Here is a 288,358-nt window from a genome sequence, read left to right as displayed (position 1 = left end):
ACCAGAAAACACATTCAATGGAATATATGCCAAATTTTAACACACTAGAAACCATCAAAATATTAATATATATTCTTATTGATAGACTGTTTAGAAAAGATTATGAATGTCAATGCATAACTTTGTATAGAAAATACTGTTCTACCTATTTTGTGATTCATGATTTCATAATTTGTGATTTCATTTTGAAAAAGGGAATTATGTTAGAATTTTTATAGACCCTTCCCAAAATCACAAGTTAGGGAAAGACGGAAAAGTAAGGGTGAAATGAACAGAGCCTGAGAAATCACTGTTAGAATGATTCATGCATATATTGCCCAAACCTTTAATGGTTTTTATGGCTGTCCTTCCGAACGCTCCACCTTAGAAAAGCTCTTTATTAAATTTACAGCATTTAAGTGTATTTTATTCTTTTTAGAATAGGATAATTTTCTTCTCTCATTCTTATCTTTTTACTGTATTTTTTTGGCTGGGAGGGGGTTGATGTTAGGAGTTGCATTTGAACTGAATTTTTGGTGATACGTTTTAATATAATTACTTGCTTGATAATTTCTGTTCAAAGGAGGGGGCTCTTATCAACACACTCAATTCTTTTTCTATTATAAACATATTTTGAGACATTAAATGAACTAAGAAACTTTCCAGGACAAGGTCTGGAGTTTAAGCACATAGGTTCAAATTCTAGGTCCACTGTCTTTAAAGTAAAGCTTAACATGGGCACAATTTCAAAGTTCTGGCTCAGTTTCCCTTTTTATACGATGGAGATAATAATATTGACACTATCAGGTTCTGGTAAGGACCAATGGACTCAATATATGTAAAATGTTTAGCATGGTGTCTAGCACATAAGCATTGCACAAATGTTAATACCATTATTATTTTTATACAACTTTTTGCCCAAATTTACTATGAGAGCTGTAAGTATCAAACAGAAAAATAAAGAGGGAGACTAAAAGAAAAAGGAGACACGACACCGTGTGCATCCATTTATGTCATATACTCATCAAAAAGACATTTGTATTATTTCTTGATTTTTCAATAAATCCTGTGAGCTATCCAGTAACAAGAACCAAGGTACTGAGAAGTTAAGACACCAAACAGCAAGTGGTAGTAGTAGAGGGGGTAGACAGAAACAAGGGCTTTTGACTCCAAGTCCAGTACCCTTTCTTTCATGGTGTTCCTTCTGTTATAGATGCCAAGATTTATTAATGTTAACCATGGGTGGCCAAATTTTTATTCTCTTCATTATTTTTGATAGGTATGTAATTCCGATGGCCCCTAGGTCAGTAGTCTCCAACCTTTTTGGGATCAGGGACCAGTTTTGTGGAAGACAATTTTTCCACAGACAAGACGTGGGAGGAGATGGTTTGGAGATGAAACTGTTCTGCCTTGGATGATCAGGCATTAGTTAAGTTCTCATAATGAGTCCACAACCTACATCCTTGGCATGCACCATTCCCAATAGGACTGGTGCTCCTATGAGAAGCTAATGCCAATGCTGATCTGACAGGAGACGGAGCTCAGGCAGTAATGCTCCCTCCCCACTCACCTCCTGCTGCAGGGCCCTGGTCCTAACAGGTCAGGGATCAGTATCGGTCCGTGGCCAGGGGGTGGGGACCACCACCCTAGGTGGTAACCACTCATTCATTCACTCCTCTAATATTTGTTTTGTGTAAATACATATGACAATGGGCAACACCTAAACTGGGTGGAATAAAGTAGGAAAGAATTTGGTAAAGATGTTGCATCAGGAAAACGAAACAAAATCACTCCAGTTATTTTAACAGACAAAACGTCATATAGGAAATTGGTGTTAGAGGACTGAAAAGGCAAATAGGAACATGGACATAATATGGAGAAAGTGAGTGCAGGCTTCATCTCTAGGGATGGGAGAAACACAGAGAAGAAACTGGGGTCATTAGCATCCAGAAGTTTAGAGTAGGAGTCTTTTCAAGCTGAACTCAAACTTCCCAGGAGAAGGCGGTTGATTGGCTGGTGCCGGTGTTTTCTGTGAGTGTATGAGGAGGAGGCTTCTGCAGGGAGAAAAACAACTGGAAACTGGAACAACGCAGGCTGCCAGGGCGAAAATGCACCGAGGGTGATGCTGCAGGAACAGGAAGCAAACAGGAAGGACTCGATCACTTCCATTTTCTCGAGTTCCGTGTCTCCCTCTAGCGCCCTTTGGCAGAGTCTAGCATGGCACCGTCAGGCCAAGCTGAAACGTGGTTTGCAGAGAGTCAGCCCCAGCATCACAGGTGAGTTTAGAACTGAGACAATAGATTAACAACCAGCAGATATACGCACACACTGTTGTGGTTAATTTATATTAATATGTAAGTTGTGCTACAGAGGAAGAAACTATTTTTTTTTTTTACCAGGAAACTCCTAGATTCCATTATATCTAATTGGACTTTATGTCCTAATTTACTGTTTATCTTATATATTATCTCAACTTTTTCAGCCCTTCTCCATTCTCACTCACAATGCTCCAGACTAAACCCGTATCATGTCTTTGTGGGCTTATTCCAGTTGATTTCCCCACCTCCAGTTTTACTGCCTCCAGCCCATCCCACCTGCCAACAAAACAATTCCTATTACTCCACTCTTAAGGCCCTTAATTAACCTTCTGTAACCTACAGAATAATATCTAAACTTGTTCATAGAATACAGACTGCCTCTTCTTCCAACCTGCCCACCTTCTACCTCAGATCTCATCTGTACTAAAACTGCTCAAAACCTTTGCTTTAATATTATACCATAGTAAAGTTGAGAGGTAGGCTGAGGAGCGAAGGAAAAGCCATATGTGCTTAGAATGAAAGAATTACCACAATCGAGCACATCTATGATTAACTGCACCCAGCAATTTTTTGCTGGCAAAAGCATTAGAAGCTAACAGAAAGAAGGATGTTGAGAGAGTTGCCCAGTCACCCAACGACTCATAAAAATCCGCCAAGGACTAGAAACCATATAAAAACAAACACACATATTTTAAAACTTTTGGATGTTTAATATTTCAAAAATATAAATAATAGCCAAGCAATGGTTTTTAAAAAAATATAGAGACGTGAAGGACAAATTTTTTCATCTTGTTGTCAGAGGATTGTGTTGTTAACAACTTTCTTAGACATGAGTTGGAGAAACAGGTGGCGTTTCTATTAACAAACCGGTTTTAAAACTATTGTAATATCTTACCAATAATGAAATGTCTTTTCAAAAGTAAAAACTAATAGCTAAGATATACTGAAAATTTATATGTATCAGGCACTATTCTAGGTACTACATATATTGTCTCATTTATTTTTCACCAGCTCCCTATAAAGTAGATACTTTTATTATCCCATTTTACAGATACGGAAGCTGAGGCTCTATGAAGTTAATTATCTTGCCCAAGGTCACACTGCTACTAGGTGGTGGTACCACTAGCTCTTTGAGGGTCAATAAGGTGAAAAGTTAGTAACTACTTGTGAATGGCTTTTTTGCCCCCTGTGGCTAGAAATACATTTTTGTATTTGGTTTAAAACTTCATTTTATTTAAATGGGGTTTTAAAGGTCCAGGGAAATAATTTTTTCAATGGGCTATATCATATCATAATTTAACACTGGCAGATGACTTTTTAATTTAGTGGTTGATAGATACTATTATATAAATGAGCTCAATTGTGCCTTGATTAAAGACTAGTTACAATCTCCAACCCGAACCCCAGAGTCGTAGATCAGAAATTTTGCCTGAGGGAAGAGTCATCTAATAAAACAGATGATTTAAAAAAAAAAAAAAAGATTTTTGACAAAGGTGCCAATAATATACAATGGGAAAAGGACAGTCTTTTTAATAAATGATGTCGGGTAAACTGAATATCCATATGCCGAAGAATGATATTGGATCTTTATCTCACATTGCACACAAAAATCAACTCACCATGGATTAAAAATTTTAAAAAAAGACCTGAAAATGTAAAAATACTAAAAGAAAATATAGTGGAAAAAACTACAGGAAATTGGTCTGCCAATGATTCTTTGGGTTTAACTCCAAAATCTTAGGCAACACAAACAAAAATAGACAAACCTGATTTAACACTTTTACACTGTTGGTGGGATTGTAAACTAGTTCAACCATTATGGAAAACAGTATGGCGATTCCTCAAAGATCTAGAACTAGATGTACCATATGACCCAGCCATCCCATTACTGGGTATATACCCAAAGGATCATAAATCATGCTGCTATAAGGACACATGCACACGTATGTTTATTGCGGCACTATTCACAATAGCAAAGACTGGGAATCAACCCAAATGTCCATCTGTGACAGACTGGATTAAGAAAATGTTGCACATATACACCAGGGAATACTATGCAGCCATTAAAAAGGATGAGTTGTGTCCTTTGTAGGGACATGGATGCAGCTGGAAACCATCATTCTTAGCAAACTATCACAAGAACAGAAAACCAAACACCGCATGTTCTCATTCATAGGTGGGAACTGAACAATGAGATCACTTGGGAACATCACACACCGGGGCCTATCATGGGGAGGGAGGAGGGGGGAGGGATTGCACTGGGAGTTATACCTGATGTAAATGACGAGTTGATGGGTGCTGACGAGTTGATGGGTGCAGCACACCAACATGGCACAAGTATACATATGTAACAAACCTGCACGTTATGCACATGTACCCTAGAACTTAAAGTATAATAATAAAAAAAAGATTTTGTAAAGCCAAGGAAACAATGAATAAATATTTGCAAGCCAAAAAAAAAAAAAAAAAAGACTAGTTACAATCACAAGACAGAAGAGAAGCCACATTTCCTATCCTGGGAGTTCAGTGTAGGTTAGAATCCAGAGGCTTAGCTGAATCAGAGACAGATCTTGCTGAAGCAACAATATGATGAGAAAGTTAGCTCATCAAAATAAGTTGGAAATCTAGTAACTATTTGGCAGAAGACTGCAATTCATAAAAGCAACTATTTCCGAAGGTAGCCACATCAGTGATAGATTTGACCCTATGACCAACACCAAAGTAAAGAACTGCTGATACAAAGTAAAAGTTCTAGTATAAATTACATACCTATCATGAGTTAACCACAGATTAATTCAGAAAGAGTTGAGAAGACAACTCATAATCTTACTGTTTATCAGGCATATACTAGGTGTTAGGCAGTCATTCTGTTAAGCCCTCTATATATGTTATCCCATTTTAACTTCAGATAAACCACATGGAGCATTTTTATCTCCGTATTACAAATGAGGAAATAGAAGTAAATTAGAATAAGTAACATACTCAGGATCATTGAGGTAGGAAAACCACCTTCACATCTAGATTTATTCAAGTTTAAAGCCTCTGCTCTTTCTACTGCCTCACACTGCCTCAGCTATTATTGAACACAGAGTCTTATTTATTTCTGTAATACTCTGATTATTTAAGCAATAGAATTTTGTATTCAGAAAATAGAACCCCTCATTTTCAATTCACTACATCAGCTAGAAAGATTTGTACAGCACTTTTTTTACTATGAAAAGAGCAACCCATTACAGCCGCTCAGGCCATTGTCCTTCTGGCTCAGAAGTTCTATAGCATGTGCCTAGAGTTTGCAAGTCCTACACACCAATAGAATAATGCACTCCATCATTCAAGAGTAACATGCTAGGACTGAAGGTGGTTAGTTGGGGAGAATGGATGATTTCCTGACTAATTCAGGATAGTCATGCTGGTAAATATACAGAGAGGACTGGTATGGTGTTTTGGTTGGTTGCTACTTAAGTAGGCAAATATTTTGAATATCATCTTTGTGATGAGAGGGTTGTTGGGACACAGAAGGTAAATGATTGTTTCTTTAATTTGTAAAAGCTATTTGTTTTCTAAGCAGAAAGACCAGTAGGAAATAGGTAACTAATAAGAATACTGAACATACTTAATCATGAAAAACGGTGAAGCTATTGTCAATTTCAGCTCTGTGGACACATTCTAGGAGGTTTTAACTGCAAGAAATGCTTAGTTATATGCAAATCAGGAGGAAATGCTGATTGAGAAACATTGAAGATCAACAAATTCCTCATACTATTTAGGCAATAGTATTCTTTATTTTTGTTCCAATTATGCATGATATTAAATAAGGAATATTCTGGAAGCTCTGCTTAACTGTTTCAGAGAACTTCTCTTTTTATTAACTGTGGTCCTTCTTAAAAATAATTATCTCTATGAGATCACATGTGCAAAGTGCCTATACTAGTGCCAGCTCGCTGAGGCAGCTCATGTAGCTCAGCTTTCTTTTCCTTACTGGAACTCTAGCTGTACAGAGTTCTGTTCAATGATCCAGTCATCACCTGGATGTAATTAGCTCAACTGTAGTCACTTCAAAAGGAAAAATAGTTTCTAGGGTATTATTTTTTTCATAAACAAACCCTATTCAATTAATGTGGATGTTATAAGCCATGTTAAATTCATATTTTATTTTATTTATTTATTTATTTTATTTTGAGATAGAGTCTCACTCTGTTGCCAGGCTGGAATGCAATGGCGCAATCTCAGCTCACTGCGACCTCCGCCTCCCAGGTTCAAGCAATTCTTCTGCCTCAGCCTCCTGAGTCGCTGGGACTACAGGCACGCGCCACCGTGCCCAGCTAATTTTTGTATTTTTAGTAGAAATGGAGTTTCACCATGTTGGCCAGGATGGCCTTGATCTCTTGACCTCATGATCTGCCTGCTTCCACCTCCCAAAGTGCTGGGATTACAGGTGTGAGCTACCACACCCAGCCTAAATTCATATTTTCTCCATACAAATATAAGTTTACTGGGCTTTTTTTATCTGATAACTATAGTGGTCTAAGTCTAATTCTTCAAATACACTTTTTTTAAAGCTGCTTTTTACCAATTGGATGAAATTACAGTAAGATGGCCAGAAAAACGATTTATGATCAGACCCCAAGAGAGTAATCAATTTACACTTTGAAGCATGAAATCTGACTGCCCTTTTCTCTAACGTAACACACCATGTACTACAATTTATTGACCATAAAACTACTCATTCGTAGTCATTCACTTTGTCCCATGATTTCTCCATGCAATCTTCAAAGAAAGGATTGATGTGAAATTGATTAACTATTTATTTCATATAGAAAAAGCTCCACCTATGTTTTTTAGTTCTGCTTAGGAAGAAGACTGCCATACATTGGTAATGGAATTCTGCAGTTAACGTTCACAATATATTTTATTCAATTGACTATTAATGTTTAGGCCTCAAGAATTTTTATTATTATTATTTATTTTATTTTATTTTATTTTGAGACGGAGTCTCGCTCTGTTGCCCAGGCTGGAGTGCAGTGGCGCAATCTCGGCTCACTGCAAGCTCTACCTCCCAGGTTCAAGCCATTCTCCTGTCTCAGCCTCCTGAGTAGCTGGGACTACAGGTGCCCGCCACCACGCCTGGCTAATTTTTTTTGTATTTTTAGTAGAGATGGGGTTTCACCATGTTAGCCAGGATGCTCTTGATCTCCTGACCTCGTGATCCGCCCACCTCAGCCGCCCAAAGTGCTGGGATTGCAGGTGTGAGCTACCTCGCCCAGCAAGAATTATTCATTTGTCTTCCCACATACTTTTTTTCTTCCCCAGGTTATAAAGTTAGACAACATTTTCTTTTCCAGCTTTTCAAATTTACTATGGCAACTACCCTTCCTTCCCAAAACATTTTCATTCAGAAAATAAGATGATTTAATTTACATTACTTTGAAGATAACAGATTTCTAAGTAATGTCAAACTTATTCCCCACTATTCAATTTATGTTCAAAGGTCCAACTGATGCTCATATTACAAAGATTGATAGAGTAAATTGTCAAATGTTCAGTAAACTTTTCAAGGACATTCAAGAAAGACGCTTGGATCTTTTGTAAACATGTATTTTGGCAAAAATTCCCAAAATTTCTAAAATTTGAATATGAATAGAGGTATATTTCATTTTCAATATCATAGTATGTCAATCCTTTCTCTTCTTTAAAAACTGGTGTGTATTAAAAATGGAAAGTTTATATTTTTATTTTCAAAATGTTTTGAATCTTGGGAACTCTGTCCCTCTTTTAAAGACATTATAATAACACTTTTCACTTATCTTAAAGTCATTTTTACACTTGCTTTTAAATTGATTTCCATTCGGAGATGGAACATATCACCTATCGTCTCTGAATCTGCATTCATTGACAGAGAAACAATAATTCCTAGAGCAAAAAGTTTTGGTTACAATTTGAGGAGAAAGGATATTTTGTTAAAGTTGAGTGATTCCTTTAATAGTATAACTTCTCTATATCAAGGACTAGGAGAATATAATAACTTTTAACATAATTATGCTTTTCTTTCAGTATGTTCAATCTAGCACAAAAGCCTTGCTAAATAATCAACTATCACCTCTCATTCATAAGGGTCTTTCTTTGATTATAAGAAAAACAAATTTAGCAGTCATTCTCTGCTCTCCAGGCAACTGTTCCTTATACAAGGAACTGCCCATTAAAATCACTTTAAAATAGGCATTAGAGGGTAATCAAGAACACTTGTGAAGTTTCTCAGATGTTCGATATATGAAACTGAACCCAAGGCAGATTTAGTTAAATGAGAGTATTAGAGCACTTACAATTTGAAACAGGCCATTTTATACTGTTTCTGATGCTCTGCTAACTAATTTTAAAAGTAAGGAAATTTCCTATGACTTGAATTCTTCTATAATTTTTCCAGAGCAAGTTGTATTAATGAATCATCTAGTTCTTATTACAAAAAGTGCAGTCCGTGAGCCACACTGGCATCATCTGGGAACTTGTTAGAAATGCAGCATCTCAGACCTACTGAATCAGAATATGCATTTTTAGTGAGATACCCAGATGATACATAAGGATATAAAAAATTAAGAAACATTGATCTAGTTAACATTGATACTTGGAAGGGCTAAAGATTCTTTATTACAGAATTTTCCAATCTATGTGCTAGGACAGGCTGTTATGCTGCAAATGGTTTGCAGGTAAAGACGCACCTAAGGACTCCCTCAACCCTTGGAGCAGATGGGTGGAACTGACTCAGCCAGAACCCTCAAGAGCATCTCCTGCCATCTGCAAGTGGCCTTGTCCCTTAACCCCAGTGTGCCATACAGACACCATGTCCTAAATGTGCCACTACATGGAAAAGGTAGCAAAGCACTGCTCTGATAAATTATGTTTAATCAGGGAATAATTTGATGGGACGAACTAGAGGGGAAAAGTAAATAGAAGTGGGAAGTCAAAGTTCTTGGGCACAGACAAATCAACAGTGAGGAAGTCAGGATGAGACTGGAAATTGGTTCCTATTCTCCAACTCCTTGCAAAGTTAAATAAGTAAGATCTGCACAACAACTAAACGATGTTGGAAGAATAGTTCTTGGCTGGCAGAGTTAAGCTCTTGCTTTAAAAATGATTTGTCAATTAAAAATAATATTAATAAATATTAACCAGTTAATTAATTAAAAAGATAAACCAGCATAGCCAGCAACATGCATAGAATTGTTCGACAGTTAAACCTTTAGCAATGGCAACAGAAGGATTGCTTATAGTGTTACATGAATATTGCACAATCCCTGTTCTGCATAGTGAGAAAACTTTCAGTTTTCCCTCAGTATGGGCAGGTCCCTTTCACAGAAAAACAGAAGCATAAAGTGCTCCTCTCGTCCCCTACTAAAAGTACTGGTGCATACATTGACACCAATCCCATAGTTCTCGGAGAACAGGAAAAGAAGAGAAGAGAAGCAGAGCAAGTAGCACTTATGAAACAGATGTCAGCCTAAATAACCAAAAGAGTCAGAATCTAGTTTAAAGAGAGTTTTTTTCCAGCACAAAGTTTGAGGATGGCTGCCTGAAAAATACAGATTCCGATGAAAGGAAATCAGTGCTCTGAAGTGTAGAAGTTTGAGGTTATTTTAGATAAAGCTTAGGGAAGCTGAACAGAATTTCAACATCTTTCTATACAAGACTTAATGTATAGTTACAATGAACTGATTGGTCGAGGTTATCTTTTTCTTTCGAGAAGGCATATTTAACACTCAACATTACAGATGTAACAGTCATGGGGTCTTTTTTGTCATCTGGTCTGAGTTAGGTACAGGGAGGCAATAAATCTATAACAGAGATCAGTGACTGGAAGGCAAATAGGTCTGGCCTCTGGTTGTTTACAAAACAAGAACAGTGAGGAAGAGAGCTAATTTATAATCTAAGAAGCAGAAGGTGCAAATACGCTACGTGACTCAGTCTCCAGGGCTTAAATTCTTCCTTAATATAATAAATTTAGAGGGTCCTGCTATTTTATTTTCTTTTACACAGAAAAGCCTTGAAGTAATAAATAAGTCATTGGTGGAAGACATTTAGCAAAGCACATTGGAGAAAAGCAGTACTGTTTATAAGGATTCTGTGCTTACCAAAGACTGAACTTTGGAAAAATTATCTAACAAGAATGGGTGGTCACTTTAGTTTGTATTGTAGGTCATAATAAAGAAGTCAATAGTTCAGTACAGGTGCGTGTATGAGAAAAACAGTAGAAAATTCAGAAGAGGATCAGCAAGCCCAAATATCAAGAGAATAATAGAATATAGAGCAAATTAAAATAGACATTTCTCTTAGCCATATTTGTCAAAGTGTTTGACCATTGCTTTGAAGGAATGGCTTAGAAGTTGATATAAGAACCCAACTACAGCCGGGTGCAGTGGCTCACGCCTGTGGTCCTGGCACTTTGGGGGACCGAGGGGGATGGATAATTTGGAGTCAGGGGTTCGAGACCAGCCTGATCTCTAGCAGAGTTCACCCTGTCTCTGCTAGAAATACAGAGGGATTGGCCAGGTGTGGTGGTGTGCATCTTTGGTCCTAGCTGCTTGGGAGGCTGAGGCACAACGATTTGAGCCCGGGAGGCAGAGGTTGCTGTGAGCCGAGATCACGCCACTGCACTCCAGCCTAGGTGACAGAGCTACACTTTGTCTCAAAAAAAAAAAAAATGGGGGGGGAGGGAGAACCCAGCTATAGCAATTGTCATTGCTGTATGTGGCATTATGCTTTAGTTAATTTTTCAGCTAAATTTTATTTCATTCAGTAATATGGTTCTTTCTCAATTAACTTTTTTTAAAGAGAAAAAAACTAAAGAATCTCGGTTTTAGCTTCTCTCTTATAGCATAGCAATGACTTTAAGTTGGTTTCTCTTACTATAGTTTTTTTCCAAATCTTTCTTCCGCATAATTATTAAAGAAACTCTTTGAGAACAAATTATTTTATGTCACCTTCCTGCTTCTGTTGTTCCAATGACATTTCAAAGCTTCCTGGATTGTTTAAATTCTTTCATTTGGCACTTACATTTCTTTAGGATTTCTTAAATCTCAACTTCTTTTGCTGCCCCATACCCATCTGTATCCAATTCCATCAAACTGCTGTCATTCCCCAAACACACCATGCTTTAATGTGCTTTGTGCCTTTGCACCTGCTGTCACCCTACGAACATGCTCTTCTCCTTTGTGCACTTGCAAAATCTTTCTCATCCTTGAAGCTTCAGGTCCAGTGTTACCTCCTGTAGAAAGTCCTTCTCTCTTCTCTCCATCTGGTGACGTGTTCTCTAACCCTGAGCATGTCTTGATCATGAAATTTTTTACAGGGTATTGCCATCAGGACCTATTTCATGGCTGTGTGACCTATGCAGTATCATTGAGCCTTGCACTCTGAAGGGCCCCGCACTTTATTTAATGCTCTGTTGTCATCATCTTGAAATTCTTAATAATTTTAGCTTTGATTTGTGTTTTGTAGGTGAAGTCTAATGGGACAATTAAATATGCACATGAAAGAAGAGATATATGCAATATGTGTGCAATGGACTGAATGAGCAGAAGAGATATGTGTGATATGCATGTAAAATGTATATATGAAATCCTCGCCCTCAATGTGATGATATTAGGAGATGTTAGGAAATTAGTCATGAGAGTGAATGCTTCATGAATAGGATTAGTGCCTTATTAAAGGGACCCCAGAGAGAGCTCTCTTGCCCTCTTTCCGCCATATGGGAATCCAGGAAGATAGCCATTTGCCACCCAGGAGCAGGCCTGCATCAGAACCTGACCACACTGGCACCCTGATCTTGGACTTCCAGCCTCCAGAAGTGTGAGAAATATATTTCTGTTGTTTTTAAGCCACACTGTCTATGGCATTTTATTATAGCAGCTGAACTAAGCCAATGCATGTCAGCCATTCCTTACTGCCCCATTCGCATAAACCATTTGCAATGCCAAAGACCATAGAATTCCAGTGCACCCACAATACATGAGAGAGTTCAGCAAGACTCAAAATTATAGTACAAGATAAGCATGTTACATGTACTACTGAGGAAGCAGTGGCACTTGCAATTCCAAGGGGCCATGCCTTACCTTCCAAATAGAACTTTCTTTGAATGCATTAAAGAAAACAATGATGTTGTAAGAAACGTGAATGAGCAGGGAACTCTATCATTTTTTCCACCTCTTATTACTTCCCTATATTAGCCAACCACTCCTGCAGAAAATAATATAGAAGAAAGGGAAAGATAGGGCAACCCATAGTTCCTTTGCTTGCTGTTCATTACTCATTAGCAAACTAAAAGTAGAGTGTTGGTAGAATGCATGAATGTCAAGATGTAAACAGAAAAAACAGTCGAGTTAGCCTTGTGGAGCATTTCTACTGTTCTGCCAAAAACAAAATGCTACAATTATATAATTTCAATGATTCTGCATGAGTTTAATGTTGTCATATTTGAATTTAAAACCAGCATTGTACAATATAAAGATGAATGACAAAATTCATGCTAATAATTTAAATTTTAATTTTTTCCTTACTTAGAATTATATTAAATATCACATTAAAAAGTACCATGCCAAGTCAAGATAACCTACAGAAAAAAAAGAATTTTCAAATTTTAGTACTGCTTATGTCACCTTTTATCTGCTTTTTCAACAAGAGGTTTCACATTTTTATTTTGCGGTAAATCCTACAAATTTTATCAGTGGCTATGATATGACAGTAAATTCTGTTTTTGTTTTCAATGTACCACAATAACTTAGGAGTTGCATAAAGGTGGGAGGATTGTGGTAAGTTTTTATTTCCTCTTATTATTCCTGGTGTTTACATATAGCAAACTCTCAAAAAATGGATTTCAAATGGAAATTGCAGTTAAGTTTAATGTTTCAAGAAAGGCAAGACCAAGGAAGCAGTTCTTTTTCCAGAGGCATCTCAAGTATATTTTGTCCTGAGTGTGTCAAATATGGAATCTACAGAGTAAAATCAATTCCCTGGTCAATTGGCCCTGGATTTGAACACTGGCTAGGTCTATGTTAGGCACTGTAGGAGATTCACATTGTATCTTGGAATCATTCATGAAGCCTGTCTGCTCACTCACAGAAACACGGGATAACAAGTGCAGAGGATAGGAGCTGGCAATGGACATGCACATGCAGGCGTAAAATGGGCTGGGAAATTTGCCTCAGATACTAAACTGGATGTTTATCTAGGTAGATAGAAGCATGATTCCTCCATTGGCAACTCCAGTGGCTCAAGGTGAGGTAAAAGGGCTCCAACATATGGACAAGGACCAGCCGCAAGTGTGGTCAGTGGCCTGGGTCCCCAGATTGTTATCCAACAGGCATTATGTGGAGAATTTATGTGAAACAACCTGGGAGTTGGTCACTAGGGAAGCTGGGAATCAGCAGCAGAACTCCAGGCCTCAGGGAAGTACAACCGGAGGGGAAGACAGGGCCCCAGTCATGGAGGGCAGTGGAGTCAGGGAAGGTTCCCAGAACAAGATCTTGAAAGGACCAGAGCAGGAGCCTGACCCATAACCAACGCCAAGGGTGGGATAGGGAGCAAAGAAGCAGAGACAGTGATGAGCTAAGGCACTCAGTTGGGTAATGACAAAGAACCTGAAATGGATAGGGAGACTAAAGGAGAAGGCCACCTAGAGGCCAAAGAAAGTATTTCAGGGGAACGAGGAAGAAGAACACAGAGAAAATATGCAGAACTTAGATAAAAAACATATAGCTTGGTTAGAGAAAAAAGACATATATATGTGAAACAAAATAGAGTTGAAATTTAGCATAACATATTAGACCCAAATAATGGAGTTCTTATTTAAGTGCTATGAGAAGTCAAAGTGAGTTGGAGAAGGGAGAGAAGACTTCCTGGAGAAGGTGGCATAAGATATGGTTTAAGGAAAAAATATTCAGTCCACTCAGGAGGGATATTCTGAGCCTGCAGAGAGCTGCATATGGGGGTGGTCTCTATAAGGGGTTTGTGCTTAGGAGTGTGAGGTGTAGGGAAGAATAGTATGGTAGGCTGAATCATGCCTCTTCCAAAGAAATCCACATCCTCATCCCCCAGAGCCTGTGAATATTACCTAATATGGCAAAAGGAACTGTGCAGATGAGATCAAGGGATTGAGATGAGTAGATTGTCCTGGATTAGCCAGGTAGGCCCAACACAATCACAGTGGTCCTTATGAGAGAGACACAAGAGGAGTCAGAGTCAGAGAAGAAGACTGACTCTTGATGATGGAACCAGAGACTGGAGTTACATGCTTTGGAGAAGGAGGAAGTAACTACAAGCCAAATAACAAAGTCAGCCACTAAAAGCTGAAAAAAGCAAGGAGGCAGATTCTCCCCTCAGGACCTCCAGAAAGAACGACCCCACCAACCTCTTGATATTTGCTCAAACTGATTTTTTGCTTTTGCCTCCAAAATGGTAAGAGAATACATTTGTGTCGTTTGAGCCACTAAGTGTGTTGTAATTTGTTTCAGCAGCAATAGGAAACTAAAACGAGCAATAGGAAACATGGACTAAGCTATAGAGCTCTTTGTGGTCACTACAGCCATGCTTATGAAGAACAAACGTAGCCAAGCATATGAGAGAACTTGCGGTGAGATGCTTTCTTCTGTGTTCATGATGGATCACAGCAGCCCACCTTGAGATAAGCCCTGGACAGTGGAGGCTCCAGTGAACTCAACCTACAGCACCATGTTGAGAATCTTCAACTTCCAACAGGTTTTTTTCTCGCAGTCTGGAGGCTGGAAGTCTGAGACGAAGGTGCCAGCAGGTTAGTTTCTAATAAGGGCTCACTTTCCAACTTGTAGATGGCCATTTTCTCACTGTGTCCTCACATGGCCTTTTCCCTGATCATGTGAGGAGAGAGAGATCTCTGTTGTCTCTTCCTCTTTTTATATGGACACTAGGTCTATTGGATTACGGTCCAACCTCTATGACCTCATTTAACCTTATTACCTTGTTAAAGGCTCTAATCCCTAATACAGTCATATTGGTCATTAGGGCTTTAACATGTGAATTTTGTGGGGGAAACAATTTAGTCCATAACAGGTGATAATGATCAAGATGGCATCATCCTGTACTTTTAGGATCCACGACCTCATGTATATCATGGTTGGGAAGACCATATCAGAAAGCAAAATGAAAAATACTTCCAGACCACCTTTTAATTTTCATGCATTCTCAAGCCTTTCCTAATGTCACAGTCTGTCAAGGAACTCATCTATGTGCCCTAAAAAAGAAAAGGATACCAAGTGGGATACTGTGGACTTTTCCCCCACTCACCTATGTGAAATACTAATTATAGAAAGTACAATGGAGAAAATATTTTGTGTAAAACCTTGCAGCTGGGACCCTGCTGTCTGGATGTAATTATACAAACTGGAATCGATTTCAGGCAGGACATGAAGGCTACCATTCCAGCTACATGAAGTGCCTAGGGAGCTCCTCTAATTACCACTAACTAGAGATTTAGTCTTATATCTCTTTCAAATAACGTCAGCAGCAGCAGAGACAGCCTGCACCTTCCAACATCACACTCTTTCATTAGTTTGCTCTGACTCACCCTCCTCTCACCCTACCCGTGATGAACTTTCCATTGAGTGATTTATTTTTCCATATACTGAGCCACTGCCTTCTTTTCACCTTCTTTCTTTCTTAACAAATAATTATTATGTCCCCTCTATGCAAGGACATTCATATATGCTATTTTATTCAGGCCTCATTATAATCCCGTTAAGTAAATATCATCCCTCTAGATGGGCAAAGTGGGGGTCAGGGTGGTTTTGTGGCTTGACAACAGCATTGAGTCACCCCCGTGAGGATCTGGAGGGATGGAAGGAGAAAAGAACGGGGAGAGAAAAATGGAAAAAGAAGGGGAGGGGGGAGAGGCCAACACTACGAGGGGGCTGGCAGTCGTGAAGTCTGCAAGGCTCTATCTCTACCTCCCTACAGGGTCAAGATGACTCTACACACTCCCGAAGGTCCTGTGCTCAGAGACTAATTTCATGAAAATTCATTGTAATCAGAGCTTGTACAACCTGCTTGATGAGAATTCACTGGACTTGCTGCCCATATATAAAAAAAATGGTAGTGCTTCTCTATCAATAAGCTCTGGCTCTTCTGCCTAATGAGAGCTTACACTCAGCCTACAGGAAAACATGCTCTGTCTTTGCCATCAATTTCCTTTCATGCCCAGTGCATGAAAATAACTTTTTTTTTTTTTTTTTTTGCCTTTCTTTCATAGATTTCTCTCCAGCCAAGTTAGAACATGATCCCCAAATCTGCCCAAAGGCCAGCTAGTTCCCTGGGTCGGCCTCAGATATGACCAGAGCCAAGTAGAGCCAGTCCTGACATATCCTATGCATCCAAGCACTAGGGAAAACTGGCTCCCCTCTCAGCTGCGCTGTCTCTAGGGCTACAGCTTTTCTTTCTTTGGGAAGATTTGCAATGGCCTGGTTCTACTTTTCTTCTTTCTCTCTGTGCCCTCTGAGTTGGGTGACATGGGCTGGATCCCACAGGACAAATCAATAAACATTGTCCTACCTCTGTTTTTCTATGAGGAAAATTGAAAATAATCACTGAGGTGGTTAATTTTATATGTCAACTTGACTGGGCCATGGGGTGCCCAGGTATTTGGTCACACATTATTCTGGGTGTGTTTGTGAGGGTGTTTCTGGGTGAGATTAACATTTCAATCAGTAGACTGAGTAAAGCACATTCCCTCCCCAGTGTGGGTGGCCCAATCAGATGTAGGCCTGAATAGAACAAAAACACTGACCCTCCCTCTAGTACAAGAGGACTCCTCCTGTCTGACTGCTTTGGCCTGGGACATTGTTTGTTGTTGTTTTGCCTGCCTTTGGACTCAAACTGAAACATTGGCTCTTCCTGGATCTTGACTCTGCCAGCTTTCAGCCTGACACTACACCATGGGCTCTTCTGGTTCCTACATCTTCAGACCCAGACTGGAGGTCTCCAGCTTCTCACCACGGATCTCTCAGACTCCATAATCACATGAACCAATTCCTTAGCATGGATATGTACTCATTCTGTGTCGCTGAAGAACCCTGACTAATACAATCACTGATAGACAACTTTTGTGAGACTTGTAGAGTGTGGTTATGTTTACAAAAATGCACAATGTCAGACAAATGCACAATGTAAAAACTACAATTTGACCAAGGCCTATCTTAATTTAGGGGGTGAAAGAGAAGGGGAAACTGGTGGTTAGTGTTCCAATCTGTCCTCAGACTGATCTCATTTACTGTTGGTCCCCAGTGCTGAAATCAGTGCAGGTGGTATAATTTCTAGTCTCTAAATTCAGGAATTAGAAAATATCCATTTCTTTATTTTCTCTAAATCAAATGGAATGTAAATTTATCTACCTAAGCAAGCTGTAATGTTAGAAATTCATCTAATGTAATATCGGGCTGACTTCCTATTCAAATCTAATAAGATCCTGGAAGTCTTAATTGTGCTTAGAAAATACCACTATACGTCAATTGCTTTGGGGGGTCTTCATTCTTCAGGCCATCATGAATGCCACTACATCTACATTGCCTAAGTACCAGGTCCCTCACACTCTGGTAACTTTAAGTCAGGTCATCTTATGGCAGATATGAAAATGTTTGCAGAGAATGGAAATCCATCCCCTTCCATAGGCGCCCTACTACCAACTCTGATGTGTCGCCAAACATTTGGGGCACAGAATTAAGCTGCAGCAAAATTGAAGATAAGTTATTTTCTTTCAACTAGTAATTGGGTCTAGGTATACCCACAGCCCATATACTTTTCTCCTCACAAGAGGGAAGTCTTTTTCCCTTCTCTCCTTTTCCTCAAAGAGTTTATTTAATTACCACATTTCCCCTTCTCATTTATCCAAAATGTCCTGTATTATTGCCTCATTAGGCAAAAAATAAATAAATAAATAAAACAAAAAACAGACAAAAAAACTCAAGCTCTGTTGATTTCAGACTGCAAGTTTGAGGTGTTTTATATCATTTCTTCTGAAGGTAGTGGCTAGACAACTTTCAGGAGGGAAGTGTACTGGTAGTGGTTTGATTCGTTTGTATGGGCATTATTAAACCCTTGTGTCTAAGAAGAAAAGGTACAGTTTGCCTTTAATGGGCATGAGGTAGAGTATATTGTTCTTGCCAACCAAGACCAACCAAGATGGCTTTTAGTTTTATTCTCTCCCTTTCTAGATTCCTGGCAAACACACAGTCTAATATAGAAAGGTTTCATATATGCATTGCACCACATGGTCCTCCTTGTTTAATCAGATTTGTTTGAACTATGGTGGGCACCTAACCCAAGAGTAGCCAGTCTCTGACACAGCCTCAAGTAAGCGCTCTGCCCAGTAAGTGCACATTATATGGATGATGATGGACCAAGTATGGACCTTTCATATTAGGAAGTTTGAATTCGGAGACAAAAAATCATTGATAACAGGAGAAGTCACAGACACAGAGAAAGAGAAGTGATGGGAATGAAGAACCAAAGAAAGAAAAACAGTCCCCTGGTGCTAACCTAGTGACAAGACACCTAGTGATTAGAACTATGTTCTCACCTAAGAGGTCCTCCAACTCCTCTTTTTCTGAAAAGCCCAGCTCTATGTGTCCCTGTTGTCCTTCCTTACCTGCATATTCTTTCCGCATATCCTAATCCTCTGCACAAACCTGAGCCTCTCTGTATTTCTTGCAACCTGAAGGAAGCTCACTCACATTTATTTCAAGAAAAGCTTATAAGGCTTAAGTGTTAGAGTAAAGAGCAATAAATAATTTACTGATTATTTAAGATTCAAATTACAGATTATTTTATTCTAAAGTTTGAAGATTAAGAGGTCCTAGAGAAATAGCCACCAATGAAAATGTCTCAAAATGTATTAACCTCTGCCCCTGCTCCTCCTCCTCTGGATTTTGGTTTCCCTCTGTTCTCCTTCTGCTTTTCTTCTGGTTTACGAACCTACCTCCCAACTACCCCTCTATGATCTATCTTTCTCTGATGTGACTCGTTTTGTTTCCCTTTGGTCTCCTTGTTGTGTGACTGTCTCTCTCCCTCTCTCCTTCAACATCTCCTTCCCTTACTCTTCCTTTCACACTCTCTTCCTTTGCTAGATGACTCTACAACAATTTACCTCCTATTACTTTCCTTATTATCACCCTTTAAAGACCACAAAATGGAAAGGAAATCTCTTTATTAGAATTTACTGTGTCTATCACATTTTGTGTCCTATTTTCTTTATTGAATAGCAGGTGACTTGAGCATTTCATTTTTCGCCTAACAGAAGGAAATACCTAAACAATCTGTTTTTGCATGTGCTGCCTGATTGACTATTTCCCCCAGGATCTGTGACCTTGGCAGAAAATAAAGGCTCACCCAGGACTCTACATAGAGGGTTACTAGGGAAACAATGGATTCTTTGATCCATTTATATTTGAAAGGATTTTTAAAATCCTTCTGGAGATTCAAGTTGAAAAGAGAAAGATGCAATAAATTATTTACTAAATTAGATTATTAATCCAAAAGGTACAAAGCTGTTATTGCAGTGAAAGTACCGATTTCAGTTTTATTATATAAAGATATCTCTCCTGGTGATACTCTGGAGCTGACATTAATCTCTCTACTAGATTGGTTTTTTAATGTTCCCACTTTGTACATTTCCTTTATGAATCTGAAAATAAAGTTTCAGAATACATCTTACCCTCCATAGACCAAAACTAAAGCTAACACCTTTATCATAATTCTTTTCATCCTGTCAAATGATTACATTTTTTTGTACATTTAATGTCAGCAGGGAAAGTTATCCGGCATTTGACAAGCACTGTAATGCTAATCACTCCTGGTGTATCCAAGAGCATTGTCACCTGCCACCTAGTGTCTTAACCAAAAACTGCAGCAAAGGATCCACTCAGCTAAGGTCTTCCGGCTCCCTCTGGCCCTCCTCATTGGACTCTTGGGGTTTAGCTTCAGACTCTCTTGAGTGGCAGGCAGCTCTCTCTGTGAGAGGTGACTAGACCTGACTCACCCACTGTGAACAGCAGAATCCTGCCTGTCATAGTAGAGTAGGGTCCCTCTGGTCTATATATGAGAATACTCAAAGGAGTGCTCTGATTCAAGACACCATGGGAGAGCAAAGGATGGTCAAGGATGGCTGAAACAGTAATATGACATGACAAGTGTACATAACTAATGTTATACTGCTATCTCAACAATAATTCCATGCAGTGATTGCAATGACATTTCAATTTAACATTTCACAAACTTTTCTGTTTCTACTATGTGCTGGTCACTGTCCCAGGCCCTGGAATGAAGCAGCGTCAGATAAGAGTCCTGCCCTCATGAAGCTTACATTCTATGGAGGAACACAGCAAATAAACATGATGAATCTGTATTAGGATAAATATTATAAAGGAACTAAACAGGGTCATGAGGCCAGGCACGGTGGCTCACACCTGTAATCCCAGTATTTTGGGATGCTGAGGCAGGCAGATCACCTGAGGTCAGGAGTTTGAGACCAGCCTGGTCACATGGTGAAACCCGATCTCTACTAAAAGTACAAAATTATCTAGGCATGGTGGTGCATGCCTGTAATCCCAGCTACTCTGGAGGCTGAGGCAGGAGAATCGCTTGAACCTGGGAGGCGGAGGTTGTAGTGAGCCAAGATCACGCCATTGCACTCTATCCTGGGCAACAAGAGTGAAACACTGTCTCAAAAATAAATAAATAACAGGGTCATGATAAACTTATGGGAGAAGACCATTTTGTTTAAGGTGGTGAAGGAAAGTCTTTCTGAGAAAGAGGCATTTGGGTGAGACTCAAATACGGAGAATATTCCAAATATAAACATAGCTAGAATAAGTCATTCCAGGAAGAGGGACCAGCAAATGCAAAGGCCTGGAAGGAGAAAGGGGCCTCTGTGTTCAAGGACCAGGAAGAAGGAAAATACAGCTGAAGTGTGATAAGTGGCAGATAGAATGGTATTTGTTTTCTAAGCATTGCTGATATAGGATGTGAAAAAAAGAATTGCCTTCCAAGGTTTAAATTTTGAAATCAATGCATAATGGATTATATATTTATTGAAACGCCTTTTGGTTTGTCAACCTAAATGAGGAACAGAGGATCTCTAAAAGAAAATGATATTTATTTAAGAATAGGGCATTGGAATGGGAATATGGGAATATCCATGCCATAGTAAACTACGTGTATATTCAGGGAGGTAAAAGAGGACTAAGGTTTCTAAAGATTCTTTTGTAATAACACTTAGCTTAAAAAGCAAAAGGATTGTTCAGCTGTACAAAAATGTTTTATTTCTTTATAATAGTATCATAAGATTTTTTTTATTTTTAAATTTTAATTTTTTTTAACCTTTTAAAACCTTTTTGTTAAAAACTAAGACACCAACACACACATTAGCCTAGGCCTACACAGGGCCAGGATCATCAGTATCACTGTCTTCTACCTCCACATCTTGTCCCACTGCTCTTCAGGGGCAATAACACCCATGGAGTTGTCATCTCCTCTGATAGCAATGCCTTCTTCAGGAATATATCTTGAAGGACCTGACTAGGGCTGTTTTACAGTTAACATTTTTTTAATAACTAGAAAGGGTACACTCTAAAATAACAATTAAAACTATAATATAGCAAATACATAAACCTGTTACACAGTTCATTATCAAGTATTATGTACTGTACATCATTGTATGTGCTGTACTTTTTTTTTTTTTTTTTTGAGATGGGAGATTGCTCTGTCACCCAGACTGGAGTACAGTGGCATGATCATGGCTCACTGCAGCTCAACTTCCAGAGCTCAAACAATCCTTCTGCCTTGGCATCCAGAGTAGCCAGGACTACAGGTGTGTGCCACCATGCCAGGCTAATTTTATTTAGTTTTTGTAGAAATGTGTTCTTCCTACATTACCCAGGCTGGACTCGAACTCCTGTGCTCAAGCAGTCTTCCCTGCTCAGCTTCCCAAAGTGCTGGGATTACAGGTGTGAGCCCCACCCAGCCCCTTGTACTATACATTTATACTACTACTGGTAAGGCAGCTTGTACAGTAGCATCACCACGTGAGTAATGCACTGTGCTACAATGTTATCATGACTACAATATGGCTAAGCATTAGGAATTTTTCAGCTCCATTATAATCTTATGAGCCCACCTTCCTATATGCAGTCCTTGGTTGACCAAAACATCGTTATGTAACACATGAACATACTCAGGATGGTCACTATCTACCATAATCACTTGATTCTCAATAATATCTGGGTTCCATCATGTCTGGAATAAGGGTGATGAATAAATTGGTTCCTATATTCAAGACCTTAGAAATTTGAGATTAGAGTAGATAATAAACATGCGAACACATAATCATGTCCAGCACTATATGGCAATTTTTAAACAATATGGCAGAGGTATGTCAGGAGAAAGTAATTCATTCTTACTAGAAATATGTAGGAAGAGGTCAGCGAGAACATCATAATGGAACTGACTTTTGCAGGACTTGAGTAAGTGAAAGAGGAAAAGTAATTACAGGTATGGGGATAGGGCACATGAAAGGAGTGAACAAAATGCTAAAGGATTCATTAAAGGAATGTGGAATGATTTTGTAAGACTAAATTCTAGAATCCACTGGGATGGTGGTACAACAGAAATTTGGGGCTGATGCAAAAATTAAGGCAAAAGCCATAGAAGCCAGAATGTAGACTGCTTAATGTCCAGGCATGGGATTTAGGTTTTGCTTTGTAGCAATGGCAGTTCATCAAAGGATGTGTGATGTGTAAAATTCCTGTGTCAGCAGCTCAGAAAAATGGGCTCAGTAGGCAAAAGGCAGAAAAGAATAGAGGTAGGAGTATCCCTTCAGTGCTGCCTTGCCACTTGTCGAGTCAGAAGAAGATGAAAACTTGATTCATGTTGGTCTGTAGAAGCAGAGGAGAAGAGGTGGTTTTAAGAGACCCGGGACATAGAGAACCAACACCACCCTGTGATAGGGAGAGGGAAGGAGATGGGACATTGACGTTGACTCCAAGGTCTCTCACTACCTAGGGGGTCAAATGGTGATGATGCCACATACTGAGATAGAAAACTGAGGCGAAGGACACATTTAGGTTTCCAATACATTGAGTATGAAACTCTAGGGGAACATTCAGGTAGAGCTGTCCCACCTTTAATTGAAAGCCTAAGCCCCTTCCCCAACCCCATCACTTTATTTCATATACTTATAGCTGCTTTTCACAGACTGCATACTGTATACTGCCTGCTAAGCTTCATGACAAGTGATCTAGGCAGATGTCAACAGCTACACATTGCAGAGAAGAAAAATGAGCACTCAGAGATGTTAAATTTGTGCAAGGTCACAGAGCTGATAATGTGCAAAGCCAGATTTGAATCCAGTTTTGCCTAATTCTAAAGCCTTTATGTCTTCCAACATATTTTGCCTTCTCTTGATCTTGTAACATTTTCCCCTTTTACCCTAAGAGACAATTCAGCCTACCTGTTTTAATTAGATGTATAAAATCATTCTTAGCCTGAAAAAAAATGGATTACTCACTTCATTCTTAGCCAGGGTAGAAGAAGAAATAATAAAAATACTTGCTCTGAGGCATATGGCTGAATTCTTCTGGAGTGTGGTAAGTCCAGACAAACAAATGAGAGTTTTGTGAGTTGAGCCCTAGAAACACAACTATCTTATTTCATAAGGTAAAGTGTATATTTCATTAATAAGAAATCATTATTTATAAAACATTAATAAGTTACCACCACCAATTCTTTGTTAAACAGTGGACTATAGAGAGAGAGTTTGGGATCTACTTTTGCTAAAGTAAATCTAGTTACTGTGTTGTGAAAATTCAGTATTTCAAGATTTCCCCACCTGTTAACATAGCTGTGACAACTGTATTTTCAAGAAGCTTTTAGAAGTCTCAGACAAAGCTACTGCTGGTGGTAAGATTTAAACTTTTCCCTCAAATATCAAATATGGAGTTCACTCTCCCATTCCTTTGGGTCAATCTCAGAGAGAAAGGGATAATCCTTCCTCTAGTCTTCTCTGCCTTTTGCCTACTGATCCCATTCTTCTGAGCTGCTGACAAAGGAATTTTACACATCACACATCCTTTGATGGATTGCCATTGCTACAGATTTTCTTAAATCTGTGATGGAGTCACACAGGTTACCCATAAAGTGGTGGCTCTCAACCCTGACAGCACATTTAAATCGCCTGAAGAACAACAACAACAAAAACACTGCCCAAGGCAGGGTGGGGTCCAGGCATCAGCTAATGCCAGGCATCAGGGCAGGGTGGGGCCCAGGCAACAACCACTGCCCCAAGGTGGGCAGAACAGAGAAATGGGAAAGAGGTTTGGATTTCAGAATTACAGCTATGCAGTTAATCCTTAATACATATTAAGCATTAGTACACAAAATAAGAGAAGAGTATGAGGCTGGGCGCGGTGGCTCATGCCTGTAATCCCAGCACTTTGGGAGGCCGAGGCGGGCGGATCACGAGGTCAGGAGACCGAGACCATCCTGGCTAACACGGTGAAATCTCGTCTCTACTAAAAATAATACAAAAAAATTAGCCGGGCGTGGTGACGGGCGCCTGTAGTCCCAGCTACTCCGGAGGCTGAGGCAGGACAATGGCGTGAACCCGGGAGGCGGAGCTTGCAGTGAGCCGAGATCAGGACACTGCACTCCAGCCTGGGCGACAGAGCGAGACTCTGTCTCAAAAAAAAAAAAAAAAAAAAAGAACCACTGTATTAAGGTGTTATAGTAAGTTCTCTCAGCAATAAAAAATGGTTAGCAATAAGTAAAAGCCACAGCACTTTTCACTTCATTCACTGCTGTGTCATGTTAAATTCCTAATTCTTGTATTCTTGCCTCAATATATTTAATAAAGGAGGGAATATCAAAATAATTGAATTATTCTTCAGAAGGAAATCGAATATCATCCCTTAGACTTCACTTGATAAAGCTCCAAGACATTTAAAATTACCTTTTTTATAGATTAATGTATCTACCTGTACATGAATGTATGTTCTTTCATATGTTTAAACATGTGTTTGTGCTTTTCGAGGGTGTCCTTTCTTTTTTTTTTTTTTTTTTTTTTTTTTGAGACGGAGTCTTGCTCTGTCGCCGGGGCTGGAGTGCAGTGGCCGGATCTCAGCTCACTGCAAGCTCCGCCTCCCGGGTTCACGCCATTCTCCTGCCTCAGCCTCCCGAGTAGCTGGGACTACAGACGCCCGCCACCTCGCCCGGCTAGTTTTTTGTATTTTTTAGTAGAGACGGGGTTTCACAGTGTTCGCCAGGATGGTCTCGATCTCCTGACCTCGTGATCCGCCCGTCTCGGCCTCCCAAAGTGCTGGGATTACAGGCTTGAGCCACCGCGCCCGGCCGAGGGTGTCCTTTCATCATCACTTTTCCAGATGTCTCAGTTTACTCAGCTGCTCTTTACAATTAAGTTTGTTCTTTAAGTCAGTTGGTCTGGCCACGATGCTCTTCACAGTGCAAGGAGAGACTGCCAGTACAGAAGGTAAGGGTCTGGTACCAGCCCAGCATAGGTGGGTCTTTTTTTCTTTTTTAATAAGTTTTATTTGTTTGTAATTGACAAATAATGATTGAACATATGGGGTGCAATGTGATGGCTCAGTATACATTCTGTAATGATCAAACCAGAGTAATTATCATATTCATCACCTCAAACATTTATCATTTCTTTGTGGTGAGAACATACAAAATCCTCTCTTCCAGCTATTTTGAAATATATAATACATTGCTATTAACTGTAGTCCCTCTACTGTGTAATAGGACACCAGAACTTATTGCTCCTGTCTGTCTGAAATTGTGCACCCTTCGATCAGCATCTCCCCTTTCCGTGTTCACACCCTTCCCCAGTCTAGTCTAGTTGCTACATCTACAAGTTCAATTTTTTAGATTCCACATATGAGTGAGATCATACAATATTTGTCACTCTGTGCCTGGTTTATTTCACTTCACATAATGTCCTCCAGGTTCATCAATGTTGTTCCAAATGATAGAATGTCCTAGGCTTAATCTCATCCCTGCTACTAACTAGCTGTGTCCTTAGGCAAATGGCAAATGGCTTAATCTCTGAGAGCTTGTTTCCTTATCTATGGAAATGAGGTTAACAGTAGTACCACCCCATGCCTCATAAGGTTTTTGTGGACTATGTTTAGTACTCAGTAAATACTACCTGTTGGTATTATGACTTTGTGAAAGTTGTCAAAATTAAAATTGAATTGCTTACATTAAAAAAAAAAAAAACCTTGACAAATCCAGCCAGGGAAGGCTATGAAGAGAAAGTTCTCATGCATGGATATATGATAACAAAAGCTGTCACAAAAGATTGCAAAAACTGCAATCTCGTATAAAGACCATTAAAGGATATTAGTCCATTCTTGCACTGTTATAAAGAACTACCTGAGACTGGGTAATTAATAAAGAAAAGAGGTTTAATTGGCTCAGGGTTCTGCAGGCTGTACAGGAAGCATGACTGGGGAGGCCTCAGGAAACTTACAATTATGGTGGACTGTGAAGAGGAAGGAGGCATGTCTTCCAAGGCCAGAGCAGGCAGAAGAAAGAGCGGGAGGAGGTGCTACACATTTTAAACAACCAGATCTCATGAGAACTTACTATCATGAGAACAGGAAAGGGAAAATCCACTTCCCATGATCTAATCACCTCCCACCAAGCCTCTCCTCCAACACTGGAGGTTACAATTCAACATGAGATTTGAGCAGGGACACAAATCCAAACTATATTACACATCTTACACAAAAATACTTCTGCAAGGACATCTACCCAGAAACAGCCTGTCCAGCCTCAGAGAGATGTCACCCTTTTTACTGATCCTTGTAAACAAAAATAATTATCTCAAACCAATTATGTAATCTTCATCATTTTTCCTTTAAAAGCCTTTACCTCCTTGAGTAGTCACGTAGTTTCCTATGGTACATGTATTCCCATTGCAATACCCTATTCTGAATAAATATCATTTTCTTTTAGAGATCCTCTCTCTGTTATATAGGTTGACAACTTCCAGAAGCATCTTTGCTTTTAATGAAGATATAAAATACTTGCAAATTTTTGAAGACGATATGAAGTAGAAACATAGGATTTTTGTGGACTTTGAGATAACCCATTTGAAGCAGTGCTTTCCAAACCTTAACATGTACACAAATCACTAACAATCTTGTTAAAATCCAAATATTGATCCAGTATGTCTGAGGTGGGGTCCGAGATTCTGCAGTTCCAACAGGCTCCATCAGTGCCAATGCTGCTTGTCCTGGGTTGAAATCACTGAGCTCATGTCCTGGAATATGTGAATTACCCAGTAAACATTAGCTATTGGTACTGTGACTTCCAGAAACCTCTTTGATTTTAAGTAAAATTTTAAATATTTTTAGCTTTTTCAAGTAGGTGACATTAAGTGGATCTTTCAAAACCAGAGGATGATTATAAGATGTAACTATTCTTAATTACTTTGTTTTGGTATAAAAAGGAGGAAGGAGTGTCTTTTATTTCTATCCTTTTAATAAGCTGCTTTTTCCTGTCTTACTCGGGGGCGGCGGGGGGTGTATTTTTTACATGCCTTAATTCAAAAGTCCAAGTCAATGCTGGAATGAGCTAAGACTTTGGGGGACTGTGGGGAAGGCACGATCAGTTTTGAAATGTGAGGACATGAGATTTGGGAGGGTCCAGAGGTGAAATGATATGGTTTGGCTGTGTCCCCACCCAAATCTCTTCTTGAGTTGTGGCTCCCAAATCCCCACGTGTCCTGGGAGGGACACAGTGGGAGGTAATTTAATCATTGGGGGCAGGTTTTTCCCATGTTGTTATCATGACAGTGAATAAGTCTCACAAGATCTGATGGTTTGAAAAAGGGCCATTCCCATGCACATGCTCTTGCCTGCCACCATGTAAGATGTGCCTTTGCTCTTCCTTTACCTTCTACCATGATTGTGAGTCCTCCACAGACTGCTGAACTGTGAGTCAATTAAACCTCTTTCCTTTATAAATTACCCAGTCTCAGGTATGTCTTTATTAGCAGCATAAGAATGAACTAATACAGTCTAAATCTAAAGTTTATTTTGTTGCACAACTCCTGTTTTTGGAGTTTTACTTGCTTCCAACACAAGGAAGGCAAGTTTTCCTGCTTCCATGATGACAGAAGGCAGGTAACTCCTTTATGGAGTTTCAACTTTCTCCCAACAAAGAAAATGAGTTTGAATTTTTTCCTGCTTCGAAAATAGTAGGGAGCAGTCTTCAGCCTGAGACCTATCCCTAGGTAAGTAACTGAACTGGGGTTTGTATTGGCTAGGTTAAAATTAATAACCAGCTGGTCTTAATTTCTCCTTACCATTAGAGCGCTAAGTAATCATATAAGTTGTTCGATCATTTGTTTGTTTCACTTAATTTTTTTTGTTGTTGTTTGTTTGTGTTTTTGTTATTGTTTCTGTCTTTTTCCCATTGGGTTTGACCAACTCTATCTGACTTGGTCATATCCAAAGGAAAGTTCCAAACTATGGGGAACAACGTCTTTGAAGTAACTAAATTCACACACACATACACACACACACACACACGGTGTGGTAGGGGGAGAAAATTGGCCAGCAAAAGGGAAAAAAAGAAAGTTTTTTTATTTTCACTACTTAAAGGGCTTTATTTACATAGCAATTCCACCTTTTGGCTAACTAGGCCAAACTGAAAGCAATGGCCATTGCTCCACACTGCCATTCCATAGCTAAGGTTGTGCCTTCTTTTTTTCACCATGACAGCCTGCCTGGGTTTGGTTCCTAAATCAAGCCCTTTCTGCTTTGATATGCAGTACTTCTGAAATAGCAGCAATTTTCCCTAGCTGAAATATGATATTGAGATTTAAAAAGATTTTTTAAAGGAGCTCAATAGTTAAAAGTCTTCTTAATTAAAAAGTCAGGAAACAACAGGTGCTGGAGAGGATGTGGAGAAATAGGAACACTTTTACACTGTTGGTGGGATTATAAACTAGTTCAACCATTATGGAAAACAGTATGGCGATTCCTCAAGGATCTAGAACTAGAAGTACCATATGACCCAGCCATTGAACATTTTAATGATAAGGTTTTGTGAACTTTTAAATAAACATAATTTAGAAACTTGGTTATTACATGTAAAGCATGTATTCATTCAAAATCAGAGTATCAGTTGCATATTTTCTAATAAGCAGGAAGATTTGTGAGGTTTAGAGGTGGATTTCTGAAGAGTACCAGGGATTGAGGTCAGACTTTTCTGAGTTCAAATCTTTGGCCCTGCCACTTATTAGCTCTTTGTATATAATTTCCTCACTTGTTAATCCATTTATGGGAATAATAACTACAAGTGGGGATAATAACTACATAATAGGGTTGTTAAGATTAAATGAGGTTATCATGTAAGGTACTTGCACAGTGTAAAGTATTTAATACTTAGCAAATCTACAATAAATATGTTACTATTTAAAGTCCTTTAAAAAAAATCTCACTGATAATTCCTGTGAAGATAGAAACATAGAAAGCAAGGTTGCTGAACTAGAAGTTGATTACCAAAAATATGCAACCTTTTATACATGAGTTATAATTTTTTAAATGGTAAAACTCCATTATAGTGATCTACCTTTAGAAGGAAGTGTTACGTAGAAGCACTTCAGCATCTCAACAGATGGCTCATAGAAACCATGCTTTTACTATTTCCATAGGGAACAGCGGCAGTAATCTCAAATCCAACATTGAGCTCACTGCAGATTTCAAATGAAAACTGATGCTTTCATCTTTTTCTTCTACAAAAATGCTGTTCTTTTTTTTTTATTATTATACTTTAAGTTCTAGGGTACATGTGCATAACGTGCAGGTTTGTTACATATGTATACTTATGCCATGTTGGTGTGCTGCACCCATCAACTCGTCAGCACCCATCAATTCATCATTTATATCATGTATAACTCCCCAATGCAATCCCTCCCTCCTCCCCCCTCCCCATGATAGGCCCCCTTCCCGAGTGTGTGTGTGATGTTCCCCTTCCCGAGTCCAAGTGATCTCATTGTTCAGTTCCCACCTATGAGTGAGAACATGCGGTGTTTGGTTTTCTGTTCTTGTGATAGTTTGCTAAGAATGATGGTTTCCAGCTGCATCCATGTCCCTACAAAGGACGCAAACTCATCCTTTTTGATGGCTGCATAGTATTCCATGGTGTATATATGCCACATTTTCTTAATCCAGTCTGTCACAGATGGACATTTGGGTTGATTCCAAGTCTTTGCTATTGTGAATAGTGCTGCAATAAACATATGTGTGCATGTGTCTTTGTAGTAGAGTAATTTATAATCCTTTGGGTATATACCCAGTAGTGGGATGGCTGGGTCATATGGTACATCTAGTTCTAGATCCTTGAGGAATCGCCATACTGTTTTCCATAATGGTTGAACTAGTTTACAATCCCACCAACAGTGTAAAAGCGTTCCTATTTCTCCACATCCTCTCCAGCACCTGTTGTTTCCTGACTTTTTAATGATGCCATTCTAACTGGTGTGAGATGGTATCTCATTGTGGTTTGGATTTGCATTTCTCTGATGGCCAGTGATGATGAGCATTTTTTCATGTGTCTGTTGGCTGTATGGATGTCTTCTTTTGAGAAATGTCTGTTCATATCCTTTCCCCACTTTTTGATGGGGTTGTTTGTTTTTTTCTTGTATATTTGTTTGAGTTCTTTGTAGATTCTGGATATTAGCCCTTTGTCAGATGAGTAGGTTGCAAAAATTTTCTCCCATTCTGTAGGTTGCCTGTTCACTCTGATGGTAGTTTCTTTTGCTGTGCAAAAACTCTTTAGTTTAATTAGATCCCATTTGTCAATTTTGGCTTTTGCTGCTGTTGCTTTTGGTGTTTTACACATGAAGTCCTTGCCCATGCCTATGTCCTGAATGGTACTACCTAGGTTTTCTTCTAGGGTTTTTATGGTTTTAGGTCTAACATTTAAGTCTCTAATCCATCTTGAATTAATCTTCGTATAAGGGGTAAGGAAAGGATCCAGTTTCAGCTTTCTACTTATGGCTAGCCAATTTTCCCAGCACCATTTATTAAATAGGGAATCCTTTCCCCATTTCTTGTTTCTCTCAGGTTTGTCAAAGATCAGATGGCTGTAGATGTGTGGTATTATTTCTGAGGACTCTCTTCTGTTCCATTGGTCTATATCTCTGTTTTGGTACCAGTACCATGCTGTTTTGGTTACTGTAGCCTTGTAGTATAGTTTGAAGTCAGGTAGCGTGACGCCTCCAGCTTTGTCCTTTTGACTTAGGATTGTCTTGGCAATGCGGGCTCTTTTTTGGTTCCATATGAACTTTAAAGCCGTTTTTTCCAATTCTGTGAAGAAAGTCATTGGTAGCTTGATGGGGATGGCATTGAATCTATAAATAACCTTGGGCAGTATGGCCATTTTCACGATATTGATTCTTCCTATCCATGAGCATGGTATGTTCTTCCATTTGTTTGTGTCCTCTTTGATTTCACTGAGCAGTGGTTTGTAGTTCTCCTTGAAGAGGTCCTTTACATCTCTTGTAAGCTGGATTCCTAGGTATTTTTTTCTCTTTGAAGCAATTGTGAATGGAAGTTCATTCCTGATTGGCTCTCTGCTTGTCTGTTACTGGTGTATAAGAATGCTTGTGATTTTTGCACATTAATTTTGTATCCTGAGACTTTGCTGAAGTTGCTTATCAGCTTAAGGAGATTTTGGGCTGAGACGATGGGGTTTTCTAAATATACAATCATGTCATCTGCAAACAGGGACAATTTGACTCCTTCTTTTCCTAACTGGATACCCTTGATTTCTTTCTCTTGCCTGATTGCCCTAGCCAGAACTTCCAACACTATGTTGAATAGGAGTGGTGAGAGAGGGCATCCCTGTCTTGTGCCAGTTGTAACTACATTTTTTTAACCATTAAGCATACCTACCTTTCCCTCACCTCCATACTACACTTCCCAGCCTTTGGTAACCATCATTCTACTCTCTATCTTCATGACTTCAACTGTTTGAAGCGCCCATAAATGAGTAGGAACATGCAAAGTTCGTCTTTCTGTGCCTGGCTGGCCTATTTCACTTAACATAAAGTCTTCCCGTTCCATATATGTTGTTGCAAATGACAGGATCTCATTCTTTTCCATGGCTGAGCAGTACTCCATTGTATTTATGTACCATATTTTCTTTATCCATTTGTCTGTTGGTGGACACAGAGGTGACTTCCAAATCTTGACTACTGTAAATAGTGCTGCAATAAACATGGATGCAGATATTTCTTTGACACCGATTTTTCTTTTAGGTATACGCCTGGCAATGGGACTGCAGAATCATATGCTAGTTCTATTTTTAGTTTTTTAGAAACCTCCATACTGCTCTCCATAGTAGTTGTACTAATTTACAATCCTACCAACAGTGTGCATAGGTTTCCTTTTCTCCACTTTCTCTCCAGCATTACTATTGCCTGTCTTTGGATAAGAGCTGCATCAACTAATGGGCAAAATAACCAGCTACCATCATAATGATAGAATCAAATTCACACATAACAATATTAACCTTAAATGTAAATGGGCTAAATGCCCCAATTAAAAGACACAGACTGGCAAATTGGATAAAGAGTCAAGACCCATCGGTGTGCTGTATTCAGGAAACCTATCTCATGTGCAAAGACACACATGGGCTTAAAATAAAGGGATGGAGGAACATTTACCAAGCAAATGGAAAGCAACAAAAAAGCAGGGGTTGCAATCCTAGTCTCTGATAAAACATACTTTAAACCAACAAAGATTGAAAAAGACAAAAAAGAATATTACGTAATGGTAAAGGGATCAATGCAACACGAAGAGCTAACTAACCTAAATATATATGCACCTGATACAGGAGCACCCAGATTCATAAAGCAAGTTCTTAGAGACCTAGAAAGAGACTTAGACTCCCATACAATAATAGTGGGAGACTTTAACACCCCACTGTTAATATTAGACAGATCAACAGAAAATGAACAAGGGTATTCAGAACTTGAACTCAGCTCTGGACCAAGTGGACCTAATAGACATCTACAGAACTCTCCACCCTAAATCAACAGAATATACATTATTCTCAGCACCACATCACACTTCTTCTAAAATTGACCACATAATTGGAAGTAAAACACTCCTCAGCAAATGCAAAAGAACTGAAATCATAACAAACAGTCTCTCAGACCACAGTGCAATCAAATTAGAACTCAGGATTAAGAAACTCACTCAAAACCGCACAGCTACATGGAAACTGAACAACCTGCTCCTGAATGACTACTTGGTAAATAACAAAATTAAGGCAGAAATAAATAAGTTATTTGAAACCAATGAGAACAAAGACACAATGTACCAGAATCTCTGGGACACAGCCAAAGCAGTGTTTAGAGGGAAATGTGTAGCACTAAATGCCCACAGGAGAAAGCAGGAAAGATCTCTAAAATTTTTTATAAATTAGCCAGGTGTGGTGGTACACATCTGTAGTCCCAGCTACTTGGGAGGCTGAGGTGAGAGAATTGCTTGGACCAGGAAGTTCAAGGCTACAGTGAGCTGTGATCATACCACTGCACTCCAGCCTGCGTGAGAGAGAAATGATTGCATTCTTTTGAGTATTAGCCTTTTCAAAGGAGAAAATCAGATATGTATTTATCTCAGTGAGCAGAAGGATAACTTTGAATAGAATGGGAGGCAGGCTTGCCCTAAGCAGTTCCTAGCTTATTTTTCTCTTTAGTTTAGTGAGAGTGAGATTCTGTTTTAAAATAAAATAAAAGGAAAGGAAAGGAAAGGAAAGGAAATATTATTGAATCAGTATTTTGAAACTTGCCAACCAAAAATAGCCCTGGATCAGACAATTCACAGCCAAATTCTACCAGACATACAAAGAAGAGCTGGTACCAATCCTACTGAAACTATCCCAAAAATCAAAAAGTCCTAACTCATTCTATGAAACAAGTATCATCCTGACATGAAAATCTGGCAAGGATACACACACACACACACACACACACAGATGCCAGTATCCTTGATGAACATAGATGCAAAAAATCTCAACAAAATACTAGCAAATTAAATACAGCAATACATCAAAAAGATAATTCACCACAATCAATCAAGTGGGCTTGATTCCTGGGATTCAGTGATGGTTCAACATATGTAATATAGCTTGGATCTGTGCCCCCACCCAAATTTCATGTGGAATTGTAATCCCCAGTATTGGAGGTGGGGCCTGGTGGGAGATGATTGGATTATGCGGGCATGTTTCTCATGAACAGTTTAGTACCATCCCTTTGGTGCTGTTCTCATGATAGTGAGTGAGTTCTGACAAGATCTGGTTGTTAAAAAGTGTGTGGCACCTTCTCCTCCCTCTCTTCCTCCTGATCTGGCCATGTAGGATGTGCCTGCTTCTTTTTCACCTTCTGCCATGACTGTAAGTTTCCTGAGGCCTCCCCAGAAGTCATCATGCTTCCTGTACAGCCAGTGGAATCGTAAGCCAATTAAACCTCTTTTCTTTATAAAGTACCCAATATCAGGTATGTCTTCATAGCAGTGCAAGAACAGACTAATACAATATGCAAATCAATAAATGTGGTTCACCACACAAACAGAATTAAAAACAATAACCATATGATTAACTTAATTGATACGAAAAGGCATTCAATAAAATCCAACACCCTTTCATGACAAAAATCCTCAAGAAAGTAGGCATCAAAGGAACATATCTCAAAATAACAACAGTCATCTTCAACAAACCCACAATGAACATCATACTGAATGAACCAAAGTTGAAAACATTTCCCTCAAGAGCTAGAACAAGATAAGGATATCCACTCTTACCACTCCTATTCAACACAGCATTGGAAGTCCTAGCCAGAGCAATCAGGCAAAAGAAAGAAAGAAAAGGCACCCAAACAGTAAAAGAGGAAATCAAATTATTTATGTTAATTGACAATATGATTCTACACCTAGAAAACCCTAAAAATTCCTACAAAAGAATCCTAGACCTGGCAGAAAACTTCAGTAAAGTTTCAGGGAACCAAATCAATGTACAAAAATCAGTAGCATTTATATATTCCAGGATATTCAAGCTGAGAACCAAATTAAGAACATAATCCCATTTACAACAGCCACACACACACACACACACCACACACACACACACAGATGCCAGTATCCTTGATGAACATAGATGCAAAAAATCTCAACAAAATACTAGCAAATTAAATACAGCAATACATCAAAAAGATAATTCACCACAATCAATCAAGTGGGCTTGATTCCTGGATTCAGTGATGGTTCAACATATGTAATATAGCTTGGATCTGTGCCCCCACCCAAATTTCATGTGGAATTGTAATCCCCAGTATTGGAGGTGGGGCCTGGTGGGAGATGATTGGATTATGCGGGCATGTTTCTCATGAACAGTTTAGTACCATCCCTTTGGTGCTGTTCTCATGATAGTGAGTGAGTTCTGACAAGATCTGGTTGTTAAAAAGTGTGTGGCACCTTCTCCCTCCCTCTCTTCCTCCTGATCTGGCCATGTAGGATGTGCCTGCTTCTTTTTCACCTTCTGCCATGACTGTAAGTTTCCTGAGGCCTCCCCAGAAGTCATCATGCTTCCTGTACAGCCAGTGGAATCGTAAGCCAATTAAACCTCTTTTCTTTATAAAGTACCCAATATCAGGTATGTCTTCATAGCAGTGCAAGAACAGACTAATACAATATGCAAATCAATAAATGTGGTTCACCACACAAACAGAATTAAAAACAATAACCATATGATTAACTTAATTGATACGAAAAGGCATTCAATAAAATCCAACACCCTTTCATGACAAAAATCCTCAAGAAAGTAGGCATCAAAGGAACATATCTCAAAATAACAACAGTCATCTTCAACAAACCCACAATGAACATCATACTGAATGAACCAAAGTTGAAAACATTTCCCTCAAGAGCTAGAACAAGATAAGGATATCCACTCTTACCACTCCTATTCAACACAGCATTGGAAGTCCTAGCCAGAGCAATCAGGCAAAAGAAAGAAAGAAAAGGCACCCAAACAGTAAAAGAGGAAATCAAATTATTTATGTTAATTGACAATATGATTCTACACCTAGAAAACCCTAAAAATTCCTACAAAAGAATCCTAGACCTGGCAGAAAACTTCAGTAAAGTTTCAGGGAACCAAATCAATGTACAAAAATCAGTAGCATTTATATATTCCAGGATATTCAAGCTGAGAACCAAATTAAGAACATAATCCCATTTACAACAGCCACACACACACACACACACACACACACACACGGTTAGGAATGCATCTAGGCCGGGCGCGGTGGCTCAAGCCTGTAATCCCAGCACTTTGGGAGGCCGAGACGGGTGGATCACGAGGTCAGGAGATCGAGACCATCCTGGCTAACACCGTGAAACCCCGGCTCTACTAAAAAATACAAAAAACTAGCCGGGCGAGGTGGCGGGCGCCTGTAGTCCCAGCTACTCGGGAGGCTGAGGCAGGAGAATGGCGTAAACCCGGGAGGCGGAGCTTGCAGTGAGCTGAGATCCGGCCACTGCACTCCAGCCTGGGCGATAGAGCGAGACTCCGTCTCAAAAAAAAAAAAAAAAAAAAAAGGAATGCATCTAACCATGGAGGGGAAAGATCTTTACAAAGAGCACTACCAAACAGTGATGAAAGAAATCATAGATGACACAAACATGGGAAAACATTCCATGCTGTAAATGTCCATACTGCCCAAAGCAATTAACAGATTTAACACAATTCCTATCAAATTACCAACATTATTTTTTTACAGAGTTAGAAAAAACAATCTTAAAATTCATATAGAAAGAAAAAAGAGCCATAATAACCAAGGTAATCCTAAACAAAAAGAACAAAGATGGAGCCATCACATTACCCAACTTCAAACAGTACTGCAAGACTATAGTAACCAAAACAGCATGGTACTATTGCAAAACTAGACACATAGACCCACGTAACAGAATGGAGAACCCAGAAACAGAGCCACTCATCTACAAAACCTGATCTTTAACAAAGGTGACAAAAATAAACAATGGAGAAAGGACACCCTGTTCAACAAATGGTGCTGGGAAAAATGGTTAGCCACGTGCAGAAGAATAAAACTGAACCCCTACCTCTCACCATATACAAAAATTAACTCAAGATGGATTAAAGGCTTAAATGTAAGACCTCAAACTGTTAAAATAGTACAAGAAACCCTAGGAAAAAACTCTTCTGGACATTGGCCTAGGGAAAGAATTTATGCTTAAGACCTCAAAAGCAAATGTAATAAAATTAAAAATTGAAACCTAATTAGACCAAATACTCTCTGCACAGCAAAAGAAATTATCAACAGAGTAAGGAGACAGCCTATGAAATGGGAGAAGATATTTACAAACTATACATCTGACAAAGGACTAATATTCAGGATCTATAATTAATCAACAAGAACAAACCCATTAAAAATTGAGTGTGGGATATGAACAGACACTTCTCAAGAAAAGACATGCAAGCAACCAACAAGCATATGGAAAAATGCTTGACAACACTAATAATCAGGGAAATGCAAATCAACACCACGTGAGATACCATCTCACACCAATCACATAGCTATTATTAAAAAGTCAAAAAATAACATGTTGGTGAGGATGTGGAGAAAAGGGAACACTTATACACTGTGGATGGAAATGTAAATTTGTTCAGGCACTGTGAAGAGCAGTTGAGTTTCCTCAAAGAACTAAAAATAGCACTACAGTTTGACCCAGGAATTCCATTGCCATGTATCTATCCAAAGGAAAAGAAATAGTTCTACTAAAACTATACCTGTACTTATATGTTCACGGCAGCAGTATTCACAATAGCAAAGTCATGGTGCCCACTAAAGGTGGCTTAGATAAAGAATATGAGATACTTAGACACCATGGAATACCATTCAGCCTTAAAAAGGAGTGAAATCATGTCATTTGCAGCAACATGGATGCAGCAGGAGGACATTCCCAACTGAATTAACACAGAAACAGAAAGTAAGATACCACATATTCTCAATTATAAGTGACAGCTAAACATTGCACGCATGTGGGCATAAGATGGGAACAATAACACTAGGGACCCCAAAATGGGGAGGGAGGGAAGAGAGCAAGAGTTGAAAAACTACTTACTGGGTACTATGTTCACTATTTGGGTGATGGGTTCAAAGAAGCCCAAACCTCAGCATTTTGCAATATATCCACATAACAAACCTGCACACATACCCCTGAATCTAAAATTTGAAAAAAAAATAAAAAAAAAACAGAGAAATCTGCACTTGTACCCCTCAAGTATTAAAAATACAAGTTTAAAGAAATAAATAAGTTTTAATCTAATCAAATATATCAAAATGTTTTACTTTATAATTTTGGTTTACTGGATTTTGTTAATAAGCTCTTCCTTACTCTGAGATTATGCAAAAATTCTTCTGCATTTTCTTCAAAATCTTTTAGTTTTGCTTTAGACGTTTAGATCTATTATCAACCTGGTAACAATTTATCTTTGTGTATGATATAAATAAGAGGTCTAAATATATATAATGCACATATATACATACATACACACATATATACATATGTAAATACACAGTACATGTAATTTTTCTCTATGGGTAACCAATTAATGCTTATCAGTTAGCCCATGCATTTTTCTATTGATTTGTAATGCCACTGCTTCATGTATCAAATTTCCAGATACATATGGGTCTCTTTCTGAACTCTCCATTCTGTTCCACTGGTAAGTCATCCATCACTGTGCCAATAGCACACTGCCTGAACTACTATAGTTTTATAGTAAGTCTTGATATCTGGTAGAGTGACCCTCCCCATCTTCTTCTCTTTCAGAATTGTCTATTCTTAGCTCTTTTCTTCCATTCAAATTTTGAAACAAGCTTGTTAAGTTCAGCAGTAAAAACCCGGTTGAGGTTATAATTTGAATTGCATTAGAATAGATGGATTTGAAGATGATTGACAGTTTTCTTCCTATCCTTGAACATGGTTTCATCTCTCCTTTCATTTAGGTATTCTCAAATGTCTTTCAATGAAATTTCATACTTTTTTCATATTTGCACATCCTTTGTTAGATTTAATACTAGGTACTTTAGATTTTGTAATACTACTATTTATGCTATCTCTATTTTCTGTTTAAGTCTTCACAACCCTATGAGTTAGATATTTTCGTGTTCATTATCTTTTTTTTTTTTTTTTTTTTTTTTTTTGAGATGGAGTCTTGCTCTGCCACCCAGGCTGGAGTGCAGTGGCCGGATCTCAGCTCACTGCAAGCTCTGCCTCCCGGGTTTACGCCATTCTCCTGCCTCAGCCTCCCGAGTAGCTGGGACTACAGGCGCCCGCCTCGTCTCCCGGCTAGTTTTTTGTATTTTTAAGTAGAGACAGGGTTTCACCGTATTAGCCAGGATGGTCTCGATCTCCTGACCTCGTGATGCGCCCGTCTCGGCCTCCCAAAGTGCTGGGATTACAGGCTTGAGCCACCGCGCCCGGCCCCTCGTGTTCATTTTCTAGCTAAGGAAACTAAGGTCCAGAAAGATGAAGTAACTCACCACATTATCAATAGTAAGTCATGGGGACAGGATGCAAAACAAGTTCTATCTGACCCTAAATTCTGTATTCTTAACCTCCAATCCATACTCTGTCTTGTGATGATTGTCTTTAATAACAGCATTTGTAAATGAAAAAACTTAAGGGTATTCAAAGGCACAAAAAAACAACAACAATAGTAACTACCTGTCTCCCTGGAGAAAATGTTAAGTACCTCAAACTTTATTCTCTATACAAATAACCTGGGACTTCCATTACAATGTATATCTTAATCCTGTAGGTCTGGGGTGGAGCCTGCAAATATTTAGGTATTCCCAAATGTCTTTCAATGAAGTTTTATACTTTTTAAAATAATTGCACGCCTTTTGTTAGATTTAATACTGGATGCCTATAACTGTTTTTTAAATTGTTGTTTATTTATCTACATTGTGAGGTTGGGTATCCTCACAGCTCTATGAGTTAGATATCTTATGTCTATTTTGTAGTGAAGGAATCTAAGGTATAAAGTAACTAACAACATATCATCAGCAGTAAGTGACCAGATAATATCAATTCTGCTGGTCCAAGGACCTCCCGTTCAGAACCACCACTACTCTACAGTATTTCCTGGCGAGCAACCCTTTAATTCACATGATTAGAGGTGAGAACTCCACCAGATGGCAGCAGAAGCTCATCATTTTGTCTCAAATGATTCCGTCTCCCTCTGTAGTATTAGCTGTTGGTAAATGCCTGACTTGTTAGGTTATTGAGGGGAAGTGAATCAGAATCAGGGCCTTATTGAGGGGAAGTGAATCAGAATCAGGGCCTTTCACTCCTACTGCTGTGTGCAATCTTACCTACTACAGCGCCTCAGTGTTGACAAGGGATTTTCAGCAGAAGCGTCCAGCAGAGACATGCCCACGAGCTTCTCCCGAAAACCTTATGGCAGGAGGCTTATAAACGAGAATGAGAACTGTTTTCCACGGGTTGCTTTTTCATCGTAGTGAGTTCAATTTAGGCACTTAACCAAGAAAAGGAGACATGATTTGAAATGTTTGGCAGGGGATTAGAAGAGGAAAGGAATCATTCACTGTGGGGAACGGGAAGCTATTCAGGCAGATAAACCTGAAACAGAGTCCACAGATTCAGGGGAAATCCAAGAATAATGCCAGGGATCCACCTCATCCAAAGCCTAGGCCCACCCTGTCCCCAGGGGTGCCAGATTACCCCTCTTCCTCCGTGCTTTTGCGTTTCTTTTTAAAAACTGAATATATATACATATTTCTTTTTGAATTATGAAAAGGAATCCATCATCTCTTACTGCTCCCACCCTAAGCTTGGTAAAGTGGGGCACCCGTCTCTAAGAAGGCTAATGAGTTCGTTATATTCTCTTGCCTTTTAGTTACTTAAAAGCAATAACTTGGGCATTGGGGAGGCCTTAGCATTGCCTTCAGTGAGCTGTGAGTAGGCTAAAGTATAGGCAGCCCCCAACTGTCAATAGTTTGACTTAAGATTTTTCAACTTTATGGTGGTGCAGAACTGATATGCATTCAGTAGAAGCTGTAGTTGGAGTACCCATACAGCAATTCAATTCTGTTTTTCAATTTCACTACAATATTCAGTAAATTACATGAGATATTCAACACTTTATTATAAAACAGGCTTTGTGTTAGATGATTTGCCCAGCCATAGGTTAATGTAACTGTTTAAGCATATTTAAGGTAGACTAGGCTAAACTATGATGTTCAGCAGCTTTAGTGTATTAAGTGCATTTTTGACTTACAATATTTTCTATATCCAGTAAGTTTATCAGAATATAATCCCATCGTACAGGATGGCATTTGGCAGTCCCTGGACAGGTCTCTCTTCCTCCTCTCTCCTTACTGTGCCATAACCATCTCTCCCATTGACTCAGTCAGCACTGTCTGTGCTGCTGCACAGGGCTGTCTCCCAGAGTATGCTAACATAGTCCAGTCTATCAGATTGCTTTGCTAATGTACCAATGGCAACAGGGAGAATGACACAGACAAGGATCGTGTGGGCTGTCCGTGGCTGAGACTCACATTGATGGAGAATTTAACCTGCTCCACCACTCCAGGTCCCAGGCAAGCAGGCCAAGGAGACTAAGAAGGGTCAGGTGGAGGAGTGTGGTAGTGAGTAGGGAATCAGGAGATTATCAGCAGTTCTATTATTTAATGGCTCTTGCTTCAAGCGTTTGCTGGGAAAGAGGGGGCCTGAGAACAGGTCCACGCCACTGAGACTCAGTGACTCATACTAGGGCAAGTGTAAATGCTCTTGTATTAGGGTTCTCTTGAGAGCCAGAACTAATAGGATAAATATATATTAGAGTTTATTAAGGAGTATTAACTCATATGATCACAAGGTCCTACAATAGGCCATCTACAAGCTGAAGAGTAAGGAAGCCAGTCTGAGTCCCCAAACTGAAGAACTGGGAGTCCAATGTTCGAGGGCAAGAAGCATCCAGCACAGGAGAAAGATGTAGGCTAGGAGGCTAGGCCAGTCTAGTCTTTTAATGTTTTTCTACCTGTTTTATATTCTGGTCTTGCTGGCAGCTGATTAGATGGTGTTCACCCAGATTAAGGGTAGGTCTGTTTTTCCCAGCCCACTGACTCAAATGTTAATCTTCTTTGGCAACACCCTCACAGATACACCCAGGATCAATACTTTGCATCCTTCAATCCAATCAAGTTGACACTCAGTATTAACCATTACAGTTTACATCTCAGGCTCCAAATGTTAAATCTTCAATCACAGCTCTAGAAGATGTTCATCTAAGCATGGAAGTGATGCTCTGTAGGGCAGTGTCCTAAGGGAGCCCCTCCCTTAACCCTTCTCCAGCCTGTGAGGTCCTACTGAAGAGTCAGAGACAGAAAGCAACCAAGTAGATTCCTCCTGACAGGAAGCTTCTAGAAGTCAGGAATTCCAGCCTCATGTATGGCCACCATCCACTTTAGTGCCTGGGACATTGATGCAGCACAGACTGTGTTGCTAATTAACTTGCATGTATCATCACATTCCATCCTGGCCAAGATTCTCTGAGGTAGGCACTGGTACCACCTTCACGTTACAGGGAAGAGAACAGCAGCTTAGCAGATCAGGCTACTTCTCCAAAATCATGTGGCTACAGGATGTGGAGTTGGGGCATGAACTTAAAACTGAGGTCCAGGGTCCAATGTGTGGGCTCTTAGACACCAAGCTATATATATACACACACACACACACACACACACATACATATATATACACACACACACAGATATAGATACACACACACATGCACACACATATACATATACATATACATATACATATACATATACATATACATATACACCAGAAATAAGAAACCAAGCACCTTGGCCACTGGCCAAAATTATCAAAAAAAAAAAATTGGCAGTGAGTTTTGGACCCCAGAACTCTTAGTTCTCTGAGTCTGAAGCCTCTGGTTCTCTCATGGCAGGGCAGGGCATGGTGCCCTGGAGCTTTGAGCTGCACTTCCCTATTGCTGCCTTGACCACACCTTTCTTATGGCTCTGTCTTAATCCGTTGACACATCAAGGCCATGGCTTGAATCACAGGCTAACACACTAGGACAGGTTGCTACTGTGAATCACTTTATAAAACAAAGACACCTTTTATTAAAAAAAAATTCCCAAGTTGATTTTTTGTTAATTCTACATCAGTGATTTTCAAGTATCTGTAAATCACTGACTGCTCTGAGAATGTAGTAAAAGCTACAGACTCTTGCCCTATAAAGAAGCACACACATACACAACAGGGCACACAACTTTAGGGAGGGTTCATTTATCCCCCAGAGTGCTATCTAGAAACCGCAGTCTGGGAACTCCCAACGGAAATGGCGATTATTTGGGTATATTCAAATTGCAAAACACCTACAAAATGCCATTGTCATCATTTACTAAAGGACAAGCTAAAAAAAGAAAGGGACAGAGCTTGGACATTATTCATCTGAAGTTGGTACCTTTTAATCTTTATGCAGGCATCAATAATACTGCTTTTAAAACTCTCAGGAGGCCGAGTGCGATGGCTCACGCCTGTAATCCCAGCACTTTGGGAGGCCGAAGAGGGTGGATCACGAGGTCAGGAGATAGAGACCATCCTGGCTAACACGGTGAAACCCCGTCTCTACTAAAAATACAAAAAAATTAGCCAGGCGTGGTGGCGGGAGCCTGTAGTCCCAGCTACTCGGGAGACTGAGGCAGGAGAATGACCTGAACCTGGGAGGCGGAGCGTGCAGTGAGCAGAGATTGCACCACTGCACTCCAGCCTGGGCTACTGAGCAAGACTCTGTCTCAAAAAAAAAAAAAAAAAAAACACTCTTAGGAAAAAGGATTTTACTAGGAACATGTAGAGGTTATTCTAATAGTTTAAGCAGTTCTATCTGGTGTCTTAAGGAGGGAGGAGGATTTGGAGATCACTTCAGCTGGAAGGAATAGCGTTTGCACAGCTGGACAGGAACCAGAGGTCTGCCCCACATAGGACAAGGCTCTCCTCCCCACACAGGACAAGGCTCTGCTCCCCACCCAGGACAAGGATCTTCTAGGTGTGTTAACTGAGGGGTGCCAGCGGCAGGAGCTTGGCTTAGAATGGGAAGACAGAGCAGAGACTTTAGTTCCATCCACTACAGGGCTAACTCCAGGGCCCACCTGTAGAGAGGAGAACAGATTTTCAGGCAGAAGGTAAATGCTGAGCATCTTAGGATATTCTTAAGAATCCTTTGTCCTCCTGGGAGATCTGAGTTCTGTGCTTCTTGGTTTAAAGATAATGTAACAGAGCATTGCAGTCAGGCTAGGGTGAGTAGTCATCCTGATTTGCCTGGTATTCTCCTGGTCTTAGCACTAGAAGTCCTGCATCTGAAGAAACCCCTCAGTCCTGGGCAAACCAGTACAGCGGGTTACCTGACTTGAACTGGGTTCTGTACCTCAATAACCATGTGACATTAGGCAAGATGTTAAATCTCTCAGAGCTTCGGTTTCCACTTCTGTAAAATAAAGACAATACCCATATGTTTCAGGGCTTTCATGAAGATTACATTAGAGACAATGCATGTTAAATGACAATGCATGTTAATTTGGCAGGCAGGCAGTAAGGAGAATGGCAATCTGTTACTGCTGTTCTTATGACCCGATGGCCAGCTCTGGCAGTTGTTCAGTGCTACTGAAATTCCTGCAATTCTCTCCTCCCTTGTCCTCTAGAGCCTCTAGGGCAACAATCATATGCCCCAAATCCAAAATTAGTCATCAGGAATAGTTTGACAGTCTCGTGGTAAAAAGGTGACGCAGGCAAAGCCGGTTCTTTTGTGTATGTGTGTGTGTGTGTGTGTGAATTGACTTACAATTTATTGGCTTTGTGATGGTATAAAAGTGATACACATTCAGTCAAAACTGTAGTTAAAATTTTGAATTTTGATCTTTTCTGGGGCTAGCAGTACGCTTCAAGATCTTCTTTCTTGTGATGCTGGGCAGCAGCAGTGAGTTGCAGCTCCGAGTCAGCCATGATATCACAAGGGTAAATAACCAGTACTCTACAGTGTACTCTGTGCCAGATGATTTGTCCAGCTGTAGGCTAATGTAAGTTCTGAACACCATTAAGTTATGCTAGGTTAAGCTAGGATGTTCGGTACTTTAGGTATATTAAATACATTTTTGACTTCTGGTATTTATCAAGACATAACCTCATTGTAAGTTGAGCAGCATTAAAAAAAAGAAAAAAAATTCACCATTTTACTATCTTGGGCAGTGAACAAGAGAGCTACTACTTAGGAAAAATTTTAAGCCCAAATGCTTAAAGTATTGGCATAACTTTTGGGGGGATTGCATTGCAATTATTTTAAATGCTCTTCTTTCTTCAAAGAAAAAGAAAAAACTGTGTTTATAAAGCATGTTGGCATTCAGTAAAGCTCCTTCCTCAAAGAAATTAGGTGATTTCAGTTACCATATGTGGTTTGAGTCCATCTAAGTATAAACTTAACATTTCTAGTAAATTAGTACCCTTGTTTTGTAAAAAGTGCAAGGCAAAGCCAGTTCTTGACTCTCCTCTTCTGAATCTTTCTTCTTTCTCCTACCCCTCCTTCAGCCTCCCCACAGATACCTCACCAGTCTTCCACCTCAAAATTTGCCCTGAGGAAAGGGGTTAAGCGTCCTTTGTACCTGAAGTGATTTAAAAGAGACTCCTATAAGTGTCTGCATTTTAAGTCTCTTGTCTTGTAGAAGAAAGGTTTTGTCTTTCATTAAAGGAAATTCACACATCACAGAGGTTGACCCTTTGATGGCTGTTTCACTTCAGCTAGGTTCAGCTGCCCATGTGAGAAAACATAAAATCCTAGCAATTTAATCAAGATAGAGGTTTCTTTCTGTCTCATATAAAGGCAGGTATATTAGTCCATTCTCACGCTGCTATAAAGAAATACTCAAGACTGGGTAATTTATAAAGGAAAGAGGTTTAATTGACTCACAGTTCTGCATGACTGAGGAGGCCTCAGGAAACTTACAATCATGGTGGAAGGGGAAGCAGGCACATCTTATATGGCAGCAGGACAGAGAGTGTGTGTGAAGGAGAAACTGTCAAATACTTACAAAATCATCAGATTTTATGAAAACTCACTCAGTATCATGAGAAGAGTATGAAAGAAACTGCTCCCATGAGCCAACCACCTTCCCCCTGATCTCTCCCTTCACACATGGGGATTATGAGGATTACAATTCAAGATGAGATTTGGGTGGGGACACAGAGCCAAACCATATCAGCAGATGTGACAGTTTCACAGCCATCACCGCTGATATGGACCATTGCATCTTTGGTCTCTCTCTCCTTCTATCTCAATGTTGGCATCCTTCTGGAAGGTCACTTCCTGTTCTGAGAAGACTGCTGAAGCTGCAATCATGATAGGTCATTTAAGACCATAAGAAAGGGAAACTGAAAGGGGGCAGAGGAATACCTGCTGAGTTAGAGTTAGCATTCCTTTTTTTTTTTTTTTGAGACGGAGTCTCACTCTTTTGCCCAGGCTGGAGTGCAGTGGTGCAATCTCAGCTCACTGCAACCACTGCCTCCCGGGTTCTAGCTATTCTTCTGCCTCAGCCTCCTGAGTAGCTGGGATTACAGTTGTCCACCACCACACCTGGCTAATTTTTGTATTTTTAGTAGAGACAAGATTTCACCATGTTGGCCAGGATGGTCTTGAACTCCTGACCTCATGGTCCACCCACCTCGGCCTCCCAAAGTATTGGGATTACAGGTGTGAGCCACTGCGCCTGGCCTGAGTTAGCATTCTTTAAGTAGCCTTTCCCAAAGCCCATGAAACACTTAAGTTTGTGTCTCATTGGCCAGAGCTTATGACATGGTCACCACTAGCTGCCAATGCTTTTGAGAAATATGCTCTTCTCTGGGTGAATTTCAGTCTTACATAAAATCTGGCTCCAGACCCTAAGGAAGAAAGACAGAATGCATATAGAAAATACACCAAATGGTTAGCTGTCACTGGTGAAATCTTCTGTTTCCCTGGATTTTGGTTGATAAGTGACATGAGGCCAGGATCACTATAGTTGAAGATCTTTCTGTCCCTCAATGCTGGTGAGCAGCCCCAAATTGAAGCACTCCTCAAGGACTAATAAAATAGTGAAGAGAGTTATGCTAATATTGGAGAAGTTTGGGTTCAGTTATTAGCCAATGGGTCTGATGTCCAAAGGATGTTTTGTCTCAAGATTTAAAAACTTTATGTAGTCTTTTTACATATCAGAGGGTTTAAGAATTTGTATATTTTCTTAAGATTCCATTTACAGTTTCTTACATGCTATTCGACTACATAATGAAATTAACTTCTTAAGAAGTTAAGGACTTATGGGACTCTTAACAACAGAGGTTATTTCCGTTCCAACATTTATTGATCATGACTCACATGAGAAATATGAAATGACGAATAAACCTTCAGCTCATGATTTAGAATTAGTAATATAGTGGTGGCTGAATGCTGAGTGAAAAATAAACCTTATGGAACCATTTCTAGCATGTCCAACAAAGAGTAAATCATTTCAGCTTAGTTGCGAGTACAAACAGGAGCTAGAATTTCTCAGCTAACTTTGCATGGTGTGGGTACAGTCCATACAGTACTGAATCTGGTCCCAAATATGATCTTCTGATTCTTCTTCCATGGATACATGATTGTCTCTAACATCGAGGTTTCATCTAGAAGTACAGGCAGCAAACTAAAACATCCTTATAGCTAAAAATAGCAATGAGAAGTAAGTGCCAGAGTTGGCTCCACAAGTATAACAGCTCTGACCCATGATTAAAGCACCACTAGATATTTCAGTCTGATTGACCGGAAAGAGAGTAGGAAACCTTAAGTGCCCTCAAAAGCATCTACTTATTAAAGGAAAACATTGAAAACAAAACAAACCATTGGGTACGGTCATTTTAGACTGAAAAACAGGAATGGACAGGCCTTTTTCTCAAGGGAGAATAGAGAATTTTGAAATATACAAGCAGTTGCCATTTCTTGGCCCGTCCTTTGTGAAGTCCTCTAGAAGGAGACAGTACGTGGGCAGCATCAACAATAGTGGTTACAATACATTATGTTGATGGAGAAGGAGTGCTTAGTGCTGGCTGCCTTCTGGCTCAAAGCAGTCATGTCCACTTGTGTCATTTAGCGGAATGCCTCATGATATGAGGAACAGAAACAATTTTCCCTCCACAAATCGATTGTATGTCTTGCATTTCATAAATTGCATTAGATCCAATGTACCTCAATAACTTTTTTTTTTTTTTTTGAGACAGGGTCTTGCTCTGTCACCCAGGCTGGAGTGCAATGGCACGATCTCGGCTCACTACAACCTCCACTTCCCAGGTTCAAGCTATTCTTCTGCCTCAGCCTCCCAAGTAGCTGAGAAGGAATTATAGCAGAATTATAACAATGGTTACCACTGAATGATAGGAATATTTTTCTTTCTCCTATTGGCTTCCTTCTAAATGTGCTAAAATAAATGAGTACTGCTAATATAATGCCCCACAAAAATAATATTTTTAATGGGCATGAAAATTCTCAAAACAAAGAATGGGTGGCTGGAGGCAATGTCATGTGTCATGAGGCTTCTTAGCATTGCATCCATCCCTTGTTTATGAATGTGGTCATCAATAATAAAGAGGTATCTCTTTGCCAATTTTTTTATTAGCTGGAAAGATAAACTGGTCTCAATAAAATAAGAAGGCCAACAGGTTTCCCATAGGGTATTACTATGAACCAGCAAATATTCTCATTCTCTTTGTGTAGCTTTGTGTTTGTGTTTCCTTTGTGCAAGGATTGTTACTAGAGATAAGAAATCATGGCATCATTTTGGTTATCTATTTCCATGGCAACACATGGATTTGAGCAAGTGTCTTTGGCATTGTTGCTATTTGTTGTGTGCAATTTTTACAGGCATATGACTCTTCTAAGTAAGAAAGGTTAATTCCCTGTGATGATGCCCTTTTTTGGTGTAAACATTTGAGGCAGAAGTGAGGTGCACTTTCGGCTCTTTGAACTCACATTAATATCTGTAATTCTGTGGGCAGCAATAAAGAGTGACAGTACACTGCAAGTATCATCTTTCTTCATGACAATTTTCTCTCAAAGGGTCACAAAACAAACATCTTTTTAGGACTACTAGTTAGTATAGAGTGTGACAATAATGATGTTTTTTGTTAAATTTTATTCTCTTTCTCCCTCACTCTGTCTCTCTCTCTCTCTCTCTCTCTCTCTCTCTCTCTCTCTCTCTCTCTCTTTCTCTCTCTCTCTCTCTCTCTCTCTCTCATACACACACTTACAAAGTAGAATATGAATTTCCTCTTTGTCTTTACTGAACTGGGATACACAAAAATTGTGTCCAAAATGTTTTCTTGTAATGTTTTCCAGATAAATACTTGAAACTAGCAGCGAAATTGTATAGAAAGCTAGGAGGCAGAATTCTGTTCCCAATTTTGCCACCGTATCTTGAGTCTTGGGCATTTCCCCTATCCTCTCTGTGCTTCCAATTTCTCATCAGTGAAATGACCTAAGGTAATAAAAGGGAAACCAATTTTAAAGAAGAGTGAAAAACTGTAACATTCCTAAGCAAAGGTCGCTATTGTATGGAAAATGTACTAGAAATAAAAGTGACATAATCCAAAATTGCATTTTGTTTTTATTTCTTTTTAGTCCCTTTTGGGTGCATAATTGAGAATCTGTCGTGGGAAGGGCAGATGGTTGACAGTCTCAGCTGCAGCTTCTTTGGATGCACTGCAGTTTTCATGCTGAGGTCATACTTGTCATACTTTTCCTGTCTGCTGCCTGTCACTGGCTGAGCATGGTGAAGGCAGCAGTGCAGGCCTATTCCTGCCACTTGCAAGACACTTCCAATGGAACTCACTCCTCCTGGACTCCCCATCGACCCAGCTGAGATGTCCAGAACTGCCCGTAGTCTGAGACCCCTGCCCAGTCTTCCTCCCATTCCCCTCAGGAGTCACGCCTGCATTGTAGTCTGAAGACCCTGTCCACCTCCTCCTCCCCCTTCCCCTTTATCCTCCACAGACACTTTCCCCTACTAAATCTCTGGCATATCTAATCCCATCCTGGCATCTGCTTCTCCAATAAGGATTGATGGACTGAGGAAGAGAACCTACATGAGAACCTGAGCTCACACTAGTGCGAGGGGCCTGTAGCCTCTGGAGGCCAGATCAGAGATCAAGCTGTCCTCTTTCCTGTGCTACCACCAATGGCCAAGGCACCATCATTGTCCACCATGATGACCTGATTCCTCTGCTGCCTATCTTACTCCCTAGGGTGATTAAAACAAAGCATTAAATTAGGTAAGGTCCTCTCTCATCTACAGTTTCCCTTTACTCTTGAAACATAATATGAATGCACCATAACTGACACAGGCCTCTTGGTCTGGATGCTGCTCCACCCTCCATCCTCATTTCTCCTGCCCTCCCTCTTCCTCACTTGGGTCTGCTTTGCCTTCAAATGCATGGATGCACTCCCTCCTGGCAGTGTCAGCATCCTGTTTTCTGATTTCTCTGATGAAGCCCCACCTCCTCCCATCTTCTCAGGACTCAGAGCCCAGATCCAACATCCCTGCGAGGGAGGGTCTCCCTAACCATTTTCTACAAAGCCCCTTGCTTCCAGCCACTCTTACCATGTTACCATTTAATTTTCTTCATGACAGTTTTTCTCCAATGCTATCTAGATTGCTGTTCTCCGCTAAAATTAAACAAAACAGAAGCTGTATGTTATCAGGAGTCCTGTCCTTCCATTGCTGAGGCCTGGGACAGTACCCATGCACAATGAGAACTCCATCAACATTTGTTAAATAAATGAGTGTCTGGCAGGGTTTGACAGCAGGTTTATGATATAAGCTCTATCCTTTATCTTTGCTACACAATTTTCAGTAAATTCTACATTGCTTTCTAATATTTTTACCATGAATATTTTGTTTGGGAGAATACAAATAACTATACAGATGTCATTCTAAAGTCAGCTCACAGGGAAATAAAGAATATGTGGGAACAGCTACAAATCAAGGTTAAACATGCATGAGAAATGGGGAAACAATTGAAATAGCATTCCAGGAGGCAGTACTGCAGAATGAGGAAGATAGGAGTCCAATGGCCCCATTCAAATTTGAGGTCCACCACAACATAGTTGTGATTTTAAACTAGTTACTTTGTACTTCTTAGCACACATTTCTTAACAGGTAAGATGAGAACAACACATGCCTTGCCTACTCTAGAGGGTGATTATGAAAGTTTTTGAGGAAGTTTTTACAATTCTGCAGAAGGCCAAAATTTAGGACAGTAGAGTTTTCCGAGTCAATTTTGGGCTATTTAAAAAACCTTTTATATAAAATGACCCCCTTGACCATGATCATGACCTTTTTTTTTTTCGTAAATAATGGTGATGTTACATATAACTTTTTCTCTCTCAAATACCATTATTTGGCAAAATACAAAGTCAGACATTTTTTGATAATTTTACTATTCTGTGAAACCTAAAAATTTGGGATCCACCTTGTGAAAAATCTTAGAAAGCTACAAAAATGTAAAAAAATGTGTTGTTCCAATTTTCTTAAGAGGAGAATACTTCCTTAACAAACTCCTGTTTACGGAAAGAAAGGTTTGCTCAGTGCACAGAAATATAAATGTCTTTACACTCTCCTGGACTTGTGTGATTTATGAGGAGGAAGATGAGAGAAGGAGAGGGATCTAGGTAGGTAATTTATTCTTCACGTCCCTTGGAAACCACTGGAAGGCATTAGAAAATTTTCAAGTCCCATCCCTTAGAAGCCCGGAGTTTCATAGTCACGAAGTAAACCCTCCAGGTGAAACCTGCCTTTATTTGCCATGCTTTCATTTTCATTTCACTAGTCATGTGCCTTACCCTAGAAACTGAAGAGAGAATATTTGTTGCTCCATTGACTGACATTTATGATTCTGTTGTGGAAATAGAATGTTTGTTGAATGTGGAAATAAATGCCACCCTTTCTTATACAAACATTTAGAAAGGAAATACAGTAAATCCTTTTAAATATTGTTTTTTAAGCATCCTTTTAAAGTGCTGTTTCAGTGAAGGAAAACTTTACTTAATCATCTGCTTATCATTCACCACACAAAGGCCTCTTTTGTAGTGGTATGCATGAAAACGTCTGATAACTTATTAAAAATGTCCTATGGAGGAAAAAAGGTTAATAAGTTTATAACTTTAGCAGGTATGACACTGCCCTATGGCTAAAATGTTTGGTATTCAAAAGAAAATGCCAGCATCTTGCTACTCAGACTTCTGAGCAAGAATGGCAATAATGAGTTCAACTCTTCTATAAATACACAGCATTCACATTATGTAGATGAACTGAGCAAAGTTTACTTTTATAATAAATACATGACAATAAACCTAAGGTCCTTGAAACATGCCCTAATAACACACGCAACATTAAAAATCAGAGAAAATGTAAAAAATATCTAACCAACCTCCTTGTTTTAAGAATCTGAGAGACTGAGTGATGTAGTTAAAACATCTGGGCTTAGAGCCAGCCAGCCAGATCTGCCCCAAGCTTGTCTCTGCCATTTGCCAGCTATATAAGGTCCTTAAGTGACATTCATCACTTACCACCACCCACCCCTACCTCCTTATCAGTGAAGCGAGGATAATAATAGTCTGAGGCCATCTAAGTCACAGACATGTGGCTTTTGCAAAGTTACGCAAGTAGTTTAACCTTCAGAGCCCAAATTAGGAAGCAAGTATGGATGTTGTTTCCCTGCACAATTAGCACATAATCAATGAGCAAATATCTTGTGCATATGGCTACTGAACAGAGGGCATGAGGGTTGGGGGGTCTTAAAGGCCCAGCCATTTTGCAGGATGTGTGGCAACTCTGATGCACATACTTGCTATGATTTGAAGGTATCCCCCAAAGGTTCATGTGATGGAAACAGCTCCCCTCTGGGTGGGCCAAGGCTTTGCCAAGCCTCCATTTTGGTTCAGTTTCTCCCACAGCTGAATCCTGCTTCCATTCACAAGAATTAACTCCTTGTAAATGCCTTAAACCCAATACAACAGTGTTTGGAGGTGGAGCCTAATAAAAGATAATCGGGTCACGAGGGCAGAGCTTGCATGAATGGATCCTGGGAGTGGGTTGATATAAAGCAAGTCCAGCCTCTGGTACCTCTCTCTATTGTGAGTGTTCATTTCTAGCTTCCACCTTTTAGCCATGAGATGGCTCACCAGATGCTAGTGCCTTGCTCTTGGGCTTCCTATTCTCCAGAACCATGAGCTGAATAAACTTCTCTTCTATATAAATTCCCCAGCCGGTGTTCTTCTGTTATAGCCACAGAAAATAGCCTAAGACAGTATTCTTTCCAGCGCTCCCCTCTGGGTGGGCCAAGACTTTGCCAAGCCTTCATTTCAGTTCAGTTTCTCCCACAACTGAATCCTGCTTCCATTCACAGGTATTAATTCCTTATAAATATCTTGTACCACAAACTCTGTCTCAGCATCTTCTTGCTAAAAATTGTGGGTTGGCACTTCGCCTCAGTTTCTCTCAGACAGTGAACATAGTGCTAAACAGGAGGGTCTTAGGCCAACCAACCTGAATTCAAACTGTAACTTATATCAGAATCTTTCCTTCCATTCTCATTCTTTAACCCTCCCTATCAGCCTCTGACTCAAGCAATGTGAGTTTGTTCACTTACCACCTTTAAAACCCACTGTTCTGCTGTCTGGGAGAAATGTTCTCTTCATCACTCTCTGCCTAAACTTGATTAATCAGGCTAAGCATCATACCACAGCACTTATTTACTGTTGATTTTAGCAGAGATGAATTTCTTCTTCTATGAAGTACTATGAATTTGCAAACATAGATTTAAACCACAGCCAAGCCCTAAACCAGCTAAGCCTGTGGAGTACTGTGGACTAGACTCAACAGGATTACAGAACAAGGCAATTCCAGGCCACTTCTGAACCTGCCTGTAACCTGAGAAGGCTTGAGATGTCTGTCACAGTTTCCTGCCTTCTCAATTAGTCATTCATTCAAATAATATTTATGGAGCACTGTCCTAAGCACTGGGGATGTATCATTGAACAAAACAATCATGTTCTCTGTCCTCTGAGCTTACAGTCTATGATAAGAGACAAAAATCCAACAAAGAAGCAATTAACCATAATTGCCCCTGCAGGATACTAACACAATGCAGTGACGGAAAAATAAAAGTGATAAGCGGGAATATATTAATACTTAGCTATCAGGGAAGGCTTCTCTAGAAAAAGACTAAGTTAGGCCTGAAAGATAAGAAGACATAAGCCATGGGAGAGTCAGGAAAGAGCATTCAAGGCAGAGAGACTACATAAAATCATCCTTTGTTTATTGAACAAATAAGTTACTTCTGAGCTAAGCATTAAAATACAGGAGGGAAGAAAACTAACTTCTAAACAAGAGAATAAAGTATCATACTCCCTTGAGGCCAGGTGCAGTGGCTCATACCTGTAATCCCAGTCTGAGGCGGGTGGATCTCCTGAGGTCAGGAGTTCGAGACCAGCCAAGCCAATATGGAGAAACTTCGTCTCTAATATTCCCATGCCCTGGCAACCACTAATCTATTTTCTATCTCTATAAATTTGGCTATTTTGAACATTTAGTATAAATGTAATCATAAAATATGTGTCCTTTTTTGTCTGACTTCTTTCATTCAGTGTAATGTTTTCGAGTTTGATTCATGTCCTAGCATGTATCAGTACTTCACTCCTTTTATGATTAAATAACATCCCATTGCATGGATTTCATTAGCTGATGGACATTTAGGTTACTCTCACTTTGGGCTATTGTGAATCATGCTGCTGTGAACGTTTGTGTAAAAGTTTTTCTGTGAATGCTTCTTTTTTTGTTGTTGTTGTTTTGTTGTTGATGCTGTTGTTGTTTTTGACAAGGAGTCTTGCTCTGTCTCCCAGGCTGGAGTGCAGTGGCGTAGGCTGGAGTGCAGTGGCGCGATCTCGACTCCCTGAATAGCTGGACTACAGGTGACCGCCACCACGCCCGGCTAATTTTTTGTATTTTTAGTAGAGATGGGGTTTCACCCTGTTAGCCAGGATGGTCTCGACCACCTGACCTCGTGATCTGCCCACCTCCGCCTCCCAAAGTGCTGGGATTACAGGCGTGAGCCACTGCGTCTGGCCGCTTGTTCTTAATTCTCTGGGGTATATATTTAGGAGTGGAATTGCCAGGTCATATGGTAATTATGTTTAACTTTTTGAGGAACTGCCAAGCTGTTTTTCACACAGGCTGTATCATTTTACGGTCCTACCTGCAATGTATGAATATTCCAATTTGTCCACATCCTCGCCAACACTTGTTATTGTCCTTTTAAAAATTATTATTACTATTATTATTATTATTATTATTATAGCTATCCTAGTGGGTATGAAGTGATGTAGCATCATAATTTTGATTTGCATTTCCCTAATGACTAATTATGTTGATCACCTTTCATGTACTTGTCGGCCATTTGTATAGTATATATTCTTTGGAGAAATGTCCATTTAGGTCCTTTGCTGATTTTAATTGGGTTGTCTTTGTTTTCGAGTTGGAAGAGTTGTTTATGTATTCTGGATACTGTACTCTTATGAGATGTATAATTTGCAAATACTTTTTCCCATTCTATGAGTTGTCTTCTTTCTTGACAGTGTCCTTTGACACACAAAATTTTTAATTTTGATGAAGCCCAATTTTTATACATAAAAATTTATGTATAAAAATTGAGCTTTGTCAATTTTATACACAAATATACTAAAATAAATAAATATAAAGAAATATATTTTATACACACATATTTTTAATTGCTTGTGCATTGGGTGTCTTATCTAAAAAACCATTTGCTAATCCCAGGTCTTAAAGATTTCCATTTATATTTCTTCTAAGAGATTTATAGCTTCTGCTCTTATGAGTCTTTGATCTTTTGAGTTTTATATACAGGGTGAGAAAGAAGTGCTAATTTATTTTTTTGCACGTGAATATTCAGTGGTCTCAGCGCTATTTGTCGAAAAGACTATTTCTTTCCCTTCATTAAATTGTTTCGGCACCCTTGTCAAAATCAATTGACCACAAACATGTGGTTTATGTGTGGACTCTCAATTCTATTCCATTGGTCTATATTTCTATCTGTATGATAGTAGCACACTGTATTGATAGTAAGTTTTAAATTGGAGAGTGTGAGTTCTCCAACTTCACTCTTATTTTCAAAATTGTTTTTGCTATTCTGTGTCCCTTGCCATTGGAAATTTGATAGGGATTGCATTTATTCCATTTTTGTTTATGTTTTTGTTTTGTTTTGTTCTGTTTTTGAGACAAAATTTTGCTCCTGTTGGCTAGGCTGGAGTGCAGTGGCACAATCTCAGCTCACTGAAACCTCCGCCTCCTGGGTTCAAGCTATTCTCCTGCCTCAACCTCCCAAGTAGCTGAGATTACAGGTGCCCACCACCATGCCCAGCTAATTTTTTGTATTTTTAATAGAGATGGGGTTTCATCATGTTGGTCTGGCTGGTCTCGAACTCCTGACTGACCTCAGGTTATCCACCTGCCTCAGCCTCCCAAAGTGCAGGGATTACAGGCATGAGCCACTGCTCCTGGCCATTCTATAGATCAATTTAAATAGTATTGCCATATTAACAATAGCAACTCTTCCAATCCATGAATACAGTATGTTTTTCCGTTCTTTTAGGTCTTCTTTAATTTCTTTCAATAATGTTTTGTAGTTTTCAGTGTATAAGCCTTGCAGTTCTTTGGTTAAATATTTTTTCTAAGGTTATTTTTTAATTCTTTTGATGCCATTTAAGTTGAATGTTTTCTTAATTGGACTTTCAGATTAGTATCTTCTCTCAGGTAAAACTCCCTGACCTTTAGTTCCCCTAAGTGAGAATTGATAACTCCATTCAATGTCATGTTTCTACCTGGCATATACCTGTATTATAACCTATTACAATATTCCAAAGGCCAATTTATTAAGGCCCAATTTATTTATGCCAATTTTCCTTGGTTGTGGGTAAAGACCATCATGTTCTGTTCCCTTTTTTCACCCAGGACAAAGTGTGAACAGAAATAGCAAAGCCTAGGAATGAAGCTTGCTAGAGGGAAAATACGAGTTTGGTGTTTTCTTGATAATTCTAGTGAAAGGCTCAGGTTCACCCAGAAACACACTCTACATCAGTCATTCTGAGAGATGGTGTTTCAGGTCTTCCCCTGTTAAAATCTATCTTCTCCTTTTACTCACAGCCAGTGTATATCTCTTCTCTAATTTTCCAACCAATTAGAACAACTCGTGACTCATCCTGACTCCCCAAAACTGTTTTGCAAATGGAGAGAAATGATTTTTTTATTTCCTCAATATGTTTCTGGGTTCAGTCTAGCTTAGTATAAATTCTTTGAGAAAAACCGAATTTTAAACTGTGTCTATTATGGTTGTGCTGACTAACAACATAACGTATTTACTAATCTTCTGCAAGTATACAAAACAGTGCTTTGATTTCAGAAGAATGTACAGATTTCTTTCACAGAGTGTGTATATTTCATTTTGTTTTCAGTATGTTTATCAGTTGGCTCAACCTTTATCATAGGGATCAACAAGAGTAAAAGGGCTTCAACTCTTTGTTCTACTCATTGATTGTGCACATCATCTAATCTTCATGACATTCAGGGTTCTACAATGCAAGATTGTTGTAAGATTCTATGAAATTATGTATATAAAGCTTCTGGCAAATACATATTCACACATGTTAGTTTTTCTTCTCTTCCTTCTTTTTCAGTGTACAGCATTCTTTCTACACTTAAACTTCAGATAAACTGATTCCAGTGGAATGGACTCTTTTCTTGACATAGGGGACCAGAGAATTGGAGCTTCAGAGGACAGGAGCAGCCTTATTTCCCGAATCTTTCCTGGATGCCTACATGAAAATGTCAAGGGCATCTGCACTCCAAATCCTTTCAGTAAAAATCATGAGATAGTGTTCCCTCTGCAATGAGATAATGTTGTGCCCAATATAGTTTGCAGTTTGACTAATTCCTAATATATTCTACAAGGATATAATAATCCCTACCTAATCCCTGTGCATTTTTAACTTTGTTTTTTATTTTTAAGGTAATGAAAACTCAAGACTGAAAGTAAGTTCTCAAAACTATTTGTGACTGAAAACAACAACCACAAAATCCTTACATTCTGACTGTGCAATTTGGGGGATTCAGAAGAGCATTGGATAAGCTTTCTTAAAGAACTCACAATCTGGTTGGAAAGATGGATATTGTATAATGCCAAAGAATCACAAATAATGTAATTCGGCAATAAACTGTGATATAGACTTACGGTATCAGAGAAATTCTGAGAAGAGTATGACTAAAGGCTCTATGATTAGAGTGAGACCTTGAACACTGAGTAGAACATGACACAGTAGGTGGGTGGATTTCCTAAGAGAAAGAGTATTCCAGGCAAGGGAGAGCAATGTGAGCAGAGACATTGCACCTAGGTAAGGGTTTTGATGTTCTACAGGATGAGGAGATTTGAAACTTCTTTACCTGAGAGAGGCATTTTTGCTGGGGTATTACAAGGAGATAGTAGGAAATGGGACCAAATTACATAGACTTTGCTATTTTCTTTGCTTCTAGATTCAACTTCTCTCTTTTTAAGGGGAGAGGATAAGAAAGCCTACAAAGAACAAGTGTTGTTATGCACACATTGAAGGGAAGTCTAGATACTCCTCTCCTAATTGATTGGGAATTTGGGATGTTTCATATAATCAAGAGGTTGGATGAGATCTTGAATGGCTGGACTCCATCTCTCTGGTTTGAGGCAGGATAAGATGCAAGCCATTCAATACTGGTTTAAAGCTGTATTTTAAAGTTTCCAGATATATAGATGTAATCTCTCTGGTAACTTTTCAATTCCACAGCAACCTTCACATCAGAAAATCTTGCTACTAGTGTACTGAAGTATCTCTCATTGTGACCTACCTAAGCCCTGTGCATTTGTTCTGTCCTAGTGGAAATCAGAAACAGTCAATGTTCATAGTCAATTCCACTAGCTCCTCCAAAACTGAGCTATTGCCATTCAGTTGCCTTTTTGAAATATTAAATGACTCTCATCTATACTTAGTTAGAAAATTGCTTCTGCTTCAGGTTAGAGATTCTTCAATGTGGCTCACAATAGATAAATTTAGAAGGCTTCTTTCTATTTTTCCCTATCATCAATTCTTCTTCCCTACTGCTTCCTAGAACCCCGGCTTCTCTCAATCACTAGTGTTTAATCTTGGAAATGTCAATTTCCTTTTCATCCAGGTATACAGCCATGTGGAAGAAGCAAGAGTTGAGAGCTAAACAAGCTTAGAATTCCAACTTGATCCCTCTATGACTCTACTTCCTTATCTGCAAAAATTAATAATAATAGTACCAACCTCATAAGTTTGCTGTGTGGGAATTATAAAAAGTACTCCCCACTGAGTTTGCTCCATAGTGAGCACTCTATAGAAGTTAGTGTTCACTTTTTAAAGCCTCATGCCATTAAATGCTAGCTGTGGCTTGACCTTTGTGAGCCGGTTTCCTCATCTGATGATGAGTATAATAAGATCTGTCTAATACATTGTTAAGCTCCTGACACATAGCAGCACTCAAGGGATGGACTCATTACTAGTGAGAAAAATTTGGTATTCACAATGGCATGTCCACCCTTACTTTATACTAAAGGAAATGACTCCAATTTTAGGGTAAAACATCTATTTCAATACAGGCATTTCCCATCTATGTCCAGAGCTTTCTCTGATTCCTTAAGATGTCCCATAAATGTTCTGTAGCTGTCGTAGTGGCGCTGATGGCTTAGGATTACGGACTACCATTTTATTTGCAAAAAATAAAAGACAAAATTATTCAGATACCTGAAGATTTGTGCTCCTGATCCCATAATATTAAAATACTTTGTTGTATTTGGGAAAAATAAAAGCAACACAAAAAAGTAAAAAACAAATGTTGAAATGCTAAATGAATGAAAGGTTGAGTAACATTTGGAATCACTTTCAAATGTACATTCAGAAGGAAAAGTGGTCAGTGGTGACTGTGGTTGGTCAGGGAAAGGGCTCAAATATGGCTGCTGGAATTCCCTTAAGACATCTGCACAAGTGTGGGAGGGATGACAAGTTCTTCTGCTCCACTCTGGAGCTGCTGAACCTGAGCAGCCACATCTAACATCCTGTCACTTCTGGGGAGCAGAGGGATAAGGGTTGGGGGTCGAGATGTGGTGTGGGGGGAGGTGGAGGTACAGCTTCAGCAGATCCTGGCAGGCGGTCAGAGCTGAAATAGATCACAGTCCCCCTCTGGGGTTTCCTAACTCTCTGTCTCTCCATGTGTTCAAGACCATTATTGTGACTATGAAAGAGTTGCAGGCTCAGCATTAGGAGCAGCGTCAGGGCAGAATATGGTGCTTTGAGGCTTGGCCAATTACATCTTAGGTCAGCTCAATATTAGTTGTTCTGTTGTTAATGTAATTTTGTTACTATATTTACTATGTGTCAGATACAAGCCTAAACACTTTACATTTATTTTCTCAGCTAATTTTTGTAGCAACCAAATAAGGGGTAGTTCCATTTCACAAATGAGAAACTAAAGCACAGGGAGGCCAGGTAGCTTGCCCAAGTTGACTCAGCTAGTATGTTCACAAGGCAACTCAGAGGTTTAGCCCCAGAGCACCCTATGTAACCACGGATTTATACTACCTTTCTGGAATGTGGCTTTCCAACATTCCAGTGTTCCATTTTCAATAATTCTAGTTTGTGAGTGAATAAATGAATTCAGCTTCTTAGGACACATTTTGCAAATAACTTCCCATGATGAACTGTTGTATGGCCAGTAATCAAGGAAATTCAAGCCCCTAAAAGTGACATTAAACAGATGTCCTTTCCTTTAGAAATTGCATTGCTGTCATGTTACCAACTCTTGAGAGTTAGGGTAAAGATACCTTCCCAGAACAATAACATAAAACTAAAATCCATAAAAGCTAAATAGCTTATTTTTGCTTCTAAATACTGATTTTTCTTTTTTATTAATCACTAGTTGCATTTTTGGACCAAACAATATCTTACCAAATAAGTAAATTTTACTATTTAAGAAAAATACGGTAATGTAAGAAACATACAATATTTTGTCTATCTAAATAAACTCAAAGATTTAAAGGGTGGCCTTAGATACAGTGTTTATAGTGCGAGAAGAAGTGTGACTGGCCTTTGGAAAGAGATGGCTCGATCTCTGGGCTACCATTATCTTTTGGAAAGCCTGAGTGCAAATTTTGAAGAAACTTCTCCCCTGAATAGACTATCTGGGAAAAGTCACTTTCTCTGACTGAGTGAAGTCTCAGGCAGGGCATGCAGCTTGGCAAGTAGGAGGTTGTGCCCTTCATCTGGGTGTTTTTATGCACTAAACAAAATGCTCATTTGGGCCTGGTGTGGTGGCTCATGCCTGTAATCCCAGTACTTTGGGAGGCCAAGGTGGGCAGATCACTTGAGGTCAGGAGTTCAAGGCCAGCCTGGCCAACATGGTGAAACCCCGTCTCTATTTTAAAAAATTAATAATGATACAAAATTTAGCCAGCTGTGGTGGCACATACCTGTAATCCTAGCTACTAGGGAGGCTGAGGCAGGAGAATCTCTTGAACCCGGGAGGTGGAGGTTGCAGTGAGCCGAGATCACACCACTGCACTCCAGCCTGGGCAACAGAGCAAGACTCCATCTCAAAGAAAACAAAACAAAACAAAAAAAACAAAATGCACATCTGTAAGCAATGGCCTTACTGGGCCCTTCATCCAAATTGCTTCTCTTCCATTGGAAAAGCCTTTGACATTCTTCTGAGGATCCTCTATACCTCCCCCAAACACCTTGGTGATTTTTGTGCCAGTGCATGCGAGATTAGGGTTACACAAGGCAGCTGAAGTTTTCTCCTTCCCCTATCTTCTGGTCCATGGGCTTGAACGACTGCGTTCTGATACACCAGTAAGAACACCATGAGCAGTTCAACCCTCAAAGTCCCTCTCAGCGAACATATTCATGCCTGTTGTCAACACTAAGGAAACTTTCTCCTCCCGTGGGCCTCTTAAGTTCATGGGTCTCAATATTTTGTATCAGTTCCATCTAATTCCAAGGATTCCTTTCTAAATCAAGCATAAATAAGTTACTGAACAATCTTTCACCACTGCAGAACTTCCCTATCCCTTCTGAGTGTCATCTCCTTCTCTCTACCACAGCATCTGGGGACATTGTTTTCAAAGAGGGACAGCCTGCCTCAGAGGACTTCATCCCTTCTCTAGACATACGAGTCCTCAGAGGTGGTCTCCTATCTTCTTGGGATCTTTTCCATCTTTTGATATTCAGCCCATGTCTTGGCCTTTGGTCCTGTTTCTTGTTCCTGTTGATCTATTGTATATGTCAATAGATCATATACCAACATTGTATAACTCCTATTTCTAGACTTATTCATCCCGTTCATCCAAAAAAAATGAAAATCACCCTAATCCACTGAGGTCATGCAAACAGAGAAGGATCCACCTTGAAGTCTGAACTACAGGGCCCCCCCATACTGTGACCAATGTACAGTGTATAATCACAGCCACGTGATCCTAGGAAGAGGGCAGAGGCAGGCAGAGGTATTTGGAGAGTGCTGAAGGATTCCAAGACAGGCTTCTCATTGAGCCTGACTGCGGGGTGGGCTGGCTGGAGAGATAGGAGAGCTTAGGGGCTCCTTCCTCCCATGTTTGGCCTGAGTGAGCTGAAACCCCATCCTAAGTAATCTGCACGTTTTCTCTCCTCTTCTTCATCCCCACTGCTCCTGCACTTGTTCAGAAACTCATCACTTCTCCCCAGGAAATGTAGAAACTGAGAAAAAGAAGGGCAGAATGAAGTCCAGAGAGGGAGAAGCCAATGGTGCCTGAGCAGGATCTGCGGAGGCACAAGGGAGATTATAGACAAGTGGCACCGAGCCCCGGGAGGAGGGCGCTCTCAAAGGCAAGCATGGGCCATGCTGGGACCGTATCAACATAAAAAGTCACCCAAAGGTTGTCAGACAATTTGTAATGAGTATCCATTTGATCTGACAGCTGAGTTTTTTGGTAACTCAGTGGGTAAAACTGAGAAGGAGACAGAGTTTTGTTTTGTTTTGTGTGAGGTATGCACAGTTTGGGCAGTTCCCTCCACTTTGAATGGCATTTATTTCTACATCATTGCACACTCCTGGAAGAGAAGCCACTCCAGGAAGCCTGGACCTTCTAATTGACATCCAGTTGTCTACAATGCCACTAAATCTTACCTGTCCTATTTGCTATCTCCTCTCAATCAAGTTCATTCCATAATGATGTTTTCTTGGGTAAACCAGAAAAAAAAAAAGAATCCTTATAAATAGATGAAGATTAATTAGTAAAACAGGCAAAGGCTCTCAGAGCCATTTTTGCCATGTAACGTGCATGGATCTGAATAGGAACTTCTTGCTTCTGGCTGTTGAATTATCCAAAAGGATGGCTTTAGTGGTGAATTTTGTGCATAAAGGAAAAGAAGGACTGTTAGCCAGTGGAGAATACATTTAGGCCACAGGGACTTTATGGTGCTTCTTGGATTACACTGGGATTTATACATGGACAGCAGATGGGGCCAGGGGAGGAAAAACTCCAGAGATGGAAGGATGGATGGACAAAGGAAGAAGCGAAGAAAGAGAGAAAAAATAGCATGTGAAATATGTTGAATTTGCACTGCTAGCAAGCACGAACTTAAGTCACACACATACCCAGAGCTATGCCCTCAGGAAATATTTCTCAATCTTTATGTTTTACTCTCCTCCAGACAGTAAAACACCTACAAAATACCTTCCGGCCTTGTTCTTCAGCATGACAAAATGTCCTGCTTCTTGCCTCTGTGAACAAGAGGGACTGAGATTGTATCTCCTTTCCACAAGAGCCCCTGGGATCAACACCTATGGAAGGGAAGGGAGGAATGGACGAAAGGGGAGCTGAGCTGGGATGCAGATCTGCTAGATGCCTCAGACAACCCTGCAGGGAGTTATGGAGACCAAATGCCCTTTAGAATTGTCCAGGGTTCAGGAGACAGGGGAGGCCTTTTCATGCCTGCATCACCTAGTCACTGGGTATGCTTGACGGGGAAGAATCATGACTTTAGGAGAGGGAGGTGACTCTCTGAAGATGTAGCAATCCTTAAAGAGGGCAGACCTTTGCAGATGAGGGCTTTCTTCTGGCAGCACTCCCAGAAACTAAAGTCTCCGTTATTCCTGAGGGGGACCCGGATGGCTTATCATGTCCATTACACTCCACAATGCTATATAATACTATAAAACTTTGTGAATAGAATGAAGGAGAAAATAAATATTGCAAAAGCATACGGTCAAATTGCTACATAACAGAATATTAGATTTGAAAATATTACCCATTTAATTAAATTTCTCCTCCTTTTACAATGATGTTTGCCTTTAAAGGGGTCACCAAAGAATAATTTGTTTCACAGAGCAGTCATGCGATTAATACTACTGTTCAGAGATATAGAAACAACTTTGCAACTGTGAATTGCTGAGAATTGTAGAAATAAAGGGAAAATAAAATTTTCTTTTATAATTTTGTCTAGTGATAACAATAAAAATTACCTCTCTAGGTCTGGCACTAGGCAAGAAGGTATAAAATACCCCCTGCTTGCTAGAAGGCTATGGAAACTTTCCAGCCATCTTCTGGTTCCTTGTTAATTTTCTTGAAGTTTGCAGCTTTTCATTCTTGAGGGTGGGATGTGGGATCAGTATGGGGTAATGAAAAAAACTCACTCCACTCTCAAGAGTCAGGCTCTTTGCTGGGGCAACAACTAACTAGCACCATGTGAATCATCCCTTTTCGTTGTTTACAGTCCTTGATGATTTCCCAATACCAAGAGGATGGAGTTTAGACCCTTACGACCTCACAGCCTCATCTGCAACCTCATCTACAGCCTTCTGCCTTCTGGCTAATGTGTTCCAGGCATGCCCTCCTACTTTCAGATTCTGGAACACGCCTGGCTCTCCCCAGTTCCTGCCTCTGCTCATTGACCCTCTCCTGGAATACCCTTCCCTATTGCAACCCCTTCATCCTCCAAGTGCCAGTTTAGGTGTCTCTTGCTTCTTTTAGGATCTTCTAAGCTCAAGTTCACTTTTCTGCATGCTCACAAAGCTCCGTTTAACTTTCCCCAGCACTGCATAATACTATAACAGGCTAGAATCTATATAAAGCCCAGGATCCTCACAGCTCCATCCTAAATGAAGTCTACATTTAAAGAAACAGTGGTCAAATGTTCACAAAGTAATTAAGTGTTTTAATATTTACTGAAGTCTCTTTACTGCAATGGAAAATGCCTGAGAGGGTGCACTGTCTAAACTCTCAGCAAAACATCTCAGAAATGCTTCCTCTCTTTATCTTACTTCCATTATCTCTCCATGCACTGAAACTTCTATAAGCTCTCCAAAAACCAACTAGATGTTATCTTGCCTGATTTCTCTTTGTTCCCTTATGCAATGATACAGTTCTTCTCTTTACTACATTCTTTGATCCCTGTCATAACTGTTTACCTGTATCTACCACTAGACTCCATGATGAAAAGGATCATTTCAGTCTTATTCACAGAACTTGAGGTAATGTGTGGTACATAATATGTTCTCAATAAATATTTGTTAAATGGATAAGGACACATTATTGGGTCTTTCCAGGCTAAACTTTCTTCTTCCAAGGATGAGAAGAATAGACTGGGGAATTTAGAAAGGCACTTCTAGTTGAAATGGTTTACTACAGAACAGGACCAGGGGGTCATGAGGAGAACAGTTTAAACACTTTGTGCCACTATTCACATTGAATGGCTCTCATAGTTGATAATGATAGTAAATAAAACACATATAGTTCTTTTTTGTTTTTTTTTTTTGAGACAAGATTTCATTCCTGTTGCCCAGGCTGGAGTGCAGTAGCCTGATCTATGCTCAGTGCAACCTCTGCCTCCTGGGCTCAAGCAATTCTCATGCGTCAGCCTCCCAGGTAGCTGGGATTACAGGCACACGGCACCCACCCGGCTAATTTTTGTATTTGTATTAGAGACAGGAGACAGGGTTTCACCATGTTGGCCAGGCTGATCTCAAACTCCTAACTTCAAGTGATCCACCCAGCTAGGCCTTCCAAAGTGCTGGGATTACAGGTGTGCGCCACCACGCCTAGCCAAGTACATATAGTTCTTAATATGTACTACGGACTGTTTCAAAGGCCTTGCATCTATTTGCTCATTTTATCCTTCTAACACCCTTATGAGGTGGGAACCATTATTTTCCCAATGTTTCAGGTAAGGAAATTAAGGACTGGAGGCCAAAGATGTTGAGTAATTTGCCCCAGGTTACACAGCCGCTAAGGGACAGCATTAGCATTTAAATCAAGTGGTCTGCCTCTCTTGGCTGTGCTCTTAACCACTATTTTATATTTATTCTTTTGCTACATACAAACCAAGGTTTATAATGGAATGTGGAGTGGCATGTTTGCATGCAGATGGGATGCAAGGCACCTTGGGAGTAGGGCATTGAGATTATATTTCAAAATGATATGATATCTGTATCCCTAAAAGTGCATTTTTCTAAGTTACTTTTGCTATCTGTTCTTCAAAGTCTGTCTGGAGAATACAAAATAATATTCAAACAAATCACAAAAGATCACTTATTATACAATTCCATTTATGAGATGCTCAGAATAGTTAAATCTATAGAGGCAGAAAAGTTAGTAGTTTTTTATGACTGGTGGGGGGACAGATGTGAGGATAGGAAGGTGATAGCTAAAGAGTCTGGAGCTTCTGGCCAGGCGCGGTGGCTCACACCTGTAATCCCAACACTTTGGGAGGCCAAAGCGGGTGGATCATGAGGTCAGGAGATGGAGACCACCCTGGCCAACGTGGTGAAGCACCACCTCTACTAAAAATATAAAAATTAGCTGAGTGTGGTGGTGCACACCTGTAATCCCAGCTTCTCAGGAGGCTGAAGCAAGAGAATCGCTTGAACCTGGGAGGCGTAGATTCCAGTGAGCCGAGATCATGCCACTGTACTCCAGCCTGGTGACAGAGCGATACTCCATCTAAAAAAAATAATAATAATAAAAAAATTAGCTGGGTATGGTAGTGTGCACCTGTAATCCCAGCTACTCAGAAGACTGAGGCAGAATTGCTTGAACCCGGGCCACAAAGTTTGCAGTAAGGGAAGATCACGCCACTGCATTCCAGCCTGGGCGACAGAGTGAAGTTTTGTCTCAAAAGAAAAAAAAGTTGGGGGTTTCTTTTTGAGGTGATGAAAATGTTCTAAAATTGATTGATCATTCACATGTCTGTGAATACACTAAAAACCATGGAATTGTATACTTCACATGGGTGAATTGTATGGTATGGTGATTATATTTGAATAAAACCGTTATTTAAAAAGATACTTCACTACAAATTTATCTTTAACTGATGACTATTAATTTCAAGAAAATGCTTTAAGATTCTTGAAGGGGTGGTCTGCCCTTCTGCACCTGTGGGTATATCTCATCGGGTGGGACGAGAGACTGAGAAAAGAAATAAGACACAAAGACAAAGTATAGAGAAATAACAGTGGGCCCAGGAGACCAGCACTCAGCATACCAAGGACCCGCACCCGCACAGGTCTCTGAGTTCCCTCAGTTTTTATTGATTATTATTTTCATTATCTCAGCAAGAGGAATGCGGTAGGAGAGCAGGGTGATAATAGGGAGAAGGTCAGCAAGAAAACATGTGAGCAAAAGAATCTATGTCATAATTAAGTTCAAGGGGAGGTACTATGCCTGGATGTGTACGTAGGCCAGATTTATGTTTCTCTCTGCTCAAACATCTCAGTGGAGTAAAGAATAACAAGGCAGCATTGCTGCCAACATGTCTCGCCTCCCGCCATATGGTGGTTTTTCTCATATCTCAGAATTGAACAAATATACAATCAGCTTTTATACCGAGGCATTCAGTTCCCAGGGGCAGGCAGGAGACAGTGGCCTTCCTCTATCTCAACTGCAAGAGGCTTTCCTCTTTTACTAATCCACCTCAACACGGACCCTTTACGGGTATTGGGCTGGGGGACAGTCAGGTCTTTCTCATCCCACAAGGCCATATTTCAGACTGTCACATGGGGAGAAACCTTGGACAATACCTGGCTTTCCAAGTCAGAGGTCCCTGCGGCTTTTCGCAGTGCATTGTGCCCCCGGCTTATTGAGACTAGAGAATGGCGATGACTTTTACCAAGCATACTGCTTATAAACATTTTGTTAACAAGGCACTTCCTGCACAGCCTTAAATCCCTTCAACCTTAATTCCATACAACACACGTTTGTGTGAGCACAAGGTTGGGGCAAAGTGGCTGGGGCAAAGTCACAAATTAACAGCATCTCAGCAAAGCAATTTTTCAAGGTACAGGTCAAAATGGAATTTCTTATGTCTTCCCTTCTACATAGGCACAGCAACTGTCGGATCTCTCTTTCTTTTCCCCACAATTCTTGTACAGTGAAAGTCTGTCACTTAAATTTCTCTTTACTGATTTTATATTTTCTGCTTCTCCAAGGATAAGGCATTCACAGCAGAAGCAGTTTTGTTACTTGGTGACTTCACATGGTGTGTTGGTCAGCTACAGCCAGCAACTGCTGGAAAATTATCTTTAACCTTTAAAAATTATTATTACAAATAAAAATTTACTACAAACATGTTGGGGGTGTCTATTCCCAGAAAATTCTTGTTAAACATAAAATTGTTTTTCTCATAACATTTTATTTTGGAATAATTTTAGATTGACGTAAAAGTTGTGCAGGTAGTATGGAGAATCCACCTATCCCCCTCACTCAGTTTCAATTTCCCCTGATGTTATTATCTTACATTATGGTGATACATTTGTCAAAATCAGGAAAGCAACATCAGTATTTTACTATTAACAAAACTCCAGGCCAGGCGCGGTGGCTCAGGCCTGTAATCCCAGCACTTTGGGAGGCTGAGGCAGGTGAATCATTTGAGGTCAGGAGTTCGAGACCACCCTGGCCAACATGGTGAAACCCCATCTCTACTAAAACAAAAATTAACAAGGCAGTAGTGGTGCATGCCTGTAATTCCAGCTACTCAGGTGGCTGAGGCAGGAGAATCGCCTGGGCCTGGGAGACGGAGGTTATAGTGAGCCGAGATTGGGCCACTGCACCCTAGCCTAGGCGACAGAGTGAGACCCTGTCTCAAAAACAAAACAAAACAAATAAAAAACAAAATTCCAGACTTCATTTGGATGTATTATTCCACTAATTCCCTTTTATTGTTGGAGGTCCCAATCCAATATTACATACTCACTATATTGAGTCATCATGTCCCCTTCGACTCTGTGTAGTCTGTGACAGTTTTTAAGACTTTCTTGTTTTCCATGTCCTTGACAGTTTGAGTACATCTAGTATTTTGTAGAATATGTCTCCATTTGAGCTTATCTGATGTATTTCTCATGAGTAGGCTGGAGTTATGAGTTTGGGGAAGATTATCATAGTGCTAAAGCGGCCCTCTTGTCACGTTCTACCAGTCTACATGAGATCCACATGACTCACCACTGGTGCCGTCAACATTCATCACTCGGTTAAGGTGGTGTCTTTCAGGTTTCTCCACTTCAATGTTATTATTTCGCCCTTTCTATATTATTTGGAAGCAAGTCACTAAGTCCAGTTCATGCTCAAATAACTTTTAAATGTGAAAATTATTCCTATTTTGTTTCAAACATAATATCCATTTGTAAGATTTTCTAAGATTATTAAAATTAATTAGGATTCTCTTTTCCTTTAGTCTGTAATACTTAAAATGTTTGGATTCTAATGCTTTGGAAAAATATACATTTTAAATTATAAGATAATGTGACTGCTGCTTTTCAAGAGGTAAAATGTAAATTTAAACAATTACCTTTTTTATTTAAAAATATCAATTAGTGGGAAAATGCTGTGAAAGTATATCAAACTTTACTAATACCAAAGGAAAATAAAGGAGAGTATTTCTTATATTCTTGGAGTGGAAAGATCTCCAAAGGTCTAGACACAAAATATAGAAACTTGAAAGGAAAAGATGAATAAATATGACTAAATTAAAATTTTAAAATTCTGCATAATATTTTAAAATAAAAATTTAAAAATCTATAAAGACAAAAAATAACTATAAGCCAATAATACAACCAACCATTCAATAGAAACATGGCAAAGGTCACAAATACAGAATTCACAGAAAAAGAAATATACTTTATGAACATGCGAAAAGATGCTCTAACCTGATTCAAAATAAGACAAATACATATCAAAACCACAAGGAGATAACGTTTTTGTCCTATTACATTACAAAGATTTTTAAAAGTTTGATAAAACACCCCACTGTCAATACTGCAGAGAAGGAGGTACTATCCCACATCGTTGAACTGGTGCAAAAATTTTGGTTGGTAACTTGGCAAATATCTGTCCAAAACATTATAATTATGCATCTTTTGACTAGAGATTCCACTTTTAGAAATTTTTCTAGGCCGGGCGCGGTGGCTCAAGCCTGTAATCCCAGCACTTTGGGAGGCCGAGATGGGCGGATCATGAGGTCAGGAGATCGAGACCATCCTGGCTAACACGGTGAAACCCCGTCTCTACTAAAAAAAAAAAATACAAAAAAACTAGCCGGGCGAGGTGGCGGGCGCCTGTAGTCCCAGCTACTCGGGAGGCTGAGGCAGGAGAATGGCGGGAACCCGGGAGGCGGAGCTTGCAGTGAGCTGAGATCCGGCCACTGCACTCTAGCCCGGGCAACAGAGCAAGACTCCGTCTCAAAAAAAAAAAAAAAAAAAAGAAATTTTTCTAGCAAATATACTTGCGTATGCACAGGCACAAAGATACCTGCAAAACTGTTCATTACAGCATTGTTTATAATAGTGAAAAACTGAAACCAGCTAAGTGACTACCACTAGGAAACAGTTAAATGTAGTATAAAGCAATTACATAAGATGTTATGCAGTCGTTTAAAAGGTAGATTTCTATAAGGGGATGTGGACTGTCTTGCAAGATGTATTGTTAAATGAAAAAGGCAGTGTGAAAAACGGTGTAGATAGTATTCTAGTATGTCTGTAAAAACAGAAACATACTTTATATAAATTTTCTTCATAACTACATATAAATTGCTCTATTGACTGTTTCTGGAATTAAAGTTTTAAAAATTTATAAATAGTGGTTGCCTCTGGGGAGGTGTTATAGGGTTGCACATGTAAACAGGGAATATTTGCCTTTCATCATCCGCTGGTTTTTATTATTCAACTTGTTTGTTTTAAACCACACATAGCATTTCTTTGTCTATCATAAATTTAGATATCCAATAAAAAATAAATATTATAAATCAAATGCATGTATAATGTGTAGGTTAAAGCTTATCAGTTGTAATCTCCAGAATCTCCAACTCTGGTTTGCTGAAGTAACTTGTACTTCTAGAAATCGCTTAGCCAAACGATAGGAGGTGAAGGTGAAACAGCAATGATGCCCAACCTCTCTGTTGCGGACTCCCAAATGAAAAGTTGTAACGGTTATACCACCTCCCATTTCACCATCTTCTTGAATCATTTTGAGACTTGGATTATTTTTGTTTCTGTAAGTGGCTAGACTTTTCCGCTGGGAACCACTGGCATGTTTGTGATGGAGTTGGGGGCACTGGCTTGTTGGGTGGTTTGTTGCTGCTTAGTGCCATACACAGACTGGAGGAAACAAAAACCCCAACTCTCCCACAGCTCCATTTTCCACACCTGCAGTCTCAACAGGAGTCCTTAGGTTTCAGTATATTGTTTTTGTTAATTACATCCCATCCAGGCTCGAAAGGCTTTGGTTGTACAAGATCATACACTGAGGATGACTTGTTATTCAAATTAACACATAGTACAGTTCTGTGGTAAAAATAGCCTTCTTGCAAAGAAGTTTCTTTGCTTTGTAAAACTGTTTTAGATTTAATAGGATTTTTACTTATATGAACTTTGGATTATACCACCTTGTGCTGTTCTAGCCAGTATCACTTTTTGTGATTAGATCATTTTCCTTTTTCTAAGTGTTATGAGTTGAAAAAATGTGTCCCCGCAAAATGAATAAGTTGAAGTCTTAACCCCATATGACCTTATTTGAAGATAGGGTTTTTATAGAGGTAATCAAGTTAAAATGAGGTCATTAAGGTGGTTTGTAATCCAATATGACAGATTTCCTTGTTAAAAATAAATAATAAGTAAATACATAAAATAAACTGGAGCACACACTGGGAGAACACCGTGTGAGAGTGGAATTATGCTGCCACAAGCCTGCAGGAAGCTAGGACAGATCCTTCCCAAGCCCCTTCAGAAAGAGCATGGCCCTGCGTGCACCCTGATTTTGGACTCGTAACCTCCAGAGCTGTGAGATAACATATTCCTGTTGTTCTAAGCCACCTAGTTTGCAGCTCTTTGTTATATCAGCCTAAGGACTCAGGATGGGAAATAACTGGATAAAAGTAAAAAAGACCCCAGTTCAAAATGAGCTGTGACTTTCTCCAATTCTTTACTAGCAAATATCCCTTGTGAATCTGCATTCTGTTTTTGGTAATTTAGTCTGGAAAGAGTAACTGCTTTTTCGACTTAGGTTGTGTTTCCCCAGTATTTCTAGGAAGAAACACTACAACATCACTTCTCTCTTTGTGAACTCATCTACCCTTTAGGTTATATTTTCCACTAGGTTTTGGATGTTTTTACTCAAGCTGTTTCTTCTGCCTAGAATGACTTACCACCCTCTTTTTGTTAAACTGTGTGCCTTCCCCTCTTTCAAAACCCGCTTTCAGAACTTGTCTGCAGATACACTTCCTTATTGGTCTTTCTAGATTAAGTCTTTCAGTATACAGTCACTCAGCAAGACTGTGAATGCTTCATATTGCCAAGTTTACACTCCTCTTCTCATAGACTATTTGTTTCTCTCTGTATATTTCATATTTAAGTTTATATTTAAGATTCAGCACTGGAATTAGTATATCTGTGTATTATTTTTCTTTAAGTGGCAACATCTTTGAAGGAAAAGTTTTTTCAGCCAGCAAGTAATAATAAATGTAATAGTTACAACTGCTGCATTTATGAGTACTTAGTACCTCAGCATTGTGAAACTGGGAGAAGTTTTATATATATATATATATATATATATACGCGTGCAAGCACATGTGCGCGCGTGTGTGTGTGTCTGTGTGTGTGTTGTAGTAAGACGCTTGTTCATAGTCACACAGCTAGGTAGTGGCAGAGCCAGGAATTCATTCCAGGCTGAATTGATTCTGAAGCCCTAGCTCTGAGATGCCTACTCAGTAAAGATGGTCCATTTACCTGACTCCAACTAATAGGTCAAGGACTTCATCTTGCTCACTGACCTACCCCCAGGGCCTGGAATACTGTCTGGCACATGGTGGATACAGGATTCATGTTTCTGTTGCATAACAGTCTGCAGCTCTGTAGACGTATGGCTATTTTAGAGGTACTCATAGGGCAAGACATGTCTTTTTTAAAATGTTAGCTCAAGCCATATAAAATTGCCTATATTCAAAGTGTTTAACCTACAGAGATGGCAGTTTCATGCTGTTCAGTCTTATACAATTGCCAAAAGAATTTAAAATTAATAAAAGGTTCAGTCTTTTGCTATTAGATTGGTTTTAAAAAAACTTTTTTCACGTCAGTGAGCCTCTGACTTCCATTGCAGCCCTTGGTTTCTGACAGGGACAATAAGTTACTGTGTTTCTGTCATTATATAGTCAACACAAACATGTGTTCCTGACCCTGGCATCTGTCTGACATTGCCGATGTTTTCTTTTAATAAGCAGGGTTAAAGTTCTTCTCCCATGAAAGAATTTTGTTATTCACATAAGTCGAATAATGAGAAAGCATTGGGAATGTAACCTCTCCCAGTATCCATTGTTTATCATCTTCTCGTAAATATTTGAAGTCAGCGGGCCTGATTTCTAACTCTCTTTCATTGATCTGCTCTCTGGCCCTCTGCCACCTTGGATCAAGCCACCTTTGCCACCTTGGTTTCCCCATTGATCTGTCATTCTGGGGCTAATGGGTAAGTCTGTTGAAAGAGTCGTAGAACTGGATTCTGGTTTTCCACTAGAACTAGTGATGTAACTTTGACCCAATTGAGCAGTCTCTGAACTGTTTCCTAAATAATAAAATGAAAATTATGTTCATCTTGCATCATCACAGGTTTATTGTTGGCATTCAAACTGTAAAATACCACTTAAATGTAACATGTTCCTCTTAGAACTGCATTTAAATTTCAAGTCACAGAGGCAGTAAAGATTAGTCAATCCTTGGTGCATATAGTGAGTTAGGTAATACTGTAATGATGGTAATACGACAGCTAACAGTCATAAAATTTTCTCTCTGACAGACACTGTTCTAAAAGTTTTACTTGGATATTCTCACATAATCCTTATAGCAACCTTATAAGTTAGATATTATTCTATCTCTATTTTACGCAGTTGAAGAATCTGAGTCAGAGAGATTGAATAAATTACACAGTGAGGAAGTGGCAGAACCAGCCCTTTGTAGCCAAGTTTTCAGCCTGTGGTAGAGATATTTAATGCTCACCAAATACCCATGTGTTCCCTTTAATTTCCTGGACTCCCTTGTAATTAAACTGGGGCCTTGGAACTAGTTCTGACCAATGGACTGGAAGTACTGGGGATGAGGGCCACTTCCAGTTTGAAGCATAGAAGAACAATTAGGATTCTTCACACATTTTCCTTTTCCCTGTTAGAGGCCTCAGGTTGAAATGATGATGTTTAAGATGAAAGCGTGGGTCACTTGGAAGCAAGCTGCTTTGGGGAGCTGCTGGGCCAGCAGCGGACCTTGCATGAAAAAGGAATGTGCTTTCACGTGACCAACCACTTAGGTTTCAGGTTTTTTTGGTTATTGAAGTATAGCCTATTTTATCCTGATGATTATCCTACTTGTTGAAGTAAATATATTCATTTCTGAATCTAGAAATTATACATTGTAATTTGGAATTTGAAATCCAATATTAACAATCAGACAATTGTCCTCTAACATGCTTCCTCCTAAAAATCTTCCTTTCAGAATTATTTTATGTAATTTGCAGCTCTCCCCTTCACTTTCTCTATCCATCAGCCTAAGATGTACTTTCCATATATATAATTTGTCTCCCTACCTCTTACCCACTTAATTGTTTGTGTAGCATGTGTGTGCATCTGTGGGAGGATAGGTGGGAGAAAAGAAGAAAAGATTACTTAAAACAGTCTTTACTGCTTTCCAGATGTATATCATCCTTTTAAAGATGGAGATACGGAAAGTTTAGGAAACATTTTTTTCAACAGACTAGCGCAAATCAGATATTTAGAATTGTGTTTGGAAATTTGTTTTCCAATCTTGACACTGAAGCATTCGTTGGCTGATGTATTGTGATTCGTCTTTCTGCTGTGCTGTCTCACAATTGAACTTGGATAATAGTGTGGGTAGATATTTTCTTTCCAAGGACATTCTGGAGAAAAAATTGAACTAATAAAACAATAGACCCAAGCAGTACTAGAAATGATGCTGCTGATGCCAGCCTCCCCATCTCAATTATCTAAATCAGACAAAAATCTACTGTGTCCTGGGCTCCTCAGCAACAAAGCACTGTCTAGTTAGGAAGCAGAACAGCAACTTGTAGTGGGACAAGAACTTTGGTTTCTCCACAACACTGCAGAGGATGTCCCTTCAGCCTCTGAGACATTCTAAAGTGGGACAGAGCACAAGTGATATGCCTAGGGAAGTGTGTGTGTGTGTGTGTGTGTGTACTAATATCAGTCAATGCTGATTTTTAAAGACATCATTACTTGGTTGTATTTTCTCTGCTTTCTCTGCTGTTCTTTCGGAAATCCTACTGGATAGATGTTGTATGTCTTAAGTTGATGTATAATTTTCTTATCCTGTCTCTACTGTTCTTTTCTTTGTAAGCTTCCCATCTCACCTGAGGTTGGGAAGGGTTAGTTGCCTTGATGTGTGAAATGGGAGAAAGGGACTCAGGTTCTAACTGCAATCTATAAAGATTTTCACCCATCTCTCTCTTTTCAGCCCATGCCCCACCTCCAAACCCCGAGCTTTCAAACTGGCATTAGACCTTGCTCATTTCTGTCCGTATCTCCCCAGCAGACTCTCAGGCTGTAGCTTTCTCCATTCTGTAAAATTTGGTTTCTACTACACATTTTACAAAAATGTGTTGATATATCATGTTTGTAATTGTCTCCTATTCTATGCCCTTTATCCTGTGGGTTTAGAGCTTTCCTATTTGTTTTAATTTCATTTACTCTCTGTGAAGTTTCAAGGGAGAGAAGGAATAAAGACACACATATTTAATCTGTGTATTAAATCAGAATCTCCCTGTGACATGTTTTTAAAAGTAACAGCCCTACAAGATATATATTAGTAGGCTCATCTTACAAAGATACTGAGTCTCAGAGAGCTTCGGTAAACTTCCTAAGAGTTCACTGTTAAGGACCAGAGCTAGGATTCAAATCCACATGCAATTGAATCCAAAACCCCTGCTCTTCACCAGATGCAGTGGCCAGTGGCCACTAGGGCAGCGTCAGAGGACCTCCTGGGGATGATTCTAAGAAGATAGTTCATGGCAAACGAGGTCCAGACCAACCCTTAGGTCTCTTCCAACCCAGGTTGTAATAATTGGCTTTGCTTTGTTTGATAATTACAAATGATTTCCTACTTGGAGTCTATAATTAGAATATCCATGGTGTAAAAATAACACACATTAGGGAAAAATGGAGAATTGATGGGTCACAGGGATTTTTTTAAAACAAAGATAATTGGTGTAATACCATTTTAGCCTAAGTACTAAATAGTGCTCAATTAAAACTCTAGAGGAGGGACATAAACAGAAAAACTAGCTGAGTAACCCACAGTACCTAATTATACATTTAGCCACTCATCCAATCAGCTCACGGCACACCCACAAAGAGGAAACCCTATGTTTAGGTGACTCCTCTGTGAAACCTCCACTGAAATGCTTTGTGTCACAGAGCCTCCTGACACACAGCATTTGGCCTAACCCACTCAGGGAGTAAGGTATGTGCCATTTGTTCATTTTAAGATTTCCCTTGGATGTGTTATTTGCACATGAGATCTTCTTGCCTATGTTAAAATGACACAATGCAAAATATAAGATGTGATATCTGATGTATCCCAGGAAAAACAGAGCTCGTAACAGAAATGGTGGCCACAGGGACTCCAACGGTCAGAGGTTGACTACTGCACATTTCAGAAGGGGCACAGACTGCATGGGAACCATAATCCCTTTCAGCAGGACAACAGGTTTGGGAGAGGTAGCTAGGCACCAGCTGAGACCACACCCTCTTATCCACCTGCTGTGAGGAGCTGGTTTGGTTTGAGCACAGTGCTTGAAGGATGTCTCCTAATCCTTGAGACCCATCAGGGTCCCTGTTGAGCCTGAGTTTCCCACAGCCATTATCTCGCAAATTAATGGCAGTGTTTCCACAGTTTAGTGATTGCCTTGATATAGTCTCACAGGCTCCAGGGACATATCTACTCTGTGCCACAGTTATCCTATATCTCCAGGGTGGGGTCAGACCTCACAGGGAGTCTCTGGGTCTGAGTAGGCAAACCAGTCCAGATTCATTGCTTTGGGGTAGGGCTAGGCCCAACCTGGTATTGAAGTTATGCCAGACAGGTGTTTTTAATCACATTTTTTTCCTCAAAGTCAACCGCATAATAAATTCATAATAAACAAACATTGTCTCATCTAGAGAGTTCTGGGAGACCTAGAAAAACAGATGATTAAAAGAGAACAATTGAGTTGTTGCTCCAGAAAGGGCAACAATTTGGAGAGGAGCTGTAGTTAATAGACCTGGCTTTGGGATCTGGCTCTGCCACCTCCCGGCTGTGGATGAAGTCTTACCTTCTTAAAACACCGATCTCCTTCTCTGTAAAATAAGTGTACAAATAAAACCTCATAACATGGCTGTGAGGTTTTACAAAATGCATACATAGTCCTAGATTAGAGTGAGCAAAAGGTCAATCATAGATGAAATAAAATTTATTTAAAAGCTCTTTTCTTTTTCTTCTTTTCTCTCAGATCTTTATCTTGTATCTTAACCCAGTATTTAGAAAACTAAGGAATATTTCATTTTGACTTCTTTAGGAAGAAAAGAAAAAAGAATTTGGGGGCCAAAATAATTATCTTCAAATATTTGAAAGACTGAAAAGCAATAAACAAATAAATAAACAAGTAAATAACTATGAGTCTTATTTTGTGTTTTTCTAGTGGTAGTTTTAGTCTAAGATTTGTTGTTTCCCCTTCAAAATACTACTTCATATCCCCTTGTTCATTCCTGTTGCTTAATTATCGTTTTTTCCTTTTTCTTCTTCTTCCTCTCTCCCTTTTCTCTTCCCTTGTATCTCTCCTTTCTCTTTGTCTTTTTTTTCTTTTTTTCAAGACAGAGTCTCACTCTCTTGCCCAGCTGGAGTCCAGTGGTGCGATCTCAGCTCACTGCAACCTGTGCCTCCCGGGTTCAAGTAATTCTCCTGCCTCAGCCTCCCCAGTAGCTGGGATTACAGGCATGGGCCACCACGCTCGGCTAATTTTGTTGTACTTTTAGTAGAGACAGGATTTCACCATACTGACCAGGCTGGTCTCGAACTCCTGACTTTTTCATCTGCCTGCCTCGGCCTCCCAAAGTGCTGGGATTACAGATGTGAGCCACCGCACCTGACCCATTTTCTTTTTTCATTCTCTTTCTTATCTTTCTTTCACTTTCACTGCTTTCCTCATTTTCCTTCCTATATCTTTTTCTTAAGAAAACCAAACTGTAGAGTACATAATGTAAGCAAAAAAACCTCACATGTATAGTGTGCATAGCTACTGTATATTACCAGTTTCAAAAATAAGGCACTCTCTTTTTCTCTGATGTTATGTTTTAACCTGAGAAGCAATATTTGCAGAGTTTTCAGTGGTTTGAAGGAAGTAAAATATAACACAAGTATCTTCTAGACATACATAGTATAAGCTTTTACTTGACTACACTCAGATGTTATCAAGAGTAAGTTCATTAATAACTTGCTGTTAATCAAAATTGGAAAATGAAAAGTAAGAAAAACCAAAAAAGGGGCATCTGGATTTTCACGAATATTGCAGTACATTTGGAAGTGGAAGCTGAGCACATGAGAAGAGAACAAATAAAGACCATGTATATTTGTGTTAAATTTGAGGAGGGCTCAAATGATAAAAGACCTTCATAGCTAGCTCGAAAGTTAAGACTTTCCTTTTATTATTTTTATTGTATACTATGTGCTTATTGCAAGAACCATTAAGAAATATAAGAAACATTAAGAAAACATAAACTGGGAAAATAAAACCAAAATAGAATTACCCAAATGCTCACATCTAGTTAATTTCTTGATGTATAGCTCTATCTTTATCTTTAGCTCTATAATGTTCATGCCATTTTATAAATACATTGTTCTTGTAACAGGATAATGAATAGTTTTCTGTATCAATAAATATGGAATAGAAACCTTTCAAGACATATAGGTGATCAGAAAAGGACAAAAAAGAAGTGGAGCAGAGTGAGGAGCAAGACCTGATGGTGGGTCAACACATCCTGCTACTAGAAGAATGTGCAGGATTTAAATAACCAGATAGGAGATGTCTCTCGGAAGAACAGCAACATGGAAAACTGCAGGAAAGGGAAAGTGCATGCATGGATCATGCATAGTCCAGTAGGGAGACCAGTGTGGCTGGGAAGCTGGCTTCCTGTGGATAAGCAGGGGAAGGCAGGGAGAAGGGTAGACCCAAGCAAAGAGAACCTTTAGAGTACCTATTCTTTATCTTCTCTGAAAACTGGACAAGAAGAAATGGATTTGAATGGCAGTCTGTGGTCAAGTACAGGTGACTCTCCACATAAAGAGAACTGTTACAAATAATCTGCAGTAGTGAATGAAAAACTGGGATTCCCCTCTAGAGAGCTTTAAAAAAGACAGCTGTCTGAGCTCAAGTAAGGATCTACGTAGATACTTGCAATGCATTTGTCTTATCTTAGATCATCTTAGTAGCAGGCAATTTAACAATATATTCTGGCTTACTGTTATTCAAACTGTGGGCACAATGGTCGATTATGACATTTAGTGAGTCATCATCAACAGTTTAAAAAATAAATGTGAATAAAGTAGAACAGAAGTTAAACATCAGAATATGCTGCCACTGTTAACATTCTCAAGAGCCTATTTGTGTAAACTGGGATTTTCAATCTTGAGCCAATTAAAACAACAACAACAAAAAAACCTGGCTCAACAGTGCACCAGAAATGCAGGTATCATCTTCATGTGTCCCATACTATAATAAACACGAACAGGCAAACACAGCTGCAGCATTAAATAAAATATTTCCTAATTTTTAATTTTTATTGTTTGTTTTGGATTTGTTTCCACTTGGTGTTTACAGATTAATAAAACATAGTTCACATTATTCATTGTTTTTACCTGATCATAGGTAATAAAGATCAGAATTGTTTCATGAAACTTCATGTTCTAATTATGTGCATTTATATGTACCAGTTTCAACGTAAAATGTATTTCTTACTGAGGACCATGGGGAAAAAAGTTTAGAAAAATCACTGAGAACTTTACTTAAAAACAATTTGTATACTCCATGAATATTCTGCTTATTTTCTGAATTGGTTGACACTCTTTTGGTTAATAAATAATAGAAAAAAGCAACTTGTACTGTTAAAACAAAAATAAGGGGCGATTACTTTGAAGGCTATAGCTTACCTCCCAGAACCAAAGCCTTTTGCATGCAACTGGGCCTCACTAGAGAGTGGAGCTCATAAGTGGAAGGTTGTAAGGAAGCTCAGCCCTTTTCTGTCTCCTCCCATCTCTGCTTCCCTGGCAGGCCTGTTCTTTCTTCCTGTGCAGGCTGGCTTTCTGGGTGCTCAGTTTTCACAGTGAAGCCCAGGTCTACATGCTTCATGTTATGGTTTTTAGCACCCAGAAAGTTTTTTTCCTCTGTCTTCATCTTAATTTCATTACTCAGTCCCCACCTCCCAATGAGGAAAGAAAACCTGCATATTTGGGTCAGTTCAAGTCAGGTCTACTGCTGGTCCAGTCAACTGTGGGCTGTGGAGGACAGGGATAGAGCAATGGGGAACCCTGATGGGATCTGGAATTCTACTCCAAACAAGGAGGAATGGGGGTGAGCTGGGCAGATATTCCAAATGGCCCCTGGTGCATACTCTTAACTCTTCTTTCTAGAAACTAGTGAATTCTTATATATCGAGTCAAACAAATCAAGATTCTGCATGTGTCCCAAATGACTTTGAGTATTAAATCCAGAGACATTTTTTCTCAATTAGGAAAACACTGTGGCTTGCAGGCAATTGAAGAACCTCTTAGAAACGGCACATTTCTTTATACAATAATCTGAACTGGAAACAGAAATGCAGGGAAAGAAACAAAAGTGGAAACAAACCTGACACCAATAAATATGTAATATGAAGTGATCTGCAACAAGAAGGATCAATACTATTTTATAATCAAACACCAGAGGGGTGACCTTAGGCATACCTTGGAACAGAAAAATCTTGCTTTGCAGGATGGCTTTATTTTCTGCATTAAATCTAACCAAAGAGTTTGCAGTATTGTGTGGTTTGGGTGTGGTGGTAGAAGCCCAGGGTGAGTCACCATGATGACCAATTGTGATTTTTTTTTCTCTATAGTAACGAAATGTGGCTTGCTCAGCATATCATCCCAGTCTACATGCCTTCTGGATAGACTACAAGAAATACCTATTAATGGACAAAAGACAGGCTGAGGGAGGAAATGAAGACTAGGCCTGGGAAAATTTAGGTGACAATTTTTTAGGTGGGAGTGAGTAGGTTAGGATATATAGAAAGGATAAGATAATTGATTCAAAATCTTCTCTATGACAGGAATATGAGAATTCTTATAATAAAAATTGATTCCTATGAGTGACTTTGTCTAGATACATTCCAGACAGAAATAGCACATTAAAAAATTAATCTAGCTTTGGTAAGTATTTGAAGCAAGCAGTTGGCTGTAGAGATATTTGGGCTGCTAAAATTTCTATATAGAAAATTAATTCCATAAGATGGTGTTTGTGACTGGGAGGAAAATGAAAGTTAGTGGAAAGTGGCAATATTTCAAAAATATAATTTGATTTCCAGAGAAATACTTGCTAGTCTGAAAATGTAATTTTGTGGGCTTGGTGCGGTGGTTCGCATCTGTAATCCCAGCACTTTGGGAGGCCGAGGCGGGTGGATCACATGAGGTCAGGAGTTCACAATCAGCCTGGACAACATGGCTAAACCTCATCTCTACTAAAAATACAAAAATTAGCCGGGCATGGTGGTGTGTACCTGTAATCCCAGCTACTCAGGAGGCCGAGGCAGGAGAATCACTTGAACCCGGGAGGCGGAGGTTGTGGTGAGCCAAGATTGTACCACTGCACTCCAGCCTGGACAACAGAGCGAGACTCCATCTCAAAAAAAAAAAAAATGTAATTTTGTGACTCTGTTTTCTGTGTTGCCTCCAGGTCTGAGGGGCCATGATGAACTTGCACCTATCCCAGGACAGGAGCACGGCAGTACTTTGGGTTCATTCCCATGCACACATCATCCCAAATTTGGTTTCTTGTGGCCTAACAAATGTTAAAGTTGTTTCAAATAATCAGCCAGTCTATCAGCACATACACAAAAGAAGCAAACCAAAAAGAAAGAAAGAAAAAAAAAAAAGGAAATGGAAAAATGGAAAAATCACCCATTATTGGGAATGAGCCCATCACCGTGAATTCTGGCTGCCAGCTCAGGTATGTGGGCCTGGATTAGAGCTTTCCTAGGGTACTGCTTAGCTATGGCTCATTTTATGGTCTAGAGAATGTCTGGAATGCTGGTTGAATGGAAGCAGATCTATAACATTGATTGATTGGACAGGAGGTTGCTTCTAACTGGGGATCCAACCAAAAATGCTTTGCCCCTGTCCAAAGAACATTCAGGGGTTTTGAAATTTTAACTATTAATAATAAATGCAATTTAATAACTGCAACCAGCATGTATTGCACAATTATCACACATGAGGAGGCACTGTGCCAAGGGCTTCAATACACTGCCTTATTCCGTCATCAGAATAACCCCAGGATGCAGGTGTTCAGCTTTATCATCCACAGGTAACAGGTTAGGGAACTGACATTCAAAGCGATTAAGTAATTTGCTTGAGCTATGCAGTCCATAAGAGGTAGAGCTGGGATTTAAACATAGTTGCGTGGATCTAAAATTCTTACGCTTTACCCACTATGATGTATTGCCAAAATATGGCCGTCTCCAGCAAATGTGATGTGATATCTACCTGGGTGTTTATTTGGCTCTGTTCTTTATTTCTTTATAGGAATACAGTTTCAAGTATATATGTATATGCAAATTGATTCCTAGGTAAAACAGCCAGTTGGTGGAGCAGTCAGAACACACACAACATTTATCGATTAAATTCTCTTCTACCGGTGCAGTATGTGGCACCCCAAAATAATTACAGTAACAACATCAAAGATCTCTGATCACAGATCACATAACAGATGTAATGAAAAAGGTTAAGGTGTTGCAAGAATCACCAAAATGTGGCACAGAGACATGAAGTGAACATATGCTGTTGGAAAAATGGTGCTGATAGACATGCTTGTGGCTCGGTTGCCACAAGCCTTCATTTTGTAAAAAACACAGTATCTGTGAAGTGCAATAAAGCAAAGAGCAATAAAACGAGGTATGCCTGTATTTACTTGTCTGTCTCTTCTAATTGTAAAGTCCTTTAGTGTAAGAGGTCTACAGTACTTCCCCATAGCAGGCATCTGAAACTGAGCAAATAAAGGAATAAATAATTACCTATGTGCAGACAATAATGTAGCAAAAGCCAAGTATTTATTTATATTTAATTTTTTTTTTTTTCTTGAAACAGAGTCTCACTGTCACCCAGGCTGGAGTGCAGTCAGACGATCTTGGCTCACTGCAACCTCCGCCTCCCGGGTTCAAGCGATTCTCGTGCCTCAGCCTCCTGAGTAGCTGGGATTACAGGCGCACACCATCACACCCAACTAAGTTTTTTGTATTTTTAGTAGAGACAGAGTTTCATCATGTTGCCCAGGCTAGTTGCGAACTCCTGAACTCAGGTACTCTGCCCACCTCAGCCTCCCAAAGTGCTAGGATTACAGGCATGAGCCACCGCGCCTGGCCCCAAAGCCATCTATATTTAAAAGGAGCTTCCCCAAATTAGTAAACGCTGGTCCATGATATCAAAGTTCCAATAATTTTTCACTGGCTACAAGGGAAAGTGAAACATCAGGGTCTTCAACTTCTTTGAAATTCTTCTTTACTCATAGTCATGAATGCATTGTTTAGCAATTGTTCTGCTTATGTGAGTTCTGACTTTTAAGCTAAACCTGAAGGTTAAGGTTATTATCTCTTATAGATCTTGATATCTAACATATCATGTATTACAGTGTAGCTACACATAAGCAGAACAATGAGTTGGTGAATAGATCGATTACTTACTCCTGAACATAGACCCTCAGCTCCAGCCAGGAGAGTGGGTTCCTCTTTATCTCCTCAGGTGCCCCCACCCCTTCTCCTTCTGTTCACACCTCACCAGCCAGCAGGCCTGCTCATGCCTCCTTCCTCCTTTCCCTCCTATTGTTGATACAATCCCTGTGGAACCCCAAACTCCCAAAGCACCTTTGTACTTATTCACACACTGCTATGTCTTTCAATATCCCTAAACAATCATGTGTTACAAATGCCATATGACTTCAGCTAACCTGTCAGTCCCTGGAGGGCAGGCAATGTATCTTTTTAATCTCTGTATCTCTCCTTCTACTAGTCCTTTCACAATGCTTTACATAGAATACTCTCAAGAAATATATAACCGGTTTAAACTCAATTTTTAAATACTCTGTTGGAAAATAACCTCAAACTTTAATGCCACCAAGTCAGTGGAAGCCATTCCAGAGTTTGAATAAAGTACTCCAGGGATCTAAAACCTTGAATCTGGGACATGTAGGCTCCCCAGTAAGAAAATCATTCTTGTTCCTGGGGTGGAGGCCAGGAAGAAGGAGCTGCCTGTCACCTCACCCCTACAGCTTTTGTGTGTTTTTAAATTACTGTAGTGGTGTGGTCACAATCATAAGAAGATCTTGTTTTCAGACTTATGGCATACTTTCCCTCCTTTCTGAATGTAACCGATGCCAACAAACATTTGTTTTTCCTGAGTGAACATAGTCCCAATATCTAAGTTGCTTCATTTTTATGTATAAATCCCTGCAGTGCTACCTGTTTGTTGAAATGCTAGATACACAGACAGTAAGTAGAATCCTTTAAGAGGAAATGCATTTAAATCCTCTTCTCCCCCCATCCCCTCCCTCAAAATTAAGAATGCTGCTAGCCTATCCTTTAAGGAAGGAGTCAGAATTCCTAAAATGAGGAGGTAGAAAGGAAACCAGAATTCTGTTCTGCCAGGCTCCATTTAGCATGACAAATCTCTCCTTAAAATTTGCCTTCTGGCCGGATGCAGTGACTCACACCTGTAATCCCAGCACTTTAGGAGGCCGCAGTGGGCGGATAACTTGAGGTCAGGTGTTCCAGACCACTCTGACCAACATGGTGAAACCTCGTCTCTACAAAAAAAAAATAAATGAATAAATAAATAAAAATAAAAAATTAGCTGAGTGTGGCGACGCGCCTGTAGTCCCAACTACTTAGGAGGCTGAGGCAGGAGAATCACTTGAACCCGGGAGGTGGAGATTGCAGTGAGCAGAGATCGCGCCACTGCACTCCAAACTGGGCGACAGAGCCAGACTGGGTCTCAAAAAAAAAAAAAAAAAAAAAAACTGCCTTCTCTCTCTTCAACTGTCTAAACCCCAACACTGCAGACAGCGGTGACCCCAAGTCCCAAAATGACGATGCTATTGCAGGATAACAAACAGGTTTTCTGTCAGGCCTGATGGTGAACCAGCAGCGACTGCAGGCTGACAATCTCTCACATAAGCATGTCCTAGTAGGGCTTGTTAAATTTCACTTCCAGCCCCAAACCAGGAAGTGCTGTTTAAGATGAGCCCAAGACAAAAGCAATCTAGCTTCAGAAACAAAACTCCCCAGACTCTAGAAACAGTATAAGAGTTTAATAAGCGTTTAAATTTGGGACTGTTCTCCGGTTGGCATTGGAACCTATGGTCTCCTCCCCATAAAAGTTTATTTAAATTCGAAACTGCCAAAAAACAAAGTAAAATCATATACGACATATACAGGCTCGTGCACGCACTTACACACACACACACGCACACACACAGACCAATTTGTTTTTATGATCCGCTTCCTTATCTAGACTGTCCAGGCTTGGGCCAGATTTGAGTTGGTAAACTCTCATAGCTAAAGCAGAGAAGAATGTAGAAAGAGTATCTACTTCTCCGGATTATTGGGAGGAGGGTCGAAGCGTAGATTGGCCACGCCCGGGTAACTGCTAGATAGATCTGGGCATCGAAGGAGGAACGATGTAACCTCCAACCCCTTCTTTCTGACCAACCGGAACCCGAGCAGTGCTGGGACCGGGGAGGGTCACCGGGTGAGGACCGGGGCGGTGGGTGTTAAGTTACAGGGCAGGAGCCTGGGTCCCTCCACGGGCAGGAAGGGGAGGGCCCATCGGGGCTGGGGGAACCCCGGCGCAGACCTGGGGTGGGGTCGGAAAAGCTGCCTCACCGCGCGCTCACGGGCCCTCCGCTTCCTCCCTCCCTCCCTCCCTGGCAGGACTCCCCGCCCGGCCTCCCCGCCACTCTCCTCGGCGCATTCCCGGAGGCAGCGCCCGCAACGGCCTCGCCATGTCCCAGCCCGGCCAGAAGCCCGCCGCCTCCCCGCGTCCCCGGCGCACAGCCGCCGCCCGCCGCACCCAGGAGGTGAGTGGCGCTCCTGTCGGCGCCGTGGGGCTGGGCGACGGGGGACCGGGTCCCGGAGCTGTGGCCGCCCTCCCTGGGCGTTGCCAGCCTGGCCAGTCTGCCGCCCCCGGCGCCCCTGCGGGGCAGGGAGAAGGCTCGGGGCTCGGCCGCTGCCCGGCAGGTGGCTGGAGGTGTCTGCGGTTCCCCGGCTGGGTCCAGTGCGCTAGGCATGGCGTTGGCCGGGTAGAGTGGAGTGGGGGCGCGCGGAGAAAAGTTGGCTGGTGAGACGTGGGTGAATGAGGATGAGGGTGAACGGGGAATGGGGTTCACTCAGGACCCCCGAGTGAGTGCAGTGGTTTCACTGGACAGCGGGATCTAGTTTTCCGCGGTAAGGCCGGGCCGCAGGGCGTGGCTGCCTGGAGACGCAGAGCCTCTTCCCTAACCAGCCTGGAGCCAAATCGGGCGGGCGGGGAGGGGCGGGGTCTGCGCCGGGCTCCACCCCCAGGGTTCTGCCCACCTGGCAGCCGCGGGATGTGCCGAGTTCAGTGCCAGCCAGGTCCCGGCCAGGCAGAGTGCGAGTCCGGCACCCCCAACACAGCACCCCGCGCCCTCTCTGGGTCCCCTGCCGTGCGGATCGGAGTTAGCCGGTTGTTGCCATGGCATTCGCCAGCTGGTGGTACAAGACGGTAAATAGGAGCGGTTGTGCCTGGGCAAGACTGGGAAGGGAATGTGTTGGAAAGGAATGTGTTTGCTTTGCCCTTCTGGGCGTGCGAATGAAGCGTTGTCCGGGGTTTGGCGTGGAAGGGGTGCGGCCCGGGTGCGAACCGGGTGCGACCTCCTCGCAGACCTTCAGGTTAGGCTCCGGGAGAGGCTGGGGACTCACCCTCTTGTGGTATGTGTGAGCGCGCTCTAGCGTGAGCAGCGCATGCACCTTTCTCGCCCTGTGTCAAGCACTATGCTCTGCTGGCGCTCACAAGTGGGATGGAACTGGAATTGTTGCTGGAGGAATTCTGTCTAGAAGGTGGATTCCTGAATGAACTCGGACGCAGCCCGCAAGAGCTTAGATCCAGGGTTCGTTTTTAATCCCTAAGCAAAGGACAGGCAGATGCAATGTGAGGCAGGGAGAAAATCCCAAACACCAGGGGTTAGAAGCAACAGAGATCTGAGACCAAGACCCTTGGAGAGGGCGGTGGAGGGGTTGGGGAGAGAAAGCGAGAAAGAGAGAGGGAGGGAGGGAGAGAGCGCGCGCACAAAAGCTAACTGCTCTGCACTGTATTACTTTGGATGAGGGACAAGAATGTTCCATTTGTTTGGTGCATTGAATGTCTGTCTTACCAATTAGGTGTGATATCCAGTCTAGCTGGCACTTCTAGGGTTTTGGAACCAGGAAGCATGATTTAACATTAGACTGCGTTCCAAAAAACACACACACACACAAAGTTTTGTTGACAGTGAGAGCCAAAATGTTTATGTCTCATTGATTTATGGTGAGAATTAAAAAATTAGTTAGGTATGTCTCTTTCTTAGCATGTGATATTGGAAAAAGCAAAGATGTTGGAAACACACTTTAGAGCTAGAAACCCTGTATAAGAATCAAGAAAGAAACTGTTACTTATCAGACAATGGACATTTGTTGATCATCTACTATGTGCCAGGCAGAATTATATTCCACAAGTAGTGGGTTTTTTTAGATTATTTTTTACTCTCCCTTCCTATATATATAGTATGTATGTATAGTGTGTGTATGTGTGTATATTTATAGGATATATATATATATGCACACACACACATATACTGTACAGGGTCTCTCTCACTATGTTGCCCAGGCTGGTCTAAAACTCCTGGTCTCAAGCGATCCTCCCATCTCAGCCTCCCAAAATGTTGGGATTACAGACATGAGCCACTGCACCAGGCCTACAAGTTCTTTTTAAAGCCTCCATGTACACTGTGGAGAACAAAGAGTTTTTCTTAAATGGAAATAAGTCAACCTTTTCCATCTGCTTTCACATCTGTAAAATAGAAATCATATGCACTACATAAGTATTGGTGAGGACTAATTAGATTCAAAAATCAAGATACAATATACATATACTTTTAAGAATTGGGAATTCCAATTTCCCTTGAGATATTTCTTCTTGAGTGTTTTCCAGTACATTTCCTGGACTTGTAGCATTTTATTGATGTGGTAAGAGCAAACGTTTGCTTTGAGTCATTATTGGCCTAAGGTTCTTATCAAAATGCACCATGTACATTATCTGCAAATATGGATAGGGATAGTTCAGAGTTGACATCAGACTTCTCCTTCCAGACTCATGATTCTCTAAAGGAAACTCTGCTGGATTACTTGGATGAAAGTAGTTTAACCCTGTTTTGTTTATGTTTGTCTATGTTTTTAACCCTGTTTTGTTTAGTCATGGTCTGATGTTTCTGCTAAAACTTCTCTTAGAATTCAATTTTGGTACTATCATGAAAACCTTTTGCTGGCCCTTCTAGAACCAGCTACATGCCTGTGATCAAGCTGTAACTTTTCCCAAACCAATGCTATTCAATAGAAATATAATATGAGCCACATCTGCAGTTTTAGATTTCCAAGGAGCCACTTTAACAACAACATCACAACAAAAAGCAGGTGAAATTTGTGCTAATTGATATATTTTACTTAACCTACTATATCTCACATATTATTATTTCATCATGTAATCAGTGTATAAGCCATTGAGATATGTTACATTCTTTTTTATGTTAATTCTTCAAAATCCAGTGTATATTTACACTAATAGCATATCTCAATTCATACTTGCCACATTTCAAGAGTGTTCAGTAGCCACAAGTGGCCAGGGGCTATAGTGATGGACAGTGTAGCGCTAGAACATGGACTCCTAAACTTTCTTTTTTTCCTTTGGTGATAGGTGGGTGGTCACAGACAATTTTGAGAATCAAATGGGATTTATGGACTGCTTTCCCTTGCAACAAAATACATACAAACGTACACAAAATGCAGTTTCCAATATAGCTTCAGGGAGTTCAGAGATTTCCAAAAGACCACCCATAAATCCCCCAACGGTCCATGGAGACAGTTTATAACATATATTTATATATACACACACATATATGCATACACACATACACACAAACATATGCAATCCAATGTACATATATGTGCATATTTATATATAATACACACATGCATGTATAATACATATACAGATAACTAGATTTACGTGTGTATATATCTACAGATATAAATACAGATGTCTGTATATACACATGCATGTATAATACATATATAGACACAGATTTATATGTGTATATATCTACAGATATAAACACAGATGTCTGTATATACACAGACATCTCAGAATACTTCAGATAAATCCCATAATTAAAATATCTTTGTGGAATCCTTAAATACTGAAAAGATTGTAAATGATCTAACTTTCAATATTTTGGCAGAATAAAATGAAATAATTAAAAGAATGTCTAAGATGCATTTGTTTAACAGCATGCCACCTATAAAACTAGTCAGTGAAACATTACAATGTATATTTCCACACTGAATGCCATCAATCCTATTTACTTTATCTTCTGAAGAATTATGTGGTTGTAGTAAACATACACACACACCCACACACACACAACTTTGAAAAGCTAAATTTGAAGAACATCTTATGAGCCATGTAACGATCAAGCATGGACGAAGGTTAATTTGGCCCACACCAGTAATCACATTCCTGAATCATAAGTTGATTCTATTAGGCTGTGTTAATTAAAGGTGTTTCTTAGCCTAATTAGATCCATAGACCTAGTGACAGCATGATCAAGGAGCCCAGTCATTTGGGAGGCCCCGTCATTGCAACCAGCCTGGGAAGAGTGTTGCAAGCCTCCCATGGCAGGACAGATCACTTGCTCACAGTGAATTTTAGAACTAAGGAAGGCAAATAACAGGGCCTGCAAAAAGGGCACAGACTTTAGGGTAATGGAAACACAGAGGTCAAATACAGCCTTTCTCTTTCAGCTGACAGTCTTTGAATTAGTTTGCTCCCCATTTTGTATACGCCTGTAAAACTAAGAGTAGCATCTGATAATATTTTTCTTTAAAATCAGTTTTGGCACTTCCCAGAAAGTTAATTATATTCTACAAGTGCCTTTTAAAGAATGCTATAGCCTTCTGGGGGTGGGAACAGTCGCTGGTTATGTGAGATTCCATGTGGATAGGTGGGTAATTAGTTCTGACCAGATTGTCTCAGCAGATACAAGACTACTCTAAGTAGTCCATCATTTTTCCCCCTTGAGGTATTTTAAAGATGAAAATCATATTAACAGATACTAAAGTTCTGTTCTTTAAGTTGTCTCATTTTCCTTTCGTGAAAACATATCCAGAAAGCTTTACAGCCACCATAAAGGGGGAAAAAGTATATCAGATGTCTTCCAGTTAAGAAAAAGGCAAGAACAGCTCCATCCAATAAACACTGTTTATGTAAGTTATCTCCTCAAATGGACAAGTCAGTTAACTCAAGAAGAAAAAGGTATAAAGTTATAGTTTCCAAAAATGTATGGAATTTGTTTTGATTGTAAAAAACTCATAGAATATAAGAATAAATTTGGTAAAGCTCAAAGATGTTCACAGTTGTTTATTGTCCACCTGCTGTGTGTCAGTTTTGTGCAGAGTGCAGTGGACACAAAAAAAAATCGTGCAGTGGTATGTGCCTGGCCTCCTCTTGCATGTCTCATAGATAAAACTACAAGTTCATTCTCGTGACTGACTGCTGTGGCAACAAAGTAACTATTTAAGTTCTCGTGATACCCCCTTTGACTTAGGGAAAACTCATCAAGCCTTACTTCAGGTGAATCCCAGGAGCTAATTTATGACAGGTAGTAGATGCCACCTCTGAAAACTGGACACATAGGGCCTGTACCTTTACGGTGGCATCTTGTCATGTCCGCTAAAATCTTAAAATGTTAGAAAAAAATGAACACTTGGGGTTCAATGAAACACAGGGATTTCAGAATTATAGCTATGCAGTTAATCCTTGATACATATTAAGCATTAGTACACAAAATAAGAGAAGAGTATAATGAGGCCGGGCGTGGTGGCTCACGCCTGTAATCCCAGCACTTTGGGAGGCTGAGGCGGGTGGATCACAAGGTCAGGAGTTCAAGACTAGCCTGACCAAGATGATGAAACCCCCCCATCTCTACTAAAAATATAAAAAATTAGCCGGGTGTGGTGGCAGGCACCTGTAATCCCAGCAACTCGGGAGGCTGAGGCAGAAGAATGGCGTGAACCTGGGAGGCGGAGTTTTCAGTGAGCCCAGATCGTGCCACTGCACTCCAGCCTGGGTGACAGCAAGACTTCATCTCAAAAAAAAAATAAATAAATAAATACAAGAGTATAATGACCTCTTCGTATACCAATCATTGGTGTCAATAATTGTCAACATTATGCCAATCTTGTTTTATCTGTTAACTATCACAGCTGCCAGCACAAACACACACACACACAGACCCTTTCAACATATTTTAAAGTATGGGAATTGCAAACACAAGTTTCATCCTTGTAACCAAATTGCTGTAGTTTGTTGGGAAAGTGAATTCTTTAACCCCCATGTAGTTTATCTCCTTGAGTGTAATATGGAGATGTGAGAATAATATATAATACACAGTCATGAGATAGACAAAGTACTAAACAAAAGCTTTATCAGATGAACCTGATAAGTTTCCTTTGTACTTTAGGGAAAGTAAAATGCTAAATTCTTCTGTTCTAATGTTTACAGCCTTAGGAAATGAAACCCTCAAACCTTTACTCACTGGCTTCTAATTCACCACAGTCAGATTGCTGCCAGGGAAAAAGAAGGGAATGGAATAATTTTAATTGTATTCTTAAAATTAACAAGGCAATGAGCCAGGCTCCTCACTAATGTCAACTCTTTTCATAAATTTGCCAGCCCCTGGGATAGATACCATTAGCCCTATTTTACAAGAAGAAACTGAAACATTAAATTGTCTGCCCAAGGTCACGGTCACATAGCCTTACAAATCGGTGCTCTTTCTGCCCTATTAGAGTCTATTGCAGTCAACTAACAGAGGGCAATGACTCTGAGTATTTAAAACAAAGGGAATGTAACATAGGGGAATTGCTTATCCAGGCAACAAAAAAGGCTGGGAAGCCATCAAGGGAGGGTGAGGCAATTAGAAATTGCAGGAAGCTGCTACCATCCTTAGTCTAGAGGGACACAGGGAGGACATGGGTCACCTTGTGGAAGCTGGAACCACAGCCCACCCATCCTGCAGGAGGTGCTACTGGAGGAGGGGGTGGAGAAAAGGGAATACCACCCACCCACCACCTCTAGTCTCCTGGCAGTGCCTGCTCTTGGCTAAACCCAACTTGAGGCCATCCATCAGGAGAATTGCAGCCAGCAAAGTTCCACTGCAATTTGAACACAGCAGAAGTAGAAAAAGGAATCCACCTGAAGGGGGACACTCCTAGGATCTGCACACAGGGAGACTGTTCTGAAGCAAAACCAGCTTTAGAGAAGCTTTGGCCCTTCTGCTTGTTTGCTGAATAATTTTGCTTTAGCAAGTAGAGTACATATACAAATATATCGTAAGGTATTTTTGTGGGAAATACCAATTTGCACATTGTCTCTTAATTTTTCAAACTACCTTCTTGGCCTCTTTCTCTTTTGTCTAGTTTACTGATCTGAAAAGAGCAAAAGTACTTCTCAGGGAATGTTTATGGGCTTGTGGAAACATGGTCTTTCAATCAAGAATTATTTGTTATGGTCCTACCACACATCTAGGAACAAAAGGATGTAATTTACCCTGTGATTAGGAAGGCAAGATGTATGGGTTTATAAAGTAATCAGTAAACAATAGAGTGTACATTTGAGTGCTACATTGTTTGCTTTACTGAGAAAAGAGAGATTAATATGCAAATGTGAAAACATGATGCTCCATTAATAGGGCAAAGCTCAGAATTAGACAGGAAATACTGATGTGAACATAGGGCACTGTGTGACTTCACTGAGCAATCCGAGTTTAACCAGAAGGAGCCCAGAGCCGCCCCAGTCTGCCTGACCCTGGGAACCTCCCCATGGGTGCCGACTCAGTGGGATGGTTTGAGGAGCAGAAACTTCCACTTCCTATCATGGTGCCCACAAATCTTCCCCTAAAACCAGTGGTTCTCAATCCTGGTTGTATATTGGAATCAGCTGGGGAACTTTAGAAAAATGTACTCATGGCCAGGCCCCATTCTATTCGAACTAAATCTAAATCCCTATGCCCTGACACAAATGTTTCTAAAAGCTTCCCAGGTGCTTGTGACAGGCACTGAAGGATGGGACCTACTGCGAACCTGAAGGCTTTGTGATCCTGGGGAGCCCCTGGTACAAGCCTTTCTCGGTGTATATGATGGTACACAGCTGAGTTCCATGAGCTTGGAGAGTCCAGAGGCACCAAGATAACCTTTTATTGCTCCATCAGTTTTCCACAGCTGTCCCTGGACATGCAAATACTATCGCAATGAAATTCTCACCAAATTGAAGAAGGAAAAATTTTAAGTCACCCACCAAGGCATATGATACAATATATTTTAGTATATTCACAGGGTGGTCACAACCATCAGCACAATTTTACTTTAGAATGTTTTCCTTTCCTCCTAAAAGAAGCCTCATACTTAAAAAAAAAACTAATAATAAAGCAAAGGCATTTCAGAAGCACACTAGCATTTCATAGTCTTTTCACAGCTGGACTTAACGCTGGCAAGGGCTGCTTTTCTGTCTTCTTGCTTCTTTTATATGTGAAGAAGTTTCTTTGATTTTTTTTTTTTTTTCTTTTTTTGTGATGGAGTTTCGCTCTTGTTACCCAGGCTGGAGCGCAATGGTGCAATCTCAGCTCACTGCAACCTCCACCTCCTGGGTTCAAGTAATTCTCCTGCTTCAGTCTCTTGAGTAGCTGGGACTACAGGTGCGCACCACCATGGCCAGCTAATTTAATTTTTGTATTTTTAGTAGAGATGGGATTTCACCATATTGGCCAGGCTGGTCTTGGACTCCTGATTTCCTGATCTGCCCACCTCGGCCTTCCAAAGCGTTGGGATTACAGGCGTAAGTCACTGTGCCTGGCCTAGTTTCTTTGATTTTTATCTTATTTTGTGTGACATGTTCCCTTGGCTGTCTATGTCTCTGTGTGTATCTGGGTAATAACAGGGCAGGTGCCCAAATGCAGCAGCGTTGAACCTCGCCCTGGCAGAAGCCCTTAGCTGGGTGAGAGCTCAGGCTCTGAGCCTTATTGCAGTTAGCTCTTACTGACTTTTTTCAGATTTATGGGTTTGTTATGGCGGATTTTAAACATACAGAGGCTGTCACCTAGAATGAGGACAAAGGACAGTTGTACTTACCAACTATGTGATAAAAATGGGGATGAAAACAGTTTGGAAAATTATTCCTTCTTGAGTTAAGACAGCAAAGCCCTTGATCTGATTTTTTTCCCTGGCTCTGAGCTTCTGGAGCACATACCCCCTTCATCTTAGCCCCCATCTAGTCTCCTGTCTTCTATAGCCTTGTCCTTCCAATGAAATTCTTTTCTATGGCATCCTGTCCTGCTCTTCCTGTCTTTGGCCTCCTCTCTAGCTGCCAATACAGGACAGAATTCATAAGTATTGTGTGTTCTATTCATTTATAAAACAAATTTTAGAGTAGGAAGGTTTTGTGTTTTGTTATTTTTCGTGCCTTTTGTTTTGTTCTCATTTCAGATCACTGGCATGCTCTAAAGACTTTTTTGATGAAAATCCTAAGATCCCAGTTAGCTTTCAACTAGATCCAAAGTAGCCTAGTCTCTGGCCCACGTAATCCTGAGTGGTATCACCATGGAGGACATTGCTGTTCAGATCTTCAGTTTCTTTATTCATGAACCAAGGCGACAGTGGGTGCTCCCTAGAGCTGCTGTGGGGAGCAAAGAAGACCACATAGGAGATGCCTGGCACTGGGCCTAGCACAGAGTAGATGCTTAGGAGGTGTTAGTTTCTATTCTCTAATTAGTTTTGTGGTTCAGTTCTCTTTCCCTAGCTGTCACTCCTTCCCTGTTCCCTGCTCATCTCACTCTCCTCAACCCAGCAGTTACACGTAGTAGTGGTCAGCAGAGTTTTCTCTCTTCGCTCTTTAGACTCCTGCAGATTCCTGAGCCGGATCAAATTTGACATATGTCATTCCCAAATATTTCATTCCGTCTTCTCAGTTATGTGAAAAGTACTCAATTATTTCATGAATCTCTCTCAGAGAAAAGATACAATTGACTTTACATCATTAACAGACTGCTGAATATTGAATAATATTCAAGAAATGATCAGGGCAATGGTTAATTGATAAACTTGTTATTTACTGGAAATTCTTGTTAATTGTCTTAGGGTGATAATAGTACTGGGTATATACCAATACCATTTGGGAAAATGTTCTCAAATTTAAGGAGATGCATAGTGAAAATTTAGGGTTAAAAGTTCAGGATGTCTGTAATTTACTTTCCAATACAGGTATATAAAGACATGTAGCGCCCTTTTGTTCTCTCTCTCTCTCTCTCTCTCTCTGTGTGTGTGTGTGTGTGTGTGTGTCTCTATGTATGCCTGTGTGTGTATGCAAACGGCAAAATTTGGCAACAATGTTAATCGTTGTTGAAATCTGAGTGGGGGGAATATGTGCATTCATTGTATTATTCTTTCAACTTTTCTGTCTGTTGGAAATTTTTCATGATGAAAAGCTGGGCTTAAAATAGGAACTGGGCCGGGAGCAGTGGCTCACACCTGTAATCCCAACACTACAGGGATTTGGGAGGCCGAGGCAGGTGAATCACCTGACGTCAGGAGTTCAAGACCAGCCTGACCAACAGAGATGGGCAAAACCCTATCTCTACTAAAAATATAAAAATTAGCCGGATATGGTGGTACATGCCTATAATCCCAGCTACTTGGGAGGTTGAGGCACGAGAATAGCTCGAGCTCAGAAGGTGGATGTTGCAGTAAGCTGAGATCGCACCACTGCTCTCCAGCCTGGGTGACAGAGTGAGACTCAGTCTCAAAAAAGAAAAGAGAAAAAAAAAAAGAACTAGAAAAATATAATTCATGAAGTTCTAAAAAAGTTGGCCTTTTATTATAAGTGATTTTTATTTATGTCATTATACTTTTGTGTATTTTAAAATAGCTTTCTATTGTGAGCAACTTTTTCTTTTGAAGTCGGAAAATAACAATGCTTATAGCACATAATTTTAAAGTTGTTACTTTAAGTTGCTATTTTAAGGGAGAAAAGGCTGTACATGCATTTACTGTGGGGTAATAAATTATGATACATATTTGCCACATGAGCAGAAAGCAGAGTGAGAACCTGTGGAGAGCATGGAACCTTGTACCAGACAAGAGCAAGTCACCTTTTAAAGTTTTTTCATTTGTAAAATGGAATAATTGCACCTCTTGACAAGTAAATGAGGCACTCAAAATAGTAAACACCCAATAAAACAGTGGCTATTATTGTTATTACTTATATTATGTAATCTGAAAAAATATGAATTACAGATTATGAATGTGGTATCATGGTTCTAAAATTGCCAGTTCTGGAGGGAGACAGATTTAGTAATCTCTGTCTTTGTAGAACGAATTTTCTAGAGATGTTTAAAGAAAACCTTTAGGCAAATTTAACAGAGCTTATCTGAGCAAAGGATGATTTATGAATTGGGCAGTACTGAAAATGAAAGGTGGTTCAGAGAGCTCAGTACACTCCAGCAGCATGAGCAGCAAGCTTTTATAGCTGCATGTGGAAGCAAAGCGAAGAAATTACTTGATAGGCTACAACTAGGCATTTGTCTTATTTAGGTATGGTCTGATGAGAGGTTTGTAGTTATATAACCAGTCAGCTGGTTGGCTGGTTATGATTGGCTGAGGCTCATTTTTGTTTTGTTTTAAACCATTTACAAGAAATGCCTTCAAGTTAAGTTTCAGTGTCCTTAGTAAGGTATCCGAGGACAGAGACTACCTCAGGCTAATGGCCCCCTTATTTACTTTAACAGAGATAAGTAATATTTCCCCTTCAAGTCTGGCTTTTACAAATTTTTTGCTCACCAATTATTCTAATATTTATCAATTGCCATATAGCCATGATATCTAAGTGGGCTTTAAAATGGTTCATTTTTAAAAGATTCATTTAATTATTCAAGACTGATTGCCCTCAGCTCTGTATAAACAAACCCTTGACTAGGATGTATAGGAAAAAGAAGCCCTGTAGAGGGTTTCACCAAGCTATTGCACCCTGGCTGCTTTTCAGTGGGATTCCAATCACTGATCTATGAGAGTGTTTCTTCTGGGTAAGAATTGTACATTCATGAATGTGCCTTATGGCTAGTTGTTCATACAAAACACTATTAAGAAAGGAGTTCAGCCACAGGTTCTGGTATTCCTTGGCAATTTTTAGTAGCATATCTGTTGATATGATTAAAGAAAACATTATCTAATTCCATTTAGCATGTTCTAATGGCAAACAACAGATTTTAGTCAGAAAGGCTGTTTTGTGACCTTTTCCCACTTACCAGTAATGTTTCCTTGTAAACACCATCAAATCACTATTATTCTTAGTTTTCTCATTTATGAAACAACATGAGCTTCTTTTTTTGTATCAAATAAGACTATATGGAAGTGCCTTGTATATAATAATATAAATTATTATTATTATCATTCTTCTTAATTCAAATAATTTCACTGACGTACATATCCAGGTTATTATTCTGCTTTAGGGAACATAATAGCATTTTATATTTTGATTCAATTGGGGGTGATTAGGATTGAATTCAATGGTAAGCTTTTGTTTTTTCATATTTTGCTCACTTTCTTGAACATCCCACAGTGTGACAGAAATGAAATAATTCTTTGTACCTCCTATTCAGGAACATATAACTATTTTTTCATTTCTCAGATAATTTCAGTGAAGTTTGGCTTATTTTACCTTATTGCCAAAACAAATGAATATGTAAGCTACTTGAAGCTTTTATGCCCCACGTAAAAATATTTGCATTAGGGAGAGTTTGATCAATAGGTATAAAGATAGTTAGTTACGAGGAATAAGATCTGTTGTTCTATTGTACAGTAGGTGACTATAGTTAACAGTAATGTATTATACGCTTCAAAATAACTAGGATTTTGAATGTCCTTACCACAAAGAAATGATGACTGTTTGAGGCGATAGATTTAGTAATTACCCTGATTTGATCATTACCCAATGTACATTCAAAACATCACCTTGTACCCCATAAATATGTACCATTGTTATGTGTTAATTAAAAATAAAATAACACTTTTAAAAATTGCATTTATCCTCAGTGTCCTAGTAAGAAAAATAATTCTGTTTATAGACATAATGAAATCTTAAAGCCATAATACATAGAAGAAGTTGCAGGTATGGTCTTTGTCCTTCAGGTTTTATCTTTCTGCATTGGTGAATATGTGGAAGAACTCTAGGGAATTCCCTTGGAGGACTCTTGAGTCCCTGCTGAACTGAGCCTTAAGTATGGCTTCAGATGAAACATGGTTCTTAGAGATCTCATCTCCTTGATGAATGAGATGTCTACCATGCTGAAAACTTGAGCTTAAAATTCGTGAGGCATTTTTTAGGAGATAAGATGCCGCCTTGGCATCACCATCAGCTCTGCATCTAGTTAATTACAGACTGACCTTCTGGATCCCAATGAATGTCTGTAGCATCCCTTGATTTTTGAAAGCCACCTACATTGGTGTGAATTACCAGCATTCTCAGGAGGAAGATTAAAGTGGTCCTTTTTTTTTTTTTTTTTTTTTTTTTTTTTAAGGGTATGCATTTAGGCTTTGGGGATTAAAGTTACTATCATCTGTGTCATCTTCTTTTATTAAGCATTATTTTTTACTTTTTTATAGCATGTCAGTGAAAAAACCAGGGAATCGCCTTCCAAACCAGGAGAAAAGAAAGGATCAGATGAGGTAATTTCCACAATACTGGGCTTTCATTTTCTCTTGCTTTTAAACTGTGAAATATGCCTTGAAATATTAAATAATGATGTAGCGAAGAGCTTCTACTTTGCTTAATATTGGGAAATTTTGATTTAACCAAGTTTTGATTCAAGAATAGAGAGAGAAATCACTAAAAATCAATTTAAAAAGTTGTTCCTGGAAATAGAGCTTGTATGAATACTTTCCCTTTAGTAATAGAACTATTACTAAAGGTACTATTGCTTAGGGTGTTTTCCCTATAGGAATTGGAGAATCCAAATTGTTTTGTTGGTGAACATGTCAAGTGTAGAAGGGAAAACACATGCTGTAGTAGAAAGAAAAATCTTTTTTTTTATGACATAAGCCATGCAAGGAGGACAGGGAAAACCAGATTAACCAGTCCTTCAGATTCATAAACAAAAGGAAGAGATAACTATTTAATTTGCATAGATTCTATGGAAAACTAGTAAAACCAAATCTCCCCACTTTGAGATGGGTTTTCTTTGAGGCTGTATCTTCTTTCACTGAATGACATACCATTCTTTGCACTGTTAAGAATGACCTGCTTCTCTATGGAAGAGTCATGTGAAATTTCTGCCCTTCCAAAGGGTACAAGATTTGCCTTCCTTTACCTGCTCTTTATGTGTTAAATCTCAATATAACTGGATAATATATTCATCTTTATCCAGTAGAAATTGAGTCGTTTCTAACTTGTAAACGTCATATAGCCAGGTTCTAAAAGATATATGGAAATTTAGAAAACATCAAGTGATCATTTGATTTTTCTCTATATTATCAACATTAATCAGGTATTTTCCTGAAATTTAGTTCTTCTTTCTGCTTATTTTCTGCAGTTTCAAAGTAGTCAATATGTAAGGAGGCTGCTATGGCTAGAACCTGCTATGCATTCTGTACTAAAGTTTATACCTCCATTTTCTATCATTGTTTACCAGTACCCATGAAAATGTAATTTAGATTGTTTCTTACCAAACAAGATTTCAGTGAATTATTTATAGCCATGAAAGGCAAATGATTCTTTAAAAATAGAAAGTAGAAGTAAACATATTAAGATTTCATCCTGTTTCCTGGTTAAATTAATAAAAGATACATTTCCATTTAAAACACACACACACACATACACACACACAATTTTTTCCTTTTCCCAGCATGTAAATCTACCACCTAGTGTCAGCCGGGCGCGGTGGCTCACACCTGTAATCCCAGCACTTTGGGAGGCCGAGGTGGGCGGATCATGAAGTCAGGAGTTCAAGACCAGTCTGGCCAACATAGTGAAACCCCGTCTTTACTAAAAATACAGAAAATTAGCTGGGCGTGGTGGTATGTGCCTGTAATTCCAGCTACTCAGGAGGCTGAGGCAGGAGAATCGCGTGAACCCGGGAGGCAAATGTTGCAGTGAGCCGAGATCGCACCACTGCACTCCAGCTGGGTGATAGAACGAGACTCCATCTAAAAAAAAAAAAAAAAAAGGAAAAGAAAAGAAAAGAAAAGAAAATCTACCTAGTATCATTTAACTCATTTATCAACCCTACCCTTTAAATATATTTCCAGATAGGTTATCTATCAAATTAATATTAAGCAAATATTGAACACTTCCTGATTGAAAACCATAGTGTTCCTTTATTCTCCAGACCAGTAAATAATGTTTTTGGATGTTACTCTCTATTAATGTTAATCAAGGTTATTTGCCTAAAAAGGAAGTTTTCTTTTCCAATATGGTCAAGTGGATACAAAGCCAATACTAATTTGGTCATTCTTGCCAATTATAACTTGGAAACTTAATATTACAGCTTGAATATACAGGATGTACTGGCGTTATTGGTATGTAACAAGTGATGACACATAGTTAACTCTTTAATGTCTGGATTATAATGTCTGTCATCTCCATATTTATAAAAGGTTTAGAAAGGAAAACACTGTTAAGAAGCCCAGTTATAAGAGGTAGACTTTACTTTGATTTAAAACATTGAAAGGCTGAACTTTTACTTTAATGAAGGAACGGGATTTTTCTTCTCCTTATTGGCATAGCAATTCTGACATTGTTTTATTATATTTCTGGTAAATTCACATTCATGACTCCTGCCCTTGTGCCAGAGCCTGGACATAATCAGTGTTTCGACTCTGTCCCAACCAGCAGAAGCAAAAAGGGGATAGAGACTTTGCTCTGTCCCCATAGCTTAAATCATGACTTTAGACAAAATAAATTTAACAGAATTTGTTAGAGCAAAGAATGATTTGTGAATTGGGCAGCGCTCAAAACTAGAAGAGGTTCCTAGAGCTCTTCTCTCTCCTTAAATTCTACCCGTATGTATTTGTTAAGGTGGCCAAGCATGGGGATGGATATACTTGGTAGTCAGGGTATGTTTCCAAAATGGTCTGCCTCAAAGGGCCTCATTCTTTATGTTATGCGCAAATAAGTCATTGATGAGATATTGTGTCCTGGAGACAGTTCGAGGAAACTGTCCCACTTTAGGCATTATGTTAGCCTTGATGTTCACGACTATAAAACCATGAACAATCTGAGTTTGTTATCTGTCCTGCCTACCATCCACAGTTTATTGCCATCCCCTTTTCTTCTCAAAATTACCCGAGAAAGACTTCCTGAAACTGATTATTTCTCCCAAATATTTTCTTACCTACTGCTCTGTTGACCAAAACGTGAGATTAAGAAGCTTAGTTTGGATTTTAGTAATCCATTTTCAAACTGGCATATACCTGACATGTTAAATAACTTACCGTCCCCAAGCATATGCAAATATACTGGTTAGTCCTCTGAGGACAAATCAGGGCCTTTGAAACAAAATCAGTTTGAAAATTTGCTTTCTGCCTGTAGTCCCAGCTACTCAGGAGGCTGAGGCAGGAGAATGGCGTGAACCCGGGAGGCGGAGCTTGCAGTGAGCCGAGATCGGCCACAGCACTCCAGCCTGGGCGGCAGAGCGAGACTCCGCCTCAAAAAAAAAAAAAAAAAAGAAAATTTGCTTTCTATGTTAGGGGTACTTCTTCACAGTTTTTTCTTCTCTTTTTATTATTCTGCTGCATTTCAATTAGAGATGCCAGAAAAGGGCACAGAGGAGGACTTTGGGAGGATATAACCAGAAGAAAAAATTGATGAGGGTTAGGTGAGAACCACCACTATATTGCCATATGTAAAAATACATGGAAGGCCAGATGCGGTGGCTCACGCCTGTAATCCCAGCACTTTGGGATGCTGAGGCGGGCGGATCACAAGGTCAGGGGATCGAGACCATCCTTGCTAACATGATGAAACCTTGTCTCTACTAAAAATACCAAAAAAAAAAAAAATGTGCCAGGCATGGTGGCATGCACCCATAGTCCCAGCTACTCGGGAGGCTGAGGCAGGAGAATCGCCTGAACCCAGGAGGTTGAGGTTACAGTGAGCTGAGATTATGTCACTGCACTCCAGCCTGGGCGACAGAGCAAGACTCTGTCTCAAACAAGCAAACAAAACAGAACAGACATGGAGATGAATGTAGCCATGTGAATTTCAGAGCTCTTTCTCCCTTGCTATTTGTCAATAGTTATTTTTCTTCGGAATATTACCCCGACACAACCTTTAAGTGATCCTAAGATACCTGCAGCAATTTTATTTTTATTTTTATTTTTTTGAGATGGGGTCTTACTCTGTTGCCCATGCTGGAGTGCAGTAGCGTGATCATGGCTCCCTGCAGCTTCGACCTCCCCAGGCTCAAGTAATCTTCCCACCTCCCAAAGTGCTAGGATTACAGGTGTGAGCCACCACGCCCAGCTACCTACAGCAATTTTAATAGAATGTTGAAACTAGTATATCATTTATCATGCTTCATTTGAAGTACAAATACTTGAGGACAGGGTAAGGTAAGTGTCTGTGCGAATTTATTTATGTTTGCTTGTATATACCAATTGTTACGAAGTTTTCAGTTTTTTCTCAGATGGAGATGAATTATAGGGCCAAAAGTTTCATGGACTAACAAACCAAAGATAAAGTAACCAGAGAGGAGGAAAAAGGAAAATGAAAACACTTAACATCAGCAACTTTAAATACAGTAGAACAAATAAGTCTTTCCAAACCTGCAATCAAATCTATTTAAAGGATGTAACTGACACATCTGGCCACACTGGGGGAGTGTGAATCTTTTGGCAACATATTTCAGTAAAGTCCTGGGGAATGGAATTTAAAGTATAAAACGGGCATGATCTCAGAGAGCCAATTTTAAAAGCTTCAAATTTAACAATGGATTTATTTTTATGAGTAAAGGAAAGAAGACACGAAAGAGAATGCAAATTCTGCCTTGAAGGAAAAGATGTTTGTTACATTCTCCTTACTCTAATGGCATTGGTGGCATGCTTTTCCTCAGTATTTACCTTTCTTCCTTCTAAAATGCACGAATTCAATGTTGAATGACTCAAACGTTTTTTAAACTTTTTTCTTTTAATAAAGTTAGACTTTTTTTTATCACAAAAGTAATACATACTTGTGAAAAACAATATTACCCTGAGTCTTACCACTTCACTAACTACTGCTCTAAAATTGTGTGTATATTCTTAAATTATCATGATGTCATGTATTTATAAATATTATATATGCCAATTTTAGTACTTTTTAATTATTGTGCAGCCAAAATATAATTATTGAAAAACATTTAGAAAGTACCAGAGAATTTAAAGAAAATAAACACCCTTGGCCAGGTGTGGTGGCTCACGCCTGTAATCCCAGCACTTTGGGAGGCTGAGGCAGGCAGATCAGCAGGTCAGGAGTTCTAAACCAGCCTGGCCAATATGGTGAAACCCTGACTCTACTAAAAATGCAAAAATTAGCCGGGCATAGTGGTGGGCGCCTGTAGTCCCAGCTATTTGGGAGGCTGAGGCAGGAGAATTGCTTGAACCTGGGAGCAGAGGTTGCAGTGAGCTGAGATTGCACCACTGCACTCCAGCCTGGGCAACAGAGTGAGACTCTGTGTCAAAAAAAAAAGAAAAAAAGAAAAAAAGAAAAAAAGAAAAAAAGAAAATAAACACCCTCATCTAGGATTCCAGCACCTAAAGAGATGGGCATGATATACATCTTGGTGTATTTTCCTGCATCTTTTTTCTGTGTATGCGTATTTTGTTTAGTGAAACGCTGCATATCTTGATTTTTAAGCAGAAATAGCAAAGGAACATCATTATAGTCTGAAAATGATAAATCATGTGCTTTGTGATAGATAAATCTTTTCCAATTAAAAAAGGACCCACCAGTGTGTGTGGCATTTAAGTATGTAGAAAACCGTTATTCAGGTACCTTGGCATTCAATATGGCATTTAATGGTCATTATTTTGTGCTCTTTGAAGGGGAGAGAAATTTACTTCTTATTCAAGAAGTAATTTGTGACAGTGTTTCCACAAGTGATTTAGCTGTCATTAGCAAGTTCTAGAAGAGTACTGCAGCAAACATTATTTTAACATCATTTTATGTGTCATGACAAGAGAGTTCATATTAATTGCGGGGAGTTGATTGTGGCTGCACAAGCTCATGTCTTAGTGCCAAGAAAAGCTAAGCTGAAAAGCTGCACCGAGGCAGTCATGCCTGGCTCACCGGGAGATCCAGCCCCAAGTGGCCACTAGAGGCTCGCACTGGGTGTCTGACTGGGGAGGCTAAACTGACTCTGGGAAGTTACAAGTTTCTTTTCAACTCTGGTTTCCCCATTTTTTCATTTGAAATTTTCATTTATTGTTTCATTGATTATTTTCTAAGATAATTTTTTCAGGGAGGGAGCACAATGATGATTTTCTGAGTGTGTGTGAATGTAAACATGATTTCTCGTTGGCGACACACAAGGAAGTCAATCAATACAAAATTGTACAACATTCTCGGGTCACAGTTTTGTTCCTCAAAATTCTGTATCTATTGCTTCATGGTTTTCTGACTTTTTGTGCTACAGAGATGTCTGAGGCAGCCTACTTTTGACTTACTTTTTAGGAAGCTTATTTTTCTCGCCTTGGTGCAAGATTTTTTTTCTTTTGTTTTTACAATTTAAAAATACTGCCAGGATGTGCCTATATATTAATATGTGTTTTTCTTTATGAATTTGTCTTGGAATGTCTGTTATTTAGTTATTTCTTTAATTGTTGCTCTTATTTCAGTTTCCCTTGTTTCTTCTTAAACATACATATTCAATAGTTCCTCTTTATCAACTGTTTCACTTTTCATGATTTCAGTTATCCACGGTACAATACAATGAGATATTTTGAGAGAGAGAGAGAGAGAGACCCCATCCATGTAACTTTTATTACAGTATATTGCTATAATTGTTGTATTTTAGTGTTAGTTATTGTTATTAATCTCTTACTGTGCCTATTTTAGAAATTAAACTTTATTATAGGTATGTATGTGTAGGAAAAACCATAGTGAGTACAGGGCTCAGCACTATTTGCAGTTTCAGGCATCCACTGGGGAATCTTCGAATATATCCCCTGCAGATAAGAGAGACTGCTGTAATTCTGACATTAGACATTCGCTAATCATCTGCCTCACAATTTTCTTTTGTTGACATTTACCTTTGCACTCTGGAAGAGTTCTGAAGTTTGCCCGCCACATATTTTATTTCTAAATTCTGCTCTTTGGAACTTCTAATACAGGTTTAAATTTTGATTTTGGTTATTGGTTTCTTTGTGCCCCCTTCTTATGCTCTCTTTTCTCTTTGTCTCACTCCATTATCTTTCCATCTCAATCTGTAGCTCTTTACTCCATTTCATGAAGGTAATACCATCTTGTTTCCTGTCAAGGATGCACACTTTTGTCTGAATTTTCTTCTTAATGTGTATCATCTTATGAGATCTGTCTTTTTCAGTCTTCAGGGTAATGGTGCCCTCTGCCTTTCTCTCTGATGATTTTGAGAGGCAAAATTTATTTCTGGTGACTCATTTTTTTTGACTCATTTTTAAGGAGAGCTTGACCTACTCCTAGAGTTTGTCAGGTGTGATGAGCACATCGTTCTTAGCCCTGCTTTCTGTTCATGTCCATGCTAACTAAATCTCCTCAGATCTATAGCTGTTGGGCAGGTGAATATGCACAATGCTGGTAAAATCCCCACTACCTAGTGGACTTTCATTCATTACAGAACATCCACTGTATGAAATGAGATGCAGGGAAGAACTACATTTTTTAGCATGGGCTGCTAATGGGGCTCTTTTTACCTCCATCCCCAAGAAGGCCACTTTGTACTTAGGACAACTACTCCCCCAGGTACAGCATTCCTACTGCCACACCCTGCGCGCAACCCATCCTCCCACGCCCTGCCCACTCTACTGAACCCACCAGATTTCTAGTTAGTTGGTTTCCAGGATTTGGAACCTTTGACTTGGGTTAGAAAGAGAGGCACTAATGGGGAATAAAGATAGGTTGCCTCATGAGGACTCCTACCAAAGAGGTTTGACTGCTAGGTTTTCTAGATGTCTACATATCTGTGTGAAGTCTGAGCATTCAGGAGAGAGGGGGGTCTTTCAGGGATGTAAGCTTGCTTGTTTCAGATGCATGACACAAGTGGTTCACTCATTGTGCTTTTCAATATAGTTCCATTGGCTTCGATTAGGATGGAGATTCTGCCTAGATTTTTGGCATTTGGTGGGCTTCCTTTAGTGTTTAGTTAAGTTCTGCTCTCTTCTATGAGAAAATGAAAAAATAGAAACTTCTAGAGAGAATATTTTATACCAGGAATTCTTGAAATTGGCTCATAATGACAGTGTTCAGCTTTTTGAATCAAGCTCCTCTATTCTAGTTTGCTTTGAGTGCAACCTATGAAATGACTTTTCACTTTAAACTCTGTTCTGTGTATCATTCAGCCCCTCAGGGGTTTTAACAGAGGGGCAGGAAGATTATTAGTAGGAGACGATTAATCATCACAGGGCATTTGCATCACCTCTTTTGTGGGATTTCTCTGTGTGGTCCCGGTACATTTGTCTTTCTCTGTAAGTCATCATGAAATAATGTTTGTCACTGCTTGTTTTTCTATGAGCAAAACTTACTTACATAGATATTAGAATTATTTTCCTATGTGGAATGTGTCAGATAGGTTTTCATGAGCACTGTGTGAATTTAAGTTCAAAGCTACAATTAAAACTCCAGGCATTATATAGACATTAAAGCAATCTGTTCATACTAAGATACAAACTCATTTTGAATTCTGAGAGAAATTTAGAAAATTTACAAAATTCAGGACAAAAACTCTATGCCATTCTGAGACCACAGTGAGAGCATCTTCTTTCTCATCTGCTGTGAAAGCTTTGACGAGCCACACTCACAGCTCAGTTAACCTGCTATTGATCTGTGGTTTCTGTGGAAGCAGCATATGATACTTTCTGAGTGTAGGGTTTAGAGTCCAATGCCTGGATTTAATTCCTAGCTCTGCTAATTCCTAGCCCTGTGTCTTTAGGCAGATTACTTTGCCTCACTAAGGGCACATTCCTTATCTGTAAAATGAGGATAATAATAGTTCTTACATAAGAGTCAATGTGAAGAACAATGAGACCATCCATATGTAGTGTCTAGAACAGTTCCTGGGACATAGGAGGTGCTCTTTAAATCTTAGCTCCTGTTATTGTTATTATTATTATTGGCGTTACTTTATTATTATTATTAGGTCAGTCAAGAGAACTTGTTTGGCAATAAAGGTGAGTCTCATATTGATGTCTACCTAGGGGATGGGGCGGGGCTCAAATTCTTTGGTTGATTATATATCACAGCACCTTCCCATTGAAAAATGAGGGAAGTTTGATAGTTTATTAACTTCAGTAGCACTTTTGTTATAAAACCAACATGCAACAGGCAGAAACATATGCCAATAGCTAGAACTAAAGACCTCTGCATCACTACCTTTTTTTTTTTTCAGATAGAGTCTCACTTTATAGCCCAGGCTGGAGTGCAGTGACGCAATCTTGGCTCACTGCAAACTCTGCCTCCTGGGTTCAAGCAATTTTCCTACCTTACCCTCCCAAGTAGCTGGGACCACAGGTGCATGCCACCATGCCCAGCTAATTTTTTAAAAAATATTTTTAGTAGAGACAGGGTTTCGCCATGTTACCCAGGATAGTCTCGAACTCCTGACCTCAGGTGATCTGTCCGCCTTGGACTCCCAAAGTGCTGGGATTACAGGCGTGAGCCACCATGCCAGACCCTATGCATCACTATTCAATGAGCTGTTTTATCAGAACCTAAGGATGTACTTTTTAAAAAGAATATGAAAATAATATGCCTTTAAATTAAGAATCTGTGATATACAAAATGTATCATTGGATAGTAAATGGTATTAAAAAAACAACTGAGCACTTTGCCTCTATGAGAGAATATATAAATATATCAACATTATAGCACACAACAATAATATACCCTTCATTATCTTATTTTAGATTTATGAGCTGAACCTATCTAAGATCTTAGGTCTCATCAAATTGTCTCTGGAAAGATTATACTTTATTGCATGTGGAATCAGAATAAAATACTAACAAAATATTGACAGAATGGAATGGATATTCAGTTCACTTCAGCACATCATAAGCATTAGAAATCTCATGGACAGATGGATTAAATATTATTCCAGAAATATCATGTTTACAGTTAATTTTTTTATTCTTTACACTTTCTTAGCTTCTCAAAAATATTGGGATGACTGGTTCAAAAGGTACAATAACCTGAAATTATACCTGGCTTATCTAAGGACTGAATATGTATGATTCTTATTGTAATATCAATATTATTTTTCCATGTAACACAATACATAATGGCTTGTACATTATAAAAACAGTTCATTTGTGAAAGCAAAACCTCATGGCAAATTGACCTCACAAAGTCTTTTATTTTCAAGTATCATCATTACAGAATGCTTAGTAAATGTGTAGAACATTGTATTAGTACCAAAACAAATTTAAAATTCTCTGTTTCTCATTTTTCAGGATATGACATGAGATAATGCAGTGATTATAAACTTTTTATGTGCCTAAGAATCACCTGGGGATGGTATGAGAAATTCAGACTCCTAGGCTCCATCTCCAGAGACTGATTTAGATCCAAGATGGGACCAAGGAATCAGTATTTTTGCCAATCACTCCACGTGATTCTTCTCTTATGCCAGTGATGTTTTGAGCACATTTTGAGTAACACTGAAATAATTCTTGTGGAGTGCATAGCATGGTGCCTAGCACACATCAACATTTCTTTCTTTATTTCTTTTTTTCTTTCATTTTTTTTTCTTTTTAAAATGACCCCTCTTTTTCCCCCGACCAACTCACTCAGCCATGTTGTGGGAGTAGAGCACACTAAGAGAGTTGCAGTCTCAGAGTTGGTGGACCGTGTGGGAGGCTTTGGTTGGAGGGACCAGTTATTGATCCTATTTCTTCCCGCTTCTCCCAGGACCTTGTCCTTTAGAGCTATTGATTATTCTTTTTATTTTTTTACTCTTTGTTTCACGGCTCCTCTTTAGACTACATACTAGCTCAATCTTCGTCATAAACTATTTTAAAGCAATTCCTTTGAAATTGCTCAAGCTCCCGTTCCATCTCTGTCTCTGAACCTCACTACCAAAATTCCTGGTTGAAATTATTGAAGAAAAGAGTGTAGAGAGAGAAGAGGGAGAAACTAAAATCAAGTGTTGATAAATGCCTACATGTAGGGAATGGAAAGGATAACTCAAGTTGAAGCAGCAAGCAAAGGGGTAGAGGAAGCTGGGTGCTCCCTGTGTCAGTGTGGGGGGTGCAGGAAGAAGTGGAGGGTCAGCAGGGCTGAAATGCTGATATTTCCAGAGGGATGGGGGCTGAGGCAAGGTCCTGATTGGTGACTGGGATAATATCAGTTCTCTCCCAAGCTGTTTTTAGGGAGTAACAGAAGGTTTCCATTGTACTATGATTATGATGGAGAGGGTGCTGAGTATGTGGAGATTCTGCATAGAAGACTCTTCTTCCAATGTATGTAGATTTATGTAAAGAACAACAGATAAATCAATGAAAAATGAAGTTGAAGTCAGTGTTTACTTACACAAAAAGAAATAAGTTTTGCAATATTCATAATACTTGTTAAACAATAGTAAGGCAGACTTCATTCCAGACCATTGCTATAGGTGTAGGGACCACTGCAAGGGAATTTTGCATTAAGGGAGGAGAGATTATAGGAGTGGCTGGTTTTTCCAAGAGGGTTTTTGTAAAAATTGACTCCGTAGCCACCCTTAATTTTAAAAATCTAATTCTATGCACATCATTCTCAAATAGTGCATTCTATTATAGTTATTCAAAGTTTTGGTCATATTTAACTCCAAATATAATGAAGAAAAGTAGGGATTTATAGCCAGGAGTAGGGTCGGGGATTGGTGGATGGAAAATTAAGAGGAAACATCAGGGATAAGGCGGATTCTGGGAAAAGTGACCTATAGGATTCTTGCTTAAGGCAAGTGGGTGATCAGACCTCACCTGGCAGATGGTGGAGGGTGAGGGGACTTTATTGGATATCAAGAATGGAGGATTCTAACTAAAGTAACATAGCAGTATTCTTGGTAAGAGTGGATAGTGCAGAGATGAACATGGAAGTCCAACAATGAGGCCTAATTGAAAAAAACTCAGAGGCGCATGATTAGAGTTTAGTCAAGGAGAGAATCTTTGTCAGTGTGACTGAGACACTTCACATGCTATAGATGTCTCAGATTGGTACTGTTCTCTGCTAGTTGTTTATTGGTAAATGAATTCATTTATTAATTAAGAAACATCAAATAAGAAAGATGTTGTTTGGAAAGAACTAACAAGTGAATTCTAAAAATGTATTTATCTTAATCATTATGATTCTAGACCTCCTAGTTTGTTATTCACATTAAAGTAGGCATTTCTGGGCTCTCTCTTTTGCACATCAAGCCTCTCATTCCTAAAGGATCTAATTCAAGCTTAAGCACCAGAATTTTTGGACTTTAGTACCATTCTAGAAATACATCACTCTAAAATCTGAAATCTACAATTTTGAAGAAAACTATTTATAGGAAACTGAAAGCTAAGACAATCTTATAATCACATTCCATTTTTGGTTTCACTTAGTACTTGGGATAAAAATTGATTCTCTGAATATAATTTTGTCACTTTTTTTCCTGTTTACTTTCTTACTACAGCAAGTAGACTCAGTAAAGTCTGATACAATATACTTATTTCACTAGTGAAATGGAAAGCTGAATGACTAGTGAATTAAGATAGTGAGGATTCTTACTACCAGCTTCCAGTAAGAAAGTTTAGACATTTGTTAAGATGTGATACGGTGCTATCTGCCTGAGTGTTAACCTTATAGTTCAGGAGACACCCAGTGGTTAAAAGTAGGTAATTCCTTGCTGTGATACAGTGTTAAAAAATTATTGTAAAATATATTTCTTGGCTCAGCAGTGATCACACATTGTTGACGTTTTCTTTCTCAATGAGTATATGTTAAGGTGTTTGTGTGTTTTGATAAAATGTTTGGTCTTGACTTTATATATAAATTTTCTTTGAATAATAAAACACCAATAATTTTGAAAATGTTAGAAATATGATTACACTTTTCCTTTAGTTAAAACAAATTATATTTAGAAATGTGGAACAAGTGACTGCATCATAAATAAAAGCCTTTTTGACCCAGAAATTCCAATTCTAGGAATGTATTCAAAATATATAATCAGAGGTGTACATGATGACTGACTTACTTATATTCACGGATATTTATCATCGCTTTATTTATAATAACAAACTAAGAAGGAAACACCTGTACGGAAGTAAAGTAAAATCATGGCACTGATGTACTAACAACGTCATTTTTAATACTATGTTTTGAAAAACATTTAATGACAGGCGAAATGCTTACGTTAGGTAAAAATCTTTCTAAATGTAAGATTACAATTCCATTCATATACAATATGTTATCTTGTGCATATTTTTGTATTTGTATAAAAATAGGAAAAAGCTGAAGTTAGTTGTCTTGGATGACAGGATTTTAAGTAATTATTATTTCTTCTTACTACTTTTTCTTTATCTTAAATGTATTTTTTAAACCAGAAGAAAAAGAACAATAAACAGCATAGATAATAAAAGAGTAAGATAAGAGTATTTTAGCAATGACCAGAAAAGTACCCATGCATGTGTCTGCTTAGACCTTAAAGACGTCTAGAAGTGTTGTGTATTTGAGTTTTTTTACTTTGGGGCCCCTAAGAGATACTTTCAGAGCAAGGCTGCTGCTGCTATGTGTGTGTGTGTATATGTGTGTATGTTTTGTGTGCTTGTGTGTGAGGGTGGGGGCACACACACATGTGTTTGAGTAGAAAAGCACCTCTTAAATATAGACAGAAAATAAGGGCTTAAGAACAAAGACAACTTGGAGGGCAAGAATACTGAAATATTTTTAGTTCATGTTCTTTTTGGAATCTGATGAAACTGTGATCTTTTCTCTGAAAGCTACACACACGTACGAATACAAAAAATATCCTCCAAAATGTTACATACAATTTAAAGAGGTTTATATGCACACGCCATCCCCACACTTGCAGGGACAATCTTACCAAGTAGGTATATTTTGGAGACACTATGTAATAGTATTTTCCTAGAAGGCTTATTGATGTCTGAAATTCTACCATTAACAATATCCTTAATCTTTCATTGCCTTTTTCTACATCTTGTTTTAAACTGTAGGTATTTCTAGTTAATATATTCATTATTAATGTCCTTGAGAGAACTAGTTTGGCAGGAAAGGAAGAGAATAATGTAAGCATTTTTTTTTGTAGATTTTCTGTAAAGGTAGTAGAGAACTAGAGATCATTTGATGAAAATAGCTAACACTTACATTGGCATTATATACACATGCAAATACCTGTGTGCACACGTGGGCACACACATGCCCCTTATGGCAGCCTCATTCTCCTGATAAGGAAATTGAGGCACAGCTTGATTAAATAACCCATCTAAGGCCACACAGTTTTTTAATAATAGAACTCAGAATTGAAATCACTTTCCAGAGTCTGTGCTTTTAACTAGTATCTGATACTCATAAAATTACCTATATTATGAAGTCTGTCTTATAAGATGGAGGCCAACTCCATAGACTTTCTTACTTCTGTTGTCATTTTTTTGTTGTTGTTATTCCTTTCTCTACTTCTTCATTTCCCTCTTTCTTCCTTGTGTGATGCCCTCTTTTCATTCAGGAAGATTCTATAGCAAGTTCAGTCATTCCAATTCCCATGATGTAGGTATAGCTATTTGCCCTTTGTAGGTAGGAGATGAGGCTCTGAGGGAAGCAGAGCCAAGGCAGAGGCAGAGCCCTAGAAGAGTAATATTTTCCTGACTCCTGGTCAGTGCAGCAACCTCAGGACTAAAAAGACTTGAGCTGGACTACCTTGAGGGGTTCCACTTGAGATGACACACGGAAACTGAGTAATCAGAAAACAACAACAACAACAATGAAAAACTCACTGGAGTGTGCTCACCAAAGTGGGTGTTATTATGGCCCTAGAACATCGGACATTTCATTCAGTATCTGAATTTATTTATTTATTTATTTATTTATTTGTGATGGAGTCTTGCTCTATCACCTGGGCTGGAATACAATGGCGCGATGTTGGCTTACTGCAACCTCCATCTCCCAGGTTCAAGTGATTCTCCTACCTCAGCCTCCCGAATAGCTGGGATTACAGGCACGCACCATGCCCAGCTAATTTTTATTTTTAGTAGAGATGGGGTTTCACCATGTTGGCCAGGCTGGTCTCAAACTCCTGACCTCAGGTGATCCACCTGCCTCGGCCTCCCAAAGTGCTAGAATTACAGGCATAAGCCACTGCACCTGGCCTCAGTATGTGAATTTCTGTGTAATGTTAAGAGTTAATGATAAGGCTTATTCATTATGACTTAGTTAGTATTTTTTTGGAGCCAGCATATCATATTTACTGCTTTGCACTTGCAGTAGCACACCTTTATACTTCTTTTGATAATAAAAGTGATTTGTACTGATTTGGTCGCCACTTAAGCTATGGTATTAAAAGAACATTTGTAAATAAGAGTCACAGTTTTATAGTTGCTAGTGTTGGAGAATCTGCCTACACTTTTGAAAGACAATCTTTTTCTAGACACTATTTTCTTTTTTTTTTTTCTTTTCTTTTTTTTTTTTTTTTTTTTGAGGCGGAGTCTCGCTCTGTGGCCCGGGCTGGAGTACTGTGGCCGGATCTCAGCTCACTGCAAGCTCCGCCTCCCGGGTTCATGCCATTCTCCTGCCTCAGCCTCCCGAGTAGCTGGGAGTATAGGCGCCTGCCACTTAGCCCGGCTAGTTTTTTGTATTTTTTAGTAGAGACGGGGTTTCACCGTGTTAGCCAGGATGGTCTCGATCTCCTGACCTCGTGATCTGCCCGTCTCGGCCTCCCAAAGTGCTGGGATTACAGGCTTGAGCCACCACGCCGGGCCTCTAGACACTATTTTCAAATAAAGCATGTATTTTCATGTAGAAACACAATACTTCTTGCCGTTTTATAGGACAACTACTAAGTTATGGAGTAGATTCTTAACAAATATGTCAAAACTTACATATTTTATGAGAGTTTTTATCCTGAAAAATACATTTCATGAAGTCTAAGAAATGTGTCATTATACAATTTTATCATTGTGGAAATGCCAGAGTGTACTTACAAAAACCTAGATGGTAGATACAGCTTTATTTAGATATAGTTTTTCATATGGAAAACGAAATGTCTCAGCATCATGACCGAATATTAGTCATTTCTCCTACTTGACCTGCAATGCCAACATCATGTGCCATATATCGAGTTTCTGTATATGCTCCATTATAAGCTTATGGGACCACTGTTCCATATACAGAAAATGCAGTCTGTTGTTGAGTGAAATGCCCTTGTTCAGCACATAACTATATATGTTTCTTATTATATCACAATATCGCATACTCTAAAGGCTGATCTGGTCCAAGCTAACAAAGCTTAAAAGCAAATCTCAAAAAAATCAAACTGTTTCCAAGTAATTTAACAGTATCCCATTATTAGAATCATGAACTAGTTCTAAGCAAAAAATTATATTTTTCTATCCCATAAGAAGTTATTATTTTTATAACTGAAAATATAGTAAAACTCATAGAAAATTTTCAGCAGCCACTAAGTCTTCTTATGCGTAAAAATCAGACTCACTGGAGTTGTCCTGCAGAGGTCAGTCTGTTCCATTGCTACCTGGGCCAGGACTTTGGGTCTCTCTCTTTAGAGCCAGGATTTTCAGCCTGTGGGTCACAGACCTCAGGATATGTTGTAACTCATTTAACCCTCAAAATCACCTTCTGTGGTATGAGTAGAGTTATCCACCCTACTCAGAAAACTGGTGTTGAGAAATGTTCAGAAACTTGCCTAAGATCTCATAGCTGGCATTTGGTAGAACAGGACTCTTGCTATATAAATCTTAAGGTAGGACCATTGTCCTAGAGAATGTGATGCCTTTCTTCACAGAGTCATGAAGTCTCAAGGTAAAACATGTGGCTTCCCTCAGGGAGCCCTTTCTGATATTTAAGGTGACAATGACACAGCAACTCTTTGCCTGGCTCTTGGAACTTCATTGTTATTTATAGATTCAATGCCATCCCCATCAAGCTACCAATGACTTTCTTCACAGAATTGGAAAAAACTGCTTTAAAGTTCATATGGAACCAAAAAAGAGCCCGCATTGCCAAGACAATCCTAGGTCAAAAGGACAAAGCTGGAGGCGTCACGCTACCTGACTTCAAACTATACTACAAGGCTACAGTAACCAAAACAGCATGGTACTGGTACCACAACAGAGAAATAGACCAGTGGAACAGAACAGAGTCCTCAGAAATAATACCACACATCTACAGCCATCTGATCTTTGACAAACCTGACAAAAACAAGAAATGGGGAAAGGATTCCCTATTTAATAAATGGTGCTGGGAAAATTGGCTAGCCACAAGTAGAAAGCTGAAACTGGATCCTTTCCTTACCCCTTATACGAAAATTAATTCAAGATGGATTAGAGACTTAAATGTTAGACCTAATACCATAAAAACCCTAGAAGAAAATCTAGGTAGTACCATTCAGGACATAGGCATGGGCAAGGACTTCATGTCTAAAACACCAAAAGCAACGGCAGCAAAAGCCAAAATTGACAAATGGGATCTCATTAAACTAAAGAGCTTTTGCACAGCAAAAGAAACTACCATCAGAGTGAACAGGCAACCTACAGAATGGGAGAAAATTTTTGCAACCTACTCATCTGACAAAGGGCTAATATCCAGAATCTACAAAGAACTCAAACAAATATACAAGAAAAAAACAAACAACCCCATCAAAAAGTGGGGAAAGGATATGAACAGACATTTCTCAAAAGAAGACATCCATACAGCCAACAGACACATGAAAAAATGCTCGTCATCACTCGCCATCAGAGAAATGCAAATCAAAACCACAATGAGATACCATCTCACACCAGTTAGAATGGCAATCATTAAGAAGTCAGGAAACAATAGATGTTGGAGAGGATGTGGAGAAATAGGAACACTTTTACACTGTTGGTGGGATTGTAAACTAGTTCAACCATTATGGAAAACAGTATGGCGATTCCTCAAGGATCTAGAACTAGATGTACCATATGACCCAGCCATCCCACTACTGGGTATATACTCAAAGGATTATAAATTACTCTACTACAAAGACACATGCACACGTATGTTTATTGCGGCACTATTCACAATAGCAAAGACTTGGAATCAACCCAAATGTCCATCTGTGACAGACTGGATTAAGAAAATGTGGCACATATACACCATGGAATACTATGCAGCCATCAAAAAGGATGAGTTTGCGTCCTTTGTAGGGACATGGATGCAGCTGGAAACCATCATTCTTAGCAAACTATCACAAGAAGAGAAAACCAAACACCGCATGTTCTCACTCATAGGTGGGAACTGAACAATGAGATCACTTGGACTCGGGAAGGGGAACATCACACACTGGGGCCTATCATGGGGAGGGGGGAGGAGGGAGGGATTGCATTGGGGAGTTATACATGATATAAACGTTATGCACATGTACCCTAGAACTTAAAGTATAATAAAAAATAAAAAAAATAAAAAATAAAAAAAAAAGTTATTTTGAAAAGTTTAAAGACCCGAGTTCTGATTGATTCAGTAAAAAATTTTTTTCTCTGAACTACAATAGATATACCAAAAAGTAGGCAACTAATTCTTTTCATGCCTTCTTGCAAGAAATGATGCAATATCATATATAAATGAGCTTGTTTTGAGGGTTTCAACTTACTGTGAGTAGATGAATTCTGTCCTGAGGGTGGATCCAGCCCTATCACTAGTTAGTGAATATGCAGATCTAGCAAGCTAAGAGATCTGTCCATGGCAGGGTAGAATTTCTAAGGACTGATGCTAATGTTAAGGAGTATGAGTGTGAGGAAAAACTAAGTACAAGGAAAACTAAACACAAGGTGACATGAAGCCAGAGGACGTGGAGAACCTTGCACCTGGAAGCAAGGGAGGACTCATGGGGGTCAGACAGTAAGCTGAGAAGACCAGGAAACAAACCAGATCCTGGAAGAAACTGATGATCCCAAACTCATGTGACTATAGGGCTATTCTGGATCTGCGTCACTTCAGAATAAATATCCTGATCCTGCATTTTGTTTCATCTCATACCATACATGCCTGTACCCAGCATGCTTTGGCTGCACTGGCTTCTTTCTGCTCCTCCTGCTTACCAAGCCCATTCTTACCTCAGGGCCCTTGCACGTGCTGCCCTGTCTACCTAGAATGCCTCTCTCCCTCATCCCATACTTACATGGTTGGTTTCCACACAGCAGTCAGGTGTTAGTCAAATGTCACTTCTTCATCCATCCTGTCTGAAGCAACCCTGAGCCAATCACTCTCTGTTACCTCATCCTGTTTCACAGTCTGTTCAGGACTCACCACTCTCTGAAGTCATCTTGTTTTTTTGTTGACTTATTTAAAGGCTGAGTCTTTCTACTGGAATGTAAGTGCCATGAGAGCAGGAGCTTTTTCTGTTTAATTGGTCATTATATCCCCATTGCGTAGAATAGGACCAGGCTCACAGTTTTCCCAATGAATAAATGAACAAATGAATATGTGAAGTCAGATGCAAATGAAGAAAGGGGGCCAGGTCTTGTACATCAGCCAAACAACATGTAATTAAACTCTGATTACCAATCTGAACGTAAGGAGTCTGCTCTGTATATGGGTGCATTTCTAGGCTTTTGTGTTGTATTTTCAGTGCCAGATGTCAACAAAGGGCTTAATAAATACTTGTTAGATAAAAATTTAATGAAAGATCATTTTACATATTCCACTCTCACTTCAGCTGAACTACATTGGTCCTTTGTGGACTAAGTAATCCAGGCAGCTCTGAGAGCAAGCCAGTCTTTAGGGGAACAGATCATACCCACAAGAAAGTTGAGGGACCCTCCGTTAAGTTAAAAACCATTTCATTTATTAGTAAGTCATTTTCAGCATGTATATTAAGTTTAAACAGTTATTATTTTTAACTTAATAGTTTCATCACAGCCAAAATATGAGCTTTTAAATTCTCATTGGCAGATCCTAATTGGCATATTGTAACTAGTGGAATCAATTTATAGACTTTACAGGTGAGCTTTACTTTACTGAGGTCCAGTATGTGGGCTTTGATGTAGCGAATGGAATCTGTAATTAGCCCAGGATTGAAACATAGCCTTCCTCAATTGTAGCTAAGATCAAAAGCTAATAGCTGGAGTTTGGGACAGCTATGTCACATTGAAAACTGACCTAGCCTCCTTCAGTTTCCTTGTTGGAAAATGAGAGATTGAGATAGGTAATGAAGTTGAAATGGATAATGCTACTGCTGTATTCTTGTCTTTATTTCTTATGTCCAGTCTTTTATACAGAATCCATTTGTACATTAAGGTTGTCAGAAGCTATTTGTTATTATTTGTGATAATTTTAAAAAGACTTGCAATCTGGATAAAATGTAGGTTATCCCCTCCTTTTACCATCTCACATATCACACCTGCATCACTAGCTTCTTAGTAGCCTCTTGTGTTTTTATCACATGTATCTAGGTTTTTTCTTTCCTTGGTTGATGGCAGTAAGTGTATGCTTGGGAGAGACTATTTATTTATTCTACAGATGATGCCTGGGAGCCTGAACTCCTGCAAATGCCTGTGAGGCCCCTTGAGTGGCTGGTGAGTGGACACATAGAGATGGTGCTTTGAGGACAGCAAGCTAAGTTTTGAGTTTGGGGCATGCTAAGGCAAAATTTACCCAGAAGGGAAAGAAGACTTCAGTTCAAACTTCCATGGCATGCATTTCCAATAAATTAGAAAATATAAATTTGGCTCAATATTTCTTCTAAATATTAAAGAATGAAACCAAATTATTCTCAATTATACATATAAGATATTTATTGCATAGATATAGAACACTTTAACGTGTTATATGCTGGCTAATTTATATATTATCTTACCTTGTGTATTCAATATTTACAGTATGTTATTCATACTTTATAGACCTTGGAGCGTATCCCCATTTTACATTATAAAGCTTTATACTTGGCCGGGCGCAGGGCTCACGCCTGTAATCCCAGCACTTTGGGAGGTTGAGGCAGGCGGATCACAAGATCGGGAGATCGAGACCATTCTGGCTAACACAGTGAAACCCTGTCTGTACTAAATATACAAAAAATTAGGTGGGTGTGGTGGCACGTGCCTGTAATCCCAGCTACTCAGGAGGCTGAGGCAGGAGAATCGCTTGAACCCAGGAGGCGGAGGTTGCAGTGAGCCAAGATCGCACCACTGCACTCTAGCCTGGGCGACAGAGCAAGACTCTGTCTCAAAAAAAAAAAAAAAAAAAAATTATATGCTTGCTTCTTTGGAATATAGATATTCATAAGAAAGAGATTCAGGATATGAAGCTCTTGTTGAGAAAGCAACTGTGTATTTTACTTTTCCTTTTTCCCCCATTTATTTTCTTTTTCTCAATTAAAATAGGTATGTAAGAAAACACAAAAAAGCCCAGGAAGGATTTTTTAAAAATTACTCTTCACACCATCAGAAAATAACCTCATATGACTTTAAAGGATCATACGATACATACTATTTTATAATTTGACTTTTCTTAGTATAAAATATGAATAATTTGTTTTTAATGAAGTGTTCTTCTAAGACATGATTTTTAACAACCAGATGATATTTCATCCTATGGCTGTCCCATAACATAACCCCCTATTATGGGAGGCAGTATAGGTAGGTAAGAGATTAGGGTCTGGAGCAGACACCCTGCCTTTTACTAACTGTGACCATGGCCAAGTAATTTATTCCTTCTATTCCTCAGTCCCCTCACCCATAAAATGGAGATAACAATAGTATTGGGTCTATATTGGTTTATGTTGTTATGCATGGTATTTAAAATACTTAGAGTACTTAGAATAATTTTCTAAGAGGCTTTATTCTTGGAGCATTTTATCCTATTATTATCTATTATTTTATTATTCTAATAGAATAATTACCTGGCAAACCATAGTACTCAATAAACATTATTATATTGTTTTCATCTTTTTTAGGTTATAGTACTGTGATGAATATCTTTGTAGAAAAATACTTTTTCTCTTATTTCCCTAAGACACATTTTTGCAAGTAGAATAGCATCTTTGATACATATTTCTAAATCACCCTGCATAGACATTGTAACCTTGTATACTCTCTATGGCACTGTAAGGGTGAGTGATGTTTTTGGAAGTACATGAGAACTGCCTCAGTGAGTTTTGCAGTTCTCCAAAAAGAATATTGAACAATTGAGACTTATTCAACTTACTCTTCATTTCAATATTTATATCATCTCCAGGCAAAGTTATGAAAAATTCAAAGCATATGTTTATTTTGGGTATGTTTCAAATATTAATCTGATTGTTACTTGAGAAAATATTTGTATTGATGTGTAAGTTTGCATTTGACTATGTTGGTAAGGTGTTTTCCTCCATTGAAACTAACATTTTCTATTTTCAAGAAAAAAGCAGCAAGCCTCGGCAGCAGTCAATCTTCCAGAACCTATGCTGGTGGAACAGCCTCGGCCACCAAGGTCAGTGATTTCCTGAACACGAAAAGTCCCCTACTGTGTTCTACAGGGATATCGTTAGTGGGTGTGGTCTGTAGGAACGGCAAACAGTGTCCAGATCCCACTGAAGGTTTTTGAACAAAGTATCATTTCTGTGCTGGAAGAGAGAATATAATTTCTTAATAATGATGTGAATGATTTAAAACCTAGTAAAAGCATTTATTGTATAAATCTTCTTGGCATATAATAATAAGCATTAAATAAATATTAATTATTATCATGACTATCTGTAGATAATATTAAACTTTTGCGCATACTGTGAGTGAAAACATAGTCCTCCCACTTTAGAAAATAATTCAAATCCTTCTCATGGGCATTAACCACAGCAGGCGCGCTGCTAAGTGCTTTATGTAATTATATCACGTAATCCCCTCACAATCTTCTTCTTATTCCTCTATAACTGAGGAAACCAGAGCTCAACGAGGTTAAATAACCTTGACAAGCTCACAACACCAGTAAGATGGAGATAGGGCTTGAACCCAGGTTTCCTGTCAAGAGGTCTTTGACAGTGCTGGGTCTCATAAGCTCCATCTGAGCAATTTTTGGTAATATAACCTTTCAAAGTTTTGCAACTTATAAAAATCACTGAAACCTCACCTTTCAACACAAGAAAATGGCCAGGCACAGTGGCTCATGCCTGTAATCCCAGCACTTTGGGAGGCTGAGGCAGGAGGATCACCAGGAGGATCACTTGAGCCCAGGAGTTCGTGACCAGCTTGAGCAGCATAGTAAGACCCTGTCTCTATAAAAAAAAATAAAATAATAAAATATTAAAAATTAGCCAGGCTTGGTGGTGCGTGCCTGTAGTCCCAGCTACTCAGATGGCAGAAGTGGGAGGATCACTTGGGTCTAGGAGGTCAAGGCTGCCGTGAACTGTGATAGTGCCACTGCACTCCAGCCTGGGCAACAGAACAAGACTTGGTCTCAAAAATAAAAAGAAAGTATAATTTTATAATATTAGCTAGTAGTTTTTGATAAATAAAATTATTTTGGGAGGCCAAGGAGGGCAGATCACAAGGTCAGAAGTTTAAGACCAGCCTGGCCAAGATGGTGAAACCCCATCTCTACTAAAAATACAAAAGTTAGCTGGGTGTGGTACATGGTGGCACGCACCTTTAGTCCCAGCTACTTGGGAGGCTGAGGCAGGAGAATGGCTTGAACCGGGAGGTGGAGGTTGCAGTGAGCTGAGATCACACCACTGCACTCCAACCTTGTAACAAAGCAAGACTCTGTCTCAAAAAAAAAAAAAAAAGAAAAAAAAAGTTGTTATATTCAGCCCATTTCAACTTTGTGGTCTTTTAGTATGTCCAAGATTATCTAAAACCTCAACCTATGTTTCAGGACTATCTATACAACTATTTAACATAAGGTTTTTTTTTTTTCTTTAAAACTGGTGGCTATCTTAAGAAAGTAAGACTTTCTCATAGATGTCACTTGCTCAATGAAGAGTTAGTATTTTAGTGTCACTCAGAGTTCTGACTGTTCTCCAAGTCCCTGATGGTGCCCAAACCAATAATCAGCTGAGAAGTGAGAAGAGGCCAGTCCCTCTAATGCTAAATACCATGTCACTTTAAGACCCGTGCCTTTTAACGACCTTTTCAAAGCTCTCTTCTACCAGTCAATAAAAATATAAAAATCATTGAAAGACCATGAATTGTAAATACCAGGAGTTAATTAACATTTGGAACCAACATAAATTCAAAACTGAGGTCTGCTCTTTTTTAGCCATTCTTTTTTTTTTAATACTTTAAGTTCTAGGGTACATGTGCACAATGTGCAGGTTTGTTACATATGTATACTTGTGCCATGTTGGTGTGCTGCACCCATCAACTTGTCAGCACCCATCAACTCGTCATTTACATCAGGTATAACTCCCAGTGCCATCCCTCCCCCTCCCCCCTCCCCATAATAGGCCCCAGTGTGTGATGTTCCCCTTCCCCAGTCCAAGTGATCTCATTGTTCAATTCCCACCTATAAGTGAGAACATGCGGTGTTTGGTTTTCTGTTCTTGTGATAGTTTGCTGAGAATGATGGTTTCCAGCTGCATCCACGTCCCTACAAAGGACAGAAACTCATCCTTTTTTATGGCTGCATAGTATTCCATGGTGTATATGTGCCACATTTTCTTAATCCAGTCTGTCACTGATGGACATGTGGGTTGATTCCAAGTCTTTGCTATTGTGAATAGTGCCGCAATAAACATACGTGTGCATGTGTCTTTATAGCAGCATGATTTATAATCCTTTGGGTATATACCCAGTAATGGGATGGCTGGGTCATATGGTATTTCTAGTTCTAGATCCTTGAGGAATCGCCATACTGTTTTCCACAATGGTTGAACCAGTTTACAATCCCACCAACAGTGTAAAAGTGTTCCTATTTCTCCACATCCTCTCCAGCACTTGTTGTTTCCTGACTTTTGAATGATTGCCATTCTAACTGGTGTGAGATGGTATCTCATTGTGGTTTTGATTTGCATTTCTCTGATGGCCAGTGATGACGAGCATTTTTTCATGTGCCTGTTGGCTGTATGCATGTCTTCTTTTGAGAAATGTCTGTTCATATCCTTTGCCCACTTTTTGATGGGGTTGTTTGTTTTTTTCTCGTAAATTTATTTGAGTTCTTTGTAGGTTCTGGATATTAGCCCTTTGTCAGATGAGTAGATTGCAAAAATTTTCTCCCATTCTGTAGGTTGCCTGTTCACTCTGATGGTAGTTTCTTTTGCTGTGCAGAAGCTCTTTAGTTTAATGAGATCCCATTTGTCAATTATGGCTTTTGTTACCATTGCTTTTGGTGTTTTAGACTTGAAGTCCTTGCCCATGCCTATGTCCTGAATGGTACTACCTAGATTTTCTTCTAGGATTTTTATGGTTTTAGGTCTAACATTTAAGTCTCTAATCCAAAATCCTGAGACTTTGCTAATCTAATTCAGCAAAGTCTCAGGATACAAAATTAATGTGCAAAAATCACAAGCATTCTTATACACCAGTAACAGACAAACAGAGAGCCAAATCATGAATGAACTTCCATTCACAATTGCTTCAAAGAGAATAAAATACCTAGGAATCTAACTTACAAGGGATGTAAAGGACCTCTTCAAGGAGAACTACAAACCACTGCTCAGTGAAATAAAAGAGGACACAAACAAATGGAAGAACATTCCATGCTCATGGATAGGAAGAATCAATATCATGAAAATGGCCATAATGCCCAAAGTAATCTATAGATTCAATGCCATCCCCATTAAGCTACCAATGACTTTCTTCACAGAATTGGAAAAAACTGCTTTAAAGTTCATATGGAACCAAAAAAGACCCCGCATTGCCAAGACAGTCCTAAGTCAAAAGAACAAAGCTGGAGGCATCAGGCTACCTGACTTCAAACTGTACTACAAGGCTACAGTAACCAAAACAGCATAGTACTGGTACCAAAGCAGAGATGTAGACTAATGGAACAGAACAGAGCCCTCAGAAATAATACCACACATCTACAGCCATCTGATCTTTGACAAACCTGAGAGAAACAAGAAATGGGGAGAGGATTCCCTATTTAATAAATGGTGCTGGGAAAATTGGCTAGCCATAAGTAGAAAGCTGAAACTGGATCCTTTCCTTACTCCTTATACGAAAATTAATTAGCCATTCTTTACTGCTGCTGGAGACACCACAGCATTCATTGATGGTCACTGGGTGAGAGACAGTTGCTTACACAAACAAATACGAGTTTGGATTTCCTCTTTGCCACTCTTATTTGTCCAGCCCCACTGAGCTTCAGTTTCTTCATCTGTAAAATGAGGGTTGGACTTCTCTTGTCAGAGCTGTTGAGAGGCTTAAATGAAAGAAAATAAATACTAACACTTAGGCCTGGCCCTGGCATTTAGTAGTTGCTGGGGAAATGGACCTCTCCTATGATTGATCTTGTTAGTCTTCATATTCTGTTGTTTCCAGGTCTCCAAATAAGAGATTCTCTAACTAAAAAAGATTAACTTTTATTGTTATTAGGACTTGTATTTAGCGTACACTTAAATTATGCCTCTAAAAATGATACACCTCATTAACAAAACACCCACCCAATGAGATTTAGTGAGTTATTTGTAAATGTTCCCAGACTTGCTGTTATCTAAACTTCTGAAGGTTTAGTACACTGTGGAAAACCACACCCAGTTTTTTCTTGACCATAATCATAAGAATCAAACCCTTTCAATTTTTTTTTTTTTTTTTTAACGTGGAAGTTACCCTATTTTTCTGAGATGGGATAGTTATAAAGAATTTGAACATCTCTCCACAAACCCTGTTCTATCTTAAGAGCTGGGAGGGGCAGAGCATAACTGGAAGTAGAGATAATTTAGCCACATGTTTATTGCTTTAGTATTTAACAGCAAACTTGAAATTCTTTGTTTTGCTTTAAAAACACCATCCTCTCCCATTTCCATTCTTATGTCTCCTGTTTCTCTTTCTCACCATGCTTTTCTGACTCACTTTCCTTTGCCAGTTTCCTGAATGTGAGTTCTCCAGGGTTTGATTCTTCACCCCTTTCATTCTCATATTTTTGACTTTTACAAAGTTTTGAAGAAATGTAATTGCTTATTTCTTCTTTTGATGCCAGATTGGAATGGTTGTAACTCATAGCATTATCCCTTAAGAAATTACATACCCATGGATCATTTAGAAAAGCTGGGGGTAATAGCATAACTTGAAGCCTTTTATTGCACAGTTATCATGTCACACATAAGCAGAATAATATTCTCCCAACATATTCTGTAAAGGCGTGACAGAATAGATAGAATTGGGAGTGAGAACTAGTGCTAGTTTTCTTGATTCTGGAAATAGTTAATTTGAAATTTAAAATAAGTGATAATTTTACAATTATTAATAAAACTTTAAAGTCTTAAAAAGTTAGTGCTTAATTTGAAGCATATGTGTAAGCTATGCATTAGAGAATGGTTTCTATATATTGTAGAACTGTTTTATGAGAATTCTTACAGAATGCGGATTTGTGCCCTCAAATGATATCCCTTGTGCTATGCAGTTTTGGGTTTCAAAGATCTAATGCTCTTAAGTGATGTAAATATTTCTAATTCAAAATAATTATTATAAAATATTTAGTTCATAAAATTTAGTTTTTGGTAAATCAGTAGTGAAGATGAGGCTGCAGAAATTATACAGACCCTTACTAAAGCCTATATGAAAATAGTTGTGATCCATAACCAGTCATGCAATTTTATTTCTGGAAGACTTGTCAGACAACTTCTATTTCACCAACCTGACTGTGCAGGTGAGGAAACCGAGGTTCAAATTGCATTAGGAATGTCTCTGTAGAAGACCATGCTATTAAGCAGATGTACTGGTTAAAGTTGTTAGTTCCAATTAGAACCCACTCTGACTAAGCCAAAAAGGAATTTCTTAAGGAACAGGGCGTAGCTGGTAGAGAAATCCAGGAGAGTACAGCAGAAGAAATCTAAAGCTTTACAGCGGGAACAATGCACAGTAACACTATCAGGCTTTCTCCTGCTACCACCACAGCTCAGCTCCTGTCACATGTAGGACTGGGTGCCAGAACTCTGCCACTAACAATGCAGAAGACTCAAACTCCCTATTATAACGTGGATTTCCTGGTGGGCAACAGCCTGCATACGTTGCTCACCTCCAGGCTCATTCTTGTTTGGCACATCTGATTGGCAAGTGTAAATCACATGCCTTCACCCTGCTCCAAGAGAATCTAGGGGTGTGAGTTTTCTGGATCCTGCTTTGGGAAGGCATGGACTGATGAGGTGGGAAATTATCAATATGTGGTGAGGGTTTTCAAATGTGTGGCCTCCTGCTGAAAGACAGCTATCCATGACAGAAAGGAAAACAAGAGAATTACCTAATAGAATAGGAGGAAAACTATAGATGATAGACTATTCAGCAACATTAGGCCTTTCAAACAGAATAAAGTACAAACAACTTTCCTCCCAGCCTAGACAGGAGGAGATCTATGAAGGAATAAGCACCTATCAGATAAATACTTTTGTGATTTGGGTCCTGGGTCTGCCATACATAGCTGCGCTAACTTTGGCAACACAGCTCTCTTCCCAGGTTCTTACTTTCTCATCCATAATAGGAGTGAGGGTTTGGGTTAACTCTTCAGGTACTGTGGAGGGTATACTGACATTCAGGGCCAGCATCAGCCCACAGTACTCTCCTACTATGTGTCGTTTTTGAGATGACTGTGTATTAGACAAGAAAGCATTTTTATTTTAATAATTATGCTTATATTTTAATGTGCTATAAAAAGTAAACTAGCATATCAATTCCTAATCCCATGGCTATTTTCATTTATGGTGAGGCTGATTTTAAGGTTAAAGTAAATCTATTTCTTTTAAATTAAGTAAACATTATATAGCTATGGCAGGTTAAAAAATATTATGTAAGTAATGTACAAATAATAACCAGGGCTTGAGAAATAAGATCCAGAGCAGTAATTTTCACCTTTTAATGTACATAATGAGTCAGTGTGGGTTTTATTAAAATGAAGATTCTCTGTGGTCCCAGCACTTTGGGAGGCCGGACGGGCAGATCACGAGGTCAGGAGATCGAGACCATCCTGGCTAACATGGTGAAACCCCGTCTCTACTAAAAAAATACAGAAAACTAGCCGGGCGAGGTGGTGGGCACCTGTAGTCCCAGCTACTCGGGAGGCTGAGGCAGGAGAACGGCATGAGCCCGCTAGGCGGAGCTTGCAGTGAGCTGAGATCCGGCCACTGCACTCCAGTCTGGGCGACAGAGCGAGACTCCGTCTCAAAAAAAAAAAAAAAAAAATTGAAGATTCTGATTTAGGAAGTCTGGGATGAGGATGAGATTCTGCTTTTCTAACAAGCTTCCAGTTGATGTGCTGCCACTGCTTTGGCAACCACATTGAGTAGCCAGGAGACTGAATAGTGCTGAATGTGGGTAGTTTAGGTTACCCATAACCTAAACATCAATTGGAGAATCTGGTTAAAATGCAGATTCTCAGGTTCCAAGCCAAGAAATTCTGATTCACCAGGGTGGGGAAGAGCCCAGGATTTCATATATTTAATAGGCATTCCCAGGAGTTTCAGATGCAGATGATTTGAGAACCACACTGGCAGGAAGGACACCCTCAGGGATTGTGATGGCCACAGCACAGCTGTGGAACAACATTGTTTCCCTTCACTCTAAGGAAAGGAGCCCCTTTCCACCTGACTTACAGTGGAAGAATGTTCCGAATTTCTTTTTTCTTTTTTCTTTTCTTTTTTTTTTTTTTTGAGACAGGGTCTCACTGTTGCCCAGGCAGGAGTGCAGTGGTGTGATCTCAGCTCACTGCAGCCTCCACCTTCCGGGTTCAAGTGATAATCCTGCCTGAAGCCACTCGAGTAGCTGGAATTACAGGTGCACACCATCACACACAGCTAATTTTAGTATTTTTAGTAGAGACAGGGTTTCACCATGTTGCCCAGGCGGCTCTCGAACTCCTGAGCTCAAGTGATCTACCCACCTCGACCTTCCAAAGTGCTGGGATTACAGGAGTGAGCTACCATGCCCTGCCAGAAAATTTGTTTTATAACCATGTGATTACTCATCTGTACTCTTCAGGAGCACAGAAATACATTCAGAGATAGGCATCATTAAGCTGCCTAACTCTGGAAGCTGTGGGGCCCAGGGCCCATCCCTATGGGGTGTGGCCCAAATTAGTCACCCTGTGCTGTTTTTGTCACAGGATAAATTAATGTCAATGAAACCTAGATGAGCTGAGTTTTAGTTTATTTTTAAAAAGGAATAACAGTACTAACGATCAACAACAACAACAAAAAGGGATATATAAGCTATACTTCCATTAAGAAGAATTCTAAGTCCGGGCATGGTGGCTCACGCCTGTAATCCCAGCACTTTGGGAGGCTGAGGTGGGCAGATCACTTCAGGTCAGGAGTTCGAGACCAGCCTGGCCAACATGGTGAAACCCTGTCTCTACTAAAAATACAAAAATTAGCCAGGTGTGGTGGTGCGCCTCTGTAATCCCAGCTACTCAGGAGGCTGAGGCAGGAGTATTGCTTGAACCCAGGAGGCGGAGGTTGCAGTGAGCTATCACGTGACTGCACTCCAGTCTGGGCCACAGAGCAAGACTCCCATCTCAAAAAAAAAAAAAAGTTATAAGGATGAGGTGTTCTGCTCTGGAAATGTTAGAATCTTAAAGTTGGAAGGGCTGTTATTTCACTACATTTTTGACAGAAATAAAAGAAAAAAAATAAGGTGCCTGTGAGGAGTACCCTTAAGGGGACATCAGAGGGCCCTACTTGCCTTGGCTGCCTGGTGGGGTAAAAAGTTGTGTGGATGAGTTCACCTTTTTCATGCCACTGGCCATCACTTGTCATGACTCAACACAGCACTGTCCAGCCTGTCCTGAGGTCTCTGTTCCTCAAACAGTGACCATCACCATCTCCTTCATTCACATCCCAAGTTTAGGGTTCAGAACCTATAGTGTGGTTGGTGTACGGCTTTTCATTTATTTTTTAAATTTATATAATTATTTTCTCCGACTCCGTCATTCATTCTTTATTAGTTGACCTTCTTCTATATGAAAGAGTGGCTTAACTCCTCTATTTATTTATTCATTCATTTATTTACATCAGTATAGACTCATGAATTTATATTGTATTCAGTGGCTTCAAATCTATTCTTATTAATTTTGAAGTTTGTAATATAATATAAAGTAATCCGGTAGAATTCTCACTGTTAAACTACTCTTTAAAGAAATCCATTACACAGTTTTAACTGCATTTGCAAATCCCTGGTTGTAGTCATTATTAATCCACTTTATAGTTTCAAAAGAGGTCTTCGGGGGAGCGTATTTGCGAAGAGCACCCACCGTCGTTCCCTTATTCTGGTAGTCACAGGGTGACAGCCGAGGGAGCGGTAACCTGTCATCAGCCGGCGGTGCGCAGCCCACACAGCACGTGGTCCACATCACAGGCTGCGTTATTGAGTGAGCCAGTCTCCAGATGCCAGGCGCATGACGAGTCCACGGAACGGGACCTCCCTCCCCACGCATCCCGGGCTCCTGGGGCGGGGCCGCCGGGCAGGGGGGCGGGGAGCATCCTGGGTCGCATTCCCGGGACCGCCCCGCCCCGCCCCGTCGCACTCAGAGAGCTGGGCTGTGGCTCCAAGCGGAAACCGTGGGAGCCGTGTCCAGCCAGGAATGCAGACCTCCTGAAAACCAAGCCGAGGTTTCCAGGGTCTTGAGTCCACGCAGAGTGAGTACTGTCTTCCGCCGCTTTGCTCCAGGCCGCGCGTGCTCCTGGGTCGAGCGGTTTGTGTCCCCCAGCGTCCGGGCCTGCGTGTCCGGGGCCTGGACCCTGCCGCGGACTCCCCAGGCTCTGGACGTGCGCTCTTCCTACTATCGCGACCCAGGCAATACTGTGCGTTCTGAGTTTAACTGTGTTTCTTGGCGACTCCTCCTCCCTGTCGGTAACACCGTTACTGCCCCTTCCTCCGGGAATGTATCTGGTGACCGGACGCGTAGGGTTACAAAACGGGATTTGTGTGGCCTGGGACAAGTGCCGAAAGAAGGAAAGCAGTAGCTGTGTCAGTTTGGTTTGGCACCTTTATCTGTAGGATTGGAGCTAGCCCTCCTCCTCCCCAACCCTGCCGCCACCCTGTGATGACCTCCGTTTTAGAGCGTGAGCTCACTCTGACCTTTCTGTGTACCTGATATATGCTGGGTGTGGCGTGGCAAGTGTTGTAACCTGTTTCGTTCCATTTCCTTTACACAACCTGAGACTGTTGTAGAATAACATCACTGAGGGTTACTTTGTGTCTATCTTTTAAGAATACGAAGTGTTTTCACAGAGATTTAACTATCTCTTCTGTATGGTTAGGGACCCGGCATTCTCCACTTATACACAGACAGGGGGCAAGTTCTTCATTCCCATTGTACAGCTTCAGAAAATGAGGCAGAGAGATTAGGCAGCTTTCCTAAGGATCGGGACTTTGGGGCCTCTTTAACTGCTTAATCAGCAGCTCTGGAAAGTTCCTGCTGTTTCACATGTTTTTCAGGGGAAAAACCTCTGCATTGCAGGGAAGCTCAACAAGGAGTGGCATCTGCTGTTCAAAAGGGGAAAGTCTATTTCCTAATCAGTAATAGAACTTATATTAATATAGATTGCTTCTTTCTGATGAATGAATTCGACTTTTGCGCACTGGTTTTTCAGTATCTAAAAGGAATATTGAGTTGCTGGGAATATGGTGGGGAGGGTGTGCTGCTTGGGTTCTAGGAGGCAGTATAGGATTAAAATGAAGTAGTGAAATTTAGCAAAATCTTGCTGAACAAGGAAAGGCCACATCTGTAGACTGATGGAGAAGGAATAAGCCACCTATAGCAATGGGGCTGACTAGGGATCCCGTGTGTGTGTAGCAAGGACTCCTGGTGTCTATTACGAATCAGCATGCCTTGTAGACTGTGAAACAGTGTTTATGAAGCAGCACATTCAAGTATACATATTGGCTGTGGTTCAGTTCAGATGCTTTGAAAGAAGAGTCCCAATGCATGAGAATAGTTGATTATATAGAATTAGTGGGGAGTTTTGGTTCCTTGATTATTTTCTGGTAGAATTGACTGAGTATAACATCTCTCCTGCAATGAAAACATAAAAGATAGTACGTAAACTAACAGTTTGAAAGAGTGAAACTAAAAAGAAAAAGAAAACATTTTCTTTTCATTTGAATAACTTCTTAAAATCAGCTGAGTATTTATGTTTCTATTCATTGTTTATAATCACAGTTGACTTTAAGTGATCACTGCCTCTTAGGTGGAAACGTATTACTTTTTCTCAAAATATGAACTATCTTAATCAGTCCTATTCAAATAAAAACTCCATAACCCAACCCATGTTCTCCTGTGTTCATATGTATCTTTGTATCTCCTCTTTCATTATACTTTGTAATTCCCTCAATTTGGAGATCATACGAATCTGAGATATCTGTTTTAGTACAGGTGTGTCTAACCTCATAAGAACATACTGCATAGTGTTTCTGATACATTGAATTAGCAATCTGCATACTAGAAAATTACAAGAGGTTTTCACAAACATTGCATTTTATTTTTTCTCTGTGGACGCTCTTGACTTAAAAATATCATCTTAATGTTTCTCAAAAGGCATACTGTTGGCATTTTGGGTGACAATTCTGAATTAGATAGAGCTTTTTGCTCCCAGTGAATGTCAGAGTGTAACCGAAAGCACTTTCATGCATTTAAATGAACTTTGGTTGGGTACTACCTCTAATTTTTTTTAATTGGATAAAAGATATTAAAAATGGCTAGGCATGGTGGCTAATGCCTGTAATCCCAGCACTTTGGAAGGCTGAGGAGGGAGGATCACTTGAGGCCAGGAGTTTGAGACCAGCCTGAGCAACATAGCAAGACCCTGTCTCTACAAAAAATTTAAAAATTAGACAGGCATGGTGGCATGCACCTATGTGGCCCCAGCTACTTGGAAGGCTAAGGTGGGAGGATCAATTGAGCCTGGGAGGTTGAAATTATAGTGAGCTGTGATTGTGCTGCTGCACTCCAGCCTGAAACAGCGATGAGACCCTGTGTCAAAAAAAAAAGAAAAGAAAGAAAGAAAAGAATTGAGCCATACCATTTTGATGGAAAACCATAAAAATAATTACCCAGCCACATGATTTCCAATTTTTAAGGCCACTTTACATCTCCTAAGACTTGATGGCTTCTGAGTAAATCTGTTTATTTGAACATTGCAATGTGGGCAGAAACTGTGTAATCATACCATTAGCAAGGTGATATTGTTGGACCCATGTGCTATAGTACTCTATTGTCTCCCCTAAGCAATACTAATAGATTATTAAAAGGTGACTGTAATAGGTTCTAGTAAAAGAATAGATTCGTATAATCTGTATTAGAAAAGAGTATTAATAGCTCTATTATTAATATTTGTATTAATAGTTCTAATAATAGTTCTAATGTGGCTATAACACATTAATAGTAACAGCTACGTTTACTGAAAACACTATATTCTAAGCACATATGGAGCCCTTATGTGCTGTGATGATAATGTAACTATGAGGTAGATGCTCCTATTATGCTCATTTTACAGATTAAGAAAATAAGAACTACCACACTATATTGTTTTTCAGGACATATTGAACAGCTTGCCATGTACACTTTTCAAAGAATGAGCTTCAGTGCATGAAAAGTTATCACACTAAATTCTCATTTTGCTACAGTGATTTCATCTCTCAGAATGCAAACTTTTACTATTCCACAAGTCCCTTAAAGACAGACTCCCCATAGCATCTACTTCGTGTCTTCCACGTAGTAATTGCTCAATATTTATTGGATTGAAAAAAAGATTAGTTTTATCTTAATATGAAGAGAGCCCTAAGATGCTGTTATGTTAATATAGATTATTCCTGGTTAGGTAGAAATGATAAAATAATATTCATTTGTATTCTCTAGGATTTACAAGTAGAGTTTTTGAAGCTTAATATCTATTTGTGCTTTGGCTAAAGATTATAGAGTGGATAATCAAAAAAAATATGAGCAAGGAACCCTTTTTTCTTTCTTTCTTTCTTTTTTCTTTTTTCTTTTTTTTTCTGGAGTTTCTGCAATCAGCCGTACGTGATGCTAGGCATACAGAGGTATGGCCCACATAACAAATATAAAGGGCAATGTGAAAAGTGTTAAATGGCACTGCTATCACGATGCTGTAAAAGCGGAGTGAAAGGTTAAAGGAAGAGGGTTGAGGTTAAGCTTGGGAGTCTGTTTTTCTGGGAATATACAGTAGAAATATGATTTCCTTAAAGGAAACCTGCAACCAGGAGGCAAGGCTAAAGCAGAAAATGCCAACAGCTGCAGATCCTAGTGACTGAGATGTTATTCTGGTGGGGCACAGTCAGTTAAGGCAGGACTGCTCATAAATGTGAAATACTTCCAGCTCCCAGTCAGTCTCTTCTTCCCGTGCTTTCCCCTGAGACACTCCCGTTTCTGTTGCACACCTTTGCATGTGCTTTTTTGTGGGATTGAGAGCTCTAGTTAATTCTAGGACATTCTGATGAGATGTTTTTGCTACTCTTCCCTTGTAAACAGACTGGATTTCCATCAGGTGTCAGTAACACCTGCGATTTTCATTTTGTCCTGGGGCTCTACACAGTTTAACTGGAGCTGCCACAACTGATTGGGTGTGCGTTGTCAGTCCTCCAGGCAAGCTCTGAGGGTTATGCGTTTCTGCTGCTCACATTTCTGTTTCTTTCTTCACCACTCACCCCGAGGTGCAAAAGTACAAAGACAGGTTCATCAACAATCAGAATAACCTGCCCCTGAATTCTTTCTAATGACTCATTTTTCTCAATCTAGTTTCTAATTTCCTATTTGGCAGCTGCAGCCTGGTAAATACATCTCCTTAGCTAGAGAAGGAAAACTTCACACACAGTTTACTCACCTTTTGTCATTTTCCCTGGTTCCTCTCACAGGAATGGTTAGCACACCTTGGTTTCAAAGTTGTTATTTGGTCTGTTTTGTTGCCATTCGTTTTCCTACAGATGCTTTTACAACACTCTGTTTTTTTAAAAAAAACTACCATTTAACTTTATTTGGGGAAGATATTTTATATGTTAGAAAAAAGGATTTTGGGTCTGCTTTTATTGAGTGTGTTAACTTTGGTTAACTTTTTTTTTTTTTTTTTTTTTGGAGACAGAGTCTCGCTGTGTCACCTGGGCTGGAGTGCAGTGGCACAATCTCGGCTCACTGCAGCCTCCACCTCCTGAGTTCAAGCAATTCTCCTGCCTGAGCTTCCTGAATAGCCAGGACTACAGGCATGCACCACCACTTCTGGCTAAATTTTGTATTTTTAGTAGAGACGAGGTTTCACCATGTTGGTCAAGATGGTCTCGATCTCTTGACCTCATGATCCCATCAACCTTCACAGGGAAGGTCTTTCATGAACTAAACCAACTGATGTTCATGGTCCACGTTTGGAGCCTGAGCAAGGTCATAGACCACTCACATTTCACTCAAAGTTGCCATAACAGATTAAAGTGCTGAGTATGCAAGCATACTCCCTGAACTCTATAATGGACTGAGGTTCCCCACACAAGTGACTTAAGGGTCAAAGACCTAGGCCACACCTCAGGGCCTCCAGAGTTGCCTAGGATAGAGTTGTTGGGGAAAGTGTGAGCTGTGAGTGCTGTTCCCACGAAGAAATCAGGAGCTCAGCCTCCTGTACATACTGTTTCTTTATTAACTACACTAACAGAGTGGCCAGGGAAGGTAGCAGGGAATAGAATCACTTACACATTTTTCAGTTACGTATACTTTTTCCTTATTGTGAATGTAGGAAATTGTGTTTGTATCCAGTAGGGAAAATGAAACCCTTTTACAGGACTCCATTACTATGGCTAATAATTATCAGAGTCCCTGAATGTGAGTATTCTCATGCTAACAATATGTTTAAAACAGTGCCTCATGCTTGTAGACATGCATCATTTTATAGTATTTTATTCTAAAAGATATGTCAGGTTTAGAGAGCTGAGTCTGCATCAGGGAACTGAAACAGTAACTAGCATTTTTGTTTCTCAGGATTCTTATCTTTCATGTGTCCCATCTCTGTATTTTTCTGTGCTGTATTCTGAGTAAAGGCCTCAGATCTATCTTCTAGTCACTTAAGTCTGTATGCAGTTACGTATAGTTTGTATTTTCGCCTATTTTTGATTTGGGTTTTTTATTTTTTCTTTTGTGTCTTTTATTTTTTAAATTTATTAAAAGTCTCCTTCCCACTTTTCTATTGTTTTAGTTATTTTTTTCTTTGAGACAGGATCTTGGCCTGTCACTCAGGCTGGAGTGCAGTGGCATGATCACAGCTCACTGAAGCCTTGATCTCCTGGGATCAGGTGATCCTCCTACCTCTCAGCCTCCCAAGTAGCTAGGATCACAGGTGAGAGCCACCATGCCTGGCTCATTTTTGTATTTTTGGTGGAGACCGGGTTTCATCATGTTTCCCAGGCTGGTCTTGAATTCCTGGGCTCAACTGATTCACCTGCCTTGGCCTCCTTCTTCACCTCTGTTTCTTTCTTCACTACTCAACCCAAGGTGCAAAAGAGGATAGACAAATTACAGGTGTGAGCCACTGCACCCAGCCTGTCTTTAATTCTTGAAGTAAAATTTCTCCCATATTTGTAACACTGACTCTCCCACATGCTATTTTACTTCCTGATTAGGTTTTAAAAATGTGGCTTGAAATTCATCTTCAATGAAGATTGTTTTCCATGAGGGTCCTTTTCCCCTATGTTGTAGATCTGCCTCTACCAAGTGGTTTTTAGTATGTCGCTGCCTGTGGTCATTCAGATTGCAACGGCATTAATATCGTGGCTTGGTGCTTCCACTCTACAGGAATAAATTTGGTCCTCGAGTGCCCAGTGTCACAAGTTTGGAATTTATTTTTCTCATGCGTTGTGCATTTTTACACTCATGGCTCCAGCCAGAAAGAAAGCTTTCTTGCTATTGTTCTGGACAGGTGGGCAGTTGTCAAGGCTTATGTTTGTGGATGATCAGTTCTGAGTAGCTCCTGGCTTTAAACTAGTAACTCAGCACAGGGCCTGTAGCCAGGATTCCTTTCTCATTTAGAGAATTCAGTTCCTACTTCCCAGCTGTTATATCTGTTTCTGATATCCCCGTGAGTCATTCTCTCTCAGCCTTGCTCACCAGAGGACTTAAGAGTTCACTCCCCTTTAGGTTACTTGGGAATTTCTCTTCTTTAAAGCTTACCTATGTATTGTATTTTTTATGTTAAATTTTATTCAGTATTTTCATGCCTGGAACAAAAGGGGGTTCTTTTATTAGAACACAGACTAATTTTGTTAGACCTGAACTACGTGTTTAAAATGTTTGAAAGCCTTTAAGTTGGGGAATACATGTACTAGCTTGTCACATGCTTATCTTATCGTCATACTGGCCTTATGATATTCATACTGGCCTGATCTTCATAATGGTCTGATGATATTCACATCACCCTATACATGTTTTCATTTGCTTTTTAGACTCCTGATCTACAGAAATAGACATATATTATTTTCTGAAAATTTAATTACTTGACCATTTGAAAATGGCATCCTGTTTTTAAAAATACCCTGACAGCCAAGCTGTATACTGGGTGTATAATGTGTACAACATTAGGGGTTCCCCTAATATTAGTTCCAGAATATCTGCCTATAAAATGATAGCAATATTGGGATTGATAATGTCTACAACATACTACTATTTCCTTGTGGTGCAAGAAAGGACGTGGGCTACAGAGAAACAGAAAGTCACAAGTATCAGTGTTCCTGGGGTTTAGGGACATAAGACTAAAGAGGACAAGTATTCTTGAGGTACTTCAGGACAAGCAGGTATGCCTTTGTCCCAGTCTTTTTAGGGAACATTTAGGTTCTTCAGTAACCTGGGATAGCAATATTAGCATCAAATATCTTATTTTAAGCTGGCTGGAAGGTAATTTTGAAGAGTCATTTTGCAAATTTATCCTAATATCTTATGTGATCCTTTCTTTTAACCAATGTAAGTGTGAAGAGACAGAGATTGTCACCAGGAGTAAAGCACTAATGTACAACAATAGACTGTAGAAAATGGTGGTCCTTTCACAGAGCCACTGCAAAAACTGCTGTCTGTTTGGTTTACACCTAAGGAATGAATGCCCTATGGAAGGAAGTAGAAAGGCTTCTGGGATGATTGTTCAGCAGAGCTCAGAATTTCTCATTTTTTTTTTTGAGAAGGAGTCTCACTCTGTCACCCAGCTGGAGTGCAGTGGTGTGATCTTGGCTCATTGCAACCTCTGCCTCCTGGGTTCAAGTGATTCTCCTGTCTCAGCCTCCCGAGTAACTGGGACTACAGGTGCATTTTGTATTTTTAGTAGAGATGGGGTTTCACTGTGTTAGCCAGGAAGGTCACCATCTCCTGACCTGATGATCCACCCGCCTCGGCCTCCCAGAGTGCTCGGATTACAGGTGTGAGCCACTGTGACTGGCCAGAATTTCTCGTTCTTATACCATAATCATATCATCAATAACCATATATGCTTTAGATAAGCTCTTAATCTGTCAGGGTTGTTACAAGTATGTGCTCTTGCTATTAAGATTCCTCTTTATTTGACTGGAACGTGGACCTAAACCAACCATGCATTTGAGTCCAAAGAAAATGCCACAGTGTAAAATAATATTGCAGGTTCTTTTCTTTGAGGAAGATAAGCAAGATTAATATGATATGTGTAACTTCTCAAACTAGTGCTCAGGCTGGGCATGGTGGCTCACACCTGTAAATCCAAGCACTATGGGAGGCTGAGGCAGGTGGATCACCTGAGGTCAGGAGTTTGAGACCAGCCTGACCAATATGATAAAACCCCATCTCTACTAAAAATATAAAAATTAGCTGGGTGTGGTGGGGTGCACCTGTAGTCCCAGCTACTCGGGAGGCTGAGACAGGAGAATTGTGTGAACCCAGGTGGTGGAGGTTGCAGTGAGCCGAGATCATGCCACTGCACTCCAGCTGGATAACAGAGCAAGATTCTCTGCAAAAAAAAAAAAAACAAAAAACAAACAAACAAACAAAAAACACACACACACAGTGGTCAGCACAGAATTCAGAATTACTCTGTCATTCTGAGTCCAAGCAAAGATTCTTTTGAAGCTGTTGGCATTCATAAAATAATACAAATCACTGCTGCCTGTTGATGTACCATGTGCCAGGCACCAAACCATGCACCTATACACATACCTTCATTTAATCCTCACTGCTATCTTACGAAGTTGGTATCATTTTTTTATGTCCGTTAAATGAATCTAAAAATGTCACATTTGGAAGGATTAAGCAGCCTGCCTGTAGATGTGCAACCAGAATTAGGTCTCAGGTCTGTGGGACTTCAGAGCCTGTGCTCTTAACCCCTGTGTTTCCCAATTGAACATCTGTCCTTAAGCACATTATTTAATACCCTTCACTAAAGAATAGCATATAATATTAGAATTGCAGAACTAAAGGATTCTCAAGGCCAACAGATTTTACAAATAAAGGAGTGCATGAAAGGTTAAGAGCTCCAAGTCACATGGCTAGTCAAGTACAGTCTTCCTCATGGCTCCTATAGTGCCTGTTAACAGAAATTGCTTGATTCACAGGCTTATGTAAATCCTCACCTGTCAAACCTTCTCTAGGGGAGGGACAAGAAGCAGAAAGTAGGCTGCATTTTCTGGACCTGACTCCCCTGTTTTGCTTTATCTTGGGCAGCCGGAGATTAGACATAGATGGAATTATTTCATGCATCAAGAGAAGCAACTGGAATCCCTAGAGACAAGAATACAACTTCAGGAAAAAAAATCTGCTTTTCTATTCTTTGATGACTGACCTAGGCTGTGTGGCTTGCTCTTCTCCTTACTTACAAAATTATTATCCCATAAAAAAGCACTGGAAAACTAGAGTTTAGAAAGCAATGAAAATGAAGCAGTTGCCTTGTAGAACTGGAAGCTCAACTTCATGCCTTATGTGGATTTTTTTCTAAGTTCTTGGGGTGGTCTGGTATCAGAGCTCATAATCAGACACTCAGAGAATATGGCCAGGTGTCCTTTTAGCTTGGATTTAGATCACAGATCAGCTGTGACTATTGTCGCAGTTGCTAGGGAATGTTTGTATGTTTATTTTGAGGTCTGCGCACACGTTGGGTTAGAGTGCTCTCCACTCCCTAGAACAAGTAGAGCTCTTTATTTTTAACTAAACTGTTTCCTTGTAATATGTTTTATGAATGTACAGCCTGCTCTGCCAAGCTATAGTTATCTTCAGTTTCTCCCTAATAGTCCAAATTCTCTAGTTTTTTGCATTCAACTTCATCTAACTGGTTGCATTCTAGACTGAATATCTCTGTTACTTTCCTACCCCTAAATCTTGCGCAAGCTGTTTTGCTCACCTGGAATGCCTGCCTGATCCAGCCTCTATCTACACATTTTGTAAAATCAAAATATTTTGTTTTAATATTTGAAATGAGGGCAGTCAACTTGTTACAGCAAAAAGTTCATAGGCATTGTTGTCATATCTGTGTTCAAATTCAGGCTCTGCCCCTTTTTAACTGTGTAATCTTGGATAAGTTATTTAACTTATCTCATTGATAAAATGCAGATAATGTTTACCTATCAAGATTTTATGAAGATATATTGAAATCAGATACATAAAGCACCTGTCACAGTTCCTGGTATTTGGAAGATTCTATAAGTCGCCACCTCCCTGTAGATGACACTGCAATAAGCATCCAATAAATAGTCCCTGCCTTGTCTATGAAGCCTTTCCTAACCATCTTCCAAACCGGCACCTCAGAAGTAGTCTCCCTCTTCTGACCGCCTGTAGCATTGTATTGTACCTAAGATCTTACCACAATCAAACTTGTCAAATACTATGTTCTGAGATATAAGTTGGCACTGTAACTGGATCTGCTAGCACAATGCCATATTCTCCCCAAAAGAGACAGCTAAACTTCATTCATAGATGATCCATTGTTTATCTCTAATCAGAATCACACTTTCTGTTATCATAAACACTATACCTTGTTAGGTGACTCTATTGCAGGTCTCTTTAAAAGCGCCATTATTATACTTCATAATTAAAGGGATTGTAAGAATGTATGTCATGGTGTGACAGCATGGTAAGCAACAGACATCTGAATATTCATTTCCTGAAGTGAATAATCCATCATTACAGAAAGAAAAATGGGAGCCTGTATTTAATAGACCTATAAAAGGTGTTTAAAGAATGTCCATGTCTTCCTTAGGAAACCTCTCATGAGCAGTCTTGTTTTGTTGCAGGTGTCTTACAGGAAGCAGCTCAGGGTTTTGCGTATATGTGTTTTTTTTTTTTTTTTTTTTTTAACTTGTACAACTCCTGGTTGATGACAATAATAATGTAAATGACCTAAAGTTTAAATTGTGTTATTCTAATCAGTTTTCTGACCTGTGCTGTCAACAGAATTTCTGATGATCAAATAATAAAACTCAGACAATGTTGGTTTTGTGCCATCAAATAATACTTTTGTGTTTATTCATGCACAAATTCATACATTTATCTCAGATACTTGTTAAGCAACTACTATGTTGAGGCTCTGGGGATGGGGATGGGGATGGGTGGTAACTCAAACAGGCCTGGACCCTGCCCTCATGGAATTCACATTTGGCTGTTTTATAAATGTTGTGAGGAAAGGATTTTTTTCATCCATGATTGCCTTTATTTCAATATTTGAGATATATTATTAAATAAGAATCTGATCATGGCTTAGGACAAATTATTTGTTTTTCTCTTGTACATCTAGAAGAGCTATTTGTAAAAGTTAAAAATTAGTTATTGATTTGTCAGATTTTTTAATTTAGAAAATGTTTTGTATTGTTTTGTGGTTTGCCTAAATTGCTCTAACATTTGATATCTAATTTGACTCTCACAATAACCCTGTAGGGTGCATGGTATTCTCATGATAAGAAACTAGATGCTCAGCAGGCCTAATTGACCTCCCATGGAGTCCCGGCCACTTAGCAGCCATCCGGATGGAAACTTAAGTCTCCTGATTTATTAAGTATATTCTTGATTCCAGCTTAAAAAAAAACTTAAAGTATTAAAACTGTATTTTATTCTCGTTTAAATTAGACTTTAATTGACAGCTGGAAAAATGGAAACAAAAATGTGAATCAACGGTGATTTTTGAGCCCCTCTCTGTTACTGTATAGGCACTATGGGGAGTAGAAATGACCTCTGCCTCTTGATAAGTTTATAGCTTCGTTGATAAGACATAATGTACACTTAGAAAAGAACTCAGTAACCCTCCAACTCAGAATACATGGTTCAGTGTTAAAGTGAGAAATACCAACACAAGAGTTGAGAAGATAAGAAGAGCTAAAGCAGATGCAAATAGTGTATCTTGAGCTAAATCTTCAAGGGTAGGGAAGACAGGACTTGGGCAGGGAAGAGGCTTCTAGGCGGGGGAATGGCAAGTTGCAAGGCTCAGAAGTGGAAGGGAATGTGATGGTGATGATGATAACAATAACTGCCATTTGCCCAGCACTTATCACTTGCCAAGCAGTTATTGGTTGACATGCATTAACTTATCCTTAAAACAGTTATCAAAACAATTGAACCAGATAAGAATTGTTACTATTTCAGTTTTACATATGAGGAAACTGAGGCACAGAGAGGTTAAGCAGCTTGCTCAAGGCTGCATGTGCATTAAATATCAGCTGGATTCCACCATGGTCTTGAGACTAGAATACACTCTAACTCTTTTAACCTGTGTGTTATGCTGCCTGATGTGATGCTGGTGAAATGGTAAGGACACCTTCATGGCTAGAGGGGAGACTCGATGTGCGGCCATGATGAGAGAGGTCAAATAATGGAGAATCTAAAAACCAGGCAGAAGGCATTAGACTTTGTCTGGACTTATTGATATTTCATCAGTGTGGAAACATGGTAGACATTTATTTTAGAAAGATTAGTCAGCCATAGACAGAAAGGATTGAGAGACAAATAAGGGTACGAATGGCAACTATTAGATGGAAACTATTAGAAGGGAGTTTCTATCCAGGTATGGGTGATACGTGATTAGACCTGGAGTAGGGTAGCAGTAGAAAGGATGTACTGGTGATAAGGACTGGAACTGCACTGAATTAATGGGTGAGTCAAGGCCAGGCGATTTCCTGAGAGCAGCTTCATGGTTTTTACCCCCATTTTACAGATGAGGAAATACGGAGGCTCCAGCAGGTTAGTTAATTGTGCTAATAAGCATTGGAGCAGGGATTTGAGCCTATATCTGTCTTTCTTGGCTTCCACTCTTTAAGGTAAAATAATGCAATCTGGTTGTAAAGTTGCTGATAAGGTTTGAAGAATTGCTCTCAAAATAAGAGATACTTAAAGTCATGGGGAGAAATCAACATTCAGGGGGAGCAATAACATCAGAGAAAAGGCAGAAACTGAATATTAAAGAACACTAGAGGGAGGGAGGAGGGTAAGGATTGAAAAACTGCCTATCAGGTACTGTGCTTATCTCCTGGGTGATGAAATCATCCGTCCACCGAACCCCCATGACACGCGGTTTACCTGTTTAACAAGCTTACACATACACCCCTGAACCTGAAAGTTAAAAAAAAGAATACAGAGAAGAATGGAGCACGTGGAAGAGGCTTCCAGAAGAAAACAAGTCAGAGGCATAGGGAGGGAACCTAGGGCCCCTGAGGCCACAGCAGCCAACAAGGAGAGAACAGTTAGTGACTCAGAGTGAAACTGCCGATGAATTGTCAAGTGGAGAAGGAGGGAACATGCACGCAGCATGATGTTCTTAGTAACCCTCCACAAACAAAGACAGATTCAGGTGTGAAGGGCAAGTAGTGTTGCAGGTGGGAGGATATGGGAGTGCTGCCAGTGATGGGGTGGAGAAGGGAAGGAAGGTCTGGCATGAGGAGAAAGAATTCTGACACATCCGATGCCCCACTCTGTGCAAGTTCTGAGCCAAGCCAGCTGGGGTCAAGGGGAGAGATCACAGGGAGGCTGAATGGCTGGAGGGGAGGCAGAGAGGATTCCTGTAATCCAGTGGGAGGTGCCTGGCAGGAGGCCAGGAAGACGTGAAGGGACTCTAGTGTGTGGTAGACAAAGAAGTAAGGAGTTGAGGGAATGATTGTTCCATCAGCTACATGTAGTGGCACAATGGACAAGCCCACATTCTAGGAGTCCCCCCTCCTCCAGCTTCTACAGAAGCCCTTACCCTCCATCCTGACTCACTTGCCAGGACCTGCTGGGAAGCTCAAAACCCTCCCTACTCCCATCCAATCTCATAAGACAGTTAAGTGAGCCTCCCACCTCAGCCTCCCAAGTAGCTGGGACTACAGGTGCCTGCCACCACCCTCAGCTAATTTTTAAATATTTTGTAGAGACACAGTCTCACAATATTGCCCAGGCTGGTCTCCAACTTCTGGACTCAAGCAGTCCTCCCATCTCAGCCTCCCAAAGTGCTGGGATTACAGGTGTGAGCGATTGCACCCATCTCTACATTGCTTTTTAAATAACAGTTGTTGAATAGGTGGGTAAGTGGAGAGTGATTTCTATTAAGGAACTTTTCTCTGCTTCTTGTCACTCTGATTTGTGTCTTAATTCAAGTTTATAAATGATTACTCATATTCAGGATATTAAGATAGGTACATGGGTCATTTGGGAGAGGTAGTGTTTTGATAGCAGCACCTTATACTCTGATTTACAGTATTAATTCTTTAGAGGTATTTTGGTGTCTATGAGCACTGATGGTTGTGCTTTAAAATTGGCAGCCCATTGCTATTAGGAGGACCAGCCAAGAGGCAGGCACTGCAGTAGAGGGACCCTGGGTTAGAAGTCAGATGGCCAAGCTCCCAGGCCTGGCGTACACAGTTTGGAGGGTCCTCGTGCAGAGAGTGCTCCTTTCCAGCCTGAGCGATCCCTCCTTATCCTCCTGTCACCGCATAACTGGTCACGTTCTCAGAACTGCCTGTCTCAACTCTCCCCTGAACTAGCTATGGTTCCTTCATCTATATTCTCATGGAACCCTGTGACTTTCCTTTGTAGCAAATAATTATTGCTACAAATAATATGTGATTATTTTACTAATGAGTGATTATTTTACTAATGCCATCTTTGACTAGGCTATAGCTCTCCTAAGGGCAGGGACGTGCCTACTGGTTTTACCTCTGTGTCCCCAGCACCTGACACAGCACCTGGCACAGACTATATTCTGGGTAAACACTTGGGGAGCCAATGAACTCTGGTAAAATCTTGGACATGAGATTCCATTTTTCTCATCTGTTTAAAGCCTGTATATTAAAGCTTGTATTAAGCCTTGTCACTAAGGTGCTTTCTCTTTGAAGAGCTGTGGATTAACTCTTCACAATTTTTATTTTAAACATTATCCACATCAATGATATGAAATTCAAACAATGCAGAAGAATATACAATGAAAGTGTATTCAGTCCTTCACCAGAGATTACAAATATTGAAAGTTGCTTGTCTTTACAGAGAGAATAAAAATTGAACAAGCTGTAGCCAGAATCGAATGGGTTAATAATCGAAAGGGCATATTCCCTACTTCCAGCTCCCATGAAGCAGCTTTCATATTTCAGTTTTAAAATGGTTAGTGCCTTAGTGAGGGAAGAAAACTTTCATGCAGGAATCTGTGCTGCCAACAGGGGCCAAGGCCCTCAGCTGAATTCCCACTATACCCTGTGCCATTGTTGATTTTCAGCTATTCTGTATAGAGATTTTCTGTTCATGGGGGCCCTCTGAAAGTTTTCTCTTTTCTGGAATTTGAGGATCACTTTACCGTTTAATAAAGTAACAAGGCAGGCTGGACAATTCAGGGCAATGTGATTTTAGGAATCATTTAATACATTTGGCTGTGTGGAAAATAAGTTTATGTCTACCTAAAGATTTTCAGCTTCAGAAGCACTTTCACGTAGAGTGTTTGGTTTCTGTGTTGGTGTTGCATGGTTGAGGGGAATCGTTAAAGGAATGGAATGCAGCTAAATGGAATTTCTTGAGTTTGAATAGAAGTTTGTACAACCAAATCCAATTGTGGAAGGATAGAATTATATAAATACAGGGACATTAATCTCCATAACATTTTAAAAATATTTTCAAGGAAAAATACAGATATTCATATATTTATCCATTAATTTGATAGAGGGAAAATCTACCTTGGTACATCTTCCAGTTTTCAATACCAAAAACAATGTGAGAGAGGCCCTTCCATGCCCTGCTACAATGACTGGGGCTTGTTTATGTGTGTGTGTGTGTGTGTGGTGTGTGTGTGTGTATTTTGGTGGAAGGGGGTGTCCAGTTGGTACCTAAGGTTTCTCAGAAATAGTTATGTTTATATGATTTTTTTTTTTTTTTTTTGAGACGGAGTTTCGCTGTGTCGCCCAGGCTGGAGTGCAGTGGCGCTATCTCGGCTCACTTGCAAGCTCCGCCTCCCAGGTTCCCGCCATTCTCCCGCCTCAGCCTCCGAGTAGCTGGGACTACAGGCGCCCGCCACCTCGCCCGGCTAGTTTTTTGTATTTTTAGTAGAGACGGGGTTTCACCGTCTTAGCCAGGAGGGTCTCGATCTCCTGACCTCGTGATCCACCCGCCTCGGCCTCCCAAAGTGCTGGGATTACAGGCTTGAGCCACCGCGCCCGGCTATATGATTATTTTTGAAAAATAAGTACACTAAAGCTTTGTATTTCTATCTGTAAATTATTATAGTTTAACTACAAGCATCAACATGTTCTACATTAACTGAGGTTTGTGGGGAAGGTGATTTTATTAATGGGCCATAGGCTATAGTGGTTTTCATACAATCACCTTCAATGGTAGTGTATTGGGGGTGGAGGAAGGTGAGGGAGAAGCAGGGATGGGGTCATGCTGCCCTGTGACTCAGCCTCTGAAGTGGCTTTGGGCCAGGCATTAGAGACAGAGTAAGGTTCATCTTATAGGCTTCCCTGGGTGTTGTTGGCAGTGTAGCAGCTGTTTACTGACAGTCAGTTACTTAAGAAGGCAGCTCATGCCAGATGGAATCCCTGGGTTCTAAAACCTAACGGACTTAAATGTTAAGGAGGTTTAAATGAGTCTGGGTAGGAGTTTGCAAAGATGATAATGATCTGTTTAATATTAGCCAGTATAATACAAGTTAAGTACTAGAATAGTACTCCAAGCCATACAAGTATCCACACGCACATCCCAGTACTTAGATGACTGGATCACAGAGGCTGATTGCACCACTGTAAGCATCTCCAGGAAGGGTGTTTCTTGAATAGTTACTATTCATCACCTCTTGCCTTCTAAGGAAGAGCCTAGATGAGACAGATAACGTAGCAGAATTCCCCCTGCAACCCTGTCTCCACCTTCTCTTCCTTACGTGACACTGAAAGGACAGTTCGCATCCACCCAAGTCTATTTCCAGGAGTTTTGTCCTTCTATCTTATGTATTAGGAATAACACACTGGCAATTTAATGAGCACCTACAATTTGCCAGACGTTTTGCCACATTATCTCAAATACAACCCTGCAAATAGATGTTATTGGCCTTCATATGTAAATGGACCTGGAAAACTAAAGCTCAAGAGTCACAGAGCTTATAATTGACAGAGCTGGGGCTTGAACAAAATTTTGTTGAGTTGCAAAGTCCATGTTTTTTCTGAAAATAACATAAACAGTTATTATAATAATATTTACTGAGCAGTCATTATGTGCCAGGGAGTCATTCTTATAATAAACTTACAAGGTAGTTGTTAACTACTAAAGAAAAATTGAGGTTGGGAAACTGGAGATTATAAAATTTAAGTATCTTATCCGAGATTGTTTAGTAGATAGCAGATCCAAATTTTGAACCTATTTGATCTGGTTACAAAGGCTTTCACTACTGGACACCACCTCCTACTAGATTTTTGTGCTCTAAACTGGGTAAAACAAAGGTAAAGGGCCAAGGCCGTATGGTTAAGAGGCGCTTGAAGGACCATGTAGATTGTAGGTTAAATAGAATCAAACTTTCTATTTCTTTCTTTCCTTTCTAGGTGTCAGCTTCCTCTGGTGCCACCAGCAAGTCTTCCAGTATGAATCCCACAGAAACCAAGGTATGAAGAATGCTAATTGAGTGAGTGCTAATTTAAGTTGATTGTGCTGCAAAGCAAAACAAATGTAGACTAATTGTTGACGATAAGTTATATATATAACTTATTTTTATATAAGAAGTTTTAATTATGGAAGTAAACATTTTCTTCCTAATTTATGGGGGTCTTTGAACACTCAGCCTTCCTTCCAATATTTACCTTACACATCATCTACATGGTTTTAGATTATCTAGAAAAGTGGAGTCACCTAGAGTTGTTTTGTTTTGTTTTGCTTTGTTTTGAGACAGGATCTTGCTCTGTCACCCAGGCTGGAGTATAGTGATGTGATTACACTCACTGCAGCCTCAACCTCCTGGACTCAAGCGGTGCTCCCATCTCGGCCTCTTGAGTAGCTGGGACTACAGAGGCACACCACCATGCCCAGCTAATTGTTGTTTTGTTTTGATTTTGTAGAGACAGGGTCTCACTGTGTTGCCCAAGCTGGTTTCAAATTCCTGGGCTGAAGCAGTCCTTCCACCTGGGCCTCCCAAAGTGCTGGGATTATAGGAATGTGCCACCATGCCCGTGGCCAGTTTTGTTTTTGTTTTTGATCCTATATTGATTGAGTTTTTTAGTTGAAAATATTTCTCTAAGGACATTTTTCTACATTGAAATGAGAATATAAATTATTAATTTCTTGCTAAAATGGTCTTACTGTTCTGGTCATTTAAAAATAAATATAAAAATGAAAGATTATCATAAATGAACATAAAAACATACTGGTTATTTCAGATGCTTTCTCAAGTTTTGGGTTTTTTTTCCTGAAATTTGAGTCTTGTGGGGTACCATTTTATTGACAAACCTTTCTTGAGCTCTATTTGGGATTTATTCTTAAAATTATTTTTTTGAATTTCAGAATTAAAAATAAAATAATTTCCTCTAGTGGGATTGTCCACTTTGTTCCGAAGAGCTGGCTGCAGCTGCCTTTTAAACCCTCTCCCTAAAGTTACTCTATCTCAAGCTCTGTCTCTTGAGAATATTTCAGGGGAGGGAATTAAAAAGGGAACATTTTCAAAATTCTCGCCACTAATGTTTGTGTGCCAATATTCTTTTTTTTTTTTTCTTGAGACAGAGTCTCACTCTGTCACTGAGGCTGGAGTATAATGGGGCGATCTCGGCTCACTGCAAGCTCCGCCTCCCAGGTTCACGCCATTCTCCTGCCTCAGCCTCCCGATTAGCTGGGACTACAGGTGCCCGCCACCACACTCAGCTAATTTTTTGTATTTTTAGTAGAGACGGGGTTTCACCATGTTAGCCAGGATGGTCTCGATCTCCTGACCTTGTGATCCACCCACCTCGGCCTCCCAAAGTGCTGGGATTACAGGCGTGAGCCACTGCACCCAGCTGCCAGTATTTTTTAATACCTTTAAGAGCTACCCCAACTCCATTATTATTAAATTGCCCTTGTTTAAAATTACCAACCTACTTTTGTTTTCTATCTTTCATATTACTGTGCTATCCCTGTAGTTTCCTATCCCAGGTGATGTGGCACTATAACTTAGTACTATCAAAGGATTATATGACTTCATCTTGAATCATCTTCAGAGAACATTACAAATATCTAGAAATACACTATCCACATCTAAGTTCTTACAAATGTCATTTAGCATTCATTTAAAATTTTAATCTAAAATTATCATTTTTTAAATTTAGTATTTAAATTTATATTGATTTATAAATTGCTTTCAAAATATACATTACATAATCTATAATTAATGTTAGCTGTCTCTATTATGTCAAGCTTAATCTAAAAAAATTAAAAATCTTTTATTTTTTTTTCTCTTGAGGCAGGGTCTCGCTCTGTCTTCCAGGCTGGAGTGTAGTGGCATGACCACAGCTTGCTGCAACCTTAACCTCGTGGGTGCAAGTGATCCTCCCACCTCAGTCTCCTGAGTAGCTGGAACTATAGGGGCACACCACCATGCCTGGTTATTATTTTTGTTTTTCTGTAGAGACATGATCTTGCTATGTTACCCAGGCTGGTCTCAAACTCCTGGGCTCAAGCAGTCCTCCCATCTCAGCCTCCCAAAGTGCTGGTATTACAGGCATGAGCCACTGTATGCAGCCTAAAATTAAAAAGTCCTAATTTTAAAAAATATTCCAGAAGCATCTACAAAATAAAAGTTCTCATTAAGGCCAGGCTCAGTGGCTCACACCTATAATCCCAGCATTTTGAGAGGTCAAGGCAGGAGGATGGCTTGAGCCCAGGAGTTGGGGACCAGCCTGGCCAACATAGCAAGATCCCGTGTCTACAAAAAATTAGCCAGGTGTGGTGGTGTACTCCTGTAGTCTCAGCTACTCAGGAAGCTGAAGCAGGAGGATGGCTTGAGCCCAGGAGATCAAGGCTGCAGCAAGCTGTGATTGCACCACTGCACTCCAGCCCAGATGACAGAGCAAGACCCTGTCTCAAAAATAAATAAATAATCTCATTGAATTTAGAGATCATGAAAACCGTAGAAAAGAGATAGGAAGGAGAGCCAGAAATATAGGATTTCCTTTTTATTCTTTGGATTCTTTTTCATCTTGTTGCCTGATTCTAATCCCCTGTGCCTCAGCTCAAGGACCAATGTTTATTTCAAGCGTGGCCTGTTACCTAGAACAAATGTCAGCAAACTCTTCACCCTTCTCTAAGCACTAATCATGAGGATTCTTGGCAGTCCTGTGAAACTGGAGGAAAGTAGGAGAGAGAAGAGAGGGAGAAACAAAAATAAGATGCACGTGATGAAGTGTCCCCAGTGGCTGAGTAGGGACCATTTTTGGCCTCAAGTGTCTTTCCCTGGAACTTGGTTCCACATCAGCTGTGATACTGGACAATCCCTTTTTGCTTTGGTTTCCTTATCGGTACAGTTTGGAGGAAGGTGATAATAGTAGCTGCCTCACAAGACTGTGTAAGGAAACATAGTGTATATTGGACAACTCCTGTCCTAAGCAAGTGTCCAGATTGGATTGTCTGTTGGCCAATACTGGGGAAAGAGTGCAGTGCAGTAACTAGAACACACACAACCTCAGGTCCACCATGGATGTCTTTAGGGAGTTATTTAACTGCTCTAAACTCAGTTTCTCATCTGTGAAATGGGTATAATAATACTTATCTCATAGGATTATTATGAAGATAAAGTGAGTTGACACATGAGAGGTGATTGATACACATTAGTTATTATGGTCATCATTATTATATTCAGCACAACCACTACAAAAATAAATTTAGCAGTTACTGATTTAAATATACATTGCGTTATAAGCTGCTTGTGTCTGTGAACATACATTCTTAATTGTAGTGTAGAGTTCTCCCATGCAAAATCTTAATTGCCAAATTGCAAGATATTAATGGATTCAAACCACTATACTACCAGCTGGCTTATTTTCTTTGTTGATCATTTAATAAATTATATTTGCATAAACTGAAAGGATAGTACCATAAATAGAAACTCATTAATGAGAATGTAGTGTGAAAGGATCCAAAATTTAAAATTTCTTTAAAAATATTTCAATCATAAGCTTTGTTTCCTTCCCAAAATAGTGTGTTGTCATAGCAAGGGGCCATTATTTGAGGAAAGTGTGTGTCTTCATTACTGAAGTAGAAGACATGATAAATTAAGAGGACATTTGACTTTAGCCTCTTCAAATTAAAAAAAAGTAAATAAAAACCACTAGTTTGTGCTGATACCACCAAGCAGGTAAAAAGGAAAGAAACGGCAGGAAGCATTGGACCCTAGTTTGTAATCTCTGACTGAAAAGTTCATGAAATGTTTAATCAAGTTTTATTCATGATTTTATATCTTGCCTATATTGAGAATGCATGCATGTACTTGTTTTTACACAAGTAATGTTTAGTTGGATAAAACTGTAAAATATCATACCAAAGATGCTAAATTACAACCAGTTATTTAGAAGCATTTTTGAACTTTAAATTAATCCCTACATACCGGACTATGATGATGTGCCCAATAAAAATCCATGCACTAAATATTTACAATTTTGGGGGGATTATGTTGACAGAATTTCATAAAACTTTCAGTAACATGTGACTATTTGATCATAACTAAACATTGGATACATAGGAAAAAATACTATTCATGTAGTCTCTACACAGGGAAAGGAAAGGAATGAGAAATTAATTTTATTAATGGAAACCTTCGCTAAAAAAACCTTCACTGAAAAAATGTAAACACAAACTGAAACATTTGCGTTGGACCTTAGAATGTAAATATGCCTACAACTTCTTGGAGTCATACATATATGCATCGAGTAGATGCAATAGATGAATAGAATGAATCTTGATACAATCATTTTAACCATTTTTGTACATGTTACTTATTTGACTGACAGATAAAATAAAATTATACCTGGGGCTGTGCTCTTATAATTAGGCCATTCCAGTCAGCCAACAGATGGAAGGACCACATCTTCCTAACAAGAAAAAACACAAAAAACAGGTGATGTTGTTCATTGTACTAGGGCATCTCTGTTTACTAATGGTTACATCACCCGCTCAGCATGTGCTAATAGCTGCAATTCACAGTCTTCTGTTAACACTGAGATCCCATCATGGACTTTCTGTAGGCTTAGCTGCCCATCAGCCACATTCTGGCACTAAAAATAATTTTCACTGCTTTCTGTGCCCTCAATTCTGTCACCAACCCATTGTTTTACACTGTCAGCCAAAACCTGTGATAAGTATTTCACTGATAAAAACACCTTGTTAGTGGCATGGAAACACAGTGCCCTTGGCTTTGTGATGAGGGTTTTTATTTTCTGTTCCACGTGTATTTGTTACAGTGTAAATAGTGATAAATCTTTACGTATCTTTGATATTCCTAGCAAGAAGATATAAATTGCTCCCTGAATAGTAAGAGCAGAATATTAACTAGTATACATAATTGTTTATCTAAAGAGTTGCAATTTCAAGCAAAGTGTGACAAACTTAACTGATAATGTTTATAATTACATTAAAAATCATCTCTTTTGAGTTTCCTCAGTTGAAGAAAATCTATGATAATCTTTGTGAACTATGTCCATCTTTCTTTTCTTTCTTCCGTTTTTTTTCTTTTTCTGAATTTAGGCTGTAAAAACAGAACCTGAGAAGAAGTCACAATCAACCAAGGTAAACAGTTTAAGTCTGCTAGTGAGATATTTGGATTCTTTTTAATAATAATGAATAATCAACTTCCTACATTGGCACTGCTGTGAATGGTAAAGGGGGTTGCTGGCTAATTTAATTAATTTTTGGGCTACCCTTTTGAATGACTATGTACATGTAGGATATATAAAATATTCATAACATTAAGTCCATATATTGTTAAAAAGAATATATAATAATTTATAGATGAAAACGCTATTTCAGAAGTATTTTGTTCAAATCTAGTTTTTTGTTATACGTATAGTGATTGTTTTAAAAAAGAAAAAAGCAAGAGGAACAAAGGAAAAAAGGCAAAGAGTAGTGAATATCCAATTCCAATTCCAGTGAGACATCAAGAATAAGGCGTCTGCTGAACTCAGCACCTAGATGCCTTACAGATGAGAATCTTTCCTAGGAGGCTGGCTGGGTTTATCGTGACAATCTTATCTCAGTTGGTGGAACTAGTTAACAGTTACACAGGAGGCTAGCTTCTGTTGCTTTCTTGACCCATGACTGTCCAGAATGAATGCCATTCGGCCTCTGTGTAGAGGTGAACACCAGGGTGTGTACGGCAACACAAATGTTTCTCTTCAATGAGGTGCTGCGTTTTATTTTGTCAAGCACTTAAAGCAAGTACTAAGATAAGACCACAAGATTTCCTGTGGAAAAGCATAGATATTTGAGCCCAGGTACTTCAAGCACAGGTGAGGGTGAAAGGTGAGGCTTGTCTGATTTTGTGGAAGGCCTCCTGGTGGCCCTGGGGATGGTAGAACACAGGGTACTCCAGAGTGAAGAATTTGTAGCTAAGTAGAAGTTGTCTTCTATTCCACTTTAAATACTTTTGATTATCTACTGAATCTCAAGAAAATTGGATTTCTGGTGATAAGATCTTCTCTACTAACAAAGAAAAAAAAAACTCTATAAATCCTATGAAAGGAGATTTAAAAAAATATGTATTTTTTGTTGTTGTTGTTTGGTTTTTTGTTTTGTTTTGGTTTGGTTTTTTCTTTTTTTTTTGAGATGGAGTCTTGCTCTGTTGCCCAGGCTGGAGTGCAGTGGCACAATCTCGGCTCACTGCAAGCTCCACCTCCCGGGTTCACGCCATTCTCCTGCCTCAGCCTCCTGAGTAGCTGGGACTACAGGCACCCGCCACCACACCCGGCTCATTTTTTTTTTGTATTTTTAGTAGAGACGGGGTTTCACCATGTTAGCCAGGATGGTCTCGATCTCCTGACCTCGTGATCCGCCTGCCTCGGCCTCCCAACAGGTGTGAGCCACCATGCCCGGCCTAAAATATATTTTCTAGAGTGGGATCAGCTCTCAACAAACTCAGTAGTCACATGGCTCATGTGTTATCTTTGTATATTTGTGAAAAACAACCAGTAATTTGGAGATATACATGTATTTGAAAATATTATTCAGATGAAATACTAAATTTTTCTTTATTCTGATAATCACCATTCTCAGAGACTGCTGACAGGGTTACTATTAACCTGATAGCACATGTCTACTTCTGTGACCCTAAAGAGTGGGCCTAAGTGTTCTTTTCCTGAAAAAAGGCAGAATGTTTTAGTTGGAATTTTGTTCTTGTTCTTGTCTGAAAGTATTACAAGTTGGATTCCAGTGTAATCAAGTTTAATCTTTTGAAATTGACAGCTGTCTGTGGTTCATGAGAAAAAATCCCAAGAAGGAACGCCAAAAGAACACACAGAGGTAAATGATTATTATCAGGACTTAATTATAAGGCAACATCTTTTGGTGGGATATAATTAAAATCTTTCATCAATTCAAAACTAATCCCTACAATGAATAGTTGGATATTAGTTTCTTCAGCTAAAATGGTGCCATCATGTGGCAATAGCAGTGTTTACAATTTGTGTGATTCTTGCTGAATTTTGGGGGAAGGATTTGCACTATTTCAGATTTTGTACCTAAAGTGAAATTGTCACATGTACATCACACTAATTCAAATTCACGTACTTTAGAACCACAGACGGCACAACTGTTATGAACAATTTTTATTCTATAATGTATCAGTATTATGTTTAAGACTACCATCTTGTTAACGATGTCTTTATATGTGTGTGGGCACCTGTGTATGTACTTTCAGCAAAAAAGCCTACCCAAGCAGGCATCAGATACAGGAAGTAAGGATGCTCACAATAAAAAAGCAGTTTTCAGATCAGCTGAACAGCAGCCATCAGAGAAATCAACAGAACCAAAGGTAAATGAAGCAGATTGATAAGAAAACCTTAACATCAACTGGGAAATAAGATACGGTTCCCCTGTTAACACTGATGTGTGTAGTTAAATCTGTGGGGCTGTGCTGAATATATTTTGTATTGTAGTGATTTGGTATTATTATTTTGTTGGTTTTTCAAATAGACTTATAGAAACTTGGATGTATGGATGGCCTGAGAAGGACATCAGATTGGCCTAGGGGATGCTCTCTCCATCCTTCTCCCACTGCCCAGCAATAGCCAGCTGTGACTGCAGGGCAGCAGGCACTGCTGTCTCCCAGACAAGCAGCTTTGCATTGAGGCTGTCTCCTGGACCCCCCCACACCTGAACTGGGGAACATATGTGCCCTGAATTATCTGGTTCTTTAAATGGAAATCCTAAAGCATTTTTAGGGTCGTGCTGTAGAAGAGTTGAACTTACAGAGCCAAAAATTAGAAATTGCTTCCATAATTATGTGGTTAATAGCAGCCAGCTTTTAGAAGAATTAACATCTACAAGAAATACTTTTTCATGGAGGGCACTTGGAAGATAATAACGGGGCTTGCTTCACAATATGTTTTATATCAGAGATCACAGATTTGTGATCTACCACTTAAAAGGCACATGTGTATTTTGTTTGGCTTACAATGTTGTTAAAAAATTATTTTTAATTAATTGCCAGCAATCAAAGTCAGGGTATTTCACATAACATCACAAATTGTAACTTCTCGTGAAAAATCAGACTGTCTAGCAACAGTGAGCTCACATTGGCAACAATTGACTAGAGCCATTACCCCAGGTATGTGTACTCCAGTTTACCACAGTCACTACCTAGCCTGATTGACCTACTCATGTTACCTGCATGAACGTTTTAGGCTCTTGAGTCCATCTTTACATGGTGCCTAGCACTGCACCATGTACAACAGAAGTGAGTAAACATTTCCTTATCATGGTGTCCATGTGGGTGAACTGGCAGATGTTAGTGACATTTGAAACTCATGATCTTGATAATAGCCATACAGAGATACCTAGCTCTGTCAACCTTTTATCCTCACTGTCTTAGACTAAACCACAAGACACGATTTCTGCTGGTGGAGAGAGTGTTGCTGGTGTCGCTGCAACATCTGGCAAGCCGGGTGACAAGGTGAGCACACACAAGCAGACAGAAACGTGGGCCTCTTTGCTTCTCAAGTTTCTAAGAAACATATGCTCAAATAACCTATCATTTGGCAAAATGAACATTGGTTATATGTAAAATTTTGTGAAGAGCATGCATTTAAGGGATAGAGAGTGAACAAGATACCAAGAATAATTTTTAAATTTATATATTCAATAAATGCTTACTGAGTACATGCCATGTATAAGATACTGATATCAATACCAAGGACATTAAAATGTGAGTTGACTCAGACTCTGCCTTCCAAATTTATAGGTATGAAATAAAGCAAATAAAATTTCCATGAGCATTTGAAGAGACTTTTTCAACTTTCAATGTTGATGCCAGCTGTCTTGATACTAGTGTATCACAACCATGACATCAACATGAGTGGATATGAGAAGTTTCCAAAGGAAATATTTCAAGCCCTCTCAGGATGAAGTAGATGTGTTGAGCTGGGTGATTGTGGGCATACCTTTCTTAGATTTTTTGAAGAGTTGCTTCCGATCCCTGCCCAGGAATATAAGATGAGAAGTTATCTACCTTTTCTACCCATAGCAATATAGAATTAGTAATCAGTTTGGAGAGCATGTAATCAATTTGAAGCCACAAGTAATCAAGTGAAGGAACAATGAGAAGATGGGAATGAAAAATTTAAAACTAATATAGATTTATCTATACTTTTGCTTCTGTAAATGGGACAGATATCCTGCTACAGGTTAAATGGTAAAGAAAGTCATAGGGTAAATGGTTTTTAGGGTAAAAATATGGCACATCTCCCTGAAACATCATTTTTTCCCCTGGGATTTTGGGAGAAAAGGCACATTATTTTATCCAAATTAATACAGGTCTCCTATGGAGCAAAGGCAACATTTACAAAAACTTTTAAATGAAAATATCAAACTTAAAATTGTTTTTTCTTGCAATAGATCACTTGTATACTACCTTGAGACTCATAGCCTCACCCCAGGAAGACACAGCGCTCCCTTTTTTTTTTTTTTTTTTTTTTTTTTTTGAGACGGAGTCTTGCTCTGCCGCCCAGGCTGGAGTGCAGTGGCCGGCTCTCAGCTCACTGCAAGCTCCGCCTCCCGGGTTCACGCCATTCTCCTGTCTCAGCCTCCCGAGTAGCTGGGACTACAGGCGCCCGCCTCGTCGCTTGGCTAGTTTTTTGTATTTTTTAGTAGAGACGGGGTTTCACCATATTAGCCAGGATGGTCTCGATCTCCTGACCTCGTGATCCGCCCGTCTCGGCCTCCCAAAGTGCTGGGATTACAGGCTTGAGCCACCGCGCCCGGCCAGACACAGCGCTCCCTTGTGCCAGTGAGGAATGCTTAGATGAAATCATTTGAAAATGGATACATTTCAGGCAGAAGATTAGATACGTTAAAATAGATTTTTAAATGTTATCAATGTTTTCAGTTTGAAAATGGATAGATTTAAGGCAGAGGGTTAGGCCCGCTAAAATAGATTTTTAAATGTAATCAAAATTTTCAGTTTTGAGCTAGATGTAGATTAACAATCAGTGTTATAAGTGAAAACTAAACAATGAAATTAGGAGAGGCTTATGTGGAATTCTGTGCATTGACTTGTGCTGGAACTTGAGGCAATTCATTTTACTTTACCTTGCCTCTGATTCTTCTCCCATTAAATAGGATTTAATGACTTGCCTTCTTATTTTAGTACATAGCATGTTTAAAGTACCATAAGGCAGGCGGATCACCTGAGGTTGGGAGCTCAAGACCAGCCTGACCCAACATGGAGAAACCCTGTCTCTACTAAAAATACAAAATTAGCCAGGTGTGGTGACACAGGCCTGTAATCCCAGCTACTTGGGAAGCTGAGGCAGGAGAATTGCTTGAACCCGGGAAGCAGAGGTTGTGGTGAGCCAAGATTGCACCATTGCACTCCAGCCTGGCCAACAAGAGCAAAACACTGTCTCAAAAAAATAAAATAAAATAGCTAAATAAAGTATCATGGTTGGTTCTACAGGATGCATTAGCTGCAGGCTGGCCTGTCTAGGGGGTGGGGAAAAGACAATATACCTGGGACTATATTTCAATCAGATTAAGAAAGGCCCCCACAGGGTGTTATTTGGTGGGGAATGAAGGGATTCTATCTAATTCAGGGAATCCACAAGGGCTTTGAGAGAGTAGATCCAAGTTCAGTTAGGCATGGAAGGATAGCTGGGATTGCAGGCTTGCAAATGCATCAAGGTGTTGAAAAGTGTAAGATGTGTTCTGGTCACAGAGTACATTCCAATGTGGGTGAAGCACAGAGGAAGTGAGTGGTGGGGCTGTAAGACTAGAAAGACAGGTTGAGCACTGCAGTGGTGAATGCTAAGGTGAGTTTGTACCTGTAGTGATTCAGCTGACAGCAGGTAGCCATTGAGAACCCAAGAGAACAGATGGGGTGATGCAATTGAATCTGAGCTGCAGAAGGATTAAGGGACTGCAGTAGGTGGATAACATAGAGATAGGAAGATGGAAGGTTGGTCAGGGACTGTTTCAGTAGTCCTGATGAGTCATATTTTAGCCTAAATTACAGCTGTGATAGAATAAGAAAGTGGGGAGTTATCCAAGACGAATTGCAGAGCAAAAGTCTTCAGGTTTTAGGAAATTATTGACTAAAGTGGACAAAGACAAAGTAAAATCTAAGATAACCTGGTGCTTCTGAGTCTGATTGCACTAGGTTGGTAGCCACACGGTAAGGGAAAGGAGGCCCCTAGGAGCTCTTTGTCAGGTTTGTGCAAGTGCAGAGTTGGCACCTGAGAATGAGTGCCTTTTTAAATTGTGAGGTGGGCACCTTGTAGTCCAGTCCCTAAGTTCCCTGGGTACCACCGACAGGAGTACAGATGTCAGAGGAATTGAGGAGGAAAGGGATGTATCTGATTTTGGACAGGCTGAATTTAAGTGTTTGAAATGTCCAAAGAAATATGTGTAGCAAGACAATTAAAATACTGTTTTCTAATAGAAAAGAATGGAATAGGAGGAAAGGGAGAGGATGGAATAGACAGATAGTGGGGAGAGAGGGAGGGGAAGAGAGACATTGAGAAGGAAGAGGAAGGTGCGGGAGAGAACATGAGTGAATATCTGCATGAGGTAGTGGCTGAATCATGGAAGTAGTTTCAATTATCCAGACTCAGGCTCACACCCTAGTGGCCCCCACAGTGTTTCTAGCATTGCAATCATTAACAGTCACTTATTTAGCACTTACAATTACATAGCAAGTACTTACATAGTGGCGAGCATGTGCCAAACAATAGTTTTCATACTTCATATAGATTCACTTATCTAATATCTCCAAGGAGAAGTGACTTGCTAAAGCCTCAGGCAGTCATGTGTGTCTCAACCGTCATGCAAACCTTGGCAGTCAGAGCCTGTGCTCTTCCTGTGCTTTATTGCCTGAATTTGGATACCTTCAAATGGGATATGGTCCCCTTTTATCTTAAACCCAACAACTTCACCCATTTAGTTTCTGCCAGTCTCTGAAAGCATTTGCCCCGGCCATAGAGAATGATTTTGGATAAGACCTCCAGCACAGGGCAGAAATGTGCAGAGTGTATACAGTGGAGACCAAAGTAAAAGAGATGCCAGAGGTAATGGAGAACAAAGGGCATAGATGCCACAATAGGATCAGAATGGTGCTGAAAGGTGGCAGCTGGGAGGGAGAGATGCTCCAAGGGCCACATTTCAGAGATTATATCTGGATAAAAGCATAGAAACTGCAGATGGAAAAGTTATTTGCAATCTTTGATAGAGCATTGGAAGCAACGATGAGCGATCAACTCATTTTAAGGAAAGAGAAGGTAATGAGATGCCAAAGTGAGGAATATGGAGGTCTTGATGTGTAGGGGCAAAGACCCAGAGAGGAAAGCCAGAAGTGGCAGCCTACAGCAAGAATTCATGGATGTTGCAAAGACTGGCTGTGGGTCCTGGAGAAGAACAGCAAAGAAAGAAACAGTCTTGGATTCAAATGTGCATTCTGTCCCTTACTGTGTAACCTGAGGAAAGTGTCCTAATCTGAGCTTTGCTTTGCCCATCACTAAATGAGACTAATATAATTGAAGCCCTTCTGAAAAAGGATATAAAACATATAAGCACAGTGTCTGCTGTAGAGCAGATGTTCGGTGTATGATCAATGCTATTAATATAATGAATTTATTTTAAAATTTGTAATAGTATTGAGTTTTATTAAGGTATGTAAGAAGGAGTTTTTAATTTCTCAATTCTCACCAGAAAAAAGAAAAGAAATCGTTAACCCCAGCTGTGCCAGTTGAATCTAAACCGGATAAACCATCGGGAAAGGTACGAAGACAGCAGTGTCCTTCTACATGAGATAGTTACTCATATGCTCTCTATTTAACAACTATGATTTCTTGTGGGCAAATAATATGAGGGGGTAATTTAAAGGACTGTTTTAATGAATTATTGTTTCATGCTAATATTGAAAGTGTGGGTTGGAAGTACGGTTTTCACACTCATATTTGTAACACTTGATATTATAATCCTTTAAAAAAAAAACAAAAAACTCCAGTTTCATCCCATGCAGTTTACATTCCAGTTTCTCTCCTACAAATACACTTTATTTAACCAGAGATATTATTAAAGAAGTCAGGTACTTCTTTATTCTGAAATTCCTAAAAGAATCAGTCTAAACCTTCAAATTGTATTCCACACATCCATGATCAGGAGGGTCCTAAAATTGTCAGGGGAATAGGGTAGTTGCAAAAAAAAAAAAAGATGATTTAAATAATTATTTTTCATCTAAATCAAATAATACAAAGTCCTTTCCTAGATTGTTGTTTTCTCCTTTCAATGCAGGTTATTGTTCATAACAAATCATCCTTAACATAAAAAATAGAGGCACTCTTATTTATTATTGTATTAGTCCGTTTTGACACTATTATAAAGAACTGGGTAATTATAAAGAAAAGAGGTTTCATTGACTCATAGTTCTGTGTGGCTGCGGAGGTCTCAGGAAACTTACAGTCATGCTGGAAGGGGAAGCAGGCACCTTCTTCACAAGGCAGCAGGAGAGAGAGTGTGTGAAGGAGGAACTGTCAAACACTTATAAAAGCATCAGATCTCATCAGAACTCACTCACTATCATCAGAACAGCATGAAAATCACCCCATGATCCAGTCACCTCCCTTCCTCGACACATGGAGATTATAGGTTCCTCCCTCGACACATGGGGATTACAATTCGAGATGAGACTTGGGTGGAGACATGAGTCAAACCACATCAGTTATACTGATTTAAGCCCATATGGACAGAGTAGACTTGTGAGTTCTTTTAAGTTTAATGTCTCAGGTAATTTCTGTTTTGTAAACCTCTTCAGGTAAGCAAGTGAACAACAACAACAAAAAAAAGGTGAATGAAATAATACAGAGTGATTTCACTCATGAAATAGATTATATTTGGAAGAGGTACCATGTAGAGATTTTTAGGGGTTCTTTCTTTGAAACTCTGGAAAAATACTGATAAGCAATAAATACCAAGTATTTCCCTTATCACTTAGAGCAACATGGTTATAATTCCCTGTATTTTGTTTTGTTTTGTTTTGTTTTGCTTTTCCTTTTTTAACTGTCAGTGCATTGGACTGGCAGCTTTAATGAATTTATATATTTGTTCATGTATGTAATGCATGTGGACTTGTTGAAACTGTGCTTCTTGCCTGAATGTGGCTTTTTATCTTTCCCACCCAGAATTTGTACTTTGAGACTTAAATAGTAAAGTCTGTTAGAGACCAGATTTTAACTATTTTGGGGAACTAGTTGAAGAACTTTTGGTGTTTGGTGGTTTTTCTACACAGAATGGCTTTTTTGTAGTTAAACTAAAAATGAAATATGTGTAACAAATAACATTTAAATATCTGTTCTTCCTTTTCCAGTCAGGCATGGATGCTGCTTTGGATGACTTAATAGATACTTTAGGAGGACCTGAAGAAACTGAAGAAGAAAATACAACGTATACCGGACCAGAAGTTTCAGTATGTGATCTTGATATCTGTAAAAATTCATACTCAGTAGGAGGAGAGCAAAGAAGGCCATGGTCATGAAATACAAAAGAATACCTAGTGAGGCCAGTGCGGTGGCTCACACCTGTAATCCCAGCACTTTGGGAGACTGAGGCAGGTACATTACTTGAGGTCAGGCATTCAAGACCAGCTTGGCCAGCATGGTGAAACCCTGTCCCTACTAAAAATACAAAAATTAGCTGGGCATGGTAGTACACGCCTGTAATCCCAGCTATTTGGGAAGCTGAGGCAGGAGAATCACTTGAACCCAGGAGGCAGAGTTTGCAGCAAGCTGAAATCACACCACTGTACTCCAGTTTGGGTGACAGAGAGAGACTCCATCTCAAAAAAAAAAAAGAATGTCTAGTGTTCTGTCATTTGCATAGAAACAGGTGTCAGTATCCAGACAGCAACTAGAAATCAGTGTTGGGGATGGAAATGGTTTGTCTTTTAGCGGCTGCATTATAACATTGAGTTAGCAAACATTTGTTGTTGTGCTAAGATTGACACTGGGACACGGTCCACTGGGTCACACACTTATTTTCCATCCTCAAGATTTAAGTATAATGGACTAGAACTTGTTTTGATTTCTCAATATTTTCCACCCTCAGTTTATCCCTATTCCTAATTCCTAAAATTGTATTTTCCTTGGTATTATAAGAAAGACATGCTGGCCAGGCATGGTGGCTCACACCTGTAATCCCAGCACTTTGGGAGGCCAAGGCGGGCAGATCATCTGAAGTCAGGAGTTTGAGACCAGCTTGACCAACATGGTGAAACCCCGTCTCTACTAAAAATACAAAAAAAATTAGCCAGGCATGTTGTTGCATGGCTGTAATCCCAGCTACTCAGGAGGCTGAGGCAGGAGAACTGCTTGAACCTGGGAGGTGGGGATTGCAGTGAGCTGGGATCGTGCCATTGCACTCCAGCCTAGGCAACAAGAAGGAGACTCCATTTCAAAAAAAAAAAAAAAAAAAAGCCATAGACTAGACAAAAATATTTGCAACAGACATAACAAAGGATTTGTTTCTAGAATTTATAAAGAGTAAAAAACAGAAAAAGACAACCCAATGGAAAATTGAGAGAAAACTTGACTGACCAATAAGCAAGTAAAATGAAACTCTCCTTAGTAGTTAGGAGAATGATATTAAAACACAGAAGAAACACTGCTTTGCATTTATCTGATTAGCAAAAGCGTGAAAGTCTGACAATTCATATAGTCTTCCTATAGTTGGTGGGTGTTCATGATGAACATTCCCTTCAACCAGGAAGTCCACCTCTAGAGAGATTCCCAGGAGGGAGCCTTGCCCATGTGTGCAAGGAGTTATAAAAACTGGTGAAATGTTTGGAAACAATTTTGTTCAATAGAGGACAGGATAATAAAATTCAGTGCTTTATAGTGGTTAAAATGGATTATTCATGTATCAGCATGGATACATTACAAAAACATAGTTTTGAATAAAAAATGCAGAATGATATGTAGAATATGATACCATTTATGTAACATTGGAAAATAAGCAAAGTAATGCTGGACATTGTTTATGGATACCTACATATGTAAAAAATGTTCTAAAATAACTTTAAATTGATATGCTAAAGTTAGGAATGGTGGCTGTTTCTGATTAACAGGGAAAGGGAATTCGGTTTGAGAATGCTAAATAGGAGACATCCACTCTATGATTTTGTTTTCTTAGAAATGAGAAAGCTAATAGAGTTGGGTATTGGGTTATACAGAAACTCATTATCTTATTAACTGTTCTTTTATATTGGTTAGAAACCTTAGATAATAAAAACATTTGAAAACAAAATGTATTTAGAAGTCAACTTTAGTATTTTGAATATTTTCTAGCATTACATATGAGTTAAGCCAATTAAATATGGATATTTGTGTAAACTTAGAAATGTAGTTGTATAAATTGTTGGCTTCTTAATGATTTATCATTCATCTCAGTACTTCCATAAATTAATAATGGAATCATGCTTTAGTTTCAGAATATGCATATAGCGTTCTCAGCTAATTAATTATATAATATCCCTATGTGTATGATTTTGTTCCAGGATCCAATGAGTTCCACCTACATAGAGGAATTGGGTAAAAGAGAAGTCACAATTCCTCCAAAATATAGGGAACTATTGGCTGTAAGTCAAATAATCATTTACTTTTATTTCACTGTTTCCTCTTTAGAATATAATTTCATGTCATTATTTTTACAATGTTTAAAAGTTAGAAAACATAATGGTGCATGTGAAATTGTCATTACTCTGAAGCTCACTGCATTGGTTAGATGGGGCTGCTGTAAGAAAGTACCACAGATCAGGGGCATAAACAAGAGATTGATTGTCTCACAGTTCTGGAGGCTGGAAGTCTAGAATCAAGGTGTCAGCAGGGCTGCTTCCTGCTGAGGCTGTGAGGGAAAGGTATCTTTGAAGCCTATTCTTGGCTTATAGATGGCCGTCTTCTCCCCACATCTCATGACACCATCTTCCTTCTGTGCTTCTATGCGTATCTCTGGGTCCAAATTTCCCTGTTTTGTAAGGACACGCATCATAATTGGAGTAGGGCCCACCCTAATGACCTCACCTTTACTTGATTACTTCTATAAGGAACCTATCTCAAAATCAGGTCTTGTTTTGAGGTACTGGTGTTAAGACTTCAACATATAGATCTGGGATAGGAGGCACAATTCAACCCACAATGGGCCATACATTTTGCCCATCTTAAGGATTAATTCTACCTTCTCAACATCATCAAATTAATATTTGTTTCAGAAAATGGAAGGGATCACAGGGCCTCCTCCAGACTCTTTGGTGAGTTTACATACATGTCTTCTGATCTAAATTAATATGTTTTATATTTTGGTGGGGGAACAGGGCTATCAATTCTATATTTGAGGATTATGATTTAACTCATCTCCAAATCAAATGGAGTTTCTGTGTGTTCAGAGAAAGGGCTTGGTGTGAGGGTTGTCTCAGTGCTCCTGAGTCCCATAAGTAGGGTTTTTGAGGGGAAGGAGAATGAAGGCAAGAAAGTATTAGGATAGAATTCATGTTCATAATAACAGAATGAGAATATTCTAACATGTAACTCCTTTAGAAAGGGGGAAATGGAAAATAATACTTAGTGAGTATTCACTAAACCTACTTAGTGAGTAGCCATTCGCTTCAAAACATACACTTTGATCTAAGTTGTTTTATTAACACATCTCATTTGGTTGCAAAGAAATTAGAAAAATGCATTCTTCATTTGCTAGGTTTATGATCCATTCTTCCACTTCAGCGGTTCCCATAAGTTACCCATCATTGTGCCTGTTTCTTTAGAAACCCATGGGGCCAGATGATGCTATAGATGCCTTGTCATCTGACTTCACCTGTGGGTCACCTACAGCTGCCGGAAAGAAAACTGAAAAAGAGGTATTGTTTTTAGTGTTGTTAAGGGAAAGTTGTTAGGAACTATTTTGAATTTCAAAAGAATAACTTTTTAGTTCAGGCTATTACAGTTAAAGTTTCCTCATCTGTAAATCTGATCTTTAGTATTTTATTTTCAGGAATCTACAGAAGTTTTAAAAGCTCAGTCAGCAGGGACAGTCAGAAGTGCTGCTCCACCCCAAGAGAAGAAAAGAAAGATGGAGAAGGTATAATCACAGTCTACCTGACAGCAGTTGCTTTCCAGAGCCTGATCTAGCTCATTCAGGAAGCTGCCAGTAGTGCATTACCCATGAGGAGAAGCCATGATTTTTTCCCTGTCAGGTCTATCCGGAATAGGGAAGCCAATGAGGGTTATATTAATCATCTCCAGGCAAGCCTTGTGTGTTTCTGTAACTGCCTGGGAATGGTTTTAGCATGGTTGTCTTGGTTGTCACCTAAGACCATCTCACCATTATGATACACAGAAGGGCAGAAACCAGAGAAATTGCACTCTTGGAACATAAAACCTTCAAGTTTGATTTTCTAAAGGACTTTGAGCACTGAGGATCACTAGAGGGACACCATGTAGCTGGTACTGCCCACCACTCAGCTGTATTTCACTATGATGTAATTCTCACAAATCGCAAAGGCAATCCTGCGGCTCTGTGCTGGAGCCAGGGAACACATTTCTCCTCTACAAACAGTCAAGATAATGCTCAGGAACAGTTTCTATCAGAGCTGCTTGTGCCTCTCCCCTCCTGGAGTGGACAGTTTATTTTTATCTGGCAGGCTGGGGAACAGTGGTGAGCACCACACCCCTGAGAGTGGGAGTTCCTATAACGATCAGCCATTGTGCCTTCAGAGAAGGCGGCAGCGGGGGCCACTTCAAGCTTCCCTGCTTTCAGCTTAGCAGGTTTGCTAAAGGTTGTCAGAAGCCTTTTAGAGACACAGTTTTAGAAAAAGAAAAACAGGGTGGTAACAGTTTACTACTTGCTTCTTTTTTGTTGTTGTTAAGAGTATTTTATAATAATATTACTATAGCTTTATGTCTAGCTTACCAAATAAGGGGTGAAGTGTGCCCCAGAGAACGCTGTTACTCTAGAAACGTGTCTTAGCCCCAATTTCCACTCATTGGTAAGTTCTTTTTCCTTTCTCTCTTTTGCAAGGTTTCAAATAAACTTGCCTTTCTAGAGCACTTCCCCAATCCACATTCAGTTTATAATCTAAAATGTATTTCACAAAGAAGTAAATGGATTGTTCAGGCTCCAGAGATGTCTTTTTTCATGCACAGAATTTTTTTACTTTTAACAGGATACAATGAGCGATCAAGCACTGGAGGCTCTGTCGGCTTCACTGGGCACCCGGCAAGCAGAACCTGAGCTCGACCTTAGCTCAATTAAGGAAGTCGATGAGGTACTGACCTTAGAGTTGATTTACAAAGCGTGTTAGTCTGCACATTACAAAACTGAATACATTCTGCATGTTTAGAATTCTTGCACAACTTTTGCTGGAGAGTAAAAGTGAACATTCTTCATTGTGCCTTATTTATTGCTGAGTCATTAGCAACTAAGACGGATAGTTAAGTGATTGCTTGTGAAACAGCTAGAATTTTAACATTTGAAATGAGCATGAATCTCCCTTGCTAGAGCTTAAGTGACACCTGACTAAACAAGATAACAAGGAGGCAGTGCCTGGCGGGAAATAGTGAAGTTTGGCAATTGGGAATTTGTATTTTCAGAAGGGTTCTGGGTGCTTCTCTTTATAAGAGAGGGAGACGTCTATACAAGGAGTGGGAAGATCCTTCATTTATCACTATGGGGAAAGATGTTGAAAATTTTGTCTCAAATTAAAATCAAGCAACGATTACTCTGTAACTAGAGCTCCTGCATATTTAGAGAATAATGCTGATAAGTGTTCATCCCACCACACTCCAAGATCTTAACAAGCCTCTGAACCAAAACAAGCTTATATCTGGTGTAGGAAAGTTTTAATATTAAATTATAATTTTTGTAGAATTTTTCAACTTGGTCCTTTTGGGGGAAAGAGGAAGGAAAAGAGAGAGTTGCCCATTCCTGACAAGGCAGTGTTGTGGGGAGATGGAAAGGCAGCCTGGGATCCACAGGAGCTCGCCCTGCCTCCATCAGCTCAGGCTGGGGGAGCTGGTAGGCATTGCTGTCACAATGCCCCATCTCTGCTGTCACTTCCTGTTCTGAGTCATCAGGGAAGGGGAGTCTCCCTGACTTCCAGCAACTATCCTTGAGTCTAGGACTACCCTGGCCTAAGATGGGCCAGTTTCTATCTTCGACTTTCTTGGAGGGCTCACCGGTCACAGTGTGGCATGATAAGCTTTGTGATGGTGAACGCAGGGGAGCAAGAGAAGCAGTTCCTATCTTCCAGGACCAAGTAATGTACTGGGAAGAAGGGAAACTTAATTACACCACAATGTGAGATATACATTACTTAGAGTAGCCAATAGAAGCAGTGTCATCTTGAGGAAAGGGTGGTGTTGGCAGAACCCTGGGGGGAGTCAGGAGGCCAAGCTGAGTTGTGGCTTTACCACCTGAGGGCGACAGGGCCACAAGTATATTGCACTTTTGTCTCAGGCTTTTTGCAGACCCTTAAGGAGAGATAATAAATGTGGGAAGGGAGGAGGTAAACATGTTATAAACCCCAGGATCAAAGGAGTCTTAAGAGTGACTAAAAGCAGATAAGCAGATGTTTAAAAAAAAGTGACATAAAATAAGCATGTGGGTAACTAGTTTGGGAATGCTTATGAATGTATTGTTTCCTCTAGAAAACTTCAGAGTAGCAGCAAACTAATATTCCAGCAAAAAGGACTCTTCTTTTCCATTCTTATGACATAATAGTTGTATTATTCTGTTATCATGCTGCTAATAAAGGCATATCGGAGACTGGGTAATGTATAAAGGAAAGAAGTTTAATTGACTCACAGTTCCACATGGCTAGGGAGTCCTCATAATTATGGTGGAAAGTGAATGAGGAGCAAAGTCACGTCTTACATGGTGGAAGGCAAAAGAGCATGTGCAGGGGAACTCCCCTTTATAAAACCGTCAGACCTAGTGAGAATTATTCACTATCATGAGAACAGCACAGGAGAGCTCTGCCCCCATGATTCAATTACCTCCCACCGGGTCCTTCCCACGACACATGGGAATTATGGGAGCTACAATTCAAGATGAGATTTGGGTGGGGACACAGCCAAACCATATCACTAGTTTTCCTTTTTAATCATATACAAAGTATAAATGTTTCTAAAGAGGATCTGTCAGTCCTCCAGATTCTTTTTTTTTTTTTTTTTTTGAGACGGAGTCTCGCTCTGTCACCCAGGCTGGAGTGCAGTGGCCAGATCTCAGCTCACTGCAAGCTCCGCCTCCCGGGTTCACGCCATTCTCCTGCCTCAGCCTCCCGAGTAGCTGGGACTACAGGCACCGCCACCTCGCCCGGCTAGTTTTTTGTATTTTTAGTAGAGACGGGGTTTCACCGTGTTAGCCAGGATGGTCTTGATCTCCTGACCTCGTGATCTGCCCGTCTCGGCCTCCCAAAGTGCTGGGATTACAGACTTGAGCCACCGCGCCCGGCCCAGTCCTCCAGATTCTTAACCTGAATTCTTAGTACCAGACTTAGTGGGTCCTTTACATCCTAGATAGTCTGATGTGATGAGAAGGCTCAGGAATGTCGCTATCAGCCTGTAGGAGTGTCCATTGCCACCCCAGCACACCCCAGAATAGAGAGCTGTCTGTGGAAAACCACATAATACTCCAGAGAGGAAACCCATGCCTACTTAGTATTCCTGTCATCTACCATAACATAAAATAAAAGTTTTTTATTCTATAATGATACCCCATTATAAGTCTCCCACATTTTTAGGTGTGGCTGCCTAGTCTAGTGCCATTTCAATTCAGTAGACTCTTTTTTTTCGTTGCCTGCTGTATGCAAACCACAGAGCAGGCATTTCAAGAATATAAAGATCAAAGAGGAACATAAAAGCTCTGGCTGCATGTGTCATTCTCACCGTCCACAGCCTGAGATTAGACTATTAAGAGGACCGTCTTAATACAGGTGACCCTGAATGTTCCTGAAGGCTGCTGTACCCTGACCTGGGGAGTGCTGCTCCATGATAGGATTTCTCCAGATGCCCAAATAGAGCATGACTGGAAATGTTTAAAAGAAAACCATGACTTCATCCTTTAATGAGAGTTTCTCTAAAACAGTAAAACTAAACGCAAGCATAGCACAGTGCCTGATCCATTAAAAGTGCTCAATAAGTAGTAATTAATCAACTAACCAATCAGTAAAGAACCACACTCTTAGGCTAAGATGCAGATGCCGTGGGTTGGGTTGGAATATGCCAAGTGAACCTCCTACCTTGATTTGTAAATTAAATCCACGCCTTGATATAGGTACTCCTTACGTATTATGGGACTCACACTACCCACCAGCAGGTAAAATTGCAAGTGTTGTATCGTAGCAGTCAGTGATCTACTATAGAACTACACTTTTATTGGTAATGCCGCTAGTTGTTCATGGTTTAGTAAGCTAGAGAAGTCCTGGCATTATTGAAGGGAGCCCTTTTAAAAGAGGTAAAACAAGTTATACATGGATCAGCCAAGATTTGTGATGGGCTGCTTCTGCCATTTCTGAACTGGGTTTAATGTGAAAATTAGTCATATTTCCTCTCCCTTCCTTAGACAGCTGCCTCGTTGAGTAAGACAGATGAAAGCCATTAAAATAATTGCAACTAACTGCTGCACTGTGCTTATTACTTCTTCAAAGAATCTTTTTATTTGCTTTTCTCTGGTGATCTTCACAAGTTAGTGAGCTAGATAAGGGTTATTAGTAGCCACATTTCACAGCTGAAGAGACTGGACCAAAGAAAGGCTAAGTGGCTTCTCAAGGTCACAGCAGCTGGAAGCAGAACAGGGTAGCTCCCTGGGATCCCTGGCTGGGCTGCTTTTGCTCAGTCACCCACTGCTACCTTTCTCACAGCTGCCCACCATGGTCTTGTGCTTTGTAGTTTACAAAGTTCTTCCAGATGCGTTTACCAGATTTGGTCTTCTCTGTAACACTCAGGAAGTACACAGAGGAAGTGATATCATCTCATTATGTGCATTATCCAACTACTTTTTTTCCCCTCCATTTTCATCAGGCAAAAGCTAAAGAAGAAAAACTAGAGAAGTGTGGTGAGGATGATGAAACAATCCCATCTGAGTACAGATTAAAACCAGCCACGGTAAATTTTTAGCCACAGTGCATGACAACAGCATCTTGCCTTTGCATCTTGTTTTATTGCGTCTGTACCCTTGACACTGTCAAAGGACATACCTGTCCCCCATTCAGATATTAACTCTGAAAACCCTGAACCTTTTTTTCTCTGCTCCCTACAGTTAGACCCCTTGAGGGATGGTTTGTCCCTGCCTGGCTTCCTAAGTAGTGACCATGTGGTCATTAAAATTCCCACAAACTTAAATGTTTTATTTATTAACAATTCTTACAAAAGATCCTTAAACTCAGAAGGAACAATTTGGGGATAATTTTTTTTTCTTAATGCTATATGGATAAAAGCACCATAGGTCTTCTGAGGGGTAGATATGAATGTACAAGGCTTTACCAGTATGCTAAGTCAAGGTGGTTTTGTTGCTATTGTTTTTGATTATGGTGAGGATGGTAGACTAACTCCTGTCATTACATTTTTGTCATTTACTTTTGAAATCATACATATAAACACATGTTGGAAAATGGTTACAATTCTAAATTATGAAACCTCGTATCCAAAAAAACTAAACAGTGTTATAGGAATGATATCCACCTCTTCACTCGAGGTTGGAGAACTGGGATTTTTTAAAAGCTTTCATAAACATAGCTACATCTTTATTGCCAAAGAATTTTTTTCCTATTTATCCAACAGATGGAAAACATTTTTTAATAACTTAAAGTAAATGTGCATTCTATTTGGTAACATCTTGATTTTTATAGCTCAGCTGCTATTTTTATACTTTATAAAAAGTAAATTTGAAACACAAACTCATGTAAATCTTCTAAGAAAAAAAATTAGCTGACATCTCATATCCTGGAATTCCCAGAAACAAACTTGATGGGACATGAAAACAAAATTTTCTATTTCATCTCCAATGAGTTTTAATTTTATTTACAGGATAAAGATGGAAAACCACTATTGCCAGAGCCTGAAGAAAAACCCAAGGTTAGGAAATACATTTTTTTCTGATACTTAACAATAGACATGTGTAAAGTATGAATTAAGATAATTTTGACAGTCCCGAGTTCACTGTGCAGACTTGCATGCCCACCTAGTACAGAGGAGATGGTAACACTTGGCTGATAATGTGGCTCCTTTCCTTATATTTTAAAGATGATCTTATTTTATTTTATTTTTTCATTATGTACTTTCTTTTTTTAATAAAATAAAATAAATTCGCTAAAAAAAAGATGATCTTCCTCATAAATCATTACTGGACTATAAATTTCTAGTAAAATTTGTTACACACTAGAAACTGATGTCAAGAGGGCCCTTAAGTCAGATTAAGCTAGCACTTTTTTTTTGATGCCTACTGTATACAAACCACAGTGCAGGCATTTCAAGAATATAAAGATCAAAGAGGAAAAGAAAAGCTCTGGCTGTGTGTGTAACTCTCACTGTCCATCCTGATCAAATTCTCTGATGATTCTGTTTTGCCTTAAGTTGGTAGTAACCTGTCACATATAATCAGCAACATTTATTAATCACTTGCTATGTAACTGGCACTGCACCAAATGCTTTTTGGATATTATCTTTGTGAGTCCTCAGTGAATGAGGATGGTACTGTTATTATTCCCATTTTACAGTGAGGAAATTGAGACACAGAGGGCCTATGTAAATAGCCCAAGGTCAAGGTGCTAGAAAATAGCAAGCCAAGCCCAGGACTCAGAACTCAGGCTGTCCAGTCTGAGTCTCAGCGTCTAAATCACATGCCCTTCTATCATGTTACTGTTGTTAGTGACAGTCTCCACATGCCCTAAACTAATACCACTCTCCTGAAAGAACAAGGGGTAGCAGAACTTTCCTGCCAAAATCCTACATAATCATATGAACAGAGTATATGATCCATGTTTTCACTTATTCAGAAGAGAAGTCATGAGGAAATAGGAAAATAATCACATTTTAAAAAATTATACAGATCTTCATTGTAGAGAACAGGCAATTTTATTCGAACAAAATTCTTCTGAAACTAAACTATCAAGGAAACATTTGACCAAATAAACCATTAATACTTTTGCGGTACTGAGGTGTTTTGTAAGTATTTCTTATTTGTTACATGAAAATTTTATCTTAACGTTGATAAATGAAAAAATACGCCCTTTATAAATTAGCTTTGGGTGTTAAGTATGGCCTCATTGTGTTAATCAGGGAAAAAAATTGCTCCTTGAAAACTTTTTTTTACAAAATAAAAAAGAGTCTCCTTGTAATATACAGAACTTCTTATATTACAGGCTCGGAGTGAATCAGAGCTCATTGATGAACTTTCAGAAGATTTTGACCTGTCTAAATGTAAAGAAAAACCATCTAAGCCAACTGAAAAGACAGAAGTACGTTTCTAAACATATAAATCTCTAGTTTTGAGGTTTGTGATCTTAAAAAAAAAAAATGTGAGACAAACTGTTTTAGCATGAAGCAGTCTATAGAAAGCCTAATATGCCATCGTTTTTTCCATGTCATTTTTGTCTTCCTTTTTGGATGTGCTTTCTGCCCCAACCTAACCCTGATATTCTTGCAACTGAAGTCCTGCAATGACTCCTTCAGGAAAGCTCTGGAAGCCATGGCTTCCTTCTTGTCCCAGCTTCTGTAACTGACCTGGTTGGGCTGTCATCACCCCTCCCCTCTGGGTTGCAGTGGCCTTTCTGCAGTCTCCTTCATGTCCATCGGACTCATTCTTTCTCAAGCATGTCTGTAGTCATGTCTTTCCCATCCCTACAAAAAAAAGTTCCTATTGCCATATTCTTGACCCAGTTTTCTTTCATACCAAACTGTGTCCCTGTGTCAATAAACTGAACAATAAGTATGTGTGCGTCCCTGGCTTTTCTCACTTGGTTCCTCTCTCTTGATTGACCTTTCTTTCTAATTCTAGATCAACTAAAGTCTTACTCATCCTTTCAAGCCTCTGCTAAGATATGGCTTTCTTTATCTCCTGCTTTTCCCTCCCTAAACTGTATCCATCCAACCTTTATTAAGCAGAACACAACATGGCAGAGGATCTGTAGTTCTTTTTTTATATATCACTATTAAAGCCTTTGTTACAAAGAAGAGTTTAGCTGTTTTAGTCCCTCTTTAACGCTAACATTTATGCCAAGTTTAAATGGGTAGTAAGCTCCTTGAACAAAGAGATCATATCCTATTGATGACCATCTGCTGAGCACCTTGCATATAGGATAGGCTTCCATAAATGTCTAGATTTAAAACAATTTGTTTAAAGGTTTGTTTCTGTTTTTTGTTTGTTCTGTTTTGTTTTTTTCTTGAGACAGGGTCTCACTCTGTCTCCCAGCTGGGTGTGTAGTGGCACAGTCTTGGCTCACTCCAGCCTCAATCTCCAGGCCCAAGCAATTCTCCAACCTCAGCCTCCTGAGTAGCTGAGACTACAGGTGCATGTCACCATGCCTGGCTAATTTTTGTATTTTCTGCACAGCTGGGGTTTGGCCATGTTGCCCAGGCTGATTCAAACTCCTGGACTCAAGTGATCCACCCTCCTCGGCCTCCCAAAGGGAGGATTACAGGCATTACAGGCATGAGCCACCGCACCCAGCCTTGAAACTTTATTCTTGTGATAAAATAAGATGGGACAGTGGTTCTCAAACCTTAGCATGCATCAGGATCATCTGGAGAGTTTTTTTAAGCACAGACTGCTAGACTCTACCCCCAAAGTTTCTGACTTAGTACATGGGGTGGGGGTCTAAGAATGCGCATTTCTAGGTTCTCTTATGGTGCTGAGGCTGTTCAGGGATTACACTTCGAGAACTTGTGGTTTATTATTACTACCTTCCATTCCTACATAGCGGTATATAAAGTGCTCTTAGATTTATATAAATACAGTATTTTACATAATGCTATGTTACATAATAGGCATATTTGTTATACATAATGACAACTAAATAATAGAAATAATAGCAATAATTGCTCAAATGTATTGAGCTTACTGTATTCCCAGGTACTATGCATAGCACTTTGCCTGCATTGTCTCATATACGCCCCTTACCAAGCCTTCAGCTGTGGATACTGTCATTGTTCTCATTTTACATATGTGGAAACTCAGTTTCGCGAGTTTCAGTAACCTGCCTAAGGTGAGAAGTAAAACCAAGTTGGAAAAAATGGCAGCTGAAGAGTTTTAGCATGCTTTGACTTATTTACTATTCAGCAATCCTTAGGTATTCAAGAGAATCATGTTCACACCATATAATGTAGCAGAGTGTCTTGTTGGTCTACCATTGCTCAGTCTTATTAACCAAATGTCTCTAATGTTGTTGAGAGTACCTGCGTCTCTCCTCAGGAATTTAAAGCCGCTGCTCCAGCTCCCGTGGCGGAGGCTGTGTCTCGGACCTCCATGTGTAGTATACAGTCAGCACCACCTGAGCCGGCTACCTTGGTGAGTGACTCCCTGGGCATTTGAGCAGTGGCTTGAGAAAGTGCTCTTCCTCCTCCCGTCACTCTCTACCATGATTTTATCTTATTCTGACAAATTAAAAATAAAATCTGATATAATTATAGTATCTGTTGTTTCTTTGGGCTTCAGAAGTGTTGTAGATATTCAGACTAAGATTTAAATTTTTAATTAAATTACTCCCAACTATATTTTTCTCTACTCTTCTGAAATTCTAGTTCCTCAGCTATTGTGGATAATCCTGCTTTTTCACTTTTCTGCATCTTTTAAGCCTATTTGGATTTCCACCGAAAGCCCAAAGTTACTTTTTACTGACTTTCCTGGTAGAATAGCATGCACTAAAATCATTATGATTCCTCCCCACTCTCCCCACTACAGGAGGTGAGACTGACTCAATTTCTTTCTCTTTCCTTCTTCTTTTCGTGCGTCTCTCTCTTTCTAATTTTCATGTGAAGTATAATATTTAACAAGCTGAATCTTTGTTTTCTTTTGATGTTAGAGGTTTTTTTTCCCCCATTAGTTAATGATAGAATTTGACTCAGGGAATAACATCTGAGGGAATTATGTTTCATTACTGCAGAATTAGTGCCTCTTCCCTCTGAACACCTAACTTTCATCATCTACTGTGCCATTGTTCTAAATGCTTTGCAGTGTCTTCCCATCAAATTTTCACAAGGACACTATGAAGTCTGTCCTGATCATCCTCCTATAATAGATGAGAGAAATGAGGCTTTGAGTTGACCTTGATCCACTTGATGTTTCAGAACCTCAGCTGAGATGAAAGATATGGCCCCTGCTCTCAGCTGTCTTCAAGCCTAGTGTGGATATGAGACCTCCCCAATTTTGGGGGGTTTCAGGGTACTCTTCAGGTACTTTTTACAACATAGGTGCCAGGCCACAATGGTGAAGAACAGGAGAGGAGGGGGGACTCTAGAAGGACTCTGGTGAAGAAAGCAGGCACAGAGGCCGTGATTGGAGTCAAAACAACAATAGCCAGCATTCCCCAGCAGAACTCTTGTAACCAAAACCTGCAGCTGCACCACCTACCTCATCTGCCAAGTGTGACCGCCAGGGCCTTAGAGGGCTCAATTCCTTCTCAACTTTCCCCTGACTGTAGAGCTGAGCATTGGATTGTTAGATAGCAAACAAAACAAAACAAAAAAAGCTCTTGTTTTCCCCTTCCTCGTCCTCCTTTCCAGGGCCTCAACTCCACCAACTCTGGCCATGGTTGCCAAGGTTACTGTCACTGAGGCAGTTGGCATTTCTGGGATTGTGACACCCTTGAAAGCCAGAAAGAATAGCTGTAGGGTGTAATAAAGGTCAGAGGACTCAAGAAAGGCATGCAGATTAGAGAGCTGAAGGAGGACAGACCAGAGGAAGGAGATGAATGCGTTCCCTGGGTGGTTCTTGTGTGTATAAAAAGAAAATTGGTTAAGGAAACCCAGAGACCTGAGTTGTAGTTGTTGAATTTGATAATATCAAATATGACAGAAATAGAAATTTTAGTCCTTACTCCTGTTTCCAGATTCCTTCGTTCTTAAGTCTGCTTCTTCTCCTAGGTTTTCTTTAACTGTTTCAGTAATTTCTTAAGCAAGCAAGAGGTTGGCAAAGGGCACAGGTCTGGGGAAGCAGTGGTTTCCAAGGATTTTGTAGCATAGAGTATGAGAAAACAGAATTGTAGTGTGAGCAGGTGTCTTAAATCATGTAGCAACTCACATTGCTTGGCTAAGACTTGGGTACCAGTGCAACTCTTGATGGCCTTGATTAGATTATTGCAGCTGTTACTACTTAATGCTTAATTTAGGTATAATCCCAAACAGGTTAGAAACCTCAGGTTTTTTTTTTTTTTTTTGTAGCTCTTGGGAATAAAACGCATACAGTGTTCAGCCACTAGGTGGTGCTAAATCACTTTCCTAGGCTCCCTCTCTTTGGCGATCTTTCCTTTTGCAGCGCAGTTTATCAGAAAAAAAGCTTTTCTTGCTTGAAATGATGGCTAAAATATAAAACAGAAACATACTTTTACCCTAAAATTTTAATAGGTGCTCATTGTGAGGTCAGAGATTTTAATAATGAGATTAAACTCTGAGATTGTTTAACCCAAGGACTTTTACACTTTTGTTTGACCAAGAAAACAGTGGGAAATTCATTGATATTGCAATCCCATCCCCATACACTGGAAGCAACAGTTTAAAGAATAGTATTTATCCCTTCTGTGCATGACGCACTATAAATACACACATACACACACACACATACACATATACACACTCTTTTACACTTTTTTCTTTTTTTTTTTGAGGCAGAGTCTCATTCTGTCATCCAGGTTGGACTGCAATGGCATGATCTCAGCTCACTGCAGCCTCAGCCTCCTGGGGTCAAATCTATCCTCCCACCTCAGCCTCTTGAGGAGATGAGACGACAGACATGCACCATCATGCCTGGCTAATTTTTAAAAACTTTTTGTAGAAGTGGGGTCTCACTGTGTTGCCCTGACTGGTCTCAAACTCCTGGGCTCAAGCAATCTTCCCGCCTTGGCCTCCCAAAATGCTGTGATTGATTACAGGTGTGAGCCACTGTGCCTGGTCCTGTTCTCTTCATTAAAAAAGAAAAGTCCTGGTCATGAATCATTAAGTTGATTTTTATGAGCCACTAATGTACAGATCATTTGCTTTATTTTCCCTTTACACTATTTATCCTCTGTGTTCATCCAATGTCATTTTAAATACCAGCATGGCCAGAGTTCATTGCATTTTGAGGGAGCACATTTCATTTTGAACAATCAGACCACAAGTAGACAGTTCTCACTGTGCCATTCAGGTTAGTTGGTCACAGGCAGAGTCACCAGAACTAGCCCTGAATCCCCTTTGGTCAGTAGAAGCCCCGTGGAGAAAACAGGCATCCGAGCCTCCTCTTCTGAGACGAGCCAGGCTGTCCCACAGGAAATGGAGAGGAATGGCCTCTTGTGGGCTCTGAAAGTCTTTCCTGTGCCATCTATGGAATGATCTCCATAAAGACCACGTCTTTCTTCTTTCCTGGTATTCAGCTTCTCTGTGGTACACCTCAATCCATTGTCTTTCTTATTTCTAAACCAACTGTGGGTCAAGTCTTATAAGTTTCACAGTATCAACATATAATTTGTACACAATGTTTAATATAAGAAATTTGCTCAAATGCTAAACATTTTGTTTTTTAAACATAGATTCTAAATCAGTTGATAAGTTATTAAAAGATAACATGTGCCTTTTGTCTGAAATAATGATATGCCTTTCTGAATTGTTTGCTAGCATATGTTTTAAAGGGAGTGATTAACCACCTACTTAATATATCCACTAATGCACTTTCAGAAGGGCACGGTGCCAGACGATGCTGTAGAAGCCTTGGCTGATAGCCTGGGGAAAAAGGAAGCAGATCCAGAAGATGGAAAACCTGTGATGGATAAAGTCAAGGTAATGGCAACTGAGATGCTTCTGGAAAATAACTATCATTGATCACCTCCTCCCCCTGCAAATAAGTTAGTCATTTGTTTTGTTTTTTTATATTTCCCGTAAAACATGACCAGCTGGCTTTTTCTATTATTGTGCATATCCTGTTTAATAAGCTAAACCTGAATAAGCCGCATTGTTGAACCCCCACCATGGATGGACGACATGCACAGACCAGAGGCCTGAGTCTCATCTTTGCCCACCTGCATTGACATTGCTGGGACTTGGGAAGGAAGCAGCAGATGCCTGCTGCTCCTCACAGCTGCCTTGCAGCCCAGCAGGCTTTCTGCTGGTGCCTGAACCCGCCAGATTAAGTTGCTGTAGGAACACTAAGCATATGGCTATATGTACTTCCTAACCTAATGACAAATTTGTTTACCTCAAATCTACTCACTCAGGCATTAATTTTATGGGGAGAAAAAACATGCTAACAATGAAAATGGTATAATTTTTATTCAGGAGAAGGCCAAAGAAGAAGACCGTGAAAAACTTGGTGAAAAAGAAGAAACAATTCCCCCTGACTATAGATTAGAAGAAGTCAAGGTAAACAGGCTGGAGTTTTTTTCTATTTTATTTTAATTCATACTGAATTCATACATAGAACACAGAGACTTGGAAACAGACCTGGAATACAAAGATGTTGTTTCTTTGTGTTTCAAACACCAAATAGTATTAGTCTACTCCCAATAGTGTTAGAACAAGAAATCTAATGTCTAGGTTGCCTAATGTTTTCCTTTCTAACCCGCAGCTTGTTACAATACCAGAAATATTAAAAAACCTTATGTAGATAGGAGAACTAAAATGAGGAATAGGCCAGGCATGGTGGCTCATGCCTATAATCCCAGCACTTTGGGAGGCCAAGGCAGGAGCATCTCTTGAGCCCGGGAGTTCAGGACTAGCCTAGGCAACATAATGAGACCCAGTCTGTACAAAAAATCAAAAAAATTAGTCAGACATGGTGGCAAGTGCCTGTAGTCCCAGGTACTTGGGAGGCTAAAGTGGGAGGATCACTTGAGCCCAGGAGGTAGAGGCTGCAGTGAGCCATGATCATACCACTGCACTCCAGCCAGGATGACAGAGCGAGACCCTGACTCAAAAGAAGAAATGAAAAAAACTAAAATAAGGAACTATTATTTTATATAAGAAAAATTAGCAACTTTCAGATGTAAGTTGGAAAAATAAGAGAACCTATCTAACATTGAGTATAGTGTTAAGTTGCCCCATTTCCTCTATTTTGAAAGTACAGATTATAGAGAACAAAGGGGAAGACCCCATTATGAGTCTTGTGGTTTAAGGGCAGTCACTTAAATGAGGCAGATTCATGGACAGTTGAAGAAATGTCAGTCATCTTTGTAGCAGGCCAAGATTTAAAAGAGTATTCAACTAAACTTCATTAACAATTCTAGAAAATCAGATTCTTGCTTCTCACTCATCCATGTGCACTAGCCCATTTATTTAGCAGACACAGAAACTAGACTGAGCTCTCCATGATTGAAACTTTATTATTCTGGATACCTTTATATTTGCTTCCTGTGTTTTACAATTCAGTTGCAGCCACAGTGTTTCTATTAATTTGGGCTCATTTGTACGTTGCTTTGCAAAGTTCCTAGAGAGCATGCTAGGAGCCACACGTTCTGTCTCCACTGAGTGCCCATTCAGTAGCGGCTAGTCAAGTGCAGGTAAACTCTCTTCATGATAGGTGATTGGCTGGTGATTTGCTGTTTCCCTTTACTGAATTTAGTGGCAGTGTTTAAGGAAGCAGTTGATTCACTGTCCCTGATCACTTTATTCTGTAGTCATTTCATCCTCCTCTGACTTACCTCACACAGTAGTAATTACCTATTAATATTTTCAGGCAATAGCTTCATCTCATTTAAATCCTATGTTGATATTCACCAGCTATACTCCCATCAGGTCTCTTCAGTGAGATTCGGCTCCCCAAGGGCAGGACACAAGCTCCCCTTCCAGACACAGAATGACGCAGTGATGGAAAATTGATTTCAGTTTGAGTAGGGAGCTAAAATGCCCCCAGAGTCCCAGGCATCACTTAGGAAATTTTCTGCCTTTACAGCTAAGAGATGGTAGAGAACAAGCACAGGTTCAGCTTTCCCCTGTACCTGAAGAATGGTCAGAAGGCACAAGTCAGTCATGAGGGAAGCAGATGATACAAGTTGAATATCCCTCATCCGACATGCCTGGGGACCAGAACTGTTTCAGATTTCAGACTTTTCTGGATTTTTGAATATTTGCCTTATATCTGTTGAGGAGCCCTAATCTGAAAATCCAAAATGCCCCCGTGAGCATTTCCTTTGAGTTGTCAGGTCAGCACTCCAAAAGTTTCAAATTTTGAAGCATTTAAATTGTTTTCAGATTTTCAGATTAGGGATACTCAGCTTGTACCTCTAAACCATTGCACTTCACATTTTCAATGAAACAAAAACCAACCTTAACCAGTTTCTCGGGTGAAATATATATGTATATCTTTGTATTTACTTATTTTTGTGTAGGTGGATAAATGGAATTTACTATTAGTATATAGATCTTCTTTTACTAAAGAGCCGACATGCTTTCTTCATTTTGTCCTGTTACTCAAATGTGGCACCTGGAGTCGTTTATAGCTTGACATAATCTGAACCATAAGTTGCAGAGCGTTTCACCGACAGGTTAAACTCCCTGAGGGCAAGACCTTTGTCTTTGCGATTTTCTGTTGTATTGCCAATGCTTAGGTCAGGGTTTGGCATGTAGTCCTTGCCTGTGAGTTAGATGTGTGGCTTACAAGGTTAACCAGCCCACCCCCATGTAGGTAAAGGACTTGTCCCACACTGTCCTGCAAACTCCAATCACAGCACCACATACCACACTATGCTAACTTGCACATTTTCCTCCTGTGATAGTCTCTGGGCTTCTGAGGTCACAAGCCATACCTCATCCACTGTGCAGCCCCGTGACTCGGGAATGCCTGGTGCTTGTGAGCTGTTTGTTGACATGAACTAATTAGAGCTTATTCTCTGGTGAGAGAACCTATTTCCTGACATGATGGATCTAATTTAAAATGTACAACAGCAAGTATAGCCTGTAGGCCCTTTGTAATGTTTGCAAGATTTCATACCTTGGATAAAATGTAAAATGATTTCATGCCATGTTTTTTCCCCCCGGATAGGATAAAGATGGAAAGCCACTCCTGCCGAAAGAGTCTAAGGAACAGCTTCCAGTAAGCAAACCAGTTTTCTCTAAGGATATCTTTTCCTTTTGGCCCTGATTGCAATGGTGTTTGTTGATACATTTCCTGGTTCTTGCAGCCCATGAGTGAAGACTTCCTTCTGGATGCTTTGTCTGAGGACTTCTCTGGTCCACAAAATGCTTCATCTCTTGTAAGTCCAAAAGTCTTGGTTTTATTTCTTTAGTTTTTTTTTTTTTTCCTTTGAGACAGAGTCTTGCTCTGTCATGCAGGCTGGAGTGTGCAGTGGCGCAATCTTCAGTCACTGCAACCTCCACCTCCCAGGTTCAAGCGATTGTCCTGCCTCAGCCTCCTGAGTATCTAGGACTACAGGCGTGCGCCACCATGCCCAGCTAATTTTTCTATTTTTAGTAGAGATGGAGTTTCACCATGTTGGCCAGGCTGGTCTCGATCTCCTAACCTCATGATCCACCTACCTTGGCCCCGCAAAGTGCTTGGATTACAGGCGTGAGCCACTGCGCCTGGCCTATTTCTTTAGTTTTAGAGTGGCAGAAATAAATGGAAACTGGTGACTTAGAATCTGACTAGGGGACTCAGGAACAATCATAAAATTAGTGGCCCTCAACCCACTGTAGCCATTAAAAATGTGTTGCGGATCACTTGGACTCGGGAAGGGGAACATCACTCACTGGGGCCTATCATGGGGAGGGGGGAGGAGGGAGGGATTGCATTGGGGAGTTATACATGATATAAATGATGACTTGATGGGTGCTAACGAGTTGATGGGTGCAGCACACCAACATGGCATAAGTATACATATGTTAACAAACCTGCACGTTATGCACATGTACCCTAGAACTTAAAGTATAATTAAAAAATAAATAAATAAATAAATAAATAAAAATTAAAAAAAAAATGTGTTGCATCATGAAATATTGTCCCAACACAGTGGATGCTTTTAGTAGTGTAACTAATATCAAGTACCAGTACCCCTATGAAAAGAGAATTTAAATGTAAGTTTATCCAAAATTACTCCTCAGACAACTTTACCGATTGATATTTCTAATTCCCAAATTGCCTCCTAAGGGTACTTAGCTCCGTGTGGAATATAGAGTTCCTTAAATGGAACTCTGTTACTCGAAAAGTTTGGACAATATTGGGTAATGTTAAGCAGGTTTCTCTACTGTAGGATTTTCATGGCTTTTTATATGCAAATATATAGTGAGTCTGTTAGAGTTCCCAAACTTAATAACTGCAGAACCTTTTCTTGTGAAGTCTGGTTTACCTATTTATTGGGAACTCAGTTTTTAAACCACTGAATGTATTATTAGCAGTCAGTCAGAAAAGGGATTATAACAGTTTCTATGACAGTGGCATAGAAAATATATTTATATCAGTTGGAGGATAGACAGAATGACAACTAGAAGAAATAATGATTCTTTGGAATTACCTGAAGTTGTTGCTTTTTGCTGAATGAAGCAATAAAGCCCCTCAAAGAAGAGCTTGCTAACCAGAGCATGTTCTTCTCTGTACCCCTGTAAAAGCATCATGCTGCTCAGTCACCTCATCCTGTGACCTTCCTCTCATCCTCTTCCATACAGACCACATCACAGCAAAGCACTCCAGCCTTGGTTTAGAAACTGTAAGACATGGTGAAGAATACAATGTGAGGAGGACCCCGGGAATGTGGAGTCATAGCATTACACTGATGCAGAACAGATGAACAAGCAGTGGGGAACAAGATCTCAATTCCCTTCCTCCTCCTATCATTATTATTATTACAATAGTTAGGGGTATTTTTTCTTTTAGAAATTCAAAGATTTGGAAAAAGTAACAATGAATTTATATGCTCCCCTCAAAGATATATGGCAATGAAATGGTGAGATGAAACAACCATTAAAAAAAAAAAATCTTAGAAAATTAGCAAAGGAAGCATTAGTGTCAACAATATAGTTAATAAAGTAGAAATAACTAATCATCATGAGAACCAAATAATCAAAATAGGAAGTTATTTAAGGGAAAGTTTCAAGAACTTTGGGGGGAAAGTATCACATATGGCTCATAATTAATGTTCATCTATAAAAAAGTAGCTCCATGCTCTTTGATAATAATAAAATAGAACAGAAATGCTATATAAAAAGAAACACTTAAAACTATTCCCCTAATAATACTGAGATCACATTGATAATAGACTATTTTAAAACATCAAAGATATTACAAGTAAAAATCTTTGAGAAGCAGTCAAAGCAGTATTCCTGTGACACATTGTCATAAATACCTTCATCAATAATAGAGATAGAGAAAAAAAGAAACCTGATAAACCAAATGCTATTGAATTTTCAACTGAAATTTCTAAAAGTTTTAATACGGTAACCACCCAAAACAAAGTAGCAATAAGCATACCAGGAAATGAAACTAGCAGCATGAAAGTTAACTGGCCAATAGTTGTTTCTTTTGAAATAACAAATACTCTATAAAATACTAGCAAATGCAAAAGGAAAAAAACCTTACAAAAAATACAATTAAATTTTAACAGAGTAATATAATAATGTATGAGATCAACTAAATTATTGCTAGTTTAACGCCAGTAGTCAGTTGGTTTTCATGAATTTTTAACATTTTACAAAACACTGGTAAATATAATAGAGAAAATAATCTTACTAATAAAATGTAACATAAATGTGAGAAAATACAATAATCAGTACAAGAGTACAACGAAATTATTAGGAAACACTATGTACAACAGTTTTCTAAGATTAAACAAAAATATAAAACTGCATAATTCACAAAACCTAAAAAAAAAAAAGACTGAAGAAAATATTGCATTGGTTTTCAAACTCTCCTTCTACTGAAGGTTTAAAGATGACTCCTGCAGCTATTGAACACTCAGTTCTTATGTGGATAAATATGTCATGAAAAAGATGGGGTCACATAGTTGCTTCTGTGAGTAATTATGGTGCTAATCTTCAAATGTGACGAATATAACTATCAGCTAAAGTTACTTAAACATGTAGATGTAAAAATTACATACAACATACATAGAATATAACAAACAGTTAAGAAATTATTTGCCATTATAAGTATTGATTGATTATTGGGAAAATTGTCAATATATTGTAGTGGTATATCAAATAGAAACAATTATTTATGTCCATGTAAAAGATCTATTTAAAATTTTACATATACTCATATTATAAATAAAAACGTTTTAAAAAGTAGGCAATCCCCTAATGTTTAAAGAGTCTTTAGTTTTCAGAATCAAATATTCAATATCATGCTGGAGGCATTTTCCTTAAAAGCAGAAACTATGAAAAGTTTATTGTCATTTCTGCTTATTATCATATGGAAGAATCATTAACAACACATGAAAAAGAAATGACAAACTTTAAAAGGGAACATTTGAATATATTTGTGGATAGCACTACTTGTAGATAATACATTTGTAAGTAACATTATGCCATATTTTTTAGTAACAACAGATGAGAAAATGTAATTAATATGAGATCAGACTTATGTAAACTACAAAAGGAGAAATGATCAGAAAAATAAGGACACAAAAAAATTGAAGGCCTTGCATTAAGTCAGTTTAACTAAATATCTTAAAAAGAATGATGACAATTCAAGTCATTTTTATGTTAATTTTTTATTAAATAGCAATAAAATACTTTTTATAACTCCATAAAATTATTCAATGATATATTTGAAAAATAAATGTATAAAATATGAAAAGATACTGAAAAGCGTTTTTCAGTACTTTTAGGTAAGATTAGTCCAACTAAACACTAGCATATGTTATACAGTAATAATAAATAGAAAATACAATAATGTTGAGAAGGCAAACTCAAAGCATAGATCAATGGAAAAATTGAGAAATGGACATAAATGATTTAGTATTTTTAAGAAGAGTGAAAAATCATTTTATGCTTTTGTGTAGTGTTAGATGAATTAAATAACATGTACATATAGCTTTGCAAAACACATTCCAGACCATAGGTTGTTTCTTACTTAGTATTAAAAGGCTTAAATAATAAGTCAATCAGATAGATTAAGAAGAGATAATACAAATGTTTCAATATGTCATTCTTTTCATTTGACAACTTGTTATTCTTTTCATTTGTCATATAAGCAAAGATTTCTCATAACTGAAAATGAATTTAGTACATTTTAGATTACCTAAAATATTACATTCTAAAACTGCTTTACAGGGTATAAATGGACAATAAGTATCTTATAGTTATCTACATTAGTTTAAATAATCTCCAATAATAATATGCTGCAATACATTTCTGAATGTTGGTATCTTTGTAATGTGCTTTTCTCCATCTTTTGGTAAAATTTGCAATTCTCTTTTTTCAAAATAAGCTATCCATAGCTGGAGTCACCAAAGAGTTCTGGACTTTTTTCTGGTTTTTCATCAACAGTTATACCTAAGGTTTCTGTCAAAAGGGAGTATTTGAAATGAAGCAAATATTCAATATTTTTTAAACAGAAATTTCAGAAAGTTTCTAGAATAATATTTAACATTGAAAAAACAAACCCTGAAACCTGACAGACACCATATACCACAATATACAAGCAATAGTAGTATATCATTTTACACTGATTATCAGAAATAAAAATACGTAATAAAAGTCAAATTCTGGCAAGCAAGGCCATGGGAAAACAGGAATGCTTATTCATTGCTTTTCGCAGTATGAATTCCTAGCAACATCTGAGAGGGCAGTTTGGCAAAATATAACCAGCACCATAACTTATTCACTAGAACTTATTCAGAGCAATTTTAAAAGAGCTGAAAACTTTGAATAACCTAAATGTGCAACAGGAAATGTGTAAACAAACCATGGAACTCTAAGTTATTATATTATTGCATAGTATTTAGAATAATCAATATGAGAAGGAAATAGAAATAGGAAATTGTATAAAATAATACAATAGAGAAGAAAGAGTTTAAATTTCTTCTAAAATTATATATTATGAGTCTATTTGGATCAAGAGAATAAACAGTCATTAAGCTATCATTAAGAGTTATAGTTAAGTGATGGCATTGTGGTCATAATTTTATATACATGTCACTAATAAAACTTTTTTCCATAAAAGAAATTTGAAGATGCTAAACTTGCTGCTGCCATCTCTGAAGTGGTTTCCCAAACCCCAGCTTCAGCCACCCACACTGGAGCCCCACCCCGTGATGCTTCGGTAAGCAGCACATCTTATTTGGGAGATAAATATTTCTTTTTGCGCAGCCACAACTAGAAAGAAAATAGGGCACCTGTTTAAAGCAAATGAAAATAGGCAGAATTATTAGGAAGATCAGGCACCTTCTAGTTCAGAAGAGCCGAGACTGATGATTTAGGGACATGGCAGAGATTAACTTTGAAATTATTAAATGAAACAATATATGTGAAAACATTGTACACATAGTCAAGGACCTTAATATTGTCGCTTTATAAGAATTGAAAGTGCAATAAAGTGCATTGTGTCTATATTCGAATTACTAGATTTGAAAAGTTCTTTAGCTTTCCTGATAATTGATTTTCTCCTTTATATTTTTTCTTATACATTCTATAATTTACTACCCATTATTTAACCTCAAGTGTATTTTATGGAATTGTTGTGTTTGAGCTTCTACAAACATTTTACAACATATCATGGAATAGCATTGTTTTCTTCCCAATTCACACCAGTAAAAATTTGTCAGCTTCATACCAGCTGTAGAAGAACCTCAGCATCAATATTGTTTTAATTATTTACATGCTGTGAGGCAAGGCTGTGGGACCAAAGCTTTTCCAGACTTCCTTGACTAATCACCTGTGCAATACCAAATTATACATTACCGAGGAGACCACAGCACATCAAATTATAAAGGGATTGCCCTAAACCAGATCCCCATCTCCTTTGCTTGAGAACAGTGCCTCATTTGCTAGATGGAGATGAAGTAACTTTAGTGAAGTCAGCTATGCTTCCATTCCTTTTGATGTAGCATCAAAGCATATTTAGTGCTGCAGTCTGAGATTCTGATGGATTTTCATCCTGTTGGGTCAGCTTCAGGATCATCTGAAAATATCCAGAGGCACAAATGACAAAGCCCAGACCTGGCCCCGGGCAGCTCTACCATTAGCAGCTATAATCCTGGATTATAATAAAGCACTTAAAACCAGTAAAATGCCCCATGTGTGTGTGTATGTGTGTGTGTGTGTGTGCGTGTGTGTGTAAACACACCCACAATGAAAAAAGTCTCCATGCAACAGAAAGGAAGAATCATTAATAGCCTAGGCTGCCATTTACACTTCAGTTCTTAATATTCAGGCCAGAGATTCTGCCCTGATGGAGGCTATCAGTAAACATTTGCAATCAGAAACTTTTTTGCCTTTAAGAAGTAGGTTTTCCAGTGACACTTCTCTGATCACATTTCCCATCAGAGAGTCTTGTTTTTAGTTAACATTTTATTTGAAGATGTCACTAAACAATGTATAAAGCTTTATTTAGATAAAAATATTGGGAAATCAAAGAGTCAAGCCATGATAATTCACGGGAACTTTCTTTGCTGAGATTATTAGATTGTTACTAGCAGTGTTACATACACTGAAAGCATCTGAAGACATGCTTTCAAAGATCTGTGTAATAAAATCACTCCAACAGGAAAACTGCTTCAAAGAAAATAGAAGATCATGGATGTGACTAAGCCATGACGGAAAAGCTTTATCAGTCCCAAGACCTAGGTTCTATTCACTTTTTAACAATTTGTTTTCAAACAACTGACTTAGCTTCCCTGAGCTTTTTACCTCCAAAAAGCCTGCTTAGTTCACTGAGAACCATTGTGGGCATCAAATAAAACTGGATAGTGTATGTGAAAACACTTTGAAAATCAACTGGAAAGTTCTATACAGTATTGGACAGAGTTCAGCATGGTGTCTTATACAATGTGGATATTAAACACATTTTAATTGAATTCATTTAGAGGTGGAATTTTGAATGCAATGTGTTGAAAAATATTTTGAAACAAAACTTAGGATTTTGCTATAATAATACTAATAATAATTTACCATTTGTTGGGTCCTAACATACAACTAGTACTGTTTTAAATGCCTTTTCAGTCATTTACTTTTCTCAGCAACTTAGGAGTATAGGTACTACTGTTATTCACATTTCATGGCCAAGGAAGCTGAGGCTGAAAGAGGTTAAATAAGCTGCCTGAATCATACAGTAAATAAATGTTAGAGGAATTAAGCTATCTTAGTGACAGTGACATTGTTGTTCCATAATTTTTTCCTCTAGAATACCAGCTCCCATTTCTGCAATTTAGCTTCCATGAGCTTCCTAAAGATGAAAAGAGAGGTTCCCCCACCAGTTCAGAAATTCTCTGAAGTCTTTCAGGCCACTCATACCAGTGTGGCAGAGAAGCCCCTTCCACTCTCCTGACCCCAGATTGTCTCTGGGGTTTTGCGTTCTAGGAGGTATTAGGATGGCAGTGCCGAGCTCCATGGCTTCCCACAAACTGCGGGTCATGCTGCACTTTATGAAATGCACCCCTCAAGATCTTAGAGTCTTAGAGAGGACCCACAGAACCAAAGAAACGCTCACCCTCTATAGTTGCAGAATCCTGCTTCCTAACCATCTGACAACATTAGTGGATATTTGTTTTCATATTCAGTTTTCTAATGGTGTTTAATTTCTAAATGAAAGGCACACATGGTTGGTTCATTTGCTTTTGGACTCTTTATGTGACCTCCAGGTCACCCACTGGATATGGCTCCTGAGGCTGCCACTAAGACCTTCTTAACCTGGTGGGATCTTCACCAAGAGATGGGCAGGGTGGGTGGAAGGTGCTGACCCTCCAACCCCAGTAAGTTGACGGATGCTGCCGCTCTTCTCCTGATCTTCCATTCCTAGCCTTCTCTTCTCTGACCCTGTCTACGCCCCTGCCCCAGCCCCAGATGTCTTTTTCTTCCAAGGAAACAGGTTCCCTCCTGAAAAGATGGAGTTCCTGGGCTAATTTGCCTCTGATACAGTTTGGCTAATGAGTGACTAATTCGGCATTATTTACTTTTTTAGCAGAGTGACAAAGACCTCAATGATGCCTTGGATAAACTCTCCGATAGTCTAGGACAAAGGCAGCCTGACCCAGATGAGAACAAACCAATGGAGGATAAAGTAAAGGTAAAAAAAAAAATTCACTAATGAGTGAAATTTTAATCCTTGGGTCTTGACTCTGTCATTGTCATAGGAATATTGATGTGAATTTAACCTATATTTTAAACATGAAATTATAATGAAGTAGAAAAATCAATCTGTACTCCACTGGAGGGGAAGGTCACTGAATCTGTGACAAAGACACCAGCAGAGCCTCCCTGAGGAGATTCTGGGAGGTAGGTGTGGCGTATGCATGGCTTCCTCCCATGCAACACAAGCGTCAGCACACCCATTCAAATGAGCTGTTGTCCTTCAGAGTTGCTTATAAATAGGCAAAGTTGTAAATATGACCTCTCTAAATAGCAGGGTATAGTGGCCTGATTTTTTTTATTAGAAAAGTGAAGCCATACAGAAAAAAAAAGATATTTTATACCTTTGGGTTCTAATCTCCTAACATGGTTTCTGAGGATAATTATTTAATCATTTATTTGCATTTAAAATATAGCTAGAAAATTCACAGATATGAATTGACATACAGAAGCATATGGGATTATATATTTTAGCCAACTAGCAGTCTGTTGAAGTCGTGTTGTTCTGTTGCTTAAAAAATAAAAACAGACCATATGTTTTGCCTCATAAAAGCACAACAAATGCCGAATGCTACATTTGACAATGTATTTTCTAAGTGAAAGAGGAAATGAATATTAATTCTATCTGCTCACTGTTTATATAGGAAAAAGCAAAAGCTGAACATAGAGACAAGCTTGGAGAAAGAGATGACACTATCCCACCTGAATACAGACATCTCCTGGATGATAATGGACAGGTAAACTGAGGCAAATTGCTAGATCGGATTTATGCTACAAAGATCTTTAAATTCAGACCTCCTTGAAATAAATAGTAGCTGTACTCTTTTACAGTAGCATAAAGACATATCATAACTGACTGCTTTTAATGTGTCACCAAAGCTGACCAGCAGGTAAATATTTATTTGAGCCAATATCATTATATATGCATATGCTAGGCTCTGTGGTATAAACAGGGTTGAATACTGTTCAGTCAGTCACTGATACTTAAGAGTAATCCAAGAAATGTGATTCTCTCGTTCAAGAAAAGGCTATAAAAATCACTAAGGTGATAGGATTTCAAAGGAAGCAATATCTGTTTAAGGACAGTAGAAAAGGAGCTGGTATTGGGATAATTAATAGGGCAAATTAATAAGGCAGCTCCAAGACCTGGGGTCTCCCTATCTTCTTCTACATCACCATCAGCCCTATTGCAAGTGAAGACAGGCAAAGCAATATTCCCAATCACAAATCCTGTTTCTCTGCCAAAAAGTCCCTGGCCTTTTGTCTCCCACATGATAGAAACCAGTCTTTCGTAGGTCAACCAGGCCTGTCCCCCACCTCTCTCCTATTTGGTTTCTAACTTTTGAGTCAATTAGATGATAAATAACCCTTTCCATGCCTGTTCAACAAACAGAAAACAAGGAAGACCAAATTACACCCTTCTCTTTCTGTACTGATTCATTTTGGTGCGATGATTCCTGGTTTAAATAGCACTGTCAGCTTCAGGGTCTCCTATTACAGGAACCAATTCTTCTTGCTTGCATTCAGTATTCCACAAGATAGCAATTCCACATCCTGCTAGAGCCCTTCCCACTTTAATAGTACCAACTCACCCTGCTTCCATTCTTTGGGAAATTTATTATTTAAGGTCCTTGCCTTTGAAACTGGGAAAAATCCCTGATGACTTTCTAAGTGTAATAAACTATAGTAAATAAGACATAAAAACACAAGTAACTTTTTATAACACTTTAAGTAGAATTATAAGTGACAATACATGATGGCAGAAGGTTCACAAATAGTGTTTCTTTCACTTCCAGGACTCTTTCATATGCTTTCCCCAAGTCTATAGATATGATTATAAAGAATAGTAATTAAGCAAAGCTGCTAAAGAAATTGTGGGGACCCAAGTTTATTAGTTATTGCAAGTCTACACTCCATTTTATCCAAGTCAAGTCACTGGATAATAGATTCTCTACTGCCTAAACCTAAGTAAACCTTTACAAATATCTATGCTTAACCAATAGTCTGCCTTCTTTTTAAGGACAAACCAGTGAAGCCACCTACAAAGAAATCAGAGGAATCAAAGGTAAAGACCATAGGAACATATTTCCACTAAATTTTGTTTTATTCTAACCATAGGGTTATTTGGCATTTTAGAAAACTAAAACATATTGAATGCCTACTCTGTGCCTGGTACGTTGCCAGAGCATGCACATAAATGTGTGTGACCATTGTTTACCTCTCATTTAGTCTTCACAAAAGCCCTTTAGGATAGGAAACTGAGGCTCAGAGAATACTAAGCAGCGTTTATTAAAGAGTAGAGGGAAAAAAAGCCATCAAGATTTTCTTGTTTTTCTATCTCCTTTACAATGTTAGTAAGTTTTTTTCTTATAGAAACATCTTTTATTTGTAAGTGACGTGGGAAAATACCCCATATTGCATTTTGCCTTCTGCTTCTTCACTGATGGTTATTTCTACTCATATCTCAGAAACCTGCAGATGACCAAGACCCCATTGATGCTCTCTCAGGAGATCTGGACAGCTGTCCCTCCACTACAGAAACCTCACAGAACACAGCAAAGGTACTGTGCTTTTTCACATAGACTTTCTTTGAAATGTGTGTGTGTTTATGTGTGCATACATACAAGTTTTATTGATTGATCTATCTATCTATCTATCTATCTTGTAACAGGGTCTTACTCTGTAGCCCAGGCTGGAGTGCAGTGGTGTGATCTCAGCTCACTGCAATCTCTGCTTCCTGGGCTCAAGCAATCCCCTTGCCTTAGCTTCCTGAGTAGCTGGGACTACAGGAGTGCACCACCACACCCGGCTAATTTTTGTACTTTTTTGTAGAGATGGGGTTTCGCCATGTTGCCAGGCTGGTCTTGAGCTCTTGGGCTGAAGTTATCTGCCAACCTCTGCCCCCCAAAGTGCTGGGGTTACAGGCTTGAACCACTGTGCCTGGCTCTTATAATTTTTAAACTGTAGAATGAATCAAATGATGATATAGAGAACCTGAAAATGAAGAAAAGAAAACATACCTATAATTCTCCTGCCCCCAAAACAGTATTGTTTTGTGGATTTCCTTTTTTCTATATGTATGTTTTACATAATTTTACTTACAGTGCACTTATAAAACACTGCTTATTTCCTAACTGCTACTTTGTTATTTCCATAGACACCATTTTTATATCTCCGCACTGTATGGTTGTGCCACTATAATGCTATGTCTGTGTTCATTTAAAGTGAGAGCGGGGCCTAACTACAGCAGGCGCTCTTATGCTCATTCGCTCTCTGGAACTTCCTCCCCTTTTCTGTCTGCTTAGCCCAACTGGTTGACTCTTCATTCCTCAGGACACAGCTCAAGCATCAGCTCCTTAGGGAAGACTTTCTTGTCTTACCTCTTCTCCCTTCCCAGGCCAAAGTTAGAGGCCTCTCTTCCATGCCCTCCTTGCTCTCTGGTTACCTATCTGTGCTTGTGTATCACACCACTGAGCTGTGCATTCTATACAGTAGTGATGTATCTTTTACCTTTGTGCTCGTCATTAGCAAAATGCCTGGTACTTAGCAGGTGCTCAAAACGTGATTAACAGTGAATGAGAAATGACTGTGTAATTCAACAAGTGTGAGGCATTTTCCCTTAAGCTACACCCTCTTGTAAATCAAATAGAAGGAAAAGTGAAATGAGTACCTCCTTATTTTCGGAAGAGTTAATTCTGCAGATCTCAGGTTGCTATTGTTTTGGCTGTTGTAAGGCACTGCTCTGGATCACTGAATTGTCAGTGCTTCCATATTGGGTAGTTTAATTTTTAGACCACCTCAGCATTCTATCTCTCACCCCTGCTAACTCATAAGTAATGCCTTTTTTGGTGAATGGACTTTATTTTTATATGTAACCTGCTCCAGCTTTCCTTGATTGCTTCCATTGTTCATTTCTCCTCCATAACACTGAAAACAGGTTTTGTTTTTGCTCTTTTGGCACACAAAAGCCAGTCCTGATAGAGACAAGCTCTATTTTGTTTTTTAAATAAATTTTATTGTGTATATTTGAGGTTTACAACATGGTATTTTGGGATGCATAGAAATAATAAAATGGTTACTGTAGGGAAGCAGATTTACATATCTGTCATCTCACACCATTACTTTTTTGTGACAAAAGCAGCTAAAATCTACTTATTTAACAAAAATCCCTAATACAATTTTATTAACCTTAGTCCTCGTGTTATACATTAACTCTCTACATTTGTTCATTCTGTGTTATCTGCTATTTTGTATCCTTTGACCTATATCTCTATTTCCTCCTCCTGTTCCCTACCATGGTCGCCATGTTTTATTCTCTGTATTTTTGAGCTTTTTCTTTTACCTATATTCTACATATAAGTGAAATCACTTTTCTTTCTGTGTCTGGCTTATATCATCTAGCATAAGGTCTTCCAAGTCCGTCCATGTTGCGGCAAATGGCAGGATATAATTTTTTAAGGCTGAATAATATTCCATCATGTATATATACATGACATTTTCTTTATCTGTTCATCAACAACTAGGTTGTTCCATATCTTGGCTATTGTGAGTAATGCTGCTGTGAATATGGGAGTGCAGATACCTTTATAAGGTGGTAATTTCATCTCCTTTGGGTATATACCCAGAAGAGGGATTGCTGGGTCATATAGTAGTTCTACTTTTAATTTCTTTAGGAACCTCCATACTGTTTTCCATCATAGCTGTACCAATCTACATCTCCACCAATGGTGTACTAGGGTTCCCTTTTCTCCACACCCTTGCCAACATTTAACATCTCATTGACGAGCTCTGTTTTGATTAGCAAAATAAGGTCTGGGTGAGTCATGCATCACGGGAATTGGCAGAGCATCAGCGTCACCCACATTTCCCTCCTTATTTCTATCCTTTTTCCCTCCTGCTTTAAACAATTCTCTAACACTCACCATTGTTCAAAAAATCATGAAAAAACACCCAAAGTCTTCCATTATTTAATTAAATTGGAGATCTCAGAATAGTCTGGATTAATTTAACCAGCCTAGTGAATTGCTAGATGGATTGATGATAGCCATAGCCTCATTACATTTCCCTTGCTTTAGGATAAGCGCAAGAAGACCGCTTCCAGCTCCAAAGCACCTAAGAATGGAGGTAAAGCGAAGGATTCAGCAAAGGTAAATAGAGCAGTAAATATACTACAAAGTAGTTTAGCAGTTACACAGAGTGGGGTTTATCACTTCAGTCATTTAGTTTCTTACTGGAATCTATTTAGAATAAAAGATTTCTTAAAGTACTATCTATTCCAGAGTATGCCTTGGTAAAGTAATTGAATTTTTTGTGTGTGTGTATGTGTATATATATATAATATACATATAAATATATATTATAAATAAATATATATATATTTAAGTAACTGGTGCTTTAATATTCTAAATGAAGGTTCTTGACACAACTCAATTTGCCTGTGTTTTGCCTGTGTTTCTTGCCCTAATTAAAATACCACCATAGTATGTGGTTTATATAGATTTTAGAACATGGAAGTTGTAAACTTCCTATGATTAAAACTACTCAAGCTGTGATCAGAAATAAAAATGGGATAAGACAACTTCTAGGTCCCTTCCAATTCCAAGAACATATGATTTAAATGATTATTACTATGATCCTCTGGCTATAAGGAGGAGTTAAAGGTCTAGCTTTAAAGACAATAGTCCAGTTACACCAAAGCTTTTAAAAAATATATTAAAATCTTCCTGTAGTAGATTTCCTTAAGGGATATAGGAAACAGCATTGATAATTGACCATTATGCCATTATATCTCAGATTAAATACTTATTTGCCTATTATTTAATTTCAGTTATATGAAGTACTTAATCAGCCCTTTAACAAATAATAGAAAGCATAATAACCCTATATGATGAGTGGATTTGCTGGACAACCATGACCCTATGTACAGGAAAAGGAAGGATCACCATAGAATGAAACATTGCCATTTAAGAACATCTATGCATATTTTGTAACCTACCCTAACCTTAAAACAATAAAGCTGAGAGTGATACATTGAGGATCAGGATCACTTACGGTTATTTTTAGCTAATAAACTTGAGGAGGAAGAACTCACAATGTTTTGGCCAAATGAAGAAGAGAAACTGAAAGGACCATCTTATTTTTCCCCACTGACTGCCACCTTTTGTCCCTTAATTCTGAGAAGGCCGTCTCCTCATACTTAATACAGAAAAGAAAGAGCTCACGGACGGTTTTTGCTTTCCCTTTTAGACAACAGAGGAAACTTCCAAGCCTAAAGATGATGAAAGAAATACAAGTTAAAGTATCTGGTAAGTTGGGTGTTTATTTGTAAATGAAGACAACTGGACCTTCTGCCAGTTCGTGTGTTATAGATGAGAGAAGTGAAGTCCACCTCTTGAGTAATTCATGCTCACTTTACACTGTTGGCATGAAATGCATACTGCAAGCTCTACAGAGTAATCGGTCATTCTTCGAAAGCACTAAATGAGATGACTGTGCTATTGAAATGTTTAAAAACCTTAATCTTGTAATTAAAAGCTTTTTAAAATATTAGGCCAGGCACTTAAAATGACCAGCTGAGGCTAGTTGAATCTTTGAAATCCAAATGCTCATTACTGCAGGTTATTGTGGCAAAGCAAAATTAGCATGTTACAACTTAGCAAAATGTCATGAAGATATTGGTATTCCCCAGAATACCAATACGTGGTGGGGTGGAGAGAAGTACCCTTTAGAGTCTGGTGGAAATTACAGGGTTTTGTGAACAAGGGCAAAGGAAAAGATTGGCCATTTTTATTTGTCATTATTTTGGAAAGTAAAGTACTGTGTCTGACTCTAATTTATGGTTACTGAAGAAATTGGACAGATGAAGGAATTTCTGAGATCTTCAGAGCTGGGCCCTTATCTTAATCTTCAGAAAGGAGAGGGCTTAATGTAAGCCTTAAAAGCATACAAGCACTTACTGACCAAAGCGTAAAAGAAATAAGTATAGGTTAAATCGAGTTCAGCTCTCTCACCATGATCTATCTGTATTTCCTATAAAAAAAAGGAGCTTTATTAGAACTGCTCTAACATTTTTCCCAAAATTAAAAAAATTCTATTAATCCACTTTCATGTTTACTTATAGGAAATTCCTTCTTGTCTGTTATACAGTGCTTTTGCTAAGTGGTATTTACTATGCCTGTAACAAGAAAATTACATATTAAATGATTCACTGCATTTTTTATTTGAATTTTTCAAGGTATCTGCATATAAAATCTTCAGCTGGTGGATGGTGACTTTTGAAGAACAAAACTCTTTGGCAACAGAAAACAATTATTCTGGGTGATTTCTAGACTGGTTTTTGCTGAGCCTTTGAACATCCTAAATATTGGTTTGTTATTCTTTTCCAGAAAGAAAATGAATTTGACTGGTTCACCTGTGTTATTGTACTGGGTATTGATAAACTTCGAATTTTTTTAATTGCCTTCAATTGGGAGAGAAAGAAAGCTTTATATTTGTAATAAATATATTTGATAAAGTTTCTTAAAGCGACACCAAAAAAACAAAAGCTAAGCGAATTTTTGCACATTCTACACACAGTGCCTGTAAATCTCATTTGTATTTTCAGTTTGCACTTAATTTTTTTTGTTAGTGTTTGGAAAGCAATGCTTTAAACATTCTTCAATGTTCTGATTTCTTATTACCCCCTTTCCTCTTGGGCTTTTGAACTGTATTTGATGTTGCTTTGGGATAATGTTTATAAGTCAAACATAAGATATTGTATATTGGGCACATATCTCCTCTTGGGCTGCTAATAATAAATTAATAACAGGTAACCTGGACAAACCAGGAAGCACCAAACCCCTTTTCAGCTTGAACTCTTCTTTGCCAGGTGTGAGGACTTGTGCATCTTACAGTCAGCACAGAACACACTGAGACTTGAATCAAGTCAACAACAGAGCAAAATATAGGTTAGATAAGTCCTTGTGTAGCAAATTTCGAGCATAACAAATAAAATCTAATCCTTAGGGTATTAATCTGACTTGAACTCTATTGGTTTACCATGTTAGTAAACTGTGCTTTCTGTTATCTATACATAAAACCTGAGCAGCAACTTGTCCTTAGAACTATTGCCACATTAGTCTTTGCACTGTATAGCATCTGGCTTTATGGAACTTACGTTTACCAAATACAAAAAGAAACTTCTGCTTAAAAAAAATTATATATATATAATTTTTTTTTTTTTTTTTTTTTTTTTTTTTTTTAAATATGGAACGCTTCACGAATTTGCGTGTCATCCTTGCGCAGGGGCCATGCTAATCTTGTCTGTATCGTTCCAATTTTAGTATATGTGCTGCCGAAGCGAGCACATATATATATAATTTTAAATCTGCATTTCCCCCACAGCAGTGTAAGTAGGTTCTGATGTCCTACCACTTTGAATGGTTTCTCAGATCTTTCTGAATGAATATTTCCTGAACATTGCACTGATATCGATTAGAATTTTGATATTTAATTTCGTCCTTATTTCCTGGTAGTGAATGCAGGAAAAGATGTCAGGTACATAACATAAAACAGATTGGGAATTTCTTGTTTCCAAAGGGCATGGCCTTCCTTAGCATCAGTTTAAAGCTTTTGTTATGACTTAGCTGACTTGTGGCAGCGGGGCAAGCAAAAACAATAAAACATTGCTTATAAATGGCACCACATCTTGGTTAACCTCCCCGCCAAATAACTCTCTGAAAGTCATGCACATACCTGTGGGATTTCACACTCCACCAGCTTAAAATGCTATATCTCTGTCCATCAGAAATAGTCATTATTCTATTTTTAAGGCAGCAACAAGAAAATAAAAAATACTTTTCCTGAGGGATTTCTATGTATCTAATCCTCCCATTTGGGTAGCAGAGGTGTTTGCTTTTTTGTTTTCTTTTTTTAAGAAAAATCTTGAAGCCTTTGACACTGACAGATGTGTCTGCAAGGATATGGCTGCAGTATTACTAATTTCCATGCGTATCTAGAAGTATTTTTAAATGGCATACCAAAATCCAGAAGTTTAAAGACACCTATAAAAGTAAACATTAATTTAAGGTACTTTGAATATGCCTTCTTTTTTAATTAGAAATATCTTCAAAACTTGGGTGTTTGTTAATAACTAATAACTGGAGTAAGCTACAGGATCTAAAGCAGCCCTTTTTACAATCTAGTTAGGAGAAAATAATGCAAATACCCACTTAGAGGCAAAGAACAATTTTTATTACCAAAAAGCTTTCTGTACATTGTTGTGGCAACATTGTATCGTTTAGAAAATGGGCTTTTCCAAAAGCAAATGAAGGTAGGTTCCTCAGGTGACCAAAACTGAAAATCAGTATTTCCATGTTTCATTAATTAAGGCATAAAATAAAACTAAAGCAAAATATTTTACATTAAAATCTTGGTTGTGTATTTTTTTAAAAAGGAAAATCGTTAAAAGGATGGAAATTACCAGTGATTTCTATTTTTATTAAACCATTCACTACAACAAACAAGTATAAAAATTCCAATTCCACTTTTATACCTATTTGTTGTGGTGGATGCTTTAATAAATTGGAGATTTACGTCCAGAAGTCACTCTATTCTGACGTGTATTAGAGGAACACATTTTGACATTTTTCATATCAATCGTATTCCCGTATCTTGAAATTTCTGCCTTATATTTAAAAAGTTCAGTTTGAATCCTTCTTTGCCAGGTGTGAGGATTTCCGCACCTTATAGTCGGCGCAAAACACGCTGCAACTTTAATCAAGTCAGCAACACAGCACACTGTGGGTTAGATAAGTCCCTGTGTAGCAAGTTTTCAGAATAAGAAATAAAATCTAATTCTTAGGGTATTATCTGACTTGAACTCTGTTGGTTTACCATGTTAGTAAACTGTGCTTTCTATTATCTATACATAAAACCCGAGCAGCAACTGTGTGCTGAAGCAACTGTGTGTGAAGTCTTCACAAAAGACTTCAAAGCCAAAGAATGTCCTATTGCTAATATGAGCAAATATTTTGTTTCACGATGTACTATCATTTATTGGTGACCCTGCGATAATTTACTATCAGTAAATGCCAATAACTAGTTATTTAGAAATTGTAAACTAGGCCAAATAAGAAGCAGAGAGAGAAAAGAATCACCTCCCTAAGAAAAGGGTTTTCCTACAGACTTGAATGCACTCTGCTTTTTCAGAAGAGATACTGTATCAGTCAGGGAAATAGATGACACTCAGAATTATCTGAGGGGGGTTCTATAAAAAGACTTTTTGCAAAAGTGCAAGCACATTATGTGGAAACCACAAGTCCCACCAGGACTAGTAAAAGCCAGGCTCCCACTGAGGCCCCTAATCCTGAAGGGATGAGGAGGGAGCAGTTACCAAAATCCAGAGGTGGAGAAGGCTGTGTGGAAAAGAGGGTCCTCTCTCAGGAGCTAAGACCCTCAGGGGATGCCAGCCTGAGGCATCCAGTAAAGGTATCAGGGAAGAACACCTCCACCTACTACCTCCTCCAACCCCAGCTCCTGCTCTCTGGCTCCCCATTGACCAACATCCAAAGGGCAAGGAAGCTTGATGACTTGGCCTTTACAAGTCAGCCCCTGGACATGGAGCAAGGAAGAGAGGGGTGGGCAGCAGGTCTGGAGGGGTCAGCGGGGAGAGCCAGAGCTTTAACCCAGCCATCGTCTGGCTTAGTCTCGGATCCAGGTATTCATTGTTCAGTAGTCGACTATTCAGAGTCTTTCGAGGAAACTGATGAAACAGTTTATGAATGACAAATGTGGGGCACAGGGTTTTGGACACCGGGGGGCTTAAGCATAAAATATAAAATGAGAAGAATAAGGCACTTTATTCCTCTGTGGCAGGGAACCCAACACTTGGGTTTACATTGCAGGGCAACACCTGTGATGAATGAAATGCATGGTAGCGATAGCCCACTCATGAAAAACTAACAGTCAATCTTTTCACTGGGACAGTCAAAAAATGAGTGAGGGGGAAAAAAGTATCTTCAGCTGGAGCCAAAACAGCCATCTCTAGTTTGAAAATAACACTCAACAAAATGTTGGTGATTAGAGATAACAGGAACCTGGAAAGGGAGGAATTTTTACAGAAGTTCAAACTTTTCACTTTGCAGCCACACTCTGATTTTATCAAAATTCTTATCCATCCAACGGATGTTTTCTTCAATGGTTTCAATTGTCTGTTGGACACAACGGAGCTGAGAACCATTTTCTTTCAAAGAGCTGAAGAATCCTTTTACCTTGTGAGGAAAAAGTGAGTTTTAAAAAATTAATTTTGTTACATTAACCAGATGTAACTTTAGTTAAAACTGAAGCCAAAACTCCAGCATTTGTCAAAATTCTATATAGAAGGCAGTCCCAGCTGTCTGAATAGGATTATGTACACATAAGCTGTATGAAATGAGCTCATGCCTCATGATGTCAAGTTCTGTGTTTTTTCTCTGCAGTTCTTTTGTTTATTCCCAGCTGCCAGACTTTAAAAGACTTCACTGTTTACCATTTTATAATTAAGGTTTAATTGTGTCTATTTAATGTGTTATTCTGTTCTATACTCACAGATGCAAACTTCATTTTTTAAACACATGATATCTAAAAAGCAGAATGTGCAGTCTCTTCTTTGCCAAGCAAAACAGTTCCCACCACATAAGTGCCGTCTTCCTCCATGGGCCTGGGCTTGTATGTTATTATAGAAACACTGTGGGGAATGGGATTCTTAGCAAGTTATGGTGGTAAAACCCAAACCTTGCCAAATTTTTTAACCTAATCTACAATTCATGTATTGTTGTCTCAAAGTTCCCCATGATTTTAAAGAGATAAACTCTTGTCTATCTCCTGGAAAATATATTTGTTCTTCTTTCATTTCTGGGTATCTTAACCCCTTGAGCTCACATGACAGATAGGCTGGCTTTGCCACAGGATTGGCCATTGTGCGATTCTGTTTCACCTGAAAGGGTTATTACCCTTTTCCCATAAATTTTCACAGCATTAATCCATCAATTTTTGATTTGGTATCCAGGAAGCAAATGTAGGCCAAGATGTATTATTTATTCAGCATAGATTCCAGATAGTCAGTTCCTTAGAAATCCATGTCATAATACCATATTATTAGTTTGGGAATAAAGAGGGGAGAAGGAATGGGTTTTAGAAAGATAAGATTTCAATTTTAAATGATACAGAGTTGTTTTAAAATTATATGTCAATACAGTACAACTTTTCAATAAGCAGAAGTCATGGCCTCCTGCTGTAGCAACCTGGAAAATACTTCTCCACTATCTACCTTAAGTTGTAGCTCAACCTACTGCTTCATACATGCTCAGAACACAAGATTAATTCACAGTCAATTAAAAATCACTTTGAGCACTATTCAACAGTCAAAGCACATCAATAATCTTACTAATTGCTCAAATCATTAATCCTGAAGGAGCTCATTATGATAGCGCCACTGAAAACAGACCTTCTACAACAGCGAAGCCAGCTGCTAACCATTACTCTTACCCTTGTCCTGACCCAAAAATTATCTCTTCTGTCTTCACCTGTCTTGGAAATGCAACATCTCAACTGAATATTTGATTCAGACTTGGCTCTTTAAGAACAATTTCTGTGCAATAAGTAGCACAATATAGGGACAGGAAAACAGGTTTATCCTACTAACTTGATTTGAGCAAATGATTTAACTTCTATGGAACCCAGTCTCCTCATCTGTAAAATGAAGAGCAGTGGTGAAGGATGTAGTTATATAATGCAGGTAAAGTGCAAAACCCCAAACCCAGCTGTATGAGGGACTTAACCTCATCCATTTGTTCACCAATATTTACTCTGATATTTATTCATCCGTCTGCTGTAATTACCGTGCTAGACACTGAGGATGCAGCAGTGAATCAGGCAAGCATCCTCCCCTCATGGAGCTTACAGTCTTTTGGGGGATACACGCAGTAAATATGATTACTGTAAATAAACTGCTATGAAGAAAATATGCCAGGGGTACGCTAGTAACTGGGGAGATGTGGCCTGCATTGAACTGCATGGTTTTGGGGAAGGTGATTTGAGCCGAGACCTCTCAAAGATAAAATGCCCCTTTCTAGTGAAAAGTTGGTGAAAACTTTCTAGTGAAAAGCCAGGCAGAGAGAAGAAAAAGTGCAGAGGCTTAAAGACAGGAGAACCAAGTGGTAGCCCAGGAACAGAAGGAGACTGAGTGGCTGCAGTGTTTTGAGAGAGTAAACCAGGAGAGCCTGTGGGAACTGGCATCAGAGAGATCCTCAGAAGCCAGGTCATCAAGGTCATGGACACATGGGAAGGAGGGATTTGGAATTTACTGCAAGAACAATAGGCAGGGTTCAAGAAGCCATGGTCAGTTATGGGCTGACTTGCAGTCTTAAATGTGGAAAATGTTTTGCTATTGGCAAAGTGGCAAGGGGCAGGCCAGTTAGGACACTATTGCAATAGGCAAGGCAAGAGATGAGAAAGGACTGGATGGGGGTAAGAGCGGAGAGACGTGCGCAAGATCCAGTGCATGTGCTGAGAGAGGACCAGCAGGACTTGCGTAATTAGATGTGTGGGGAAGGAAGGACTCAGGATGACTCCTATATCTTATATGTCCCATAGTTTGCTCTCCATTATGATAACATCTCGGGCTCTTTAATTTTCATGCCCTGCTTCAGGGTCTTTGCACCTGATGTTTCCTCTGCACACAATACTCCTCTAGATATCAGCATTTCCTTCAATATCTTCTCAAATGTCTCCTAATCATCCTATAAAATGGCACCAACACCCTACCCCAATCCCTCTCCTTGCCTTATTCATCTTCAGAGCATGTAACTACTTGACATCAGTTGATTTGTCTGTAATTGTCTGATTCCCACAGCAGAAATTTCAGCTCCATGACAGCAAAGGTTTTGTCTGTCTGTTCACTGTTATAGCCACATAACCTAAAACCATGTGTGGCATATATGTCTTGAATGAATACAAATGAATGAATGAAATGCTTTGTTGCTATAGATCTTGTCTATGGATGACTACCTTTCTGGTCAAGCCTTTGTACAGCTCTTCAGTCATCACACAGAATATCTCTGCTCTAGACCTCGCTGGAGTTCAAGGTTGAATTATTATATACAAGTTAATTTGACAAGCCTGGATGAGGCTACTGAAAACTGGAAAAAGCTACGAGACTGTAACAACCCTTCATTCTTTTCCATTTCCAAAGCTCTCTCCCCACCTCAAGCTAGAAAATAGTATAACCAGACTACACAATGGAATCACTCCTTAAAAAGTTAATATTAGCCTCTCAGCTTTTATCTAAATGTACCATAGTTTAAGAGCCATGTCAAATTTGTTCCACAACTTTACTATATGAAACCTTATTATAGAAGGGACACCACAGAACTCAATGGCCCACACATCAAAGTCCTTGAGTTTAGGACTGAAGAAAAGTCTGCTTTTGTAGAAAACGTGTATGCTTCATGTTCTCTTTTACCAGACAGTGAGAATAACTCGTACTGATTCCTCATTTTTCCTTGACTTCTAGGAATCTCTGTGATAAATTCAGGGGACAATTGCGAGAATTATCCTCAGCCATAAATCCCTCACATGGTTATCACCTGTCCATTATGTATCTTTTTGTCCTTCATTTTAACATTTCTTTTATACATGGATCTTAAAGCACCTGAAATTCTGTCTGAAGGTAGATGGTTATATAATAAGTGACAGGGAACCATGAACTTGGATGGTTTATAAAGAACCTAGATTCCAGATCTGCCTCTTTAACAGTAGCTGGATGACCACTTCAGTCATTTATACCTCAATGCCCACTTTTAACATCCTTAAACAGGGACATATTGTCTCAAGTAATTTTTCTTTAAGTCCTAAGGTTTTAAATGGCAGAGCTAAGACCTCTTAACATGTCTGAGAAGAGGCACAGTTTTCACTAGTTTAATTGCCACTGATTTATGCTGCTGTCAGTACCATACCATCCAAAAATAACTTCTAAATGACAAAATCCATTTCTAACTCACCACACCCTCAAAGTATTTTGTCTACCCCATATTAATTAGCTAATTTTCATTTATGATTAAAAAGATATATATATATTACCTCTTCAAGCCATGTTCTTGTGGAGAATTGATTTGTTGTACCCATTACCATGTGGGCTATGGAATGTGAGCCAAGTTCAAACCTAGAGAGGGAAATATTCAAAAATGGGTTGTGAAATATTCATTTAACGTATATTTTAAGGGCCTCCTATATATAATACCTTTTAACTAAAAACTGATGGGTGTGAAAGTATAAAATATGATGTCTATCCAATGTGTTAAGATCTAGCTCTAAAGAATAATACACACCAACAGCTTAATAAAAAGTTAAGTATCCAACAGAACATGACAGAGGCAGGAAGTGCTATAAGAGTTAGACAATGACAGATGCAAACAAGCAAATGTGCTCGTGGAAGGCCTGGGCTGAACTCTGAAGAGGAAGGCTTCATAAGTCCATGGGCTCAGGAAGGGGTTATGCCAGATGGAATGGAAAACACCCCTGTACATATTCACAAATTAGCACTGAATTCCAGTTTTATATTTTCTTTTTTTTTTTTTGAGATGGAGTCTCGCTCTGTCACCCAGGCTGGAGTGCAGTGGCCGGATCTCAGCTCACTGCAAGCTCCGCCTCCTGAGTTCACGCCATTCTCCTGCCTCAGCCTCCTGAGTAGCTGGGACCACAGGCGCCGCCACCTCGCCCGGCTAGTTTTTTGTAGATTTTTTAGTAGAGACGGGGTTTCACCGTGTTAGCCAGGATGGTCTCCATCTCCTGACCTCGCGATCCGCCCGTCTCGGCCTCCCAAAGTGCTGGGATTACAGGCTTGAGCCACCGCGCCCGGCCCAGTTTTATATTTTCTACAAATATTTTAAGTACTTCTACTGCCTGCCTATCTTTAATAAAAAAGTACCTTTAGACTGTTACTGTTCTTCTACAAACAACAAGGCTGAAACACAGTAAGGTTATGAACTTATCCAGTCACAGCACAATTTTTGGCACCACTTACTTCTGTACAAGTTCATTCCAGTTTTTCCTCAGAAATTTCCAGGCCAGTGGGTATCCTACTGGGTTCCTGCCAATGAGTACAAGAATTTCTGGAAACTCCTGAGTTTTTATTTTATCTCCCTTAAAGCTTTCATCTAGTAGCCTGAAAGGATTAAGAAAAGAAATGTTAGCAATGAATAGGTGGTGAAACAGTTATGAATCACTGCAATAAAATTACTTGTAAAAGAAAAAAAAAGTCTGCCAGTAACAAAGGTTAAAAAGATAAATGGGTAACCAGAATCCTGATAAACCCACTATAGCTATATAATAAAAACTAACATTTGTATAGTATTCTCATATACCCTCTCATTTGCTCAAAAGAATAGTTAAGGAAGAGTAGCTCTAGTAAATATTTTAAATATGTTGTCTTTTTAAAGATACACAAATGTATATGCCTTTAAATATTTTTCCTGACATCTGGTTCTCCCTAATTATTTGCCTTTCTTATTAGATGTATGCTGACTTGCAGTATGTTCCCAGCAGAATAGACAATTCCTGGCCAAGAAAACAAAAATAGATGCCAGAATGATCTAATCTAATCTAATTTTCCTTGGCCACATGAACATGAATGAATGACTGACTCACCATTGAAGCTTTTCCTTATTTGGGGTTGTGCAGAGGGCAAATTCAATTTGTTTTTTCTCAGTACTGGACAAAGAAGACTGATATTTACTATAAAGAAAATCCCAGCCTTCTGTGCTCTGGGCCCCCACAGCAAACACTGCCAAGGTCACATCGATAGGCAGGCTATAGAAAGGAACACATGATGAGAATCTGAGATGCAGTAAGTATGTTTATAGGCATAATGGTGACCGATTATGAACTGCTAAACTGTCCCCATGATCAGAGAAGCATAACTGAAAATATAAACAAAAACTACCGATTTCCTTCAGTTACACCTTGTAAAAAAAAGGCAAGAGAAAACTATCTAAAATTAGGTTTTAAGTAGCCTTCTCAAAAATGTAATGTGAAATGCCATTTTTATAAATACCTACATATTTAAATACTTTAATGATGCTGGGTGACTCCATAGGGGATCACCTTTCAAGCCAAAAGAAAGAAATTCAAACTATATTCAAAATGTACACCATGATCACAAGTCAGGACTGCAGTAGGACCACTGTTTGGATTTCTTTAAGCTGAAGCATGTAGATTGTTGGCATAAATGTTTCCTGGGTGGGGTTTAAGCTCCAAATGTAAAAGGACTGAAATGTAGCTGAATAGGGATTTCCAGATATGGTAAAATCCTACCTTGCTTAGACAGCATCAGCAATTACTATGCATCCCTGTCAGGGACTTTAGAAGCCCAAATAAGCTACTATAAAATACAATGCCTGTGTTTCTCTATGGCATGGCTGTCACAGTTTGAAACGATTTTGCATTGCCTATACAAAAATGGGAATTATTCCAATACCATCCTAACTCCCCAGATATTTGACTTTTATGCACAGAAGTTCCCTCCTAGCATTTCTTAAAGTTGAGAGATACATAGATAAATCTTAAAAAGTAATTTATTTTCCAAAACAGGGCAGCAGGGGAGACACTTATACTTTTTGTTTTCCCTAATGTTTAGTACCAGTGATGGAAAACAGAAAAGATACCCTTCACATCAACAAATTGGTTATTCAGTAAGGACTGACCTCAAGTTTCCATTGGATTCCTTCCACTTCCTGAAATAGCCTTCTGCCCTCTGTACACACGGCTGATACTTGCGCACACAGGCGAGGAGGAGTAGCCGACTCCGCAGCATTCGCTCTGAGACCGAGCCTTCGTCTGTCCACTTCTGCTTATCAATGAGGTCCCTTAGCAGCCTGATGAGGAAGGCCTGAGGGCATTGCACAGGGGAACAGGGACTAGTATTGTCACAGGTCATTTCATGTTAATATAATCCATTATGGTCTCAGATGATGGGGGCTAATTTTTAAAGCATAATCTAACTTTTACTGTATAAGTCATGCAGCACTGTTTGTATTTAATTATAAAAGGGTCAAAACCAATAAAGAATGATGAATGACTTTCATATTTTCATAACAAACTTTTATAAGATATCCTATCTACTTAAAGTCAGGATGAATTGCCACTTTTAAAACAAACTCAGAGTTTATATGACTAAATTTTGAGAGCAAATTATGCAACAAGACTTCATGACATTTTGCCAAGAATAACAATTTTGTGCCTCTTCCTCAAGTACCATGAAGAGTCCCAGAAAATCTGAATGTCAGCCATCATAGTAGGAAAGGAAAATGAAATAAAAGGTTTGTGAAAGGAAGGAAAAAACAAATCCATGCAAATTAAGCAGAGTCTAAGAATGCCATTCCTATTTTTAGTGCCAAATAAAACCAAAATTTTTGCTAATCCATCTAAATACTGAATTAATATTTATTTGCTTTACCTTAATATGTATATAAAGATATACACAAACATACACACACACGATTAACATTCTTTTTAACACAAAAGAAATAATAATTACATAACTATTTTATTTCAGGCTTTTACCTTGAATTGAGTTTCCACTTCATTCATATCTCTTTTCTCCATTAACTTATACATAGGAATCAGCTCATTCAAACCTTGAAATACGGGCATAATTTCAGTTTCATGTTTCAAGTACAGGGATAAATCCAAGGCCTTTTCAATGGACAGCTTCCCAATGCTGAACAAGAGACACTGAGGTTAGTGGTTTAAAAGTAAATCCAGGAAGTCAACATTTTGCTTCAAAATATATTTTAGTCTTCTAGCAAAACAAACAATCAGATATAAATGGATAACTACTTATAAATAGATAACTACGGCCAGGCACGGTGGCTCATGCCTATAATCCCAGCACTTTAGGAGGCCAAGGCAGGCGAATCACCTGAGGTTGGGAGTTCGAGACCAGCCTGGCCAACATGGTGAAACCATGTCTCTACTAGAAATACATAAAACAGTCAGGCATGGTGGCACGTGCCTGTAATCTCAGGTACTTGGTACTTGGGAGGCTGAGGCAGAAGAATTGCTTGAACCTGGGAGGCAGAGGCAGTGAACTGAGATGGTACCACTGCACTCCAGCCTGGGCGACAGAGTGAGACTCCATTTCCAAATAAATAAATAAATACTATATAAGTCTCTTTTCTGTCACATGTAACACAACATCTGGCATGTTTACACTAGGGAGGAAGTTTCTCAAACAGTAACATCCAGGGCTAACATGTGGATAAGTCAGAATGGAAGCATATCAGTGTCTGTCCCTGCGAAACACTGGATTGTGTGCTGAACTTCTAGAGCAAGCAAGGGATTTCCATCAAAGACCCTTTAGGAAGCCTGGTCAAACAGACTATCATCTGGTCAAAACTATGAGTCCCTGGAGGAAACACATTTTCTTCTCCATTTCAAAAGACACTGCATATCATTAGAAACCCTTCATTGCAGAGGGTTAGTGTTAAAAACCTCAGTGGTAGGGTATATATTATATAAGTTAAAAAAAGAAAAAAGAAAAAGCCCTCTACGGCTCAAGCAGAAATATTCTACAGAGGGGAATTTTTTTAGGCAGAAAGAAACAGCTAGGTAAGCAACCCTTAACTTTCTCCCCCATTGCTTTTTCTCACTTCAGGAGGCCCAGTATGGTGGTGAGAAGAACCAGAAGGCACTCAAAATTTAGGCCAGAAGGATATAGGTATGAGGAGAAACAGAGAATCCTTCCCACCTGCATGCTTCCTCTTGGGACTTTAGATCTGCCTACATGTTGAAGAAGTTTGAGTTTTAGGCTTTGGGAGCATTTCCTTAAAAACCGTTGTCATGGGGGTTAAAGAAAAAAGGAGGGGGGTAGTGTTAATTCTGTCCTCACACACTCAGAGATCATTTGGTTGGGCTACATTTTATGAGCTATATTCCATAAAGATACTGAAAAGTTCAGGTATCTGGTTTAGGAAAGAAAACAAAAATCCCTTCTTTAATCCAAGAAATGTAATGCAAACAACTTGGGCCTGTGTCACTTAGTCTTCTAAAAAGCCTTCAAGGCTGTTAAAGACCCAGTGATGGGAGAAACCTGATCCGGTATAGCAGAGCCAGAAGAAGCTGAGGGACCACGCCACCGCAGGGACAAGGCAAGGAGTTTCGCCAGGATGTTGATCTCCTGATTATGTACACTTCTGCCTCAGTATGATCTAAACTGTTAATGAGAAAAATTAAGATACAGATTCCCTCCTTCAAGTGCCTTAGTAGTCACAGACAGGAGGTTAATTATAAGGCTAAAAGCAATCTTGGGTTGTTAGAAGAACTTGGAGGAAAACACCTTTCAACTTCTTGTTATCTATCAATCATTTTTGTCTTTAGAAATCAAGAATTTGAACAATAACAGCTGCTTTCAGAAATAAACCGAGACTTTGTGCAGCGTGTATTACCTGACGAGCTGAAATGCATTGTTAATGAGACTCGCCCGATCATTACTGCTGACTGCTGTGTGTGTTCCTTTTAAAAGGCCAGTCAAAGAGTCCCATCCATCATCCTCGTAATGCACAATGTAATAGCCATTCATGCCCACATTAAATTTGATCCATTCCACCTCTTCTGGGAGGATGAGCACATCTAGAGTAAATTAAATAAATCAAAGCTCCATTTGCTCCCTTGCCTGATGAAAGCTTTTCTGATCAGAGACTGGGCAAGGAAATTAGAGAAGAGTTTAATACTGAATAATCTGAAATCATCACTTATTTCTTTCAGAAACCAGAAAACAGCAACTCAATAGACAAAAGCTAACACTAGCTTTAGACATCAATTTTGTGAGATTTATAGATCTATGAGAAGAATGCAACTACGTATCTGGCCATACATATGATATAAAACAGTAATGTTAACAAAGTAATAGGGAATGTTCACTGGTAATCCCTCCTTTTTAGCATTATATAATTCAACTATAATCTCTATCTGGCAAGATACTGGCCATTCTTCTTTGAAACCAGAAAGTATTTTCAATCTGATCCTTTTGCTTTAACCGAGATAAACAGCAAAAGAAATAACATTTTAACCCTACACATTTTCACATTCCTCCTTGAATTAAACTGGTTGTTTCCAAAATAAATTACCTGTTTTTGTTTTTAGCAAAAATCTATGGACCATGTCTGATTTGCTGGTGATGAACGTCAATGGAACATGCCACAGGTACCTAAAAGAAAGGAGAGATGGATTGCTCATTTGTTGATTCAATTCAACAAGCAGTTATTAAATCACCTATCATGTGCCAGGCACTGGTTAGTTAGAACAAGATAGTACCAAAACTGCTACAGCCAAGCTCTCAAAACATCCCCAGTCTGTTTTCCAACTTTGCAGGGAGTGTCAGCTCAGGCACTATTTCTTTTTCTTGGACTCCTTGAGCAGAGCTAAGAATTTGGACTCAAGTGAACCCTGAAAGCCTTTTTACAGTGATTGGCTGATTGCATCTCAGAGGCCTAACTTCAGGAGTCATGTGCCTCCTGAATCATATACTAGGAAGGACACAGCATCACCTCCTTGGGATTCCTGTCAATGATACATAAACTGAATCTGATCATGGAGAAACAGCAGAAAATCCAAACTGAAAGACATTCTATAAAATAACTGACCTGTACTCTTCAAAAATATCAATATCAAGAAACCCAAAAAAGACTAAAAAGCTATTTCAGAAAAACATGGAGACCAAAAGGATGCAACAACTAAATAAAATATGTGATCCTATATTAAATCTTAAGTCAGAATTTATTTTCTATTTTGCTCTAAAGATATTTTTAGGACAACTGGAAAAAGTTGAATGGGATTTATAGATAACAGTATTGTATCAAGTTTATTTCCCAATTTGGATAATTGTACTGTGGCTATGGTTATATAAGTGAATGTTCTTGTTTTTGTTTGTTTGTTTGTTTGTTTGGAGATGGAGTTTTGCTCTGTCGCCCAGGCTGGAGTGCAGTGGTGGGATCTCAGCTCACTGCAACTTCCACCTCCTGGGTTCAAGCAATTCTCCTGCCTCACCCTCCTGAGTAGCTGGGCCCACAGGCGCCCGCCACCACGCCGACTAATTTTTGTATTTTTAGTAGAGATGGCATTTCACCATGTTGGCCAGGCTGGTCTCGAACTCCTGACCTCACATGATCCTCCTGCCTCGGCTTCCCAAAGTGCTGGGATTACAGGCGTGAGCCACCGTGACTGGCCACAAGTGTTCTTGTTTTTTAGAAAATACTATGCTGAAGTACTTAGGTTTGAAGGGGAATCATGTCACCAACTTACTGTCAAACAGTTCAGAAAAACACATGCCAAGTATATACATACAGAGATATGTATATGGGTGTCTATGTAGATAGATGGATATCGATTAATCAAGATTTAAAGCCTCCTTAATCCTTTTGGGAAGATGGGGGAGGGAGGTACACACACACACACATATATATCCACACAAACATATATATATATGTGTGTGTGTGTGTGTGTATACACACACAGAGAGAGAGAGAAAGGAGAGAGAGAGAGAGGTGAAGAAAGTAAAGGAATAAAGAGTTAACATGTATCTAGGTAAAGGATATATAGGAATTTGTTGTGCTATTCTTGTAACTTTTCATACATCTGAAATTGTTTCAAGATAAAAGAATTTTTTAATGGTATCCATCCAGGGTCAATCAAGTTGCAGCATCTTGTTTCTAATAATATTCTTCTATAGCATTAAGCTGACGAACAAATCTAACTCAGAAGACAACTGAGTCTCTCATAATTCTCAGAAATCACCTAAATTTTTTTGTCCTCAGCTCCAACGAAATGCTAGGCGCTATTGTAATCTAGTAGCAGTTGCTTAGGTTGGAGCTGATTTCAAGCCAGTAACCAGAAATTACCATCATATCAAATTACAAAATATGAGAATGTTAAAGTAATTATATCATCAACTTTACTGAGAATAACCAAGGTTTAAAGCCTCCTTAATCCTTTTGGGAAGATGGGGGCAGGGAGTATAAGTCAACTTCATAGGATACACAGATGCAGTTGAAATATTTTAGCAATAGCGGTAAGGGCATTATTTTAAAAACAAGGTTCCATCCTCCAAGGCAGATGTTACCTAGACAACAAAACAAATTTTACTCTATGAGCATTACCCAGTGTCCGGGGCACCTTCAGAGCCCTTCATGTAGTGCTCCTGCTTCATGTGTACATTCCTCCCCCTCACTGTGATGGTTATCAGGGGAAAACCCTTCTGCAGTGTCCAAGTGTTCATCATGGTTTTCACATCCAGTCCTTCCTGATGCCAATGCTGGTGTGTACACAAAAAAGCAGACACATCACCCACTTAACCCGACTCTAAGAAAAGACAGACCAGCTTGTGCTCAGTCACTACCAGTTGCCAACCTCCCCTCTTTGGAGTGTTTTCTCAGTGTGATGTTCCCAGCCATCACACCTCCATTAAAGCACCAACTGTTTGCGTGTCATTTTCCTCCACTACACATACGTGTCTAAAGGACAGGTAGCATACCTAGTTCTGCTGGGCACACTTTGGGGCTGGCAATAACACTGGGCACAAAGCAGGCATGTGAATGAATGAAGGAGGAGAAGGGAGAGAAAGTGCCAGGTTTTCAATACCTACATAACTATGCTGGTTTCATACAAGCAAGGTGGAAACAATGTTCAGTCAAGAGCCTGTGTTTCAAAAGTAAGAACACAGAGATGACCCACACTCAACAAATAGTGGGAACTCAAAGGGAGCTGTTTTTTGATACTAAAAAAGCTTTTAAGAAATTATTTAAAAGGTAGTAAAGACTGGGTGTGGTGGCTCATGCCTGTAATCCTAGCACTTTGGGAGTCTGAGGTGGGTGGGTCACGGAGGTCAGGAGTTCAAGACCAGTCTGGCGAACAAGGCAAAACCCAGTCTCTACTAAGAATACAAAAATTAACTAGGCGTAGTGGCGCATGCCTGTAATCCCAGCTACCTGGAAGGCTGAGGCAAGAGAATTGCTAGAACCGGGGAGGCAGAGGCTACAGTGAGCTGAGATCGCACCACTGCACTCCAGCCTGGGCGACAGACTGAGACTCTGTCTCAAAAAAAAATAAAAATAAAAATAAAAAAGAGTATTACTAAAAAGATAACATGTGCCACAGGACAAATCTAGAAACTACTGAACAAAGCAATCTCTAGGAACAAAAAAAAGCCAAGAAAGTAAAAAATATAAAAAGAAAAAAGAAAGACAAAATTCTGTTGAATCCTCAGACTCACCCTCAGCTTCCTCTGAAAATATCCCACAAGTCCAGATGAACAGAGACTCAGGCTGTTTTGTGACTAGATGTTATGAATACTTTATAGCTTAGCAGTTAAAACCATGAGTTAGATCTAAATTCAAATATCTGCTCTGCAATTTACCAACCAAATGTCTTTGTATTTCATGTTCTCAACTTTAAAAATAGGGATACTAATAGTACCCGGCTCACAGGTTTATTATGAAGAGTAAAGGAGATAATACATATAAGTGCTTAACATGTGCCTGATTCATGGCAAGTGTTCAAGAATGCTCAGTGCCACTGTCTTTGTACAAATGCAGAACTCTGGAAATGACTGACATATCCTTTTGACTGCTACAATGCAGCCATAATCTGCTATAGAAATGTCATAAATTCACTGCTTTACATAGTGAAGCTGAAGAAATCAGTATCAGTGAGAAGCATTACCAAGGAAAGCTCTGCAACCCTCCTGTATAGACACATTTTAAGAAAAACTGAAAAAGATTATGAGTCTCGTATAGTTTAAATGCAGTCTTATCTGGAATGAGGGTGATATAATCACGGACCTCAGAAAGTTTGGCACAGAGCTATCTTTCAAATAATATGTAGTAAAAGAATGTGCTTGGGGGAACATGTACCGATATAGAAACTTACTGAGAATGAAGATGAATGTTGACTTCCAGAGCAAAAGCCATCCATCCCTTTTACACCGTCTGTAGGGCAAATCTAAAAACCAAAACTAAACACATCACTCTTATTTCTATAGAAAACAATTATTCTCCTCAGAGGGATTAAGATGATTCTGGGGAAACAAAACAAGATGATAAGCCTGTCAATCCCAAATGCAGAGATATTCAAAAACATACTCACACTTGCCATACTATCCCACAGGTCCTCGTTTTTTGTATTTTTATAGCTATGCTTCTGGAGATACCGTACAATACCACTTTTAAATGCATCAGCACTAAGATACTCCCTTAGCATATTCAGAATACAAGCTCCCTGAAAAGATAATAGAAATAATTGTTATCTATAGTTTGGTTGCAATCTCATCTGAAATCACATATTCTTTTGCAATCAAACACATTTCTTTGAAAATGCAACTGCAGTAACATTGTTAATGTCTGGCAATTTGTGAAACAGCATAAGCAGGTTAAACTTGGACCTGTTTAGGCAGGGGATTTGTCTAATGTGATTGTTTATGCTCTGAGCCCACTGGGGCCCTTATTTTCTATCAGTAGCCAGACCTCCTCATGGGGCAAATTGGCATCATCTGCCAACTCCTTTTGTTCACATGTGAGTGGATAATGGTACAGATTAAACATTGGACCTTCAGCTACTACCTGGCTCTCCCACTGCCACTCCAGGGCAGGACTAGGGAGAGGCCAGTACAACAAGGGGTGGAGCATTAGAGATGGAAGCAGAGGTAGATGCCAGGGAAGGAAAAGTGGGTATGTCCAGGGAGCCCAGGCAGCCTTGAGTATGGAGGGCTGATGGAGCTGGAGAAAGGGAACAAGAGTCTTCCCAGACACCCTGTATTCTTGGGTAAAGGGCTCTTTTCCCCTCCACTCCCATTACCACGGATGGCGAGTCACAAACTCAAATGCCTCCAGTGGCATATGACAGGGCATATAAATAAAGGAAATAGTCCAATGATAAGAAGAACGCTCTTTTACATTCTTTTTCCCCTGGACTTTCAATGGAAACATGCAAGCAGAAAGACTTTTCTATTTGCTACCAGTAAAACAACAGCCAAGCACAATGGTAACTGGCAACACATTCTCAGCCTCGGTGAGAAGACAACAGAACAGTTGGGAATGGTAGGGGAAGTGGAAAAGCAGAGCCTTGATCTTACAAAGAGAGAACAATAACTTAGCTCCAGCTTATGCTGCAAAGGAAATACCATGGCAAAATCCTCCTTTTTCTTCCCCAAGAGAAGCTAGAAATCTGGATTTTACATAAAATCTCCCAATCATTAAACTGTTGTCAACAATTCCCAACTCTATTACTAAACACACTGTGCAAGACAATTATTTGCATCTCAACAATATTAACCATTGCTGAAGGCCTTGAAAAGTAAGCTACACGAGGGCAGGAATTTTTGTCTAGTACAAAGTTGATGCTCAATCAATACCTATTTGTTGAATGATAAATAAAAGCAGAGTTTCTGTAAGCCATGAATTTTCAACCCAAGAAAGAATATATGAAGAATTTCCCATAAAATAGTCTTTAGGGTTATGAGCCAAACTGCAAGTTAGGCCTAAAAGAGTTAACTCCAGCCAGCCGTGTCAAGAGAGAAGGCATTCGATGTGGGTTTAACCCCACAACCTTCCCTATAACTTCTCCACCCCAGTATGTATAACTTTAGTATCCAAACTGTATCCTTTTACTCAATCTACTTGTACCTTATCATAAGAAACATCATCAAACATCTCCCGGATCTGAGCAGGATTCTCCACAGGTGTAGACACAGGGTGTGAGGAATTTAAAGCATCTACCTCCATTGCATCAAAACATTTGCCAAAGAAATAATCTTCCTATTGAGACAGAAAAAAGAAAACACCACCTACGATTTACATTTAGATAAAAAATGTCAAAGGTGGGACGTTTTATCTGAGGCAAGAAGTCCATACTTCACATTTTGGGGGCAACTTATTCCATATTTCCTAATATTTATGAAACAAAATAGAATTAATATATTCTAAAAACCACCCAAGAAACAATGATTTTAGGTAAACATTATAGATTTTGTTCATCTTAAATACTTTAGAATAAAGAAAAATTCGTATTAATCTAAAAACGAAACGACGATGCCTATAGCCAAACAGTAACAAAACAAGAAACTAAACTGCCTAGTAATTTCAACATTTCCAATCATTGTCTGTACTGTTTTAGAGCAAAGATATTTACCTTTAAAAACATGTAACGAAAAGAAATGGAGAACTTGAACCAGCTTTATTAGAGCACATTAGCTCAATAGGATAATATGTACCCATAATCATTTTTATTACTAAAGATTATGTAGAAACGTAAGAAAATATTTATGATCCATTATAATGCAATATTGATATGTACTTTCTAATTATGTACACAGGCAGATGAAAATAGGCAGTAATAAATATTCACAAATGTATATTTTAAATAATGTATGTGGCAGATGAAAATAGGAATAAATATTTACAAATGAAAAGCATCATTGGAGTAGGATAAAAAAATTTTTACATAAAATAAGTTTAATTTTGCTATATGTGATTTTCTTAAGTTAAACATAGTGATTTAAAAAATAAACCCTATAGCAGTTCCAAAGCAATAAATTTGTGACCCAGAAGCCTAGGTTGTTATACAATCAAATGTGCAATTACCTTAAGTATAACTCATTTGATCTGACAAGTAGGGTCCTATTGAGATATCAGCAATCTACACCTAATAATTCTGCAATGAGCAACCTGAAGGTCAGGAAAATGAAATGGAACATTTAGGTTGCCATTATTTCTATTTCTTTGATATTAAGAAAGATACAATTTGACAATTCACAAACAATCATAGATTCACAACTGAGTTTGTAAATAAGTCTTTGTGATATATCTTGAAAGTTCACTAGCATTTCTGCAACACGATTCATATCTAAACTGTCAAGGAAGTTATCAATGAATTCTTTTTATAAATTCTATAATCAAAGATTAGTAAATATTTTCCAGCAATATTGAACAAAACAACAAATTAACATAAAATGTAAAGGATAAATAATTACTTACAACTTTCAGTTCAGGATGGGTCACACTGACAGACACAAACTCCATAAATTTGGCAAATCCCTCATTTAGCCAAAGATCATTCCACCATTCCATAGTGACCAGGTTCCCAAACCACTAAAAACACAACATGACTCAGTTTATTCACACATTTCCATGGAGACTGGATACCTATTATCTAGACTGGCAGCCATAAACAAAGACATTCAGAAAGAAGTATATTTTAGATGTCTAATATAAGTTTATGAATGTTAACATATATTTTCAGGACCAATATTTAATCAAGGTAAAAATAAAAAGACTTTCAACATGTATTATAAGACATAAAAACTAATGCTTTGGAGAAACAGTTTTTCCTATGAAAAAAAAAGACAGAGTAAAAATTATAATATATAAATAGCCTTATATGTCCCATAAAAGCAATATAAATGTAGTTCATACTTTTTTAAAAGTGTGAGTGAGCTTATACCTGGTGGGCCAGTTCATGGGCCACAATCATTGTGATGCCAAGCTTACTTGATGCAGGAGACTTTTCCGCATCAAACAATAGAGCAGATTCTCTATATGTTGTTAGTCCCCAGTTTTCCATAGCACCAGATTGAAAGTCGGGAATAGCAGCAAGATCTTGGGAAGGAAGTAATAAAATACATTACCAGTCTCAAAGCTACACATTCCCCCAAACACACTAATCTTCAGGACGGATAGGTATTTGAACCGGTTAACCGGGCATAATCATGGAGCTCCAGACTGGAAGAATCTTTCACAATGGAGAAAAAGAAGCTTAGTGACTCAGCATCACTTTGCTATAAATGTGGCAAAGTCAGACTTGCATCCCAGGCCTTTTTTTTTTTTTTGGAAACAGGCTCTCACTCTGTCACTCATACTGGAGTGCACTTGCAGTGGCATAATTACAACTCACTGCAGCCTCAACCTCCCAAGCTCAGGTGATCCTCCCACTCAGCCTCCCAAGTAGCTGGGACTACAGGAGTGCACCTCCACACTCAGCTAATATTTTTATATTTCTTTTGGAAACAGGGTTTTGCCATGTTGCCCAGGCTGGTCTCAAACTCCTGGGCTCAAGTAATCCACCTGCCTGGCCTCCCAAAGTGCTGACATTACAAGACATGAGCCAAAGTGCTGAGATTACAAGACATAAGCCACTGTGCCCGGCCTCTTCAGGCCTCTTGACTCCATTTCTAACCTTCTGATGAGGAGACTGGAAATTGAAAAACTTAATTAAAATAATCCGCTCTATTTTGAATGCCCAAGACCCACATATACCTAAAAAATCAAACATACAATAGTTTTAAGGGCTCGTGTAAGAAAGAAAATGCAGATTGTCTTACACTATATACATTTATTCATTCAAAACAGTTTGTTGAGCATCCTCTGTGTTCCTGCCAAGCAGGTGCCAGTAAGGAAAAATGTAGCCTCTTCCCTGTGCTGTCTGCCCACTAATAAAGTCAGAAGGCAAAAGAGTCCCCATGCCATGTGCCTCAGGAACTCTTACGAAGATCTGCCTTCTTCACTATCACTAGAAGTTACTGTACACATCAAAGGTGAGAAGATGCTCAGAAAGATCAACTGCAGGTTTGTCACTTGCTGGGGTTTTTGTGGCTTGAGGGGCTGCTGAGGTAACCACAGGGATGCGCCAATTATAATGACAAATCTATGGCTGTGTTCATCAAACGTCATGACGTCATGTGTAGTATCTGTACAAAATCTCTACCTTGTTTGGGTAGGGGATATGGTATGTTGAAATAATCCTCATAAAAATCTAGAAGAGTCACCGCAGCATCCAGTGCATAATCTGCTTGATTTATCTTGTCTGGCACAGCATATACAGAAACCTAAAGTGGAAGGCACAAGAAAGGAATTCAAATATCTTAAGTGGCTTCTCTCCACATTGTGTAGAACACTGACATTCATGTCCTCATGTTGTGGGATATGGTTGCCAATATTAAGGAAAATAATTGGGAATTCCATTTCTTGCATTAATATTGACTGTTCCTGATTAATCCCCCTTCTGAAAACAACAGGAAATGCTGGGTAACATATATAAAGTCTTCTTAAATGTGTTTGTAAGATGGCAAATGAGAAAGCAAGATTTAGAGGCAAAAGTGAAATGACAGCTGGACCCTCTAATGTCAGGAGAGCACTGCAGCCAGCTTTAGCCCTGATGGCAGTAGCCCAACACAGCTGGACTTGAGCTTTGGTTCTTATGGCATTGAAGGACTCCGCAGTTAAGAGACCAAGTCCAGGGCCTGCCCAAAGTAGAAAGTCTAACAAGACATACAACCCCTACATAAAGCTAGTACCCAAAGGCCAGGCCCTTAATGTAAAGGTAAACTAGAAATAACTACCCTTTGTCAAGGAAACTACAAGTAAAGTGATCGCTGGACCAGTAAGTACTTCCAGACACTCTGCAAGAGCAAATACAATTTCTCTCTGGAATAATCCACTTTAGGCTCAGGTAACATAAGCTCACAAACATAATTCATAATACAAGCAAGGAAACAAGATACCATAAGCAAGAGCCAGCAGAAAAAACAAACCACAAAATCAAATACACAAAGAATTCAGACAAAACAATTACCGGACACAGATATATAATATGCATGCTTAATGTGTTTACAGAAATGAAAGAATTAAAAATATGGGTATAGATTAGACATTATTAAAATAATCATTTCTAAGAGATTCAGATAGGTGGCAAAACAAGGGGCAGGTGTTTTTGCTGATTAGTTTCACTGCTGAATTAAGAATGTTCCCTTCATCCGAGTCTCAAGCGTCATCTTCAAATCCCCAGGTAAGTAAAGATACCTCCACAAGAATAAGAAATCTCAGCACTAGAGGAACCCAAAGCAATTCAGCAGGGAATCCCCATCTACCCAGGCCTCAGTAAAAACCAGCACAAATACATAAGGTATCTTCAAACAAAGCATCCCTTCCTCCCCTCAGAAAAACCAGTTTGCATTCCGAGCTATGGCACACAGTTGTATTGGTTGACCACTATGCAATGGTACCCAAATGAGGAACAAGTGTGCCTTGAAACAAGATTTTTCTCTCCAGCATTCCAGTGTTACCTGGCCCAAAACCTCTGGCCATTCCAAGCAGGTTGCTCTATCTTCCTTACTATAGCCAGAAATCCCCTGCCAGATAGTAACATTTACTTCCAAACTGCAGAAAGTCATAACCAGAAACAACCTTATAGACCATTGCAGGATCTAATCCAAGTTATACCTTCCAAAGAAGTAAATACTAAGTTCCAGAGGGAATAAGGCCAAGGTCAGAGAGTCAGTGAAGTGACTGCGGTGAAGCCAGGATCACGACTCAGGCCAGGCCACACTCTCTCCACGTTGTTGTTATTAGAACCTCACTATACAAATGAGCATCCATAACAACAGGCTGGTCAAACATCCCGGTTTGCCTGAGACTGAGGAGATTCCCAGGATGCAGGACTTCCAGGATTTTGTTATTTGGTTTTGTCTTTGTTTGTTTAGAGACATGGTTTTGCTCTGTTGCCCAGGCTGGAGTGCACAATCATATCTCAGTGAAGCCTCAAACTCCTGGGCTCAAGGGATCCTCCCACCTCAGCCTCCCCAGTACCTAAGACTAGTAGCAGGCACAAGGAACCATGCCTGGCTAATTATTTTATTTTTTGCAGAGACAGGTTCTCACTGTGTTGTCCGGGCTGGTCTCAAACCCCTGGCCTCAAGTGATTCTTCTATGTCAGCCTCCCAAAGTGTTGGGTTTATGTTGGGTTTACAGGCACAAACCACTGTGCTCAGCCAGACTTCCAGTTTTAAAACCAGTTCCAGGCAAACCAGAACAAGTTGGTCACCATATGTTACAATCACAGACTCACCTTGACTCCACTCTTGGTTATCTTGCTGACAGACTCAAAATCTGAAATAATGAAGGCCACTAGATAGGTGCTCATCTTCACAGTGACATCAAAATGGTCTTCTATGAGTCCTTCAGCAACAGTCACAGATTTCACCTAAAATCAGAATAATTCAAATTATCAAGTAATCCAATTATGCAATACACTGAACTTGAGAAATTTCCTAATTATCAGACATAATATTAAAAGTATATCAATCCCAGCACTTGTGGAGACCGAGGTAGGCAGATTGCTTGAGCTCAGGAGTTTGCCACCAGCCTGAGCAACATGATGAAACCTTATCTCTACAAAAAAAAAAAAAAAAAACACAAAAAAATTAGCCCTACCAGTGGTGCGTGCCTGTGGTCACAGCTACTGGGGAGGCTGAGGTGGGAGGATGCCTTAAGCCTGGGAGGTGGAGGTTGCAATGAGCTAAGATTGAGCAACTGTACTCCTGCCTGGGTGACAGAGGCAGACCCTATCTAATGACGCTTCTATAATTACTTTAAAAGTTATCTTCCCGATATCTAATTATAATTTGGATATTAAGGTCAAACAGTTCTACTCAATTTCTTTTTTTATTGAGATATAATTCATATACCATAAAACTTACCATTTTAAAGTTTACAATTCAGTGGCTCTCAAATCATGAATGAACTTCCATTCACAATTGCTTCAAAGAGAATAAAATACCTAGGAATCCAACTTACAAGGGATGTAAAGGACCTCTTCAAGGAGAACTACAAACCACTGCTCAGTGAAATAAAAGAGGACACTAACAAATGGAAGAACATACCATGCTCATGGATAGGAAGAATCAATATAGTGAAAATGGCCATACTGCCCAAGCTTATTTATAGATTCAATGCCATCCCCACCAAGCTACCAATGACTTTCTTCACAGAATTGGAAAAAACCGCTTTAAAGTTCATATGGAACCAAAAAAGAGCCTGCATTGCCAAGACAATCCTAAGTCAAAAGAACAAAGCTGGAGGCATCACGCTACCTGACTTCAAACTATACTACAAGGCTACAGTAACCAAAACAGCATGGTACTGGCACCAAAACAGAGATATAGACCAACGGAACAGAACAGAGTCCTCAGAAATAATACCACACATCTACAGCCATCTGATCTTTGACAAACCTGAGAGAAACAAGAAACGGGGAAAGGATTCCCTATTTAATACATGGTGCTGGGAAAATTGGCTAGCCATAAGTAGAAAGCTGAAACTGGATCCTTTCCTTACTCCTTATACGAAAATTAATTCAAGATGGATTAGAGACTTCAATGTTAGACCTAAAACCATAAAAACCCTAGAAGAAAACCTAGGTAGTACCATTCAGGACATAGGCATGGGCAAGGACTTCATGTCTAAAACACCAAAAGCAACAGCAGCAAAAGCCAAAATTGACACATGGGATCTAATTAAACTAAAGAGCTTCTGCACAGCAAAAGAAACTACCATCAGAGTGAACAGGCAACCTACAGAATGGGAGAAAATTTTTGCAATCTACTCATCTGACAAAGGGCTGATATCCAGAACCTACAAAGAACTCAAACAAATTTACAAGAAAAAAACAAACAACCCCATCAAAAAGTGGGCAAAGGATATGAACAGACATTTCTCAAAAGAAGACATTCATACAGCCAACAGACACATGAAAAAATGCTCATCATCACTGGCCATCAGAGAAATGCAAATCCAAACCACAATGAGATACCATCTCACACCAGTTAGAATGGCAATCATTAAAAAGTCAGGAAACAACAGGTGCTGGAGAGGATGTGGAGAAATAGGAACACTTTTACACTGTTGGTGGGATTGTAAACTAGTTCAACCATTATGGAAAACAGTATGGCAATTCCTCAAGGATCTAGAACTAGATGTACCATATGACCCAGCCATCCCACTACTGGGTATATACCCAAAGGATTATAAATCATGCTGCTATAAAGACACATGCACACGTATGTTTATTGCAGCACTATTCACAATAGCAAAGACTTGGAATCAACCCAAATATCCATCTGTGACAGACTGGATTAAGAAAATGTGGCACATATACACCATGGAATACTATGCAGCCATAAAAAAGGATGAGTTTGCGTCCTTTGTAGGGACATGGATGCAGCTGGAAACCATCATTCTTAGCAAACTATCACAAGAACAGAAAACCAAACACCGCATGTTCTCACTCATAGGTGGGAACTGAACAATGAGATCACTTGGACTCTGGAAGGGGAACATCACACACCGGGGCCTATCATGGGGAGAGGGGAAGGGGGTAGGGATTGCACTGGGAGTTATACCTGATATAAATGATGAATTGATGGGTGCTGACGAGTTGATGGGTGCAGCACACCAACATGGCACAAGTATACATATGTAACAAACCTGCACGTTATGCACATGTACCCTAGAACTTAAAGTATAATAATAATAAAATAAAAAAAAAATAAATAAATAAAAAAAAATAAATAAAAACAATTCAGTGGTTCTTAATGTAATCATAAAGTTGTGCAACTATCAATACTCAGTTTCTTTTAAATAATTCAGATGGTTGCAAACAGACTAATATTTGGCATATGTGGATTGATAACCCAGATGAGACGAAGCAAAACCGAGATTGTGAGTTTTGCGAAGATGTGGCTGATTCATGTGTCCTTAAATACAGGTTTGAGAATTATCTGGCAATGCAATGTCGAGCTATTCCGCATATACGCAACGGGGAAAATATATAACCCTGTAGTACCTAAAAGAGCTTCTGTTCTTCTGTATAATTGAAAGTAACCTATTCCTGGGCATGCTCTTGCAAAGCTTCTTCCAAACTTAGATTTGCTTCATTGGAATCACCTTTTTAAGTCCAATCAGAGAGTAAAGGTGGGGTATGGTGGATGGAGGTACAGTCTTAGAGGTCTGCCCCTAAACAAAAAAGTCTAACACCTTAGCAATAAAAAGCACGGAGATGAGACCTTGGAAGAAGAACCAGCCAGAATTAGCCAAGTGAAACCACGGTCACGGGCATTTTTCCTGTAATCCTATACTCACCTCTATTGCTCTGCCCTCATCTTTTTTTTGTTTTGTTTTGAGAGATAGGGTCTTGCTATGTTGCCCCGGCTGGTCTTGGACTCCTGACCTCAAGAAATCCTCTTCTTCTGCCTCCCAAAGTGTTAGGATTACAACCACAAGCCACCTTACCTGGCCCTCATCCTTCTTAATACCCATCAGCCACCAACTTCTGGTCACCATTTGGTCATTCAAACCAACTCTGTTAGCCAGCCTAGGATTACTCATAAAGGATCCCAAATCATCTTTTCTTTTTAAATGCATTCTGCTTCTGCCTACCCACAACAAAAATTTCCTTTTTTTTTTTTTTTTTTGAGATGGGGTCTCACTCTGTCACCCAGGCTGGAGTGCAATGGTGCTATCTCGGTTCACTGCAACCTCCACCTCCCGAGTTCAAGCAACTCTCCTGCCTCAGCTTCCCGAGTAGCTAAGATTACAGACATGTGCCACCAAGCCCAACTAATTTTGTATTTTTAGTAGAGACAGGGTTTTGCCATGTTGGCCAGGCTGACCTCAGGTGATCCACCTGCCTCAGCCTCCCAAAGTGCTGGATTACAGTCATAAGCCACCACACCTGGCCAAAAATGTCCATTCTCGAGTTGTGTTAATTAGTAGGAAAATAACCTGATTAAATTAATTCAAATTTAAATGTGATTAATTTCTGCCCCATGCCCAAAAGCTTCAGTGTCCCAGTGGTATATATTTTGTTTTTCTGGTCTCCAAAAAGATCTTTTGAGATCTCATTGTTTTCCCCTGAGCTCAATATCTGCAGCCTGAGGTCAGGCTACTCATATTAGATTTCTGTTAGTGAGAGACGTTTCTGTTCAAAGGGACAACATTGCATTAGAGGTTTTCCTATCCTCAAAAAAAAAGTTGTTTTCCTATCTTCAATAAGTGGATCCTGGATATCCATGGATTTAGACTGTAGCATCTTCGTGGAGCTTCCAAAGCTCCCGGTCTTTCTTCTGAAAGCCTACAAATTTCTCCACTAATCCTGTTTGGTCCTTCAGTCTCTCTCCTGTCTCCTTCCCATCCCTGATCCTTTATTCTCCTAGAACTTTGATTCACCAATTAAAGAACTCACTTCTGTACCAGGGAGTCATGCCACAATACTGGGGGAGAGGACGATATTTTGAAAAAGCACATCCTGTATCTTAAATTTATATTAGGAATATAGCATAATTGTTTCTTGTCTTTTCATATACAAGAGTGGGAGTGGGGACAAAAGTTCTTGGCTGGTAGGAAAATGTGCAGAAGAGTGGTTTTCACAGAGGATAGCCCTCTGGCGTGGGGTGGGAGATCCGAATCTTGTTTGAGGAAGGCATCCTTACGGTATGAAGGCAGGTAGGTATAGAGTTTTAAGGTTGAGAAGTACCATACTAGAGGTCGGTCTGTGGCTCCTGGTATCTCTCCATGCTACGACACTGCTTCCCCAGTCAGCACAGGGACAAAGTTGTTCATCCCTCAGGACTCTAGGCAAAGCCTACTCTACCCTGAGTCTCATCCCCAGTGAGTTTTTCTGAACAAAGGATGTGCTTCCAGGAGGTGTTATATACCAGCTGCAGAATGACGGCCCAGCTGATGCTTTTCTAAACTACCAGAATCAAAGGACAATGGCACTTACTGAACAGTTTTATTCATTTGGCAAGATCATCTTCTAGCCACTTTTAAAAATCAGAGGGAATGATGTCCACATCTGCATTGAGATTGGAGAATAATGGTTTCTCTTGGGAAGCTAAGCTATCTATCATGACTTACCTTCAGCACCATAATATTCCGAAAAGATTACTTTTATTCTCTTTTTCTGTCCGCCCAATTTTGTACATTCAGTTACAAATTATATAGTGAATATTACTATATAGTATATGTAAATTATAGAAAATAACTATATGCTAAAAATATGGCCTTACTGACAAAGCATTACCTTTAAAATCATTTTAAAGGATCATATGAGAAAATGACGGTGAAAGTGCTTTTTGAAGGGCACTACTATTTAAACCTCACCTGAATTTCTTATACCACTTCCCTCCTATCAGCATGTATAACCTGGAATGGTACTGTTACTGAAATCTTGCATTTTTAGGGGCAATTTTTACTTTGATTACATATAACTGTGGCTTGAAACAAAAGCACAGGTTGTAAATGAAAAGAAAAGTTAGTAACGATCTGCCAGGCAATAAAACAAAACAGGTGACCCAATGTTGACTGTCACTGGGGTAATGCAAGTCACAGAGAATCAGTGGATTTTCCTGTAGAAAATACACAGGAGTGCAGACTCACCAATGGCATATTGGAGATGGCTAGGTGCCTTGGCTCTCTTCTAATTTTGATTGAGAAACTTGCTTTGAAGGCAGGTTCATCAAAACATGGAAAGGCCATTCTAGCTGCAGTGGGTTCAAATTGTGTTGATGCAAGTATCCTAAAATTAAGGCAAGTGAAATTAAAATTGAGCATGAAGCACCAGGAACTCTAAAACAGGTGTTGGCTTTATAATTCCTAAAGTTACTATAAGATTGATGGATTTTACTACTAAAAAATATTTTACATCACAAAAGCTATCATAAACTAAGTTAAAAGACAAATTAGACTGGGCATGGTCATGGTGGCTCACGCCTGTAGTCCTAACACATTTTTGGGAGGCTGAGGTGGGAGGATTACTTGAGCCCAGGAGTGTGAGACCAACCTGGGCAACAAACCCCATCTCTACCAAAACTACAAAAATTAGCCAGGCATGGTGGTGCATGCCTGTAGTCCCAGCTACTCGGGAGGCAGAGGTGAGAGGATGGTTGGAGCCCATGAGGCAGAAGTTTCAGTGACCTGAGATTGCGCTGTTGCACTCCAGCCTGGGCGACAGAACCAGACCCTGTCTCCAAAAGAAAGTTTTTTAAAAAAGTAAAAAACTGGGAAAATTCATTTAAGAAGTATGTGACGAAGACTTAATAGCCTTAACAGATAGTGAGATCCTAAAAATGTGTAAAAGAATACCCAGTGGTGGCTCACACCTGTAATCTTGGCACTTTGAGAGGCCAAGGTGGGCGGATCACGAGGACAGGAGTTCGAGACCACCCTGGCCAACATGGTGAAACCCCATCTCTACTAAAAATACAAAAATTAGCCAGGCATGGTAGTGCGCATCTGTAATCGCAGCTACTCAACGAGGCTGAGGCAGGAGAATCGCTTGAACCCAGGAGGCGGAGGTTGCAGTGAGCCAAGTTTGCACCATTGCACTCCAGCCTGGGTGACAGAGCAAGACTCCACCTCAAAAAATAAAATAAGGTAAAATAAAATAAAATAAAATAAAAAAGAATCCCCAACAACCGAGGAAATGAAATAAAAAAGAATCGCCAACAAGCAAGGGAATCTCGGGCAAAGTCAAAGGTCATAAACAGGCAATTCATAAAAGAACCTACAAATCATTAACAAACATATCAAAAGCTGCTCAACTTCCTTAATCAAAGTTATGTAAATTAAAAAGAGATATCATTTGGGGGCCTTTTTTGCTCTAAAAAGACTGCCAATGTACAGTATTGATGAGAGGCAAGAAAAAATGACAAGGTTTATAAAAAATTGATAGGTTCTTTGGCTTACCAATTTTACTTCTAGGCAATTATTCTAAAGAAATAACTTACAAAGATGTTCATCGAAGTGTTGTTGATACTGAAAAACTGGAAATAATTTCATTTCCATTCCCAAGGGATTAAAGATATTAACGTACAACTATGTATTTTAATAAAATCATTAAAATGATACCTAGTAATAGTCATTTATATAAAACATCTTCCCAACATACTAAGTTAAAAAATTTCCTTATAAAAGAGAAAATATAAGAATTCCATTTATATAAAATAACATATATGCATATCCAGAAAGAAGTCTGGGAGAATATTCCACTGAAATAGAAGTAGTAGTTAGTTCAGGGGGCTATGAGTGAAACAAATTTTACTTTTTTACCTTGATAGAATAAGATGGAATTTGAAAAATAAATTAGTATAATCTACTAACATAAAATTCCATTTTAAAACTTAGCATAAAATCTCCCTCAAATAAGTCTCCTCCTTAAAAACAGAACCAAAGCAAGGTGAGTAGAGATCTATAAAAAAGTTTTAACTGAGCTAAAAGTATTTCCTCTAATAGGATGCTAACAGGATATGCTGAAGTCCTAACCTGCAGTATCTGTGCACAAGACCTTATTTGGACATAGGGTCTTTACAGGTATCATGGAGTGAAGAAGAGGCCACCAGGCTGGGTCCTACTCCGATATGACCGGTTTCCTTATTAGACGATGGAGACTGGGACATAGGGAAACGGAATGGCCATGCCACTAACAGAGGGAGAGACTAGAACGATGCAGGTGCTAGGCATGGAGTGCCAGGGATCCACAGCCACCACTAGATGCTAGGAAGACACAAGGAAGGATTCTACCAGAGTCTGGAGGGAGCACGGGCCTGCTGACACCTTGATTTCAGACTTCTAGCCTGCAGACCTGACAGAGAATACATTTTGTTGTTTATAGCCACCCAGTCTGTGGTACTTTGTTACAACAGCCCTAGGAAACTAATGCATAGGTCAGGAAAATTAACCATGTTTATTATGTCTCAGAAATCAAACTAAATAAACAAATAGATATTTACTCTGATAGAGCTGGGGGAAAGAAAATTGGTTAGAATTTTAAAATGAGATTCAAAAAGCAAGGGAAAAAGCCATTTTTAACACTATAAAGAAGATGCAAAAGCAAAACTGAAGAAAAAGTTCAACAACAAAGGTAATTTTAAAAGATAATCAATCAGAAATAATGAATTTAGCGTGGGCAGCACTTACAGTTTAAAAGAAAAAGAGAAAAAAAAATACCTCAGTTCCCCTTCCTTGGTTCTGTAGGTGCTTTTGTAAAATCCGTGGAAAGTCTCCGAAAGATTGCCAGCATAGTGAATGACAACTGTGTACAGGAGCCCGACAAGGAGGGGCTCAGGAGCCAGCAGCGCAATTTGCTCCTGAGGAGGGTGTTCCAGGACCTGAAGCGGTTCTTCCGATAGCCTCTCTCCAGCTCCTTTCCTGAGGGTGGCCCTAGATATCTGCAGGTGGTGACTATGCAGGATGATGGTGCTGGTGGGCTGACTGGCTGTTATTTCTACTTCTGTGGTTCCCCAGAAGGTCAGCGTGGTAAGGTTTGCATGGATCAGTAGATCATAATGAACTGGGATGACATACTCAGGAAGTCGTATTTTATTCCAAGGAAATGGCATCCCATTACTACCTTTTGGAGATGCTTCACTGCTCTGACACCATGAAGGAGTGGACACAGTTAAGAGAGCCAACAGTAAGGAAGGTAGAAATGACATGGTTGGAAGGGACCATTTGAGGGACGGAAACACCATCTTCTTGCTCTAACTACCTAGTGGCACAAATGTACAAAAGCAAAAATATATGTCATTAAAATGTTATTGACATAGAATAATTTCAGAATGTATCCACCCAACATTCACAGAAATAGACATAAAATTCCAAAAGTACTAGCTGTTTTCCTGAAAGTAAAAGGACCTTCCCTATGTTATGGTTGCATATAAGAAAGATGTTTATCATTAGCAACAATCATTAACACCTACTAGAAAGCATCATTTGATGTTCAAAGTTTAAATTAATTCAACCTGTCAGAGTTCTTGGTTGAAAGCAACTGAACAAGCTCTGGCTGATGTAGGCAGAAAAGGAATCATTAGTTGATCATGAGTGGCTCACTAAATGGGTCACAGAGTTGCAGGACATTTGGGAAGCCAGGTTCATGAAACAAGCAAAACCAGAACCATATCAGAGGAACATCTGATCAAGCTACCACTCCTCACTGACACTGGACATTGGAGAAAGCCACTGAATGCCCTGGAAATCAAATGCTGACACTGCAGCAGCCACCACTAGAACAAAGTCTCCACTGCCCCTGCGAGTATACGTAGCAGTAACCTTTAATAACTTCAGTATCTTCCTCAAATTGTCATGCCAAAAGTTAACTACATATTTATTTAGCCAGGAAGAGCTTAAAGAGTTTAATTTTCCCAGTAGTTTGTGGCAAACATTATCAATCACCTAGATTCTCTCTTACAATCATCCACCAAGTATATGTTGAATGCCTGCTACACACAAACAGTGTGCTGAGTCCTGAGTGGGACGAAACAATACACAAGACACTGGCCCCACCCTCAAGGATTTCAAAATATGGAAGGACAGAAAACACGCACAGATAATAAAACACAATGTGGAAAGTGTGAAATATTTTTTTTTTTTTTTTTTTTTTTTTTTTTTTTTTTTTTTGAGGCGGAGTCTCGCTCTGTCGCCCGGGCTGGAGTGCAGTGACCGGATCTCAGCTCACTGCAAGCTCCGCCTCCCGGGTTCACGCCATTCTCCTGCCTCAGCCTCCCAAGTAGCTGGGACTACAGGCGCCCGCCATCTCGCCCGGCTAGTTTTTTGTATTTTTAGTAGAGACGGGGTTTCACTGTGTTAGCCAGGATGTCTCGATCTCCTGACCTCGTGATCCGCCCGTCTCGGCCTCCCAAAGTGCTGGGATTACAGGCTTGAGCCACCGCGCCCGGCCGAAATATTTTTAAAATAATAATAAAAGGTGTTGGAAAGAATGGAATTAAATTTCCAAAGAGAGAGAGAGACTCTGGCTGCAGTGACTCCTTGGGATGCCTTCACACAAAAGCAGCATTTGACTGTGAAAGCATAGGTCAGATTTTGAAATGAAGGAGAGCATTAACAGCACCACAGGTAGAGCAAACCAGGGCAGGAGCTAAGGCACAAAGGGAGGACATATAGGCAGTTCAGGCAATCAATGTGGACAGAAGGGAACTCCCAGAGGACTTGATGGAGAATGGTTATATGAAAGGCAGGGAGAGGAGTAATTCCAAGATTCTGCCAAGAACATGTGGAAGTCACGCTGCAGACCCTATTTTGCACTTAATTTTAAAGGCCATCAGACATATAAGCAATGTGAACATTAGGCTGGGCGTGGTGGCTCACGCCTGTAATCCCAACACTTTGGAAGGACGAGGTGGGCAGATCACGAAGTCAAGAGATCGAGACCATCCTGGCCAACATGGTGAAATCCCATCTCTACTAAAAATACAAAAATTAGCTAGGTGTGGTGGCGTGCACCTGTAGTCCCAGCTACTTGGGAGGCTGAGGCAGGAGAATCACTTGAACCCAGGAGGCAGACTTGCAGTGAGCTGAGATCACGCCACTGCACTCCAGCCTGGCAACAGAGCAAGACTCTGTCTAAAAAAAAAAAAGGCAATGTGAATTTTAAGGGAGTTGGCAATCCATGCCCCAAGAATCAAACATACGTTTTTATTTCTCTTACACAAACACACCTTTCTAATGAGTGTTTGCCAACAGGGGCCCATACCAGGTGAATGCAAGTGATTGGCCCAAACTCCTCTTGCTCCAGTTGGGAAAAGTAGCAACCTTAAAATGTGGATCCCTTAGAGTGTTTACAGTACACAGAATTCTCTCTCTCTGAGATGTCAAGTTTCTCAACTCTGGCTGCATATTAATGTAACCTAGGAAGCTTTTAAAGTTTTCAATGCCTGGGTCCTTATTGACAATAATTAAACTAGAATCTATGGTGATAGGATCAGGGTATGGTTTTATGGATTGTTTGATTTCTCGTTTTGGGTTGTTTTTTGTTTTTTGTTTTTAAACTCTCCAGAGATTTTACTGAGAAGCCAAGATTGAAAAGCTCATCCCTGCCAAACCCTGGCTTTTCCCCTTCAACTCTATGTGATGGGATACTCATTCAAGGCAATGACGGAAGGGCCTCCGCTAACCCCTCACTTCCTTGCACCCTTTCCAAATGCACAGCTCAAGGGAATTCCCTTCTCCTCACCTCTGGAGCAATCTGGAGGCTAAACCAGAGAGGATACCTACACAGTAGAGAGAGTCTTGGAAATCTCATAATCCCAGTTCAAAAGGCACCACCCAGTGAGACAGGAAGTGTGAAAAGGGAGAACATTTTTTTTTTCCCTTGAAGTTGAGGAACTAGACAGTAAATGGAACTTGTGTTCTGCTTTCCATATGGAATTACTGGCAGCAACAGCTTAATGAGCACTGCCCTTGCCCCAAGATGGGATCCAGAAGGCTCTGTGAAGGTGGCAGGTTCAAGCATGTAAGGACTCTGGTAGTCCCAGAGACCTCTCCAACCGCCCCAGAGGAGATCTAGAAATTCCAACTGGTTATGAGCTGACAGAAAGGCTGATGGGCTGCAGAAGAGGTTGGTACTGGGACCTTGTATCAGAGGCTTTGCAGGGTTGGGTCCATGAGGGGGCCAAAGAGAAACAGTTATGTCTCAAGGAGGATGCAGTGCATGAGTGGGGCTTGGTAAAAACTCCATGTAATGAATAAAGGGCTTCACTGATAAATTCTCTTATTAATCCCAAACAGTAGACTACATCCAAGATTCTGTGATCATGTTCGTGTGTTTGGCTCTTCCCCTGAAAAATTAGCTCTTGTTTGGCTTTGCTTCCAATAGTAAGTGTTCCAATTTGAAACATGGCATTTCATGTTTCTGGCTAGTCTCCTAGGGTCTGGTTTTACTAACAATTTTCTGAAAGGGATGCAGTTAAAAAAAAAAGAAAGCTCTCAAAAACAGTAGTCTACTCAATATAAGCAGCACTTCCCAAGAGAAGTACAATTCTCTTTGAAGTTACACTCCACTAACACTTAAAGGAATAGAGGCCAAGGAGGAAAAAGAACTAATATTTACTAAGCTCCTCCAAAGTGCCAGGCACTTTACACATGCTTACTCTCTCTAATAGCCTATTATTCTCATTCAAGGTGGGGTAACTGAAGCAAAGACATTCATGTAACTTTGCTAAGTTCACACAACTTGTTGGAAGGCAATCCAACAAGTTGGAATGTTGGAATGCAGTAAGTATAAACTCCCTGCTTTTTTAGCTTCACCAAGATCCATTTTTTTTTTTTTTTTTTTTGAGACGGAGTCTCGCTCTGTCTCCCAGGCTGGAGTGCAGTGGCGCGATCTTGACTCACTGCAACCTCTGCCTCCCCTCCTTTTATGGAGGCACTATACTATATGAAATAGATCATCAAGAAGTGATTGAGGTTCTTCCAGAATTTCCTGAACAATGAAATTAACAAGCACTGTAGGTAAATAATAAAAATGCTGAATTTGAAAAAAAAAAAAAAGTACTAGAATGTTTCTATTCAGGTACCACCTGAAAATGTGCTACTTGTACTAATTCCAAATCCTCAGGGTAGAGACAACCGTGCCCAATTTTCAAGTTTTTTTGTTTTGTTTTGTTTTGTTAATTGTTGACCATGTCCTGAGTTCAAAGCGAATACTCTGGGTGTTTAATAGGAAACAGATAATTTCTTCCTGAACCTAGCTTACACAAAGAAATCCAAAAGCGTGAGGAAGTGTGTGCTCTTCCCCTTCCCCTCACGGAATTAACTTTGTAGGCCCACCTGGCCAGTGACGCACCCAGATAGAAAACTTTTAATTTGCGTCAACAGGGTGCTTTATCTGAATAAAACCCAGCCAGAGCCAGAGCCAGAGCCAAAGAGAGAGAGAGAATTGCCGACCAGAAGAACAGGAGAGGCAGCGAGGGATGTGACCTTATGGACACACACGGCCCGCGCTTCCCACCCCACCAGAGTCGTTAACCCAAAGCCTCTGGGTTTCTCTGGCAGCTATGGACAGAGAAGGTGCCCTCCTAAGCCTGAGCCAGCCGCCCGCCCCACCCCGCCTTTTGGCCTTCCGCAGGCGTCGGTGGCCTGGAGGACTGGCAGGCATCCAGGCGCTACGCGGAGCGCGGAGGCAGGCTCCCGCCGGCGGAATAGCGGGGAAACCCGCGGCGCAGGCGCGCCGGCCACGCGCCCGGAGGGACAGGGACAGGGACCGGCAGGGGTGGGCCCGTCGCCGACCCGCCAGGTACCCCGCGGGCTCGGGCCTAGCCAGCGACTCCCCAGCCCTTCCTGCGCCCTGTCTTGCGCCCCGTCTTGCTCCCCGTCTCCCTCCTCCCGCCCCCCGTCTCCCTCAACCCGTGCCCCAGGCCCTCAGGCCCTCCCGGCGGGCGCAGGGAAGGGACCGGTGCCGCGCTTTCCTCCCGGCCCGCAGTCCCCTCCCCGCGGCTCGGGCGCGTTGTACCTGGGGATCTGCGGCCGCGCTCACCCTTGCGCCGCCGCCACCACCACCGCCGCCGCCGGGACCGAAAGTGAAAGTGGAGCCCGGGGAGCGGCAGGCGGGCTCGGAGAGGCGGTTTGGCCCGAACCCTAGCTGCAGGAGGGGAAGCCCCTGACTAAGGCGGGAGCTGGGGAAAGGGTAAAACGGAGTGGGGCCGAGCGAGGGAGTCTGCAGCTCCCAGGAAGGGAATTGGTAAATGAGCGCTGCACGCCCGGGAAGCAGCGAGGTTGCGATGCGGGGTATCAGGCGTAGGAAGTGCACGCCTTTCTGAACGCGGATCCGTGTGTGTGTGTGTGTGTGTGTGTGGTGTGTTTTAAGATGTTTTTTGTTTTTGCCTTTTTTTTTTTTCCATTGTTCAGCGTTGCCTGGGTTAGGGGAATGCAGGAAAGGGCCGGTGCTCAAGTTGGGCATTTAGGCCAGGCAGGCGCTGACAAGTCCACCAAGCCTAGACGCGCTTGACGCCCATTGGACTTGCTGGGTGGACGTCATCTCGCCCCTGCCAATGGGCTGAGAGTTCTTGGCCCGCCTCAGACAGAAACAGGAACCCAGAAGTATTTTGTTGTGGCAAAGTGCTGCACCCTCTGGGGCTTCGGTGGAGAATGACTACAGGGAGAGATGCTGTAGAGGAGAAGGCTGGGTTATAGGTGGCCCCCAGGACTTTCCTGCAGTACCAAAGGCCACTGTACCCCAAGGATTAGCTGCTTCCCGCATCAACACGTTCCCTCTGATTTTTCAAAGTAAATGACCATTTCTTCACTCCCCTTAAAACAATTAAAGCTGAATAAAGTGGCCAAAAAGACCATCTTTAAACAGTTGAGGCTAAATGAGGTAACAATCAAGAAAACACAAACATTAAAACACCAAATGCTACAAGTTTATTACTGAAAAGGGGTCCCGATCCAGACCCCAAGAGAGGGTTCTTGGATTTTGAGCAATAAAGAATTTGAGGGGAGTCCATGAGTAAAGTGAAAGCAAGTAATTAAGAAACTAAAGGAATAAAAGAATGGCTATTCATAGGCAGAGCACCGCCAAGGGCTGTTGGTTGTCCGTTTTTAGGGTTATTTCTTGATTGTATGCTGAACAGGGGGAATTATTCATGCCTCCCCTTTTTAGACCATAGAGGGTTGCAATGGCATTTGTAAACTGTCATGGAGCTGGTGAGAGTGTAGCAGTGAGGACCAGAGGTCACTCTCATTGCCATCCTGGTTTTGGTGGGTTTTGGCCGGCTTCCTTATTGCAGCCTGTTTTATCAGCAAGGTCTTTATGACCTGTGCCTTGTATCTACCTTCTATCTCATTCTGTGACTTAGAATGTCTAACTTCCGAGGAGTGTAGCCCAGTAGGTCTCAGCCTTATTTTACCCAGCTCCTATTCAAGATGGAGTTGCTCTGGTTCAAATGTCTCTGACAATTTGGTGAGTGGACCATGGTCCCAGTGGGAACAGGACCCTTTTCATGCGGTTCTCAGACTCTCTCCTCCCACTTCTTTATTGGCCTTCTTCCCTTTGAGAACTTGGGATTCCAAGTCACTGGAACAGTATTTCTCTCTCTTTTTTTTTTTTTTTTCCGATATTATGTTTCCGTTTGAAAAATATAATGTTTCGTACTGCCTATACTCTCTAGTCAAGCACATTTTATAATATAAAGATTAACACCCTGTTCCAAGACTCAACTACGGTGGGATCCAGGGAAGTTTTTTCACTAAAATTCAACAAGAAATGAGGACTTTGAGATCTGGTAATTTCTGCATGTTCAGAATTTGACAGGAGGTATTAATGGACACTGTGTAGCCTCCAAGACCTCCAGACATCTCTTGAGTGCTACCAGTTTACTCAAGATGAGACCTCTTTGTCCAGTAAATGTATGCATTTCTTTGCTTTTGTATTTATATTTTTGAATATGATGGTTTTCCTTTTGTTTCTAGTAAAGTTTTTTGTTTGTTTGTGTGTCTTTTTAAATACATATTGAAAGTCCAGCTGGCAGAAGTTAATGCACCCAACAGGCTGGAGGTTAATACAGAAGACAGCCGAGGAGACAAACAGGACAATGCCCTGAATGGATGTGGGCAGAAAGCAGTTAAAGTGTGGGCGAGAAGAGAGCTGAGACTGCCACCCGCTCCACGCTGTTTCCTCAAAAGCTCACCCTGACTCAGACTTTAACCTGTCACCCTGGCCATGATTGTGTCTTCAGAGTTGAAGAGCACTACAAAGAACGATAAGCCAGAGGACTTGGTAGCATTCACTTCTAGTTTCAAAGTCCTAGCAGGGATGTAGAGGAGGCAGACCTTGGAGTAAGGACTTTAAGGAGTCCTAGTTCTAGAACCTGTGAGATCAAAACAGCAAATTACCAAACTTAGAAATGGTTGGAAGGAAGGAAACAGAGAGAAAGATTACCTAGGTTTATTGATTCCCTACCAACTGTTAGATACTGCTAAATGCTAGCTGTGCGTGCATGTGTGTGTTTATAATTTGATCTTTTCAGCAACCCTGTAATGTAGGTATTATGCTTTATAGATGAGAAAAATGAGACAGGTAGGCAATTTGCTCAGAGTCAAAGAGAAAACACACACTACTTCTACTCACATTGCATTGGCCAGAACAAGGAGGGGTTGGTAAACACTAATAATATTGTGTACCATATAGTGTATGAGGGCTGGTTGGCCAGTTGAGCCCATCCATTGCAGAGGCTTCTCAGTGTCCTTAGTCTCAGAGGTGAGCCAGAGGAATGAGGGAGGTCCTCCTCAGGCCTAGACCAATGAAATACATACCACTTTGAGCTATTACTGATCTACTTTAAAAATATTGAATTCTAGATATTGTCAAGTGATGTTCAATTTTGCTGTAATTGATTGATTCAGTTCTACTTTCATTAGCTTTTAGTCAATTAATGTCAGCATTTGGCTCATTTCTTCTGTTTTGCTGCCAAAGGTGCTCCTATTTTAATCATATTACCACTCTCCTTTTTGATGTAAAATCTCATCCAGAATCATGGTGTAGAAAACAGACAAAAGCAGGCCTGCTCTTATTAAACAGGGCAGCTCCACCCAGTCAGCCTTGCCCACTGCTACCTGGCCCCTCCACACACACTGTGGTCCTTGAGATTCTTCCATAGGCTCCCAGGACCTTAGAACTTATTTTTTTTTTTAATGCCAATTTAAAAAAGAATAATAATGCCTCTCATTCTTGATATTCTTGATAAAGAGGATGACTTTTTTTCCCCTTCTGTGCCAAGTTGCAGGGCAGGCCTGCTTAACAACAGCAGTACCATCTTATTAATCAGAAGCAGGGAAGATGATATAGATGCCATGTTAAAGACTGTTCCGAAGCACGCCACTGAGCTCATATCAAATAATAAAGTCCTCTGAAATGTGGCAGCTTGAAAGCATTTACATATTATCTATCTCATGGAATCCTCACATTGTACTTATGCAGGTGGCTAGTAGCTCCATTTTTCTAGAATGAGGAAACAGGATTAGAGATGTGAAGTGACCTACCAGGGGCCACATGGAAAAAGCCTGATTTAAAGTGAAGCCAGTTCAAAGGACAGCAGGGCTGACGGAGACAGAGAATACCTCCACTAAAGCCCTCAGCTCCAGCTGTCCTGAGCAAACCCTGTCCTTAGACTTTCCATTCAAGAGGACCAATGCTTTCCTTTTTTATTTAGCCAGTTGGAGTCAGTCTTCAGAGAGAGTCCTGTATTACCATATGACAGATGACTATGGGAGGGAGAAATGTATGCCAGATTCTGTAGGAACAACTCAAGCAAATTGAGTGACCATAGCTGCCCTTGAACTTGTAGAACTGTGCATCCTGAAGAACATTCTAGGTGCCACGAGGACTGATCACATGTTTCCAATTTTCCCTCCCTCGGGCATTTATTTCACAAGATACTGCTGCCTAAGGTAACCTGAGCATGTTTCCAGTTCTTGTAGCCTTACAGAACCCAGGGAATCCACCGTCTCCGTCCTTCCTCAGTAGGTGACAGGGCCCATCTCACTGCTCTCTAGCCAGTCTTCTCTATTCCTGTTGCTTTTTCCTTTGCTCGTGTCAACAAGGAGGTAAGTCACCATGACATATTTCTTAAATTTGTATTTCTTTCATCACTAATGAGACTGAACACATGCGCTGAACAATATATTAAGTAGCTGTTTTTGCTTTGTGTTTTCTCTTTTGAGAATTATATGTTTATGTTTCTTGTCCATTTACTGGAGAATCATGATTCAGTTATATAAAAATTATAACACAAGAGAAAGCAATGAAATTTCTTTAAAATGCAAAGTGTCACAGTCAGTAAAGCTCTACTATTTCAAAGAAAACCCACAGATGTGTCGATAAATCATGTCAATTTTTTAAAAATCCAGATCTATACCTGTTATGGTGAGTCATTTGAAATATCAGAATTTACTAGATAGAATTTACTAGATGTGTCAATCTGAACACATTAAAGAAAACCTTCATTTAGGAGGCTTTATTTTATTTATGGCTCCCTCTGCCACAGCTATTTCATGAAGAAAGAATGAATTATCCAGCCAGGAGTGAACATGATCTTCGCTTATGCCTAAAGGAATGATAAAAATATTGGGATGAAAAATAGACAGATTTGTTTATTGTTATTTTTTGAAGGACCATGGTGTTATGCTACTAAGTAGTTGTCTTGCCTTAGCTATAATGAATATTTGTTGCAATAATTAAACATGGGAAAAATAACCTTTTTAAACCTTATTTTCTAGACGGTTAGTGGATTTTATTATATTGAAATTAAATGAGCTATGATACAAAGGAGAAAAGGAAAGAAACGAACAACTTTCTCGATGAAGTTCTGTAAAGTATACACAATTGGGGCCTGAAAAGAGAAACTCATTTATGCTCATCGGTACATGGCAGTGTGAAATTGACAGAGTTTGGCTTAAGTGAAGTCTGTGGTTCTAGGAATGCTAATTTATTGGAAAATTAGATTGTAATTACGGAAGAAATGACTCAAGTGGTCTTCAGGTCACCACAGCTTTTCCTTTTTTTCCTTTCCCAACTCTTCCTAAGAGACAGTTCTCCTTATCTCAATTAAAATTACGGATTTGAACTAAGTGGTGGGAAGTGGAAGAAAGAGACAATATCTTACCCCTATAAATCTACAACACTCCCTTGGCTACCGTGGTGCTTAGGAATGCTGACTTTATCTGTCCTTAAGAAGCTATCTGGACCATAGGAGGAACCCTTGGTTTTATTTACAAAGCTGTCTAAAGGATGAACAAATCAAGTGTTTAGAGGCCCTTTGAGATAAAGAAATACTAGTTATCAAATTGAAGAGAAGGGCAACAGTTTAGGCATAAACATTTTAAAATGCAAGATAATCTAAGCCTTTGTAAAATGTTAAGAGTAGTCTTATAGGCAGATTTAGGGAAATAACTTAATTAAAAAGACCTCTAGCCCAGGAACAGTGGCTCACACCTGTAATACCAGCACTTTGGGAGGCCAAGGCAGATAGATCATGAGGTCCAGGAGATCGAGACCATCCTGGCCAACATGGTGAAACCTCATCTCTACTAAAATACAGAAAATTAGCCTGGTGTGGTGGTGCGTGCCTGTAGTCCCAGCTGCTTGGGAGGCTGAAGCAGGGGAATCACTTGAACCCAGGAGGCAGACGTTGCAGTGAACCAAGATTGTGCCACTGCACTCCAGCCTGGCTACAGAGCAAGACTCCATCTCAAAAAAAAAAAAAAAACAAAAAAACCTCTATGCTAAAAACAAGTTTTGATCACTCATCTGGACTTGTTTGGCTCCAAGGGTTATTCTGTAAGTTTTGTTTTTCCAAGCAGAGACTCTCATTTAACTACATGACTGTGGTGGCAGACACTCCTAGTAGCCCACCCAAAATCCTCTCACCTTTTCTTCTTTACTGACAGACCCTGATTTGTTTATGCATACCTCAGCAAAATACCTAGATAAAATACCCAGCCTCCCGTACATACTCCATTTCAGGTGACTGTGTTATTATTTTGTCTTACCCATTCAGATGTAGGTAGAAGTTTCTTCATAGAAATATCCAGAAAAGCCTTTTTAAAAAAGTAGAGAATCAGCTGGAATCCACCTTTGTTCTTCATTCACTGTCCTGTAACACAGATGCCTGGAGATGGAGCAGGCATCTTACAACCATGAAGATGAAATCCACTCACTAAGAATGCTAGAATAGGAAGACAGAAGGAACCCCATCCCCAGTGACATCTTGGCACTGCCTCACAAGCCCTGGACTGCCTGCATAAGGCATCTTCATACATGAGGAAAATAAACACCTTACCTTACTTGTTTAACAAACTGTAGTCAGCCTTCTGTTATATCCAGCTAAAAGAAATTCTAAAAGATAGTATTACAGATCAAGCCATAAAGAGATAATTCATTTCAAATATGTGTTCTCATGTGATATTTTTTTTTAGTGAATCCAACTGTTATGGTATTTGTTTAGGAAGTTTTCCTCATCACTTTTTACTATCTTGTCTAAGAAAATGGCCCATTTCCTTCCCTTGGAGGAAACTGTCTCTTATTGTTAATTGTATTAGTTATCTATTATTGTATATCAATAATATGATATATCAACTTAAAACAACACATTTATTAACTCACAGCTTCTGTGGATTGGGAGTTTCTGTGGGCTGCAATCAAGGTAATAACTGGAGCTGCGGTCTCATCTGACACCCAGCAGAAGGGAAGGATCTGCTTCTAAGCTCACATAATTGTTCCAGCGTTCAGTTCCTTATTGACCATTGGATTGAGAACCTCAGTGTTTTGCTGATTATTGTGTGGAGGCTTCTCTAAGATATGGCTAGTTCCTTGCCATATCCTATGGGTTAGAAGCAAGTCTCAGGTTTCTCTCACGCTCAAAGAAAGGAAATTATGCAAGAGAATGAATACCAGGAGGCAAGGATCATGGAGGCAACTTAGATTACATCTGCCACATTAATGTTACTGCACATTGAAGGTATTTCTATTATTATAATCTTAGGATTTGCATAGTCTGTGTTCTTGAGGCACGGAAGGAGACATATATCAAGAAAATAACTGGTGGCTGGATAATTGGGAAGAAATTACAGAAGTGACTAGATTCTAGAGATTAGAAAGATTTCATTCTTCATTGAGCTGAAAATAGGAATATCTCCCAAATAAGGAGATATTCATGAGAAATTAATGATGGCTGAAACTTCCCCTGATGGAGAAATGAATTAGCTTCTGCTCACCAGAAGAAGTGATGCCAAATTCAGGAGAAAGAAGGCAGCCAACATCCTGACCAACAAAGAGACCAAGGCCCGATAACTGGATTCGAACATTGGTGAAGAAGATAATTAAAGGTAGAAAGAGCCTTTACAGTCTAGAGAAGGTAGTATAGGCCCAATGGAAGCCCAAAGTCGAAGGGACTTTTAACAGAAGGACAAAGGAAAAGGCGTCCTTGGGACTAGGGGTCTGAGCAAGACCTGAGAAGGCCTAAGCAGCCACAGAGAAGCACTACAGATATAGCTGAGTTATCTGGGCCTAGCACCAAATATTCTAGAAAGACCCAAAGTACTAACCAGCTCTGACAGCAAGACCAGCCCATCTCTACCTCTGCAGAAGTTTGAGAATCTTTGGCTCATTTTTATTACCTAACTCCCAATCCAGCAGGACTAAGAGAAGGAAAGGAGACCAAGACTGAGTGGTTGGATCAGCCAAAGATGTCAAAATTCAACTTCAGTTAAATTAGCAAGAATTCTGGGCTTTTTTGTTTCTGTAGCATTGTGTTAGATTTGGTTTTTTCCTTGATTTTCCAATCCTGGTGGTAGATCGCTAAACTTTTATAAAATCTGTGTGAGTTTAGCATTCTGACTGTTCCCATTCTAAAAGATGAAAATAGAAAACTCAAAGTGAAAGTTGATATCACTCATTTGATTTTTGTAAATGCACTGCTAAATAAAACACCCAAACTATTAAGGTGGTGTTTTTTGTTTGTTTGTTCGTTTGTTTGTTTGTTTGTTTGAGATAGGGTTTCGCTCTTGTTGCCCAGGCTAGAGTGCAATGGTGTGATCTCGGCTCACTGCAACCTCTGCTTCCCATGTTCAAGCGATTCTCCTGCCTCAGCCTCCAGAGTAGCTGGGAATACAGGCATGTGCCACCATGCCCGGTTAATTTTGTATTTTTAGTAGAGATGGGGTTTCTTCGGGTTGGTCAGGCTGGTTTTGAGCTCCTGACCTCAAATTATCTGCCTGCCTCAGCCTCCCAAAGTGCTGGGATTACAGGCATGCTCAGTCATTAAGATGTTTTTAATTCTTTTTTTTTCTTTCCTGTTTTTGTAAGCAGTAATTTATTAATAGATGCAATAAGTAAATTGAAGCAAAAAAATACATCAGAACAACTTAAGAAACTTGCCTAACAAAAAAAAAGATTCCTGAGCCACACACTGAAAAATTCTGATATTGTAAATCTTGAGAGATAAATAGACACATATATGTATGTGTGGATAGATGGATGGATGGATGGATGGATACATGGAAAGATAGAGATCGAGATATAGCATAAACTTCAGGGCAAGTATAAGCTACTTTTGGGAATTTGGGGGAAGAAAAATTATTTTAGCACTGTTGTACTAGGAGCAAAGCAGATTTTCCACACGTTAGCCAGAAATGTGGGAGAATCAGTAAACCTCAAAGGGCCAGCACTCAAAACTGGGTAGCATCGGCATCAGTTCTGGATCCTAGAAGAACTATTGGAAATGATGCAAATAGAAGAGGGAAGAAAGGTAGACAGAGTCTGGACTCAGCTGCAGTTAGTTGACAGCTATCTGAATCGTTCCCTTGCATTCTTTCTTAATGAATTATAAACATGAAAATTGCACACTTGGAAATTAAATTATGTGTATGTCCTGGAGGGAAAACACTGAGAGAGGAGTTAGGGGCTAGATAGGCAAATAGAGAGGGAGGGTCTCGGGAGAAGGGACAGAAAGGAACAATGTTCAGAGGAACAACTGCAGGACAGCACCTACTCCGCCTCTGCAGCTAACGGGAAGAAATGTGGTTAAGACCTTGCCCTTATGCCAGGATGTTGCTCAGCAGGGACTGGCTCAACTTAGGCACAGGTGTAATAAATCAACCTAAATGTCCTAAATTTGATCCAACTCACTATAGTGCCATTAACATAACATTAGCATTGTGGTTTTAGGCAGCCCCCCACCATGGGTTTCACTTAGGCATTCAGGGATAATAACCAGGTGGAATCATTTTGGTCAACCTTAGGAATGCATAGATGTAGTACCCCAGGAGGGAATTTTATCCCTCCCATCTGGGCAAAACCCACAGAAGACTTCCTGGCTTCTGCCACATCAAAGACACAGAACATAGACACCTTACTGGCAACCTGCTTTCAGGACCCCTCTCTTCACTGAGAGCTTTCCTTTTCCTGAAGAAATTTTACTCTGCCCTACTCACCCTCCGTGTCTGTGTACCTAATTGTTTTGTAGTTGTGAGATAAGACCCCAGACTTCACCAAACTCCAGAGTCAAAAGCAGACTGCTACAGCACCAGAGTGGCCATTCTGCTTGTGAGTTTTGGACTATAAATTCTCAGTTAGCAAAAGAAAGGAACTGTATAGTAAGGAATTAATAAGTGTTCATTGTTTAGAGAGTACAGACTCTAAGCCGAAAGGAGGTTTACATCAACTAGGACACTTTTGAAATGGAAAGTGAATGGTAACCTAAAGACTTGGGGTTGGATGAGCGGACAACCAGCATAAATCAAGTCTCCCCATGGGCAAAGCCAGGGGACACAGAAAACCATTCCTGCTAGGCAGTCCCAGGGCACAGAGCAGGATATGGGTGAGAGAAGGGTGAGGAGTGGACCTGTAGGGGCCAATGGGAGACCTCCAGCCTCAGCTTGTTGAACCACAGCAGGTGTTTCCTATGGGTCTAATTAACCAAGCATCCGTTAGCAAATGTGATCACTAATTCACCTGCTCATCAAAAGCAACATATAATGCCAACCTCATTTCATGTTATGTATCCATGGAATTACAAAGAAGGAAAAGAAAAATAACAAAATCAAAAAGGTCAGTGACATTTTAAAAACTGATTTCTATGTTGTGTCAGGGTTCAAAGGCAGAGCACAGAATCACTCAAGCTATTTAATCTGAAAAGGATTTACTGCAGGCTATTACATGACTTACGTAATCATTGGGAAGTCTTAAAAAATACACTAGACTGAGCTTCCAGAAACATATCCCAAAACCGCAATGCAGACCTTGGCTACCAGTGAAACTGTTTCTTTTGCCATGATCCAGAAGCCATCTGCTAAATTGAGCAGGCTCTGCCACAATTGGTGGCTCCAGAACCATACCATGTGTACCACAATCTGTCCCCACAAAATGAATACCTCAAGCGCTGCCTCTCTCCCTACCGGACTCAATTCCAAATTCAAGTCTCCTACCAGTGCTACTGCTTGGCAGAGCCTAAAGCACATCCAGAATCTAGGAGCAAGGAGTCTGGAAAATAAAGTGTTTGCTTTCCAGGCTCTGCTGTGATGCAAGAAATTCTGAAAAGCGTTTGGAAGAGATGCTGAGTGAGCCAATCCCAATATCTGCAATAAATGTTAAACTGTACTGAGGCTGAACAAATAAAAAAGAAATAAAGCAATTATGAGGAGGCCTCAAGTAATGTTGATTGTAATTTTGAATAAAAAATAACAATTGGGCTACCAATTGTAGATTTAGATTATGAAAGACACGGGGCACTTGGGAGTGAGATGAATATTTAACATTGTGACATAAGCATATTGCCAAAAATCAAGTTATCATTTGGTATATTTGGAATGTCTCCAGGGGCTATTTTTTCCCCTTTTGCCTGCTCAACACGCCTCCCTTACCTCCTGTAAGTGAATAATCACACTGCTCAGGCTCAGTCTGAGATGAATACAGCACCTCCACTCTCTGGCCACCGTGATGAGGCCAAGGGCAAAGCCAGTCCAAGCAGACTCCCAGGCCAGGATTGTTCTGGCTGAAGCTAACAGGAAGCCTCTTTTTTTTTTTTCCTTTATGTTCCCAGCACTGTACAAATATGGCCCTAGAGTTAATGGCTAAGTTCCCACTATGCATGATGGCTGAGAGAATAACCCCAAAGAAGAAAGAAAAGGAGGCCAAGCTTGAGAGGCTTTTGTGTTGTGCAGGTTTTCTGAGTTCATCCTTAATTAAGGCCTGGGACTACCTCTTTCCTCCAACTTTCTTCAATGCCTGAGGCATCCAGAATCCATCCCATAAATCCTCCCTTTTGGATAAAGATAGTTCTATTGCGGTGAGAATCAGTAGCATTTAATTTTAAGAGTTGTAACAAATAAACCACAGTCTCAATCTTCTAACCTGCTATTCCACTATTCACTTAAAGGAAGTAGTTTCTTTTGTGTTCCGTGAGAAAAGTGGTATTTTTTTCTTTGCTTTCCCATGCATTGTTTGAGGTCAACCTAAATGCCAATGAAGCCTAAACCTGAACTGCGTTTCTGACCAACAGATTTTATTTCAATGATTTTGTAACATCACTCAATTTCAGGTAAGTACTCACTAAGAACAACTTTATTTGTCAGAAGCCTCATTGACAGCTGCTACCACCATATCATCATATTTTCATCCTGTAGACAATCACCAGCTGTGTAGACTGGTGAGTTCCAGCTATGTCACTGACAATGGGGAAGAGCCAAAGAAAAATTACTGTGAGACCAGGAAGGGAGGAGAGCCTATGGCTCCAGAGGGGTGTGTGTGTGTGTGTGTGTGTAAGAGGGAGAGAGAGAAAATAAAATGTTGTCTACCAACAAAACTCAGGTGTGTTTCCTTTACTTGCCTTGAAGCTTCTTCAAAACTTGTTATACTTTAAGTTTGAAAAACCAAACACTTTTCCTAGGATTGTTTTTTCACATACTAAAGACCAGATCAGATCAGCAATGAGAAGTATTGCATACAAAATAATCACCCTCAAGGAAGGTTTAAATTAGGGATGAATTTACAGTATTGATGTGGATCTTTCTGAGTACCCTGCATATTCAGCACAGTATTCTAGTAGTTTGTGAATTAAGTCATTATCTCTCAGGACATCATCAAAAGATTGAGCCTGTAACAGACTTCAAGCACCTATGGATTTAATATTTACAATTTTGACTATTTGGGGATGACCTGAAGTTCTAGAGCTTGAGCAGTTTATAATTTTGCTGAGACATAGGTTAGAGTTATATGAACAGATGCAAGAGAAGGAGCCATTTGACCCATATGTGTGCCAATGACTCAGAATCCACATCCCAACCCAATTCTGTTTTTCTCCATTTGCCATCACAGGCATACTCACTTTCTCAAGTGATAAAATCTCAACAGAAACAACAAAAAAAGCTTTATTTCTATAATTTCATGAACATTCTTGAAAGGATCTCTCAAAGTTCTAAAAATCATTTTACTGCATTTTATGGGAGAAACTATATACTCAAGTGGTATTTGAGATTTGAATCTTAAAACAGTCTTGTAAAAGTTTGCTGAAATCTAAACATTATTAGTTTTCCTTAAACTGTTGAGGATCATATAATGTGTACAACCATATAATTTTTTAGTGAGTCCTATAAAATTGCTACTGATTCTGAAAATGAGATTTTCTTTCATTTGTCTTTTTTAAGCTCTGTTGTTTGCTAAATGGCAAATAAGTAAATGCTGATTAGTTAGCTGCCAGATTAAATATTTTTTTCTCAATCATGTTGGGTTTTGTGCCATATTTGATATTGTCTGTAACCTCTTCCTTCTTGCATTTTCTCAGCTCCCTCAGATTCAGAGATACCACTCTCATAATAATAACATCTAATTTGTTTGTTTACTTAGATTTCTCTTTTGAGCTCTAAATCTGTATAAACACTTACTCTGGAGGCTTCTCTTGAATATTTGAATATTTGTATCAGGGTTCTCCAGAGAAATAAAACTTGTGGAGGGGGGGAGAGAGAGAGAGAGGAGGAAGAAGAAGAAGGAGGAGGGGGGGAGGAGGAGGAGGAGGACGAGGAGGAGGAGGAGGAAAGGAGAGAAAATAGAAGAGGGAGATTAATTCTAAGGATTTTTCTCATACAATTGTGGGGACTGACAAGTCCAAAATTTTCAGTGCAGGCTGGCAAGCTGGAGAAACCAAGGAAGAGACAATGTTTTCGTCTTGAGTTCAAAGGCAGTCTGGAGTCAGAACTCCCTCTTCCTCGGAGTACCTCCATCTTTTCTCTTAAGACCTTCAGTGGATTGGATGAGGCCCAGCTACATTATGGAGGATAATCAGATCTACACAAAGTCTCCTGATTTAAGTATTAATCATACTAAAAAATAGCAGCAGCATGTAGATTCACATTTGACTAAACATGTGGGTGCCATAGCTTAGCCAAGATGACACATAAAATTAACCATCTCAATGTTCCATAAACACTTTTAAATTAAACAGACTCCAGAAGACACTGCCACATTCCTCACATTGCTCACAAACTCAATCTCCTTTAGTGTTTCCTTTTTGGTTTCCTTCCTGTGGGCATATGTAGGGGAAGGGCAGGCCTGAGCATTCAGGTTGATGGGACCCACAGGGAAGCACAGGATGAAAGCAAGAGCAGGGGCAGAGGTGTCCTCTATCTATGACCAGGTACTGTGGTCATGTCCTAGACCTAGAAGGAGCACCAAGGTCAAAGCAACGAAACCTAAGTGCTCAGTGAAAGCTAATGAGATATGTAGTCAAAGAAAGAGACATCAAGGTAGTAGGAAATCTGAGGCTCGTAAAAGCATGACTGTGCCAGAGGGAACACAGCTCAATAAGAAGAGTTAGTTTATATTGAGCATTTCCAGTGTCCCAAGCAGGACATCCTCAATATCAACTAGCTTTATTTATATGAAATATTCATTTATTTCTGCTCTGTCAGGTGAATAATTTGTGAGGTACAGAGCTAGAAAGCTATAGAGATTAGTTGGTGGAGAGGCTGGGGTTAATTCCAGAAAGAAATCCTGCCTTTCAAATCTTTCCTGGTGTGGGTATACTCATGTGTCATATTTATTTGAAAGGGATCGTGGAGGAATAAACTATCCCAAGTGTGATTATTGTCTTACTTTCTACCTGACCACCCAAGCTAGATGTCATTAACACATCAGTGTCATCTCCCGCCATTCATCTCTTCACTGCTCTATTTCAACAGGTCCTGTTGATTTTACTGCCAAAGGGTGTCTTGAGCCTTTCTCTTCCTTTTCATTTATCTTGCCTCTAATCCGGCTTCAAATAATTTCACTTATGCTCTTACAACACCTCCTAACTAATATTTTAAATCTGTAACTTCTTTCTCTTCTTTACTTTGTTTTTTTTTTTTTTGTGTTGTCATCTGTCTGAACTACCTTCCCAGGCTAGCAGGAAGCCCAGAAATCTAAATCAGGAAGCCAGAGTTTGGCAAGAGATTTAAGAAGAAGAGCAACTTCTGCCATGGGAAAGAATTTTCAAAGCAGAATCAAAAACATTGCTCAGGAACAAAGGCGGTCCCAGAAACCTAGAAGAAAATCCAGATAAAGTGTAATTCCCAATGTTATCAAGCAGCAATGCAAGAATTTTGTCTCAGGCAGTGTGGTGGTTAATTTTATGTGTCAAATTGGTTGGACTAAGGGATGCCCAGGTAGCCTGTAAAATATTTCTTGGTCAGGCATGGTAGCTCATGCCTGTAATTTCAGCACTTTGGGAGGCTGAGGCAAGAGGATCACTTGAGGCAAGGAGTTTGAGATCAGCCTCGGTAACATAGCAAGACCCCATTTGTATTGGTTCCTTTTCATGCTGCTGATAAAGACATAACGGAGACTGGTCAATTTACTGGGCAGGCATTACTTTTCCATGTGACAAACTGCCACAAATTCAATAGCTTAACACACGTTTATTATCTCACAGTTTCGGAAGGCCTTGAGTCCAGGCACAGCCTATATGGGGCGTTTGCTTAGGGTCACATGAGGCTAGAATCAAGGTGTCATCCAGGGATACAGTGTCACCTGAGGCATGACTAGAGAGGGATCCACTTTCATTCTCACTCAGGTTGTTGGCAGAATTCACTTCCACAAGGTTGTATGACAGAGCACTTCAGTTTCTTGCTGGCTGTTGACTGGAGGCTGCCCTCATCTCCTAAAGGCCACCTGCAGTTCTTTACCATGTGGGATCCCCCAATGTGGCTTCCTGCTTCCTCAAGGAAGCAAGGGAGAGAGAGACTCCATTAGCATGAGCCTTACAATCTTATGAAACACAGTCATATAATCATACACATCTGTCACCTTTGTCATATGCTGTTTGGAGGAAATAAGTGGCAGATGCCACCTGTAGTCAAGGGGAGGGGATCACATGAAGACAACACCAGGAGGCATGGGTGATGGAAACACTTTGGGAGTCTCTCTATCACAGGCACCAAAAATATTGGATGGCATTTCCCATCTTTCTACTTTTCACCATTTCCACCGCCATCCTCCTCATTCGAGTCCACAGTATTTCTTGCATAAATACTATAGGAGCCTCCAAATTTGCCTCATTTTTGCACTTGCATCCTTAGAATCCATTCCACACAGCAGGCAAAGTTGTTTTCTTAAAATGGGCAAAAATCTTCTTCCTTCACTCAAATGTGAAAGAAATACCACATTTTCTTATTTTATTTAAATCAATAAATTCTATCCCAAGCTCCTACCCTACTAGGCTGGTGAGAAATTCCAAGACCCCCAGTGGTTGCCTAAAACTGTAGATAGTACTGAGCCATAAGTACACTATGCATGAATTTCTTTTTCCTTCTTCGCAATTTTATGGATAGAAGATTTGTTTCTACCATAGATCTTAGCAACCTAAACATACAAATTTTTTCCCTCCTTATTATGTCAAGAACTTTCACATTTTCACTTAAAAGAAGTACTTTACTGCTTCTCTTTTGGCATATTCAGATTGCCAGCATCGCTATTCTTGTGCTTTGAGGCTGTTATTAAGTAAAATAACGGTTGCTCAGCACAAGCATGACCATGCCATGACAGTGGATCTGATATCCACAATGGTTACTAAGTGACTAATGAGCTCATAGTGTAGACAGTAGGGATATGCTGGGCAACACGATGATTCCTATCCCAGACAAGTCAGAGCAGAGAGACACAAGATTTTATCACACTACTCAGGATGATGCATAATTGAAAACTTGTAAATTGTTTGTTTCTGGAATTTTCCACATAATATTTTTGGACAGAGACTGACTTTGGGTAACTGAAACCAAAGGAAATGTAGATAAGGGTAAACTCCTGTATTCACACCCAGTGTCTGATGTTCAAATGTTCCTTGAGAGTACAAATTACCTCAGAAAACATATTCCTCAGACACTCCACTGGCAGCCTGGGTTGGGAGCTCAGGTTCTTGCCTCTGCCACAGTTCTTGGTCATGTCTAATCCAGCATTCAAATGTCTCCTGCTGGCCCAGGAATCTTGTGTCCACCGGTAAATTGGATCCTATCCTCCTGCTTAGGACCCCTCAATGACTTCCCTTGACACTTCCTGAGGTCTATACCTCCCTATGCGTTCTAATCCCTGTCCATCCTTCCAAACCATCTCCTATCTCATTTCTCTTTGCTAAGTTTCTATCATACTGAACTTCTTTCATTTCCATAAGCATGCTAAGCAGTTTTCTGCCTCACCCATGTTATTCTCTCAGCCTGGAAAACTTTCCCATCTGCCAACAATTGGACTTCAACTTAAATGTCACCTTCTCTGACCATTTTATTAAAAAGTAGTCACATCCCCTTACTTCTCTAACACCACTGTAATCATCATTATTTTTATTCCATTTAAAAAATGTTTCTGGCCAGGCACAGTGGCCCACAGGTGTAATCCCAGCACTTTGGGAGGCCAAGGCAGGAGGATCACTTCAGCTTTAGAGTTCGAGACCAGCCTGGGCAACATGGCAAAACCCCATTTCTACCAAAAATTAGCCGGGCCATGGTGGCATGCACCTGTCATCCAGCTACTCAAGAGGCTGAGGTGGGACGATCGATTGAGCCTGGGAAGTGGAGGCTGCAGTGGGCTGCGATTACACCACTGCACTCCAGCCTGGGTGACAGAACAAGACCCTGTCTCAAAAATAAATAAATAAATTAATTAATTAAAAATGTTTCTTTGTACTTGGTCGTTGTTCAGTAAGTTCCATGAGGCCAGGACTGTGTCTCTCTTATCTAAGCACTGCTTTCTCTGTACCCTACAAATTTTGATAGGCAGTATTTTCATTTTCATTTAGTTCAAAATACTTTTTAATTTATTGAAACATTATCTTTGACATAGAAGTTATTTAGAAGTCTGTTGATTAGTCTTCAAATATTTGGGGATTTTCCAGCTATCTTTCTGTTATTGATTTCTAGTTTAATTCCATTAGTCTGAGAGCACACTTTGTATGATACATATTCTTTTAAATTTGTCAAGGTGTGTTTTATGATCCAGAATATGGTGTATCTTAGCAAATGTTCTGTGTGAATCAGAGAAGAATGTGTAATTTGCTGTTGTCAGATAAAGTGTTCTATAAATGAAAATTGGATCCAGTTGATTGATGGTTACATCTCTCTTTTTCACCACTGTATTCCCAGGATCTAACAGAGAATTTGACCTATAGAATGTGCTCCATAAATGCTTACTGAATGAAAGGAAGAAGGCAAGCACAGGAAGGGAAAAATGAATACAGAGATCTTACATGTTACTCCCCGGATTAAACACTTTCAATATTTCACTATAATCTATGTGATACATTTTAACTGTTGTTCCTTCTACTCCCTAGCAATATTTTATAATCCATATACTATATTTCTTCTGTTGTAACACACAATTATTTTATATACTACTGTATAAGAAAAAAAATGCTGCTAATAAAATCATAAGATGCCATCAAGTTCAAAGGTGTTTAAACATCAAAAAAAAAAAAAAAAAAAAAACAAAAACCAAAAACTTGAGTTAGAGAGTTGATGAAATATTGTGGTTAGCTAAAGTTTATCTGGTCCTCTAGATGAATTTATCCTTATGTATCTTTGTATCCCCAGCACCAAGCACAATATGTGGTAAAGGTACTCAGTAACATTAGTTTGGTTCAGTTATTTGATTTGTTACTTATTCTGCACCACCAGCCACCTGATTTTCCTTCATTCTGCATCCCTGATATCTTCTATACTCTAATGCTGTTGGCGTTACTGGCTGATCAGAGATTTTAATTTCTTTTGAAATGCCTTTGCTCCACAAAAATCTGACTCTTTTCCACTTTTCTAATAAACTCGATGCATGCTGTTAGCTACAGTACAACTAAACATCTGCCAGACTCATGTGTGTGCTCTTGAAGCTACTGTGATACATTAACATCCTCCCCCACTGTCCCCGTTCCCTAAATACAGTTATAGTGTGGTTTTAGATGCTGTGGCGAATGAGAGAGGAAGAGTATTTGGGCAGAGAGAATTTCTGAAAGCTTCAAATAAATAGATAATTACACTTGTCTATTCGCTAGACTGGCCATTCCTTAAGCTTTATTTTTAATACCTACTTAGGAAAAGCAAGAAAGAAGAAAGTAAAACTCTTAGGGATCTTCTCCCCCAGTTAAATAAGCCCTATCCCTTTGTATCCCTTTAAAGTAGGACTTCTTTGAAAAAAGAGCCACAAGTGGGTGTTGTGGTGGATGAATGTAGCCAGCCAGGTTCAGCCAGTATGGTGCTTTTTAGAAATGAAAGTCAGCTATGCCTCCTCCAGTCAGCCAGCACATGACTTCCTAACCATGTTACTGTAGCTGATTCATGTACTCCTAAATACCCACTGGCCCCTTAAAACCATCTGAATTTTTTACCCCTGCTTTGAATGTTATGGTTTTTCTTCTCCAGGAAGAACTCCAGCTCACTGTGTCCCCTTAATTTTGTTACTCGTATTTTGAAGTACTTGCCATTAGGGATGCATCAGTTTCCCTAACTATAGGGAAAACTATACTGTGAGGTTGAAATAAACTAGTTATAGAAACGTTTATTAGATATATTTTTAGTTCAAGGAATAGCTATAAAAATAATCCCCGACTCTATCCCCACAAAGCTCAAATATCCATGGTATTTATGAGGTGGTATTGGAAAGGGGAGGAGAGTAGATAGAATTTTAAAACTCTTGTGACAATGTTAGCATTCAAAACTGCATCAAGAATTTTTGGATCTGAGGCTGAGACTCCCCTCTAATTCTGGCTCTAACTCACGTTCCTTCAAACAGATCTCTCCTGTGTTTTTGCTTGGATTTTAATAAAGCAAAGGCAGGGAAAGTCAGTGTTGGATGAAATTGCAAAGAGTAATTCTTGTGAGTCTTTTAATTCATAGCCATAAAGGATAGGTGTTCTTTGTTTCCCTTTTTAAAAGTCAGTTAGGGGTAGAAAACAAGTGATTAAGAAGTTAAAAATAAAATTGAAATGCTTCCCTCTGTTTAAGAAATAAAAATATAGGCTGGGAGAGATGGCTCACGCCTGTAATCCCAGCACTTTGGGAGGCCGAGGGAGGTGGATTGTCTGAGCTCAGGAGTTCACGAACAGCCTGGGCAATAAGGTGAAACCCCATCTCTACTAAAATACAAAAAAAAAAAAAAAAAAAAAAAAAACCCGGGCATGGGGGCTTGTGCCTGTAGTACCAGCTACTTGGGAGGCTGAAGCAGGAGAACTGCTTGAACCCGGGAAGTGGAGGTTGCAGTGAGCCGAGATTATGCCACTGCACTCCAGTCTGGGTGACAGGAGGAGACTCTGTCTCAAAATAAATAAATAAAAACTTTTTGGGAGGAATTTGCTGCTTTTAGTTTTTTAAATAGTAGTTTCCATTTCACTTTTCCCCTCTACCTCACTTTGTTCCCTGACTTCTACCCACTCTCTGTTTACCCACCACCCTGAATAAAATTTAAGTCACCAAATGCTAATCTAAAAAAACACTGAGATTCCTGTATTGGTTGAAACCGTGTGAGGATAATAGAAGATAAGTGGGTTCTGAAACACTGGCCATTATTTTTTCTACTCGACCAATTTAAACTCGAATTTATTAGGTTTTATTATTATTTTCCAAATAAGACTTTGTAGTTCACAGACAAACCTATTTAAAGCTATCGTGATAAACTAAGCCTGTTAGAAGTGGATACATTCATCTTGCAAATTATTTCAAATTTTAGCCTGAAATTCCCCGGCATTTATACAAATGTAAACATTGTCTAATAAGTAAACAGAACCACTGAAAAAGTAGAGACCATCTCTGTTGCCTTTTATGATGTCTAGCTCCAAGTGCCTTCTGATTTTGTATGTATTACAGGGATAAGCCTCTAATTTATAGGTCTTTTGTGGGTCATTACATTTTAATTATAACTACAAAATAAACATTGATACATTTAGGAAAGTTTTTAATCCAACTACAAATGTAAATGAATTACTAAGAATATAAAAGATTCTAGATTGAGTGTAAATAAACATTAGTAATAATAATAATATTTGTCAGGCACTTTGGTATCAGTCTTTCGAATATTAAATTTTCAATTATAAACATTACTAATTTAAATATTTACTAAGAGAAAAATAAAACAAATAAGTGAGAACTGATTACATTCAAAGTTCATTTTTCAAAAAGAACTTGTATTAGAGCAGATCCACCAATCAAGCCACACTTTCAATAGGGCAGGGTGGTATTTGGATCATAGTTACAAAATCACCAGGGTAAAAAGAGTGGGAGATTTTCAGGGCCATTCTTCTGTGTGAGCGGAGAGCCATACTGACTCCATCCTGGACACACGGGAATTTGCCCTAGTTTTGAACGTAGTACATTTCAGTTATTCTAGACACTTGGGATGGGGTGAAGGGTCTGGGGAAGGTCAGAAAAAAATATATAGATTTTAAGAAATTACCCATTTACTGGCAATAAAAATCAATTTAATAATATTTTTCCTTGTGACTTTTTTTTTTTTTTTTTTTTGAGGTGGAGTCTCACTCTGTCGCCAGGCTGGAGTGCAGTGGCGCAATCTCGGCTCATTGCAACGTCTGACTCCCTGGTTCAAGCGAATCTCCTGCCTCAGCCTCCTGAGTAGCTGGGATTACAAGTGTACACCACCACACCCAGCTAATTTTTGTATTTTTAGTAGAGATGGGAGTTTCACCATGTTGGCCAGGGTGGTCTCGATCTCCTGACCTTGTGATCTGCCCGCCTCAGCCTCCCAAAGTGCTGGGATTACAGACATTAGCCATTGCGCCCAGCCTATGACATTTTAATTCTTATTTTAAATAAACTGTGCAGTACCCTAGGGTCCCAGACCGAATAACTTACACATGTATACAGATAGTATTGATGTAATAGGTTATTTTTTCATACTTGTTTTTGAAAAAACACACTTATTTTCTCATATACCAAGTAAAATTCAATGGATTTCCAAAATTTAATATGATTACATATAAGATTGCATCTTACAGGCTTAATACTGCTGGCTTACTGACTTGTTTTGATTTTTACTAAATCAAAAAACACCCTTAGTAGGGAAGGAATTGAAAACATTATTTTCCCCATAGCAACAAATGAACTAGTCATTTCTCTAATATACATTAAGACTTCCAAATTGAATTCTTTCCATCCACTGTGATCTTTTGATCCATGCTAATCCAGCAACACTAATCATTTTAGAGTCTGTGAATCCAGACATTGTCATCCATAAGAAAAATTCCTAGGCTAACATAACAATCAGCTCAATATTAAATTAGTGAGGACACAGGGAAGCAGAGTTAAGCAATTACAACAGGCGGTTTAGTTTCCCTGAGAGTAAATTGCCTTCTGAATTAGTGATAGATTTTTTTTTTAATGATTTTTGTATGGATTTTTTGAGTACATAATTTATGCCCAGAGCATAAAAGGCAAAGAGTACAAAAGGATATGCATGGAAAAGTAAATATCTCTCATCAATAGAAATGCTATTCAGTTTTAGCAGGTGTATAAACCATTTTGAACAAAAAATTAGTTTTCCTAGTAAGGTTGAAAGTGTGGGATTTCTGCTTCTGATAACGATAGACTATGTAAATTGAACCCAGCTTTCCCTCTGACAACAACTAAAAAAGCTTGAAAGATTTTAAAAGAAATCTTATCAAATGCATCAAAGAGTTAAGATCTTGAAGAATGATGTTCAGGATCACTTTGAAAGAAATTTCAAGAAGTTAGAATCCAAGACCACTCAGAGGTAGGGACCCTGGTAAATATCTTACTGTGAGATGAGAGCATATGGGACTGCATCCCAGCTGTAAGGATAAACCTAGAAGGAAAGTAGCCTATGTACAGACTGCAGACCAGCTTGTGGTCCCCAAGCTGGCTCTAGAAATTACATGATGATCCTAGAGTGCTGACGTCTTTGGGCACTTGACAAAAGGTAATTTAAAAATCCTCTTTTGAGGAAAATAACACCTTAGGCCTCGAAGTGTCTCTAGGAAATTTGAAGATGTGCGTACCCAATGATTCCCCCGCTCCAGGTTTGTAACTTCAAAAAACTGTAGCATGGTGCACCACGGAACGTGAGCAAGGATGCTCATTGCAGTATGGCAGTGACTGAAAACTGGAAACAACTATAATGTTCACCAACAAGATGGGATAGTCATATGATTAGACACTATAGAGCAGCAACAATAAGTGATCCATTGCTACAGTAAAAATAAATGAACTATTGCTACATCAATATGGATAAATCTTACAAATATAATATTCAGCAAACAAGCATGTAGCAGAAGATTATATATAGTGTGATACCAATAATATAAAGTGAAAGCAAGCAAGACAAAGTATATTATTTAGTAATATATACACTTAGAGTCAAGTTTAAAAGCAAGGGAACAATCAACGTAAAGCTGGGGCCCCTGATTGCCCCTGGAGAGGAAGGAAGCGCACACAGGGTGCTTCAGCTATGTTAGTTATGTCTCTGCATAGACAATCATTAATGATCCTCTAAATACAGTCATCCCTTAGAATACACAAGGGATTAGTTCCAGGATCCCTGCAGATACCAAAATCCAAGTATACTCAAATCTTGCAGCAGGCATCTGCAGAACCCGTGTGTATGAAAAGTTGGCCCTCCACATAGGTGGATTTCATATCCTGGTTGTATTAGTTTCTTCTCACATTGCTATAAAGGAATACCTGAGGCTGGGTATTTATAAAGAAAAATTGTTTAATTGGCTCATGGTTCTTCAGGCTGTACAGGAAGCATAGCAGCTGCTGCCTCTGGGGAGGCCTCAGGAACTTAAAATCATGGTGGAAGGTAAAGGGGAAGCAAGACACTTGACAAATCTGGAGCAGGAGGAACAGAGAGGAGGGAGGTGCTACACAGTTTTAAACAACGAGATCTCACAATAATTGACTCACTCATTCACTATCACCATAACAGTCCTGAGGGGAAGGTGCTAACTCATTCATGAGAACTCTGCCCCCATGATCCAATCACCTCCCACCAGGCCCCATCTCCAACACTGGGGATTACAATTTGACATGAGAGTTGGTGGGGATGCACATCCAAATCATATTACTGGCAAATACTGTATTTTCCATCCACGCACAGGAGGACTTGCGTCCTTCAACCCATGATGTTCAAGGGCCAACTATATAGTATGACTTATTCTGGAAAAGGGAAAGAGTATGTTCCTTTCATTAATCATAAGGCCAATCTGCAGTTTGTGCAAAAGCTACTTTCCTTCCAGATTTATTAATACTCCTGGGATACAATCCCCAAGGGTGTTATCCATAGCATCTCTCAAAATCAATTAGATATAGTCTAATGTGCCCTTTTCTCTACCATCAGTCCTAGGAATAGCATCTGTCTGGCTAGGGAAATGCCGCTACTGCTTCCTCCAGAATCCAGGCTTAGCAGGGGTGGAAGCAAAACATGGTGAAGTAGAGAAGCAGCTAGCCCACATCTTTCCCTCTCCCCATTTCTCTAGCCCTCTACCTCGCCCACTGCAGACTTTGCTGCTGTGGTGGGCTTGAGCTGGGTTGAGAAGAGCTTTAACTTTAAATATGGCCAGAGATTTTTATTATTACAGTAAACTGGACATATTGACTATCACTGTGACAGTATTTTGAGATAAAACTAATTAGAACTTTTTATTGTTTGTGAATAATAAGAGAAAATTATGGAAGCTGCTTGTGATTTTACCTAAGAGATGGGGAAAATCTGGCTTCACAGAATGGGTCTGAGTGTACCAGAACCATGCAGGGGGAGTAAACTTGCTGAAACAAGAGTCCTACCTAACATACCAAATTTGCAATAATTAGGTACAGAAACAGACTCACTATATTAACGGAAGCTCTCTATTCACTCTGTAAAACATGTTGACTGGTATCAAAGCAAACTTTGCTCCTGGTGTATGATAGAACTTTTATCCCCTGAGATGAATGCTGGCCAGGAGGCAGTTACATTTGTTCCAAACCTGACTTGTCAGTTGTATTCTTTAGGTAGTTACTTAAGATAATAAAATGTTATTAAATCAATGGGTGGAATAGAATGTTGTTGCACCTATGAACACCACCAAGCTGAATATTTTGGGAAGTCTTGATTAAATTGGGTGGAATTGGGGGTATATATAAAGCTGCAAAAGACTGAGAAAAGTTGTGAACATATAGAAGAACTACACATTCAGATTTTTCCACAAATGTCTTTAAAGTCTTCCTTTGAAATGAGGAATGCACAAAATTAAAGGATTTGAAAAAATTCTTTCTGGGCCCCTTCCAGCTTATGTTATTTTATGACTTTTATCCTTGAAAATATTTAATCATCTTTATAAACATGAACAGGATTTGTAAAATGGATTTAAGTCTCTGAAAATGTGCTATAAGTAGCAGATAGCTTTGTACATACAAAGAGACAGTGATACTACAAATATCTTCGATTTTAAGTTTATCGATATTCTTCCACACTGCTTGAATTGCATTCATGATCCCTTTGGGCTGATGCCATGGACTGAATGTTTGTGTTTCCTGAAAATTTATTTGATAAAATTTAACCCCCAATGTGATGATATTAGAAGATGGGGCCTTTGAGACTAATTAGGTCATGAGGGTGGAGCCATCATGAATGAATTAATGCCCATGTAAAAGGGATCCCAGGGAGAAATCCTGCTCTCTTTCTGCCACCTGAGGATACAAGAATTCATCAGTCTACAACCTGGAAGAGGTCTCAACCATGCTGACGTCCTAATTTTGAACTTCTAGCCTCCAGAACTGTGAGAAATAAATTTCTATTGTTTATAAGCCACCCAACATATGGTACTTTGTTATAGCAGCCTAAACTAAGATAGCTGATAAATTTGGAGACCAATATTTCGACGGAAACTGAAATTATTAATTACATTATTCAATCTGCCAAAGGTGACAGTTTAGGATTGCTGTTGTCCAACTGCAAATCTCTTTGTGTTCCATTATGCTTCTCCAGTGAATGGGATCTTGGGCTTCATGCGTAAAAGATGTTCATTACATTTTTTGTGCTTTTATCATATAAATATTTCTCAACAGGTTATTTTTGGAAATGTATATTTGTTTACTGAGATCAAAAAGGTTTTGTGTATGTAGTTTTATTTGCTGGTGATCAATATGGTGTCAAGATAAAAATGAACTACTTTGAAGGACATATATATTCCTAACCATAAAGTCAATTCAAAATGTTGGTTCATTGAGGGTCTCCTATATACAGATCACTATTTTAGGGAGTGGGAAGACATGAAAATAAGTAGAATTTAGTCACATGGTTCCTGACCTCACCTTGTGTAAGAAAATAGCAATTAGCTGAGTATGGTGGTGCATGCCTCTGGTCCCAGCTACTTGGGAGGCTGAGGCAGGGGAATCGCTTGAACCCGGGAGGCGGAGGTTGCAGTGAACTAAGATTGCACCACTGCACTCCAGCCTGGCGACAGAACAAGGCTCGGAAAAAAAAAAAAAGAAAAAGAAAATAGCATGTGAATTCTGACAGCATTTTCTTTTCTTCAGGTTCAGCCCTCCATGTGTCTTCTGTTTTTCCTGTCCACATATCTTTGTATTCATTAAAAAAAGAATACTCCCGGCCGGGCGCGGTGGCTCAAGCCTATAATCCCAGAACTTTGGGAGGCCGAGACGGGCGGATCACGAGGTCAGGAGATCGAGACCATCCTGGCTAACACGGTGCACGGTGAAATCCCGTCTCTACTAAAAAAATACAAAAAACTAGCCGGACGAGGTGGCAGGCGCCTGTAGTCCCAGCTACTCGGGAGGCTGAGGCAGAATGGTGTAAACTCGGGAGGCGGAGCTTGCAGTGAGCTGAGATCTGGCCACTGCACCCCAGCCTGGCGACAGAGCGAGACTCCGTCTCAAAAAAAAAAAAAAAAAAAAAAAGAATACTCCCAACTTATTAATGTAGTAGTAATTATCCGTTGCTGATTGTACCAAAATGCATGCCCGTTGAAGTAAAGTTGCTAATTGGGTAGCCACAACTAATTGAAATGAAAAACTGACATTTAAAATCGTAGATATAGCTTCACAGAATGAGAAAGCAGTGGCCTTAATTTGTTAGCATCATCGGATATTAGTTCCTCAGTAATTCAGTGACTTCAGCAGTTAAAGTTAAAGCTTTCAGCAAAAGAAAACTGTTTTTAAATACCTCTCTCTGCCACAGGTATCTCCTTCTCCAACAAATTAATTTCCTTCTTGCCAAGGTATGTGTGTACTTATCAACCTTGTCAACGCATGAGTACATTCAGCAGAAGGGGTCCTATTCCAGCTCTCCCACTTACTATTTGTCAGAGTTTGTCAAGCTTTCTAGTCTCAGTTTTCTAATCTTTAAAATGGAATAATAACCCCAACCATAAAGAGCATTGTGCACAATGGGCCTATTATTAATGTTCATTTCTTCTGTGATTTCAACACAGTGATCAGATCATATCCAGTTTGAGGAACTTAAAGTTAATTGCTAAGTTGTGATATGATAAGTGGAGTCCTGAGTTGGTGAGTATGTGAACTTACACTGAGACAAAACTTCTGCCTGTGGTCTAGTTCACAATAAAATGAACTACTGGAAAAAGAATAAAAAAAGATTTGAGAACTCAATCAAAATAAAATCAATCCAAATAAATGGTAGCTGCAATTTGCTGACTTTCTTCAGTGAAGAAACATACACAATAGACCTGTGAATGTTATCATTGGAAGCATTTGATTCTGTAGGAAGGAATAATATTTCTATTTCACTGTTATTTCTAAATCATAATTGCATGGTGTTTAACCTCTACTGTATAAATCATCTAACGAGGATTCATTTCTATGTAATTTTTTGTTACACAAAGAAACACTGGATAATACTTACCTAGTAATATGCAGTCTTTTAGACTCATTGAATCAAATCTGATTTGGCGACTGTAAATTTACATTTTAAAGAAGCACGCACATGATTCTTAGGCACACAATCAGCTGAGAACCACCAGGATGAGGGCCTTTAGTGTTTGTTGTGTGCTGTCCCTTTCCACATTCAAAGAATACTAAAGGGCTGTTAAGCATGTACTACTGGCTGAGAAGTTTGCTAACAGTAAAGAAGATAACACCATGCCACTGTCTGTGGCTTAAGATAAAATTATGACATTCTTGAGAAAGACAAAACTCTGCTGTTGACTATACTAGAAGACTAAACGGATAATTGGAGTTGTCAAGCTGGTTATGACCAAAGCTGCTTTAGAACTTCTTTGGAGTTTGAGTGATCCTTGCCATATGGTGAGGTCTTCAGGGACCTATCAAGTTCCTGACAAGAACTTGATTGAGGACAAGACACTACTCCTTTAAGCCACACGAATTGCTACAAGGATCTTTTTTGTTTTTATTTATTTTTATTTTTTATTTATTTTTTATTTTTGAGACAGAGTCTTGCTCTGTCACCCAGGCTGGAGTGCAGTGGTGCGATCTCCGCTCACCACAAGCTCTGCCTTCCGGGTTCACGCCATTCTCCTGCCTCAGCTTCCCGAGTAGCTGGGACTACAGGTGCCTGCCACCTCGCCCAGCTAGTTTTTTGTATTTTTTTAGTAGAGACGGGGTTTCACTGTGCACGGTGTTAGCCAGGATGGTCTCGATCTCCTGACCTCGTGATCCGCCCGCCTCGGCCTCCCAAAGTGCTGGGATTACAGGCGTGAGCCACCGCACCAGGCCTACAAGGATCTTAAAATACACAAATGAAAACCAGGTAGAAGTTCAGATGCTGGTCTCAAATTCCGACTGTGTTGTCAGGATTTTCTGTCATGTATCTTTTCAAAAACAAAAACAAAGTAGAGCACCCTTACGTATAGGGAAGTTTATTTGTACGAAAAGATGTTAAAAAAAATTCCAGGTGCTTTTAAAAAAAAGTATTGCCAATTATTTTGTTATATATTAATAGCATCTCTATGTGTATGATTTTAAAGTCTAAGTTTACAGTGTGTTTTTCTTCTGCATAACCATGTTTTACTGTACTATCACAACAAATTTACAGTTGTACAAACATGAATAAATCCTTCAAAAAACCAGCAGTACCAAGGCTCACAAGTCGGAAAGGCCCATCCTACTTAGTAGGTACTACGAACTTCATCAGCTGGATCAGGGTTTTCAAAAGGAGGGGCTGGACCTCTGGGAAACCACAGAGGCTTTCCAAGGGACACCCAGGCAGACGGGTGGTTCTAACAGGGCATCAATTTCCAAAATTTCAACTGCAGGCATACTCTATACAAACACGATCTGCAAACACTCGTGGTTTTAAGGTTACATGGGACCTCTGTTTCACCTTTGCTTTCACTTGACAAAAGAAGGAACACCTTCTCTCCGTGGCTAATACTACTATGATACAATTTCTGAGATGAGAAACCTGTATGAGTCAGACAGAAATGTGAAATAATGTTTCTGGTACTGAAAAAATGCATGTCTTCAATGACCAGAAAACATTTCACGGAGTTTCCACCTCTTTGGTTTTTTTGGGGGATTTTGGGGGTTTTTTTCCTGTTTTTTGTTTGTTTGTTTGTTTTTGAGACAGAGTCTCACTCTGTCACCCAGACTGGAGTGCAGTGGTGCAATCCGGACTCACTGCAACCTCGACATCCTGGATTCAAGCAATTCTTCTGCCTCAGCCTCCCAAGTAGCTGGGACTACAGGCCTGAGCCACCACACCCAGCTAATTTTTGTGTTTTTAATAGAGACAGGGTTTTACCATGTTGGCCAGGCTGGTCTCGAACTCCTGACCTCAAGTGATCTACCGGCTTCAGCCTCCCAAAGTGCTGGGATTACAGGAGCAAGCCACTACGCCCAGCCCACATCTTTGCTTTTAAGAAAATTAAAGGGAGACCTAACTACTAGATCATTAAAAATACTTTTTGATGATAGGTCACTATGTGATTTTTGGCCTATCAGTGGGAGTTCAAATAATTGGGTGACATTGCTAAAACAAAACTCATTTCATCTCCAACCACCAACTAATATGAATAAGATTCCTTAGCACTTACATAAAAATAATTTAAAATAGGATTAAAACTGATGCTGAATCCCAACTCATTCTAGCAATAAAGAGCCATATGCAGATGCATCCATTGAAAAGCAAGACTCATTCTTCTCCTTAAAAGATACGTAATGTTAAATAATATGTCAAAAATTGTAATGTACTTGCCTTTTGATTAATTTGGTACCAATAAAAATTATAATCATAATGCACATCAGAATATTTTTTTAAATAGTTAAGCCTTATATTCACTGAAAATTAAATTTTTATTTATATTTCAATTTATATACATATTTCTGTTTCAAAAAATTATGATGTCATAAGGACTTTCAATCAAAATATATTAGGCTAAAATTTGGGAGAGAAAGTGAAACGGTGAGGAAGGAGGAATTTGTAACCATTAAAAAAGAACATGTTCGGGGGGGGGGCGGAGCAAGATGGCCGAATAGGAACAGCTCCAGTCTCCAACTCCCAGCGCGAGTAACACAGAAGACCGGTGATTTCTGCATTTTCAACTGAGGTACTGGGGTCATCTCTCTAGGGAGTGCCGGACAATCGGTGCTGGTCAGCTGCTGCAGCCTGACCAGCGTGAGCTGAAGCAGGGCGAGGCATCGCCTCACCTGGAAGCGCAAGGGGGAAGGAAATCCGTTTTCCTAGCCAGGGGAACTGAGACACATAACACCTGGAAAATCGCGTAACTCCCACCCCAATACTGCGCTTTAAGGAAACAGGCACACCAGGAGAATATATCCCACACCTGGCTGGGAGGGTCCCACGCCCACGGAGCCTCCCTCACTGCTAACACAGCCGTCTGCGGCGATCTATCCGCAAGGCAGCAGCGAGGCTGGGGGAGGGGCGCCCGCCATTGCTGAGGCTTAAGTAGGTAAACAAAGCCGCTGGGAAGCTCGAACTGGGTGGAGCTCACAGCAGCTCAAGGAAACCTGCCTGTCTCTGTAGACTCCACCGCTGGGGACAGCCCACAGCTGAGGTCCAATAGGGAAAGCAGCGGGGGCGGTGCAGAGGCGAACGACTCTGTCTGACAGCTTTGGGGAGAGCCGTGGATCTCCCAACGCGGAGGTTGAGATCCGAGAACGGACAGACTGCCTGCTCAGGTGGGTCCCTGACCCCTGAGTAGCCTAGCTGGGAGACATCCCCCACTAGGGGCAGTCTGACACCCCACACCTCACAGGGTGGAGTCATCCCTGAGAGGAAACTTCCAAAGGAAGAATCAGACAGGTACACTCGCTGCTCAGCAATATTCTATCTTTGGCAACCTCTGCTGCTGATACCCAGGCAAACAGGGTCTGGAGTGGACCTCAAGCAATCTCCAACAGACCAACAGACAGTCCTTCTGACTGTCAGACGGAAAACTATCAAACAGGAAGGACACCTATACCAAAACCCCATCAGTACGTCACCATCATCAAAGACCAGAGACAGATAAAACCACAAAGATGGGGAAAAAGCAGGGCAGAAAAGCTGGAAATTCAAAAAAAAGAGCGCATCTCCCCCTGCAAAGGAGCGCAGCCCATCGCCAGCAACGGATCAAAGCTGGTCAGAGAATGACTTTGACGAGATGAGAGAAGAAGGCTTCAGTCCATCAAACTTCTCAGAGCTAAAGGAGGAATTACGTACCCAGCGCAAAGAAACTAAAAATCTTGAAAAAAAAGTGGAAGAATTGACAGCTAGACTAATTAATGCAGAGAAGATCATAAACGAAATGACAGAGATGAAAACCATGACACGAGAAATACGTGACAAATGCACAAGCTTCAGTAACCGACTCGATCAACTGGAAGAAAGAGTATCAGCGATTGAGGATCAAATGAATGAAATGAAGCGAGAAGAGAAACCAAAAGAAAAAAGAAGAAAAAGAAATGAACAAAGCCTGCAAGAAGTATGGGATTATGTAAAAAGACCAAATCTACGTCTGATTGGGGTGCCTGAAAGTGAGGGGGAAAATGGAACCAAGTTGGAAAACACTCTTCAGGATATCATCCAGGAGAACTTCCCCAACCTAGTAGGGCAGGCCAACATTCAAATTCAGGAAATACAGAGAACGCCACAAAGATACTCCTCCAGAAGAGCAACTCCAAGACACATAATTGCCAGATTCACCAAAGTTGAAATGAAGGAAAAAATCTTAAGGGCAGCCAGAGAGAAAGGTCGGGTTACCCACAAAGGGAAGCCCATCAGACTAACAGCAGATCTCTCGGCAGAAACTCTACAAGCCAGAAGAGAGTGGGGGCCAATATTCAACGTTCTTAAAGAAAAGAATTTTCAACCCAGAATTTCATATCCAGCCAAACTAAGTTTCATCAGTGAAGGAGAAATAAAATCCTTTACAGATAAGCAAATGCTTAGAGATTTTGTCACCACCAGGCCTGCCTTACAAGAGACCCTGAAGGAAGCCCTAAACATGGAAAGGAACAACCGGTACCAGCCATTGCAAAAACATGCCAAAATGTAAAGACCATCGAGGCTAGGAAGAAACTGCATCAACTAATGAGCAAAATAACCAGTTAATATCATAATGACAGGATCAAGTTCACACATAACAATATTAACCTTAAATGTCAATGGACTAAATGCTCCAATTAAAAGACACAGACTGGCAAACTGGATAAAGAGTCAAGACCCATCAGTCTGCTGTATTCAGGAGACCCATCTCACATGCAGAGACATACATAGGCTCAAAATAAAGGGATGGAGAAAGATCTACCAAGCAAATGGAGAACAAAAAAAAGCAGGGGTTGCAATCCTAGTCTCTGATAAAACAGACTTTAAACCATCAAAGATCAAAAGAGACAAAGAAGGCCATTACATAATGGTAAAGGGATCAATTCAACAGGAAGAGCTAACTCTCCTAAATATATATGCACCCAATACAGGAGCACCCAGATTCATAAAGCAAGTCCTTAGAGACCTACAAAGAGACTTAGACTCCCATACAATAATAATGGGAGATTTCAACACTCCACTGTCAACATTAGACAGATCAACAAGACAGAAAGTTAACAAGGATATCCAGGAATTGAACTCATCTCTGCACCAAGCGGACCTAATAGACATCTATAGAACTCTCCACCCCAAATCAACAGAATATACATTCTTCTCAGCACCACATCGCACTTATTCCAAAATTGACCACATAATTGGAAGTAAAGCACTCCTCAGCAAATGTACAAGAACAGAAATTATAACAAACTGTCTCTCAGACCACAGTGCAATCAAACTAGAACTCAGGACTAAGAAACTCAATCAAAACCGCTCAACTACATGGAAACTGAATAACCTGCTCCTGAATGACTACTGGGTACATAACGAAATGAAAGCAGAAATAAAGATGTTCTTTGAAACCAATGAGAACAAAGATACAACATACCAGAATCTCTGGGACACATTTAAAGCAGTGTGTAGAGGGAAATTTATAGCACTAAATGCCCACAAGAGAAAGCAGGAAAGATCTAAAATTGACACTTTAACATCACAATTAAAAGAACTAGAGAGGCAAGAGCAAAGACATTCAAAAGCTAGCAGAAGGCAAGAAATAACTAAGATCAGAGCAGAACTGAAGGAGATAGAGTCACAAAAAACCCTCCAAAAAATCAATGAATCCAGGAGTTGGTTTTTTGAAAAGATCAACAAAATTGACAGACCGCTAGCAAGACTAATAAAGAAGAAAAGAGAGAGGAATCAAATAGACGCAATAAAAAATGATAAAGGGGATATCACCACCGACCCCACAGAAATACAAACAACCATCAGAGAATACTATAAATGCCTCTACGCAAATCGACTAGAAAATCTAGAAGAAATGGATAATTTCCTGGACAATTACACGCTCCCAAGACTGAACCAGGAAGAAGTTGAATCCCTGAATAGACCAATAACAGGCTCTGAAATTGAGGCAACAATTAATAGCCTACCCACGAAAAAAAGTCCAGGACCAGATGGATTCACAGCTGAATTCTACCAGAGGTACAAGGAGGAGCTGGTACCATTCCTTCTGAAACTATTCCAATCAATAGAAAAAGAGGGAATCCTCCCTAACTCATTTTATGAGGCCAACATCATCCTGATACCAAAGCCTGGCAGAGACACAACAAAAAAAGAGAATTTTAGACCAATATCCCTGATGAACATCGATGCAAAAATTCTCAATAAAATACTGGCAAACCGGATTCAGCAGCACATCAAAAAGCTTATCCACCATGATCAAGTGGGCTTCATCCCTGGGATGCAAGGCTGGTTCAACATTCGCAAATCAATAAACGTAATCCAGCATATAAACAGAACCAAGACAAGAACCACATGATTATCTCAATAGATGCAGAAAAGGCTTTTGACAAAATTCAACAGCCCTTTATGCTAAAAACGCTCAATAAATTCGGTATTGATGGAACGTACCTCAAAATAATAAGAGCTATTTACGACAAACCCACAGCTAATATCATACTGAATGGGCAAAAACTGGAAAAATTCCCTTTGAAAACTGGCACAAGACAGGGATGCCCTCTCTCACCACTCCTATTCAACATAGTGTTGGAAGTTCTGGCTAGGGCAATCAGGCAAGAGAAAGAAATCAAGGGTATCCAGTTAGGAAAAGAAGAAGTCAAATTGTCCCTGTTTGCAGATGACATGATTGTATATTTAGAAAAACCATCGTCTCAGCCCAAAATCTCCTTAAGCTGATAAGCAACTTCAGCAAAGTCTCAGGATACAAAATCAATGTGCAAAAATCACAAGCATTCTTATACACCAGTAACAGACAAGCAGAGAGCCAAGTCAGGAATGAACTTCCATTCACAATTGCTTCAAAGAGAATAAAATACCTAGGAATCCAGCTTACAAGGGATGTAAAGGACCTCTTCAAGGAGAACTACAAACCACTGCTCAGTGAAATCAAAGAGGACACAAACAAATGGAAGAACATACCATGCTCATGGATAGGAAGAATCAATATCGTGAAAATGGCCATACTGCCCAAGGTGATTTATAGATTCAATGCCATCCCCATCAAGCTACCAATGACTTTCTTCACAGAATTGGAAAAAACTGCTTAAAGTTCATATGGAACCAAAAAAGAGCCCGCATTGCCAAGACAATCCTAGGTCAAAAGGACAAAGCTGGAGGCGTCACGCTACCTGACTTCAAACTATACTACAAGGCTACAGTAACCAAAACAGCATGGTACTGGTACCACAACAGAGAAATAGACCAGTGGAACAGAACAGAGTCCTCAGAAATAATACCACACATCTACAGCCATCTGATCTTTGACAAACCTGACAAAAACAAGAAATGGGGAAAGGATTCCCTATTTAATAAATGGTGCTGGGAAAATTGGCTAGCCACAAGTAGAAAGCTGAAACTGGATCCTTTCCTTACCCCTTATACGAAAATTAATTCAAGATGGATTAGAGACTTAAATGTTAGACCTAATACCATAAAAACCTAGAAGAAAATCTAGGTAGTACCATTCAGGACATAGGCATGGGCAAGGACTTCATGTCTAAAACACCAAAAGCAACGGCAGCAAAAGCCAAAATTGACAAATGGGATCTCATTAAACTAAAGAGCTTTTGCACAGCAAAAGAAACTACCATCAGAGTGAACAGGCAACCTACAGAATGGGAGAAAATTTTTGCAACCTACTCATCTGACAAAGGGCTAATATCCAGAATCTACAAAGAACTCAAACAAATATACAAGAAAAAAACAAACAACCCCATCAAAAAGTGGGGAAAGGATATGAACAGACATTTCTCAAAAGAAGACATCCATACAGCCAACAGACACATGAAAAAATGCTCGTCATCACTCGCCATCAGAGAAATGCAAATCAAAACCACAATGAGATACCATCTCACACCAGTTAGAATGGCAATCATTAAGAAGTCAGGAAACAATAGATGTTGGAGAGGATGTGGAGAAATAGGAACACTTTTACACTGTTGGTGGGATTGTAAACTAGTTCAACCATTATGGAAAACAGTATGGCGATTCCTCAAGGATCTAGAACTAGATGTACCATATGACCCAGCCATCCCACTACTGGGTATATACCCAAAGGATTATAAATTACTCTACTACAAAGACACATGCACACGTATGTTTATTGCGGCACTATTCACAATAGCAAAGACTTGGAATCAACCCAAATGTCCATCTGTGACAGACTGGATTAAGAAAATGTGGCACATATACACCATGGAATACTATGCAGCCATCAAAAAGGATGAGTTTGCGTCCTTTGTAGGGACATGGATGCAGCTGGAAACCATCATTCTTAGCAAACTATCACAAGAAGAGAAAACCAAACACCGCATGTTCTCACTCATAGGTGGGAACTGAACAATGAGATCACTTGGACTCGGGAAGGGGAACATCACACACTGGGGCCTATCATGGGGAGGGGGGAGGAGGGAGGGATTGCATTGGGGAGTTATACATGATATAAACGTTATGCACATGTACCCTAGAACTTAAAGTATAATAAAAAATAAAAAAAATAAAAAAAATAAAAAAATAAAATAAAATAAAATGTAAAAAAAATAATAATAAAAAAAATAAAAAAATAAAAAAAAAAAAAAAAAGAACATGTTCATTTTTTTAGTGTAGATATGTAGGCATCAATTCCTCATGATAGTCACATTCCACTGGACACATTTAAAAATGTAGTATGAGTTTTAAATGTCAATATTTATGATACACCAGGAATTAAATCATTTACAACTATTAAAAGTATAAAACTTTTAGATATTTGGAATTTAGATATAGAGATAACATTTTTAAGTGTTGGAAGGGTACATAGTTTTTCAAAGTTATTGTACAGAACACAACAGCAAGCAAACCTACATTAGGTCAGTAGTTATATGTTACTGAAGCAGGAAATTTCCCTGACCCCTTCGTGGACAGGAACTGGAGTGCACGGGCACTGGACCTAGCCAGGAGCTTCAGCTGGGGTCAGTTCCACTCACTCAAACCCACTGCGTTCTACCCCAGTGGGACGCGGAGCACAAGTGGGTGGTGCAGGAGCCGGGGCGAGTGCCTTTGGGCGCCAGCAGGAGCAAAACTTTGCGTGGGTGCCGTGGCAGCGTCTAGGGAGGTGTCTGCAACCCCTGAGGCCCCAGAAGCAATGTTACAGTCAGTGCTCTTTTAGTTTTGCTGTCCGTGGATGGCTTAAGTGTTAACAGTGGAGAGTCAATGTGACAGCCTTTCGCACCTGCACCCGAGTTCTTGTCTGGCATCCGGGAGGAATGAGATCAGAGACAAATTAAAGATGGTAAATGCAGGAGATTTTATTGCCGATGAAAGTGGCTCTCAGCGGGAAGGGGAGCTGAAAGGGGGACAGAGCAGGAAGATAAGCTTTCCCCAGAGTCCCGCCGTCCCTCTCTGAAACTACGATCAAGCCGTCCCTCTGAAGCCAAGTTGCTTCTCTCCAGTGTCCAACTGTAGTCTCTGGCATCCCACTGCTTCTCCTCTTCTCCTCTTCTTCTCTCTCCTGGTGGAGCCTGGGGCTTTTATGGGCACAGGCATGGGGGATGGGGTGGGCCATGGGTGGTTTTGGGAAAGGCAACATTCGAGCAGGAAAATGGGAATGCATGTTCTCACTTTGGGCCGTGGTTCCAGGCTTAAGGGTGGGGACCTCGCCAGAAACCTACCCTCTCCTGCCCAGAATTTCCTGCCTCCTGTTCCTATCATTAATAATATCTCCAAATGCCTGGGTCGTTGAATGGGCTGCCAAGGCTGCCAATGTGCAGTATCCATTAGCAGTTGAGTGGATTTTTTAAATGTGGTATCTTTACAAGATGGAATATTTTTCAATCTTTAAAAAGAAGGAAATCCTGTCATTTGTGACAACATGGATGAATCTAGAGGACATTATACTAAGTAAAATAATCCAGACAAAAAAGACAAATGCGAAATGATCTCACTTCTATGTGGAATATAAAAATTCAAACTCATAGCAGTAGACAATAGAATGATTATTACCAGAGGCTAAGGGATGTGGGGATGGAGGAAAAGATGAAATGCTGGTCAACGGGTACAAAGTTTCAATTAGACAGGAGGAAGAAGTTATGGTGATCTACTGTACAGCAAAGTGACTATAATAATAATGTATATTTCAAAATAGCTAAAAGAGTAGTACATTTTAAATATTCTCACCACAAAGAAATAATAAGAAAGTGAGGTGATGGATATGTTAATTAGTCTGATTCACTCATTCCACCATGTATATATGTATCAAAACATCACATTGTACCCCGTAAATATGTATAATTATTGTCAATTAAAAATAAAAATAACTTTTTAAAAAAGATTTACTGGTCAAAGATATCTGGAAAGCCAATATTTGTACATAGAATAGTTGAGAGAAATAAATGAATACTAACATACTGTTTATGAGAACCTTTTCCTCATAAAACCTTTCTATGCTAATGAGGAACTTCAGCATTGGGAGAAGTGCCCGATGATCTCTTAATTTTAATTTCGTAATGACTATACATTGTATTATTGAAATAGAAGTTCTCTCCATCTGTTTAAATCAAACCTTACTTGCTTGAAAAATAATTAAAAAGTAAACCAGATTGATTTCCATTAAATCGTGCTGATTTAAAAAAAAAACTCATTTAATTTTCTGCTAAATATACACTTCAATTTTTGGGGTTTAGTTTAGTAACCTAAAACACTAGTGAGACTGAGACATATTCAGTCTCAGTCTCGCTGAATTCTGGTGAGGTGTACTAAGTGTAAACTAATTCTGGTGAATTCTGGTGAGGTGTTGTAAGTGTAAGTGAATTCTGGCAATGTGTACTAAGTGGAAGTGAATTCTGGTGAGGTGTACTAAGTGCAAATGAATTCTGGTGAGGTGTACTAAGTGTAAGTGAATTCTGGCGAGGTATATTAAGTGTAAATGATTCTGGCTAGGTGTACTAAGTGAAAGTGAATTCTGGTGAGGTGCGCTCAGTGTAAATGAATTCTGGTGAGGTGTACTAAGTGAAAGTGAATTCTGGTGAGGTGCGCTCAGTGTAAATGAATTCTGGTGAGGTGTACTAGGTGTAAGTGAATTCTGGTGAGGTGTACTAAGTGTAAATTAATTCTGATGAATTCTGGTGAGATGTACTAAGTGTAAGTGAATTCTGGTGAGGTGTATGAAATGTAAATGAATTCTGGCAAGGTGTACTAAGTGTAAGTGAATTTTGGTGAGGTGTACTAAGTGTAATTGTCCCAGTATAGATCTTTATACTCTTGTGTTGCTGTTATCCATTAATAACCCTCCTTTTAATGTAAACATCATATTGAAATATTTCTTTTGATAATTTCTCTTATTAATTACATAGTGTAACTTCCTCTCTCCCTCCTTCTCCCTCCCTCCCTCCCTTTTCCTCTCTTCCTTAAAAGAAAATGTTATATAGTGTAGCGCTCCCAGAATGTATTCCACAGAACACTAAGACAGCAAGTTCTTCCTCTAGTTTGTTCAAACAACATTGGGAAATGCTGTGTGCATGTCTTTCTCCTCAAGATTTATACTGCACGCTAATAAAGGCACTGTTACTAAAGTCTCTTGCAAAAACTTAAAATATAAAACAAAACTTCTCAACCTTATCTAGGCCACTGCTTTCACAACCTATTAGTCCAAAGAAACCTCCCTTACATGCTAACATCCCAGGGTACACATTTGGTAAAATGCTGCTCTAGAGTCACAGACCTAATAACAGAGGTCGGGGGAGTCAGAAAACATTTTGACATGCTCGATTTCTTTCATTTTTCTTTCTGCTTCCTCAAAAATATCTGTTTGAATATGTACATAGTATCTGTGAACACTATTTCTGATAAGAAAGGGTTTCAGGTAATTAAAAGCCCAGGATAATTATATTATGATCTATGTTTAATTAGTGCTTCATAGTAATTAAATTAACTTTTCTTTTACTTGAAGACATGACTTTGAGAGTTGATTATCTAAAAGTAATTTTCTAAGCAATAATTCTGTCCCTGTTGAAATAATAGTTTGAGACATAGGTGAACTTGGTTTCCTTAATCAGGCTGCACTGTGCCTCACTCACATCCCGTGTCTCTTTTCACAGGTAAAGGATGAGCAGAGACATCACAATTTACAAATTAATTAGACTGTAAAATGAACTCTGGGAGAAATAAAAATCTCAAGCTCTCTGCAAACTTAGGAGACAGATCAGCATTTAGCACAGTCTCCTACTGTGGTTAGACTGGACTGCTTGATTGAGAAATGATATCAAGCATTGTTCTGATGCTGCTAATCTCTGGTTTCTTTCTTTTCCCAGGCGGGGTTCTATAGGTTTGCACCCAAACAACCTACAGGCACGACACAGCAAACCCTCACACAAACACTGGTTTTGCTTTATGAATTCAATCCAAGACAGTGAATACAGTCTCAATTTTCTGGCAATCTCCCTCTTGAGCCCTGGAACTGGAGAAATTCTATGACAGGCTATTACCGTGTTGACGTAACAGATGCACAGTCAAGAAAAGCCAAGAAACTCAAGTATGTGTTGTATGCCAGCACCAGAAGCACAGGACTACTCTGACTGAAAGTGGCAATAAAGGAAAGCTGAGACACGTGGGAAAAGGGACAAGAGCCAGAAGAAATACAAAAGAAAAAAAAAAAGGAAGAGTAAAGGACAGCACAGAATAGACATGGTGGTGTGGAAAACAAGCAGCAAGTCGTCTGACAGCTGAGAAGAGCAACAAAGAAACGTGGAGCAGTTCTGTCATGTGGCGAGAGGGGCAAATAGCCCCTGGCCCTCAAAAGTGTAGCAATTAAGGCGTTCACTCATTCACTCATTCATTCAACAAAAACTTACTCTATGGGAAAAGCTTAAACTTGATTCACTTCCAAACACCCACTTCTACTATTTTTAAATTTTATTATGATTTAAATGTTATTATTAAAAAATGTTTTGGCCTTATATACTCAGGATCATGAAATCTGGAAGAAATTACATAGATAAAATATTGTTTTTATGAGAAAGGATGCTAACATGGACAAATGCTGAGTGTGGACGGATCCGTGTCTTCAACCACTCCCATCTGTGTGTAACATTCAGTGCCCTCCCCACCTCCAGGTAGAGAAACACTGATGTCTCCATCAGCAGGTGGCTTTGGGAATCAAAGTAGAAGTCAGTTATAGAAAAGACAATTTAAATACGATTTTTAGACATCTAGGTTTCTAGCCTAGGAAAGTATGTTCTTAGGTTTGATTTGAAAGAAATGTTTTTAAAACTTCCATTCCCAAAATTTTCTAGTTAAAATTTAAGGACAGGATATAGTCTCCCTATTTAACAAATGGTGTAATTTTCCATAAATTTAGTACTTTCCTACTTTTGAAAGAACAACATTTTAGATGCAAAGTCCTATATTCAAGGCTGACAATTCAAATAGACGTTTCAAAAAATCATTTTAAAATCCCATAGTTTTAAATTCAGCTTTACAATGTTCAGATAGTAATGTGAATAGAAATGGTGATTCAATTACTTTTCAAATGAAGCACCTTGATGAATATATTCATTTTCTCTTGGCAGGGAATTATTATTGCCTTAAATTTAATCTTACTTCTTCTCATGCTACAGGAATTTTCATGGCTTAACTGTTTTAAATTAACTTATGATTCATCCACCATGAAAAATGAGTGTATTCTACCTGCAATGAGGCAGAGTGACAAGTAGTAGACTATAGATGACTTTAAATTTGATTTTCTCAGATATTTTATTAAAACCCTTCTCTTGGGTTGCTAAAAATCATGCTTCTGGATTCACTTCAGGGGTAGGCTTGGGAGACTGGACTGAGCTGGCAGTACATGCACTTGTCCCTTCGTTCAACAAATGCAGGATTAGGCATATAAGGGATCAAGACCAGAGACTCTGCTAAAACAGAAAGAATAAATGAGCCTTTAGGTCCAAAAGCCTACTGACAAAGGACTAGCCAACCTTTGTTCTCTAAAGATAATATCGTAGCCACTGATCCCAGGAGAGAGGTTGTTTGCTCTCTGCCCTAGTTTGAAGCAACCTGAGGGCAGAAGAAGGAAAGAACAGGATCTAGACTATAGTGGAAAGAGACGAGAAGTCTGCAGGTAAATCTAATTCTATGATTCCAGGACAGAGAGGCCAAACCTGCCTTAGGTACACTACTGAGTTCAAAAGCATTATTCCAAAAGTCAATATCAAGGCCTTATATACATTTGTATATTAGTCAATATCAATGTCAATATCAATGCCTTATATACTTGTGTGTATAGTTAGACATGTGTGCAGATCAACAAATGCCAAGAACTAGGAGAAATAAAAGCACCTCTTAGGTAAGGGGACAGCTACAATCAACTTAATTTAGCTCAATGAACCCATCTTCTCCCAGAAGAGAGTTTTATGATGTGTATTTATGCACATGATAGAATAGGGAACAAACTTAGAAAGGCAAAACTCATTTTGCACACAAGCCAGTGGCCGATGAGAATTTGGAACTCACAGTGAACTGTGGTTTTGGAAAGATCACCTGCTTCATGTAGTATTTTAAATGTGTTTTGTGAGCAGAGTACCTAAGGTAGCAGAAGACACAGTTACAAGTATGATCAATCAACCTTAGGCTATTTAAAAGTTCTAAAAAAAAGAAGCATGATGACTTTTCTGCACCTTAGAAAAGTGGACAAAATAATACATGCTCTTAATAGTGATAGCAATTGCATTTGTTCCCATAGAGGAAGAAACATTCATTTATAAAGGACAGGTAAAAGATGGGTTTTGAAAGATGTCACCTCAGTGGAAGAAATCTGTGAACACAGCCATTTCTGACTTTGTTCTGAGTCAAATAACCTTGTTCTAATCATAGCCTTCGTGCCCAAATCTTGAATAAACACACACACACACACACACACACACACAGCCATGTTATCAGAGCTAATTACTTTAGTTTTCTTATCTATAAAATATGGATAATAGTATCAACCTCCTAAATCTAGTACGAGAATCAAATGAGATGATCATGCGAACCACTTAGCCCTGTCTATCTGGCAAATGTCATTATGAGACTGCAGTCAATGTTGCAAATTAGTACTATGTTGCAAATTAGTACTATGTTTATGATCCAATAGATACCTCAAGTATGTAAACATACTTGAACTGGTCTACAGTCCATAATTTAACTTGGGTGTATAAATGAATCACCTTGAGCAGGTCTATGCACTCAAATCATTGAAGGCCAATGTAAGAAATAAAAAATAAAAACCTCTGAGCACTCTTAATTTTTATTTTTGTCTTCTTTGTTCAAATGACAAATATAGGCATCTTACAATAACACCTTGTGTGTCCCTGGAAAACTTCACATTTTGGAAAAATTGCACACTAAAAAGAATAGGATCTTTGGGGAAAATTGCATTAATAAGATACTTAAATCCAATACAGCTGTGAAATCAAGCCTCTAACACAACCAGTTAGAATCCTAGTAAGAAATTATGCTATTATGGTTCAATTTCCATGGGCATTTGCCATAAAATTTCAGTCATTCCAACCTTTGTGGCCTTTTACCATGGAGTCATGCTTTATTTTTCTTTTAAAATGAATGTCCTTCAAACAGTCACTTCCATAGATAGAAGTTTAACCAAAACTTAAAATACAACCCAAGGGTAGCCTTTTTAATAATTAATTTTCTTTTCAACATGAAAGAATTATCCTCAGACTTCATCTTTTCTTGAAACTCCCCAAAGACCTTAACATACAGAAAATCTATCAGTTTTTCAAACCACTAAATAAGTCATATTTTACACAAATGAAAGGCATTTCTGCAGAATATATAAGTTTTATCTTAAAGTCTTAATATATTGTGAAGCTTTTTCTCTTTTAGTGAGAAAGCTTGACTATAATGGCTTTAAAACATTAGCATGTTGGGGGAAATTGCATAAACCCACATAACTTCCACTAACCTCAGCCTCCTCTTTACCAGTCATGGTAGAGATAATTAGCATTAAAGAAACACAATGTGGGAGAACAGACTATGATTGCATAATATAATGACAACAAATGTAACCCTTATTGCCTACTGAAAAACGCTTTCAATTAATAAGGAACAGATTGTTATAAAATAATAGATTGTTGCAGAGTTGAATAAATATCCATGAAATTGAGCTCTAAGAATGTAAACAGCGATTCTGTCAAAACTGCTTTCACAGGATACATTGTCTATCTTTCACACTTGAGACAATTGTGTAGCAGAAAAACTTCAGAGAAAAAAAAACCCAGGTGAGTGGGTAGCAGTGGAACCAAATGAACATTCCCTGTGGAGCTTCACCAGCGATTGCATAGAACTCTGTGATTTTACAGTGAAGGCTGTCTGTTCCTTTCCATGGCTTATAGAAACCAGGCACTTTGCTCCAAAGTAAAGGGTGATGGCATCTTGAAAACTTTAGCTAACCATCAGAGGCAATTGCAGCAGAACTTTGGCCACCGTTGGATCATTCCCACTTCTCTCCCACTTACTTGACAGCATGAGTCATTTTTAGCTCTGATTTCACAGTCAAGAGTGAATTTGAGTCCCAAGACATCTCCTCCTTGGTCTTATAGGTAAAAGGGAATAGAAAGATGTAGGAGAAGGGAATTTTCAGTTCTCAAATAATTTATGCAAATATATACACACATACACATGCACACACATATGTGCATGTGTGAGCCTTGTTAACTGCAATGTTGAGAATGACTGTGTGCAGCCACGACCAAATTGCTGGGACAACAGAAGAAAGACTATTCTCTCTTACTTACATGCAATAGTCGATCTTTCCTATAAATATATTTCGAGCAGGCCGGGCGCAGCGGCTCATGCCTGTAATCCCAGCCCTTAGGGAGGCCGAGGCGGACAGATCATGAGGTCAGGAGTTTGAGACCATCTTGGCTAACATGGTGAAACCCCGTCTCTACTAAAAATACAAAAATTAGCTGGACGTGGTGGAGGATGCCTGTAATCCCAGCTACTCGGGAGGCTGAGGCAAAAGAATTATTTGAACCCGGGAGGTGGAGATTGCAGTGAGCCAAGATTGCGCTGCTGCACTCTAGCCTGAGGGACAGGGTGAGACTCTGTCTCAAAAACAAACAAACAAACAAACAAAAAAAAACTAAAAAATTATATATATATATGTAGAGAGAGAGAGAGAGAGAGATGGCCAATATTTGAAGACTATTAGTTTTAAAGGAACAAATTGTTTGCAGTTTTGAGATATAAATATGTTTCAGTGCAATGATGTTTGAGCAATTTGACACCAACCTCTGCTTTCCTTCCAGCAAATTCAAACTCTACCTCGTATCTTGGCAGCCATCCTGTCCTTAAGAACATTTATGGAGCTAGAGCTAGTTCACTGTTCTCAATAATTACTTATATCAATTCTGCTGCTGTTTCTGGCTGCTTCTGCTCTGGCTTTGGATCCTCATCCCATTAACTGGCCTTTGGCCATAGAGCCCTAACTGGACCCTGCAATTATGCTTAGTTCATTTTCCTTCTCCCCACTTCTGGTACAGTTCTCACTGGGTCTTTTTCTTCACTGGTCTCTCCCACTTGATATCATATCAAATTGGCACTGTTGGTTTTCTGATCCAAATATCAACATTTTACCCATTTCATTCTTCTGCTGGTTCTCCATCTGCTACCTCTTATTGGACTTTGTGGGCTCAGACCACCCACTTTTCCCCTTCTTCTCTCCAGATTCCTGGTGCCTGTCTGGTTTTCTGCATCCTGATGCCTTCGGTTGGGCTCCTACCTCAGAGCCTCATCTTTGTAGATCTTTCAAGTTCATGCTCCACCACAATCATTCCACTGAACTACTTCCCTGGCTGTTTCCCCAAATGTCTCCTATACTTTCTTCAGCCTCTGCCCTCTGCATCTACTCTTCTCTTTGCTTAGGATGTGACCTCCACTCTTTGCCAGTCTAACTGCTTCTCGTCTTTCAGGACTCAGCATCAATGCCACTTCCTCAAAGAAGCCTTCCCTGATCCCCCAGGTCCGAGTTAGGTTAGCATCCTATGTGCTCTCAAAGCTTCTTACCTTGTCTTACTCCTAGCACACACGTCACACTGGGTTATTATTGCCGTTTCGTTTGACTGTTTCCCCTGGTTAAGTGAAGTACTTAAGAAGTGATCATCCTGAGGGAAAGAACTTCATCTTATGATAATTTTGGCCTCAGCATCTAGAACAAGACCTTGCCCATAGAAAACTCTCAGTATTTTTGTGTAATGAAATACAAAACTAAAAATTAATAAAAATAGGTGATACTACTAATGCAACCATATGAAGCATGGGTATTATCATCATTCCCATTTTAAATATAAGGAAACTGAGCATGGAGAAATTGAGTGACTTTCCCAAGGTTACATAGCCAAGAAATACAGATGTGAGTTTCAAATCTAGGCAGTCTGCCTCCAGAGTCTATATGCTTAATTGCCACTCTATAATCTATGCCTCTTGCTTTTGAGTTAGGGATAGAACCATAGCCATTATAAAAGATCAATTCTCATTAACTTTCAAAATAACCTTAAATTTAAAAGCTACAGATTGGGTGAGAAAACCTGTTTTGTATTCAGACTTTTCTAATTCTGATTGAGCATACATATTTTGTGTCCAGGCCTTGACGGCAGATCCTAGGGGCAGGGTAGAGGGTAAGAAAGCAAAGAAGTAGGGCCAGAGGGAAAATATCAAGAATCATGTACAAAGGATAAAATGAAGATCAAGTTTTCAAAATATGTTCCAAATGGGTCATATAGCAAGGGCGGTAGCAGGGACCTGAGAAAGCAAACTCAGTGAACAGCAGCTCGGAGGGGCACAGAGGCTGAAGTGTGGATTCTACCAGCATGGTTTTGCTGTCAAGCCACAGTGGGAGATAATTTTGTATCTGATTAATTTAGTTACAGCAAACATTGAGACACTGTTGACAATTGTAAATCCTTCTCCTTCTTCTTCTCCTTCTCTTTCTTCTTCTTTTGTTTTTTTTGATGGAGTTTCACTCTGTTGCCCAGGCTAGAGTGCAGTGACGCTATCTCGGCTCACTCCAACCTTCGTCTCCTGGGTTCAAGTCATTCTCCTGCCTCCGCCTCCCGAATAGCTGGGATTACAGGTGCTCGTCACCATGCCCAGCTAATTTTTGTATTTTTAGTAGAGACAGGGTTTCACCATGCTGGCCAGGCTGGTCTCAAACTCCTGACCTCAAGCAATCTGCCTGTGTCTGCCTCCCAAAGTGCTGGAATTACAGGTGTGAGCCACCACGCCTGGCCAATTTTAAATTATTCTTCACTTTAATTGTACCTGAAAGCCTTGAACTAATTACTTGGTGATCAATGGCAGCTATTCAACTTGGGGATTTATGCCAAAAATACTGAATGTGTCTAAGATTTCTCTGAACTCTAAACTTGGGTGACAGTATTTGTCTGCAGTACTGAAGTTAGAGTGCATGACAATGCCTCCCACCCCATCAGCATTGCACCTGTTATACCTGCTGCCTTTATAGAGCCCAGAGAAGTCCCCAGGTTAGATTAATCATGATATGTAAATAGATAGTTACTGTAGCTAAAATGTCACATCCAGAATAGAAGCCCAGCAAAGGAATAAAAGTGAGAAAAAGGAAGAGGAACAGTGTGGAACATCAGCAAGGCATTCTCATCACTTTAAAACTTCCCTGTGTTCTTGGTTCACAGGCAAACAGAAATCCAACAACATCACAAAAGGGTTCCAAGAACTCTGGCTCTGAAGATTATTCTTTCAAAAGATGATATTGGTTGCTACAATTCCAAATGAAAAAGATAAAGCTTATGTTAGACCAGCCCCTGCCACATGCATACACACACACACACAGAACAACAGACATGTCCTATTCCTCTCCATGCCCCTAAGTAATTAGCACAAGGCCTTTGTTAGGCACCTGTGCTGTTTGTTGAATTGGGTCTCTGGGCCACACATGAGTGTCCTTCTTGTCCCCCCCGTTTGTAGTTGGAGCTGTCAATGGAAAACCTCCCTTCCGCACTGCCGGAAAAAAAAAAAAAAAAAAAACAGGAAAACAGGGTCCAAGCACAGCAGGGACATCCAAGGCAAGGTTCTGGAGGACCGGGGGAAATTTGCATTTCTAACAAATGTTCAGGGTGCTGCTGATGCTGTTGGAGGGGGCAGAGCATATTCTGAGAATTAGGCTATACTAATGCATAGTTATTCAAGCATTCAAATTAGATTTAGTAATGGTATCATAAAAATTCTGACCCCCAGTCCTCAATGTCATATATCGGAAATCCAAATCTACCTATAAATCTGATTATTTTAAGTCTGGGTTGTGTATTCACAGAACGTATGTCATTGCTTTTTGGATTGTGTGATTTGCCACAAGATGTGTGTTTGCACCAAGTGTTAGCTCTACAACACAGGATTCTCTGCAGTTACACTTGTTACCACTAGATGAAGCTCCTGCTGCTTTTGCTTTCTTCGCTCAAGAGAACTTGTTGGTTGGCTACTAGATGACACTGATTGTAATTTAAAATGCATAGCTAGGGTCACACAGAGTTGCTTTGCTCTGAAGATGGAGTGACCAGTCTTATCAATCAATAAAATTCAGAAAGCTAAGTGGTAAAGTGTACATCATGGCCTGAAGGCTGTAATCCATAACTTCTCTAGTTGATAACTGCTTATTTAAAAGTTTGTACCCATCACCCTTTACCCTCCACTGACTAGCTTTATATCAAGTGTTGGCTTCAGAGAGGCACAAACAAAGGACATTCATGAAAAGAAGAAGACTCTATTTACTCCTGGATGAAAGTTGAGAATTAGCTTACTCAACATATTTCCAAAGTACAACCGTGAGCCTACTCACATTTACTTAGTTTACAGATTTATTAGAAAATAACAGGTAGATTCAGGATTTTTATTTTTATTTTTATTTTCTTTTTTTTTTAATTTTTATTTTTTGAGACGGAGTCTCGCTGTGTCGCCCAGGTTGGAGTGCAGTGGCGCGATCACGGCTCACTGCAAGCTCCGCCTCCCGGGTTCCCGCCATTCTCCCGCCTCAGCCTCCGAGTAGCTGGGACTACAGGCGCCTGCCACCGCGCCCGGCTCGTTTTTTTTTTTTGTATTTTTTTTTAGTAGAGACGGGGTTTCACCGTGTTAGCCAGGAGGTCTTGATCTCCTGACCTCGTGATCCACCCGCCTCGGCCTCCCAAAGTGCTGGGATTACAGGCTTGAGCCACCGCGCCCGGCCAGGATTTTTATAGAAAAGGATGGTAGAAGGAGCAATCTGTCTGGAACAAAGGGTTTGGAGTTTTTTGCTGTATTTGAATGTCAAAAACATTGTCAAATGGCTCTGGAGAGTTAGGAAGACAACTGAAGGAGACAAAGAGTATTGAATTAGGGAAGGCTAAACATAAGTCTAGCGAAAACTCCTCAATAATCTGACCATGAAGACTGTGGAGCTATTGTAAGGTGATCAGACATCTATCCAGATTTAAATGGTTCAGATAAGAGGATGGGTGCCCAGGCAAAAGGTCCAGAAAACCATTTTTGGAGGCTGAGGGAAATCTATAAGTGGGACAGGGATAGGGAAGGGTGCTGCCTCTTGCTGTAATGGCACAGTATGTAATTGGACCAACCCTGCCACTGAAGACAATTGTAAACACTGACAAAATGGAAGAAGATCTTTAAAGCATAAAAGTCTAAAAAGGTAGTGAAGAATTACTAAGCTAAGATTCTAGAAAAGATGGAAACCCAAAGAGGTGAACGAGGGATTCCAGAAATGCCCCAGGGGCATTTGCAGATTTGGAAGAGGAAACTGAGGGGCAGACTAAGCTTTTGATAGTAGAACTGGGGGTGCAAAATCTGAGAGCTGCTTAGAGTAATGAGAAAGGCAGTCCCTGACAGCCAGTAGCTGACCTGGCACTCACAGCCAGACCTCAGCATTCTCCTGTTGAACACAAACAATTTCATGGAATATGAACATCAGACACAACCATTCTTGTGACTCTGATGGATCAAGACAAATACAAGCCAACTCCATAATCATGTCTGAACATAGGCAAACATGAACCTTATCCAAACCACAAAAACGACCAGACGTCTTCATGTCCTGGCTAATGTGAATGACTGCTGTTTCTTCCCCAATTTCAGCCTTAGCCTTAGTCTACTCTCTTAATAAGATATGAAATCAGAGAATCACTCCCACTTTCTTAGAACATTTAAACCAAAACAAAGCCCTCCACCATGAAACTCATGCAAATCACCTGTAACATCCCATAATAACTCCTTTCTGACACTCTGTTTCTGAGATGCCCCAGGACTCCCCAGGGTGTTTTCCCTTGCTGTAGTGAGTTAATAAACTCAGTTGGTTCAAAAATCACCACCCATAATTGCATAATACATAGTTATTCAAGCATTCAAATTAGATTTAGTAATTTAGATTTAGTAATCTAAATTTTTTTTAGGTATTTTTACCTAAATACCTAGTTATCTAGGTATTTTTACCTAAATACCTAGTTATCTAGGTATTTTTACCTAGTAGGGTGGATTTTTCTTTTATTACTATAAATGCTATTGAGCTTTGTGCTAGAACACAGGTAAGTTACTTGAGAAGTTTCATCCTTTTGGATCCTGCTTTTAAGATTTGTTAGGCAGGACCAAAGCAGAGACTTATCTGCTCCCCACTACTGAGGCAAGACACTTTAGCATACTCTACCCATTGGCCCATTCATCTTGAGGTTTTCCAGTGTGATGGGTAGGCAAAAGCACTATTTCTGTCTCTGTGCAAGCACCAGACTTTGTTTCCACTCATCTTTTTCAGTGGTTCAGTTTCTGGCAACATTTATTTTCTGCTCATGTGCATATTGATCATTGATCAGCAAAATACTCCAGGAAAACCCTCAGCAGGTTTCCAAAGCCTGACTTCCCACACACCGATCGTCTCCTTCTGCAGCTCTCTACTCTTTGGTATTCATCCTATGAACTCTGGTTTCTTTGTGCTCCCAGACTCTCATCTCCATCTCCTCAACTCAAAGAATCTGCTGGGCTCTGCCTTAATTCTGTCTCCCTGCGAAGCAGCCTGGAACCTCTCTTAAGGCAGAAAACTGGGGAAATCACAGAGCTTGCCTATTTGTTTCCTTCTCCAGGGATCGCTGTCTTGGGTCGCCTGATACTCATTGTCTTGTAAACTGTCTTTCGTCCATCTTTTTTTTGGTTGTCTTAAGCAGGAGAATAAATCAGAGCCCCTGCTCTATCTTGGCCAGAAGCAAAAGTTTCTATAGATCTTTTAGTTAAATATTTAAGTAGGGGGGAAGCCAAAACATTACTGATTTGGTTTAATCAGTTGGTTTTAATCGGTTGGTTGAAAGCATACAAATTTACTTTCAAAATATTTAACAAGCTCAGAATCACCCTGGTTTATTTTGCCATCATTTTTCCTGTTTGAGAATGTGTCATCAGTTATTTAAGTAATCATTAATTGGAAAGAAAATAACAAAGGCACCAGCATTTTTCATTTGGCTACTAAATAAAAATTTTAAATGTGGTAAAATAGCAGTTGTTCAATGTCAAGTTTGTCTAATATTCGGTTCTACTTTAACAATATCAGATTTTTATGGTTGCATTTTTCTGTTTTTGTTTTCAGTAAGTGCTTTGTGGAAGGCATTGCAAAAGATAACCATTTTTGAAAAACCATCTTCCTGTCAGTTACTGATTTAAAATTCTGAGAATACATGTTTTAATTTTCTGTTGCAACTGAATGAGTTTGAAAGAAGCTACAGATTGCATTTACTAGGTGAATTTCCCCTCCCTATCCCCATTTTTCATATCTTGCATAAGGCCCTGAGTCTTTATACTAACATAAACTTTCACTGATTTTCTTTAAATTAAAAATTGTAAGCCCATAGTATAGACTG

General features: G+C 39.5%; 2 protein-coding genes and 1 non-coding gene across 17 annotated transcripts; 1 reads left to right on the top strand and 2 right to left on the bottom strand.

The window, feature by feature from the left end:
- Positions 1-86,992: 86,992 nt before the first annotated feature.
- On the top strand, positions 86,993-201,193 carry CAST (calpastatin). Of its 12 annotated transcripts, none has more exons than XM_033179056.1 (33): positions 86,993-87,098; positions 87,390-87,535; positions 100,437-100,499; positions 122,542-122,613; positions 149,229-149,288; positions 153,695-153,760; positions 154,387-154,428; positions 156,100-156,156; positions 156,554-156,667; positions 157,727-157,807; positions 162,055-162,123; positions 163,712-163,810; positions 165,896-165,976; positions 166,607-166,645; positions 167,156-167,248; positions 167,383-167,469; positions 168,554-168,655; positions 172,410-172,493; positions 173,415-173,462; positions 174,749-174,844; positions 176,797-176,892; positions 180,252-180,353; positions 180,849-180,932; positions 183,550-183,600; positions 183,689-183,760; positions 188,665-188,763; positions 191,620-191,724; positions 192,431-192,523; positions 193,807-193,851; positions 194,255-194,347; positions 196,862-196,933; positions 198,033-198,091; positions 199,021-199,622. In XM_033179056.1, exons 2-32 carry the CDS (start codon positions 87,461-87,463, stop codon positions 198,081-198,083), a joined length of 2,391 nt encoding a protein of 796 aa, XP_033034947.1. In that variant the 5' UTR covers positions 86,993-87,098; positions 87,390-87,460; the 3' UTR covers positions 198,084-198,091; positions 199,021-199,622. The 12 variants fall into 12 exon arrangements, 11 of the variants coding, with proteins under 11 accessions (XP_033034947.1, XP_033034948.1, XP_033034946.1 ...); XM_033179057.1 differs by having other exon boundaries at positions 87,048-87,207; positions 191,623-191,724; XM_033179055.1 differs by having other exon boundaries at positions 87,048-87,207.
- On the bottom strand, positions 185,038-237,057 carry ERAP1 (endoplasmic reticulum aminopeptidase 1). Of its 4 annotated transcripts, none has more exons than XM_033179053.1 (19): positions 236,925-237,057; positions 231,626-232,166; positions 229,058-229,196; positions 223,689-223,823; positions 221,550-221,670; positions 220,290-220,444; positions 219,824-219,937; positions 218,474-218,605; positions 216,939-217,070; positions 216,723-216,794; positions 214,955-215,109; positions 212,927-213,006; positions 212,246-212,429; positions 210,363-210,519; positions 209,504-209,688; positions 208,449-208,610; positions 207,826-207,966; positions 206,883-206,964; positions 185,038-185,207 (listed from the first exon to the last, which is right to left on the bottom strand). In XM_033179053.1, the coding sequence occupies exons 2-19, from the start codon at positions 232,147-232,149 to the stop codon at positions 185,175-185,177; spliced, it is 2,703 nt and encodes a 900-aa protein (XP_033034944.1). In that variant the 5' UTR covers positions 232,150-232,166; positions 236,925-237,057; the 3' UTR covers positions 185,038-185,174. The 4 variants fall into 4 exon arrangements, with proteins under 4 accessions (XP_033034944.1, XP_033034943.1, XP_033034941.1 ...); XM_033179052.1 differs by lacking the exon at positions 185,038-185,207 and adding an exon at positions 200,996-203,035; XM_033179050.1 differs by lacking the exon at positions 185,038-185,207 and adding an exon at positions 203,050-203,490.
- On the bottom strand, positions 200,025-200,131 carry LOC117066143. The gene has a single exon (XR_004430145.1). It is a non-coding gene; the product is annotated as a U6 spliceosomal RNA (small nuclear RNA).
- Positions 237,058-288,358: the final 51,301 nt, after the last annotated feature.

Source organism: Trachypithecus francoisi, unplaced genomic scaffold (assembly GCF_009764315.1).
Source record: "Trachypithecus francoisi isolate TF-2019V2 unplaced genomic scaffold, Tfra_2.0 Lachesis_group2, whole genome shotgun sequence".
NCBI lineage: Eukaryota > Metazoa > Chordata > Mammalia > Primates > Cercopithecidae > Trachypithecus > Trachypithecus francoisi.
This window is presented reverse-complemented; position numbering and strand designations above follow the sequence as displayed.

Coding starts and splice junctions, on each gene's coding strand:
- CAST (XM_033179056.1), top strand. CDS start 87,461: ATGTCCCAGCCCGGCCAGAAGCCCGCCGCCTCCCCGCGTCCCCGGCGC. Junction 166,646..167,155: donor GGCCTCCTCCAGACTCTTTG/GTGAGTTTACAT, acceptor CTGTTTCTTTAG/AAACCCATGGGGCCAGATGA. Junction 188,764..191,619: donor CCCCACCCCGTGATGCTTCG/GTAAGCAGCACA, acceptor TTACTTTTTTAG/CAGAGTGACAAAGACCTCAA.
- ERAP1 (XM_033179050.1), bottom strand. CDS start 232,149: ATGGTGTTTCCGTCCCTCAAATGGTCCCTTCCAACCATGTCATTTCTA. Junction 206,965..207,825: donor TGGAATGAACTTGTACAGAA/GTAAGTGGTGCC, acceptor TTCCCTCTCTAG/GTTTGAACTTGGCTCACATT. Junction 203,491..206,882: donor CAAGAACATGGCTTGAAGAG/GTAATATATATA, acceptor CATTCCCCACAG/TGTTTCTATAATAACATACA.